The sequence below is a fragment of the Camelus ferus genome, chromosome 4, assembly GCF_009834535.1.
Source record: "Camelus ferus isolate YT-003-E chromosome 4, BCGSAC_Cfer_1.0, whole genome shotgun sequence".
Lineage (NCBI taxonomy): Eukaryota > Metazoa > Chordata > Mammalia > Artiodactyla > Camelidae > Camelus > Camelus ferus.
This window is the reverse complement of record NC_045699.1, coordinates 7,549,489-7,784,718: the sequence shown is the minus strand read 5'-3', so window position 1 is coordinate 7,784,718 and position 235,230 is coordinate 7,549,489. Positions and strand designations below refer to the sequence as shown.

At 40.8% G+C, this 235,230-nt stretch overlaps 2 protein-coding genes, 2 long non-coding RNA genes, 1 other non-coding gene and 1 pseudogene across 13 annotated transcripts; 2 read left to right on the top strand and 4 right to left on the bottom strand.

Moving 5' to 3' along the window:
• The first annotated feature begins 34,242 nt into the window (after nucleotides 1-34,242).
• NAA35 (N-alpha-acetyltransferase 35, NatC auxiliary subunit) lies at nucleotides 34,243-118,974 on the top strand. Of its 4 annotated transcripts, none has more exons than XM_032477483.1 (23): nucleotides 34,243-34,345; nucleotides 35,395-35,523; nucleotides 45,216-45,249; nucleotides 48,267-48,381; nucleotides 49,154-49,228; nucleotides 51,128-51,295; nucleotides 67,847-67,913; nucleotides 67,993-68,036; nucleotides 69,218-69,268; nucleotides 69,923-70,006; nucleotides 70,868-70,982; nucleotides 97,468-97,646; nucleotides 102,206-102,265; nucleotides 105,577-105,683; nucleotides 107,089-107,155; nucleotides 108,490-108,588; nucleotides 109,187-109,365; nucleotides 112,411-112,547; nucleotides 113,342-113,409; nucleotides 114,454-114,594; nucleotides 114,967-115,089; nucleotides 117,607-117,687; nucleotides 118,577-118,974. In XM_032477483.1, exons 2-23 carry the CDS (start codon nucleotides 35,400-35,402, stop codon nucleotides 118,634-118,636), a joined length of 2,178 nt encoding a protein of 725 aa, XP_032333374.1. In that variant the 5' UTR covers nucleotides 34,243-34,345; nucleotides 35,395-35,399; the 3' UTR covers nucleotides 118,637-118,974. The 4 variants fall into 4 exon arrangements, with proteins under 4 accessions (XP_032333374.1, XP_032333370.1, XP_032333371.1 ...); XM_032477479.1 differs by lacking the exon at nucleotides 34,243-34,345 and adding an exon at nucleotides 34,368-34,503; XM_032477480.1 differs by lacking the exon at nucleotides 34,243-34,345 and adding an exon at nucleotides 34,432-34,538 and having other exon boundaries at nucleotides 118,577-118,970.
• Nucleotides 92,301-92,372, bottom strand: TRNAG-ACC. The gene has a single exon. It is a non-coding gene; the product is annotated as a tRNA-Gly (tRNA).
• Nucleotides 115,531-121,613, bottom strand: LOC106729962. Its single transcript, XR_004319060.1, has 3 exons — nucleotides 119,896-121,613; nucleotides 119,655-119,746; nucleotides 115,531-118,256 (listed from the first exon to the last, which is right to left on the bottom strand). It is a non-coding gene; the product is annotated as an uncharacterized LOC106729962 (long non-coding RNA).
• A 487-nt stretch (nucleotides 121,614-122,100) lies between these two features.
• Nucleotides 122,101-187,805, bottom strand: GOLM1 (golgi membrane protein 1). Of its 3 annotated transcripts, none has more exons than XM_032477485.1 (10): nucleotides 187,595-187,805; nucleotides 172,915-173,064; nucleotides 170,514-170,693; nucleotides 147,653-147,707; nucleotides 144,831-144,933; nucleotides 136,353-136,482; nucleotides 131,535-131,676; nucleotides 130,672-130,947; nucleotides 128,842-128,955; nucleotides 122,101-125,235 (listed from the first exon to the last, which is right to left on the bottom strand). In XM_032477485.1, the coding sequence occupies exons 2-10, from the start codon at nucleotides 173,041-173,043 to the stop codon at nucleotides 125,159-125,161; spliced, it is 1,206 nt and encodes a 401-aa protein (XP_032333376.1). In that variant the 5' UTR covers nucleotides 173,044-173,064; nucleotides 187,595-187,805; the 3' UTR covers nucleotides 122,101-125,158. The 3 variants fall into 3 exon arrangements, with proteins under 3 accessions (XP_032333376.1, XP_032333377.1, XP_032333375.1); XM_032477486.1 differs by lacking the exon at nucleotides 187,595-187,805 and adding an exon at nucleotides 186,955-187,132; XM_032477484.1 differs by lacking the exon at nucleotides 187,595-187,805 and adding an exon at nucleotides 183,145-183,268.
• Nucleotides 187,806-192,432: 4,627 nt separating this feature from the next.
• LOC116663041 lies at nucleotides 192,433-217,502 on the bottom strand. Of its 4 annotated transcripts, none has more exons than XR_004319062.1 (5): nucleotides 214,819-217,502; nucleotides 214,445-214,669; nucleotides 204,395-204,474; nucleotides 199,069-201,885; nucleotides 192,433-193,388 (listed from the first exon to the last, which is right to left on the bottom strand). It is a non-coding gene; the product is annotated as an uncharacterized LOC116663041 (long non-coding RNA). The 4 variants fall into 4 exon arrangements; XR_004319063.1 differs by lacking the exon at nucleotides 192,433-193,388 and adding an exon at nucleotides 195,117-196,607; XR_004319064.1 differs by lacking the exon at nucleotides 192,433-193,388 and having other exon boundaries at nucleotides 197,817-199,169; nucleotides 199,932-201,885.
• A 13,673-nt stretch (nucleotides 217,503-231,175) lies between these two features.
• LOC102516883 lies at nucleotides 231,176-232,217 on the top strand (annotated as a pseudogene).
• Nucleotides 232,218-235,230: the final 3,013 nt, after the last annotated feature.

Here is a 235,230-nt window from a genome sequence, read left to right as displayed (position 1 = left end):
CAGAGAGATTTAAAACCAGAGGCAACAAGTTTGCCTTTCTTCAGTAAGAGGGATTGCTGCCACCTGGAGGATGGAGGATGCACACCAGAGTGAAAATCCTTTCTGGGCAGCTCATACATCTGTGTGAATGCATGCTCTTATGTTTTAAAATTTGAACTGCAGGTGAAATGACACATAGGCACAAAGCCTTTCCTTCCTAAACTCTACCCACGCACCCTGAACCTGGTTCAGGACTAACCTGTTTCTTTCTCTTAGAAGAAATAGATAAATCTCGCGGAAAGACAATAACGAGTCAAGCAAGCTGAGACGGAAAAACTTTGAGCGCTAGTCCTAAGGCTCTGCTGTGGGGCGTTGAAATCTTTGCATTAGAACCTGGCTCTCCCGCTCTACCTAACTGATCAAAAAAAATTTTTTAAGTGCATAATGAAATAGAGAGAAATAACTTCTATTAGCTGCTCATGTAAGCATCCCCCAAGTCAGAGAACCGCGTTGGGCAAGGACCCAGCTCTGATGTGCGGCTGTCCTTTGCTGGTTTGGCACCTGTCTGAATGTTCAAGCATCTGCCACGTCCACACTCAAACACTTTATAGTTACACTCCTGCTAAGATCCGCATTCAAGGATCACTCTCCCAGACTTAGGGACAAATTTGAATAGAACGCCTCTGCTTTGTAAATGTATTTCCCAACCTGGGTGAGGAGTCTGTTCCTCCAGGTTTGGAATGGTGATGCCACATGGCTGGTAAAGGAAATGTATTTCCCTTAGAAGCTACCTTTGGTTATGATAGGATGGCCCATCTTCAGAGAGAACTAGCAAATAAGTACGCTCTCAAATTCAGTGGCGCTTTTATTTTGATTGGTCCTAGACTCTACCAAGCACACACACAAATCTAAAATAAGAGATGTCCAAGACTCCCAGGAAACAAGAAAACAAAACAAATGAAACGAAAATATTTATGCTTTATGTGAGCAAAGCACTTTGATAAAAACTTTTCAGGACAATAGAAATGAAAGTGTGGACTTCACAAAACAGCCAAGCAGTAAACTGTACACTATAACTTGCATAAATACTTTAAAATAGATTAAAGAGATCAGTCTTTAGGTAACTGAATTTTATGATTGTTTTCTACTTGGAAAAGATCCTTTTTCTATTCCAAGTGAAAATCAATTACTCAATTGAGTTATGAAACCTTTGCTTAAAGGTAAATATTATCTTTATTAAATAAAAGTGTAACTTTGGTTTATTAAAGTAGTCCTCAGTATCCCTGCTACTGAGTTATAAGATCAGGTAGATATAAATTGCCATCCTTGGATAGACAATCAGTAGTTGTAAGAAATCTTTAAGGAACTTTCCCTCATACCAGGATCTTTTACTATGATTTAAAGGGCTTTAACATTAGACCATAAATTAATTTGAAGGATTTTGTTTTAAGCATTAGTGAAAATTACTTAAATCTTCTGGTACTGAAAACTCCCTAAGCAAATTAAATTTATATTATAAACTGGGGTAAAAGGACAGAGAGATGGCTTCTCGCTGATTTTTACCATGGTGCAAAAATAAAATGCAAACATGACATTGTAGTTTATGCAAAGTTTGAATTTGTTTTTGGCAAATGGCTAATTAAATGTAACTTCCTAAATTGGTTACATGTATTCCTTATGCCATTATTTTAAAGTAACATATAAAAGGAAACATGGATTCAATTAAACTGAATTTTAAAAACCGTTGTTAGAAAACTGGCTCTTGTAAATTTCCAACCCTACTGAATTATGTGGACCTACAGAGATTTTTCCAATTACACTATCTGGGCAATGCTTTAAGGTGTTTTGTTTTTCTGATATGTTCTTAATATTAACAGTGATTAAATAATTTAATGTCAACTTAGATTATAGGTTCTAGCTGGCTTTGAGACCTTAGAATAACAGTAAGTTGAAGTAATTAGTGAGGAATCTTAGGTTGCCAGGAAATTTTCTACAGAACTTAACATTTTGAGGGACAGAGAAGATAAATTATGTATGTTGTGTGTGTCTCAGTGAACTTTTTATTTCTAGATAATTGTAGATTAACATGCAGCTGTAAGAAAAAATAGAGATCTCATGCACCCTTTACCCAGTTGCCCCTAATGGAAACATCTCACAAGTATCAATGCAATATCAAAACCAGGATATTGACATCGATGCAGTCAATATACAGAACGGTTCCACCACCGTGTTATACATTGAAAGTCACAGCCACTTCCCTCCAGCCCTCACCCTATCCTCAACCCTGAGCTACCACTGCTGTTCTCCCTTTCCATAATTTTGTCATTTAAGAATGTTATATAAATGGAGCCATGCAGTATGTAACGTTTTTGGCTTTTTTCCATTCAGTGCCATTCTCTGGAGGGTTCACCCAGGTTGTTGCATGTATCAGTAGTTCATTCCCTTTTATTGCTGAGTTGTATTCCACCGTACTGAGGTATCACAGTTTGTTTAGCCATTCACCTCTTGAAGGACATCTGGATCGTGTCCAGTTTGAAGCTATTATAGATAAGCTACTATAAATATTTAGGTACAAGGTTATGTGTGAACACAGGTTTTAATTTCTCTGGAATAAGTGCCCAGGAGTGCAAATGCTAAATTGAAGGCTAGTTGCATGCCATGTTTCAAGAAACTGCGAGTTTGCTTCCCAGAATGACTGTACCATTTGACATTCCTCCAGAAATATACGAGTAATCCAGTTTCTCTGCATCTTCAACAGCATTTGATGTTGTTGCTATTTTTTATCTTAGCCATTCTCTTAGATGTATAGTGGTATCTCATTGTGGCGTTAATTTTCATTTCCCTAGTGGGTAATGATGCTGAATGCTTTTCAAGTACTTAATTAACATCTGTGTATATTCTTCAGTGAAATGTCTCTTTATGTCCTTTGCCCATGTTTGATTTGTATTGTTTTCTTTGTGTACCATTGCATTTTGAGAATTCTTTATATATTCTATATAGTATTCTTTTGTCAGCTTTTTGGGTTGCAAGTGTTTTTCTCCTAGTGTTTTTGCATCCACTTATCAAGGACTCTCATAGAACGAAAGTTTTTACTTTCAATGGCATACAATTTATCAGTTTCTCCTTTTTTGGATCATGCTTTTATTGTTAAGTCTGAGAAATCCTTGCCTAGTCCCAGATCCCAAAGATGTATATTTAAGTCTGTCATCCACTTAAACTCACTTTTGTATAAGGTGTGAGTTTGAGATTGAAGTTCTTTTTTTTCTTTCTTTCTTTTCTTTTTTTTTCTTTTTTTGGTGGCAATACTTACGGTTAGACCCATGTGTATAATCTCAACTTTTCAAAAATCTGCTAATATTTGTACTGAGTACCTTTGAGCCTTTGCCTTCATGTCCATAAACAATTGCAAAAAGAAAAAGAGGGCAAAATAAAAAAACAAAACCAAAAAACCTTCTAAAGTTTCCTTACTTTTGGACAAGATAAAAAATCCTAATGGTCAGCATGTCACATTCTGCTGTGGCTGTCATAAAATGTTGTTACTCTTGTTAATATCCAGTCACAGCTATAACGGTTCCTTGTCCCTAAACATGTTAGCTGTCCTCCAAAAACAGAAACCTGACAGGCTGTCCTTGCACCTAGATTGTCTTTGGCGCACCCAGATGGCTACTTGGTAACACCAGGGTGTGCTCCCCACCTTGCTCAGAATCCAAGAGGGAGATGCTAGAAATAATTAGGTATGATTGGTATGCTCCCATTCCCAATTTCAGTGTTTTTGTTGGTTTGTAATTGCTCTATAGTAATGTCAAAGTTGCCCTACTTGTCTGTGAACTGGGACCAGATGCCACAAGGATTTTTGATGGTCAGAAACTGATTAGTATTCCTTTTCATCAGGAAATAAGTCCTTATTTGGGAACTTTTACACAATCACGGACTGAACAAGATCGTTAGTCCCCTCTTTTGTATTGACAAAGATTGGAACCAAAATCATTACTGGAATTGTAATGTGTTTCAGTAACCCAGAGTAATCCAGTACCCTGATGCTTGATCAGTACTGCAGCATTCTACCTGAACTTCAAGCACCAGTTATAAGATGAACAGGTTTCTCTGTCAAGCAAAGAGTAAAATTGACCTTCGCTAAAGACGATGGGCCCAAACTGGTAACTATGACTATTTGCATGACTTGGTAGCCTAAGAATACAGTAACAATACATTTTTTGTTGCCATATCAATCTGAAAAAATGTAACTATCTCTAATTTCTGTATCTGCTTTTATACACCATTCATCATTGTGTGAGAAATCACTATGATGTTTTGCCTTTCACCTGGGATGATGGATGTGATGAGTGAGCAGATGAAGGTAAACATGTGGCTGAACAATGACTTGGGTATGGCAGAGTTCTGACGTTGCAGGCTGGCACTTCTCTGTTTTATCCCATTGAGAAAATACTGGGTTCCTGTGTTGCTGAGGTAGGTCAATAGCAGCAGCAGGTCCTAGGCTGTGCTAAAAACATGGCCCTTGCATATTTCCACTTTGTTCCAGTGGTGAAATGTGCAGCTTCCCCTCTTGTTTATTTTTGCCTTTGTTGTCTGTGCTTTGAGCATCAATTCCAAAAAATTATTGCCAAGATCAGTGTCGAGAAGCCTTTCCCCTATGTTTTCTTCTAGCAGTTTTATGGTTTGGGGTTTTACATTTAAGTCTTTAATCCATTGTGAGTTAAATTTTGTGTAAGATAATGGTTCAATTTCATTCTTTTTTCATGTTGATTTCCAGCTTTCCCAGCATCATTTATTAAAGAGACTATCTTTTCCCATTGTATATTCTTGGCAAGTTTGTTGAAAATTAGTTGATCATATATGGGTTTATTTCTGGGTTCTCTATTCTGTTCCATTGGCCAACATGTCTCTTTTTATGCCAGTACCAACTTTATTATATAGTTTAAAGTCAGGGAGCATGATGCTTCCAGCTTTATTCTTCTTGCTCAAGATTCCTTTAGCTATTGGGGTTTTTTTATGGTTGCATACAAATTTTAGGATTGTTTTTTCTATTTCTGTGAAAAATGCCAGTGGAATTTTGGTAGGAATTTCAGCTTAAAGAAAAAAAAAATTACACATCATAAGGGCACCTTTTGTATTTGTGGAATGCATGCTTTCCCATATTTGCCATGCATTTGGCCCATTTCCTGCCTTATAGTTTTAAGTTTGCACAGTAGTTTCCCAGTTTACACCTGATACTTCAGTATACTTAGTAATAGCACTCCTTTTATACTCTCAGAAGTATCCCAGTTTGGATGATAAATTACATGTTCACTTTGTACATTGATGTTATAATACCTCCACGTTACATCATTATAGTATGCATGTTATAACACCTATGACAATATTTGAATACAACACGAATTATCTCCAAATTCTCTGTATTGGAAAGGTTCACAGCTTCCATGACATAAACAAAACACTTTAGTTTGAAAGAAAAAAATAGTACAATATCCACCATATTGAGTTCTACTGTTTATTTACAATTGAGAACCAAGCTGCCCTTTTTGGAACAGAGCAGCCAGGCCTTGGATACATCTAAAATCTGCTCACCACTAGCATGGTGGTCATTGTTCTTTGGAATTCCATGGCTTTATACTTCACTTTTGTCAACAAAGGATGAGCATGTGCTGTTATTTGGCAAGGAATATGCCAATATTCTTGTGAATTAGAATTTGTTTAGGATTATTGTTAACTTGCCTACAAAAAGAATCTGCTACATTGTAACAGTCTGAAAGATGGGATCTACTTACACAGACTGATAGACTTTTGGGAAATTTAGGGGTAAAAATTGAATTTAGCAATATTATGTATTATGTTAAGCCTATATATAGTGATAATACTGATAAAGTGTTGTGTATATTGTAGTCTTACAGGGACACATCAAAAGCTTTCTTGAAAGGATTGAAAAGTGCACATTTTTTATTTAAGAGGAAGCAAATCTGAAGTTCATATGGTGAGAAATCTCATGCAGATTTGAATCTGATAAAAAAAAAAAAAAGTCTGAGAGACTGGCAAAGAAAAATGCCATAAGCCCCTTATTTCATTGTTAGTAGATAATAACCCTATTTGTCTTTTCTCCATATCTGGAAGGAAATTCAGTATCTATAGACTTTTTTTTAAGTGCTAATTATTTTGAGTCCTCATAATTAACTAAAAGTCTATTTAAAAAGTAAAAGTGATGTACCATCTTCTCTGCAGCTAGAGAGAGAGAGAGAGAATTTTATTTTGCATCATAAATCAAATTCAGAGAATCTTACTTAGTAAGGTATTAACTTGGAACTTTAACAAAATGCCCATCTTGTTCCCTCTTGTGAAATATAGAGACTTTTGTGAATTTGCATTAACGTTTTCTATGGGTTTTAAGGTAAAGTCTTCCAGGACGTATTATTTGACCAGAGTTCTTTTGAAAAACCCACCTGAAATTATTGTCCTATCCTTTGAAAATAACCTCCAAAATATTCTGTATTTTTATTATTATTCATACTTGATAAATTGTAGCTCTGTCATAGTTACTTGGCAAAATCTATAAATAGTGGAAACACCCCTTAAAAATCACATAGAAATAAAGACATTTTTAGGGAAAAAAAATAAATAAAGTGAGAGTTCCTTAGTGACAAGCCCATATTGTCAGTATTAAAGGCTGGACTTCGGGCAAAAAGAAAATGAGTTGATGCAGAAAGTCAAGATACAGAAAGGAGGTAAGAAGAATTAAAATAATGCTGTTAGTAAATCTGAATGTGTGTTTACTGTATGAAACAAAAATGATAATGTCTTGTGCAGTTTTAAATACTGATAGAATTAAATATAAGATCACAGTGGTCTATAACTGAGGAGGGAGGTACATGGAGTAACTGTTCCCAGAAACTTCCCATTATACTGGGAAAGGGTAAAAGCATCTGTTAGCATTAAACATTGACAAGACAAAGACTACATGTTGTAACCACTAAGACAACCCCTCTAAGAAGAGGAAAATGTGTCTAACTTCCTAGCAAATAGAGATTAAAAGTAAAATTAGAAAAAAAAAAAACAATCAATCCAAAAGAGGCAAGAATGGAGGGAAAAAAACAGAGATGACAGAAAAATATACATCACATAGTCAAATATATCAATAATTACAGTAAGTGTAAAACAATTAAAAGTTCCATTTAAAACACAAAGAAAGACAGGCTAATTTAAAAAACAAAACCCAAGGAAGAGAGTTTAGAGTTCAACCCCTCCCAAGTTATCTGTAAAATGTGTGTATGCAGCCACTGGGCTCTGGTCTGAAATTGTAAACGACAGGAATCTCGCTATACCACTATGTCCTAATCCAGATGATTCTTTTCTCATTCAGATACTTTGCCTCCAAATGTTAGAATCTTTTCACTATTGAGCCAAAAAACTCATCCTAGTTTTACTGTAAGGAATTCCACAACACTCTTTCAAATATATAAATATGCTACCTACTTTTTCTTTTTGTAAATTCCAATTTCTTTTTACCAGTATTTAAGTGATCTTCTCCATTTTTTTATATTGCTTATGAAAACAGCCTCCTCTAAATTTGGCTCACGGATTCAGCTTGCTGAGTTATTTTTGGATTCTGCTTGAGTTGTCCATCACGTTGGCACTTTCTTCAGTTTCATGTCACTGAGAAATGATACTAAGGCATGCTTTCTGTTTTTTCCCCTTATTCACTGAGAAAAACATTGAATAGAACGTATCTGATGGCAGTGCTTCAAAGCAGTCATTGGAGACCTTTCTCTCAGTTGACCTTCATCCATTAATCAGCATTCTGAAGGTCTCAGCATTTAAATATTAATAACAAATATGAGTCAATAAAAGCAATAACAAATATAAATCAATAGCCAGTTCACATTTCTCTAGTTTGTTTACAAAGTCAGCACAAAAGTCTTTGTTAGACATCTTGCTGAAATTCAGATACCCTAGGTCTACTTATCAGACTAGAGTCAACAATTTCAATAGTGATGGTGAATCTCATTTCCATTTGTTTATGGAGACAGAGAGGCAACTACAAAATGTAACCTGCAGGTTTAGATTATCTTGTGCAGTAATCCAGCCCCTCGTGGATCCACAAGCACTGAAACTGCTGGACATCACTTTTCTAAGAAGATGCCACATTGGAATACACTGGACCTTTAAACCCCTAGAGAAACCCAGCTGGTCTTAGAGCATGAATAATTGATATGTAAAACTAGTCATAGCTTTCAGAGATCCCAGGGGCCATTGCAAAGAATGTTAAGCTAGACTAAGGTCCCCTACACTCCAGACAGTTACAAAGAGGTTCATCTGAGGCTCCTCAGAATCTAGATGAAGATGCTCATGGGGCATTGAGTTACAAGGGTACCAGAACTCTGAGGTCCTCCTTAAGTGAATTGGAGCCATGGCAATGAACCCCTTTCTTAGGGGACCGGTATGCATTAGAATGCTCTGTACTGTACCTAACAAAACCCCTGACTCAAACTGGCTTAAACAATAAAGAAACTCATTATTCCACCAAATCAACTCTAAGAGGTAGAGCAGAATTCAAGGTTGGTGGATTCCTCAGGAAAGCACTGCTATCAACAACCCAAGAATTTTTTTTATCACTCCGCTTTGAGAAATCGGATGACTGTAGTTGACTTCAACTATTTATCTGGAGTTGAATGGATGTGGGTGAATCAACCAGTGTCCACTGCAGGGTTTTTGAACCCTGAATGTAAATAGAACTCCTGGTTCTAATCCAGGGTTTCTTTCTTAACTTTTAAGATAGAGAAATAAATTTGAAGTTAAGGGTGTAAACTGTCTGACCTGAGAACATCTAATAGGCTGTAACATTACCTCCAACTACCTATACACAGTCCTATGGAGACTCTGCAATACAGTGCTAAGATAGTTCTTAAATTCTAAGTAGAGGTGTGGGGTGAGGTGTGGTGGGAGAGCATGGGTTTCAAAGATACCATGTTTGAGAAGAAGTGTTTCTTTTCTTTCGGAAGCTTGTGGTGGAAAATCTCCCAGAGGGGAAGGACATCTAGCCTAATTTTAATCAACCTAGCCGAGTTTTAACAAAATAAAACATAAGGTGATGGATGATTCTGTGTTTCACTAGCTATTCCATAATGGATTTAGTGACGAGAAACTGGAACTAATGAACAAACTGAGTAATGGGCACTGACTTCATAAATATATGCCATCCTTATCTTCGATCATGAATAGATGAACTAGCTATATAATATGGGAAATGGTATTTTTCTTAATTTATTTCTTATTTATTGAGGTGTTTTTAAAAACAGGGAAATATTTTTGACATCTCAATTTATTACATATACTGAAATTTACAATGTATGCTTAAAAGAGGGACTATTAGATAAACTACTGAAAATAAAACATTGATTTTACTGTAGAATGATTTCACTGTTTGTAGACACGCACATTAGTCTCAGTAATGTGGCTCACTCTTTTAAAGATAAAAGAATTGAAAAGAAGAGAATTTCATTTCCAGAAGAAGATGAGTGTGTAACTTCTGTTGACTAAGAATAAAAATTGCCACTAGCTGAAGCAACTCCCATTCAAGGCACATATTTTCTGTCTAGTCTCCCTACCTTTGGTTAGCATATAGATTTCTGAAAAATAGACAGGGAGAATGCTAGATTTGCATACAAATGTTGGTACTTTTGCCAGATATAGCTATCCAATGCAAGAAAGCTGTCTCAGGAGCTGACAAAACAAATTTGAATAATGGCATCTTGGAGATAGAAAAGACCATTTATCTGATGCCTGCAGTGCATTCTAGAAATAATTGTAAGGATTTTTTTTTTTGCAAATTAAATTTTATGCAAATATTTCGATGAAACTTGGAGATTCACTCAGCCTCCTGTGTATTAATTTAACTGACTATCCTTTCGACACTTCATAATTCATTAATTTGTCCAACAAATTTGACGCCTGCCAGGCAGGCACTGCTCTAGGCACTGGGGACGGAACAGAGAACAAAATGGGTGTAATCCTTGTCCTTGGGGAGATTACATTTTTGGGGGGAGGCAGGAAATAACTAAGCAGATGAATGAAGAAGGTAACTTCAAATAGTGATGAGGCAGTCGGGCAGGATGATATGACAGAGAAGTGTTGTAGGCCCAGAGATGCTGTTGGCTGTCTAATTCAACATTCCTTCCTTTCTTTCTGAGTGCATTTTATACAGAGGCTGGAAACCAGACTCTTACGCATTCCCTACAATTGCTGGTTATCCCAAACTATGCTGCAATGAACGTCCTTGTACACATACCCTTTGCAATCTGTGTATATGTTTCTTTACGTGTCCTCAGTATAGGGTTGTTTGGTGCTAGGGGATGCAGCACACATAACCAATTCACTCGATACACTTGGATTACTCTCCAGAATAGTTGTGACGGAATCACTCTCCTAGCAAAGTATGGGAGTTCCATTTTCCTACATCCTCACCAATGTTTGGTATTTTCTGATACTTTAAGTTTTTCCAGCCTGATGGGCATAAAGTGATGTTGCACACGGGCGTAACCAGTATGTTGCACAAGCTGGACTTGCTTCAAGGACTGTGATCAGAAAACACCTTCCACCATTCTCACTTTCTTTTTTCCCCCAACTTTACTGAAGTATAACTGACAAATAAAAATTGTATATATTTAAGGCTGTCAGAAGAAAATTCAGAGAGCTTTACTTGATATGAACAATTTATTGAGTGAAAAATGAACTGCTGGGGAACAGGGAAAATTTCAAAACAAAGACAGTTAAGAAGCACAGCTTTCAGTAGTTAAAACTCAGTTTACAAAGCATGAATTAGTAAGTACATTGCTTTCTATTGTGATTTGTTACAAGAAACTAAAATTTCTTTTCATTGGTATAAGCTTACTTGTTTGTGGCTGATTACCTAGGAAACTGTAAGGTCATGCTGACGTGAAGAAAGCTTTTATTTTGTCTCTTGGGAGAGTCAGCATTCCAGGGAAATCAGGACAGTTTTATGTTTTGGTTATGTGACTGAATGTTTGGTCTAGGGGTATATTCAAACTGTGGCCTCTCTTTTGGTTTTGCTTTTAAAGATTTACAACTTGATGGTTTGATATATGTATAAACTGTGAAATGATCACCACAATCAAGCTAAACAACATATTCACCACCTCACATCATAAGCATTATTTTCCTTTTCTTTTTCCTTCCTCCCTCCTTCTTTCTTTCTTCCTTCCTTCCTTTTTCTTTCCTTTTCTCTTTCTTTTCTTCTCTTTCTTTCTTTCTTTCTTTCTTTCTTTCTTTCTTTCTTTCTTTCTTTCTTTCTTTCTTTCTTTCTTTTCTTTCTTTCTTTCTTTCTTCCTACCTTCCTGTGAAGAGAGCTCTTAAATCTACCCTCTTAGAAAACTTGAAGTATACAATACAGTATTGTTAGCTATTATCACCATACTGTATATTAACTCCTCAGAACATACTCATCTTATAACTGGAAGTTTGCACCCTTTGACCAACATCTCCCCATTTCCCCCTATCCAACCCCTAGTAACCTCCATTCTAGTATCTGTTTCAGTTTTTTAAGATTCTACATACAAGTGATACCATACAATATTTGTCTTTCTCTGTCTGACTTACTTCACTTAGCACAGTGACCTCAAGGTCTATCCATGTTGTTGCTAATGACTGGATTTTCTCCTTTCTCAAGGCTAAGTAATATATAAATTCATGTATCTATTTGTATATACATACCACATCTTCTTCATCCGTTCATCCATAGATGGGCACTTAGGTTGTTTCCATATCTTGACTATTGTGAATAATGCTGCAGTGGACATGGAAGCGCAGATAGCTCTTCAAAATCCTGATTTCATCTTTTTTGGATACATACCCAGCCGTCTGACTGCTGTATCACATGATAGTTCTATTTTTAATTTTTTTGAGGAACGTCCAGTCTGTTTTCCATAGTGGCTGCACCAATTTACATTCCCACCAATAGTGTACAAGTGTTCCCTCTTCCCCACATCCTTGCAGAGATTTATCTGTTATCTTTCTGGTAAAAGCCATTTTAACAGATGTGAGATGATATCTCATTGTGGTTTTGAGTTGCTTGATTAGTGATGTGGAGTATTTTTCATACACTTATTTGGCCATTTGTGTGGGGTTTTGTTTTTGTTTTTGTTTTGTTTTTGTTTTTGTTTTGGTTTTTGTTTTTTGACAGGAAAGTACGATGTATTGGTGAGCATGAGTAAGGAGGGGGCAGCACCAAGGCTCTCATGAGTGCAGGGCCTGCCATTTGTCGAGGGGGCCACCATTAGGAATATATTTGACCCCACAGCTCATTCTGATTTGGATCCCTTTTATTTATTTATTTTTGTCTAATTCCCCTGGCTAGGACTTCCAGTACCATACTGAATAAAACTGGTGAGAGTGGACATTCTTGCCTTGTACCAGATCTTAGAGGAAAAGCTTTCAGTTTCCCCTCATTGATCATGATGTTGGCTGTAGGCTTTTCCTATATGGTCTTATTGTGTTGTTGTAAGTTACTCTTGTACATTTTGTTGAGTGTTTTTTTTTATCATGAATGGATGTTGAATCTTGTCAAATGCTTTTGAATGATCTATTGAATGATCATGTGGTTTTTATCTTTCATTCTGTTAGTGTGATGTATCACATTGATTAATTGGCATACGTTGAACCATTCTTGCTTCCCAAGGATAAATCCTACTTGGTATATAATCTCTTTAATCTGCTGTCGAATTTGGGTTTGCAAGTGTTTCACTGAGGATTTCTTCATCAGTGTTCATTAGGGATATTAATCTATAATTTTCTTTCCTGGTGATGTATTTATCTGGCTTTGGTATTAGGGTGATGCTGGCCTTATAAAATCAGTTTGAAAGTGTTCTCTCTTCATCTACTTTTTTTTTAAGTTTAGGAAATATTGGTATTACTTCTCCTTTGAATGTTTGGTTGAATTCACTCATAGAGCCATCTGATCCTGGGTTTGCTTTCTTGGGAAGTCTTGATGACTGATTCAATCTCCTTATTTGTTTTTGGTTTGTCTAAGCTTTCTATTTCTTCTTGATTCAGTTTTGGTACATTGTATGCTTTCAGGAATTTTTTTTCTAGGTTATCAAATTTGTTAGCATGTAATTATTCATAACAGTCCTTTTTGATCCTTCTCACTTCTTAGGCATCAGTTGTAATGTCTCTTCTTTTGTTTATGATTTTATTTGAGTGCTTTCTCTTTTTTTTTTTTTCCTTAGTCTAGCTAAGGGTTTGTTGATTTTGTTCAAATTAAAAAAAAAAACTATTCTCAGTTTTATTTTTTCTATTGCTTTTCTAGTCTCTCTTTTATTTATTTCTGCTCTACTCATCGTTATTTACATCCTTCTGCTAACTTTGGACTTTGTTCTTTTTTTAGTTTCTTCAGCTGAAAGTTAGCTTGTTTATTTAAGGCTTTATTTCAGTGCAGCCATTTACTGCTATAAATTTCCCTCTCAGTGCTGCTTTTCCTGCATCTCTAACTTTTGGTATGTTGTGTTTTCATTTTTTTCTGTCTGTAGGTATTTTTAACATTCCTTTTTAATTTCTTCTTTGGCACAACAGTTGTTCCAGATTATGTTGTTAGAATCTACTGTAGAGCACAGGGAACTATATTCAATTTCTTGTAACAACATGTAATGGAAGAGAATCTGAAATATAAATGTATGTATGTACATACATGTATATATATAACTGAATCACTTTGCTGTACACCTGAAATTAACACTGTAAATCAACTAAACTTCAATAAAAACCAAAATTTTAAAAAATGAGTGTCTGTTTAGTTTCCCCATACTTAGGAATTTTCTGGGGTTTTCTTACTCTCACTGGTTTCTAGTTTCATTCCCTTGTGGTCAGAAAAGATACTTGGGATGATTTTGAGCTTCTTAAATTTGTTAAGAATTGTTTTGTGAACCAACATGTGATCTCTGCTGGATAATGTTCTGTGTGCACTTGAAAAGAATGTGTATTCTTCTGCTATTGGCTGGAAAGTTTTGTATGTCTGTTAGGTACATTTTGTTTATAGTATTTTGCAGTCAGGTATTTCCATATTGATTTTCTGTCTGAATGTTCTATCCATTATTGAAAGTGCAGTATTGATGTCTCCTATTATTGTATGGCTATGAATTTCTCCAATTGTATCTGTCAATATTCGCTTTATATATTTAGGTGCTCTCTTGTTGAATGTGTATACATTTATAACTGTGATATCTTCCTATTGAGTTGATCCTTTTATCATTATATAATAACCTTTATCTCTAGAGACAGTTTTTAACTTAACGTCTCTTTTGTCTCACATACATAGTCACCCTGGTTTTTCTGGTGGCCATTTGCATGAAATATCTTTTTCCATCTCTTCACTTTTATCCTATGTGTGTCCTTTAATCTAAGATGATTCCCTTTTAGACAGTCTATCACTAGGTATTGTTTTCTTTGTTGTTGTTGTTGTTAATCCATTCAGCCACTTTTTGACTGGCGAATGTAATACATTTCCACTTAAAGTATTTATTGATAGTTGGGGACTTACGATTGTCATTTTGCTCATTGTTTTCTGTATATTTTGTAGTTGTGTCATTCTTTTCTTGCTGCCTTCCATTTATTATTTGATAACTTTTTGGTAACAATTTGCTTTGATTCTTTTCTCTTTGTCATTTTTGTATCTATTATATATTTCTTCTTGTGGTTACCTCAAGGCTGTATGAAGTATCATATTTATAACTGTCTATTTTATATTGATAACAACTTAACTTCAGTTGTATAAAATAACTCTACACTTTAACTTCCCCTACTATCTCTCTGTGTTCTTGTAGTCAGAGTTTACTTCTTTTTATCACTGTGTATCTATTAATAAATTTTTATGTGGATAAAATGATTCCTGCCTTTTCTATATGGCCATCCTCAGTTTTTGTGCTCCACTAGGTCTGTTCTGCTTTTTAATTGTAATCCAGAGCTCTCCAAAGCTAGTTTCATCCACGGATAGTTGTTAAATTACTGGGGTAGGGGTTTGTGTGTGTGTGTGTGTGTGTGTGTGTGTGTGTGTGTATAGGGGGAGATGAGGGCTGTGGTCTCTTGGTCTGCCATTTAAAAAAATTGTTTTTATTGAAGTGTAGTTGGTTTACAATGTGAGTTTCAGGTGTACAGCAAAATGATTCAGTTTTACATATACAGACATATATATGTATATATACATATATTTTCAGATTCTTTTAAATTATAGCTTATTACAAGAAACTGAGTATAAGTCCCTGTGCTATACAATAGGTCCTTGTGGCTTTATCCATTTTATATATAGTAGTGTGTATCTATTAATCCCAAACTCCTAATTTATCCTTCCCCTCCTTCCCCTTTGGTAACCATAGATTGTTTTCTATGTCTGTGAGTCTATTTCTGGTTTGTAAATAAAATTTGTATCTTTTTTAAGGTTCCACATAGTAAGTGGTATCATATGATATTTGTCTTTCTCTCTCTGACTTACTTCATTTAATGTGATAATCTCTAGGTCTAGCCATGTTGCTGCAAATGACATTATTTCATTCTTTTTTATGGCAGAGGAATAATATTCCATTATATGTATATACACCACATCTTCTTTATCCAGTCATCTGTTGCTTCCATGTCTTAGCTATTGTAAATAGTGCTGCTATGAACATTGGAGTGCATGTGTCTTTTCTAATTAGAGCTCTCTCCATATTTATGCCCAGGAGTGGGATTGCTGGATCATATGGTAAGTTTATTTTTAGTTTTGTAAAGAATCTCCATACTGTTTTCCATAATGGCGGCACCAAACTACATTCCTACCAGCAGTGTAGGAGGGTTCCCTTTTCTCCACACCCTCTCCAGCATTTATCATTTGTGGACTTTTTAATGACAGCCATTCTGACAGGTGTGAGGTGATACCTCATAGTAGTTTTGATTTGTGTTTCTCCAATATTCAGCGATATTGAGCATCTTTTCACGTGCCTGTTGGCCATCTGGATGTCTTCTTTTGAGAAATGTCTATTTAAGTCTTCTGCCCATTTTTTGATTGTGTTGTTTGTTTGGGTTTTTTTTTTTTTTTTATATTGAGCTGTATGAGCTGTTTGTATATTTTGGAAATTAGCCCCTTGTTGGTTTTATCATTTGCAAATATTTTCTCCTACCCTGTAGGTTATCTTTTTGTTTTGTTATGGTTTCCTTTGCTGTGCAAAAGCTTTTAGTTTAATTAGGTCCCATCTATTTATTTTTGCCCTTATTTCCATTATTCTAGGAGACGAATCCAAAAATATTGCTGTGATTTATGTGAAAGAGTGTTCTCTAGTCTACCATCTTGTTGCCGTCACAGTCTCTCTTTCTTTCTTGTCTCCCACTCTTTCTTTAAACTTATTCAGTGGGAACAAATTTTTCTGCTCCTACTTGAAATTTTAGGCATTCCTATGACATTTATCTCACTGTTAGGAAATATAAAGATGAAAGATATAATTTAAAAATAATATATAATAAAGATGAAGATGTCTAACGTCAGCTGTCAGTATTAACCTGTTCTCCCTTTGAGCGAACTCAGACTTGGTGGGCCAGCCCTTTGCTAAGGCACTGAAAGGGCGGAGGGCATAAGCCTCCATGGCTGTGGAAACTTCTCTCTCCTGAGAAGTTTGCTTAGGAATCCCTTCCTCTGACAATCTCGGAGTGCAGACCCCTCCCCAATCAGCTTATTCCTGTTTGCCTGTCAATTTGGAGCAGATAGTGAGTCTCTCTGCCTTAAAATTTTTCCGGTGGTCAGATACCAGGCACTGAGTCTCCCTGGCTATGTCATGATGAATACAAAACTCTCAAAATAATCCTGCTGAAGCCCCTCTTTCTTAACTAAGGTAAAGGAGAATGCACCCCCTATACCTCTATTCTTGGGATAGGAGTTACAGAACAACTGCCTCCTACAGAAACCTTTCTAACAAATTCTCTTTTGACCTTACATAGCCTCGATTATTTTTGACACATACTTAGAAATCCTTGCATAGTGGATTCCTTTAAATAGAACTTTTTTTTTCTTTACATAAACTAAGCATAGAAGAGTCATGAAGACTTTGACAGTCATTTTCAACGTTGGCTGGTCATTAGAATCACTAGAGAAGCCTTTAAACATCCCTGTGCCCTGGCTACATCCTGACCAATTAAAACGGAATCTCTAGAGGGTGAGCTCCAAGTATCAGTAGTTTTTCAAGCTCTCTAGGTGATTCCAATGTGCAATCAAGGTTGAGAACCATGCTTCCGTAGAAACAAAGAATTATTTTTGGTGATTAAATGTAATTTCCACCAGCTTTCACTCTTGATTATGTATTTATTCAGTTCATCTGGTGCATGGCTTTTAAAAGCTGGCAACCCCACTCCCTTCCATGTTGCAGCCGCTACGTGAGGGTAGGCTGTAGCCTACGGTGGTGTTTCCGGAAGATGCCCAGAATACCTATTCTGCTTTCTTTCAATTGTTTCTGTTTCCTTTTGGCCACTAAATTTTGTCTCTGGATTTTTCAAGATGTGCTTTCCACCTTTTGGTTTGGGGAACCCTTTATACCTGTCTGAACAGCCCTTTGCTTCCCTCCCCCACTGCCTGCTGTGGACATCAGTGAGCGCACCCACGGCCTCAGGTGAGTGACTCTTTAGAACCCCACTACTGGCTGTGACCTCTGACACCCCCTGTCCTATACAACCAGCCCAGAGGGCCAAGATTTATGCATATACTAGAGCCCGGCACTATTGAAAATAACTGGTATTATATTCTGTGCTTTCCGTGTATAATCTTACTTAATCTTCTCAATCACGCTATGAAATGGGTACAATTATTAATCATCCTCATGTTATGAGAATTTTCTCTTTAATACATTTCAAATTAAAAGAGAGAAAACATTTCTTTCTTTTTCGCTCCTACAAGACTATGAATCTGTTGAAAACAGATTGTGTTCCTTCTTTTCTGAGTACTGCAGGGTCTTGAACATATCGGGCACTTATTACACGTGTGACTGCTTGAGGCGTCGATCCTGCCCTCCCGTGCGGTGCCTAGGTGTGATCTGAAGACCAGGAGCAGGGGACTATGTGGGAGCTTGTTCAGAATGCCAAGTCAGGGGCTTCACCCGCAACCTGCTGAATCAGGATCTGGGGGAGAAGGGGCAGGGCTGCTCATGTTAACGCCCACCCCCACTCTAGTAATTCTGATAGCCTCTCAGGTTTAAAAAGCTCCGCTTCTGTGACTTTCAGTCTAGTAGACAAATGTGGGGAAAAAACTCACTTAAAAGCAAATGTTCACAACTGAATCTGCCAAAAGGCAGAGTAATGTCGTATCAGAATTAAAGAGGTGCTGGTTCACCTCGCAAGTCGCCTTTCTCATTCTCCTCCTGCCCCTTGCTTCTTCCTCCTTGCCCCCGTTTCACTTGTATGCTGTTCAGAAATTCAGGTTTTGCTTTTTTGTGGGAGACACCGAGAGAGCCCATGGAGGGGGATATGAAACTGTCTTCCCCACACAATGCGATGGAAGAGAAAGGAGCTCCGGTTTGACTGGAGGTCCCTCAGTCCAGCTCCGAGGAATCAGAGAACGCTTCATCAGCGTGAAGCTCACAGAGATAGGCATCAGCCTCGCCTGGAAGACTTGTTTAAACAGACTGCTGAGCCCCACACCCAGAGTGTTTAATTGAGTAGGTCGAGGTGGGGCCTGAGAACTTGTGTTTCTAACAAGTTCCCAGGTGAGGATAAGGCTGCCAGGGTAGGGAGCACACTGAGAACCACTTAGGGCACAAAGTCACAGCTTGTGCTGGGAGCTGGAGACAGCCTCCTGCAGGAGAAATGCTTGAACTTACGGATACTTAGGGCAATTGTTTCTCTTCGGGTTTGTGCATTGTTATGCAATGTGTTTTGGTAATTCCACCCTCACCACGCCCCATCCCCACCACCATAAACCTCTTTCTTTAGAAAATAATCAGACTTCAGCTGACTTTGGCTTCCTCTGAAAAGAACTGAGCTTCTAAAAGGGAGGGTATCATTTCTAGGTGGAAGGAGTTGGAGAAAAGTGAGAATGCAGAGAGAAGCTTCTATTTAACAGTTAGAACTTAGCATTTAGAGTCGGTGGGAAGTTCCAATGACCCAGGTAGACGAGGTAGGGCGAAGAAAAATGAAGGTAAAACTTTAAGAACCCAAGCAAAGTAGAAAAGAAGAATTATCTAGGAATAGGACGGAGTAGTGAAGATTCTTAAATAGCCTGAATGTTTCTAGTAAAACAAGATATTTAAGACTATGTTAACTCAGCAATATTGAAGTAAAGATGTTGAGTGAACAGCTATCTACGCCAGAGGGAAAGCTCTGTTCGTGTCCTGCCAATTATTTTTTTCCCCTTTAAATGACCCCAGTGCTTGGGAAGGAAATGGAATTGTTTGTTGCAGCCCTTGAAGCCATTACTATTAAATGACTGAGAAAAAGATATGGAAGTCAATAGCACGGCAGTTTATGAATTTCTCATTCCTTCCCCTCAACTGCCAAGAAACTCTGCTGTAGACAACCAGACAGCCATCCTAAAGTCTCCTTGTCCCTGCTCCTGGGTGCCCTTTTGTGCTTCCTGTACAAGCAGCAGATGGGGATCAAACACCACTATGATGGTTAATTTTTGGCCATGGGATTCCCAGGCATTTGACAAAAATTATTCTGGGTGTGTTTGTGAGAGTGTTTCTGGACAAGGTGAACATTTGAATTGATAGACTAGGTAAAGCCGAACTGCCTTCCCAATGTGGGTGGGCCTCATCCAATCAGTTGAAGGCATGAACAGAACAAAAGTCCTGACCCTCTTGTGAGTAAGAGAAAACTCCTCCTGCCTGACTGCCTTCTAGCTGGAATATCAGGGGGTTTCTTTTGTTTTTTGTTTTCCTGGCTTCAGATTCTGACTGAAATTTTGGTTCTTTCCTGACTCTCAAGCCTGCTGGAACTACAGCATTGGTTCTCCAAGGTCTCCACATTGCCAGTTGCAGGTGTTGGGACTGTTAGTCTCTGTAAAGGCATGAGCCATTTCCTTGTAATTAATATATATATACACACATATCCTATTGGTTCTGTTTCTGGACAACCCAGATAATACAACCACAGATGGTCCCAAACACAGCACAGACAGGCCATAGAGGACTTTTCTGAGGGTACCCGGTGAGATTAGCAAGGTGCTTTGAGCCCAGTGATTCTTGAGGATAGACTGGGCTTGGCAAACAAGCTGAGCCTTATCTTTGGTATATTAGTGCTCATCCAGCTTAATCCTTACTTTAGGCTAGACCCAGGCTAGTTTAGCTAAATTTACAGTAGAGGTCAGTGCTTGGTTACCCCAACTTGTATTTTTGTCACTTTTCTCTAGATCAGTGGGTCTTAAGCTTGGCAGCACTTTTTTTTCTTCTTTTTTTTAAGTGAGGTACAGTTGATTTACAGTGTTAATTTCTGGTGTACAGCATAGTGATTTAGTTATACATATATAGATTCCTTTTCATATTCTTTTTCATTATAGGCTATTACAAGGTATTGAATATAAGTCTCTATCCTATTCAGTAGGACCTTGTTGTTTATCTATATTATATACAGAAGTTAGTATCTGCAAATCTCAAACTCCCAACTTATCCCTCCCCACCTCTTTCCCCCCTGGTAACCATCAGCTTGTTTTCTATGGCTGTGAGTATGTCTCTGTTTTGTAAATAAGTTCATTTGTGTCCTTTTTTTAGATTCCATATATGAGTGATATCATATGGTATTTTTATTTCTCTTTCTGCTTACCTTACTTGGTATGAAAATCTCTGGATCCATCCATGTTGCTGCAAATGGCATTATGTTGTTCTTTTTATGGCTGAGTAGTATTCCATTGTATAAATATACCACAACTTCTTTATCCAGTCATCTGTCGATGGACATTTAGGTTGCTTCCATATCTTGGCTATTGTAAATAGTACTGCGTGAACACTGGGGTGCATGTATCTTTTCGAATTAGGGTTTCCTCTGGAAATATGCCCAGGAGTGGGATTGCTGAATCATATGGGCTACACTTCAGAAACACCTTCAGGGTTTCCAGAAATCTCATTACCCTAACCATACTGCAGATGAATTACAACAGAATCTCAGAAGGGGAGGCATGGACATAATATTTAAAGCCCCTTGGGTGAGTCCAATGTGCAGCCAAGATTGAACCTCTGAGTCCAGGATATCCCCAAATTGCTAAAAAAAAAAAAAAAAAAACCAAATATTAATCTAAATTACAGTTGTGGGTCCCAATATTCCTTTAATTGTAGTATATATACCTACCTGACAAAGTGGGTTCAGAAAAGCAATAAATGTTTAATAACAGATTATTCTTCATGACAGAAGGCCCTGCCATTTGTAGATCAAAGTTTACAAACATTTTTATGATGCCTCATTTAATTCTTAACCCAAACCTAAAAGATGAGTAGTATTATGACCACTTCTAAGATGGTAAAACTGAGGCTTGGAGATGTTGTGACTTGCTAAGTTTCATACAACTAGTAAACGGTGAAGCCAGAATCAAAACTCATATGCTGGTGGATTCGAATTCAGAACTGTCTCTACTCCTGACTTGCCTATCAACATAGTAAAATAGTATGTTCCTCTCTGACCTGAGAAATCACTGTTTTCACTTTGTACTAAACTCTGGATGCCAGCAAATATGAAGTCCATCCTCACATAAGTGGTTGCCATCTTTTTGTACCATATCTTCCTGTCCTTTCCCTCTTATTCTGCAGTCTTTTCTGAGGGTGGGGGAGAATAGCTCATTTGTTCCTGTGGCTTCAGGGGTATAGAAGAAAAATCTAATTTCGTATTTGATAAACCCAAAAAGAAGATGGTTTTACAGATGATGAACTTGAGGTTTAGCTGAGAAAAGTAACTTCACTACTTAGATATTTAGCTAGAAAGTGGCAGAGCAAGAACTTTACGTGGACCTAGTGACCATGACAACTCTACTGCTTACCCTTTGCAGATCACCCCCAAAGCGACATTGCCAGCTCTCCTGACTTTCCCCCCATTGGAGAATTGATCGCCTTAAGGACTTGCCTCTAACCCAGTCTGAGAGCTTCAACCCACACAGATGAGATGGGCTGTTCTGGTATGTAATCCTTCAATTTAATTTCTCCTTGATGGTTTTTTGTTTTCTGTAGCCCAGGATGGTATTAATCTTGGATGAGGTACCATTCAGTGGGCCACATTAGCTTGGTTCCCAGCAGATGGTAGCTCTTAGCCTAAGACCAAGGCTGATACATACAGCATCGTATCCAGGTGCTACTTGAAGGGTTTGGTGGGATCCCTCTGGAATGAGTTTGATGTGAATACCTCAGTTGGCAGGTAAGCTGATAGTGAGCAGTGCTACAAGTTTGACTAGAAACTAGATTTCAAGTTTTTAACTGCTCAGTGGGCTTATGAGAATCCTGGTGTGCTTGACTGGCAGAGACCCCAGGGAATCAGATGAAGTTCTCTGAGCCCTGTCCAAGGTCAGACATGCCTGTCTCTGGGTCCTAGGTCTGCTCTGCATGGTGGCTAGCCATATGGATATGCTCTGGCCCACAAAGCGTGGGAGGGAAGAGGGGGACCAGCTAGGTGCAGCTCTACCTCTGTTTGCGCCCTGGCTGTTTAAAAACTCTGCACTTTGGCTTCTCCTGGAATTGTGCCGATGAACAAGGCCTCCCACTGCCAACCGCTGCTAGCACCCCACACCTCCACTGCTTATCTGACCTGTGGAATTCTCTAGTGGTATTAGCTAGAGAACCAGAAACCAATCCGTGGGCTCAGATAACTCCTGTCCCAGGAATGGTCCTGGTGTCAGAAGTCATGGTGGATGATTGCGTTCTGCTGGGAAGTCCACTCTCCTTAGAAGTCTGTGCTCTTGGGGTTCAGGGGGCACCATGCAGAAATTCTCATCTTTACAAGTTGCCCATTTGCTTTTGCCACCTAACCAGCTGAAAAATCACATAGTTAGCAGGAATTTGTGAGATACTATTGCTAGCAGCTCTGCCTCCGGGGCCAGTGGGTGGCCGCAAATTTCTCCGTGGTACCAAGCTGGCCACAAAATAATGCTGTCTTAACAGGAAGCTTGATTTCTGCCTCATGGAGGGTGGCTTTATTCCAGGAATTTGAGTTCTGACCAAAAATATTCCTAGCCTCTCTGAGCTGGAGTCTCAAGTCCTCTGAGAGATTTGACTTTAAAAAAAAAAAAAGTATTATTGATATGTAATTTATGTACTGTAAACTTCACTCATTTTAAAGGTATACTTGAATAATTTTTTAGTAACCTTAAGAGTCGTGGATTGCTTTGGGTAGTGTGGCCATTTTGATAGTGTTGATTCTTCCAATCCAAGAGCGCATGAAATCTTCCCATTTCTTTGTGTCATTTCAGCTTTCAGATTATGGGTAACCTCCTTGGTTAAGTTTATTTGCAGGTATTTTGTTGTTTTTAATGTAATGAAAATGTTTATGCCGGTTATAAAATTCTGGTTTTTGAAGTGAAAAAAAAGTGAATGAAGGGCTGCAAAAGGCAAAGCATCCTTCTTTCTTATGGGTGAGTTGTATTCCATTACACGTATATATGCTGCATCTTCATTCTCTATTCAACTATTGATGTGTTCCTAGGATGCTTCCATATCTTGGCAATCATGAATAATGTTGCTGTTAATAGCAGGGTGTATGTATCTTTTTGAATTAATTCTTATTTTGTGGTTGGCTTTATTCCTTTGATAAAGATGTAAGTTTAAAAAGCTAAAGCTCTAAACGTTCTTAGAAACAATGAACAGTACATATATGTAAATTTAAAAATATATGTGCAGTGAAAAAAATTAGCTATTAAGCCATGAAAGACATGGAAGAAACTTAAAAGACATATTACTAAATGAAAGAAGCCAGTCTGAAAAGGCTACAAACTGTATGATTCCAGCCAAATGACATTCTGCAAAAGGCACAGCTATAGAAACAATAAAAAGATCGTGGTTTCTATGGGTGTGGGGGGAGGGAGGGAGGGAGGAATGAATAGATAGAGCACAAGGGATTTTTAGAGCAATGAAATTATTCTGTATGATACTGTAGTGGTGGCTACGTGTCATTATGCATTTGTCAAAGCCCATAGAATGTACATCAAGAATGAACCCTAACGTAAACTGTGGACTTTGGCTGATAATAATGTGACCATGCTGGTTCATTGATTGTACTAAATATACCACACTGATGATGGATGTTGATGGTAGGGGAGTATATATGTGTGTGGGTGGGGAGGGCTATGTGCAAACTCTGTATTTTCTGCTGTAAACCTGAAATTGCTCTAAAACTAATAGTCTATTAAAAAAATAGAGTTGTGAAACCATCATCATGATCTAATTTTGGAATATTTTCACCACTCTAAAAAATCCCTCATGACAATTTACAGTTATTCCTCATTCTCACCCTCGACTACCCCAAATTCTTTTCTAAAAACAGCTTTATTGAGAGAATTCACATACCTTAAAATTCACCCATTTAAAGTGTATAATTCAATGGCTGTTTAGAATATTCAGGGCAACCATTACTACAATCAATATTAGAACTTTTTTATTACCTCCAAGAAACCCTGTAGCTTTTAGGCATCACCTTGTAACCCGGGGCCTAGGCAACCACCAATCTACTTTCTATCTCTGTAGACTTACCTTTTCTGGATAGTTCACATAAACTGAATCCTATATGTAGTCTTTTGTGACTGGCTTATTTCACTTAGCCTAATGCTTTCAAGGTCCATCCATGTTGTAGCAGGTATCAGTATTTCGTTTCTTTTTTTATTGCTGAATAATATTCCATTGTATGGATGTACTATGTTTTATTTATCCATCCATTAGTTGATGAACATTTGGGTTATTTCCACTTTAGGGCTATTATGAATAATACTGGTCTAAACATTTACATACATGCTTTTGAGTGGATACATTTTAATTTCTCTTAGGTATATACCTAGCAGTGGAAGAGCTGAGTCATATGGTATGTTTAGCCTTTTGAAGAACTGCTAGACTGTTTCCAGAGCAGCTGTACCGTTTTACATTCCTGTCAGCAACGTATGAGGGCTTCAGTATCACCACATCCTCGCTAACACTTGTTACCATGGGTCTCTTTTACTGGTATGAAGTGGAATTTCATTGTAGTTTTGACCTGCGTTTTCCTGACAGCTAATGATGCTGAGTATCTCTTCATGTGCTTATTGGACACTTGGGTGTCTTATTTGCAGAGCTGTTCAGATCCTTTGCCCATTTTCAAATTGAGTTTTTTGTCTTTTTATTATTGAGTTATAATAGTTAGTTATATACGCTATATAAAAGTCCTGTATGAGATATATGACTTACAAAACTTTTTTCCATTCTTTGGGGTATTTTTCCTTTATTCAAAGTTTCTACCATGGCTGTGGCACTTTCCCTCAATCTGGCTCATGCTGTAGTTAGTTGGGTTTTTGTGGGGTTTTGGGGCGTATATATATCTTTCTAGTGAAGTATAGTCAGTTTACAATGTTGTGTCAATTTCTGGTGTACGGCACAATGCTTCAGTCATCCAGGAACATACATATATTTGTTTTCATATTCTTTTTCATCATAACTTACTACAAGATATTGAATATAGTTCCCTGTGCTACATAGTATAAACTTGTCATTTATCTGTTCTATATATAGCAGTTAGTATCTGCAAATTTCAAACTCCCACTTATCCCTTCCCACCCCCTCTAACTCCTGACAACCATAAGTGTGTTTTTTATGTCTTTGAGTCTGTTTCTGCTTTGTAGATAAGTTCATTTGTGTCTTTTTTTTTTTTTTAATTCCACATGCGAGTGATACCATATGGAATTTTTCTTTCTCTTCCTGGCTTACTTCACTTAGAATGACAATCTCCAGGTCCATCCATGTTGCTGCAAATGACATTATTTCATTCTTTTTTATGGCTGAGTAGGATTCCATTGTATAAATATACCACAACTTCTTTATCTAGTCATCTGCTGGTGGACTCTTAGGTTGTTTCCATGTCTTGGCTATTGTATATAGTGCTGCTATGAACGTTGGGGTGCATGTATATTTTGAATTGAAGTTCCCTCTGGATATATCATGTTGTAGTTAGTTGTTAACATCTAATTCTCTCCCTTGAAATCAGAAGCTAGTTGAGGGTCGCACCTTCATTTTGGTACCCTCAGAAACCTAGATAAGCTTTTGCGCATATGTAGTGCTAATATTTGGGATTTGAGGCCTGAATTCCAGGTCCTATTATCTGAAGTATTTCAAATGGCATGACTAAAGCCAGAGACTGTTTTCCAAGTGAGAATAAAACCCAGGTGCCTTGTATCTGGATAAAATAAATAGGTGAACACAGTTGATTCTATCCATTGACAGTTGTTCCCTTTAACAAGGAAAAATAGCATTGCTATTTCAATCAACACTTTATAAATAAGCCATATTCCAAAGATCCATTTGCATGGCAGTGATTTGTACTGCTGAACATATTTTCATCTAGTACCAATGTGATAACAGTGGTTCAGTTTACGATTCTGGGACCCAAAGCCAAATGAAGTTTTGAAGAAGCTTGATGTCAAGAGTACACTAAGTATATTATAGGCAAACAAACAACAAAACAAAAAACCATTTGTGATCTGGACTGGTAGGAACTGAGGCATTGTTCACCATGTTATTTCTGTGGGGAAGTGTGTCATAGTATCAGTCAACAGCATAAATACATGGCTCCTTTCTGTGTAAATCTGTTGTGGACCCTGTGACCTCTGGGTCAGCAAGTCTGAAGTTAACAGAGTATTTGGGGGTATAAGGAGCATTTCCCACAAACCTCAAGGTAGACTGGTTATTCCTAAGGATGGTCTGTGAAATACCCAAATACCAATTTCAAGAAACAGTTAACATTTGAATATTATAAACTATCAAAATGATGGCCATGAGAATTATGCAGTTACATGGACACATGCTTACAAGTGCAGAACTGTAGGATCTGTTATGCTAAACGACACATCCCCTCCCCCACCACACACCCAAAGGGGAAAACAGTAACAACATATTCCAGCAGAGGGGAAAAAAACTAGAAACAAAAAGACTGAAATGCTAACAGTAATTTTGTGGGGGCTGAATTAGTGTTTTCTGCTTTTCTTTCTTCTCAATTACCTCTAATTTGTTTAATTTGTTGTATAATAAAACACCAGAATAATTTATCTTTATAAGCTGCAATTTCTGTGAGAGCAGGGACCTTGTTTGTCTTATAGAGATACCACCACTCCATAGACAAGTATGTGGTGCAGAAAAAGATGCTTAATATATATTTGTGTTATGTGAGTAATCAGTTTAAAGGTTTCAGAACTGGAAAATAAGAGTTTGGAATGCAGTGATGGACCTGATTATAATAGAGGTACTTTTTCTTCATTGTATTTTTCTCATATGGAGGAAAGAGAGGGCAGCACTATGTGAAGAAGCAAAGAATCATACTGTTTTTCTTAGAGGTCTGTATTGTGAAGAAAGAATCCACAATGTGATTGCAGCCTGATGTTAGCAGAACAAAAAAGGATGTGCAGAAGGGAAATTGTATTCAAAAAAAATCCTAAAAAATAGACATGTATCTTGCCCAGTTGACTTTAATTTCCAGAAAGGATGAGCACGTGAGAGAAGAGTGGTGCTCAGTAGTCCTTTGTCTGTTTCATTGTAATACACGCGGGGAAAACAGTGTGTCTTGTAGCCTAGATTCTTGTAGAACCTTGAAGTTATGACGCTTCTTCAGATCTTTTTAGTGCAACTCCAGGTATTTCAACTCTCATGTGTTGACATTATAATAATAACTCTAAATTTCACGTCCTGGCATATCTAGTTCTTGAATGTCCCCTAAGGAGCAGTTCTGAAAAATTACCAGTCTTAGTTTGTAACAGTTTTTGTATACTCTATCTGGATTATTTTCAAATTATTTTGCTAGTGATTTTGTAAGAAAGGTCGTTAGATTTCATTTTGTAGTGTTTTTTAGCTACATCGCCTTCCAGTTTTGAAGCAATCTTATTAGTACTAACTTTATTTTGTATAGTCCTAGTTAATACCAATGAATATAAATCTCATTTGTTTGTACTTAGCATATTTTAAAGAATAACTGGCAGAGAAAGATGGAAATATACCATTCTATAAATAACAATGTTCTTTTCATGATTTTCTACATTTGAGTTGCCCAAACATATTTTTTTTTTAAACTTTGACAGCATTCTCCAAGGACTTCAAATGTTTAGGGACAGTGGAGGTTAAAGTAGTATTTCATATTTCTTTTCTAAAAGGCAAACATGACTATTTATAGCTCTTAGAATGTCATGTCTAAAGGATAAAGAGAAATTTATAATACGTCTCATACAAGCATCTGTATTTTTGGTTCCATTTAGTTTAGAATGAAAGAGGTTTTACATTTTATCCCAGGGCTGACAATCAAAAAAGGCTTAATATAAATCTTCAAAATTCTGAAAGGCTGCTCTGTAGGCAACTAAAAAAGTACTTCTGGAAAGTACAGAGGCTGAAGCATGAGTGCCTTTATAGTTTTATAAACTCAAGTCACTGAAATGGATTTTTGAAGAGACAGGGGTATAAAATAAAGATCCTTTTCCTCAAAGATGTTTAAAAATGGAATAAGCAGTCATGAATCTGGGTGTGACAAAAGTGAGGTACTAGAATTTCGCTGTCAGTACCAGATAAACAGCCTTCTAGACAGAGTAGTCGAGTAGTACTAAATAACCATGCTATAAGAAAACTGAGAGGAAGGCTGACATAATGTAATTTTACAGTTTTCTAAACTTTGATTCTTACAACCCTGTAAGCAATGTTAAGTCGCTGTTTTACAAAAAAGGACACTGGAATTTAGCATGTTCAGGAGACTTGCTCCAGATCCCTTAGTCAGACTTCCTGTTATGTATGGTGGACAGGACGCACAGGTATGAACCTCCACATAATGAGAGTGAAATGGCACACACTCACAAGGACAAAAGAAATGGATGAAGGGAAAACAATGTCTTTGAAGATATGAAGCAGATGGATGAGGGCACTTACTTAGCAGAGCTAAGAGCCAGTGATGGAGAAAGCCAAACCACCCATTTTGTGCCACAGAAACACGCAGAAGACCCAGGAATAAATGGAACCGGCTACCTCCCAAAGTGGAGGTTAGGGTGAGGCTAAAATCGGGAATGTGTTTCAGAAGTACCAGGACCTGACATCTCCTCCCCAATTCTTTATGGCTATTACTGCCCCTCCTCCATCCCTGTAGAAGATTGGAAAAGGTAAAGGAGAGAATCTCTGGCAAAGGGGGTGCTAGTGTGGGAAGGGATACTGGAATAGATGAGAGAGGTGAGTACCTTATGAGAAAGGGAAGTTAAGTAAAAATGTTGTAATAGGTTTTGATTCTCCCTCCTCCACCTCCCAGCCTTCTTCCTCCAGTCCAAGTGGCTGTTCAGCTAGCAGATATTGGGGGCAAAGCTCCTAATTTGCACAGCTCTGGGGGAGCCTTTCACACAATTTACGTGAATGACACCCCCAAAGTTGTGTAGTGCCCAGCTTGCATATCCATACATCAGGACCTTTAATCAGAAGCACCTTCTCTGGGAAATCAGACCAGTCCAAGACACAAGACCCAAAGATAATGTCTGGGATTCACCAATTGAATGGCCCAGGCAGGTCTACTCACAGAGAAGTCAACATTTGACAAGTCCCTACTGGGAGCACAAAGTCTTAGATCTACTCTGTGAAATACCATGCTTCAAAATAAACCTCTAGCTACCACCCACCAGACTGAAGAAGTCTCTTACAGGAAAGACAGAGTGCAAAAAATTAGAAAAAAATAATTTTCTCTTCTCTCTGCATATTTTATCATGAATGATATCAGAGATATGAGAAGATAATGCATATGTAGAAGACAGTATTCTATCACAGTAAGAAATGTTTAGGGAATAAAAAAGGCCTCTTGGAAAATCATCTCACATTTCCTCATTATTAAATACAAAGAATAAAAATTAAAGGAACCAACTAGTCATCTTACAAAATTAGAAAAGAACTACCAAAAGAGCCTGAGATGGCATTAATGAGGAAAATATAAAAAAATTAATTAGAAAACATATAAAAAGGCCAAAACATTAAAAGTTGGGTTTTGAGGAAAAGAACACAAATGGAAAAATTATGAGTTAAACTTTTTACAAGCCAGATAAGGGGGAAAAAAAAGGACAAGGCCAGAAATCACAAAGGAGAAATAACACAGATGAGTGAGATTTAAAAGAATCCTGTGAGTGGAAAAATACTTGTGTATCTGAGTGTTCTATGACAATTTTCATTATTGTGAAAGATCTATAATCCATTTTGAAGATAAATAGAATATAAAACAATATGTACAGTGAGAACACACTTTTAATACAAAGACAAAATAAAAGCATATATATACATGGAAAATGAATGGACAGTAAGAACAAAGGTCATCTTTCAGTCTAGGATTATGGGTGATTTTTACATGTTGGCTTACGTGCATAAATAATTTTTTATTATTTTTTTTTAAGGAGGTACTGGGGACTGAACTCAGGACCTTGTACATGCTAAACACATGCTCTACCACTGAGCTAAACCCTCCACCACCATGAGTAATTTTTTATACTGGTTTTATACCAAAACATATACCTAATGGGTATTGTAGTAAAAATTTAATAAACATTAACAAAGAATTTATGTCACTGAACATTAACTATTCAGTGTAACATTTAAGGAGAAAACACTTTTAAATTTCCCAATTTACTTTGCAGTTTCCACAGCAACATTATTTTGTAGCAACATACTTGTTGCAATGTTTCATGTTACTCATATTGCTAGGATTATGTAATACAGAAGAGTAAGGACCATTTTGTCCTTCAATAAGGTAAAGCCATTAGGGACAGACACGTGGCTATGAATTTCTTTCTTAAAGAAAACTTATTATGAAAATAAAACATATGCAAAAGTAGAGAGAATAGTATAATAAACTCCTATCCATCACCATCATCCAAAACCATCAACAAATCTCATTCCCTCTGTCCATTTACCCCCAAACACACTGGATGATTTTAAAGGAAATACCAGGCATATCTCTTCACTTATAAATTTTCAGCATGGATCATTTAAAAAGTGTTGTTTTTAAAAGATCACTGCAATACCATTATACTATCTAAATTTTTAAAAATTTAGTATGAGATATCCAGTCAATGCTCAAATTTGCTCAACAGCTTCGAATTGTTTACAGTGTATTTCATTTGGGATCTAAAGTTTATCTAATTCATACTTTTTCCCCCTATTTCAATTTCTTTTCTAACTCATTAAATTCATATTTTACCCACATTTGGTTGATAAGCCTTCTACGATCACTTCCTTCTTGACAGAAGTTTAAGAGCTTCAACGTCTGTACATTAGACAACTTGTTGATATGTAATCTTTTTGTAAGTAAAAAAAATTCACTTGATTGGCCCCAGAAAAATGTTTGAAAATCATTCATAAAAAGGGGTTTTGTAAAGTTTTTTTTTAGCAAAGAAAGCAATGTTATAAGTTATGTACGTGCATTGTTAATTGCAGGGATACTTGAGAGTTAACATCTCTCTCAGATTCAGTGACCCACTCTCCTGGCTTTTCTCCTGCTTCAACCTTTATTCTCAGAGTCCTGGGTTCTCTTCCTCTACCTGATCTCTAAATGTTGAGGTTCCTCAGGTTCCATTCTGAGCCCACTTCCCTCTTGACACCATCTTCCTATGGGATCTCCATAATACCCGTGGTTCTAAATGATATCTTTATTGATACATTGGACTATAAAATAATTTCAAATAGCAAATCCACCCCCTCCCAAAATTAAAACAGCCAAAAACAAAGTAAAAAGACGAACGATAGAATGGCTTAAAAAATTGCAGCTTAAACCTACAATGAAGAAGAATATGAAAACAAATATATGTATGTATACACATGACTGGGACATTGTGCTGTTCACCAGAAATGGACACATTGTAACTGACTGTACTTCAATTTAAAAAAATTGCAACTTAAATCGAAAGGTTAATATACAGAGCTTTTTAAAAGAAAAAAAAATCCTGTAGAAAAATAAAGGCAGACAGATCACAGAGAAAGATTTAAATTGTCCTTAAAAAGAGAAAGATTTTCTACTTCACTCATGATAAGAGAATGCAAATTAAAACTACACTGAGGTACTTTTATCACTTGGCAGTTTGGCAAAATTCTAAAACTTGACCACATAGAGTATTGATGAGGCCATGGGAAATGGAGTACTCTCATATATTGCTGTTGGGGGGTGGGGGTGGGGTTGGAAACCTTGATGGGGGAATTTGGCAATAGCAAAATTACACATGCATGTATACTTAGACCCTAAATTCTGCTTATATGAATTTTGCCCAAAGATACACTGGCAAAACTATGAAAAGGCATACGTATACATCACATGGTAGCACTATTTTTAATGGTAAAACCCTGGAAACAATCTAAATGTCCATCTACAGAGAATTAGTTGAATAAATTATGGTATATTCACTCAGTGAAGTGGGGTAACTATCTTTTTAGACTGTCAATTGAGGACACAGCCACATTAGGAAAAAAGGTATATAGTAAATATACACATATGTATTAAACAAAATTATTAAAAATGGGTATTTAGAATTATGTATTCTGTTTAATTTTCTGTTGCTTAAATACTGTTATTTAAGCAAAAAATAGGACTAGTTAACAGTGGTGATTAAACAAAAAAATAGGACTAGTTAACAGTGGTAATTAGTAGTAATTGATAGTAGGAACAACTAATTAACATGTGAGAAAAATATAATTATGATGGTGATACATCAAACATTATACAGAGGATACTTATACATTATCCCCTAACACAGAAGTTTACTTTAACTTTTTTTTTTTTATAACTTTTTGTTGGATTACTCTATATTATGATATGTAATTAAGACTTTTTAAAAGGAGAATGTAAGTACAATAGAACCAACTAAACTGATATTACCTATATGTGATAAATAAAAGCCGACCACTGTCCTTAGTGCTGGGGATACAACTTTGATCAAAATACGCAAAGTCCCTGCCCTCAGGAAACACATAAAGATATATCTTACTTTAAAAACCAACTTTATTGAGGTTTGATTTGCACACAATAAAATGCACACATTGTGTGTACTTCGGTGAATTTTTACAAATGAATTTAGCCTTATAACCACCACCACCACAATCAAGATAAACACTTACATCACCTCAAATCACCTAGCCCTAGTCCAATTAATTCTTCTTTGATACCCCTCCACCGCCCCACCAACCCTGGATTCACTGTTTTCTGTCCCTGTAGATTAGATGTCTTTTTCAAAGTTTCATATAAATGTAATTACCCTCTTTTGCTCACACGTTGATTTCCTTTGCTCAAAATAATGTTTTTTGAGATTCATATTTTTGCGTGTCAAGTAGTCATCCCTGTTTGTCGGTAATTACTATTCATTATGTGGATAATTACATATCATTGTCTGGCTATACAAGTTGTTTAGATTCACCAGTTGATGATCTTTGGGGTCATTTCTAGTTTTTGATCATTAAAAATAAAGCTATTGAAAATTAATGTACCAGCTTTTGTGTGGACACATTTTCATTACTAAGTAAACACCTAGGAGTGGAATTGCTGGATCACCTAAGTGTATGATTAATTTTATGATAGAACAGAACCCGTTTACCAAAGAGGCTGTACCATTTTGTATTCCCATCAGCAACATATGAAAGGTCCAGAGGTTCCACGTCGTCAACATTAGGTACCGTCTTCTAAATTTTGGCCAGTTTAATGGCTATGTAGTGGTAAAGATGCGTTTCGTTTCCTACCGTACTAGCCCACTTATTTAAAACTCGTTATTAATTTAGAATAAGTCTAAAAATATGTGAAGGGTCTAAGAAATTGACTGGCTTGATTATGCTGAAATTTTGTTTCCATTTTTCCTCACGAAATCCCCAGACTGTCTAGGAAACATAAATGCGGTGTCAGGCAGCAGTAGCTCGATGGAGCTCTCGAGGCTGGGGTCTTCATTTACGGACCCAACATCTACCGTCTAGGTATGTTAACCATTGCTTCCTCGGGCCTCCGCGTCACCTTTCTAAAAATTTCCCAGGGAGCCGCGCGGGGCGAGGCGGGGCGGGTTCTGGGCCTCTAGGTCCCGCCCCTTACCGGGACCCACCTACTACCCAGGACGCGGGCCGAGGCTGGAGAAGGAAGGTAGCTTCCGGTCTCGCGATTGGCTCTAATCCCGCGAGAAGAGAAGATGGCCTCCATCGGTCGAACGGCGGCGGTGGCGAGGAAGGGGGTGCGGCCGGGGAGCTCGAAGTCTCCAGGCGTGAGGGAGAGGGGGCGGGGTCGCGCGTACTGGGCGTACGCATGCGCGCACAAGGACGGTCGGGCTGGGCTGAGAGGGGAGGGGGCGACGGCGGCCGAGGCGGCGTCGTAATTTCCGCGGTCCGGACGGTGAGTGGCGGCGCGGGTGGCCAAGAGAGAAGTAGGTAGGGACCGGCGTGCGGAGCCGTTGAGACTTCCTCCCTCCCGTGTCCGAGAGTAGCAGCCCCCCGCGTGTGTGGCGGACCCTGGGGACGCCAGGTCACCCTGCGGCCCCGGCCCTCCCGCCGCGTTTGGTAGGAGCTGCGGGCTCCCCGGTGCCCGCTGCCCGCCGGGGCCCTGGGCTTATCCAGTGTTACCGGGGCGACGACCTGGCACCGGGCGTGCCCGTCCTCCCGCACGAGGACAGCCCTGTCCTTGCTTCCGTGCCCGTGGGGCCGGGACCGGGCCGGGCTGACCCAGGTGGGGAGGGTCCCCGCCTCAGGTGCACCCCCGCCCTGGGCCCGGCGGCTGGCACCTGGTGGTGCTCTCCCTCACGCCGCGCCCGGCGGATCGGCCCTGCAGGGGTCCGGCCCGGCCTGGAGAGGTTGGCCCAGTGAGCTCCGGGCCGGTGAGGGACCACCTTCACTTGAGTAGATGCGGCACGGGGTCCTGGGCAGCGAGAGGGGTCCCTGAAGAGAGCTTTGGTTATTTGTGGCCGGTGTTAAAAGTTGGAAGCTCTGGAGTTGGTTTTCTTTGGGCTAGTGGTGGGATGGTTTGTGGTTTTTCTTCTTAAGTAGCCAAACTGTTTATGAGCCCTGGTAGGTGGTGGGCTGTTAGTAAGTGAGCAGCAGGTAGTGTTAATTAACGGTGAGATTTAATTGCATTAAGGTAATTTTTTTCAGTACCGTCCACAAACTCAGAAGAGCTCTACTTAAACAGTTTAGTAAGACTTCATCTAGTATTTAAACAGACACACATGGTTTGCTAATTCTCTTGCTCTGAAAGCTACATCCTTCTTTTACACTAGTATTACTTTTGTAGGCATAATGGTTATGAAGGCTTCTGTAGAAGACGATGATTCAGGATGGGAGCTCAGTATACCAGAAAAGATGGAAAAAAGCAATACAAACTGGGTGGACATAACCCAGGATTTCGAAGAAGCTTGTCGAGGTGAGTTTGAATTTTGGGATTAGAAGTTCAACATTTGGGAAAGGGTACAATAAAAATCTGGATTGTGATTTCTAAACTGTCTCAATAAATGAAAAAAAAAATCAACAGGTCAGTTTGGTTTACTGAGTTTGTTAACCAACCACACTTACTCATTTGCTATACTCTAATTTTAACTTTCATATAAAACCGGTTTAAGAATGACACAGCATTAAATACAGATGCTGAGGCAGTTTCTTCTGTTAAAGTTTTCTAACTTTAAATAGCAGGTTAGAGAGCACATAGCAATAATTTTGAAAGGTGGAAACACAAATTCTGTTGCCCTAAAGACGGTAGTTTTATCGTATATTGGAGGTTTGAAAATGATCATATCATTCCCTGCTTAAGATCCTCCGGGGGCTTCCTATTGCATGTAGAATAAAATTCAGACTTCTTCCCCATTTTCCCATGACCAATATGATTTGGTGCCTGCCTACCACTCAGACTTTATTTTTGTATCACTGCTCGGGTTGGCTCATTGTTAGTCATGAGGTCCTTATTTCATTAAACACACCGAGGTAGTGTCCCCAGGTCTTCACATAGCTGGCTCCTTCCCGACGACTTAAATGTTACTTTCCCAGTGGTGTCTTCTCAGAACAAGGAATCTAAGTAGTTTCACCCCTTCATTCTCTTCTATTCAACTCCGTCTCAGTTTAATCACCCTGTTTTATTTTCTTTATAGCACTCATCTACTGTCAGAAGCTATCATTTTCAATTATTTCTTGTTTATTGTCAGCCTCACCCACTGAAATGTAAGCTCTGAGAGTGCAGAGATCCTTTTGCTAACCCTAGCAAACAGAAGGTTGCCTGGCACATAGTTCAATAAATGCTTGGACGTAAGTGATTGGAGAAATGAGCATGTTTGTTGTTTGAGGGGAAAGTGCCTCAGGGAGAGAATGAAGATAAAAGAAAGGAATAAATGATAGAGTGAGAGCTTGAACTTTAAGAGAGGATGGTATCTAGAACATAGTAGAGAAATTGAGGGGAGAGAATAGGGACTTAGAAAGAACAGAGGTTAGGATGGTGAAGATACGGGTATATTTCTCAGTGGATGGGAAGGAATGGTGGAAGGATTCACGCCTTAATGGCTTCTATTTTGGTGTTTTGGGTTTTGGTCATGGTGGAGTGTGTTTAGAGTAGTGCTCTTAATGAGAGGAGCAAAGACTTGGAGCAGCTGCAGGTGGAAAGGGAGCCAGCTGAGTATAAGCAAAGAGATAAATCATGTGCTTACCCTTCGAGTGTTTTGAAATACACGTCTAGTTAAAGTATGCCTAAGTAGGACAGTGGAAAGAACGTTAGACTGGTAGTTGAGGGACTGCCCGTATATGTCTATCTAAGGGAGAGAGAAAGAAATGTAAGTTACAACGTAATTTTTGTGCTCAGTGTTCTCAGACTATCAAGTGGATCACACCTGTCATCTTGCACTGATTTTAAGTGATCTGCCTTGGAGGGCTGTCATTATGAACCTAAATGGGAAAAGGTTTTATGAAGTACATATGGCTTGAGTTAGGCCTTAAAAGAGTGGTCAATATTCTATTAAGTGAATGTGAGGGAATTGCTCTAAACTGAAATGAACTATTAGAGCCAAAGTTCAGTGAGACCTTTATGTTTGAGGAACAGTGAAAACTTCTGCTTCTCGTGGAAGGAACCTTGAGTAGGAAATATGGTTTAATACCTGCTTCAGTGTGGATTGAGAGAGGGTGGTATATTGTTTTGTTGCCAGTATCAAACCATCCTGTTAACTCCTCCATGATTAGCTCCTGCACTGTCTCAGGTGGCTCAAATGTGAGGCATATGTCTAGAAACGAAAAAGTTGATAGAGAATTAATCTTCTTGTGTGGTTTTAGGACTGAAGGCTGTTAGCAGTCTTGAGTCTGTGGTATTAATAATTTGTTTTCCCTTCTTGAAATAATCAGATTCTTAGCCTTGATTATGGTTTAGACTTTTGTTCTAACAACTTTCTAAAAACTAAGTTTAATACAGATGTTGTTACATCTTTTTCTTAACTGTCAGAGTGGTTTCTCTTTGGCTAGACTTCCGTGATTTTAGTGAGGAGTACTTTAAAATAATCTGCATACTGATGGCAGCGTTTTCATGCACATTTCTGCTTACTCTTTCAGTGGCTCTTCAAAGTCCTCGGGATCGAATTCTAACTTCCATCATTTCTTTTACTTCCTATTAGGCAGATGGCACACATTCCCTCCACATTTTCTATAGCTGACACTGAGGGGTTTTTTTTCTTTTACATATTATTTTGACTGTCTAGCACCATTACTATTATTTTGCCTGATATGTAATGGATTATTTATCTAAATTATACCTCTGAGCTTTGCTTCTCTGGGAAACCTTGCTTAATTCAAACCATCTCATTTTGCTACCTGTTAAACCTCTGCTCTTTATATTCCATTTGGTTGTCTGTATTTAGGTACTTTCTGAATTGCAAACTCACAACTTAAAAAACTTCACTTAAACATAAATGATCATAAAATATACACTGCAGCTGCTTGTTTTGCCTGCCACATTCCCTTCTTCCACATGCTCTCTGGATAGCCAGCAACCTCTCCCAGGATAAGGACACCACCAGATATCTAGAGCCTAGAGGTAATCCAAGGTTGGCTATCATTACTTTCATTCTTTTAAAACTCTGGTCTTGAAGGATATGGGCCTATCCTCCCATCCTATTTTCTCCTCTTTTTGATGCCTTAGTTCCTTCTTTCTTACTCAGTCTTTATTACAGATATCCCTGTTTAAGACCCCCTCACCCATCTAGTTTCTATAGTTCTTGCGCGGTACTTTGCAAAAACTCCTTTTGCTGCTTTCCCTTCCCTCATTTAAAATCTAGGATGCTTAAACCTCTTACTTCTCTTCCTTTCTGTTCTGTCTTCTCTCACCCAGAACAATGTTTGTCTTTAAGAATAAATGAATAGTATAAGGCCATGTTTCTTCAAACCAGTCTTGGACTTGAGAAGTTTTAAGAACCACTGCGTTACATTAAATGCTGTTGTTGTGGGTGGTTGCCTGGAACCAGTATGATCATGAACACAAGCTCAGGCACTGACATTGTGGCAATACTTGATTATAACGTTATCATCCAGTTGGCCTGGGATATGTTTCCGTAATCTTAGAGAGGTTATCATTGAACTGATTACATAGCACGTAACAATTATTGTTGAAGAAGTATAGATTCTTGATAAAACTTTAATGGACTTTCATCCCACCCCCTCAATTCATGAACTCCAGTTTGAGAATGATTGTTCTAGGCATTTGCTATTTGTTACCATTTTAGTCTAAGTGGAAAAAGATAGGCAGAGATTGTCCTGGTAGAAGATCTGGGCAACTTACAGAATATTTTTTTAATTGATTTTGGTTTTGGAAATGAAAATTATGTTTTCATTGTTCCATACTATCAAGAATACTTTTGATATGGTGGGGCATGGGTGGGTTGAGCAGCACTGGTAATTGTGGATCACTCTTGTTCTCCACCAAGGGTGATTTTGTCCTCAAGGGACATTTGCCAACATCCTGAGACATGTTTGGTTGCCACAGTCAGGGGTGGGGCTTTGCTGTTGTTATCTATGGGTACACGTTAAGGATGCTGCTTATCATTTGATGCACAGGAATAGCCCCGACAGAAAATAATTTTTCTACCCAAAATATCAGTAGTGCTGTTTAGTTCACTCCATTTAGATTACTTTTTTCAAGAATGTTCAGCTATCATTTAACCTCTTTGACCTTGAATTCTTTAATAAAAGGACATACAAATATTGGATGCCATAACAACTAGCCTTCAATAGAACAAGCAGTAGGAAGGGAATGCAACCTTTGTTGTATTTTGAGGGCTCTGCTGCATTGTTGAATGCATCTTACGAGATTTCCCCCTGAATTTTATACTGTGTATCCTGTTTATGTTAGGAGCTTTGGTCATTAGAAAAGGTATCCTCAGAAGTCACCACTTTCCCCCTTTTAGCTAATTATTTTAGTAATCATGATTCTAGATAGCATGCTTTTATTGATGTTTCTTGATTCCCCTCACTCCCATTTGGACATTATCTTTAGACTTCCCCCATGTAGTTGTAGCTGTGCAGATGTTATTCAAAGTGAGCCAAGAGGAAGACTGTTTTTCCCTTCCTACACAGTTGTTTTATGTAAAAAATATTTACTCAAAAACTAGGTACTTATCATTAATTCTTCCTTAGGCCCTTCACCAATTGTCTAAATCTTCGTAAGACATTCAGACACATCAGAAATTATATTGTTTTTATCTCCATAAAGAAATTTCTTCTCAAGTCTCTTACGTTACTCCAATCTGGACTTCTTTCTTACCTGGTGTGATTCTGAGATCTTCCTTCATCATCAGCCTGGGGTTTCTTACTTTTGTCCCTTGTTTTAATTGGACAACTTAATTATCTTCCTGAGTAAAGTGCATGGGAGATACCATTTTTTGAGGCTCTGGAGGTCTAAAAATGTCTTTATTCTGTCCTCCCACTTTATTGATAATACATCTGGGTATGTTTGAGAATGTTGAGTGCATTGCTTAAATGTCTGGTGACATCCTGATTACTGAGCTTTTATATGTAACTTTTTAGAATCTTCTCTTTATTCCCCATTTTCCAGAACTTCCACAGTGGTTTGCTTTGTTGGTAACTCTGGAGTGCTTTCACTTTGATCTTTCAGTTCTGGGAAACTTTCTTGAATCACTCTGTTTCCTCTTTGTTTTTTCTGTATTCTCATTATGGAATGCTTGCTTTTTGGATATTGAAACTTCTAGGCTGATTCTCTGTTTTTTTCTTATCCTTTCATGCCTATTTTCCATCTCTTTGTCTTTTTCTTCGATGCTTTGAATGGAATGATTGTGTTCCCCCAAATCATATATTGAAACCTATTGCCAGTGTGATGGTAGTAAGAGGTGAGGCCTTTGGGAGGTTCTTAGGTCATCAGAGTGGAGCCGCCATGATTGGGATTAATGCTTCTATGAAAGGGGCCCCTTGGAGCCTCCCTGGTCCCTTCTGCCATATGAGGTTATTGCAAAAAGATGACTGTCTAGGAAATGGGTCCTCACCAGACACTAAATCTGCTGGTGCCTTGATCTCAGACTTCTCAGCCTCCAGTACTGTGAGAAATAGAAGTTTTTTCATAGACTACCCAATTTACGATCTTTTTGTTATAGCATCCTGAATGGACTAAGACTCTCAGCTTAATTTTTCTTATCTACTGTAATGTTTTCAATTTCTAAGATATATTTTTCTTCAGGATGTTTCTTTTTTTTTTTCAATAAAAATGTTCGGTTATTGTTTCAGGGTTGCACTATTTAATCTCTCTAAGGATAGTAATAGTTCTTTTGAAATTTTGTTTCCCTACATAGCATAGTGTCTTTCCTCCAAGTTGCCTTTTTTAGTTTGTTTCCTTTGGTTTCTGTCTTTCATATTAGGAGATTACGTCAGACATCTAAGAATCCTTTGTTACCTATCTAAGCATAGGGGGTCAAAAAGCAAATTGGAAGCTCTGAATTTTTGAGCAGGACCCCTCTGCTTTGAATGTCAGTGTCAGGTGATCCAGCTTGGTTTTTCTGTTAGAGAACTTCTGGTGTCAGTTATTTAGCTCCTTCCTCTTAGAAAGACTATATTCTGTACAGAAAATTTGTCTGATCTCCTCCATTGAGTTTGAAGAATTGACTTTCTGCCTGTGATTTAACAGTAAAGTTGAGGGAGAGACCTGGAGTTTTCATATATTCACTTAATGCCCCCTCTTTCCGGTACTGAATCCTGGCCTTCGAATAACCTTCTGTCCCTGGAGATTTTACCCTCCTCAAAAAAAATATTCAGTGTTATTCAGGATGAGGGAGTGGTAGTTACCCTGCTCTGTAATTTAGGGTAGGATTCTGGGTTCTCTGACAGCCCATCTTTATCCTCACTTTCAGAGGTAAGTGGTAAATCAGGTTGATTTTGGCCTTCTCCACTACTGGCTTTATTTTCCTTGGGTTTGCTAAGAAACGACTTGTCTTTCTGCTTCCAAGTTTCCCTAATTTTGTTGTATTATTTCTGCATCTGTTTTTCCTCATCGTTTGGGTTCATAGCTTTCTTTTAAAAAAGAAAATTCCCTTTAATTGTTTAAATTAGATTTCAGGAGGGAGTTAAAGGTAGTTGCATGTGTTTAATTGGCCACCTTTACCCAAGGGTAAACTTTAATTCATCTGTTTAAATATCACAATGGTATTAGATTTCAGTTAGGTATTCAGTAGGCCCTTCATAGTGGCCCTAGCAGAGAACTTAACCATAATTTATAATGTTATGTGTAGAAGTCTATTCAAAGATCTGTAACACCAGTTTACAAATGATCTTCTCATTTATAAGATGGCAAAATATATATGCATTATCAAATAGTTGCATGTTTTTCTCATCCTGTTAGATTACTTTTTTCAAGAGAGTGATCATATGCTACAGGTGTTTAGCACTGCTGCAAACCGAAACTCCAGCTGCAGATTTTGGTTCATTGTTCATTTCTAAGGCAAAAGGAAAGATATCCTCAGTAAGATATCATGAAATTTTCTGACCCACAAAATTAAGTTAAATTTTCTCACAGCAGATCTACTTGTGCCTTATGAGAATGAAGATAGAATAAAAAGGCAGTTAATTGTCAAGGTTGTAAAAAAAAAAAAATTGGAATCATCTTTTCCTGGTATCTGACTTTTCCCTTTGTTCTGTGTTGACTAAGCTATATGTATGCTCTTGCACCTACTTAAGGTTTTAACTTAAAGGTAGAGTAACTTTTGGTTTTTATCATTGTGTTAACTTAGTCCAGTGGTTTGGTGTGGTCCATGTTTCTTAGGTTCTCGAAGACCATTTCATGGGGTATGCAAGGTCAAAGCTATTTTCATGTAATACAAAAACATTAACTTACCTTTTTGATTCTAATTTCCCTTATTAATCTACAGTGGAATTTTCCAGAGACTGCATGATGGGTGACGTCATTGCCCTGACTGCTAATGATAAATGCACATCTATCTCACTAAATTTTTTGAGAAATGCCGCTCAGTTGGATAAGACCCAAAGTACTCATGTCTGTAGTAGAAGATTCTTTGTCCATTTATGGATCGTGCAGTGAGAGTGCTTGTACTCTGCTTAGTGAGTAGATTTTAAAATTTACTACCTGTAGTTTATTAGTGAGTGGTCTGATTACTGGTGTTCTAAGGGACTTGACAGAGTCAGCTAGTAAAACCATTCATTTTGCAGATGAGAAGGTCAAGGCCCAGAGTGATTGATTTGCTTCTAGGTCTGTGGCGTGTTTTTATTTTTAAGTTCAGTGAAGCTATTTGGTACCCAAATCTACCCTGAGTGTATGATAAATTATTACAGTAGTTCTCAATTTTTTTGGTTTCAGTACCCTTAAAAATACCCTCTTATGCTTTTAAAAAGGAATGCTTATGTATGTTATATATATTTTGATGTTTATTATATTGGAATTTAAAAAATACTATTCATTTGAAAATGATAATCAACCCATTGCATGTTAACATATTTTTTAAATGAAAAATACATGTATTTTCCAAAACAAAAAATAACTTTGAAGAACAGCATTATTTTATACTTTTGAAAGTCCCTTTAATGTTGGCGTAATAGAAGTCACCTGAATTCCATATTGGCTTCTGTGGTCAATCTGTTGCCACATGTTGTTTTGGTAGAAGTATATGAAGTAAATCTGGCCTCACCAAATATGTAGTTAAAAGATGGAGGAATCTTTTCAGATAATTATGGATATTCTTTTCTGCTACTACACCAAAACTTGACAGGTAGTAGTTTCTTAAAGATTAGTTTGCAGTTTGGAATCTGAAAGTGTGATCAGTGGACTTTTCATGCTCTGTTACATTAAAATATATTGGTTCCTCTTGAACTTTGAATGGTTCTTTTATCCATGCCTAATTTTGTAACATGCATTACCACTTGGAAAGTATTAGTTCAGTGAGTTAAGCACATGTTCCAAATGTTGGCATACTTCATTCAGTATTAAAACGCACATTTGTTAATATCACCACCAATATCATCGGAAAGCTATTTTAAATATTAGGACACTGTAACATTCACAGTGACAGATACATGTTTTCCAAAATTCTGATTTTTTTCATGAAAGCTCAGATTTTATCATTGGTAGTAAACATTGTCATTTATTTTCCTAAAGTGACGAACTCATTTATTTTAGAGAAAATGCCATATTCTCAAGTCTGAATAACTATAACTTGTCATTTATTCTTTCAAGTAAAAATGATGTTCCATGATAATGATAATTGTACAAGAGCTTTTCCTTGAGACAACCTCTTAACTTTGGTATGCGGTGGAAGTGTTTACATATTCTTCCCATTTGTCAAATAGAATATTAAAAACATATGTACTCAGAGATTGAGATTTAATTAGGTAAGTCAGGACCAGCACTAGGATGAAGTTAGTGAGGCACACAGGGTAAAAATTTAAGAAGGCACCACCTGAAAGTAGTACCTCCTTAAATTTTGCATGCTACATTCCTTACTTGTGCCCTGGTCCTGGCCCTGAAATTAATTTTTAATGCTCCATCTGAGACTTCTTAAGTGAAAGTGCATGGAAGTGAAGAATACGCTGTTTATCTTGGGGCCCCTATCTTGATAAGTGCTGAAGCTACAGACGTTTTGCTCTTTTCCTCTCTGCACCGTTGCTTTTTCATCATCGATGTAAGTGTCAACACAGTGAAAAAGACAAAAAGACTGCTTTAGTGTTATTATGAAAGTAATTTTAACATCACAGACTTTTGGGTTCCCAAACCATCTTTGAGAACCTCTATATGTTCTCTTATGCTTTATTATAGTATTTTAATAAACACTTCTCATTGATTTATCTGTTTTGATACATGAACTTTAAAAATTAGTATTATTTAACTTGTGATTAGCTGAGGGGATTAGTAAAATTCTGAAAACTGCTTCTTTATACTTTCCAAAGGATTTGACCATCAATTTTTAAGCTCCTTAAGAATGATACAGTCACTACTTCCCATCTTCCTTGCACATTGCAATCACCTGGAGTGCTTTAAAACCACTGTGTAGGTCACATCCTTAGAATTTAATTGGTTTGAAGTGCTGCTTGGACATTGAGATATTCAAAAGCTCCCCAGTTGATACTGATATGCAGCCAAGATTGAGAACTACTGCTTTATAGGGGTGATTACTGTTTTGATCAGCTTGTTACTCAAGTGTTTTCTATATTATTTAAATAAAATGTAATTTAAGAAATAGTTTTGACACTTACTGGGACAAAAAGAGATTACATTATGATTCCAAGTGGTTTAAAAACAACTTGAGAAATAGCATTCAATTCTATGAAAACGTTTACTTAGGGAGAAATATACTTGTGTTTTTTTTAAAAAATGAGGCTGATAATTCCAGTTGTTTTATTGTGGCCTGTGATGGGTCACTTGTAAATTCTCAAATGTTCAATTTAGAGTTAGTATTTAAATATTCACTGGGTAGAAGGCATTATATTAGTAATAGAATAGAAATGATATGACTGTTCCTTAGAAAAAAGTTTAAAGGACTGCAGGAACATTTTTCAGGTGCTAATATTTTGCTTCATTTTTTTGTTAAAATTAAAAAATATAAATATGGTATTAAAAATTTTTTTTCTCTTTGTTTCTTTTAGAATTAAAGTTGGGAGAACTACTTCATGATAAGCTGTAAGTATTTGTGTTCTTTGAAATTGTGTAGTGATATTTCCACCTATTTTGTCTCACGTGCAGTAGTATATTCCTTGAAGTCTGAGTAATTTACATTTCTGAGCTGTAAGAATAACACTGATTGCATATTTTACCCTTGGTGAGCTGTTTTGGGGTAGCTGACCTTAATTGTGATAGGAAATGGGAGTACCTAGTGAAACTGTGACTTACGGTCTTTTCCTTGAGGATAGGTGTACAGAATGTGGAATTTCTTGAAGAAAAGGTATTTATTGTTTATCATATGTCAATAGGCTGGTTGGTGACTAGAGATGAGTGACTAAATGCCTAGATGAAAGTCGATTGAGAATCCCTAGAAAGGTAAAATAAAAGGAAAGGCTTGATTATATTTATACTCCCACAGATGGCCTTAGTTTCTATATTGCTATGTCCTGACTCAATTTTCAAGGTTGGGAGTATGAAATTTTAAATTAGTAAGTAGACAAAACTGGACATTTGGTCAGGGAAAGTAGAGCATGAAATTAGTTCTTCTTAGGCTTTAATGTACATCAGAATCATCTGAAGGGGTTTTTGAAACACAGATTGCTGGACCTCACCCGCCAAGTAGTTCATTATTTAGTAAGTCTGGTGTGGGACCACACAAGTTGCATTCCTAACAAATTCCCAGGTAAGGTTGATGCTGCTGATCTAGGGACCACACTTTGAGAACCACTGTGGTCATCATTTTGATGCCTCAGGCAACTATGGGAAGGATATAATGAAATCAAACCTCAAGCTAATACAGGAAAGAATGTGACTTCTGACACAAGATTTGAGAGAGGCTACTAGAGGACATAGGCCTCCTCTGCATTTCCCCAAGATTTTCAACACTGAGCCCAGGGATCATGATTGCCAGCAGCCCACCCCAACCAACTATTAAAGTTGTATCCTTTTAGTCCATATCTCCTTTAGCTGTCATTTCGTTTCCCCCCAACATGTGCGGTCTTCAAGCCTACTATGTAACTTACTTATCTTTGTTTATTGTCTGTTCCCTCCTGTAGAATGTAAGCCCCATGAGGCAGGCAAAATTTTTTTGCTTACTCATGTATCTCAAGTGCCTAGAACAGTGGCTAGCACATAGAAGACCAGTATTTGTTGAATGCATGGAATAGCTTTTATAATGCTATTACAGTTTCTGTAGCAGTTATACTAATTAGGCAGATACCTCAATGATCTAGGGTTTTAATTGTGCCATTAAGAAATTTTCTTGAAGTTGTGGTATATATATATATATATATATATATATATATACACACACACACACACACACACACACACACACACACACACACAATGGAATACTATTCAGCCATGAAAAGGAATAAAATAATGTCATTTGCAGCAACGTAGATGGACCTGGAGATTGTTGTACTGAGTAAAGCCAGAAAGAGAAAGAAAAAAATACCATATGGTATCACTTATATGTGAAATCTAAAAATATGGCACAAATGAACTTACTTACAAAACAGAAACACAAACATAGAAAACAAACTTACTTTACAGTTACTGGGGGGAAGGAGTGGAAAGGGATAAATTAGAAGTTTGAGATTTGCAGATACTAACTACTGTATATAAGATAGATAAACAAGTCTCTACTATATAGCATAGAGAACTATATTCAAATATATTGTAACCTATAATGAAAAAGAATATGAAAAGGAATAATTAATATTTTATACAGTTGGACTTACCACCTTTTTTCCATGTAGCTTGTAAATTATTGAAGAGTTTTTTGTTTGCTTGTTTTAGGTTTAGAACTTAAATCTACTGGGGTTTATTTTTTTTAATTATGTAAATCAAAGATTTGACTTTTTCAAGATGGTTAGCCACTTTTCTCAGTAGTATTTATTGGCTAATCCATTGTTTTTCCACTGATTTGAAATTCTACCTTTATCATACATAATTTCTACAAAAACATGGGTTTGGATTGATTTCTCTTGATCTGTGTATGCTAGAATGCTTTTGATTATTATAGCTTATTATTATACCTTTGATATTTGGTAAATCCCTATTTATTGAAAAAATTCTTTTCCATTTCTGCACTATTTTCTCTTTTGGCTTGGTAAACTCTTTGAAAAATAATATTTGGGTTTTGATTTGCAGCATTGCATCACATTTATAGATGAGAGTTGTCTTCAGTAATATCATATACTCATATTGTCAGAGTATTTTAAATTAAAGCATTAAGAGGTTTGAGGGATTTCAGGGAAAGTGTCTTCCAAGCTATTTTTGATGTCTTACTGCTGCTGCGTTTCTGAGAGAAAGGATTTAGTATAACAGGGTAGATGTCTTTATTTTCCTGGTAAGCTAATGGCTTAGACTAAGCAAAATAGGAAGTCAGTAGTTTGATGGCCAGTCAGACTTCAGCTTAGGCTTTTCTTTTTTCATGTCTAAATTGAAGATGCACTAACTAATCAGTCCATAGTACATCACAACTATCTGCATTTATGGCTAATAAGCTGCAAATACCAGCCTGCCAGGTTTCTGGATTCTTTTTTCTTATGTAATTGCCAAAACTGTGGGCATTATATACTGTAATGTGACAGATTATTAGACGTTCAAGATGTAAAGAAAGTGAAAAAAATCAAGAAGTTACATTTGAAAATGGTTATTCCAAATATGGCTTTCTAAGTGTTAGAGAAAATTATTTAAAAAAGGCAAAATGAAATCCGTTGTAGATCAGTTGATCTCTTTTTTCCAAAAACTTCTAATGCGCAAACTTTTTGAAGGAAGAACAGAAAACAACTTTTCTTTCTTTCCTTTCCCTATAGTGCATGTAAAATAATTTAAGTACATGGAAGAATTTTTATGTTAAAAGAAGATTATTTAATTGAAATAAAAGTGATGGCAAGTTGGGAAGACACAACACATAGAATGGGATAGTTATTTAAAGTACTATAATAATTTTTGAACCATTGTGGGAATTTAGGTAAGCTTACTACTTCAGAAACAATTTGCAGAGTCAATTTTTTTATTTGTAGATTTGGTCTTTTTGAAGCCATGTCTGCCATTGAAATGATGGATCCCAAGATGGATGCTGGCATGATTGGAAACCAAGTTAATCGAAAAGTTCTCAATTTTGAACAAGCTATCAAGGTAGTCACCATTGTGCCTTTTGTGTTTTCTTTTATTCATCTGTTAAAACATTCTGGTTAATGATGGCAATCAAACTTAGTATATTAAAGTGTAATTTTCTTAAATGCATCTCAGTTATATAAGAAAGAGTTGGTTATCTCTCTTTTTATTGAAATTTTAATTGTTTAAGATCTTCATTAAAAACTTGCTCTAAATTTGAGTATGTGCAGTTTTTTAATTAATTTTTTAGAGTATTTGAGTATGTATTCAGATACCAGGGTAATTGGTTTAGGGATTAAATTTTATGTGTTAATATATTAAGTAAAGTTCTTGCAGTGAATTAGAAATTTACTCAATGAGAATTGATCTAGAAGTTCATTAATAGTTGCCTCAGAGTTTAACTTTGCATATTTCATGAAGAAAGATTTGCTAAGTAAATGGATGCTGTAAAAAATTTTACAAATAGTAAGTCAATTTAAGGGAAATGTTTTTTAAAGTGTTTATTTTCTTTGTAAGTGGTTTTAATTCATTTAAATATTTCATATTAATGCTTAAAACTAATTTGAACTGTGCTTTTAAAGTACTTGTTGGTTTGACTTTATTTCTTTATAAAGGCCTTTATTCTGTTTCAAATTAGAGAAGCTTTGATTTTCTTATTAAAGACCTGTTAAGATACATTATTTTTAAGAATACAGAGTCAATTTGGCATCTTTGGCTATTTTAAAATATTTACTGGACAAAGTAACCATAAATTTTTTAAAAGCTTATATGTCATATTTCCCCTTCTTTTTAGGATGGCACCATTAAAATTAAAGACCTCACCTTGCCTGAATTGATAGGAATAATGGATACATGTTTTTGCTGTTTGGTAAGAGTTGAAATAATACTATTATTGGTTCACTTAAAAACTGTGATTTACCTGAATTTAAATTTGAAAGTATATGCAACAACACTGAATATGAAATATGTATAATGCTTGGCCTAGTAGATGTACATAAGGTTAGCAGGCCAAATTATTCTATAAGATACAGCATTTTATCTTTTCATTTGGGTGATTTTAGGTTCTCATTTTTGGGTGAAAGGATATTTTCTTTCCAAGGAGGATAATAATATAGCCATTATCCAGAGTGCCCTTTTAATTCTCAAGATAAAGAGATTCCATAACTAAGCATGAAATTGAAGATTCCATAACTAAGCATGAAATTGAACGATAGAGAACTTTGGAATGGCTTTGGAGAGGTATTTTTTTTTCCTAATCTAGGGTAAATAGTAGTAAACTGGCCATTTTCTACTATGAAGAAAATCTTTTAGCGTTTTATATATGATGCTGGATAGGTTGTCTTCCCTAGACATTGTTGTTGAATTGTGGGAAAATTATCATTTGTACTGCCCCCTCCCCTTTCTGATTGTCCCTTTCTTTTTAAAATTTGATGTTAAATCATTGTCCCTAGAAGTAATTTAAAATTTCTTCATTTGTTCGGCCAGTAAAAGATTCATTGATTGCTGGTGTGTATGAAATACTTCTGTTGTGTATTTTATGTGTATGTTTTTCACTTAATGTATTTTATGGGTGTGTTTTTCACTTACGTCTTCAATCAGCTCTGTGAGATATCTGGTATCACTCTTAACGTATTTGCCTAGGGTTACATTGCTAGAAAGGGGTATAACCAGAATCCTGATCCTGATTTTTCTTCCTCCAAACCTGTCTCTTTCCCTCAAATATATTGTTACTATTCTATAGCAGTTTACAGTCCTAGTGGAATAGGATAAAAGGAGGCAAGAAGGATTTTTGTCAAAGTTGAGGAACAGTTCTGTAGACTCTTGGGGCTATATCTAAGTTTGGACTTTAATTCAGATCGTTTTTAGTCTGGAAAGTCTTCTGCACACTAGTAATACAAAATATCTATCTTAGAGAAATTTTTACATGCATTTCTCATTTTCTAATGTAGCATTTGTCTTCCTTTATTGCAGAATTCTTGGGTTTAGTATAAACTGTAACTGAATAAACTTAGAAAAATTATTTACACTCTCTTGACTCAATTTCTTTATATGTACAAGGAGAAAAATACCACCTTCCTCGAAGCATTAGGAAAAAATGAGATAAGATATATGAAAATACCTAACATAACACTTGGATGTAATAATCACTCAATTTTGGCTGCTATCTTTCTAGCTTCTAGCACATGGTACTTGGCACACGGTAGTCACTCAGTAAAATAGTGTTGAATGATTATTTTTGTGTTTTAGAAAGATCCCTCTGATTGGGGGTACTGAGATAGGTTGTAGACAGGAAAACAGTTGCATAGTTTCTTGCAGTAATCTAGGTGACATATGATGCTCTTGACTGGATTAGTAGTAGTGAGGATGAAAAATAAGAGTGAGTGGCTAAGAGCCTGGTTAAAGTTGTGAATTCTCTAATTCATGGATTTTTATTGACTGTGTTGTACAATTGATAGCTTTTGGATGCTATGTAAGGAGGCCCTCTAATTTCATTAATCTCCAAATATTTCACAAACTGAATTATATAGAAGAATATTTCCATATCTGTATCTTTCAGGTAATCATTTTTAATTTTTGAAAGAATTTAGTCAGTGAAAGTGAATTCTAGCTCTTTTGTCTTTTCTGACCTTCCTTTTAGTCATCTTTGAAATCTTGTGATGAATTACATTTATTTGAGTCTGTGGCACTCTGATGTTTGACTGTTGGATTAGACTTTTTAGACTCTGTGTATCGCCTTAAACATGTACATTCTCTTATTTCTTTATAGATAACATGGTTAGAAGGCCATTCCTTGGCACAGACAGTATTTACGTGCCTTTACATTCATAATCCAGATTTTGTAGAAGATCCTGCCATGAAAGCTTTTGCTCTGGGAATCTTGAAAATTTGTGACATTGCAAGGGAAAAAGTAAACAAAGCTGCTGTTTTTGAAGAGGTAAGATTTTGTAATATAAGAATTCCTGAAGCTCATTGATTGCCTTATTCAGTGTGGTGTATTTAAGTGATTATGTGATATATTTTTTGTCAACATGTATAGAGTTTTTTTTTAATGATGCTGTTGCTGTTTACAAATACATTGTCTAAAATAATCCAGTTCTCTCCAAGAAAGGACTTTCATCGTATTATGTATTCTTTCCATCAGTACCATTCATTGAATAGCCTTTGTGTACAGAGATACTTTGTTCTGGATGTTGTGGAGATTCCTAAAGAAAGTAGAAGAGAGCCTCATCCCTCAACTTTCTAAAAAATTATAACACGGATGTTAGTCTCTGCATAAGAGGAAGCTAAGGAAAGCAATGTTCTGAAGAACAATTTAGAGTATAAACATTTTCTTCCACTTAGTTTATCACTCTCAGAAAGTGTTGTACATTTTAGACATAGAAAGAGTTTTATCTCCTATCATAAGAAAAAAAAAAGATTTCAGATAACTGGTATTTCAAGGAGAAATGTGATAGCATTTGAAATTACTGATAAGTAATTACTTTTGCTTAATTCTTCGCTTTATTAAAACTGTTGTTTCTTTTTAACACTGTTGCTGATCCAAAATAATTATCTTAGCCTTCAACAATGGTTCAGAGTAAAGCTTTTCTAAATTTATATTATGTATATGAGAATAATTATATGTATGACTGTTGTGATTTCCACATTTGAATGTGTGGCTCGTGAGTTGTGTATGAAATGTCGTGTACTTCTTACACATTCATTGGTTATTTAGCTACGTATTTGAAATGATATGGGTGTCATGGAAAATCTTACCCATTTGGATGAAATTTTTTAAAAGATAAGTTCGAGTTAGTAAGTGAGATGAGACATACAAATTATTTTAAATACATTCTCAAAGTACATCTAAAAGGCCATCAAAAGTCAGTGGGACAGAGAAAGGATTTATTTATTAAATAGTACTGGAACAATTGGTTAGCACCCTTGAAAATTCTTCATCATTTTACATCTGCCTTAGTCCATTTAGGCTGCCATAACAGAATGCCATAGACGGGTTGGCTTATAAGCAACAATTTATTTCTCTTGGTTCTAGAAGCTAGAAAGTCCAAGGTTAAGGCAACGGCAGATTCAGTGCCTGGTGAGGGCCTGCTCCTGGTTCATCTTTGCACTGTGGCAGAATGAGGGACGGGGAGCTCTCTGGAGTCTTTTGTAAGGGCACTAATCCCATTTCTGAGGGTCCCACCCTCATGACCTGATCACCTCCTAAAGTTTCCATCTTCCAGTATTATCACATTGGAGATTACGTTTCAACATATAAATTTTGAGAGGACACAGTCTGTTTATTGCAATTGATTGACATGTCTTAAGTCTCAGTTTATAGGTTCCACCCTCTTTTTTATTTTTTATTTTTTGAAGCCTTGAGACTTTTTGCTAAAGAACTCTGTGGGTTCCTCCCCAAATCTCCACCTCCAAATACTGTCACACTGGGCGTTAGAACTTCACATATGAATTTGGGGGTGAGGGGAGCACAAGCATTCAGTTTATAACGACATCAAAGTAAATTGTAGATGGATAAAATACTTTGAGTGTAAAAAGTTATTAAAAATCAGAAGACAGTTTACAGAAATTAAAATGGCCTTTAATCATAAGGTGCTTAACCTCACTTTAGAAATGCAGATGAAAGCTGTCAGATACTGCTTTTTTACCTGCAACTGGCAATAATTAGAAATTTTTTTAAAGTTTATTTGGAAATAATTTAAAAATAACAGCAGTTATAGTAATAGAAGAAAGAACACCCACATTCAGCTGCTCTTAACCTGTTGTTTTTTTTTCTGTTTTCTGAACCATTGGAGAGTAAGTTGTATATATCATGAGCTTTTTCCCTGAAACACCTCAGTATCTCATGAGAAAAAGGGCACTCTCATACACAGCTGCAGCACAGTTACCAACCTCAGTAGATCTGTAATGCCAGTCCCCTGTCTGTATTCCATTTGTGTCAGTTGACTTAGTAATGTCTTTCTTAGCATTTTCCCATACAGTACGGGATCCAGTCTAGGATGTCCTGCATTTAGTTGCACATCTCTTTAATGTCCTTTAATCTACAACAATTCCTCAGTCTTTTGTTTCTAATGACATTGGTATTTTTGGAAAACATGCTTCTCTTCTGTTTCCCTTTCTTAATAGAAAGTTCTTCACTTTGGGTTTGTCTGCTCTTGCTCATGATAAGATTTAGATTATGCAGTCGTGGCTGGAATATGACATGAGTGATGTTGTGTCCTTCTTAGGGTATCATATCTGAGGCATACAGTGCCCATCTGCCCCTCAGTGGCGGTGTGATTTTATCATCTCATCAAGGAGTTAGTTCTTACTACTGTATGGTTACTGTTTTTTCCCTTGCATACATAATAAGCAATCTGTGGGGAAATGCTTTAAGATCATATAAATATCCTGCTCCTTGAAATCTCTCCCAGTATATTTAGTATCCATTGATGGTACTTGCTTGGACTAACCTTTACTGTGTTGTCTGCAAAATGACCTGAACTCTAGCACTCCCTCCACATTTATTAGTACAGGATTCAACTATAAGCAAGATTGATACATTTTTTTATGGGAGTGTAAATTCATACAACTTTTTAAAAGAGCAATTTGGTAATATCTGTACTTTAAAATGCACGTCTTGTTTGAGCAGTTTCATTTTTAGGAATTTAGCCTACAAATATATTTGTGCTTATACCCAAAGATCTATGTACAAGGATGTTAATTGTAGTATTGTTTGTAGTTAGGGCAGTAAAATCAATAGCTTATTCATGGAGAAACGTGACATTTTTAAAATTTAGTCTCAGTATAATCTAAGAAAAAATAATAATTCATTTTTCATCTAGAAAAGTTTTTAAAATGAGAACATTTAGTATTGGGAAGGATATGGTAACTTGGCACTTTGGTTTCTTACTAGGGGGAGTATGCATTAACACAGCTGTTTTGAAAACCAGTTCAGCAATGTGTGTACCAAGTCTCAGACATGCTGATGCCATTTGAACTGGTTAGTTCACCTCTAGAATTTAGCCTTAAAGAAATTGTTAGAAGTGTGGACATTTTGTGCCCAAATACATTAATTGGTTTTTAATAGTGAAAATTGGCATCATTCAAAATGCCACCATTAGGGTTATGGCTGGAAATAAATTATGGTTAATTTATTACATGTAGTGACTATATAGTGATGACAGAAAGTATTTAATATGGAAAAATGCATACTCTAAAAGGTAAAGGAGGCCACGTACAATGTAACCAATTATGTAAAAGATAAAGAAAACTGGAAGAAAATAGAAACAGAAGTTAGCTCCTGAGCTGGAAAGATGATATTTTTCCTGTTTTGCTAAACTTTTCAGATTTTCCAGATAAGTTTGTCTTAGTTTTATAATTAAAAAAAAATTATTGGTCTAGTAAAATCCTTAAGTGGCCTGATAATGAATAAATAAGAATGACTTGTAATAAACAAATAATTTCTTTGTCTGTTATGGATGTCTCTGAGTTCCTAAGTGCTGGTGTATTATGCCTCTGCTTTGTTTTTACTCCTGAACTGGAGACATTTTCAGTTGCCCAAAGATGTTTTTTTCCCTCAGTATCTTGCTCACATGTGCAAATGGGAACCACAGTTCCCCCATCAAACCACTTTCCGTCTTGGATTCTGTGTCTTGCAAAATGGTGTCTTTAGTGTTATCTTCGATTACTTTTTTTTTTAACCCCCTACATCCAGATTCTTTTATTTTTATCTTGCAAGTGTCTTGAGTCTGGTCACTGTTTTTTCTTCTCTGTCTTTGTTCCTGCTTTGGTTCATGCCTTTGTCAGCTTTAGGTTAGGCTCCTGTGAGAGTTTCTCAACTCTTCTCCCTGGCGCACTCTTTTCCCTCTAGTCCATTCTCCACTTGACCACGAGTTATTTTCTTAAAAAGGTCATCTGGTCATGTTCAGTTTTGCTATTTGAAAATCTTCACTAGGGTATGTATTTTAATGAAAGTAGTAATATTTTTACATAGTGTGCAAAATCAAATAGCCCACAAGACATAATGAAAAATTATAGTGCTCTGCTCTTTCCTTATCCATTCCATAGTAATATTCAATCCTTTTAATTTTTTCCTAGCATTTTTTCGTATATTTCTGTATAGTAGGCTTACAGTCTCTGGATTTAAGGATTTATCAATCTTTGACTATAATATAGTTTAGCAGAACGTTTTTAGCATATATTTAGCATTCATACAGTATCTCCTACCTTATTCCAATAGTAATTCAGTTTTAGTTATATCATTCAGTGCTGACATGATTGTGATTGTATAAATATAATGATAGATGAGCCAAAGTAGTGTATACTTTTTTTTCTCAGACAGATTTTTGTTTCTTGGAGGTGATAACTGCCTCTCCTTCTTGGTTAGCTTAGTTTTCTGTGTACTTCTTAATTCTTCTTTTCCCACTATTATGGGAGACAACACATCAGGTAATCCATATATTTGATCATATATGTATACATCTATATAAACATCAGGTAGTTAATAATTTTTTTTGAAATGCTCTTCTTGAACGTCTTTGTTCTCTTCAGGCTGGGTCAGTTGCTTCCTAGGCCCACTGCACAGCTGTCATCCCAGGTTTTTCTGCACCATTCTCCTGGGAGTTCCATTTTCCTCTCTTTGTTAGAGCTCTAGTTACCTGGGTCTTGTGACTTATTGTTCTTAGTTTATTACTTTGCTTGTGCAGCATCTCCAGTTCTTCAGGGAGACAGAGAATTTTTTGAGACCTTTCATGTCTGAAAATATCTTCCCTACTCTCACACCTGTTTGATGATTTGGCTGTAATAGATTTCTAGGTTGGAAAATAATTTTCCTCAGAATTTTAAAGGCATTGTTCCACTGATTTGTAATTCCTGTGTTGCCATCCTGATTCTTTATACGTGATTTATGTTTTCTCTTTCAAATTATGTAGAATTTCTCTTTTTAATGGCCATACCTTAGACTTAGTCTTTGTAACTCCAAATTCAAATGATCTTTGAAGTTTGAAGCACCCCATTCTTTTTTTTTTAACATTTTTTATTGATTTAGAATCATTTTACAATGTTGTGTCAAATTCCAGTGTAGAGCGCAATTTTTCAGTTATACATGAACATATATATATTCATTGTCACATTTTTTTTCTCTGTGAGCTACCATAAGATCTTGTATATATTTCCCTGTGCTATACAGTATAATCTTGTTTATCTGTTCTACAATTTGGAATCCCCCCGCCCCCTTGGCAACCACAAGTTTGTATTCTATGTCTTTAAGTCTGTTTCTGTTTTGTATTTATGCTTTGTTTGTTTGTTTGTTTTTTAGATTTCACATATGAGTGATCTCATATGGTATTTTTCTTTCTCTTTCTGGCTTACTTCACTTAGAATGACATTCTCCAGGAGCATCCATGTTGCTGCAAATGGTGTTATGTTGTCGATTTTTATGGCTGAGTAGTATTCCATTGTATAAATATACCACATCTTCTTTATCCAGTCATCTGTTGATGGACATTTAGGCTGTTTCCGTGTCTTGGCTATTGTAAATAGTGCTGCTAGAACATTGGGGTGCAGGTGTCATTTTGAAGTAGGGTTCCTTCTGGATAGATGCCCAGGAGTGGGATTCCTGGGTCATATGGTAAGTCTATTCCTAGTCTTTTGAGGAATCTCCATACTGTTTTCCACAGTGGCTACACCAAACTGCATTCCCACCAGCAGTGTAGGAGGGTTCCCTTTTCTCCACAGCCTCTGCAGCATTTGTCATTTGTGGACTTTTGAATGATGGCCATTCTGACTGGTATGAGGTGATACCTCATTGTAGTTCTGATTTGCATTTCTCTGATAATTAGTGATACTGAGCATTTTTTCATGTGCCTATTGATCATTTGTATTTCTTCCTTGGAGAATTGCTTATTTAGGTCTTTTGCCCATTTTTGGATTGGGTTGTTTCTTTTTTTCTTATTAGGTCGTGTGTGCTGCTTATGTATTCTGGAGATCAAGCCTTTGTTGGTTTCATTTGCAAAAATTTTCTCCCATTCCGTAGGTTGTCTTTTTGTTTTACTTATGGTTTCCTTTGCTGTGCAGAAGCTTGTAAGTTTCATTAGGTCCCATTTGTTTATTCTTGCTTTTATTTCTATTGTTTGAGAAGAGTGTTCTAGGAGAACATTTTTGAGATGTATGTGAGATGTTTTGCCTATATTTTGTTCTAGGAGGTTTATTGTACCTTGTCTTATGTTTAAGTTGAAGCATCCCATTCTTAAATCACCTCCTCTGTTTGGTTAAATCTAACCCTTTGCCTATTCTGCCCTTAAACCTGCACATCTCAGTGTGACTGGAAAAAAGCACATTCCCACTGATGCGTCCTACTTCCAGTTCATCACTACTGTCTGCAGGTGGGCCCTGAGTGCACCCTAGCAATCTTTACATTTCCCTAGTGCATTGGCTCCACTCTCAGACTTCCAACACCATCCTCACTTGAAGCAAATGACCTACCTTCCAATTGCACTGAATAAATAGAAGCCATCTTTCCACCTACCTGCATATGTGGCCTCTATCCTGCTGCCCTTCTGTTATGTAGAAAAACCTTCTGTCCTCCTTTCTAAGAGGGATCCCTTCTACTTGTGCACTAGATCCCATATTCTGTCTTAAATACAAAGATACTGCTTCAACAAGGCTTGCCTGTGTCCTTTGCATAATGAATTTGCTGCTCTACTGGATCATTCCCATCAGCATACAAACATGCTTTACTTACGTGCCTCTGTCTTAAAAATACCACTTCATGACATAACTGGTCCTTCAGCTTCTGCCTCATATCTCAGTTCTTTTCAGCCAGTCTCCTTCACAGGCATCCATACCCACTGTCTCTGGTTCTCTCCTCTTTTCTCTGTTGAATCGACTCCAGTCAGGCTTTGAACCCATGTTTCACCGAAATGTTGGCATTATGGTCATCAGAGACCTCAGTGTTGCTAAATCCCGTAGTTAATGTTTGGTCTTAAACTTGACCTATCAGAAGATTTTTTTTTAATTGAAATACAGTCGATACACAATGTTGTGTTTATTTCTGGTGGACAGCACAGTGATTCAGTTACATGTGTATATGTATTCCTTTCCGTATTCTTTTTCAGTATAGGCCATTACAAGGCATTGAATATAGTGCCCTGTGCTATACAGTAGAGCCTTGTCATTTATCTGTTTTATATTCAGGTTGTGACATAGTTGATCATTATATTTGAAACATTATTTTCTTGGCTTTTAATATGTCCTTTATCCCTGGTTTCACACCTCACTGGTTGTTCTTGTTTATCATCTCATTCCCTAAACCAGCACCATCCAATAGGAATATAATTTTAAATGTTCTGGTAACCATGGGTGCATTAAACCATTAAAATTAATTTTAATGACATTTTATTTATTTAGCACAATATATCTAAAGTAGTATTTCAATGTAGAATCAGTTTAAAAATATTAATGACCCTGGCTGCATGGGACCCGAGTAGAATGGAAATGAGGAGTTCACTAACCCATTGTATTAGCACAGTCTGTTTTTTGTATAATATTACTATCCACTTATTTGTAAAGCTGGGCAAGAGGCTAATTGTAGGGTATTCTCTGCTTACCTCTGAACCTTAGAAGTGAGGGAAGAGACAAAACACTTTACAAAACAGGAAGTGCATGTGGCTTATAAAATTATGGGAAAAGAGTTTTTAAACAACTCACCAGTAGTCCAGAAATGTGTGTTAAAACCAGATAACTTTTTTTTTTTGGCCTGTGAAATTAACAAATATAAATTTTGGACAATTTGTGACTGCAATAAAATGGACACTTCTGTCCGCTGTTGGAGATACCATAAATTGGTCCAGATATTTTAGGGAACATATTAATGAAATGTTCATGTTTTTTGTACTAAGTATTCTTAATCCGGTATATATTTTGCACTCACAGCACATCCCAGTTTGAATTAGTCACATTTCAAGGTGTTGGTAATTATGTGGCACGTGGCTCAAAACATGGGTGTGGCTCAGGCTCCGTCCTGACACTGCTTCTCTATCGATACTCTTGATGATCTCATGCAGTTTCATATTTTTAAATTCTGTCCCTGCTAGTGCCAAATTTATATTCTCAGCCTAGACTGTTCCCTAAATCTCGTGCTCATATATGCGGCTGCCTATTCTGCATTCTCACTCGGCTGTCAAATGTAACATTTCCAAAATGACGCTGCTGATTTTCCCCTTGCTTCCAGCTTCCAAGTTCTTCCTTCTGTAGTCTCCTCAGTCTACGCAAATGGAACTCCTTTCTTCTAGTTGTGCAGACCAGAAACCCTGATGTTATCCTTAACTCTTCTGTTTCTCCTGTACCCCAAATCTAAACCCTCAGGAAGTCTTTGGTAAACTACAGCCTGCAGACCAACCCTGCTGCCTGTGTTTTTTATGGTCCTTGAACTAAGAATGTTTATTGCCTTTTAAATAGTTACATTTAAATAGTTATATAAGTACCTACTCAATATTCTTCATTTTGCCCTTGGTTTGTAAAACCTAAAAAGAAAATACAAGAAAAATGTTGCCTGTCCTTAAACCTATATTGATTTAATCACCATATGCTAGACATTGTGGCAGGTGCTGGGAATAAAATGACAGGCATATCACTTTGCTGTGCAGGATGAGGATGGGAGTCTAAGAGCTCATTTCTTAGACATTTGGCTTCTTATTCCGGTAGCCCCACATCTTTCCCTTCAGAGGTGGCTGATGCCTCTAATTCCTGAATGTTTTCTTCGGTTTTGCTTTTCATTGGCGTTGGTTTAGGTTTTTTCACTCGCATGAGTCAGTTATCTTTTGTCCAATTACTTTGCATCTTCCAAAAATTCCCTTATGGGTCTTGAATGTTGTCTTCCATTCTCTCTGTCTTCTTTGTCCTTTGGAGATCAAACTTTTAATTCCTTAACTGTCATTTAGTTTGGTTTCAAGAGATGCAGTGGAAATACTAACTTAAACTCCAGCATTTCTACTGCCTACATGATAAAATTCAGAACCCTTAAGGTAACTGTGTTCATGATCTGGCCCCAACTTTGTTACTCATTTTTTTATTTTTTATTTTTTTTATTGAGTTATATGGCATACAGCATTGTATAAATAAGTTTAAGGCGTACAGCATATTGATTTGATACATTTATATTGCAGAATGATTGCAATGGTAGCATTAGCTATCACTTCTGTTGCATCACGTAATTATCGTTTCTTCTGGTTCTGGGAACAATTAAAACGTAGTCTCTTACCAAGTTTAATGTTTATAGTACAGTTTTGTTGTCTGTAAGCGCTGCACTGTATATTAGGTCTTCAGGCCTTACCTACTACTTACAAGTTTGTACCGTTAAACAGCATCCCCCCAGTTTCCCCACACCCAGCCATTTTACTCTCTGCTTTCACGATTTTGGTTTTTTTAGATTCCACATATGAGAGAGATCATACAGTGTTTGTCTTTCTCTGACTTGTCTCACTTAGCATAATGTCCTCAAGGTCCATTTGTGATGTTGCAAATGGCAGAATTTCTTTTTTTTCTTATGACTGGATATTATCCCATTGTATAAATATTACCACATCTTCTTTATCCATTCATTCATTGATGGTCACTTAGGTTGTTTCCATACCTTAGCTATTGTGAATAACACTGCCATAAACATGGGCATGCGTGTCTCTTTAGTTACCTATTTTCATTTCCTTTGGATATACGTGTGCCCATAAATGGAATTGCTGGATTGGATGGAGGTTCTAATTTTAATTTTTTGAGTAACTGCCGTAATGTTCTCGATAGTGGCTGAACTGGTTTATAGTCCCACCAGCAGTGCACAGGGATTCCCTTTTCTCCACATCCTCTCCAGCGTTTGTTAACTCATGTCATTTTGGTGATCATCATTCTTAGGAGTGTGGGTGTGAGGTGATACCTCATTGTGATATTTATTACAGGCATACCTCAGAGATACTGCAAGTATGGTTCCAGACCACCACAATAAAGCAAATACTGCAATATAGCAAGTCACAGGAGTTTTTTTGTTTCCTAGTGCATGTTGAAGTATGTTTACTATACTGTCGTCTGTTAATGTGTGACAGCATTATGCCTGTACTCCTCTTTCTCCTCCCCCTGGCATTTTATTCTTCAGCTGGTCCTGTATATTATTTTCTTTCATTATTCCATGCTTGTGCACAGGATTTTCCTTCTGGCTCCTATACCTTTTCTCCTTACCCTCTAGAGCAGAGTCCTACTTACCTTTAAACTCAGAACCCAATCTCCTGACTTCTCCAGACAGAATTCAGTTTTGTTCTCTGCCCTTTATGTATTCTTCTGTCACAGCTGGTGTGCATGGAACAGTCCTGCCTGGCACCTTTTGTCCTGGTGTAATATTAGTAGCATCCTCTTTTACTCTCAGTAGTCTACCAGTTTGAACAATAATGGTATGGTCCACCCTTGCTGTCATTTTCCTTGAACACGGATGTGATGTTTGGAGGTACTGCTTCATTTTGTGGACATGAGGTGACAAATGTGAAAATCTAAAAGCTTGGGATGGTAGAGCTGAAAGAAGGATTCTAAGATTCTGATGTTCATGTTATTTGACACGCTGTAAGTCTGCATCATTTAAGTTGCTGTAGTTGGTTTTTTCTCTCATTTGCAGCCAAATGTATTTCTAATACAACAATAAATAAATGAAACTATAAAAGCTCTTGGTTTGCCTGGCAAAGAGTAAACATTTTTATCCATTTGGTATGTATCTTTCCAGATATTTTCTATGATACGTACCCATGTTTACATGATGGAATCAGGTAGACTTGTTTGCAACTTGCATTTTCCCATGGAGAATAGAGAATAGATTTCTGTATAGACCGAATACTTTATTGTTTTTTATTTGCATAGCATCATGTTGAGCATTCAGGTTTTGAATTAATTACTTCTGGCAAGAATCATCAAAGGATGCTAAAACTAGTAGACCAAAGTATAATGAGACATAGGATTTGTACCTAGCCTCAGTGTATCTTCCCACAAGATATTTATTAATTACAAAAGTTAAAATGATAAGTTTGCAGTAGGGAAACTTAGCAGATACCATCTTAGCCAGGTGGCCAGAGTTAACATCACCAGTAATGGGATAATGCAATACCAAGTGTCTTCCAGATGCAGTGATCGGAGGACACAGCATCACTTCTGTGATGTTCCTATCAAATATGACATAAACTGAATTTAACTTTGGAGAAATAGAAGACAAACCTATATTCAGGGACAAACACAAAATAACTGGCTTGCACTGTTCTGAATGTGAGGGTGTGAAGGGCAAGGACAAAGGAAGAGATTAAAGAGATGTTGGTTTCCTGACTTGATAATTGTACTGTGGATATGTAAGAGAATGATTTTTTACTTTTAAAAAATCACACTGGTATTTAGAGATAAAGGGGTTTAAAGTCTGCAACCTACTCTCAAAGGTTTTAGGGAAAAAAATAGAAAATTATAAAGTAAATGTGGCTTAATGTTATTGGGGAATATGGGTGAAGGGAATATGGGATTTCTTTTTACTATTTTTTTGTAATCTGACTTTTTTTCAGAATAAAAGTTTAAAAAGCCTCTGGGGAGTGAGACCCCATAAGTTTGTGTTTTTACTCTGTCACTTACTAGCTTTGTGGCTTTGGGGAGTTTAACTTTTCTACGCCTCAGTTTCTGCATTTGTAAAATGTAGTTTGTGAAAATACCCACCTCAGAGCATTAATGTGAGGATTAACGAAGTTAATGTAAGTAAAATGTTTAGAACAGGGCCTGGCACATAGTAAGCACTTAATAATGTTAGGTGGTGGTGGTGGTGGTGGTAGTCAGTAGTAGTAAGATCCCACTGCATGTGCAGTGACTTACAAGCCACTTACTGGGCATTTACACTGTTTGAAGACCTAATCTGATTATCTGTGTGCATGTTTTACCCTTCCTTGTACCCTAACTATGTTATATAGTATCTGGTCTGTGGTAGGTACTCAAATTTTAGTTGAATGAATCAGGTCATTTCAGGAGTCCCTGAAATCTTTATGCACAGTATTTTTATCCATGAAATGAATATTTAAAGTAATAATAAATCACAACTGATACATTGTGATTGTTTTAGAAGGGGTTGAAATAGTTTTACTTTATTAGAATATTATTAGTACAGTAATAAAGATTACTGCTTTGGTGAAATCACGTTCAATTCATGTTGATATTGGGTATTCTGTTACAGTTGTAATTGTATACTATTCTAAATTTCTTTGCAAGGCTGCATTGTTTAAAACGCTGTGTTTTATAGAACCCTAAATACCCCTGGTAACTTTCGGCAGCTGTATCTTGGTAGTATTGTAAAGATATTGTAAAGTGTAGTAAAGAACATGGGCTTTATCTTTCACAGCATCTTACTCCCTCACTGGATAGTAGGCTGTGTGTGGCAGTGATGGCATTTTACTATTGTTTCCCTGGTATTTAGCCTGTACCAGCCACCATAGGGCTCTCAGAAAATGGTTTGGGAATGAGTGAATAAATAGTTTTCCCTACTAACTACTCACCTCTAAAATCTTGGTATCAAGCATACTGTCCTTTGATCAATACTACTTCTTTTGATTCCTCTCTTCCTTCTACCCTTCAGTTCCACAAAGACCTCCAGTTCAGAGGTGCTGTTGCTTTATTTTTCGCTGTTACTTTTGTCGTGTCTTCATTTCCATGGCCCAGTTAGCGCTCAAATCACTCTTTTTCAAACACCCTGAACTCCGTTGCCCCTCTAATCTCATAATGTGTCACTTCTCTGGCAAAACCCCAACACTTGCCTACTTGCTGCTCGCACCCAAACAACAGAAGGCAGCTAGAGAAAATTCACATCTGTGTGTCTGTTCTCACTTTAATTCTAGGGCTGCAAATCTCAGACGGGCACTCAGCACTAGAGACAATGCTGTCCTACAACACTTCTGTAGTGAACTTGCTTTTCCAGTCTCCCAGGTGACTTTTCACATCTTTTACTTTTCAAACCTCCGGTGCCAACCGTCACTGTCAGCTTGCTTTCTACCTAAATGGAATATTTAGATACAATCAGATGTAATTAGAAGTGTGCTGTCATCTTGTCGCAAGTGCTAACCTGTGATGGTATCCACGCACTCTGTCGTCTGTCTTGTTAAAATGAAATCCCTGTGGACGTCTAAGCTCTCAGCCCCTCCATGTGTTCGAGTCTGTCGCCTCTTGCCTGCGCAGTTAGTAACTCTTCTTTGTATTGCATTGCTGTTCTGTCCTTCGCTGCTAGATTATTCTTATTGGCATATAAACGTGTTTTAGTATCACTCAATTTAAAACAAGGCGCCACAGGTCCCTTGATCCCATGGCTCATTATAACTGCATCATTTCTCTGCTACCCTGTATGTACCAGAAATTCCTTGAATGAGCTGTTAATACTTATTTTACTTTCTCTTTCATTCTCTTCTCACCCGCTCCAGTTGGACATTCTTCTCTACCACTACACAGAAACTGGTGTTAGCAAGGTCCTTAATGACATTCAGCTTACCCTGTCCATCACTCCTCCCTGTTCAGCCATCAGCTTCATTGCGCTCAGTTGACCGCTCTTTGAAATACTTTCTCCTCACCTTCCTCGTACGACGGTCTCCTGGATTTCTTTCTTTCTCACTGGTTAGTCCATTTCCTGTGCTTGCTCCTCCAGACACTCCAGTTCTCTCGGGCTCTCCATAGGTTGATTTCCTCTAGTTCTGTGGCTTTTAATACCAGATGTAAGTTGATGAAGTCCGAATTTGTATCTCTAGTCCTGATTTTCTCCTCTGCCTTTCAGACTCCAGCAGGCACCTTCCTGAAATCTTCACTTGGATGACCAAAGAAATTACAAATTTAGTATAGTCAAAATTGTACTCCATTTCTGCCCTTAAACCTCCTCCTCCCAGTCTCTTCCCCATCTCAGTAAATGGTGTCATCATTTACTGGTTGCTCAGGCCAAAAACCTTAAAGTGATCCTTGATTGTATAATTTACCTCATATTCAGTTCCTCAGCACATCATGTTGGCTTTACTTTTTAAATGTATTCTGATTTCATCATTTGCAGTTATAATCTCAGTCCTAATCACCATCAGCATCTGGTTGGACTATTGGGTGGTGTCTAGTATCTGGTCTCTCTGGTTTCACTTTGATTTTTGTCTTCCTTAAGTCCACAGAGTTTGGATAGTGATATGTTAATGGCAGCATCTGTTTGCACAACTCCTCTACTCAGTCCTCCAGTCATTTAGGTCAAATTTTTGTTACTAAGGTTTGTATTTATTATACAGACCTGTAATAATCTTCCAGATAAATGCTTTTCCTTAAATGCTTGGTAAATAGTCCACAGGTAATTTTTGGTTTTGTCTACATGGTGTTAGCATACTTAATTTTTAAAAACTTTTTATCATTAAAAAAATTCTGACAATTTTACATTAAATTAGGTTTTTGTTCTGAAAAACTAGGAAACCATACCAAAACCAGCCCTGTACTTGTTCATGGCCGCAATAGGGTAAATAGTGTCCTACTTTCTCACGTGAAGTCTATGTTCTCCTGTCTGCCGCAGTCTGCACACTCCCCACTGTATCTTGTAGCCAGCCTGATGTTCTTAGGGAGATTAACAACCAAGGGCTTCTGCCCTGCACTAGGTCATCATTCATCCAACAGATAGTTTCTGAACAGTACTCTGTGTCAGGCACTATGCTAAGCCCTAGACATAAAGCAGTGAATCAAACAAAGTCCTGAGCTCAGGGATTATGCATTCCTTGGGACACATAGACCATGTGTAAGTAAACAAGTAAATGTATAATGTCAGGTGGTGATAAATTCTATGAAGGAAAGTAAAGCAGGGGGAGGGGATATAGAGTGGTGGTGGTGGTGGGTGCTATTTTAGAGAGAGAGCGCAGGGAAAACCTCTATATGAGGAATTGATTTTGGGACAGAGGCTAGAATATAGAAGGGGATGGAGCTTTGTTAAGAAGATCATTTTGGGGCGGGGGTCAGTAGGTACAAGGGCCTTGAGAAGAGTATGTGTTTGGAGGACAATGTGAAGACCCATATGATTGCAGTGCAGTGAACATGGAGATGAGTGGTAGGTGGGACACGGGGCTGAAGGGGAGGGACCAGGGCCACATGATGGAGGGCCTTAGAGGCCATGAAGGAATTGGGGATTTTACTGTGAGGAAGGAAATTACTGAAAGGTTTTGAGTAGAAAGTGACATGAAATGACTTATCTTAAAACAGTCCCTTTGGTTTCTGGTGATGAGTGAATGACAGCAGACAGTTGTGGAATGGGGGATCTATCTGGAGGCGGTTGCAGAAGTAAGAGATGGTGGCTCTTTGAACTAGAGATAACTGAAAGGAGTGAGATGTGGTGATTAGAATTTGAGGATAGATCCTACAGTGTTTTCTGAAGGATTTGATATGGTTTGTGGGAAAACAAGAGGACTTGGATTTCAGCCTGAGTAACTGGATAGATGGAGGTGCCTTCTAACAATGTGATAAACGCTAAGAGAGTTCCTATTTAGACATGTAAAATTTGAGAATTCTATTTAATGTCCAAGTAGAGATAGAGTATAAACTTCACCTATAGGGTAAATTTATAACTCTCTAATACAACCTGAGACTTCTGAAAGACCCAGTCCTGTGAGGCATACAGTACCACTGAGCTCTTTGAGACTAGGGGCATTGCTTGTATTTCTTTCTAAGATACAGTACCTGACATGAATTGCATGCTTACTGGTTTTTGTTAAGAGTCCAGAAATTTTGCTATAGCTCTAACCACTGCTGTAAATATCTACAATTCCATTATATTGGACTTTATGTACATTTTATAGGAATTGTCAATATGGCAGAAACACTCTTAAATAGAGCTTCTAATGTCTTAATCAAAATCAGCCAGGTGATGTTAAACTTTTCGTAGTGAATCTGGCAACCACTTAATTTATTAATGTCTCAGCAGTGTTTTAAATGATTTTGGGAGTGGGAATCCATATATGAATCATTTTTTTCCTTTAGAGTGACCTGAAGCGGGAATATGGTTTTGCTATCATTTTGAGTAATTTTATTTGGTAAGGCTCAATCTCTGTAGCCTAACAGTGTGTAAAACAACACACACTGTGCATAATAAGTTTTGAAGTCTTCTCTAAATTTTGCAACCTTATCATCAAATAGTAATTATTATATGTTTATTGTTCACCTGTGAACGTGAGAATTCTTTGTAAGTGGGAATTACTACTTTGTGATATTATCATAAGCATTATTTGGCAGATGAACATATTAAATGCAAGTATGTTTAAATAGCCTAAGGACAAGCAATTGAAATTAAGAACAGAGATAGCATTAGAATATGGTGTTTTAAGGGTATGCCTGTAAAGAAAGCTTAGATGCATGATAGCAACATTTAGGATGACATCCTGTTAGTGTTTTCTTATTAGCAAATACTGATTTTGTAAAAGAAATATAATGAAAGGTTTTGCCTAATTATTGTTTTTCTGTATAGGAAGATTTTCAGTCAATGACTTACGGATTTAAAATGGCTAACAGTGTGACAGATCTTCGAGTTACAGGTAAACTCATTTGCAAAGATAATTCACAAATTTTACTTTTGGATGTGTTTCCTTTTAAAATTGTTGTCTCTCTTTCTAGGCATGCTCAAAGATGTGGAGGATGACATGCAAAGAAGAGTAAAGGTATATACATTTTTTTCTTTTCTTTGGTATAGGATATTTGTATTCTTCTAAATGTCAGATTAACTTTAGCTGTTTACAAATAGCTTCTGTAAGTAGGACCACCAACTTTATATATGCTGTGCCTCTTTTTGGTAATGAATTTGAGGACAGCTAGAGGAGTTCCTGATGAATTAATATTACTTTCAAGTGTTGAAAATTTAACCCTTTCAGTTTTTTCCATTTTTTGCCAGTGTTTTAGAATTTTAGTGTGCTGTGTTAAAACTAGCATAAGAGTCTAGAGTTTTAAATTCCTCAAAGGTAAGGACTGTCTCTTCACTTTGTGTCTTTAATAGTTGAGACAGTGTCTAGAACATAGTAGAAGAGCTCAATAAATGCTAGTTTCTCACATCTGCTAAATGCTGGATGAATGACATCCTTTGTCCAGATGACCCTGAAGTTTTTGTTCTCATTGAGATTAAAAATGAAAAAATTATGTTTCTACTGTTTTTACACTTGTACAATGCAGCATGGTTGTCAAAGCAATTTTACATTATTGCCTTATTGATGCTTACACTTGTTCAGTGCATTAGGCAATAAAATGTACTTTTAGATGAGGAAACTATAGCTCAAAAGAGTTAAGTAACCTGTCTTGAGTCTTACTCAAGGGCATGCCATCAGTAAGTGGCAGCTCCAAGGTTGGAACCAAGATCTACCAGATCTTCCTGTGGTTCTGCTTTGGAATTTTGTCAGAATAGTCAACCACATGTTACACATGTATAAACCAGATGTTTTTCATTTTAGTATAAAACAGATCATTATTTACCATGTGACTTTAATTTTATAATGTGATTTTGTAAAAGTTACTTTTTTTTTCTTAACAAGGTTAGTTTTTTGAGAGCATCAGGAATTTCAGATAATAGATCCTTTTAAATAGAAAGAAGTACTCTGTACCATGTGCTTTATTTATTATTTATTATACCTTTAATTCCTTTGTGTGATCTTTATAATTTATATAAAAATGAACTTCCTGTGTATAATATTAATAGGAAAATGAATGATACAGCTTTATTCTTCCAACTGTTTTTCTTCAAAATAGGCTCTTGCATATACTCAGTAAATTAATTTATTGCTTTACCTTGTATAATTATAATCTGCTTTTATAGGTTTGTGTTTGTTTTAATTAACCTTTTTTAAAATTTTAGAGTACTCGAAGTCGACAAGGAGAAGAAAGAGATCCAGAAGTTGAACTAGAAGTAATTGAACTTATTTTCTGGTAGATAATATCAGAGAAGTCTACCTCTTAATGTTATAGTTTTATGAACTGCGTTATAATTTATGGAAGCCCTTTTTAAGGTATTTCTTTAAGAACTGGACATTGCAAGGGAATTTATTTCCCTTGTATTTATTTTGATAGAATTATAATACAACTCTTTCAAATACATGATTTCAAAACTCTTCAGTATTCCTGTGAGGTAGGAAGAAAAATAATTTTTTTTACAGATGATTCACGAAAACTTGGCAGAATTCAAGAAGCTACACAGTATCAAAAGTTGTCAAACCTTTGTTGAGATTCTAAATTTTCTGACTCTACCTAAAGCACCTTTTTATCAGTCCTTTTTAAAATGATGATTAAATCAGTCTTGAAATAATAATGTGGCTCTTGGTTTAGGGAAAAATCAGTCTCCTTGACACAGAAGCTTTATGCTGAATTTCTATTTTAGTAGAATAGGCTTTGTTTTATTATATTTTCTGGAGCTCGTTTTCAGACATTTCGAAGACTATAAGTGAAGGTGTAATGTAGTAAGTCATTAACAGTGAGATTTAGGACCTAAAACACTGTATTTCAGAATGCAATTTCTTTGACAGACTTTGCATCTTTTAACTTTCAATCCTTTCTTATTTTTTAGCACCAACAATGTTTAGCAGTATTCAGCAGAGTGAAATTTACTCGAGTGTTACTGACAGTGCTTATAGCCTTTACTAAGAAAGAGGTAAGGGTATTTACTGTAATCTGTTTTAGTGTTTTTGTTTTCAATGGATTGCTTTATTTTGGTAGTTCTGAGACTTCTCCATTGAAATGTATGTGCGCACATATATATTACTCAGCATTTGGTGTGTTTACATTGGAGTCTCCTTGATGATTTTCTCCAGAAGTCACATGAATTTTACATTCTGCTCTATAACATATCCATGTCTGTTGTTGATGTAAAAGTCATATCTTGTATAACTTATTAGTGGATAAAATAATAAAAGCTGAAATTGCTTCTGAGTAGTTTTGTAAATTGGAGAAAGTAAAAATGAGAATTTTAAGTAGGTCTCTTCTTTCATTCAGGTAAATGATTAACTTGGATTTGTGTAGAACCAAAAGCAAGTCCTAGATGGTGAATATTTTGTGTGTGTATATATTTGCACTAACTCAAGTAAAGTACAGACTAATTTGTGAATAGTTAGTGGTGAGTGGAGATCCAGCCTTTACCATCTACCTTCTGTAATTCTGTTTTTTCCTGTTTTTCTTTTTTTTAATTTCACCGTGATGAATGACTTAGTAGAAATGTTACAGTTTCCCATTTTCTAGTTGATGGCATCTCTGTGTTTTTTTAACATGAGATTAGCAGAATAAACCAGAAATGTTTCCTCTTGTTTTTTAATGGCTCCTACAAGCTATAGATATGGGCAAATAAAATTACTTCTATTCTAACAGGATCTGGGTATCCTGTATTAAGTGAATAGTTTGTGAAAACCAATGTCATTACAAGCATTTAACTTCATTATTGTTTATAGGATTTTCCTATTTAATGTATATCTTTCAGTGAAAGAATATGTAAGAATGTTTTTGGTGATTTATTTGCTAGACCAGTGCTGTTGCAGAAGCTCAAAAATTGATGGTTCAAGCAGCAGATCTTCTTTCTGCCATTCATAATTCATTGCATCATGGCATCCAGGCCCAGAATGATACTACAAAAGGAGGTAATTGTCTGTTTTGCTCCTACTCTTTTTTTTATTCTTTCCCACCCAGAGTATATAGTGTTTGGTTTGTTTTTAAATATCATTTAAGTCAGTCTATCTGGACCTTGGATTGTTTACTTCGTAAACTTTATGTAGAGTGTTTGTGGTCCCTTCTTTTTAAATTTATTCTAGACCAAAAACAGTACTGTAGAATTTGGCCATCTCTTGTGTCTTACTGTTTGGATTGAATATTTACCCTGTCTAGTGATCATACTGTGATATCAGCAGTACATCATTTTTTTCTTTGCTCACATCTCCCCTTTACTCCTTTGAGAGATCATCACCTCCATTACCCAGTCTTCCCTGTGTACTGGCAGGTAATTCCCTCTGCAGCCTCATTGCACTCGTACATGCCTCTGTTATATTTTTTTTAGTATATCATATTATAGTTTACCTTTTGTCTTTCTGTGAGATTTTTAGTAGAATCCTATTCTTTGTGTATCTCTACAGAGCTTGGCACATTGCTGATATTCAGTAGATTTTATTTATGAAATATACCTTAAAATAAAAGGAATAATGTACTGTAAAAGCTGCAACTAAGTTAATTTTTTAGATAATATATAGCAATTTTGGTTACCCTTAAAACTCATTAAAATGAGATGATATTTATATTCTTAAAATTAGCGTCTTGCAGTTCTTGGTCTCCTTTTACCAGGAAGTCCAGCTTTTATCGATTTGCACTCTGTTCCTTTTTCACTCCTCTCCTTTTTGGGACAAAAATTGTGGTATTCCCCTCCTCATGAATTTTTTTCTTACTCAAACATTAGGTAGCAGAGCAGTCCAAAAGGTAATTTGGTTTAAGAAATCAATATTATCATAATCTTCATGTTTCTAGTAATTATATTGAACTTATAAATTCATTATTAATTTATTAGCATGTTCTCAGATTCCCCAGGAGAAGGAAAGACTAGGTGACATCTTATAAACATGGGACATTAAAAAAAGGTTTTTATGCATAGCAGGCGATCTTGTACATGTTTACAGAGAGGTAAACTTTTTAATACTTTGAAATCTAGTGCAAGAATACTTTATAAAAACTGCTGTATAACACATTGCTTCAGAGTAATTTATTTATGTATCAACAAGATATTAGTGTTGCAAAACAAGAATCTTCCAAGTGAATTGATTCTGATGCTTTTTTTTTTGCCATATCCTGACTACTGAGGAATGTTCTGGTCTGTAATTAAGGATATTGGGTCATTGGTTGCCCATGTGGTTTTTGACTTTCCTATAGTTCAGATCAGTCAGCACTTTAAGAAAAAAAAAAAGCCTGTATGTATATTCTCAACTGTGTCTCTGATTTTATAGTCTGCTCTTGAGTAAGAGCCAGGAAGATGGTTTGCATTAAGTTGGCTTGAATGAACTTTAAAAATGTGATCTTTCAACTAAGCAAGTGAAATTTTAAGTAAGTGAAGTTTTAAATTCAGGGTGTACTTTTCTTAGTTTTCTATTTAATATCTTTAAACTAGCTTAATTTAACTTTTTATTTATCCAACTTAAGCATAAAGCTAAGTAGTTCGATAATAAAAAAGTGAATGCCTTCCCAATAATGTCTATTCTAAGAAGAATGATGGTAAAGCAATAATGCAGATTGGTTTTGGTCTGAGATTATTCATTTTGCCTTCTTAATATTATTACTACTCCAGCTAGTGACAAAATGACTGTGTAAAGCTTGAAATTGCTGAACATTAATTTTAGCTTCTCACTAAAAAGGTATATAATCGATGGGAACTTGGAAACAGTGGTGTAAAGGGAGAAAGTAGGAAGAATCAAACTTAATTCAAGGATTACTTGCTGGTGGGTTTACTCACTGGATGTGATGTCTTGAAGATGAAGGAGGCAGAAATGGTTTGGGGACAGGAGATGCTTTAGAAAAGCATCTCAGGTATAACGAATAGGATTCTTTGATGTGGTGACATGAAGCAGTCTACTAGTAAAGTAAATATTTTGCTCTGAAGAATGGATGGAAGAGCAGGTTTTGGAATCATTTTCATGTTAAGTGCTAATTGAAATTGAAACTGTGGATGTGATTACTCAGGTCTTGGTGGATCAGGACTTTGGGTTAGATCTTTGTTGAAAAAACAAGGGAGGAAGAGGATCCAGTGAAGCACATGTTGCATCTTGTCTTTGCTTATGCTGTTTTATTGCTTGTGAATTCTGTACTTCTTTTTATGTGTCTGGAATTCTAATCCATTCTTCAAAATGAAGTTCAGATCATCTCGTCCATTGAGACTTTCCAGGTTCCATTTGTCAAATTTTATTTCTGTCTCCCATATTCTTTTATAGTTATCTGTGGATTAGTTATAGTTTACTCTTTAGAATGCAGGCATCTTTAACAGTTGCTAATGGAAATGAAAAATTTATTTAGACTTACGTTGCTTGAAATTGGTAGGTACTTTTGAAGTATATCTTCAAATCTGACATTCAGTTTCAAGAGGACTTGTCATCCTTTTAAAGTAAATTAAAAGATGTCTGATTCAAATAGTAGATTGAACACATGTATCTACCTTCTGAAACCTTAATAAACAATGAAGAAGTGTTTGGGTTTTTAAAACATTAGGTTTAATCAATAAAGAGGAAAAAGACAGGGAAAGAAGACAATAGCAGCAGAATTTTAGAAGCTAGAGAACAGAAGGACATTGAGCCGTGTGTCCCCTAATAACTGAATTCTTAACCACTCACAGGGAAAGTCAAAATTTAAAAATTAAAAAATAAAAGATACAATCCAGTTGTACAGCAGATCCTCTGAAGAGCCTCATTTTTAGTATACCAGGTACCTCTGAAAATGAGAATGAGAATTATGGTGATAACATGATAACTGGTTGAAAGTCTGTTTGAAAGCAGAGATTTCCTCCCTACATTCCTGAGCCTCACAATATAAAAAGTGTATCCTCTGGAATAGGGGAACAGAGAGATTCTGGACTGAGGAGATACCAGGCACTGTTGAATGGTACATGTTATGGGGAAGCTAAGTGGTCATTTAAATACTGATTATTGGAATATCCATATCCTCCTCCAGAACCCCCCCGCACACACACAACACACATACACCATGCCAAGCTCTAGCCTTTTCCCCTCCCTTCTTCAGCTTCCAAAACAGGGCAGCCTGGCTCTTGCACTCCACTTCAGAGTTTGGAAGACTCTTAGGGAAATCTGGCAAGCCCAAGAGGTAGAGAAAAACATCAGCAAAATCTCAATTTACTGGTATTAGCAGTTCCTATGATAAAATGATTTGGTGGGAAAGCCTAATCTGTATTCACAGAGCTCTTAATGAGGTTTTTGGTCCTCCAGTTTCAAACTTGAATGTACAGTCATGGGTGGAAATCTTTAAACTGAAAAATAGAACAAAATAGGCAAGCAAACAAAATGCCTTTAAAAAAATGAAGAAAAAAAATCAATGAGTATGTAAAACAAAAATAGGATGTTATAAAAAAAAAGGAAAAAGAATATATTCTTTGAGATTCAAAATGTAAGAGCAGAAATCATAAATATATATATATATGACACAAAGTTAAAGAAATCTTAGGGAAAGTAAAGTAAGAAATGAAAAGGTGGAAAATAAAGAGAAAAAAGGTAAGGATATTACAGGATAAGTGCAGAAGATCCATTATCTAATAAGGATAAATAATAAGGTAAATGAAGGATAAACTAATAAAAGTTGGTCCAGAAATAGAGATCAGAAAATAGAAGAGAAGAAGATCACTTAAGAAAAGTTCCTAGAATCAAATGAAGCAAATACCCAGGTTAAAAGGACCAATAAAGAGCTACCCAGCACAACCAGGATGAAAGTAGACTGTTGCCAAGGCATAATATCATCATGAAATGTCAAGAACAGTGGGGAAAATAGAAGATTCTAAGAGATTTGAAAGAGATAAAAAAGTTGTATACACAGAGTCAAGACAGAATGTCATGTAACTTTTCAACAGCAGGAATGGAAGCTAGAAATCAGTGGAGCAAAGAACAAAATTGAAGGAGTCACATTTTCTGATTTTAAAACTTAACCACAGAGCGACACTAATCAAGACAGTTTGGTACTGGGGTAAAGATCGTCATAGATTAGTGAAATAAATATGGAAATCCAAAAATGATCTCACGTGTTTATGGGCATTCGATATTTGACATGAGTGTCAAGGCAGTTCAGTGGGGAAAGGAAAGTATTTTCAACAAATGACACTGGGACAACTGGATAACCACATGCAAGAGAATGAAGTTGATCACTCTCTCTCCGACCCCCGCCTCACATCATATACAAATGTCAGCTCAAAATGGATGAGTGATACAAGAACTAAAAATATGAAACTCTAAAACCTAGACATAAACCTTAAGAATCAATTTAAAAATGAAAAAACAAGCAGGGGATCTAAGTTAGACATTTCTCTGAAAAAGATTTACAAATGGTCAATAAGCCTGTGAAAAGATAGATGTGCCATAGGAAGTGCAAATCAGAATGAAAAGATACAACTTCCCACCCACTAGATAGCTGTAATCAAAAACCCAGTACCAAGTGTTGGTGAGGTTATGGAGAAACTTACACTGCTGATGGGAATGTAAAATAATGCAACTACTTTGGAAAGCAGTCTTGTAGTGTCTCAAAAGATATAACTAGATTTATTACATGATCCAACCATTTTAATACTAGATATATATATATATACACACACCCAAGAGAAATGGAAACATTGTATCCACACAAACAGTTGTACAGTATGCTCACAGCACTATTATTCATAGTAGTCAAAAGGTGGAAGCAACCCAAATGTCCCTCAGCAGATGAACGGATGAATAAAATGTTGTGTATCCATGCAGTAGAGAAGTATTTGGCAATTAAATGAAGTACTGGTATCTGCTAAAACATGGATGGACCTTGAAAACAGGTAGAAAAAAACAGTCACAAAAGATCATATGTTATATGATTTTCATTTTATATAAAATGTCCAGAATAGGCAAGTCAGTAGATCAGTGGTTGCCTAGGGCTGGAGGAAGATGGGAGGAAGGACTGCTAATGAATACGGAGTTTCTTCTTGAGGTGATGAAAATGTTCTGTATTTCATTATGGTGGTTTTTACAACTCTGAATATACTTTAAAAAAAAAAACTATTACACTGTACAGTTTTAGTAGATAAATTGTATGGTATGTTAGTTGTATCTCAGAGTTGAGATGAAAAGAAAATCAGTGGACCAATGTTTTCAGAATTTGGGGGAAGAATGATTTCTAATCTTGAATCTTGTTCTAAAACTATCATTTAATTGTAAGGAAAGAGAATTATGAAATTGATCTCCGAAAAGTTTTTCAAGATGCTACTGGAATGTGCTCCATTAAAACAAAGGGAAAGTAACTAAGATAAAGGAAAGCATGGGGTATAAGGAATATAAGAACCAGCATTAAGAGAATAATGAAGGAAATCCCAGGGTGATGGTGCAGCAGGATCATGAGATACCGTCTATCTGAGCATAGATTGAGGAAAGTCACAAGGTTCTAGGGTAACTAAGTAGATATAAGATCTGTTGTCACCCATAAAATAGATACAGTTCTCCTTTTTCCCCCATAATTCAGCTCTTTTTTTAAAATTGACATATAGTTGACTTACAGTGTTGTGTTAATTTCTGATATACAGCATAGTGACTCAGTTATATATACATATTTATTATTTTTTTTTAATTGAAGCATAGTCAGTTACAATGTGTCAGTTTCTGGTGTACAGCATAATGTCCCAGTCATACACATACATACAAATATTCATTTTCATATTCTTTTTCATTAAAGGTTATTACAAGATACTGAATATAGTTCTCTGTGCTATAAAGAAGAAATTTGTTTTTTAATCTATTTTTATATGTAATGGTTAACATTTGCAAATCTCAAACTACCACCTTATCCCTTCCCACTCCCTTTCCCCAGTGACGGTAAGATGGTTTATTTACTATGTCAGCGAGTCTGTTTCTTTTGTAGATGACTTCATTAGTGTCCTTTTTTTCTTTTTCTTAGATTTCTACATATGAGTGATATCATATAGTATTTTTCTTTCTTTCTGGCTTACTTCATTTAGTGTGTTAGTCCACGGGTCCATCAATGATGCTGTAAATGGCATTAATTTTTTTATGGCTGAGTCGTATTCCATTGTATAAATATACCACAACTTCTTTATCCAGTCATCTGTCAGTGGACATTTAGATTGATTCCATGTCTTGGCTATTGTAAGTAGTTCTGCTATGAACATTGGGGTGCATGTATCTTTTTGAGTTAGAGTTCCTTCCAGATATATGCCTAGGAGTGGGATTGCTGGATCATAGGGTGACTCTAATTTTAGTCTTTTAAGGAATCTCCATACTGTTTTCAATAATGGCTGCACCAAACTACATTCCCACCAGCAGTGTAGGAGGGTTCCCTTTTCTCCACACCCTTTCCAGCATTTATCGTTTTTAATGATGGCCATTCTGACTGGTGTGAGGTGATACTTCATTGTAGTTTTGATTTGCATTTCTCTGATAATTAGCTATATCGAGCATTTATTCATGTGCCTATTGACCATTTACTTATCTTCATTAGAGAATTGCTTGTTTAGGTCTTCAGGCCATTTTTGGATTGGGTTGTTTGCTTTTTGTTATTAAGTTGTATGAGCTATTTATATATTCTGGAAATTAAGCCTTGATAGAATTCTCTTTAATGTAGGAAGAAGAGATTTAGGGAATTGGCAAACGATTTGGAGTTGAATTAAGTGTTAAGTACATATAAACAAAGCAGACACAAAGTGAGACAGTGATTAATTTCAGAACATATATGAAAGTAGATCTTACTTCATAAAAAGTTATCCATGGCCCAGATGTGAATGTAATTTACTTAATCATAATGGTGCTGAACATTGATATTAACCAAAATTCTAATCTAACTGTTTTGGAGATGAGAGGACAAAAGCGTATATATATGCATTTAATTTGTACATGCTTATAGTGCTACTTCATATTTTTTCAGTGTCTCCTTTAACACATGTCATCTCCTTTTGAAGATGGAGGAGTAAGTCAGATCACATGTAAAACTGAAAAAATACGAAGTAAATAGCACTATTAGCTTGTTATTTGGTGATATGGAGGTAAATACCAAAAGAAATAGCTAAGTAGAAGTGGAAGAGATTGTCTCTGGGAAAAGAGTAATAATGAAATTGAGGGGAGAAGGGAGGGCAAAAGGTTGTTTTAGTAAAAACCTTGTTTGGTTATTTGATTCTTGATTGGCATGCATTTATGACTGAGTAAAGAAATTAAAAATTAGTGTGAAGTAAAAGTAGATTAAAATGTAATTTAGAGTTGTGATGATATATTGTCTGATAATATTGTATCTTTAATCTCCTGGGGGCTGAACTTGTTGCTGAAGCAGAAATGCTGCCTCAGCTCAGCTCAGCTGACTTCATTAGCTGGTTTGGCAGTGTGCAGGAGAGGTGGGAGCGGGCTTCCTTTTGAAATCACCACCGTTAGAGAGGCCTATGCCATGATGTGCTAGTGCTGGAAACCTGAGATGAGTTTACTCTTTTAATTAAAACATTTTCTTTTTCCAAAAAGAAAGCATACACCCTCACATATGTGAGGGGTATGTGTAAGCTAAAGGACTTCTGAGTTTTGTATGATACAGTAGATGTCTTTGCTGCCTGCTTCAATTTGCTTTCCAATTGAAAGCTATAAGGAATATGAGAAACGGAATCCTCCCCACTGCTTAAAAAAATAGGAAACTCTTGTAACCTAAAAAGAAGGGCAGCCAAACACTGTAGCAGTAGGACCCAGATGAGGGAAAACATTAAGAATGACTTGCAAAATTTTCTTGGTGTTAACATAAGTAAACCATCAAAAGCACCGTACTCTCCAAAGTGGTTGACATAACTTGCAGGACCAGACCAGGGATTCTTGGGGAATAACAACTAAGAGGGAGGCATACAAGCTGGCCGTGGAACCTTCTTGATTAATATCCTGGAGAGGCAGAGGACGTGGGGCTCTACCAGAAACTACACAAATGTTTTATTTTTGTTACTTATGGAAGAGAGATGAGTTGCTATACATGTTAACAGCTTAGTAACTGGTAATCTTTGTCAGTAAAGGAGATAGAAAAGTAACTTCTCTTGCCTACTTGCACAGGCATATCACATGTGGCTTAAATGCAAGTCAGTGAGGCTTCCTAGTCTAGAGTGCTGTTTTAGCACCTCACCCAAATAACTGGCTCAGAAAGCATTCTTCAAATGATGTAATAATCAAAGAAGAAACTGCACAGTGTTTGCACACAAATATTCCAGGAAAATATTGAACAAAAATAAGAAAAACAAAAGACAGATGAAAACCACAGATCAGAAACATTTTTTCAAGATTTCAAAAAATTTATTAAAAAATAAACTGACCTCTATAAAACAAGAGCACAAAGCAGAAATATTAGGACCAAAGGCAGAAATAATGAATAACAGAGTAGAGGTGAGCAGGCAGAGTTCAGGAAAGGAGAGAAAAATCCTGAAAGTGAAGACAGAATTAAAAATAGCAAAAAGTATGCTAAGCATTGCTGAAAAAGCTGTAAAAGGTGTGGAGATCAGAACTAAGGGAAAAACTAAGCAAAATGGAAGTGAACAAAAATATTTGAAGTATTAGGAAAAAAAGCAAATATGGTTAAATCTGTAGATTTAATTGGAATGCTATAATGTAGTCTAGGAAAAATAGATAAGGAATTATTAATAGTTAGAGATAACCTGGTTAGTTATTTGTGCAGCCTGGCATTATAGTTTTTCACATCAGCATTCAACACAGAAAGTAGTGAAACAGTATCTAAAAGTCCTCAGTTAAAGAACTGTGACCCAATTTTATGTCCATCCAAGCTATCACTTAAGTGACACTCAGACAAGTATTTTTAAATTTGCAAGGACTCAGGAAGTATTTTTCCTATGACTTTCCTGGTGTAGGGGTGCAGATTAGAATTCATGAATAAAATTCAGCTTAGTGGGACATAAATGGAAACGATTTGGCAGAAAGGATAAGCAATGAGCATTAAATCCATTTTGTTACTGAGCTACAGTTAAAACAGCTATGGAAGTTGATTTTACTAAATATAATGTAAGTGTCATGAGCCTTGGCAATATAAAAGTAGTCATATAGTAAAAGTCAAGAGGGAAAGAAGACTGATTTTATATTGCGAGGGTCCATAGATACTGATTAGAGTTGATAAATCTATTTAGAGGTATATTTCAGCATATAAGGGTAACTGATGATGGTTAAGATAAGATAACAGTTCCAATTTGATGAGCAAACAGAGGTGGAAGGAGGTCTTTGACATTACCAGTGTTTTCCATGGGTAAGGAGATTAATAGTTACCTGTCTGAAGATACTGAACTGTAGAGATAGTAATAAGCTTATTGCTATAAAATTAATAAAATAAAACTTCTTAATTATCAGAAAGAAAATATACCAAACAAAGTAAACTCTAGTGAAGGATAAAATCAAAAGCATTACCAAAGGAAGCAGAAGCATATATTTCTATTACATGGGAACAAAACTAAGACTTGCTGCTTGCTCTTAATTCCTTCTGTGCTTGAAGAAAATTCAGTCTTTAGCCATGAAGTAGGACTGCACAAGATGGACATCTGTACTAGGACAGGATGTTGGAGCCTGACCCAACAAGTAGGGGATAGGAGTGGCTTGACACAAGTATTGCAGGGTGCAATAAAATGAGGTATGCCTGTAATAGGAGTGTGAGGACAGCATCTGCAGAGAGTTGGCCTGCAACAAAATTTTAGAGCTGAGTGGCTTGAGGAGGGCGTCGTCACGAATGGGCAGCCTGGCTAGATTTGTTACTCACCAAGCGAGGTGAGGGGGGCACCTACATAGGAAAGCAGTTGGGCTTGGAGTGCCTGAGCCTAAGCAGGGATCAGGAAGGTAACCCCATGGGAACAACTTGGTACTGTGTGTCAGGAGCCTAGGCAGGGTGAGGATAGTGTGTTTATGGGAGAGCAGCCTGGTGTGTGGTTTCAGAGCCTAAAAGCAGGCTTGTGGGCGCTCAGGCAGGGTGAGCTGGGCATACTCCTGTGAATGTGGCCTGGCACGAGGTGCTCGAACCTGAGGTAGATTCATAGAGACAGCTGTGTGCACGGCTGTTGGAGACCATGCAGGGTAAGGAGAGCATCTGTGTATGGAGGTGGCCTGGTGTGGGTTTTCAGATCCTTAGCATGTTGAAAGGTGCCCAGGTGCTGGGTGTCAAATGGCAAATGGAATAAAGAGGGCATCTGTAGAGCTCAGCACAGAATGGTAGAGCATAAGCAGCAAGAAGAGGGTGTTTGAGTAGAAAAGTGGCTCTGAACAGGGAGTTGCAGCCTAGGCAAGTTGAGGAAGGGCATCTATACAGAAAGGGATCCAGGCATGGGGTTTCAGAGCTTAGATGGGGTGAGGGGTCATCTCTGCAAAAGGATGGCCTGGCATGGGGTGTAGGAGCCCAAATGTGGGTCATAGTGGCTTGGCATGTGGGAACCTAAGTAAGGTCAGAGCACATCTGTATGAGGAGGAAGATGTCAGTGATAGGAGATTGTAATAGGCTGAATATAGCCCCAAAGAAATCAAGATCCTAATTCTCAGAATATGTAATTGTTACTTTATTTGGAAAAAGTTCTTTCTAGATGTGATTAAAAGTAAGAATCTTTCTATGAGGAGATAATCTTAGGTTATCTGGGTAGGCCCTAAATATCCTAAATGTCCTCCTTAAAAGAGAGGCAGAGGGAGATTGAACACACACAGAAGAGGAAAAGGTAATGTGATGACAGAGGTAGAAATGGGCATGATGCAGCTGTAAGCCAAGGAATTCCAACATCCTGGAAGAGGCAAGGAACAGATTTTACCTTCGAATCTTCAGGAGTGCAGCCCTGCCAATACCTTAATTTCAGCTAAGTGAAACTGGTGTTAAACTTTGGCCTCCAGAACTGAGAGAGAATAAATGTATGTCACCACATTTGTGGTAATTTGTTACAGCAGTCCTAGAAACTAATACAAATATTGGTTGCATGCTACAGAATTGATCATATACGTAAATGTATTGAGAATTATGCTTTGCCATTTTCTTAGACTTGGGGAGCTAACTTACACTAATTTCTAGAAAGGGAGAAAATGAGATTGAACTCTGTGATATTGGATTAAATTAAAGGTATGGGTATAAGTTCATGGTTTCAAATATATATAGGTCGATATAGAAATAAGTGTACATGTAAATATGCATATATTTGAATGTGAGTGTGCATGTATGTAAACATATTTGTATGTCCTAATAGCAGTGAGCAGACTTAACATCTAGATCTTGCTTCCTAAAGACCATTGTCTACTAAAAGGAACTAGGGATGAGATTGACCAAGGTGGTGATGTAGGAAGCTTCTAAGCTTCCCTTTCTCCCATGGACAAACTGAATGTATAGCTACACCTGGAGCACTTCCCTCTAAAAGAGATTCAGAAACTAGTTGGGTAACTTCTACACATTGAAAGGAAATACCCACATCAAAAGGAGTAGGAAAGACAGACACACTTGTCATAGACCTCACCCCTGACACAGCACTATACAATTGGAAGAGAACCCCCAACTCTCAGGTTCTGTCTGAGGAGTGAAGGCTTTGGACCCTACATCTAGCGTCCCAACTTTGACTCCTTCTGCCGTGATAGGCTTCCAGAACACCAGCTCTCAAAGCCAATGAGGCTTGTGTCTGTGAGACCTGTAGAACGATTGCAACCAAAGGAGCAGTTCATAATGGAAATGCAGTCACTTGCTGTGGCTGTCCACCTCCCACAGGGATCAGCTCAGAGGAAGCAGGCAGAATTGCCCATCTCGCAGTCTTTCTTTGAAAGAGATTTATCTGTATACTTTAAAAGCTGCTAAGGGCCAAGTTTCTAATTTAGTGGGCACTAGGGGCTGGCTGCAATCCTCCCCAGAGACCAAGGAAACCAGAGGACACCTTGTTTGGCTTCTCCCTCCAGCCCACTCCAAATCACCAGTATCTGCCTGGAAAGAACTTGTACATATGTTTGCATCCCAGCTTTTGTGGCTGCTTACAGGAGCATGGGACCCGGATCTCCTGGTTCTGATGACCAAAGGGGCTTCCATTCATTTTTTTTTAACATCTTTTTATTGAGTAATAGTCATTTTACAATGTTGTGTCAAATTCCAGTGTAGAGCACAACCTTTCAGTTATACATGAACATACATATATTCATTGTTACATTTTTTTTTTCGCTGTGAGCTACCACAAGATCTTGTATATATTTCCCTGTGCTATACAGTGTAATCTTGTTTATCTGTTCGACATTTTGAAATCCCAGTCTGTCCCTTCCCGCCCCCCACCCCTTGGCAACCACAAGTCTGTACTCTATGTCCATGAGTCTGTTTCCATTTTGTGTTTATTTTTTTTTTTTTTTTTAGATACCACATATGAGTGATCGCATATGGTATTTTTCTTTCTCTTTCTGGCTTACTTCACTTAGAATGACATTCTCCAGGAACATCCATGTTGCTGCAAATGGCGTTATGTTGTCGGTTTTTATGGCTGAGTAGTATTCCATTGTATAAATATACCACATCTTCTTTATCCAGTCATCTGTTGATGGACATTTAGGCTGTTTCCGTGTCTTGGCTATTGTAAATAGTGCTGCTATGAACATTGGGGTGCAGGTATCATTTTGAAGTAGGGTTCCTTCTGGATACATGTCCAGGAGTGGGATTCCTGGGTCATATGGTAAGTCTATTCCTAGTCTTTTGAGGAATCTCCATACTGTTTTCCACAGTGGCTGCACCAAACTGCATTCCCACCAGCAGTGTAGGAGGGTTCCCTTTTCTCCACAGCCTCTGCAGCATTTGTCATTTGTGGACTTTTGAATGATGGCCATTCTGACTGGTGTGAGGTGATAACCTCATTGTAGTTTTGATTTGCATTTCTCTGGTAATTAGTGATATTGAGCATTTTTTCATGTACCTATTGATCATTTGTATTTCTTCCTTGGAGAATTGCTTATTTAGGTCTTTTGCCCGTTTTTGGATTGGGTTTTGTTTTTGGTTTTGTTTTTGTTTTTGTTTTCTTTTTAAGTTGTATGAGCTGCTTATATATTCTGGAGATCAAGCCTTTGTTGGTTTCATTTGCAAAAATTTTCTCCCATTCCGTAGGTTGTCTTTTTGTTTTATTTATGGTTTCCTTTGCTGTCCAGAAGCTTGGAGGTTTAATTAGGTCCCATTTGTTTATTCTTGCTTTTATTTCTGTTGCTTGGATAGACTGCCCTAGGAGAACATTTTTGAGATGTATGTGAGATAATATTTTGCCGATGTTTCCTTCTAAGAGGTTTATTGTATCTTGTCTTATGTTTAAGTCTTAGATCCATTTTGAGTTTATTTTTGTGTATGGTGTAAGGGAGTGTTCTAGCTTCACTGATTTACGTGCTGCTTTCCAGTTTTCCCAGTGCCATTTGCTGAAGAGACTTGTCTTTATTCCATTGTATATTCTTGCCTCCTTTGTCAAAGATTAGTTGACCCAAAGTTTGTGGGTTCATTTCTGGGCTCTCTGTTCTGTTCTGTTGGTCTATATGTCTGTTTTTGTACCAGTACCATGCTGTCTTGATGACTGTAGCTCTGTAGTATTGTCTGAAGTCTGGGAGAGTTATTCCTCCAGCCTCTTTCTTTCTCTTCAGTAATGCTTTGGCAATTCTAGGTCTTCTGTGGTTGCATATAAATTTTATTATGATTTGTTCTAGTTCTGTGAAATATGTCCTGGGTAATTTGATAGGGATTGCATTAAATCTGTAGATTGCCTTGGACAGTGTGACCATTTTAACAGTATTGATTCTTCCAATCCAGGAGTATGGGATATCTTTCCATTTTTTAAAGTCTTCTTTAATTTCCATCATCAGTGGTTTATAGTTTTCTGTGTATAATTCTTTCACCTCCTTGGTTAGATTTATTCCTAGGTTTTTTATTACTTTGGGTGCTGTTTTAAAGGGGATTGTTTCTTTACTTTTTCTGTTGATTCATCATTAGTGTAAAGAAATGCAACTGATTTTTGAACATCAATCTTGTAACCTGCTACCTTGCTGAATTCTTCGATCAGCTCTAGTGCTTTTTGTGTGGACCTTTTAGGGTTTTCTTTATATAGTAACATGTCATTGGCATATAGTGACACTTTTACCTCTTCTTTTCCAATTTGGATCCCTTTTATTTCTCTCTCTTGCCCGATTGCTGTGGCTAGGACTTCCAAGACTGTGTTGAATAGGAGTGGTGATAGTGGGCATCCTTATCTTGTCCCAGATTTTAGTGGGAAGCTTTTGAGTTTTTCACCATTGAGTACTATGCTGGCTGTAGGTTTGTCATATATAGCTTTTATTATGTTGAGATATGTTCCTTCTATACCCACTTTGGTGAGAGTTTTTTATCATAAATGGGTGTTGAATTTTATCAAATGCTTTTTCTGCATCTATTGAGATGATCATGTGGTTTTTGGCCTTTCTCTTGTTGATGTGATGTATTACATTGATTGATTTGCATATGTTGAACCACCCTTGTGTCTCTGGGATGAACCCCACTTGATCATGATGTATAATCTTTTTTATGTGCTGTTGAATTCTATTTGCTAGTATTTTGGTGAGGATTTTGGCATCTATGTTCATCAGTGATATTGGCCTATAATTCTCTTTTTTGGTAGTGTCTTTGCCTGGTTTTGGTATCAGGGTGATGGTGGCTTCATACAATGAGTTTGGGAGTATTCGCTCCTTTGCAGTCTTCTGGAAGAGTTTGAGAAGGACTGGTATGAGTTCTTCTTCATATGTTTGGTAGAATTCCCCGGTGAAGCCATCCAGTCCTGGACTTCTATTTGTAGGGAGGTTTTTTTTTATTGCTAATTCGATTTCATTTCTAGTGATTGGTTTGTTCAAGTGGTCAGTTTCTTCTTGGTTCAGTCTTGGTGGACAGTATGTTTCCAGAAACTTGTCCATTTCCTCTAGGTTATCGATTTTGGTTCCATATAGTCTTTCATAATATTCTTGTATGATATTCTGTATTTGTATTTTATTTGTTGTAATTTCTCCATTTTCCTTTCTTGTTTTGCTAATTTGTGCTCTCTCTTTTTTCTTCTTTGTGAGTTTGGCCAGAGGTTTGTCAGTTTTATTTACTCTTTCAAGAAACCAGCTTTTGGTTTGATTGATTTTTTCTATTTTTTTTTAATCTCTATTTTATTTATTTCCTCCCTGATCTTTATTATTTCCTTCCTTCTGCTGCCTTTTGGGGTTTTTTGCTCTTCTTTTTCTAGTTCTTTTAGCTGGTGGGTTAGATTGTTTATTTGAGATTGTTCTTTTCTGAGGAAGCCCTGTATCGCTATAAACTTCCCTCTTAGCACTGGCTTTGCTGTATCCCATAAATTTTATGTGGTTGTGTTTTCGTTTTCATTTGTCTCAAGGTATTTTTTAATTGCAATTTTGATTTCCTTATTGACCCATTGGTTTTTTAATACCATGTTGTTTAATCTCCATGCTTTCCTTTTCTCCTCCTTTGTTTCTCTGTAGTTGATTTCTAGTTTGTGGTCAGTAAAGATGCTTGAGATAATTTCTATCTTCTTAAGATTGTTGAGGCTTCTTTTGTGCCCAAGTACATGATCAATCCTAGAAAATGTTCCATGTGCACTTGAAAACAATGTATATCCTATTTTGGGGGGCTGTAATGCTATGAAAATATCCACCAAATCTAATTTTTCTATTGTATCATTTAATTTCTCTGTTGCCTTATTTATTTTCTGTCTGGAAGATCTGTCTAGTGCTGTTAATGCGGTGTTAAAATCTCTGACAGTTGTATTGCATTCCCATCAATTTCCTCCTTTATCTCTGTTAGTAATTGTTTTATGTACTTAGCTGCTCCTATATTGGGTGCATATATATTAATGAGTGTAATATCCTCATCTTGTATCACTCCTTTAATCATTATAAAATGTCCTTCTTTATCTTTCTTTATGGCCTTTGTTTTAAAGTCTGTTTTGTCTGAAATCAGTACTGCAACACCTGCTTTTTTGGCTTTTCCATTTGCATGGAATATCCTTTTCCATCCTCTGACTCTCAATCTATATGTGTCCTTCTCCCTAAAGTGGGTCTCTTGTATGCAGCATATTGAAGGTTCTTGCTTTATTATCCAGTCTGCCACTCTACATCTTTTGACTGGAGCATTTAGTCCATTAACATTTACAGTAATTAATGATAGAGGTGTGTTGATTACCATTTTGAACTTATTTTTGCAGTTTATTTGGTATTTCCTCTTTGTTCCTTTCTTCTTCCTTTTGTGGTTTGGTAATTTTCCTTTGTATTATGTTGGATTTTATTTAGTTTCTGTGACTCACTTGTAAGTTTTTGGCTTGTGGTTACCCTTTTTTGTAAGTCTATTAACCCATTACTATAACTGTTTCTACTAAACAGATAGTAATATAATCTCAAACCCATCCTACCGAGAACAAAAAATTTAAAAAAGAAAAGAAAAAAAATTCTCTATATCTCCTTGCTTCCCTCTCCCACTTTTAATGATTTAGATGTCTTCTTTTACAATTTTGTGTTTATTCTGTTTGTAATTCATGGTAGTTATCACCTTTCCAGTTACGAGTTTCTCATTTTTGTAGCATCCTGCTTCTTTTCTATTTAGAGTAGACCTGTCAGTATTTCTTTTAGCATGGGTTTAGTGTTGCTGAACTCTTTTAGTTTTCGCTTGTCTGTGAAGTTCTTTCTCTCTCCTTCTATTCTGAAGGATACCCTTGCTGGATAGAGTATCCTAGGCTGCATCTTTTTTTCATTCAGGACTTTGAATATATCTTGCCACTCCCTTCTGGCCTGTTTGTGTAGAAAAATCAGCTGAGAGCCTTAGAGGGGGTTCCCTTGTAACTCACTCTTTGTTTTTCTCTTGCTGCCTTTGGGATCATTTATCCTTGGCTCTGGCCATCTTGATTATGATATATCTTGGTGTGAGTCTATTTGGGTTTTTTCCTGTTTGGGACCCTCTGAGCCTTCTGTACTTAGATATCTGATTCCTTCTTTAGGTTTGGGAAGTTTTCAGTCATGATTTCTTCAAATACCTTTTCAATCCCCTTTGTTCTTTCTTCCCCTTCTGGAACCCCTATTGTGTGTAGATTGGCACACTTTATATTATCCCATAGGCCCCTTATATTGTTTTCATTATTTTTTATTTGTTTTTCTCTCAGCTCTTCTGATTGGGTGCTTTCTGTTGTCCTGTCTTCTAGGTCACTTATTTGTTCCTCTGCATTATCTAGCCTGCTTTGTACAGCCTTTAGATCAGTTCTCATTTCAGCCAATGAGTTTACCAATTCTACTTGGTTCCTTATAGCTTCAGTTTCATTTTTGACTTATTTTATATCTCTAAACACTATTTCTTTTAGTTCCTTTCTTTTATTTTGATCGCTCCTTTTTTGAAATCTTCATCTAGTAGGCCATCAATGTCTATTTCCTTGATCGTGCTTTCAGGGGGTTTCTCTTGATCTTTTAATTGGGAGTCGTTCCTCTGCTTCGTATTGCTCATATCTTTCTGGCACTGTGGCTTAAGGAGTATTAGTTATCTATTGTGGTCCTTAAGGAGTTTATTTATTTATCTATTTAAAGCCTATGCAGGAATAAAACTTAAAAAAGAGAATTTTAAAAGAATGGAGAAAAAAAGATTTGAAAACAGTGTATAACCAATAATTGAAGAGCAAGTTGAAGCAGGATAGCAATCGAGTTGAGACATGTTTTAAAAACCTAAAAAGAGAAAAAAAATCAGAAAACAATATTTGAAACCTGTGTATAATCAATAACAGGAGATCAAAACCAAGAGAATTAAAAATGAAATGAGGTGGATTTTAAAAATAATAATAATAAAAAGATTTTTTTAAAAATTTTAAAGGGATTAAAACTGTAGACATATACAATTGTTTAAAAAGTAAAAATTAAAAAGGTAATAGAAAATAGAACAGATATAAAAAAGATTTAAAAAAAAAAAAAAGGATGTGTTCTCTTGAAGACTGTGTGCTGTTAATGATTTTGAGAGGTCTTTCTGTGTTCGGCCTGTTTCGCAAACTCAGTTTGCTGCTTCCAGAGGCCCTCCGTTGGCGCCCTCGTCTGTGCTGCTCCCAGTGCCTGTCGGTAAGCATATCATGCTCCCTCACAACGCTGGGTCAGGTGCTGCTCTCCTTCACTGTGGACGGGCGGGACACTCCCCATCCTGATGCCACAGTCAGATGTTGCAGACTGGCCCGGTAGGCGGGCGGATTGCATTCCCTCCCAGCACCACGGTCAGGTGCTGCGTTCCTACCAGGAAGGCGGGTGGCTGCCTGCCCTTCCCCAGCGCCAGTCGCTTCGCTGCTCTGTGCAGCTGCTGGCTCCGCCTTGGGTCAGCGCTCTATAGGCGGGCTCAGGGAAGACCACGGAACAGCCCTGCCCCTGCTCCATTCCAAAACTCAGCTATTTGTTTGTCTTGGCGGCGTGAGTTCTCTGAGGTGCCAGGGCAGAAAAATCCTATCTACCTCAGGCTGTAAACAAGTCTCAGTCCTGCCTGGGAGGTTGTGGAGCCCCTGGTGCGGATTCAGGTCTCAGCCCTGCCCCCGCCCGGGGGCTGCGCACAGGAGGATATGGCGGCTGTGGCTGCTCCTCACCTCTCTTCTCATGAGAAGCGCCAGTAATGGCGCTGCAGGTCTGAGGAGACAAAGGCTACAGCGCCCCTCCCCCCCCAGGCCACACCCACAGTGTTGCTTTGCTTTTTTCGTAATTTGTGGGGGGACTGAGGTTGTTCTGCTCTGTATCCCCTCCCAGCCACATCGCACAGCACCCTGCAGTCCCCCGGGGCTGCCTCAGTGCCGCTGCCCCAGTCCTCCGCCCGGCTCAGGCAGCCTGTCCCGGCCCCCAGCTGCCGGCTCACATCTCAGGCTGGGTGTCACAGGGGCCCTCTGTGCCTGTTTAACTTAGTTCTGTCGATCAAGGGGTGCTCTTGCAGCTCTGAGCCTCGGAGGCGCCCCCTCCGTCCTGCTGGCCTCTCCTTTGGAGAGGGGAAGACCCAGCAGTCAAGCGCTGTTCCTCCTTTGCTGGTCCTTCCCCGCGGGACTGGTCCCGCACCGTTTTGCTTTTTTCTTCTTTTTTCCTTTTCTCCTACCAAATTCGTGGCATCTTTGTTTTTTGAAGAAGGCGATGTTCTTTCAGAGTTCAGCCGGTGCGCTGGTTGCCTGGGTGAGTCCATGGATGTGAGTTTTCGTGTATTTGTGGGAGAAGGGGAGCTATGAGTGCCCTTCTACTCGGCCATCTTGGCTCCTCCTCCCAGGGGCTTCCATTCATGAGTCCTAAAAGACTCATGTTGCAAAGAATCAATCCTTAACTGGCTCTACTCCCCAGGGCTCAGCACAGGGAGCATGCAGAATCACTCATTTCCCATTCTTTCCCTGAAATAGGTTTATCTCCATACTTCAAAAGCTGCTGCCTGACAGCCAAGCTTCTAAGTTAGAAGACATCTAGGGGCTGCCTGAGATCGTCCCCAGAGACCAGAGAAGCCAGCAGGCATCTCTCCCACCTCCCTTTAGCCCACTCCAATAATAAAACCCATTTGACAGTGTCTCCCAAGAAGGAGCTTATACACACATCTGGTGCCCAAGATTTTGTAGCTGCCACCTGGGGGGATGGCCCCCAGATCACTGGGCAATAATAGCCAGTGGGGCATGTATTCAAGAGTCTCACAGGGCTGTATCAAACAAATAGTTACTAATGGTTGTAGAGCACTCTTCCCCATGGCTGTATACCCAGGCCCAGCAAAGAAGGGTTAGGCAAAAACAACCTTCTCCCAGTTTCTCCTTAGAAAGGATTTAACTACATAACTTCCCCAGCTGCTGCCTGAAGGTCCAGCTTCTAATTAGCTTGCATCTAGGTACTGATTGTGGTCCTTTCCTTGGGGACACTGATGGGTCTTGGCACACTCTCAACTACTCGGAGCCACTGAGAGTAGAGGAGGCTTGGATGGTCACAAAACTTTGAGAGCCAACTATGAACTTGTGCTGGGCTGAGTGACCAAGTTTATCTCTTATATGACAAAATTCATCTCCTACATGAGATCCCTCTGTCAAGACTGGAAGATGTTTTATCTAATTCCCAGAACCAACACAGAGAGTCAAGGAAAACAGAAACAGAAGTATGTTCCAAACAAAAGAATAAGGTAAATATTCCGAAACAGATCTTAATGATATGGATGTAAGTGGTTTGCCTGATTGAAAGTTCAAAACAACAGTCTTAAAGGTGGTCACTGAGGTCAAGAAGAAATGCATGAACAAAGTGAGAATTTCAACAAGGAGGCAGTAAATTTCAAAAAGTACAGAAGAGAAATCACAGAGCTGAAGGATTCAGAAATGAACTGAAAGATTAAATAGGTTAAACAGCGGACTAGATCAGTGGAAGAAAGGGTCAGCGGACTTGAAGACAGGGCAGTGAAATTCATCCAGGGTAGGGGAGAAAAAGAGTAGTGATAGATCGTGGGATTTGTGGGATACCATCAAGCAGACCAGGATACACATGATAGGGATTCCAAAAGGGGAAGAGAGAGGAATGGGGCAGTAAGCTTATTCAAAGAAATAATGGCTGAAAACTTCCCTAACCTGGGGAAAGAAACAGACATCCACATTCAGGAGGCTTGGAGATTTTGAAATAAGTTGAATCCTAAGAGACCCACACTCAGACACATTATAATTAAATTGTCAAAAGTTAAAGACAAGGAATCTTAAAAGCGGCAAAAGAAAAGCAACTTGTTATATCCAAGGTAACACCCTTAAGACTGTCAGTAGATAGTTTAGCAAAAACTGTGCAGGCCAGAAGGGAAGGGGGATCATATATTAAAAGTGCTGAGGGAGAACAAAACAAAACAAAACAAAACAACTGCTAACCAAGGATATCCAGCAAAGTTGTCTTTAAGAATAAGGAGGAGAGAAAAAATTTCCAGACGAAAGCTGAAGGAGTTCACCACCACTAGACAACCTCACAAGAAATGTTCAAGGAGTTCTTTAAGCTGAAACAAAAGGACACTCATTACTAGTAGGAAAACATGAGAGTATAAAACTCACTGGTAAAGGTGAATATAGTTAAATTCATAATATTCTAATATTGTAATGGTAGATAAATCACATATCTCTGGTATGAAGGTTACAAGACAAAAGGTGTTAAAAATAAACTATACAATCATTTGTTAGTGGATATGCAACTATATATTGCAAATTGTGAAGTCACAAATATCTTTTCTCTCTCTCCCTCTTTTTTTTTTAATGGAGGTACTGGGGATTGAACCCAGGACCTTGTGCATGGTAAGCATGTGCTCTACCCCTGAGCTATACCACCCTTCCCCCAAAATTATGAAGTCAAAACCGTAAAATATCAGGGTGGGGGGGCAGCTTTGAAGTTATTATCAGCTTCAGATAGACTGTTTTAAATATGTTTTATGCAAGGACCATAGTAACCACAAAGCAAAAACCTTTAGTAGATACGCAAAAGGTAAAAAGAAAAGGAGGCATACCACTAGAGAAAATCATCAAATAACAAAGGAAAAGAGCAAGAGAAGGAAGAGCAGAACAATGGAATTGCAAAACAACCAGAAAACAATTAACAAACTGGAGATGGCAAGTCCATACCTATGTAAGTGGGCCAAGCTTTCCAATCAAAAGACATAAAGTGGTTTGTCAATTTTATCTTTTCAGAAACTTAGTTCTTAGTTTTGTTGATCTTTTCTATTATTTTTCTCTCATTTATTTCTACTCTGATCTTCATTTCCTTCCTTCTGGTAACTTGTGCTTAATTTGTTCTTTTTATGGTTCCTTGAGGTGTAAAGTTAGATTGTTATTTGAGATCTTCTGCTTTCCTAATTATGCGTTTATCGCTATAAACTTCCGTCTCAGACCTGCACTTGCAGCATCCTGTAGCTTTTTGTATGTTTTTTTCATGTTCATTTGTTTCAGGATTTCAAAAAAAAACTCTCCTTTGTTTTCTTCATTAACCCATTGGTGTTCAGGAATATGTTGTTTGGTTTCCACATATTTATAGATTTTCCAGCTTTCCTCTTATTGATTGCTAGTTTTATAACATTGTGGTCAGAAAGGATAGTTGGTATGATTTCTGTCTTAAATTTGTTAAGACTTGTTTCGTGTTCTATCATATGATCTGTTGTGGAGAATATTCACTGTGTTTGAGAATGTTGCTCTTGGATGAAACATTCCATGTATGTCTGTTAGGTCCATCTGGTGTAACGTGTCGTTTAACTCCAGTGTTTTCTTACTGATTTTTTGTGTAGATGACCTATCCATTGTTAAAAATGAGATACTGAATTCTTCCAGTGTTATTGGAGAAACTTGTAGTAGTGGTTCGTTCTCAAGAGATTAACTGGGGGTCACAAGTGAGCAGAAGATTTGCTTTGCATCGTGTATAACCTTTTGTTGCATTTGAAACTTTTTCAAACTGTTGCATGGATACCTATTCAAAACTACACACCAAAAGAAAAAAAACTTCAAAATATGTAGATGTGCATATAACATTACTTTTATGCATATTGTGTTGCTTATATAACTTACTGTGACCAGTGATTATCATAGAATATTCATTAAGGCCATGTTTTTTGAGGCTTTAACAGTTGTGTTTCAAGGCCTTTTTATAACTTTTTTTTATTGTATTGATGTATTTATAACATGAAGTTTGCCATTTTAACTGTTTTTAAATGTATAATTCGGTGGCATCAAGTACATTCACATTGTTGTGCAGCTGTCACCACTGCCCATATCCAGAACTTTTCGTCTTCCCAAATTCCACCTCCATACTCATTACACAGTAACGCCCCATTTCACCCTCCTCCAGGCCCCGGGCAACCGCCATTCTGCTTTCTTTCTCTAAGTTTCACTATTCTAGGTACCGTACAAAGGCAGGATCATACAATATTTGTCCTTTTGTGTCTGACTTACTTCAGGTAGTGTAACGTTACTACATTTTATAAAAGAAATCAAGTAGCCATAAGAAGTGCAGTTTAACATAACAAAACCTCAGCAGCTTCTGCATTGTTTTCTAGAATTCCCTCCAACTTCAGGGCATCTAAAGTTTATTATTTCAGTAAGTCTGACTGTAAATTGCCTCTATGACTTGGGAGAGACATGTTGCGTTAAGATGATATAATGTCTCTGTCTTTTGACTTATACATTTCCAGACCTTAGTTTTGGCATTTAATTAATTTTAGAGTAACTTTGTTAAGTTAAATCAAAGCACGTTATTATAAATCTCTTACCCGTGGACCTTGTGCTGCTTGTAATACTCTCCTTCTGATCATGAGGGCAGGTTACCTACCAAGCAGTATAGTAACTGAAACACTCATAAACCAGTGTGCCATAATGTTTTGAAAATAGTAATTGTACTTTATTATTTTATTCTTAAAAGAGTGCTAATGTGAAGAGAAGATCATCTTGTTATGTACTGAAAAGCATCTATGTATTATGAAGTATGTTAACTGGAAGACCAAGATGGTTTTTGTACACATACAGACGTGTAAAATCAGAAGAGAGTCTAGAAGTTGTCTTGCCTGATCTGTATCCAGTTTAATTCAGGAAATCTTTACTGAGCACAGCACGCAGTGGTTAGTGATGTGAATTATCTTTTCTGGGCTTAAATCATTTAGTAGGTGCTTCAATGTAAGACAGATGAGTATAAGACAGTCTGAGATACATTGTGTGATAGAGATTCCGTGGGAAAATGTTAGGGCAGTTTATTCTGGGGGGAGTGGATATGGGAAGGCTTCCTTTAACACTTTGTGACTTATGTTGCCATGAAATCAAATACAAACTCCTGCCTGGCTTTTATCCCCTCTCCTGCTTAACTCTTACATATGTTGAATAACGGCTTTGATCTCTTGTTATGTCTCAGTTCCTATGCACTTTTCTAGTTGGGCAAGTTACCATCTCTGGTATAGGATGGTTACAAAGTCCTTATGCATGAGATTCAACAACAGCTGAGACTTAAAAATAGCTACTAGGAACCACTTTAATTATTAACCATTAACAAGGACTATTCCAGAAAAATGTAGGTGGAAAATTTAAGTGTGTGCAAAGAATAGAGCATACAGATAACTTCTAACTTTATGCGTAGGGATTTTGTCCCCATTCTATTTATATGCATCTATTTTTACTTCCTGAAATCAGAGAAGTTATGACTTGGAAAATTGCAGCTCCCTAAGGGAAAAGGAAAAGCAGCCATGTTATCTGAGCTCTGAGCCTTTGATATGCTTGGAATGCTTTGTCTTAATATTTTGTCCTTTGACTAACTTATCATTTAGGTCTTTTCTTAGACTTCTGTGAAGTCTTTCATCTAATTTTTACATGGGTTAGATGCTCCTGTTACATCCTGAGCTTATCCTCACTGAATTATAGTTGCTTCTGGTGTTCATCTAGACCAGTGTTTCTCACCGGGGGCTCCCCAGGGACATTTAGCAGTGTCTTTATCCATTTCACGGCTAGGAGGTTGCTCCTGGCACGTAGTGGATAGAGGTCAGGGATGCTGCTAAACCTCAGCTGTGAGGACGGCTGAGTTAGTTTCAAAAGTTAATGTTTCATATTGAACTTTTTAGTCTGTATAAAATTGTGTACAGAATACATTGTGTTTGTTAACCATTTCCCATTAATAGTTGCTTCTTTTCATGGTAATATAAATTTCCGTGAGTGGCCATTATCTATCTTCTACTGTGGTTTAAAGCCTAAAAATAGGTGTATTAAGAATTAAAGGGTGGGAGGGAAGATACAGCCCAGTGGTAGAGTGCCTGCTTAGCATGCACAAGGTCCTGGGTCCAATCCCCAGTACCTCCATTAAAAAATAAATAACTGTGTAAATATATAAACCTCATTATCCCACCCCCCAAAAAATTAAAGAATATTACTAGGAATAATTTTAGATGCATGTTAGAATGCTTTGAGAGAAAATAAGTGTAATGTACTATTTAAATATCTGGATTCTGTGTATTTATCATTAAAGCCCATAATGTATTCATGTTCATGTGGTAACGAAGCTGGTACTACTGTTACCTTAGTTCTAAATGTAGTATTGTGAATCAGAAATTCAAACTGGGATAGTGATGGCAGTCTTTCATTTTATTTTGAGCGTGCATATTTTGTCATTCAGCAAACGTGTGTCCAGTGCCTGTTAATGAACCTGGCATTTGGTGTTAGGGATCCAAGCATGGTTTTGCTTTCAAGAGAACTCAGAGACAGGGACAAGATGATGTAATCCCACTTAGACAGTGTAATAGTGTATATAGAAAGTACTGGGGAGGGGGACCGAGGATGAGAGAGAAGTCAAGCTTGTACCATGTCTCCCAGGCTAAGAACAGGGGGGTATGTTTTACAGGTGGAGAAATAGTTTGTGTATAAGTAAAGAGGCATAAAAGGACATGGTATTTGTAGTCACTGTGCTTACTTATGTCTTTCAGTGCTTAGAAAATAGGGAGTATTAAAAAATGGTTTTTTGGAAAAAGGTAAAACCATGACTTACACAGATATAAAGGTGAACATGTGTTAAAGATTTTGTTAAGCTCATTAAGTAACATAACCAGACATGAAACGTTTTAAAACACACTAGTTATATGGGGTAGTGCAATATTGAAATAAATTATAAATGGAAGCAAAACTTTTTCCTATAGAGGAAGTCAGTTGAATCTCTACCAGACAGAACAGAATTTCATGTTTATCAGTTATCCACAATTTCTAGATTTGTAAATAGCTCCTACAGAGTCTGACAGTGCATAGTTTACACTGGAGTATGACACTTTTTTCTATAAAAGTGGCAGGGATATTCAAGTTGAAAAAGACAATTTGGAGCTTTGTACTAGTGTGAAAAGGGAGATCGTCAGAGGACTGAGAATGGGAAAGCGGACCTCACCCTTAGGTCTCTTGTGATAAGTTATATTATTCTGGAAGTACATTTCAGTGCCAAGTGCATTCCAGACTCATGCAGGTGGAGGTGGGGGACTGCTGTCTGCTGTTTTACATCACTATGTAGTTGAGTTTGAATTGAGTCTACAGTTCAGTGATTGAAGGAAAGATAAGCCTACACTTATCTTCCCATTTGACCTTTCTTCACAATCTCATGGTTAATAAAAGGCATTGCCCTTTTATTTATCTATCTATTTATTTATTTGAGAGACTATGTTAAATGTATTGTTTTATCCCATTCTTGGCTTGGAGCTAATTTTGAGGTAGAAACCTCTCTGTCACCACTGCCATCACCATGTAAGAAGTACAGTTTTTGATTATTAAACCTGCATGTTATTTTTAATCGTAAATTACAAATCCATTTAGAGTATATTATTAGAATTTGGAGATACTTTTGAAACTAGCCTTTTTATATTTAGTAGTATTTGAGGTTTAAAATTCAGAGAAATGTTGAAAATGTTACTTATTTATTTTCTTTTTAGATCATCCAATTATGATGGGTTTTGAGCCCCTTGTTAATCAGAGACTACTTCCACCCACCTTCCCTCGATATGCAAAAATAATTAAAAGGGAAGAAATGGTCAACTATTTTGCAAGATTAATAGACAGAATAAAGACCGTCTGTGAGGTGGTCAATTTAACAAATTTACATTGTATCCTGGTAAGTACCAATCTCTATTCTGAAATACAACTTTTACAACAGAATAGTTTATTATTTTTTAAAGACTCACTGTCCTAAGGGTAAATAATACTGCTCACTTATTTTCTGTGATACCTAGAGAATGAAGTGGTGTGTGTACATATATTTTTTTTTCTGTGTTTAATCCTCATAAGGCTTTTATACTATCTATTGAAGACATTAAGAAACTAAAATACAGAGAAGTTAGGTAATTCACCCAAGTTTTGAGAATGGACATTTGAATCCTCAATTCTGTCATCAGAACCTTTTATATAAATAAATGTGTGTGTTTATGCATGTGTGCATATATACACACATACATATATATGAACATATCTGTAAGGTTTTTTTACATATAAAAATTGGATCATGGTGTTTGGTAACTTCCTTTTTTTAAATCACTAATCTCCATATCATGAACATCTTTTCATGTCAACAAGTATACATATTTCTACATTATTTTAATGGCTACGTGGTATTCCACTGTAAGTATACACTACAGATTTTTTTTTAGTCCATTCATATTGAATTATATTTAGGTCATTTTCAGTGTTTTACTGTTACAAACAATACTAAGATGAGTATCTTTGTTGGTAAACGTTTATATCATGTGCTTCCTTACCCCTTAAGATAAATTGCTAAACAGTGAAGTTACTGGATGTAAAAGAGTAGGTCCATTTTTAAGCTAGCATATTTTGGATTAATATTTTTCGTGAGTTAAAATATAGAAAAACGTGGTTTATTTAGGGAATGTTAAAACATTCAGGGATGGAGTTTTGTTAATTGTTAAGGCTGTGGTGACATATATTACAATTAGGAAGGTAGAAATATGCAGAATATTTAGATGTAAGTGCACTAGCTTAGTTTGCATGACTGTACCTAGATACGCATTTGACTGTTGTTTCCCCTCAGTGTTCTAGCCTCCTGTCATTTCCTCTGTGAAGTGTTCCTTGTTGGTTTCAGGTTGCTTCTGCACTTGCGTTCCTTGAGATGACACGTTATCTAGTTTATATTCCTAGAATTTAGCAGCAGCCTCTGGGGTGTAATTGATGGTCAGTAAAGATTTGTGCTTTTCTTATGCTCTTTCTTATAGTAACTTTATTTTCCTTTCCACTAATTCTTTGTCATTAAAGCCCAGCTTAAGTCTTTATTCCTCAGTGAAACTTCCACTGATTATGCCTTTATTACCTCCTTTTGTGTTTCCTTTCCTTTTAGTAGTTTTTCCTATTCTGTCATAAGAATCATAGAAATCTCAAAAGTAGAAAAGTTCATAGACATAAATCAGTTGCAGTTCATTGTACAACTAAACTAATGTTTTGTGGGCTTTATAACCAAACTAGATGATTGGTTAGTGTCATATCTGGAATTGGAATAGAGATTTTCTTATTCTTCTTTTGCATCTGCTTTTCTAATCCTGAATTGTCATATGAATATATATTTGTTTTGACCAGATTAATTATAAGATTTTAGAAAAGGAGAAGATCAATGTAAATTGGAATAAGAAAGTTATAATGCAACAATTGGAATTTGATATTCTGGCAGAAGATTATGGATTACTTTATCAGGGAGGTGAATGCATATGACACACCATAATAGAGGGGAGGTGGGGGAGCCAGGCTTGGACTGCTGTCAGCTGGAGGTGAAGAAAGCATAGTAATGGAAGAATCTGGACCCCTGTAAGACCCGGGACACAGTGGATGTGGGGGAGTGTAACAGGGGCCAAGAGTAGAGAAGATTAGATTTATGGAGGATAATGGACCAGATAGTCTGGTGGATCTGTATAGGAAACGTGTTATTATCAGGATAAAGTGCCAGATTCTAGAGAGTGCTTTTACAAGTCAGTAAGATAAAAATAAGCATCCCAACGAAAAATTGGGAATGACACGAGCATATACATTTAAAAAGAAACAAACATGAAAAATGCATAACCTCACTAGTAATTAAAGAAATGCAACTTACAACAACTGGATTGAAAAGTGTAGTAATATTTAATATTGAAAAAGGGAATAGTCACATATGTTGTTGCATACAGAAATGGTTGTCAGAGACAAAGCCAGATTCAGCCAGATTCTTTTTTAAAAGATTAACAAATACCAAAATATTAATTACAACTATTTCTAGGTAGTGGAATGCTATGTGATAGTTTATTCTTTGTGTTTTTCTTCATTTTCGAAGTTTTTGGTATTTTGCATATAGAGAAAAACAATGGTAAGGAGGAGGGTAGTGACATTAGTAAAGGGAAATACATAGGTTAGGAACCCAAAAGATGATGCTTTTGACAGCTGTGGAGTAATTAGGAAGATAGCTAGTTTAAATGAAGTAAATAGTGGACTTTATAGAGTATATCATGTTAGGGATATATACTAGCAATAAGAAATTGAGTACAGACGAACTATGATAGCGAGTATGTATGTACACTGATGAGTTCAGCCAACATGCTTTTTGTGCGAGGCACTGTGCTATGGCTCTTATACAGTGATGAGCAAAAGTATGTCATCCTGTCATCCATGTTGTCATGGGGCTTACAGTGTAGCATAAAAATGATCATAGAATTACAACCTGATCTGAGCAGTATGAAGGAAATGAACTAGAAGATACAGCATCTAATGGAGGAACTGACCTAGATGATCAGAGTCTTTCTTAGAGAAGTGAAGGTAAAGCTAAGATCTGATGGTTAGGGAAATATTCATTTGGGACAGTAGGTGGACAGTTCTAGGTGCAGGAAGCTGAATACTCGTCCTTGTGATGGAAAGAACATGATACATTTGAGAACCTAAAAGAAAAGTAGCAGAGTGGAGCATAGAGTGATGGGGATGAGGGGTTGGTGAGGCTAGAGAGGCGGGCAGGCCAGGCAAGACCATTTAAGCCACATTAGGGAGTTCAGTCTTTATCACAGAGCAAAGGAATACCATTAGAATTTTAAGCAAGATCAGTATGGGTAGGGCAGTGACATAACTTGATTAAGAATTTGGCTGCATTGTAGAGGAAAGATTGGAAGGGACCAGAGTAAACGAAGGGGGATAAATTAGGAAACCATTTCTACAGTCCAGGAGTGAAAGGATGGTAACTTGGACTAGAAGGGTGGCAGGGAGATGATGAGATTGTCAGTGTTAGAGCTATGTGTGAGCTAAAGTTGATAGAATATTGTGATGAATTAAATAGGGGGGCATGAGAGAGCTCTCAGGAAGGCCTCTGGTTTTCTGCCTTGTAAGTCTACATGCACATATGGTGCTATTCATTGAAAGGGGGAAATTCTTGAAGGACCTTTGAGAGTCAAATGAAGGTCTTAGTGAAGTAGAGTTTGAATTTAAAGTATTTAAGTAGAGATACTGAATAGGTATTGGCTGTGTGGCTAGAGTTGAGAGTCTTGTGCCTCGAGTTATAATTTTGGAATTCTTGCAGTATAGATAGTAATTGAAGCATAAGTGTTTATACTACAAAATTTATGAGGAAAAAGGTATAAAGAAAAGAAGGTAGTCTGGAACTAAACTTTGAACCTACAGAACAAAGTGAAAAGTGGCCAAAGAGGAAGAAACACGTAAAAGTAATTTTAAAAGTTTTTCAAGAAGGAAGGCATGCTGCTGAGAGTTCAAGTGAAAGAAATGAATAAGGTCCAAAATCGGTGTTCATTGGATTTAGTAATGGGGGACAAGTGTGACTAAAGCAAAGAGCCAGGTTGCATGTGTTGACAGTGAGTGGGGGTCGAGTTAAGTAGAGATGGTGGGTGCAGCCAGCTCCTTCAGAAAGTTTGGCTGAGAAGGCAGCAGTTGAGAGGGAAGTGGGGGATCATGTGATGATCTTTTCTTTAAAGAGAAGAGAAATTTGACTGTTTAGTTGAAAATGGGAATGATCTGATAGAGAGAAAGAATATTAATACCTAGGAGAGCAAAGGATGACTAACTGACAGTGTGTCATGTTTGTGAAAAAGTCAGAAGGAAGGGAGTCCTTAGTACAAGTGGAGGACGTCTGTTGTTAAATTGGACAAGGAGGGGGTCTAGGTGCAGATGTGGGAATGGTTAGAGGTTTAGAGGCTGAAGTTAAGGGATTTCCTGTGGGGTAGATTATTTTAATTTTCTTTGTGATATGGAATAGGAGAATCTCTCTGGTGCAGAATATTCACTTTGAGGAGTGTGTGCAAGGTGTAAAAATTAATTGTGAATAAAGAATGTGAAATCAGTTTGCCTGGTTACTTCGTTATTTATTTCTGTGAAATAGACAGTAAACCTCTGTCACTAGTAAATTATTATTGATACTATTATTTTCATGATGTACGAATTTTATATTGGTACCCGCATAATACTATTATTGATCAGTTTGTTAAAAAAATTTTTTTTTAGGCTCTAAAATTGTCCATTGTTCCGTTCATACAATTAGACAATTCTTATAGAAATGATCTTTAGCTGTTTGGCATATTTTAACTCTGATAGTGTATCATTCCCAGAAAGTCTAATAAAAAATTACTCTTTATATGCAGACATTTTCAGCTTTTATTTAATCTATTAATAGATGAATAACATTACTTTTTTCTGTGTATTTATTAGGACTTTTTCTGTGAATTTAGTGAACAGTCACCTTGTGTTCTTTCCAGATCTCTATTACAAGTAAGTTCCACTTAGTTTTGAAATATTTCTTTAAACATCAAATAATGTGTACTGACGTTTTATTGATTGATGGAACAAAAGATAGATGCTTTTAAAGGTTATTCCACAGATAGTGTTATATTTTTTTAATAGAAGTATTGACTTAACAGTGTTAGACACTCATCAATATTATATTCTGGGTCATAAAACCTTAATAATTAAAAAAAATTAAAATCATACAAAGTATGCCCTCTGACTATTTTGGAATTAAATTAGTAATCAATAAGAGAAGTGTTTGGAAAATTCTCCAAATATTTGGAAATTCACACACTTTCTAAAAAAAACCCCTTGGATCAAAGAGGAAGAATTGAGAGAAATTAGAAAATATTTTGAACTGAATGAAAATGAAAATACAGCATATCAGAATTTGTGGGATACAATTAAAGCAGTGTTTAGAGGGAAATTTATACTGTTAAATGTTCATGTGAAAAAGGAAGAAAGGTCTGAAATTATAATTTAAGCTTCTGCTTTAAAAGAAATAGAAAAAGAAAAGCAAATCAAACTAGAGGCAAATAGAAGGATATACCAAAGATCAAAGCAGAAATGAGTACAATAGGAAAGAGACAAGCAGTAGGGAAAATCAGTGCAGCCGAAAGCTGCTTCTAAGTTTGATGAACCTCTAACTAGACAGAACAAGAAAAAGAGAATTCAGATGAACAGTATCAGCAATTAGTACAGACCCTACTCAAAATAAAAGAAGAATATGGGAATATTACAAACAACTCTATGTCCATAAATTGAAGAAGTTAAATGCACCAGTTTCATGAGGGCCGCTACCAAAACCCACTCAAGAAGAAATGGGTACCTTGAATAATCTTGTATCTATCAAGGAAATTGAGTGTATAGTTAAAAGCCTTCCAACAAAACTCCAGGCCAATTCTACACAATCTCTTTCCAAAAAAGCAGCAAGCACACTCATTATATGACACCTGCATTACCTCAATACTGAAACTGAAGACATTTCAAGCTAAAAAAACCTATAGACCCATATCCCTTATGAACGGAGGGATGAAAGTCTTAAAGTATTATCAGATCAAATCCAGCAATATATGGAAAAGGAGAAACATCATGACCAAGTAGGTTTTATCCCAGGAATGCAAAGCTGGTTCAGAGTTTGAAGTGTAATTTATGATACACTCTGAAGTCTCAATAGATTCGGGGAAACCATTTGACAAAAATCAACATCCATTCATGATCAAAACTCTCAGCAAAATTAGGAAAATAGAAGAAAACTTCCTTAACCTGGTGGAGGGCATGTACAACAGACTTAGCGCTAACATCCTACTTAATGATAAAAGGTTAAATTCTTTCCTCCTGTGATTGGGAAGAAAGCAAGGCTGTCCACTCTTATCACTCCACTCTTACCATAGAACTGGAAATGTTAGCCAGTGACATAAGGCAGGAAAAGAGATAAAAGGCTTACAGTTGAGCAAGGAAGAAATACTGTTTCCTTACAGAGACATGGTTTTCTGTATAGAGTACCAAGGAACCTACAAAGAAGTCCTAGACCTGATGGTGAGTTTAACAAGCTCACAGGACATGAGGCCAATATACAGAAAGCAGTTATATTTCTATGTGCTTGCAATGAACAATGCAAATCAAAAACTTGAAAACAATACTGTTTACAGTAACATTAAGAATGAGATACTTAGGTCTAACACCTGTTTGTAGGACCTGTATACTGAAAAAGGACAAAGTATTGATGAAAGACATCAAAGAAGAATTAAATAAATGGAGAGAAATACCTTGCTTGTTTGTTCATTGGAAGAATTGTTATTTTTTAAGACATCAGCTCTCCCCAAAAGTGATCTGCAGATTCAAATCAATCCCAAAATCACAGCAGAAATTTTTGTAGGTGTCAACAGGCTGCTTCTAAAAACTATGTGGAAAGGCAGAGGAACTACTATAACCAAAACAACTTTGAGAAAAAAGAACAAAGTTGGGGAACTCAACACTACCTGACCACAAGACAGGTGTGCTATTGGCAAACTGATGGACATGGATCAGGGGAACCGAGGAGCACACCCAGAGAAGCCCTGTTCTTTAATCAGTCTTTTGTTACATAGCACTATATGTGAGACCATAAAACTTTTGGGAAAAAGGGTAGGCAGGAATCTTTTGTGACTTTGGGGAAGGTAGAGAATTCCTAGGTATAAAATCAAAAGCAAAATCCATAAAAAATAATGCCAAGTTGATAAATTTGAAACTTTAATTCTGTAGAAGACACTGTTAAGGAAATGAAGACTCCACAGAGTAGGAGAAAATGTTTGCCAGTGATGTCTGACAAGGGATTTGTTTCTAGAACATATAAAGAACTCAGTAAATATTACACTAAGAAAATGGACAACCCAGTTTTTAAAATGGGTAAAAAAAAAATCAATATGAAAAGATATTCAGCGTTATTAGTATTAGGGAAATGCAAAATAAAACCCTGATGAAATACCATTATTCCCCTATCAGAATCTTTAAATTAATAAAAAAGGAAATAAGAAAGAAAAACTGAAAATACAAAGCACTGAGGAGGATGCGTTGCTATAGTGACTTTGGAAAACAATAGCAGATTGTTATAAAAATAAATATACAAATCTGACTCTTGCTTGTTTACCCAAGAGAAGTAGAATCTGCCATTGACTTAAAAACCTGTATGCATGCGAATGTTTAAAGCTGTTTGGCTCATGATCACCAAAAACTGGAAACAGTCCAAATGTGTTAGGAAATCAAGTAAGGTATGGTATAGTAAACATTAAAATAATTGTGGTCATTAAGGAAAGAAAATTAAATGCAAATTATTAAATAATAATGTATGTAAATTAATTTATTATTTTAAATATATTTTTTCCAATTTCAGGAAGTTTGTATTCCAAAGTGTTGATTAGAGATAAAGATTATCAACTAGCTTAGTATTTGCAACCATTAAATATTTCATAATTTATGAAACTCTTTCTTGTATCTTAGCTCATTTGATACATTCAGACTAGTCAGTTCATTTTCACTAGTTCAGTATAACTACTCTGAACTTGAGAGATTTTTTTTGTGCACATTTCTTGTGCTCCTGCATCCGAATACATCTTAAATAGGGATTAACAAGCAGTACCCATTGTGGAGGCAGTGGTTTATGTAACTTTTTCACCAACTTTGTACATTTTAATTTCTCCTGCATTTTGTGGCATTTATAAGCAGTATGCTCATGTCACAGTAATGGCAGCTGCATCACACGTGCAACATGTCAAGATTGTGACAGCATTACTAATACATATAACACTTGTTTTAAGACCACTTTCCTGGTGGATAACAAGAAGGTCTTTGGAACCCATCTCATGCAAGACATGGTAAAAGATGCACTTCGGTCTTTTGTCAGTCCTCCGGTGCTCTCCCCAAAGTAAGTTCATTGCATGATAGTCTGTAAATGTTTTTCCACTGTGTTAAAATTTTCAGTGTTACATGTGAGAAATTTGATGCTGATCTGATTCTTTTTTTCCTCTATAAGTGTTTTGACACTTCATTTTGAAGGATTGTAGAGTGTCTCTTTATTTTAGGAGTTTTACCACAATGTGCATGTGTGATTTTCAACTATTTCCTATCTGGAAATGAGTCTTTAAAAGCCTCAAGTCTTCAGATCAGATCATTTTTTCCTATGCTGTTATCTGTTTAATTATTACCTCACCTTCATCTTTTAAAGAGCTCCTTATATACTGTATCTTGTAGATTTTCCCCCTGTATTCCTGTGACATTTATCTCTTTCTTATTTTGCTGTGTTATGAGAAATTCTTCCTCTCGATCTTCAAGGCTGTTCTGAGCATCTTTCATCTACTAAGTTTTTTAAATTTGAAAATCCTAACTTTCAAATCCAGAGGGTTTTTTTTTTTTAATGCTCTATTTTTGTCACCTTAAGTAATTTTCTTACTTTGGACCTTCCAGCACTTCTGTTTTAAACATTGCCACCTATTCCAGGTGTCCGCCTTTTCTTTATTCTGGCTGCTGCAAGCCATTTTCCGTTGTGTGATCATGGCTCTGTTTATCTTTGAGGCTCTGGTTATGCTCAGTTATGACAAACACTTAGGAGTAGTAAGTTGTCAGCTCCTGTCAGTGCACCAGGACAAAGTCTGCTTCTTCCCATCTCCTTAGATGCAAAGGCTACTGTCCTCCCACCTCAGGGAAAGGAAAAAAAAATCTTTCCATCTGTTCAGCCCTTGTATTTCCTCCAGGGCCAGGCAGGTAGCAGACCCTCCCAGACTGCTCAGGAAGGCCTTTCTCAAGAAGTGATGCTTTTAACTGAGATAAGGAGCACCACAGGGAAACCACTTTATGAGGACAGAAAATGAGGTGCCAGCGGGATGTATAGGTGATGATTTTGGCCTCTGGTTGGAAATACGGGTACATCTTGAACAAATTCAGGTTTTGTGCACTATTTTCTTTATAACTACTACTGTGAGCACAGTCCAGGGAGGGTATCAGCTAGAGGGGAACAGGTGATACTGAAGTAGGATCAGGAAGGAGTGGAGCTTTGGGATTTTCCTTCTTTCCTTGTTGATTTTATTAGATCCAACTCTTAATTGTCCAAATACAGAGCTAATTGGAAATACTGCACATTAGTTGTGTGAAGAACAAATAGTGTAAATATTTCCTAATCTAATGCTAGTACGTCTTCAACTTAGTAATGTATGTGGTTCCATTTTCTTGTTTTCACCTTCCCTGTGCGTTGGTAGCGCCTACAGTAACCACTGCTGCTTTTTGTAGGCCAAACGGTTTAGTTTGAATAAAAAGAATATTGCATTGTCTTACAGGTGCTGCCTATATAATAATCACCAGGCTAAGGACTGTATCGATTCCTTTGTTACTCACTGTGTTCGGGTAAGAACTGAAATTTGGATCATTGTGGTGGATGCTTTAAAACTGTGGAGTATAATGCCTTCAGCAGCATTCATTTGTGCTGTGTTTTCATCTCCCATTTCTTACTCATCTTCACTGGATAAGCAGGCAGTTCCTGTCTCTCTTACCGCTGAGTGGGTAGCTTCACAGCCCGTGGTCTCCTGGAAGGCTGTTCCATACGGAGGCGCCTTTTGATGCCCTCTCACCATAACCCCTGGGGACCACAGAAATGGGATGAGCTGTGACCCCCATCTGGGAAAAGAGGAGTTTCCATTTTTTTTGTAAATAGACACAAAAACGTCACTTATTTTTGACCTTACAAACAAGAGACGTGTGTAACATCCCTAGGCACTTACCTTTGTACTGCCTTAATGAACAGGATTGTAGTGAAATTTAAATTACTGCTTTTAGATGAGATCATGAACTTTTTTCAAATCGCAGGTAATTTGGGGAAATGGAAGCCTGGTAGTTGATTAAATTAATCATAAATCATTGTTACTTGATTATAAGCTCTTTATAGATAGCTCGTTTGTGCCTAATTCCAGTTACTAAATGTATATGTATATATTATTTTTATATATCTGTATATATAAAGGCAATATAGTATGATAAAAGGAACATCAGTAGAAGGCCAGATTTTATTTTTATCATTTTCTTAATGATACATTTTATCATTATCAGGCAGATTACTTTGTTTTTCTATAAACCTTGCAATTTTTTAAAAGTGAAGATGTTAAATTGCCTCTGTACTTCTTATAGGCTACTTATTGATTAAATGAGATTATATTGATCAAAGTACACAAATATAAAATGCGTATTTCTTAAATCAGAGCATCCTAGCAGTTCTTGTCCATTGTCTGACTCATGAAATGCTTTACTTTATATGAGAATGCTGTACAGATAGGAATAGGAATAAAGAGCTTTAGGCAGGGCCTATAGGTATTAGCCGTCATCTAATTCCAGGATATTTATAAGCAGCACAGACGTGTCAGCCTTGAACGTTGGCTTTTGGCTTGAAACAAGCAGAAAAGAAACTGTCCTCTTGAAATTGTGGGAAGATACCTAAAGACTGAAGGAAGATATTTTTGCCATATGAAAACAGGTTTCTTAAACAGCCACTTTCCTCTAGCTATTGATAGATTCTAGTATTGAGTTCCTTTAAAGAAACACCTATGTAAAAAGTATGCATAGGCGAGGATTCTTCTATACACAACATTTTTTTCCCTTAAACCAGATTTTGAAAGCTTGGGATGTTAATTTCCTTCAGTATCAGGAAATTTCATATTGACAGTTAACGAACTGTATGTGTATTGCAGCCCTTCTGTAGTCTTATTCAGATCCATGGACATAACAGGGCTCGACAGAGAGATAAGCTTGGTCATATCCTTGAGGAATTTGCTACCTTGCAGGATGAGGTAAGAACCAACAAGTTGCCCTCCCTTCCAGAATTAAGCAATTCATATATATCTTCACCAGATTTTCAAAAACAATTCTTTGGAACAGTAATTTGACTAATTTTTCAGTGTAGTTAATTTCCTTTTCACTTAAGATGTAACGGTTACATATACCAAAGAAAGGGTTTACAAAAAGAAACAGAACAATAATCCAAACTGAGAAACATCTTAATTATTTTTTTAAAATCAGGATAAACTATAAATATGTGTAGAACAGTAGTTATAATTAGAGCAAGTTTACATCATAATAAAAATATATTAATCTTCAAATTTGTCAGCAACAATATTATTAATATAACTGAAGCTCTGAAGTCAATTAGTTTTATTTTGTACTATAAAACAGATATCTTCTTAATTTAGGAAATGTTTAAATAAATGTTATCCTTTGAGAAATGGGAAGTTTGAATGTAAACCTAACGAGAAGTGCATTTGAAAATATGAATTCTTCAGGTGGTGAGATTCACATTTTCTGCTCATATGCTATTTTTAGCAGGTTTTTCCTGTAATTCTTTCATTACATTAAAAAGAAAGTTAATGTTATGATGTTTTGTTGCGATAGGCAGAGAAGGTTGATGCAGCCCTTCACACTATGCTGTTGAAACAGGAGCCCCAAAGGCAGCATTTGGCCTGTTTAGGTACCTGGGTCCTTTACCATAACCTTCGAATTATGATACAGTATCTTCTAAGTGGCTTTGAATTGGAACTCTACAGCATGCACGAGTACTATTACATATATTGGTAAGAGAACAACTGGAGTTAACGGTGGTGGCGGGTGGGGTAGATAAGATCTGAGAGAGCACTGCAGAGTGTAATCTCAGGGTACTTTTTTATTTAGTGTATTTGAACTTTAGTTGTGGGACAGTTGAAAAATACTGAAAATTAGAGCTAGATTATCTGGAATATCTTAAGTGTCATAACATTGTGCAAATATATTTTTTCTAGCCATTTGAATATTTATTTAAAAATTACTAATGAAAGTGGCTCCAAAGTAAATGGATTAATTGAAGAGCTTTTATCTGTTTCCAGAAAGAAAAATTAACATACATTTTGCCCTGACTTCAGTGACGCTAGATACTAGCTGTAGAATGTACTTAAAGTTCAAACTCTGAGCCAGATCTTTCTCCTGAGAAGAAATGATGGCTGAGATTACTATTGGGAGTATCACTACTGAACCTATGGCCCTGAGGACTTGTCTCAGGAACTTTGAAAGAGTTAGTAAGAGATGATCTTCAGCAGGGTAGTTCCTTGCTTTTCTTGAAGATGCGAGAAACCTAGTAAGAGGACGCTTGAGAATATTTTAGACATGAAAAAGCTGTCACAGAAAACAAAGAAAATTGACGGCTTATGAGTTCGGTTATCTTGCATCTTTCTTAGTCTAGCAAAGTATGGCGGTAATTTAAAGTTGTAATGACCTAATTGTTGCCCATTACAAACAACTAAGTTTAGTATGTTAGATCTTAAAATAGCTCATCTTTTTAAATTATTTAACTTAGTAATTAAGATGTTGTATATTGCATGGAGTCACTGTTATGGAGGAAGGAAAGTAATCATTTCCTACACCGTTAACATGGTTTTGTTATCATGGCTGCTAGGGCTCTGTTTAACAGGTAGTTTTTGATTATGAAAATAGAACTGGAGCATCAACTATAATAATATGAGAATGGTGTTATATTTTATATATTCTTCAACACTTACATAGAAGACAGCCCTTACCAACAGGTGTTGTTACAGCGACTTGGAATTTCTTCTATTATTAACTCACACTAGACAGTCCTATTCAAACAAGGCATTTTAGAGGAACATGCTCAAGTTTTGTGGTTTGAGGGAGCTAATTGGAAGATTTTGTGCTCTTGATTTTCAAAATATAATTTTGTATGCTTTTTGACACAAAGAACTGGCAAATGAATGATATTCAGATAAATACTCCATTAGAAATTTACCTGTATACTTGAGCAGATTCATTCCTTTTCTTGTTAACAAAAGAAACTTTAGTTCTACTTACAAGTACCCTTGTGGTCTGCTTGTTTTACTGCTTTTTAGTTTCAAAATTACAGATTGGGCTCCAACATTTTTACACAATATACGTTGTTGTTCTTCAGGATGGTGATCCCTAAAGCGTGTGGACCCTTTTAAAATCAGGAGAAAACTGTTTCTTAAACGTTAGCTTGCATCATAATCACTTGGAAAGCACATTAATATACAACTTGCTGGGAAGGGAACTTCCTAGAGTTCCTGGTTTAGTGGATCTGGGTAGGGCCCACCAAGTCATTTGCATTTCTGACTAGTTCCCTGGTGACACTGCTGCTGGTCCTGAGATCACAACTGAGAGCCACTGGTATGGATATTAGCACTCTGACTCTCCTTGGATGTAGCTGTGTGTTCATTTTGATAAGGCACTCACCACAAGCTCATTGAGATACCTGATCTTTGACAGGGAAGGCCTTAATTGTGCCAGCTCTCCCCTGTACTCACCTGTCCCTGTGTTAGTCGGTCAAAATGTAGAAAGTAGCACTAGTTCCCTAGAGAAATCTCATTAAGATAGGTTACAAATCCTCATTTTGTGGTGATAGTGTATATATCCTATACAAAGATACTATAATAAATGTTTTTCTTAAATTCATTGTCAGGAATTTTCTCTCCATATGAAGTTACATGCTTTTTAAAATAAAATAAAAATATATATTTCCTGGTTTATTTTAGCTGCCAGGATGCATAGTGCTCAGTTTAGCTTTAAAATACAGTAACTAAGTCATTCCAGGTGTATCTTTTAGTTGGTTTTTGTTTTGCTTTAAAATGTTCTTTTTGGTATGTGTTTTAATATTGTAACTTGCCTTACCAGCTGTTTGAAAAATTTTGGGAATAAGCATCATACCCTCAGACGTGATCATAGTAACATTTCTTATAAATCTTTGATTTTTCACTTAATGTGGTAGTGGGCCTTAATTTTATTCAAAGAAAATATATTTGTATCCTAGATTTAAACTGTTTTTCTGGCTTAAATATTGTTGGTTAGTTTAAACTTAAGAAAATTTAGTATCTGGTAGAATAATCTATTTAACATTTCCTTATTAAATAAATTCAAGTAGATTATAAGCCTGCAAATCATTAATTTTTTAGACTTGTTCTGCATAATGCATATGATTTTTTATTTTCTCTTATTTGGTTTTATAATTAATAGGAAAATAAAATATTTACATAATAGGTTTAAGTGAAATGTGACCTGATATAGTAAAAGCAATTTAATAGACATTTATTTGATTTACATATATATGTAATTATCGAAAAATTATTTTTTACTAGAGTACAGTTGATTTACAGTATTGTGTTAGTTTCAGGTATACAGCATAGTGATTCAGTACTTTTGCAGATTGTATTCCATTATAGGTTATTACAAGATAATGAGCATAAATCCCTGTGCTGTACAGTAAATCCTTGTTGCTTACCCATTTTATATAATCTGTTAATCCCATACCCCTAATTTGTCCTACCCCTCCCCACCAAGAAATCTTTTGAAAAGTTGCAAAACTCATGTCATTATAGGAATTTAAAATCTTCTGTATTGTATGGCAACATATATGGCCACAAGAAAGGGGAAATTAATCACTTGTCATGCTCATTTCTTGTCAGATCTAAGCTAGCAATTATCTAATTGAATAATCTTGTTTTAAAAAAAAAAACCTTTAAAGCATTATTAAAAAACCTCTTTATTAGCACCAGTGCATGTATTGTCCAAGCTTCCTCATTTAGACATTGACCATTAACTAACATTTTCTTTCCATTAAGGTATCTCTCTGAATTCCTTTATGCATGGTTGATGTCGACATTAAGTCGTGCCGATGGCTCTCAGATGGCAGAGGAAAGGATAATGGAAGAGCAGCAGAAAGGCCGTAGTAGTAAAAAAACAAAGAAAAAGAAGAAAGGTGCTGTGAATTATTTTTAAACTTAATAAGTAACATTGGAGTGCACTTTAATTTCAACAGATAGATAGATGGAGAGCTACCCGTGCTTTTGAATGGGTGAATTAGTCATTATACTCTCTTCAAAAAGTATAAGGATGAAAACTGAGTCACACTGTTAATGGTGCAAACCTTTTTGGTTCCTTTCCTTGCTTTTCTTTTCTTTGCGACTTCATTTGTCAAAGGATCTTAGGACAAGAAGTAGCCGCATAAGATAGGTTAAGGATCAAGGCAGCAAGAGACCTTTGGCAGAGGGCTGACAGCTCAGGCAGGAAGTAGATCTGGAGTTGTGCCGGTATAGTTGGCCCAGAAGGGTGGTCACAGAGCGTCTCGGCATACCGCTCAAGGACCACGAGGACAGAGAAAGGTTTCCAAAGGACTCCCCTATTAATCACTCATGGGAAGGTACAGATAGGCTGCAGTCGTTACAAAATAGTGCTTTCAAATTTCAACAGTTTGAGTAGGTCATTAAATAACTGTATCCATGGCTCTCCTGGATAAGTCATCTCTGTATTATGGCTTCAGAAGAAGTTACAGTTAATTCATACTAAAATCTTACGGTATTAGCCATCTGGAGAATACAGTTACTGTTTAGCCTTTCTACTGTATTTTACTATTTGTTGATTTTGGCCATAAAATAAAACTTAGCCTTTAGGAACAAATTGTTTGAAATTGTAATTTAGCAAACAAGGTGGAAGATGTTTTATAAAGCAAGAGGAGGAAGGAAGGAGTCTGGATGATCTTCTTTTTAATTACAGTTCGCCCATTGAGCCGAGAGATCACCATGAGCCAGGCATATCAGAACATGTGTGCTGGAATGTTTAAAGTAAGTTGTTTTTTTAACTACATTGCTATTATATAGTTTAAATAAAATGAACTCTTCTGTGAGTCTTTCCAGGTTCTAATTTCACCTTTGTTTTCACTATCTGCTTAGTGAAAATTACCCTTTTTTCCCCCAAGTCTAGTGATTTTTATTTAACAAATGTCGACCCCTTGGCATGTGTCAGATACCTTGTACTGAGTACACTGGAGGAGACCAAGTCTAATCAGATGTGATCCTTGTCTCAGTGCCTAGTTAATGACAGGTCAGGTGACATATATGCGGCACAGGTAATGCTTCTGATGATGATCAGGAACGGTTTCTTAGAAGAGGTGGGGTTTGGACTTTTTTAGAAGTGCATTAATTAGGAAGGGGGCAAGTTCCACAGTGAATGGCCTAAGCAAAGCAGGCATTTCCAGGAGGTAGTGAGTATCTCTTAAGTTGTACTTGGCGATTCAAGAAATGATTTGAGGCAACTTATATTAAAATACATAAAACAGAACATGGACTTCTCTTTGAAAAACAGGACCAGTGCCTTTTTTGTAACTGAGTTATATTCAGTTTACAGTGTTGTGTCGATTTCTGGTGCACAGCACAATTCTTCAGTCGCACATGAATATACGTGTATTCATTTTCATGTTCTTTTTCACCATGAACTACTACAAGATACTGAATCTGTTTCCCTGGGCAGTGCAGTATAAAGCTTTGCTTTAACATAGACGGTGCGCTACTTTTTCTTCAGGACCTTTTACTTGAAGGTTTCAAAGCTACTGTAAAAGCATTAGGCACGGAAGAGTAATGTGCATGTGGTACAGTTTCACCAGGAAAATTAGTTATTTATTAGACGTGGAACTTGACTATTTTCTGTATAAAAGGTGGCACGTAACAGCAAAACGAATACTAAAGCCAGTTTGTTTTCTCTGTTTGTTTCTGATTTCTGAGCCTTGTTTTAACTGTGTGTCAACGGCTGTTTCTTGTTTTCTGTCCTGTAGTAATGAGGATGTTCATATTTTCATGTTGATGTCATCTTTTTTTCTCTTTCTTCCGTAGACCATGGTAGCATTTGACATGGATGGCAAAGTACGAAAACCCAAGTTTGAGCTCGACAGTGAACAAGTTCGATACGAGCACAGATTTGCTCCATTCAACAGTGTAATGACACCACCACCAGTGCACTATTTGCAGTTCAAGGTGAACCTGCTCCTTCACATAGTTGTAAAATATTTAGTCTTAGACCTTCTTGGAGATGTGCTGTTTGTACCTAGCTGTTTTGTTGAAGTAGATAGTCACGTGGAACTGTTATTGCACCAGTGGGACCAGCGGGATAAGGTGGTAACACAGCAGTTTTAAACAGTACAGAAGCCATTCGGCTGTGGTGGATGTGCTCACAACATGAACAGGTATTTAAATAACGAGAATAATTGGAGGTGTGGTGTATGAAGGCTGAGAAGTGGACAGGAAAAATGAGGCACAGGCTGAGTGTTCGCTTTAGTATCTGTATGTGAACAGTCATTTTAGAGGTTTTTCGTATTAAACATGTATCGAATAATATCTTTTTTTTAGGAAATGTCTGACCTCAATAAATACAGCCCTCCTCCTCAGGCTCCAGAGCTGTACGTGGCGGCCAGCAAGCACTTTCAGCAGGCAAAAATGATCCTGGAAAACATCCCCAACCCAGACCACGAGGTGAGGCTGCAGCTGCAGCGGTTCTAGAGGGAAGCGTGGCCTGTTCTGCTAAGAATTTCAAACAGCTGTGCTAACCTAACCTTGGCAGACTTAAAATTATTTGATGAGAGAAGTAATGTAAACACCCACTTTGTGGAAATTTAGAAATCGGTGCAAAGAGAAGTTAAGACTTAGAACCATAAAGTAAGCAGGAAGAACAGAAATAAGATCCAGATTGATCCACAGCTCAGAAATGTTACCATTAAAAATTTTAAATTTTAATCTATAGTTTACTGTATTAAAATACAATTATATAAATCTTAAATCTAAAAATGATCAGATATCACAGGAAGTAAAAACAACCTTATTCCACTTGACCTTTTAAAACAAAGGCTATTGTTTTTGAAGACTATTTTGAGTATCATTCTACAGAGCTTAGAACTTGCAAAATGTAGAATTTCAGGCTTTTGTTAGTTTCTTAATTGATTGTATTCCTAATTTTATTGAAATGCATTTATTCTGTGAGAGTCACCTGTAAAACACAGCCCATTTGGGGGAGTGTATTCGGAAGAGCATTTTAGCAGTATCTGACAGAAACCACAGGTCGTTGGGCCCAGCAGTGCTGCTACTTGGGATGTGTCTTACAGATGACAGGTGCACGTGTGGGAAGTGAGGAATACACGAGAGTATCTAGTGCAGAATTTTTAATAGTAAAAAAGTGAAGAAATTTCAGAGTCGATCGGGGGAACTTGAGGTCGCACGGTATATGATTTATCATGCAGTGGAATACTCTGCAGCCCTAAAAAGGACAAGGGAGGTATTTATGAACTGTAATGGAATGCTCCTCAGGATATATAAGCAGTTTAAAAAGCAAGTTTAAAATTAGTGTCTATAGTATGCTGCCATTTCAATCAAAAGAAGCATGTGTGAGTATTATGAGTATAACCTGTCTCTGGATAGATAGAGGAATTAACAGCAGCGTTTGCTTCTTGGAAGGGTTGCTCAGTGCCTTAGGGAACAGGGATAGGAGAGAGAGGACTCTTTTTTAAAGTTACTTATAACCATGTAATGAAAGAAAATAAAAGGGGGGAGTGTAAAAATTAAAGGAAGGTACCTGTAATGGACGGCGTATTTCTTTTAGTGGACTTCATTTATTTAACTCAGTAAATACTGTAGAGTGCCTGCGACGTCCTAAGCAATGGGGTAGGTTCCAGCAGGGAAAAGTCACAGCCAGTAATCCAGGCCCTCCTCGGGGCAGAGCAGGCAGATGGACTGTATAATTTACTTACTTATTTACTATTAGAAGATTATAAGTACTATGAAAAATCAAACTGGGAGTAGGGACAGCGAATGCTACAGGAGGTAGGGAGGTGGAGGGGATTAGACAGTTGAATATGGTGGCCTCTGAGCAAATCCTGGAAGAAGGTGAGGAAGCAAGTCATGGGGAATGGTGCACACATGTAAAGGTCCAGAGGCAGGAGTGCCTGGAGAACTTCAGGAACAGCCAAGGGCTGTGTGCTGGATGGGGTGCACGCCAGGGTGAGCTGTGGAGAGGTTTGAGCAGAGGTGTGACCAGATCTGATCTTTGTTCTAAAGACCAAGGGTGGAGGCAGGGGAGCCAGTTAGCAGGCCGTTGCTGTAATCCGGGTGAAACAGTGGGTCGGAAGTGACTACGCTGTCTAGCCAGTGAGACTGGCCGAGGGATTGGATGTGGGGTGAGAGAAAAGGAGGAATCACGGATGGCTTTGAAGTTTTTGGCCTGAGCACTATCTGAGTGGATTGAGCCATGGGGGGAGGACTACAGGCTGGAGCAGGTGGGGAAGCAGGGCTGGGAAGGTCAGGAGCTCAGTGTGGGACAAGCCTTTTGGATGCCCGAATGCAGTAGTCCTCTAGGTAGGTGGAGGTGTCACCTGGAGATGAGGAGGAGCGGTTCCTGAGCTTGTGCGCATGTGTGAAGACAGGGAAGAAGAGGGAGGGAAGGACTTTTCTTCTAGCTGCTCACACCCCCTGAGAGAAACGCAGTATTCCATTCCCTTGTTCCTCGTGTGTTCAGGCGGAGCCTGTTAGACAAATGGTGGTTAGAAATAAGTTAACACTTACATTTACTACCTTCAGGTACGGGTCTCAGCTCATGTTAATTCAATCCTCACAACAAATCCTTGCAGGATGGGTAAATTAATATCCCCATTTTATAGATGAAGAAACTGAGGAACAGAGAGGTTAGAAAACTTAGAGGTTTCATAGCTAGTAAGTGGCAAAGCTGGAATTTGTAAACGGACAGCCTAACTCCAGAGTCCATGCCCGAAACACTATGGTGGTGGCTTTGCAGGATTCTGCAGCCTAACGTTATTTTGTTTTGAGGAAAGCAAGATACAGTACCTTTCAGGTTCGTTCTGTGTTAGCTAAAAGACGTATGATGGTGTTGTGTTCATGTTTTTAAATTGCCTTTATTTTAATAAAATCTCAACACTTATATTGTACAGTTCCTATTAGTATCTGTAATCAGGATATTTTGACTATGTTGCTCATTGTGTTTAGGTCAGCAGAATTTTAAAGGTTGCCAAACCCAACTTTGTGGTTATGAAGTTATTGGCAGGAGGACACAAAAAGGAATCTAAGGTAAGTATATTGTGCAGAAAATACATGGTCTTAAATTATTGTAAAACTTCACTTTGTTTCAGTCAGATGCGTAAATATTACAGAAAAGTTAAAATGCTTATAAAAACTATTCTAAACAAGGTTCAACTGCAGAAAATAGAGCTCGCCACTTTGCCTTGAAATGTAGATTTTGTTGACTTAAAATCTCTGAAGTCTGCCCTTCCATGTAGATTACTGAATGACTGGAGGTAATAAAAGAAATGTGTAAAAAGAAAATTTATGGGTGAAGTATTTAGAAAGCCACCTGCTTTTAGAAAAGTGAATGCTTCAATAATTAAAGACGTCAGTGGCTCAGGAGATGGGAGACTGCGTAGGCTCCCCTTGCTAGTGTCGCTGCATCACTGGTGCTGTATCAGCGTGGTGCAGAAGTGAGAGGCCGGCCGCTTAGGCACTTTTGGTGCCACTTGCCCATTTTTGCCCATCTTATAGGTACCTGTTTGCTCCCCATTGCTTTTCTGTTCCTTCGCTCCCTCAATCTCCGGCTCTGCTTTACCAGTGACTCATTTCATTGCTCTGGAGTATCAGCAACCCTGGAATTAAAACAAAATTCCTGACCCATGACCCCTTCCTGTAATTTAAGTCCATTTTCCTTTGTTAACTATTCTTGGAAGATAGAAAACTACCAGTCAGCATGTTTCCTAATGACCGTCATAAATCTAGAGCTAAGCTAATTATCTTCCCCTCCAGGTTAGTGCCTGACTTAACATTTTTGTCATTAAACCAATTTTTTAATCTTTTTTCCTACCTTGTCTCTAAAAACATTGAGAAGCTCTAAAATTAAAGTAGTCTCTATTCTGTTTACTGTCGGAAAACGTGTCAGGTATACTGATTGACTTCGTCTTCTTTGCAGGTTCCTCCTGAATTTGATTTCTCTGCTCACAAATACTTTCCTGTTGTGAAACTTGTTTGAGAGACTGAAAAGGTGACCAAAGGAGTGGGATCTACTTTCAGATTCTACTCTTACAGGATCTGTCCATCAGTCTTACCACATGACGTGAGGTGAAATGGCTTTCTTGGATAACAGCCCATTATAAGGAATACTTTTAATTTGACAGCCTTATATGACATGAATGAAAACTGCTGTTTTAAAGTGGTTTATTATGTTCCATGGATGAAACTGGTCTTATTGAGTGCATTGATGAACGTTACATGGTTTTATTACAGATTTAATCATAAATCATTTTTTATGAATGAGTGAGTGAAAATAGTGTTTGTAAAGGTTAATAAATTTCTTGACAAAAAAATGCACTACTGGAGATGAAAACCAATAGCACTTTGAACTACTCAAATCTTAACATGTACCAACAAACACAAATTATCCAAAAGTTTCAGATCAAGGGCTTTTTGGCAAAATACATTTAAGGGGCTTCTCGGCTATATAGGGAGACTAAATTACATGGAGACTGATTTTGTGTTAAGGTGTCTTAAATTATGTATCAGAAGAGATTTTTTTAAAAAATCCTTTAACTGTTAATTATGGCGCTTTAAAAAGATATTTGCTAGTGACATTACTCAAAAGGTAAGAAAGTGTAGGTTGTTCGTCTTTAGGGCTACACTTAAACTTGGCCTGCTTTTTATTGCTTCATATTCAGTTTAACCCATGAAACATTCTCAGATGGGCTCTCTCCAGTATCCTCTGGCTTAAATTCACCTGCAAGTGCCAGCCTCCGCCCCCCGTCTTCCTTTGCTGCTGATTCCTTTCTGCTCTGCTGTCCTGGCTCCTACCGCCGTGGCTCTGGGGCTCCCTTTCTGCCCTCCACAGGGGGAGCTACACTGTGCCTTAAACTGACTTCTGGCTTGGCTTAAAACTAGGTAGGAAGAGTTTTATATTTGCTCTATCCTTAAAGGGGTTCTGGGTTTCAAATGTCTTAACTCTGATTTGACACCTTTCTTGCAAATGTGAGACTGAACCTTGACTTCTGGCTCACCTGCATGAGGCCTGCCTGCTGCAGTAGAGCTGGCTGCAGAGCAAGGACTTTCCTGACTCCTTTCTTCTCAGCTGTTGAAGCAGACTCTCTACCTAGAGTGGTGACACGTGTATCAGCCAGGAACAGCCATTAGGCATCCTGAAATTTCAGAACCCAGAAATCTTTATTAAAAAAAGAAGAAGAAAAGTAGCCTGTACAACAGAAACTTGAGCTATGAAGAGACAGATGTATTCGTTGTTACCTATTCCGTTACTAGTTTGTTGAGAAGGAAGACAGCATTGTTTCAGGCTGGTAATTTCTGAAAGTTACAAACAAAAGAGACAGACGGTTGGAAATAGGCAATAGAAGAAAGAATCCAAAGAAACAACGAGGCTAACAGACAGCAAGGTCTGGCACACAGCCGAGCCTGAGGCAAACCAGAAGACTCAGACTCTAACAGGCCTTGTTAACCTGCTGTCTGATGAGGTCCCCTGCTGTCAGTGAGAGCCACTGAGGCGGCTCGGGCTCACCGCAGAGCACCTTAGGCCATTTTTTTCAGGAGTGGGTCTTCCTAAGTTAACTATCAACTGAAAGAAAGATTCTTAGTGTAATATTACTGACAGAACCAGGTGTTTTCCTTTAAGTAGCTGTAGTATTTTTTTTTTTAACTGTAGGTTTCTAATCTGAAAAGCAGAAAGATTTTTTAAAAGTTCTAAAAAAGGCAACTACTATTCAAGGTGCTAAAAAATGATGGAAAAAAGACTGATTTTACAGCTTTATGACTGCAGAAGAGCAAAGGAGATTTAGCAGGAAAATAATGCAGGGCCACGTACAGTGAAAAGGCCTAGGATAAGGACCAAAATGGGCCCACTGGATTTGACAGAGGTTCCTGGCGCAACAATGAGGACTTCCTGGAAGAGGTGGGGCAGAATCAGGAGAGCAGGCCGAGGGGTTAGTGAGGAGGGTGAAGTAAGGGAGACAGAGTCACTGTGAAGCACTGATTTCCCCACATTCATACTTGCCCCACCCTATTCTTAGAGGAGCTGATCAGGTCATAAAAGATTCACTGTTCTCTGGTTAGTTACACAGTCTTCACCCAAGAACGGGGGGTTTGGCCACTTCCTTTCTGTCCTCCCCTTGGCTTCTCAAGCTGCAGCCTCACTGCTTTGCCTCTGACCACCAAGCCCTTCAGGTTTCAGCTGAAATGTTACATCTGCAGAAAAGGCTCCTCCCTCTCCTGGTTTAGGCCATACCCTTAAAAAGTGCTTAGCATTTTCAGTTGTGATTTAAATAATTAGTTATTTCTATCTTCCCAACAATAGTATAAACTTGAGAAAAAGACCTTCATCTTTCCAGAACCTGCTCGCTCAACTAATGGGATGGGAAAGACATCCTGGAGGCACTCATCTGGAAAACTGAACAGAGAAGGTACAACAAGGCCTCTAAGGCAGCAGAAGGCTCCCTTTAACAGAAGGGACACTAGAAGTGCAGAAGAACTGAAAGTAGGAACTGGAGGTGGCAAGTTGGAGTCTGGTAGCCTTGCCCCTAAACAATTTGCTTCAGCTGATGAAATTGGTTTGAAAATACTTGACAAATCAACCAATCTCAGCACAAATTGGTATATCATATACTTCTAAATCTAAGGAGAGTAAGGAACCAGAACTGGTTGCTTTTGCAATAAGGAACCATAAAATACAATTTGGAATGACTGAATACTGTCATCATCCTGCAGCTGCCAAGGGTGTTTTTCAAATTTGCTCATGAAGAGACGAAACAACCTAAGATCTCACAGCAGACCACCTGTGCGTTCACTTACACGGCTAAGCTTTTGTTCGGTAGTCCTGCTAACCCCACCTTCCATCCCTTTCCATTTAAAAGAGAATGCATCAGCTTTTGGTGGGTCACATAAAGTTATTATGCAAACTCTGAATTTCTCAATTACTGCAAACCTGCAACCTTTTGTTTTGATCACAGATATATTATCTGCTGACATCTAGAATAACGTCTGAATGAACACATCTCAAAAAACCAGAGCAAGGACATGACTATACCAAGGTTGTCCTTTATAGGGAGAAAACTGGCAACTGCAGACTGCTGGCTAAGGTCACAGAACTGCTCTTCTGAATGATACTCAGATGGTAAAGACTGATAACGTAGCAGCTTTTCGGGCTGAGTTAGAACAGAGGTGAAGGTTTTTAGTTCTGGATCAAGGCAGACATGATACGTCACATGGGAGGTCCCATCACCATCTCACTACAGCTCTGAGAGACAAACTAGTACACAGCGCACTGTAACATCAGGAGCTTCCCACGGACTGACTTACCTCTTAAGCCTTGAGTTTTCATCCTAATTCCCATGTGTCAGCATTCATTCTAAAAAGGCATTTGTTCATCAGAATCCGTTTATAAAGGTTCTGAAAGGCAAAACTTCAGTTACATGAAAAATTAAGTTTATCTAGGACCACATCTCTGATCAGTCACAATCATTTATTTAGACTTCAGTCAGATATTTACCAGATAGTCCTGAAGTATTAGAATCTCTGTAGGGGTATGAAGTGTATGCACGGTAGGGCCTGTGTCTACTTTAGAACATATAAATTTCTTCTAAGGAATAATGATAAAAAACACGCATTTGTCTCGGTTAGGGCCAGGGCCTTGGTTCATAAAAAGTCATTATCTTAAGTTTATATATAGTTTACAGATGAGAATGTTTCAGGTCATGTAACTTTTCCCAGAGACGTGTTTTGCAGGCACACCAACAAAGATTAAAAAAAAAAACAAAAAACTAAACTGTTTCTAATGCCTGTGAAGATACCTACGTTGAGTAATCCTTCAGTGTATATACATTATCAGAATCTCACAGACCAGTTGTTCAGCAGCAGTGGCTTAGCACACTTTTAAGTGTTGCCCTCTTAGTTAAATAGTATACAAACATCCAAATACACAACATGAGCCATCTCCCTAACTTTCTAACATTAAGGAACATTTTCAAAAGCTAAGCTACATGAAAAAAAATGTTAGTATAACCCAGTTAATGGAAACTTAAAACACACATTTGTCGTCAAACTCATTTCAATGACAAGTGTTAAAGTTGGTTGAGTGTCCTATAAACTTATTATTTATAATAATCTTTTAGGCCAAAACACATAGTGGGAATAGACCAATTTCCCCTGGACCTTAAAGGACCCTGAAATCACAATTCCCTCATTCCAAGTTCTCCTATGAATAGATAAATACCTATTACCAGTTAAAAGAAGCATGCTAGTTACCAATCTGGTTATTCGACGACAGCATACTGAGTTAACAGGTAATGGTTTATTTCTCAAATTACATCACAAAATTATATTCTATGCAGTGATTAGATTATTCCTGGAATCTAATCCAAGGGTTGCTTACGGAATCTTCATCTGCAGACCTACCTGCAGGAAAAAAAGATCAAATGAATCCCCTCTCTTATCTGCACAGCACTTGAGGGTACAGGAGGGCGTGAATCCAACAGTTCACACCTGTTACAAACTGGAACAGACGCTGACTTAATTTTGGATGAACCCAGGAGACCAACGTCAGGGGTCTGATACCTATTTGATGCTTATTACACAGGTTTTTGTTTTGCTTTTTGAGTAACCATGACACCTCTAAATTGTTGCCTTGGAAGAGGTTACCTGTGACCCCAAGGGAAGCCTGCGGTAATAAAGCATGACTGCTTGAAGAAATAGCTCAAATACATACCTCCTGAACAAATGGCCTTCTGGTGCCTCTGTACAGGAAGATGAAATTATTATTTCTATTTATACTGGCATCCCATCTCATTCCACAGAAGGTTTAATAAGGCAAACCACCATCCTAAATCCAGTTAAAAGCTGATTGTTTAAGGATCCAGTGGGGGGGAAGGGAAGACTGGAAGTTTTAAAAGCTGAACTAGCAAAGAGTATTTTATTTCTCAGCTACTCTAGGCACACTGATTAAACAGGAGGTGAATCAAGGCCAACAAGCAAGAGAGACTGTCACCCCTAAGACCTGGACATGAGGCAGGTTGGACAAAGACTGGGATACACACCTCATAAAGCTACTTTCTACCCTTCTTCAGTTGCCTTTTCTGGATGGGAAGTTTCATCTTATTGATTGGGTAAAGGAATATCATACAGCATTCAAGGTGGAGATCTTAACCTGAACGCAAGCCAGGTCCTGCCTTCAGCGACTGCCGGGGGCCCTGAGTCCACAGCTGGGTATGAGGCCGGGCACTCCAGCTCCCGGGCTGGCTGGGCCCCATTCCCTCTGTTAGACGAGAGGGTTGTATCAAATGACCTGAGGCCCCTGCATCTCAAATCCTGACTTGAGATGTGTTTTACTGTAAGCATCACCACCCTCTTACCCTTCAGAGAGCCTCACTGAAAGTCTTCGGTGTGACTGCCGGTCATTCACCAGCCTGGCCAAAGCCTGTCACCTTAAATATTAAGAACCAACTTAAGTCAGACCCGATGTCGCTGTTATCAGTGTAAATTAGATTTACTTTTGAGTTGATTTACATTAACTTTCGATTTTTAAATCAGTTTCATCATAGTCCTTGACCACAAGCTAAATGTGTAAACACAAAAACAACTGTTGCATTTCTCTTGCCTTTCTAAACTCCCCCAGTTTGTCTGCTGTCTCTCCTTCACCGTCAGCCTTCTCTCCTTTCTCCCACGAGTGCAGGAGGCCGCTCGCCCACAACAGACGGGCCCTGGGCGCGGGGCCGGCATCCCCTCTGCTGTGGCCCCTGTCGTGTCAAAGGTCTGACTGGCACGCGGCTCCTCCTGGCTTGATTTAGCACAGAGGATTCAGCTCTGCCCACAGAGCAAGGCAAAGCAAGGACAGATCACAGGTATTCAAGTTACAGGTCACTTACAAGCATTCTGCACATTAATGACAAGGGCTATTATACAGGCAGTCTTTTTAAAGATTCTCGCACAGAACCCCTTTGTGTTTGGACGCTTTTAACACCATTGAAAGTGATGTCTGTGTTCACAGTCAGCGCTCTGAGCTGCTGTCTATCAGAACTAGGAGTGAGCACAGGAGGATTAAACCAAAACCATTCAGTGCCGGCAGGAAAGAGCGGAAGTCACGGGCTGGTCCCCGTCGCCCAGCTCAGCACCAGGAGCGTGACTCCAGGGCAAACGGAGGAAGAGGTGCTGTCAGCGCGCGGCGGGCCTCCTTCACGTCGCGGCCCTGCTGCACGGTAACACGCCACCGTCTGCGCCACACCTGAAGGACAGCCTGGGTTCTGTTTTTGGTGTTGATCTTCTCAAGAAACACCTATTAGCCAACAAATTTCGACGATTTTGACATCTTAATAGAGACGCTTCAAAAGTACCCCCAAAACAGTCTCAAAGACGATCTCATTTTCCTACATAGTAAATACACACTAAAACTCCACAACAGTCATCTTTAGATGTTTACTTAGTGCATTTCACAGTATTCCATCCCTCATGAATATTCTGTAGTGATCTCTGTTCAATTCGGAAACAAAGTATGTGATTCCAGTTTGATTCAGAGTGTTTGATTCCTCTTTTCAGGCTGGTCAAGTAAATTTATCGAGTCTCCTTTCTGATTTTCAGCGTTAAGAACTAAAAAAGGGGAAAAACAAAACAAAAACAATGTTCTAGTATTAAAGATTTTGAGAAACCAGCCCAAGTAGGTCCCATGTGACCTAAGTGTCCAGAAACTGTGTCATCTAGAGAACTGCATCTCCCCCAGTGACACTGTAACATGAACCGCACTCCTAACCAAGGACAGGAGAGCGAGAGGCGTACACGTAGAGCCAACAAGGTGCCACGAAGCAGAGCAAAAACATCCAAAAACCCCACAACTGGGGAGGGTACAGCTCAGTGCAGAGCACATGCTTACCATGCACAAGGTCCTGGGTTCAGTCCCCAGGGCCTCCATTAAAAATAACAAATAAATAAACCTAATTACCTTCCTGCTCTAAAAACGCAAAAAAAAAAAAAAAAAAAAAAAAGCCCTGTAAAAACCCCACAATTGTTTAAAATCGTGAAATAATGCTCCACGTCCTACAAAATGGACAATATAATATGTACTCAGAACTTTTGATCTGACTCTCGTGTGCTGCATGAGTCTGTTCGTGCACCCCCAACAGGAAGCGCACTGCAAGCTGGAACTAATGCCTTTTTCCCTGGAGCAAGCGGGGAACCTATCTCAATTACTATCAGTTACACAATTAAACTATCTCAGTGACACATTTTAAAATGACAATGACATTTCTTCAACTTAAAATTCTTTCTTAAGAGCGCTGACGGAACATTTATCTTCTTTAGTTTGCCTACCTCAATTTGTTTACAGCCTCACCAGGTACAAGGTCAAGTCCTCAGAAAGACCCCGGGTGTAGGGGATGAAGGATCCCATGGCATCATTGCGAAGCCAACACCTAGTAGGATGCTAGACTCGTTTAAAAGAATGTGGAAGATGTAATACACTTCTAATCTGAATTCAAGAAGGAATCAAAAAGGAAAGAAGCATTATTCAAAGAGATCTTGGTTGGGATTTTCCAGAGGACCTAGACTTGCCAGATATTAAAAAAAAAAAAAAAAAAAAAAAAGCTGTTATACTTTGAGCAACGTGCCACAGTGCAAATCAACAGAGAAACCGATGGAGGAGAAAGAAGATCCAAAAATGAGAGCCAAGTACGTATGTTAATTTAGTGTTTGGTGAAGGCAGCACCTCATATCACTGACTCTGACGGTGATTTGAGGTGGTGCTGGGCCAACTGGAAGGCCCTTTGGAAAAAGAAAATTGTGCCCGCACCTCGTGCCATACCCTGAATACATTTGACATGAATCTAATGAATCAAGAGACCTAAATGTTAAGTGTGAAAACAGAAGAGGATTCTGGAAAGATGGTGAAACACTGCCACAGTTTTTGAATTAGAGTCCCTACATAAAGCAACTAAATTTAAAAACTCAAACTGGAGAACATTTACAACAGAACTAGATGACAAGGAGTCCTGCAGACCCCAAAATCCAAGCCGTTACATGAACAGCAGCATCTGGGAAGAAACCAGAAGGAAGCAATGGAGCATCGGATGGAGCTGAGGCCAGCAGGGCCCCTGCCCGCCACAGGCTTACCCCCACAAGCCCCCGGGCGGGTGGGAGAGCCGGCTGCTGTCCTCACAGCAGGTGGCCCCAGTGTCCACGGTAAGACTAAGGGGCCCGGGGAGGCCCGTGAACCTCTGAAACTGGCCGCCAGGGTTCCTTTCTGGGTCCTTCCCAGGTGGAGCCCCTCAGAGAGAAGTGCTGTGTGGAGTGGAGCCGTGGCTGAGCAGGACAGACAGGACAGGACAGGAGACGACGGAAGCTGGGGGTTCAGACACAAGTGGGGAGGGCCCCCCGGCCCAAGGCCACGGGACAACGTGAACGTCAGAAACGATAATAAATGCAACTGAGTGAAACCCACCAAAAAGGTTTAAATCCTTCAGTTTGTATTTTTAAATGGTCGCCTTCAGAAGATGAGAGGAAATAATTCCTTACTGTGAAAACTGGGAAATAAAGAGAAAGCAGCATTCACCCTGTCTGTGCCGTATGAGCACGACTGACTTGTCTATAAAATGAGCAAGTGCAACAGGAGGGCTGAGTCAGAACCTCTGGGTACGGGCTCCGACCTGACCTGCAGGGAACGGGGGAAAGGAGGACACAGGTACAGCGCGCCGGGACGACACAGCCAGCACCGTCCAGACTGCGGGGGATCCCAGGTCTAACGGCCCTGGCTCTTTAACAGACTAAAAAAAAAAAAGAAAAGAAAAGAAAGGATGGAGGGGGAGCCTGCATATTGAGAGACTTAAAGACATATCAGATTTAATAAAACGGGCATCTGGTAAGACTAAACTCTGGTGTCGGGGATGCCCACTTGGATGATAAACCCATAAAGAAATGCAAGAAAATGCCAACTAGAAAGGTCAGGGTAGATGTTTCTGCTGCAGGGAGGGAAGGTGCTGGGATGGGACGGGCGACAGAAAAGGGGCCCCTGTAGGGCCGGCCAAGTTCTAGCTTTTGACCAGGGAAGGGGGCAGCGGGCAGTTACAAGGTGTCCGCCTTCTAATAATTCCTTTGTGTTATGTGGTTTTCTGGATGTTTTACTTCATAACAGGACCAAAAGGAAAACATGAAAGCATACTGAACAAAAAACATAGGTGAATTCCTTTCAACTGTAGATGGGAAAACTGTGACTCCATATCCAGAGGCAATAAAAGACATACAAACTTTTAAAACTTTCACAAGGCAAAAAACAAGCAAAACCAAGACAGACTGCTAGAAAGTACTTGTCACTTACATCAAAGCCAATCTCCCTAGCATCTAAAGAGCTCTTAAAAACGGAGAAAGTACCAAGAATCTGATAGAAAAAATGAATTTTAAAAAAGGAAACCTTGATTCCATGGTGACACTAAAACAACAAGCAAGAGGGCATGTGCGTGTGTGTGCACGCGAGCACACGCACACACACACACGCAGGTCCACGGGGCTGGGGGTGCTCCTTAAAGAATGGCCGCTGATAAATACGAAGAGTGACCATTTAAACAACCGTTTTCAATGGATGGCAAAGCCACACCATTTCAAAGCATCCCCCTCTAGATGACGAATTAGCTACAAAGGGAATCTGGGCCTTCGCCATGGAGAGACCACCTCGATCAGCCTGCCACCGAGTGCCTCCTGGTGTGAAGCTAGAGGAACAGACCGCAGCTGTAACCGTGCTCAACCTGAATCCAGTCACAAGGGGACAGACGACTCCATAATCTGATCATCCCACTGGCCTGGACTCTTCAAAAATTCTAAATAATAATAATACAAAGCGCTACTATAAAAAATTGCCTGGAAGCTCTGTGCACATATCAAGGCTTTTTAAGTGGTGCTGTGGAGTGATGAAGTGGTGACCTACCATTTTGCTGGGAAATCCCTAATCGTCACTGACAAATCCTCACCGATTCCTGAGGGCCTGAGCCCACATTACACACGCGGACTTTCTGAAAGGTCTCACCATGGCCCTCCCTCCACCCTTCTTCACCACCACTGCCCCTCTCCAAGGCTTCTCAAGAGCAGAGTCTTCAAATGATGGATGATTCACAGTATCATTGTAGGGATTCAGTGCATGGGCACTCCAAAAGAAAAGGACCAGAAAGCAGAAATAAAAGGTGGCCCCAGCCCCACCCCACCTCCCGTAATTACCGTTTCTGTTTTTGTCATTCCCCACGAGGGCCGCCTGCTTGTCTGTCTCAGATTCCGCCTCATTTTCATCCATGTTGTACTCGTCATCTGCTCCCAGCTTTTGCTGCTTTCTCCCTGTAAAATGAGCACAGAGCCTTGAAACTGAAGCTCCATCACTTCTCTGTCAATGCTGTGGGAACATGTGAGCCCAGGTGCGGGGTTACCCCAATCCTGGTTTAACAAACAGATCTGTTTGCTTCCTCTCAGGAAATGACAGGGACTCACGCACTTGCTTTCCAGTACATATACCCTGCGGGAGTCCTCCCTCTGTGTGCTCCCCACTCCAACCCTGAATCTACATAAAACAGGGCCCTAAATAAAGGGCTGCATTCCAGACTGGAAATGGGGTACACTAGCTAACCAGATTAGAATCCTAGGTTTTTAAAGAGACAATCAACTCAAGGTTAAAGGAAGGCACCACTGTTTTTGGAAACAGGTTTCTGGTTAATGACAGCATCTCCTTAGAATGGCTTATTGCTCTGAGAGAAGGAAATGGAGTGGCTATTGTGAGCCAGAGGATAAAGGTTTCCATCACACACAGGAATTAGATCATTCATCACTGCATTCATTCCTGGAAAGAACAGCAACCAGAAAAGAAGACCAGTGCATTCAAGAAACATTCATGGTGGGGAGGGTATAGCTCAGTGGTAAAGGGTGTGCTCACCGTGCACAAGGTCCTGGGTTCAATCCTCAGTAGGTCCGTTAAAAAATACAAATAAACAAAAGAAACAAAAACAATTATCTCCCCCCCAAAAAAAATTTTTTTAAAGAAAAAAATGTATTCATAGGGTTTAATGTAAACATTTTATATCTATATATGGACAGGTAAACAAAGTCTTTTGTGAAGAAAAGCATCTCTGGAAAAGTCAGCTCAAGTTCCCCTGGAGGGGAACTGAAGCCCCGGCCTGAGTGCGGGTGGCTGGATTCTGCAGATCAGGTCACGCAACCTGCCCGGAGCTCGGTGGGCCCCCAGGCCCTGCAGGATCTTAGGACTCGGGGTAGCGCTTATACTTCACGACCAGCGGCTGAGCAGTCTGAAACCTGAGTACCACTGGATCCGCCAACCCCAAGTTTCCTGTTTTCTTTTTCTTCCCCAGATCTTTGAGAATTTGTGAGAACACATTCTTCAGAAGCTCAGGTGAAAATTCGATTTAAGTGGAATCAGGGTAACTTCCGCAAATAAGCACATTCCCCAACCTCGGTTCCTTGATCAGACCCACAACACACGTATCTTCTGCCTGAGTGCTCCAGGTGCAGCCAGGACTGAAATTTCCCCCACCTCTAAGGGACCAAAATACATCCCAGCATATTCTGTTGATGTTTCCCATACTTCCCTTAAAAAGAGAAAAGTCAACCAGGCCAGAAAAGTGGGGTTCCTACGCCACTTTCCCGCAACACCCGAACACTCCTGAAACTCCACGGACCCGCCCCTTCCTCCCGCATCTGTTCACCAGGCGCCGCGGTGACTGCACGAGGGGTGGAGAGAGGAGGCCGGGCGCGCGGTCCCCCTCCAGGGGGCCTGCGTGTCCCGGAAGCTAAGCTCCCGCCACAAGGTCTTCCACCCAGAAAGTCCCCTGGCTCCTTGTGCGCGTTACTCGTGAAAGTCTAAGAGCTGGGCAGTGCGTGGCTCTTCCGTCCTGCCTCCTACTTAGTAACGGACACCAAACCCAGCCACCAAATGAGGCGCCACGGGGTGAGACGCTGTTCGGGCCGCTCCCTGTGGCCCGTCCAGCGTCGGGAAGGAGGGTGAGAAGGCCGGGCCCGCGGGCCGCCCCGGGGCCCGCCACCCACCTTCCGCGCCGGGCTCCTGCTCCTCCTCCTGCCCGTCGCGGAGGACGAGCTGCTCCCGCTCGGGGCCCTCCTCCTCTGGATCCTCCTGGCTCGCCAACAGCGCGGCCGGCACCCGCGGGGTCTGGCCGGGCGCTGCCTCCCCAGGCTCCGCGCCGCCTCTTGCGGCCACGCGGCCGTCCTGGTCCGCAGCCGGCTCTCGGCCCGGCTCCTGCGGCAGCCCCGGGCCGTCCCTCTGAAGCTCCTCCTTGCTGACGACCTGCATCTCCGGGGCTCCCTCTGTGCAGGGAACACAGTGAGCTGTGACCTCCCGGCAATGAGTTAAATTAAAATTAAACCAGAAACCCTGGTCCCACCCACTCAAGCCCAGAGCCGTCCCACGGGCTGCGGATGGGGGGGGGGGGCGGGGGGGCGTGGCCGGGCCACCTACCCCTCGGCCTCAGCAGACCCCAGGCCTCTCTGCCTGCGGCTCGGCTTCAGAACCACGAGCAAGAGGAAAGTGGTTTCAAAACAAAATCTGACCTAAGGTTCTGGATCACAGTGCGGGGCCACAATGGAGGCGGCGGCCCTGCTGAGGGCATCTGACCATCGCGTCTGTGAGACAAGAGCTCGGAGCCCACGACACTGCCCGGGGCTCGGCCACCTCCCCTCGGTCCCACTGTCCCCCCAACGCCCCGAATAAAGGCCCGGCCCCAGCCTGCCTGTGCGGAGCTGCCAAAGAAAGGCACCCCGTTTACCAGCGCGAGAAGCCAGTAGGACAGAGGCAGGGCCCCGGGGCCCCGAGTCCGGGCGCCTGGAGAGCCTCGCCCGCCGCCCCCGCTGCCGGTACCCAGGGCCTCCGCGTGTCACGGCCACGCGTCGCTTACCTTTCTCACCGTGTCTCTTCAAATCCAAAGCCGCCTCAGAACCGGGGGCCGGGGTCTGGGGCTCGCCCTTGCTGGGCGAATCTCCTGCCCGGGGCGGGCCGGCTTCCTGCGGCCGGGGCTGCGGCTCACTGGCCGCTCGGGGCTGAAATAAGAGCACAGGACGCCAGGCCGGGGCTGGTGACCACAAGCCTTCAACAACCCTGAGCAGCGCCGGGGAGCACTACATCCTTCTGACAAGTAGTAACACCGAAACCCTGAGAATCGCTGTTACCTACCCCCATCGTGTCCCGCCACCTGGCACCAATCAGATCTGGTGGGGGGAGTCAAGATCGCCCAGAAAAAACTTTCAATAATAGATTAACAAGGAAAAAGACAACTTGAACAACACTGCAAACCAACCCAACAGCCATCTACAGAACACCCCACCCAACAAGAGCAAAATACACACTCTTGTCAAGTGCACATGACAAGTCTCCAGGACAGCCAGGTGCCAGGCCACAAAACCAACCTCAACAAACGTTAAATGACTGGAACCACACCACGTATGTTCCCCAGTCACAACGGAACAAAATTATAAATCAAACAGCATCTAAGTTGAGAAACTCACAAATATGGGGAAGTTAGACAACATGCTCCTTAAATAACCGATGGGCTGAAGGAATCACAAGGACAAGGAGAAACCTGGAGGAATGTTAAGATGAACACACGACACACCAGACTCATGGAAGGCAGCCAAAGCAACGCCGAGAGGGAAATCCACACAGAGCCCAAACCAATGACCCAGTCTTCCACCTTGAGGCACTGGAAAAAGAGCAAACTAAACCTAAGGCAAGGAAGGATAGAACACAGATCAGAGCAGGAATTCATGACACGGAAAAGAAAAACAATTAAAAAAATCAGTGGGGGGAGGGGATAGCTCAGTACCTCCATTAAATAGATAGATAAGTAAAACTTAATTAGCACCCCCCCAAAAAATAAAAAAATTTTAATTTTAAAAAAGGAAAAAAAATCATTGAAACCAAAACTTAGTTTTCTAAACGATGAACAAAATTGACAAAGCTTTATTTAGCTACATTAGTTGACAATAAAAAAAGACACAAAGTACTAAAATAAAAAATGCTTGGGGAGGGAATAACACTATCAACCTTACACAAAAAAAGTTGGGGGTTTTTTTGCCTTGTTTGTTTTACGAGGGAGAGGTGATTAGGTTTCTTCACTGATTTCCACTCGGACAAGGTACAGGAACTGAACCCCGGACTGGTTGGGTGCGGGGCATGCACTCTACCACTTGAGTTACACCCTTCCCCCCAAAAAAGTTGTATTATAAGGAAATACTCAGAACAACTGCTCACCAACAAGTTTGACAACTCAGATGAAACAGACAAGTTCTTAGAAAGACACACTCCATCAGACTGATTCAAGAAGCAGAAAATCTGAGCAAAAGACTGAAGTAGTCATTTAAAAATTTCCCCCCCAAAAGAGCCCAGTTTCAAATTCACCAGTGAATTCTACCAAACATCTAACACCAAATCTTCACAAACTCCTTCAAAAAGCAGAAGGAATACTACTCAGCTCATTCTGAGCCCAGTAATTATCCTGATACCAAAGCCAAAGACACTACAAGAAGATAAAACTGTAACATAATATGAATACAGACCCCCAAATCATCAACAAAATACTAGCAAATCAAATCAAGGAACATACAAAAGGATTATACACCACGGCCAAGGGGGAGTTATCCCAGCAATGCAAGGTTAGCTTAACATCTAAAGATCACAGTAACACTGTGTCGACAGCATAAAGGACAAAACACGTGATCATCTCAACAGATGCAGAAAAAACACTGGCAAAATCCAGCAGATCTTCTTGATAAAAACACTCAACAAATAAGAATGGGGTGGAGGGGGGAGAACTTCCTCATTTGGATAATGTACATCAATGAAAAATATATAGGCAGACTTCAAAGATACTGCTGGTCTGGTTCCAGACCACCGTAATAAAAGCGAGTATCGCAATAAAGCAAGTCACACCAACTTTTTGATTTCCCAGTGCCTATAAAATTATGTTTACACTACACTATGGTCTATGAAGTGTATGATAGCGTTATGTCTAAAAAATTTTACTATCTTATTTAGAAAAGACTATTGCTTTAAAAGGTTCCAAAACAGTTACATCAAAGATCTGATCCTGGATTACTATAAAATATTACAATAATGAAAACGTTTTAAATATTGCAAGAATTACCAACATGTGACACAGAGACATGAAGTGAGCAAATGCCTGCACTCCTGACATCAGACTTCACAGTGAAAGACTTGGCACTTTCCGCCCAAGATCAAGAACAAGACAAGGATGTCCACTCTCACTGCTTCTATTCAACATTATACTGGAGGTTCCAGCCAGGGCTATTAAGGGATAAAAAAGAAATAAAAGGCATCCAGGTTGGAAAGGAAGATGTAAAACTATCTCTGTTTTTAGGAGACATAATCTTGTATAAAGCAAATCCTAAGGAATCACAAAAAAAATACTGTTTGAACTAATAAAACAAGTTCAGCAAAGTTATAAGATACAAGATCAAAATGAAAAATGAATTGTACTGCTACACACTAACAAGAAACAATTCGAAAATGAAATTAAGAAAACAATTCCATTTCTAACAGCATCAAAAATACTTAGAAATAAGTTGAGCAAAAGAAGACTTCTGAAGACTACAAAACATTACTGAAAAAGATTTCTTAAGGACTTAAATAAGCAGACGGACGTCCCACATTCACACACCAGGAGACTGGATTTGCTAAGGTAGCAGTACTCCCCAAACTGATCTTTCAGATTCAGTGTAATCTGTCAAAATCCCACCTGGCTTTGTTGAAGACACTGACAAGCAGATCCTAAAATTCATACAGAAAGTCAACCAGAGCAGAAGAGCCAAAATAATCTTGAAAAAGAATAAAGCTGGAGCAGTCACACTTCTGCTATCAAAGCTCACTACAAAGATACAGTAATCGAGACTATGTGGTATTGATATTAAGGACAAAGATCAACAGAACAGAACTGAGAGTCCAGAAATAAACAAACTGATTTTTTCATGAGGATGCCAAAGCGACTCAGTGGAAGAGAAAATAGGGTTGTTTCTTTTTCCTCAAACCTGGGTGTTGAGACAACTGGATACCCACATGCAAAATAACAAACTTGGACTCTTAGCTCACACCACATACGAAAACTAAACTCAGAATGAACCATGGGACTAAATGGAAGAACTGAAGGCTAAGAACTTAAAACTCTCAGAGAAAAATACAGGAGTAAACCGTCACGATGCTGGGTCAGGCAAAGTGCTTTTAGATATGACACCAACAGAACGAGCAACAAGGGAAAAATAGATACACTAGACAATCAAAATTAAAAACTTCTGTGCTTCAAAGAATATCATCCAAAAGTGGAAAAACAACTCACAGAATGGGAAGTATTTGCAAATCATATATTCAATATCTTCATATGTGAATATATAAAGAACTCTGACAATTCAGTAATAAAAATAACTGTTTCAAAATGGACATAAGATATAAATAGACATTTCTCCAAAGAGGGTATGTACAAACGGCCAATAAAGCACATGAAAAGATCTCAACAGCGTCAGTTATCAGGGAAATGCAAGCCAAAACCACAATGAGGTACCACTCCACACCCACTAGGAAGGTTGTAATGAAGAAGACAGGTGTAACATGGACTGGCAAGGATGTGGAGAAACTGGAACCCTCACATAATCTGCTGATGGGAATGTAAAAGGATACGAGCACTTTCCGAAACAGTCTGGCACTTCCTCAACACATTAAGCACAGTTACCACGTGACCCAGCAAGTCTACTCCAAGCTTATAAAGAGAAATGGAAGCTCTTATGTTCGCACAAAAATGTGTGCGTGGAAGTTCACAGCAGCGTTATTCACAGTAGCCAAAAAGTGGAAATAACCCAAATGCCCACCAACTGACAAATGAATAAACAAAATGTGGTATATGCATATACGATGGAATATTAGTCAGCCATGAAAAGGAAAGAAGGACTCATACAAGCTATGACAGGAATGACTCCTGAAAGCACTGTGCTAAGTGAAAGCCAGTTTGATTCCACTGATATGAAATGTCCAGATAAGGCAAATCTATGGAGACAGAAAGCAGATCAGAGGTTGTCTGAAGCTCCAGGGACTGGGGGTAAAAGGGGAGTGATTACAGGTATGGGATTTCTTTTGGGGTAATGAAGACGTTCTAAAATTGATTGTGATGATGGCTGCATAACTTTGTGAATACACTAAAAACCACTGAACTGTAAACACTGCCCAGGTGAACTGTATGGTATGTGAATTGTATGTGAATAACACTGCTGTATTTAAAACAAACAAGGATGCCCCAGAAGGCTTCGAGCAGCACTTCTGTGGGCTGTGCCGACACCGGGGGCAGCCTGACAGCATGGGCTCTGGTCAGCTCCATCGCTGACCAAGGGCTCCAACCTTGGCCACAGTATTTAACCATCTCCATGGGCCTTGGAGCCTCAAAACTGGAAAACAGCAGCAACTCTCTCCCGGGGTGGCTGTGAGCTTTAAATGAGGTAATCCCCTTAAAGCCCCGGGCACCGGGACTGGGTCGGAGGCCAGCACCCTCGGTCAGAGTCCCCGCGTCCTGGGACCAGGCTGTCACGTCTCGGGGAACCAAACCCATACGGGAAAGCAGAGATTAGAGCAAATCAGACAGCAGATAAGGGAACAAAATGTCTGAAAAGAGGGAAGGACGACCTCTCAGAGATCCTTGGCAGAAAAAGCCCAGGCTTACCTGCTGGCTTTGGTCCTTCTGCTCGCTCGGGGCTCTGGAAGCCCCGGCCGCATTCCCCTTTTTGGTGACCTCCTCTATCCGCTCGTCACACTGCTCCTTCGCCTCTTGCATCTGGTTGATGCACTGGTTCCTTTGAAGGAGAAGGAAGGCAAAAGGAAGGACAGTATTTAGAGATGCCTCTAGCAGCGAGTCTCCCCTGCTGTGACCGAGAAATCCACTTCCTCCCTTCCCTGCTTCCTGCACTTTATCTGCAGGGGACACCGAGGCAGGGCAGCACGTGAGTTTTCAGTTAATAAATGGCAAGAAAACTGGAGTTGACTGAAACTTACAAAAAAGGCACGCTGTTCTAAAATTAGTGAACTTTAATTGGTTAGAAAAAAACAGATTTTTAAAATATAATCTGTAGCATAATAATAAAAAAAAATGTGGTCTTTGAGGAGGAGGGTAGAGCTCAGTGGTAGAGTGCGTGCTTAGCGTGCACGAGGTCCTGGGTTCAATCCCCAGTACCTCCGTCAAAATAAATAACTAAACCTAATTACCTCCCCTGCAAAAAAAAAAAAAAAGTAGAAATAAAATGTTTCATTTTATTTTACTGAGTTACAGTCAGTTTACAATGTTGTGTCAATTTCCAGTGTAGAGCATAATTTCAGTCATACATGAATATACATATATTCACTGTCACATTTTTTTTCACCGTGAGCTACAAGATCTTGTATATATTTCCCTGTGCTATACAGTATAATCTCGTTTATCTATTCTATATACACCTGTCAGTATCTACAAATTTCAAACTCCCAGTCTGTCCCTCCCCACCCCCGTCCCCCCGGCAACCACAAGTCTATGAGTCTGTTTCTGTTTTATATTTAAGTTCATTTTTTTTAAGATTCCACATATGAGTGATATCATACAGTATTTTTCTTTCTTTCTGGCTATTGGCACAGAGCTCTTAATTAAGACCCCAAGAATTTCCTGAGTAACAGGACTATCTTCCGTTACACACAATGAGCCCCTGTGGAGTTGACTTACTGGGAAGAGCCTGCAAAGCTCTGGGATGGGGGCTGGTGGCCAGGGAACCAACCACATGATGAGAGGTCCTTTTCCAAGGACCAAGGAGAGATGAGTTCAGTCACGTAGCCAGTGACTCAACCATACAATAAAAACTCTGGACTACGAGCGTGGTGAGCTTCCTTTCGGCAAACACATCCGTGAACCAGAAAGGTGGCACCCCAACTCCAACAGAAGCTCCAGTCCGCCCCTGAACGTCTAACCCAGACCTCGCCTTCTGAGTCTCTGCCATTTAGCTACTCCTGAGTTGCAGCCTTTATAATAAAACTGCAAGTGTAGGTACAGAACTTTTCTGAGCTGTGGAGAATTACTGATCCTGAGTGGGAGGGGAAAGCCCTGAATTTGTAGCTAGCTGGGCAAAAGTACAGGTGGCCTGGGGCCACCAAGAACTTGTGGCATCTGAAATAGGGGCAGCCTCATGGGAATGAGCCCCTTAACACATGGGGTTTGTGCTAACTCTGCAATAGTGTCAAAGCTGAACTGCGCTTCCCCTCCAGGAAGACAGGCAGGTGTGTTTTTCCCCTGAGCACAAGTAAAAGCTCTGGACGTTGTATCTGAAATAAACGTAAGAAAGCTCTGAAAGGTGGAGAGAAGAAGGCGGACTGGCTAGCGACCTCAGGATCTAGAAAACACAGTGGTGTCCCCGCAGAGCACGTGGGAAGCTGCGCTTCCATCCCCACCCGACACTAGGGCGGTCCCCCGCTCTCCGCACGGGGTGTGTCAGAGGCGTCAGTGAAGAGCCAGGCCTCTCACCACCACTGCCCAGAGGTTCCAATCAAAGATCATTTGTCACGTCTAGAACCAGGAAGACTCAAATTGAATGAAAGAGATCAATCGACAGATAGCAATCCAGCATGACAGAGAAGTTAAAATGATTTGACAAAGATTTTAAAGCAGCCATCAGAAAAATGTCTCAAAGAGTAATTAAAACGTGCTTGAAGGGGGAGGGTACAGCTCAGTGGGAGAGTGTGTGCCCTTCCTTGCTCCCCTCCATGGCCATCGGATACCACCTGCTTGGCCCCATCAGCCTGGGCCCCGTGCTCTCTTTCCTTCCTGACATGTCTTAACCTCCCTTCTCTACTCCTTATTCAGGACTCAGTTCTAAACGGCCTTTCCTAAGGAGTCTTTCTTGGGGCAAACAGATGAGCATTTATGAAAATGATCTGGTTTAAGAAACAATATTTAAAGGCACTTTCAAAACGTGTATAAGTGAGCATGAAGTTTGGCTAGGTGAAACAAAAAAGCCAAAAGACAGCAGTTTATTTGTTGCTCACATAAAAGAAGTCTGGAGGCAGGCAGTCCGGGGCTAGGAGGGCAGCCCTGAGTCATCAAAAATCCAGGCTTCTCTTTCTGTTTCAATATCCTAGCACCGGTTTCTATCCCCACGATTACCTCCTGACCCAGGATGGCTGCTAGTGGTCCAGCTGTCTCGTGTGAAACCCAGGCAGCAGAAAGGAGGGAGGAGAAAAGGGAAAGGGATGTGCAGTGAATTGTCCTCCTTTTCAGAAGCCTTCCTGTTAAGTCCCACCGCACAACTTCCCTTCCCTACTGGCCAGAACTTAGTCACTCGGCCATACCTAACTGCAAGGAAAGATTCGAAACATAGTATTTTTGCTAGGGGAAAAGAAAAGATGAAAGGATTTGGATAAGCACTGACTGGTTATTGCCACAGGCAGTTTCAAAATATTTGGAGTCACAAAAATTGATAAAATAACCAAATAGTGTTGCACGTTGAGAACATAACCAGTTACATACTATTATGTTAATTTAAATGGATTGGAGTTGGAGACAGCGGTATGAACTCATGTTTAACTTAATACAGATACAGACAGAAACATTTATCAGTATCTGCATGTAACACAAGCCAGTGCGCACACAATCTCTCTTTGCTCTGTCATCTGAGAGGGCCCAGTAGCAATGACACCCTAGAAGCAACAAGCACACCTAGTACCCAGATCTTGGTTGCTAATACTGTTCTCCAACAAAAAGAACAAGGGCTCCTTGGAGAAATGGTTGATTGAACGATTCTAGGACTGGGGCAGAAAATTATGAAAATGAGTTTGGAGCATCTTTTGGTGTCAGAGTGTAAAAAGGTGATTTTTGTTTAAAAAAGGGCAAACTCATCATACCAGGGATATGTCAACTGGATAAAGGACTCAATTAAAAGAGCTCCCCATGGCCAAAGCTGGAAAAATTTGAGCAAAAAATAAATAAAACAGTATTTAATTATAACCCTAAGTATAAAATAAGTATCCATGAGTCCATACTGATATAAATAGACAATAAAACGAGTCAAATCTCCTGTGCAGGAAAATTCCAGATAATTTATACAGACACTCCGCCCTTAGGGAAGGGGTGCTTAACTCCCCAGCCTGGAAGTATAGGCCAAGCAGGGTGACTGTCTCCAAAGATTACAGCACAGAGGGAGAAGAAACAAAGTTTGTAGTGAAGAAACCTGACACACATCACCTCACTCAGGCGATGGACAGTGGTAAGTCAGACTGACAGCACGTACCCTTGACGTGAACTCACGAGGACAGCACTTGACCTCTGTGGCCTTCCTCCCCAAAATGTGTTGCCCCAGTTTAACTGTGAGAAAAACATCAGGTAAACCCCAACTGAAGGACATTTCTACAAAATACCTGACCAGTACTCCTCAAAGCTATCAAGATCATAAAAAATCTAAGTCTGAGAAACTGTCACAGCCAAGAGGAGCCTAAGGAAGCATGATGAATAAATGTGATGTATGCTGGGAACAGAAAAAGGACATCAGGGGAAAACTGAGGGAGCGTGAATAAAGTGCGAATTTCAGTTAACAATAATGCATCTATGCTGGGTACTTAACTGTGACAAGGACACCATACCAACATGAAGTGTTAACAACAGGGGAACTGGTGTGGGGAATAGGAACTCTCTGCACGCTCTCTGCAATCATTCTGTAAATCTAAAATGGTTCAAAAGTTTTAACGTTTATTTTTTAAAAAACTGAATTGGAGGACATCCAGTTGTTATCAGAGAGTTACTGCTGGGATGTACAATCTAATTCAGGCTGAGCTCCCAATCAGATGCCTCCCGCCTGGAATTTATTGTGTGAGTATCTCAAGGCTCAGAGCTGTAAAGCAACTTACACAAATAAGGAAGCTTACCCACTTACCCACTTACACAAATAAGGAAGCTAAAAATGACAAAAGTTGGCGAGGATATGGAGAACAGGGAACCTTTGTACCCTAATGGTGAGAATGTAAACTGGTGCAGCCAGCACGGAAACAGTATGAAGGTTCTCAAAAAACTAAAAACAGAACTACCATATGACCCAGCAATTCCACTCCTGGGTATATAGCCCCCAAAAGACAAAAAACACTAATTCGAAAAGATATATGCACCCCAATGTTTACAGAAGCACTGTTTACAACTGTCAAGATATGGAGACAACCTAAATGTCCATCAATGGATGAACACATAAAGAAGATGTGGTATATACATACAATGGAATACTACACAGCCATAAAAAGAATGAAATTTTGCCATTTGCAGCAACATAGATGGACTCGGAGGGCACTGTGCTGAGTGAAATATGTCAAAAAGTGTATGATATCATTTATATGTGGAATCTAAAAAATACAACAAACTAGTGAATGTAGCAACAACAACAAAAAAAGCAGCAGACTCACAGATACAAACTAACTAGTGGTTACCAGTGGGGACGGTAGGGGAGTGGGAAGCACAAACTACTGAGCGTAAGATACACTACAAGAATCTGTTGTACAACATAGGGAATGCCCCAATATTCTGTAATAACTGTAAATGGAAAGTAACTTTTAAATTGTATTAAAAATTTTTTAATTTAAAAAATATTTCCAGGGGGGAAAAAAAAGAAGGCAATCAATCAATCAAACAAGGAAGCTAGGAGGTGACCTGACTGACTGACCTTGACCAGGGTCAGAGAGAGAAAGTGATGAGGCTGAAACCAGAGCCAGACGTGGGGCTTCCTGACCGAGCAGCAGCAGCAGGAGCCTCTCCCCCACCACCAGCTCTTGCGGCTGCAGGCATCTCAGAGCCAAGCGTTAAGTGTCCTCACCCTCTAACTCTTGTACTACACCCTTCAGTTCAAAGGACTTACTGGGTCAAAGTACCACCCAGAGAAGGGCATCAGGTTCTGCAGAAGTAACGAAGGACAGAGCTCCTGACCTCGGGCAGCTTACACACAGACCAAGGGAAGTGAAGACTTGGTGGACAACTCACGGAAAGAGAACTCTCACACACACGCAAGCCACAGCTGGCAGACTATCGCACCGTGGCTTAGACGGAGCAAACAAAAAGACATCTGTATCCTGACAGAACAAAGTGTGTCCAGTTCACCGTTTTCACACAATTTTCCAGATGCCCGGAATTGGCAGAAGCGCAGGTGCACAGCCGCCCCCGAGCCTGTAAACCTGCAAGAGGGAAGTCCTGCTCTCACCTGCTCTCAGCCCTCCCGAAATCAAGCACAAAGAGCCGTGCAGGTGAAGGCCAGCCTCCCACGTTCCAGCCGGACGGCAGTGAGGGGACCGCCTCAGAGCGGGTCATTCAGACTGTGGCAGTGCTACTGCCCACAGGCCTCGGACTGGCTTTCCCTGACATGTACATGGTGACCGTGCTCCATACAGGGGCCTGTCGAGATGGGTGACCTGATCATCAGAGCACAGGCGTCCCTCAGTATTACGGGCGGTAGGTTCCAGGGCCCCTGAGGACCCCCAGAGTCAAGGAGGCCCAAGTCCCTTAATAAAATGGCCTAGGATAGTCAGCCCTCTGAATCTCCGGGTTCCACATCCGCGGACACGGAGGGCCAACGTATTACCAGTACATTCCAGCACCGGCATTAGAAAAACGCGATTTCCCCGCGGCGTGGGGATGCGATGGCAAGTTCACGTGACACGCCAACTCCACGCGCTCTGGGGAGAAAGACTGCGGGGGGCAGCTGGGTCGGATGCGGTAACACTCAGTGATGTCGGCCACAGGTGCAGGAGCACGCGCTGGGACAGTGTGCGGCTCTGACTGGACGAACACGAACCAGTGCATCAGGAGACTGGCCTCTCCGTCAGCTCCTTCATTCTCAGCACGGAGAGGGCGTGTTAACAGAGGGCATGCAGGTGTACTTCGGGGGCCCTCACCCTAAATACACAACTCTGTATATCTGTCCATTTATAAATTTGCTAACAAAGAGTACACACCTTTCACAGGCTTCTCAAAAAGGGTCTATAATTCAAAGAAAGTTAAGAAAAACTAACTCTTTCTAGCTTTCGATATTTTATAAACACACCCTGGGAGGGACCCCGTATCTGGCGCACAGCTTCGGGCACAAGGCTTGAGTAAGATCGATGGGGTCAGCCAGAGTTTCCAATTCACCTGTCACCTCCCAAGAGAACAAGAGTGCGTCCCGCACGCACAGCCCCCGGGGCTGGCAGTTCTGCTCGCCGCCCATCTGAGCGCCCCACAGGGGAGCCGAGCTGCCCTCCCTGTCCCGGGCCCTGCTGATCTCCTGCAAGGTCAGAATCTTCCGAGTCAGCATTCACCAAGGGAGGCTATTAATGGCTTATTGTATTTTCATCAATGGGAGGAAAATATGTGCGTTAACGTCCAAGGCTGAGTAACAGTAAGTTGGAACGATTCACTTCCGTCCGAATGCTCTCCAAGGGTCACCAGCCTGACTCAGGTGTCCACAACCCGGCACGCAGTGCTCTGGGCCAGATACAGCTTTGTTGTAGGAGCAGCCCTGTGCTTTGGAGGGAGCTTAGCAGCACCCCGTCCCCTACCCACTGTATGCCAGTAACACCTCTTCAGAGTCGTGACAACCAAAAATGCCTTGGGACATCGCCAAAGGTCTCCTGGAAGCAAACCTGCCCCTGAGAACCACTGGCCTGGCTGAGTCAGGGTCCGTGTGCGTATTTTCCAATGACGTTTCCTTTGTGCTGCCTACACGTGTCCTCTGCATATGTATGTATTTGGGTGTCCCTGGTTTTAGTCGTGTTTGGTTTTAAAGTGATCAGAAAGATATTACGGTGAGTGGAAGGACGTGAGCTGGGTGTGAGGTCGCCCACACTGCTGCTGGCCAGACAGCTCAAATCCTTCCAGAATGCAATGTGGCAACTTATGCCAACTCACGCAGTAAACTGAGTCTTTTTTAGAAGGAAATAATCCAAAATAATAACTTTTAAAAGTTAAATGCACTGACGTCAGGCTATTTGAGAATAACCAAAACTTAGAGGTAACCTCAATGTCCGACAAACTGGGAAATGGGGAAATAAACTCGGTACCTCCACGTTATGGCGTCTTTGAGAAAACACTTTGAAACAGTAAGAATTTTTATGTATACATAATGCAAGATAGTGAAAAAATGATTTAAAATTTTTAATGGCAACTGCAATTATGTAAAAACTTCATATGAACTTGGAGGGCTGGGGTCATGGGTGGCTGGTTGTCTCTGAATCCCAAACTTCCTGTGCTTGAGTTATACTGTTGTTACAAGAAAAAAAAAAAGAAAAAAAAAAAATACCAAGACTACAGCTTCATTCTTGGCCCTCTAAATTGGTTTTTACTATCTGACTAATGAGTTTAGCTCAACTTCTTAAAGGTTTATGGTTTTGTTTTGATCATTACTCCAAGAAGTAATAGTGTAGAGGTTTCTGTATGAGACTTAAGTTACCAGCCTGAAACAGACTGTCATTCGCTATCAGCTGGAGATCTAACGCACAGCACGGTGACTACAGTTAACACGGTGTATGTGTACCTGCAGTCTGTTGAGTAGATCTTCAGTGTTCTCACCACGCACACAAAACAAGGTAAATACGGGAGATGATGGATGGTTAATTAGCCTGACTGGGGGCATCAGTTCACAACGACAGGTACATTAGAACATCACGTTTTACACCTTAAATATATCCAATGATTACTGTCAGACATGCCTCAAAAAAGCTGGAAAAATTAAAATCCTCCATTCTCACTGCAGAAATTTGGAAAGACACAAGTCTCAGTGCCAACACACAATGATAAATTAATACTAGGCCAAGACTAGTTTTAGTCTGAGTTTGACTTCGGTCACACCTGAGCACTTCTCGATCACATTTTTAAAGGCTTTATATTACTGACTTAATCAGGACACCTACGCTTTACAGAGTTCTCAGGTACGTGTCTTAAGGAATATTGAGTGGAGCCATTTCCTGCTAAGGAGAACTGCCCTCTCACTGCTGACAAATAAAATGCATGATTTCTGAAGGACGTGACTCTTAGAAGGGACTGACCCTTTCCCACAGCGACCGTATGCTCTGTAACAGGAAAGGCGAGTGGAGGTTCTGCTGGTCCCCGTCCACCGCCTTCCTCTTAAAGCACGTCCCCCCTGTGACGTGAGGGGCGTGCACTTGATGCCGACACACTTACAGGTCGTAGGAGAACTTCCTCTCCAGGTTGGACTGGTTCTTCTGAAACTGGAGGACCTCCTGCTGCAGCTTGCCGTAATTCTTCTGCAGGGCCTTTAACTGGTCTAAACCAAGAGGGGGACACGAAAGCACACAGTCACCAGCCCGGCCGTCATGACAACAGAAGACACATCGACACTCACTCCAGCCGGGGTGGGGGAGGGTAGAGCTCAGTGGTAGAGCGCATGCTTAGCGTGCACGAGGTCCTGGGTTCAGTCCCCAGCACCTCCATCAAAATAAATAAATAAACCTAATTACCTCCCCCCTCCAAAAAAATGTTTTTTAAAAAACCCACCACAGGAACACAACGGGCCATGCTACCCAGAGAATGAGAAGGGGAAAAGGGCTGAAAGCACGGCCCCTCCCTGCAATCACTCCACCCAGAAAGCAGCCCGGAGCGCGTGCAATCCTGCCAGAGCCCCCACCTCCATTCCTCTCACATCTGATCTAATTCTCCTTTTTTGACCTCCTACCTTTATGACACATCAGGAGGGTCTACCGCCTGTTCCTCTAAGACGTCGTAAACCCTGAACTGCCCCCCAAGGCCACACACGCCACACTGTGTCCTCAGCTCCCAGCAGACTTATCCTTTGGTCTGAGAAACTCTGATTTCAACATGCAGTCAGATACGCAGCCACCCCTGCCGAACCCCCGTCCTCGGCCACCGGCTCCTCTCCAGTATTCTTCTCCTGTCACTCAGTCACAGCCCATGTGCACTGATCCCCGACTCTCCAATTCGGGAAACAGCAGCTCTCCCTAAGGAAATCCAGCTGTCCTGACGACTCAGCTCATAAACGCTCTGTAGCAAAAAGCAGCAGCTTGCGGACCAAGAACCAAGCTGCGGGCAGAAGGAAAAGCTGCCACTGGAATGGGCAGAGGGCAGCAACGGGGGCCCGGAACACAGCCTGGACAGACACCCGACTTTCCCTGGGGTCTGTCCTCACAACCTAGAACTACAAGGCTCTCTGGGGGGAAATAAAATTAAAATGAAGGACTCAAAGAACTGCTGATACACACAGCAACACAGATCTATGTCAAAAGCATTCACAAGAAATGCTCGAACAGACACAGCTGTAAGGGTGGACACTCGCTGGGGGCCGGAGGTGGGGGCTCCCTGGAGTGAGGGACATGAACTGCGTGTTGCCTCTGGTGGTCGAGGTGACTGTGCGTGTGTCAAAACACACAAAGGGTACACTACAAAGTGTACCCTTTGTGTGTAAATTATACTCAACAAACCTAACTTTAAAAAGAAGATTCCATAATCACACCAAGCATGGGGCAAGGGAACACTACCCAAGTAATAAAAAGGAATAAACTGACAGCCATGACAGCAAGGATGAGTTTCAAAATACACACTGAGAAAAAGCAGCCACAGGAAAAGGGGGACCTGCCATCTGACTCCACGTATACAAAACTGTAAAAATGACAGCCTGATCCAGAAGGCCGGCCAGCAGACCAGAGGGAGCCCGGGGAGGGTTACCAAGGACACAGAGAAACTTCTCAGGGTGATGGATGTGTTCACTGTGCTGATTGTGTGATGGTTTCTTGAAGCGCATGCTCATGTCACAACTTGTCAAACTGGGCACTTTAAACACGTGTAGTTTACTGTGCGTCGATTATACCTGATTAAAGCTATTTTAAAATACTGAGTACAGGAAAGGCTTCAGGCCATGTTCCCCACTGGAGGACTGACCCACAAGCCATCAGCTCTGAGAGGCCCCTGGCAGTCAAGTAACCCATCTAACTCAGTGAATTTCTGCGTTTCCCCTGTTAATATTCTTAGAAGCTGATGTGGAACTAGAATTCTGGACCAGCACTGCCAAACAGAACAATAATGCAAGCCACACAGGTAATGCAAAATTTTCTAACGACCACATTTGAAAAAAGCAAATGAGACCAGGTGGAATTAATATGAATAATGATTTCATTTAACCCAACAGATATAAAACAGCACCATGACAACATATGAATTAAAAAATTGTGAATGAAGTATTTTATATTCTTTTTTTTCATACTAAGTCTTTGAAACCTGGTGTGTATTTTACAGTCATATAACATCTCAATTCAGATGTTAAATCTGAACTGGGAATTCTTTTTTTGCTGTTAAATTTTATTTTTTAATTTTATTTTTTATTGAAGTGTAGTTGGTTTACAATGGTAGTTTCAGGTGTACAGCAAAGTGACTGTTATACACACACATTTTTTTTTCACATTCTTTTCCATTATACGCTATTACAAGAAAGTGAATATAGTTCCCTGTGCTGTACAGTAGGTCCCTGTTGTTTACTATTTTATATAGAGTAATGTGTGTCTGTTAATCCCAACCTCCTAATATATCCCTCCTCTGCCCTTTCCCATTTGGTAACCATAGTCTGCTTTCTGTGTCTGTGATTCTATTTTTGGTTTGTAAATAAAATCTGTACTCTTTTTTAGATTCCACATACAAGTGATATATTTGTCTTTTTCTGTCTGACTTATTTCACTTAATACGACAATCTCTAGATCCACCCATGTTGGCATTACTTCATTCTTTTTTATGACTGATACTCCATTCTATGTATATATACCACTGAATTCTCTACGTAACAGCCTGCAGTGTATTCAGTAACATTTTTAAAAGGAAACGCTCTTTAAGGAAACGGGCAAAAAGAATTACTTCTAATTCTAATTACTTGTAATATCACCCCTCCCTAGATCCTAACAAGAGAACCGAGAAAAGAGCAGAGCACAGGTGGTTTTTCCTAACAGGCCTGACGTCTGGGTGAAGGTGGGAGTGGAACTCACCTTGCAAGGTTCTGATGAGCCGCTCTCCTGTGGTGATGTTATTCACTAAAACCGCCTGCAAGGAAGAGAAACACAAAATCAAACACCCGCGACCTAACAACTGAGAAGGGCCCCGATAAGATGTGCTTGTGGGAGAAAAGGATGGGGTTGCGGGGGTGGGCAGCCCTGGTCCCACCCAGGGCTACCAGATGCCGCAGCCTGAAAAGCAGCAGCAGCTGTGGCCCAGCACCAGCCTGTCACCCAGGGAAGGGGCGGGTGGCCCCCTCCCGTCCAGCCCTGCGGGCAGAAGCAGCTACCCCAGCCTTTCTCTCGGGGTGCCGGGGTGCAGCCCCGTCTCGGTCAGGAGTCAAACTGAATTCCAGGCTGTCTGATGGCGAAAGAGAAGGGGCTTCAGTGAGCACTAAGCCTCCTGGCGGGTTAACTGCCGGCATTCTTCCTCCCATCCGAGTCTGCGAGCTCGGGGACGGAGGGGTCAGCCCCGCCACTTACATGAGGCGGGAGAAGCAACACAGGACTCAGGATAACAATGAAACACATAAAAGGTAAGGAGAGTGAGTGTGAGGTTAAGTGTAACCAGGGCCCGGAGGCACTGGGTCACCACTCCGGGCCAGGTGCCCCTCTGGGCCCCCCACATCCACAACGGTGGGCAGAATACGACCCCACCTCGGGGGGCAGGACACTGAGGCACAGATGGCTTTAGGAGCTCAAGGTCACATGGCTTTCTCAGTAGCACACAGGCCTGCCCAGAGCCGGAGCCTGTCCGTGCTGCGAGCTGGCCTCATGGGGACCTGAACCCCAGCGGGACCGCGGCCTAGTGGACCGTGCCCCGTGCTGAGGCTAACAAGCACCCGACAAAGAGGGGCCGAGAAGATTCAACACCAGAGCACACCACACACCTAGGGGCTGCTCTGCGCGCACACAGAGGTGCGTACAGGCCATAACATGAACGCGTCTTACTGAGTCACAATCAACAAAGTTTCTGCAAAACACACACACACTCGACCTGCTGGCTGTAACTCGGAGACACGCTTCTGTCCCATTCCCGGGCAAAGGAGGACAAGGACAACCAGGCCGCCTCGCCCGCCTGTGCCTCCGTTTCCTCCTGGGCCTCTCTGTCCAGCCCTCGCTCCTTCTCCAGCCTGGCTAGAGCTTTCCGGAGGAAGGTGTTTTTGAGTACAAGGGTGCATGCCTAGAAATGAAATCTGGCCAAAAGAATCTGGTGTTTATTTCAGGAGTCTGAGCACGTGGAATGTTTCCTGGCACAATAGGAAATAAGTCTCAGCAATGCCGTCTATATAATTACTCTCTCAGGGAGACCTCGTCAAGAGGAGTGTTCACAGGTACTCTACGCGGGCCAGGCGGGGAAGCAGATTCACAGAGCTCGCGGCGCCTGCTACTCTCGGAAAAGGCTGACACAAGTTCAGTTAAAAAGGCAAAAGATCACCCTAAGACCCAGCGGTCCCTCTTTGGGGTACATATCCAAAAGAACACAAAGCAGGACCTTGAAGAGATATCTGTGCCCATGTTCATAGCAGCACTAGTCACAACAGTCAAGAGCTAAGGCTCACCCTCAGTGGATGAACAGAGAAAGAAAATGTGGCCTATACACATGATGGAACAGTATACAGCCTTGAAAAAGAAGGGATGTCACATGCTACAGCATGGGTGAAACTTGAGGACATCTTGCTAAGACAAGTCACATACGGGCAAGTACCATATGATTCTACTCACACACAGCATCTAAAGCAGACAAAATCATAAAAACAGAAAAGTAGAAAGGTGGCTGCCAAGGGCTGGAGTAGGGGAACTAGTGTGTAATGAGCAAAGGGTCTCAGTGTTGCGAGGCCCAGACATTTGTTGCACAACAACATGAATATATTTAACGCTACTGAACTGTTTATACACTTAAACTTCCACTTTACAGGGATATCAAAACCACATTCGCTCTGAACATCAGAGCTGAAACAACACAGAAGGGAAGGAGCACTCACCTGATTATCTTGAAAGTCACCATCTCCCGGGCAAATCATTTCTACAACAATTACAGCAATTTGACTTGTCCCTTCTCCACTCATTCCCCTTAGCCTCACCCCAAAAATCCATGAGAGTCTGAACTGCCTGTTGGCTTAGGAACTGCTGCAATCTGAAACACCTTAAGATATTTCTGCCACCCATGTGACTTTATTCTTCCAAAGAAACTATCTTTGCCTACCTACTTACTGATGCATGGAAAGATAGTCCCCACTTAAGTAAATGAGAAAAAATCATAAAATGCCATCAAAGTCTTTATATATGCAGTTTTCTATTTATTGAAAATCCTGCTGAGTCATTTACAGGAAAACTATGAAAATGCTTCTAGCTTTTCTGGGGAGTTCACCATAAAAAAACACCTGCATTAAACAAAATTATTTTTAAATGGATTACATATTATACTCATGTATAACCAGCCCAGCTGATTTTCCTACTCATGCAGAGTGACTTCCTGGGGTGTGTGAACTGGGAACTTTCAGCAGCAGACAAGGAGGCAGTACATGCCGCCAGAATTTAACTGGACACTAAACTCAAAAGACCTCAGAATGACTCACCCACAAACAAATGTATTATAACCATTTTATTCCAGGGAACAAGTACATCTGATCAAACTATTATTTGTCCATTAGATTCCTAGAAAATTTCATGGTCAATTTTCAAAGAAATAAATCTACAAGAGATTATCCTGTTCTGAAAGCTAAATGAGATGTAAATGACTTAATTTTTTAAATGCTACCTTTTGAAAAGCTCACTGAACGTGCGATGCTGATCACATTATAAAAAAGAGAAGGTGACTTTTATTGCTATCTTTGTTTGGCTCATTAAAATAATCAACTTGTTTTGGAGATGAGGGTCCACCTTAACTTAAGCCTTACTAAACATGACCCTCAAACGATCTCACCCTTGTCAACGCCCCCAGCAATCAGGAGCCTGGATAATGTCTCTGTAATGGCATTCCTGTTAGTGCCTCAGAGAGATGAATCTCTGAATGGAAAACTTAACCTCAGTGACCTGTGAATGACATTAAGAATAAAGGGAAGATCTGTTAGATCTCTAGTCAAGATGGCAGAATACTAGGGCCACGAGTTCACCTCTCCTCACGGCTACAGTGAAACCACAACTGACTGCTAAACAACCATGGGGGGGAAAAAAGACTGGAACCTAGCAAAAAAAATCCTCCTCAACTGGAAACACAAAGAGGAAACCACAGCAGGACGGTAGGAGGGGCGTGCTCGTGATATAACCTGGCCCCACACCCACTCCCACAGGAGTGAGAGTCCTGAGCCCCACGTCAGGCCCCCCAGCCAGGGGTTCCAGCAGTGGGAGGAGGAGGAGAAGCCAGGACATCTGGTTTTGAAGGCCAGCAGGGCTTAGCTCCAGGAGCCCCACAGGACTGGGGGAAACAGATGTCATTCTCTTGGGAAGCGCACACAGAATCTCACGTGTGCCAGGTCCAAGGGCAGAGGCAGTGATTTCATAGGAACCTGGGCCAGACCTGCCTGCTGGTTTTGGAGGATCTCCTGGAGAGGTAGGGGACAGCTGCAGCTCACCTAGGGGATATAAAAGCTGGTGGCAGACAATCCGAGAGTGTTCATCTACATGAGCTTTCTAGGAGGCTGACACCTTGATTGGATCATTAGCACCAAGACCTAGCCCCACCCAATAGCCTGTAGGCTTAAGGGCTGGGAAGCCGCAGGCCAAACTACATAGTGGCTGGGAACACAGCCCCACCCATCAGCAGACCTCCTGAGCCACAAACGTCCTACCCACCAGAGGTCCAGGACCAAGCTTCATCCAGCAGTGGGCAGGCACCAGCTCCTCCTGCCAGGGAACCTGCATAAGCCTACAGTCCAGCCTCATGCACCAGAGGGCAGATACCAGAAATAAGAAAACAATTCCAAATCCTGTGGAAGGAGTCCACAAACACAGGCCAGACTCTACACTGGGACTGGCTGGATCCTGGCCCTTGGGTGACAAGAGAGCAGTGTACTGCTGGGACACATGGGATGTCTCCCACAGAGGGCCACCTCTCCAAGGTCAAGAAACATAACTAACCTACCTTAAAATACAGATAGAAAGGAAGACATTATGAGGCGGCAGAGGAATATCTCCCAGGCCAAGGCACAAGATAAAATCCCAGAAGACAAAAGTGATGAAGAGATAGGTAATTTATCTGAGAAAGAGTTTAAAGTAATGATGGCCAAGATGTTCAAAGAACTCAAGAGGAGTATAGATGCACAGAATGAAGTTTTTAGCAGAGCTGGAAAATACAAAGAATACCCAAACAGAGTTAAAGAATAAAATCACTGAAATGACTAATACACTAGAAGGAACCAAGAATAGACTAAATGAGGCAGAAGAAAGGATCAGCAAGCTAAAAGACAGATTAGTGGAAATCACTACTGTAGAATAGAAAAAAGAAAAGAATGAAAAGAAATGACGTTACTTTAAGAGACCTCTGGGACAACATGAAGTACACTGATATTCGCATAATGGGATCCCAGAAAAAGAAGAGAGAAAGGACCTGAGAAAAATTTTGGAGAAATAATAACTGAAAACGTCCCCAAATTAGGAAAGGAAACAGGCACCCATAGCCAGGAAGCACAGAGAGTTCCACACAGGATCAACCCAAAGAGGAACACACCAAGGCACATAGTAATCAAATATGACAAAAATTAAGGATGAGGAGAAAATATTAAAATCAACAAGAGCTACAAATAACATACAAGGGAACTCCCATAAAGTTATCAGCTGATTTTTCAGCAAAAACTCTACAGGCCAGAAGGGAGTGGCACGATATATTTAAAGTAATATAAGGGAAAAACCTACAACCAAGAATATTCTATCCAGCAAGGCTCTCGTTCAGGCTTGATGGAGAAATCAGAAGCTTCATAAACAAACGCTAAAAGAATTCAGCACCACCAAACCAGCTTTACAACAAATGTTAAGGGAATTTCTCTAGTCCTCAAACAAAAAAGAAAAGAGAACAAAAAGAAGAAAGAGGGGAAAAAAAGACCTACAAAAGATGGCTATCGCACTTCGGGGTCTTTTAAGGTTCCATATAAATTTTGGAAATGTTTGTTCTACTTCTGTGAAAAATGTCATGAGTGTTGACAGGGCTTGCACTGGATCTGTAGATTGCTTTGGGTAGTACGGCCATTTTAATAACGTTGATTCTTCCAATCCAAGAGCGTATCTTTCCATTTCCTTGTATCATCTTCAATTTCCTTCATCAATGATTTACAGTTTTCAGAGTATAGATAGCCTCCTTGGTTAAGTTTATTTCTAGATATTTTGTTGTTTTTGATGCAATGGAAATGTTTATGCCAGTTATAAGATTCCTGTTTCTTAAGTGGGAAAAAAAAAAGTGAATGAAGGGACATAAATGGCAAAATATCCTTCTTTCTTATGGGTGAGTTATATTCCATTACATAATATGCTACATCTTCTTTATCCATTCATCTATTGATGTGCACTTAGGATGCTTCCATATTTGACAATTATAATGTTGCTGTTTAAAAAAAAATGCCTGGAGGGCTACATGGAGGAGGCGCCAGAGCCACAGCAGTCCAAGGACCACCACACCTGTTGTGGCCACAGAAGGGGCTGAGCCAAGTTGGCCAGGATGATCCAGAGTGCAAAGGCAGGGACCATAGGTGGTAAGGACCCCTTTTTACAGCAATGCTATCCAATAGAAATATCATGTCAGTCACATATGGGAATTTTAAATTTTCTAGCAGTTACATTAAATTAAAAAAAGAAAAAACAAGTTAGGCAAAAAATCTGAATAGACATTACCCCAAAGAAGATACACAAATGGCCAGTAAGTACATAAAAGATGGCCAATACATACATAAAAGTACATTAGTCCTTAGAGAAACACAAATCCAAGTGAAAAGGTACTGTCTTCACACACGTTAGGACAGCCACAAGTTAAAAACAAACAAAAGGCAAAGAACTATTGACAAGAATGTGGAGAAACTGCAACCCTCACACCCAGCTATTAGGATGTAAAATGGTACAGTCGCTGTGGAAAATAATTTGGCAGCAACTCAAAAAGCTCAAGAGAGTTATCATTCAACCCAGTAATTCTACTCCTAGGAATATGCCCAAGAGGACTGAAAACATATGTCCACACAAAACTGTCTACAAATGTTCACTGCAGATGCATTCACAACAGCCAAAAAGTGGCAACAACTCAGAAATGTCCATCAAGTGATGAAGGGATAAATAAAAAATGGTCTATCCGTGTAATGGAATACTATGCAGGCATCAAAGCAATGAAGACTGACACACTACAACACAGACGAATCCAGAAAACACTGCCAAGTAAAAGAGGCCAGACATAAAAGGCCACAAATGTGCAACTCCACTGATAAGACACACCCAGAACAGGCACATCTATAGAGAAAGAAGATAAATGAGCAGTTGCCAGGTGCTGGGGGCAGAGGGAAATGGGGAGTGACTGCTTAAAGGGTACAAGTTTCTTCTGGGGGTGATGAAAATGTTCTAGAATTAGGTCATGGTCATGGTAGCACAACATCGTGAATATACCAAAAACCACTGAATGATACTTTCAAATGATTAAAATGGTGAATTTTATGTTATATAAACTCATCCCAATTAAAAGAAGTAGGTGGTTACATGCACCCCAATGTTCACAGCAGCACTATTTACAATAGCCAAGACATGGAAGCAACCTAAATGTCCACTGTCATCTGTCAGATGACAGATAAAGAAGTTGTGGTATATTTATACAATGGAATACTATTCGGCCATAAAAAAGAATAAAATTAATGTCATTTGTAGCAACATGGATGGACCTGGAGATCGTCATTCTAAGTGAAATAAGCCAGAAAGAGAAAGAAAAATACCATATGAGATCACTCATATGTGAAATCCAAAAAAAAAAAAAGGACACTGATGAACTCATCCACAAAACACTCACAGACATAGTAAGCAATTTTATGGTTACCAGGGAAAAGGGGATGGGAAGGGATAAATTTGGGAGTCTGGTATTTGCAAATGTTAACTACTATATGTAAAAATAGGTAAACAAATTTCTTCTATACAGTACAGGGAACTATGTTAAATATCTTATAATAACCTTTAATGAAAATGAATATACATATGTGCATGACTGAGACATTATGCTGTATACCAGAAACTGACATTATAACTGACTATACTTCAATAAAAATAAATAGGTAGAATTAAATACTAATATTTTATTTAATCTAATACATTCAAATTGTCATTTCAAGATGTAATCAACATAAGAGTATTAATGAGATATTTTACTCCCCCCCCCCACACTAAGCCTCTGATATCTAGCACATTTTACACTTATGGCACATCTCAGCTGGGACATTTTCAGAGCTCAGGAGCCACGCGCCAGGGGAGACGGCATAGCCCCTGAGCAGTCAGAGGGGAACGCAGAGAGGACACCGGGGAGCAGATGGGTGCCAGTCGGTCATTATTCATTTATGGCGTTCTGAGAGCATGCCACACTCACACCAACATACAAGCTACCACCCAAATGCCTATGGCCCTGTGGACCAAACTCTGGCTCACTGAACACGTGTGTTCTCAGAGACACCAAGGCACCAGCGGGGCCACTAGTCCAGCCCACAAAACCCGACAGCTGACGTAAGGCACTTCTGCAATTAAAAGCATCACATGGGGAAATGCGAATACTGGCTGAACAGCTGATTCTAAGAACTACTGGAGTCTGGGTGTGATAATGGTACTGTGGGAAAGAGATGATCTCGTCTTTTAGACATACATACCAAAATATTTATGATCAAACAGCACAAGCTATAATCACGGACACTTGACGCTGGACCCAGGAGAGCCCTTGAGATCGTTCTGTCTACTTTTTCATGTTTGAACTTTTCTACAATTGGTCAACACACGCAGACACGTAATCTTGTCACATTGCTAATAATTAAAACTGAAGAGCAAAGTTAAGAACAAATTCTTTTTTTAAAGCTTAACTGCAAGGCTGGTTTAAGTGGAAAAGAAAGCTGAGTGTGGAGGTGGTGAGGTGAACGTTTTTCCTGAAGGGAATTTTGGGGAGGTTCAAGAACTTTTAGAGGCACAGATCCTCCCAGTGTGTTATTTCTGACTTAGACAGTTGGCCTTCCGTATCGGTGGGTTTTGCAAGCACGGCTGTTTGAACAGTGGATCAGGGTGGGGAGGGGGCTGCGCTCCAGCATTCCACGTCCGGGACCCGAGCATCCGTGGAGTGCAGTACCCACGAGATGTTCCAGAGCCAATTCCCGGTATACCCAGGGATAACTGAAATTTCACTCCCAAAACTGAGCATTTTTCTTATCACAGTGAATACAGCTCCATCAAAATCTTTAAAAAGGACAAATGAACTTATTTACAAAACAGAAACAGACTCCCAGACATAGAAAACAAACTGGTGGTTACCAGGGAGGAGGGAGGTGGGAGGGGATAAACTGGGAGTTAGAGATTTGTAGATACTAACTACTATATATAAAATAGATGGACAATGGGTACATGCTGTATAGTGCAGGGAACTGTGTTCAATATCTTGTGGTAACCTAAGGTGAAAAGAAGATAAAAAATATATGTATGTTCGTGTATGACTGCAGCATTGTGCTGTACACCAGAAATTGACACATTGCAAACTCACTATATTTCAATAAATATATATAATACAAAAATTTTTTTAATGGTTCAAATGGTCATTTTTACATTACGTACATTATACCACAATAAAATATACCCCAAAACACAGAGACTCAGTGCGGTGAGCTGATGAATTAGTGTGTAAGGGCGTGGGTGCAGGTGAGCGAGTGTGAGTGGGTGTGAAGGCAAGAGTGTGGCGGGGAGATGAGAGGGTGTGAGTGAGCGTGAGTCCAGGGACAGGGTCAGACAGCAGTGTGAGCAGAAGCCTGGTTTCCATCGTGGGGACAAACACAGGGCCTGACGGGGAGGGAGACTTGGGCCAAGACTGGTTTACATCCACCTCCAGCGTCCCCACAAAGGGGTACCTTGTTTAAGAGGAGGAGGATGGAGGGAAGGAAGGAAGATGCAGAATGGAAGGGAGGAGGGGGAGGAGGGGAGGGGAGAGGATGGAGAGGGTCAAACAGACTGCCCTGGCTGAGAACCTGCATAGTGTCTCCCAGGTCACACCCACCCCAGCCTCTGCCCACCACGACCTGGGTCACTGAGAACTCCAGGGCCGGCAGTGGAAGCCCCAGCCAGCTCTCTGCTGCCCCTCCAGAAGCTGGCACTCAGACAGACCCCGATCAGATCAGTCTGTCATCAGCTGCCAGCTGGCAGGGCCCCAGGGCCCTCCTGGGCGCCACGTCCCATCCCTTGGCTCATTCCCGTCGCTTCCCAGGACAGCGTAGCTGGGAAGCTGCCAGGTGAGAAGAGTACAGCACACCGGGGCTGGACGGGGGGACAGGGAGCCAGAGAATCTTCATCTCTGTTCTCGGAGGAAGAAAAACACTGATGGCAGCCCATACAGCACAGCGACTTGGACCGCTCCCTGGCTGTTCTCTAACCGGCCGGGAAGCGCCCCGTGGCTGCCAGTGAGGGTGCTGCCTCCCTGATCCGGCACACAGGCCCCGGGAGGAGCCAGGCTGAGCCCCTTCCACGGGCATCAGTCCTCCCAACACGTTCTCAAATGGGAACCCCAACAACTCTCCCCCGTGAGAGAGGCCACAGTTTGGGATATTCTGACTTTCTGCAAACAGGTGTACCCAGACACCAAAGAGAAAACAAACACTGAACTACGTGTCCGTTTCCGGGCCGCAGCCAGTGCTGGCAGCAGATCCCACACTGTGTTCTCAAACACGGAACAGCAGAGCCCGCCTGTCAACACGGAAGACACACACATGAAAAGATGGCAAGGTCCACCTCCCTTGTGTGCTTCACATCAAACGCCTGTCCTGCGGTGCTGGGTTAGACGAGGGGGTCAGGGAGCTGGGAGGAAGGGCTGTTAGAGAACCGGACCAAAGCGGCCCCGGGAGCGCCCCTCCCACCCACTGAGCAAGGGGATGCAGACGGAAAGGCTCTTTCCTGGAGGAAGCAGCCCAGCCCAGGGCAGCACCTCTGTGGGGCTTGTTTCCATTTCCACAGACGCAGGAGCACAGAAATCACAAGCCCCGTCTGCTCCAGCAGGGTCGTCGGGGGCCAGTCACACACAGAAGGCAGTGACCCTGTGGAATGAATCCAGGGAACCCTGTGAAATCTCATCAGGTCTGGAATCAAGTAATCTTCCCCCAAGTTCTCTCCTGTGGCCCAGCACCACCCACAACAGACCCCAGGCCCCTCCTCTGCAATGCAGGGACAGTGCAAAAAATGTATTTTGCTGTTTCTTCAAAACAAATACTGTTTTTTCAATGTGACTTAAAAGATCTATTTCATAAGGAGCCCTGCACCCCTCTCTACTCTGCACCCCACCCCACTTTCTCTGCTTAAACATCAGGCGCTGTTCCCGCACCCTAGGAGACACACTGCACCTGGCACGTCCAGGCACAGCACCTGAGGCGGCTCTCCTCACAGTGGCACACAGCACGCGGACACCCCGCCTGCCCGCCCGGTGGAGGACACACCAGGTGTCTGAGGCATGCAGCTATCACTATGCCTTCCTGAACGGCAAAGGCTCCAACGCTAAAGCACGTTCTCCAGACTCACTCACTCCAGCAGGATTTAGATTTCCATCAGAGGCATTCACTTGCAACTGGAGTGCTGAACAGGACAAGGGGGCTGGAGGTGCAGAATGGAACAAGGCGTGGGGCACCCTGGCTCTGAGCTAAGGGTGCAGCAGCAGCCGCCCGCCAGCCTCTAGGTCGGGACTGCCCTTGGGGCTAGTCCCACCTGGCGCTCCGGGAGCCATCCCCGGCCGGGATTGCTCCTCCAGGCCCTCACACCTTTCTAATGGCACCTGCTTCCTGTACTAAATCCTTTCTGCTTGAAAGTCGCCCCTGATAGACATATTAACCCGTGTCTCTGCAGCATCCAGTGGGAAATGCACAGACAACAGGCCCGGCCCGGCCCACCACTGGGTTCAGGTCCATCACCTGGCAGAATAAACGCTGAACAGAAGGATAGAAGTAGACACGGAAAGTTAATGGGAATAAAAACAGAAAAGCTATTTTAGAACCCCTGATTCTTCAATCAACCACAGGGATAAAGGGTGATAAAAACCAAAGAACCTACTTTCATCTGCACAGGTCTACTCTGGTTCTCCAAGAAAACCCACCTTCCAGAAGAAAACCATCACTGTTTCCAGGTACGCAAGAAAGGCTGGCCCACAGAGAAGAATGGGACACTCAGCTGTGTCTTGCTGTGGAGGAGCCAGAGGGAGGGAAGGAGCCAGCCGCCCGGGCCCCGTCCTGGCCTCGGCCCCCACCGGCCACTCTGCAGGCCCCGGAGCCAGGGCAGCCTGCCAGGGCTCAGTCCTCACCCCACCTCAGAGGTGACGCCGCCCGTCTCCCAGGCAGGCACGTGGAGGAACAGCACGTGCTCGTGTGTGTGCAAGCACTTGGAAAATCCTGAAGCCGGACAAATGGCAGGACTTCTTAATGTTCGTTGTTTCCTTTCCAAGAGGCAGAATCTTACAGAGCAGGTGACTCACAGTCACCAGGGCAGCCGCGGCCGAGGGGACTGGTCCACAGACTGAGGAGCTGCGCCATCCAGGGCCCTCCAGGCTCTCACCGCCCTAAGCCCACGACAGAAACCCCTACCACTCGCCACTCACAACAGGAAGGCCTGGAGACTTGAGGGCATGTTCATGCCACACCTCAAATAATGGTCTCCAGAGGCTCCCCGTGCCCCATGTAGCCAAGAGAGGAGGGGCCTGGAGCTCAGAGGCCAGCTCGATGTGGACACAGGTCACAATGTGGGGCTGAGGCCACTAGAATGGGGGCTGGACCTCCCCCTGCCCCAGCTGCCTCTCCTATTTAAGCTCTTCTCTTCCTGACAGTTAACATGTCCGTGGCGTCCCCTCTTCCGTCCTTCCACAATCTCTCTTTTTCCAAGTCAGGAATGATGCAGGAATATTACTTCCACTACAAATGAAATGTTACTCAAATGATTTTCTTTGCACTACTACAGTATTAATTTACTTATTTTAACAAATAAATGAAAAGTCTAAAAATGTCAAAGCCAATACATGGCTGCAAGAAACCAGCCTTGAAAGAATGCCACAAACAGAACGATGGAAAACATTTTCCAGAAGCCATTTCTGACTCTCACGATTGGCAAGGCAAAATGAACACAATGGCAGGGAGCAGAACCCTCCCTGGATGAAGGGCTCCTCGGTAACGCGGGGTCTCCCAGGCTCTCCCCCAACCATTTCAGACGCTAGGTAATCAGTCCCCGAGTGCCTTTAGGGTCACCACGTGGCTGTGGGGCAGCAACGAGCCAGGAGGCTGCCCAAGACCCTGGTGGGTCTTCAGACCCACAAACACGGACTGGCATTCTGACTGAGGAAAAGGATGAATTAACGCACTCTGAGCCATCCTCAGGAGTCAGCGCACACCTTTACAAGCGACTCTCCATCCGTGTTTGCCAGGACTAAAACCCGAGGCTATGTTTCCACCGAGGCCCCTTAAAAGCTTGTTTCATACACACACCCATACACATCTGTACAAAGAAAACAGCATTTCACTGGATTGTCTGCACCTGCACAAATGTGGTAGTTTAAAAACATCCCCCCAAGTTGACACTGCTCCCCCAAGTGGAGTCTCACCCCTACCCCTTCCATCGGGGCTGGCCTTAGAGACCCCTTCTGACGTCTGAGGCTTGAAAGGTGTAGTGGGTTGAATGGTGTAGCCCCAATTCTCATCTACCCAGAACCTGTGAACACCCTCACCGAGAAAAGGGTCAGTGCAGAGGTGAGTCAGCTGTAATGAAGTCGGAGGGCAGGTGGGCCCCAAATCAGCACGACTGACCAGAAGGGGCAAAGGGGCAGACACAGCGGGAAGGCAGACGCAGAGGCTAGGGGTGAAGCGCCTTCAAGTCAAGGACTTGTCAAAGCCCGCCAGGAAACACCGGACGCTACAAGAGCCAAGGAAGGGACCTCCCCCAGGGCCCTGGAGGGAGCACAGCCCTGCTGACACCTGGATTTGGCCTTGCAGCCTCCAGAACTGTGAAGGAGCCAACTGTTGTTTTAAGCCACCGTTTGTGGTATCTGTTGCGGCAGCCCTGGGAACCTCCTGCAAAGGTTGACGGCCTCCTCCAGAATCACTCGTTCCTTCTTTCTCCAGCAGGACCCTCGCGCTGGGGACCCAGCCTCCGGGCTTCTAGGAAGCCATTAGCCAGGTGGAAAAGCCACACGCAGGTGCTGCGGCCTCAGCCCCACCGACGTCTCAGGTCACTGACCGCCAGACACACGAGGGAGGGAACCTTCAGGGACTCCACCTCGAGTCTTTCAAGCACCCCAGACGGGGGAGTGTGGAGCAGAGACAAGCTGTGCCCGCGGAGCCCTCCCAAAGTGCGGACTGTGGGCAAAATAAACACTGCTGGTCACGGTTTTAAACCAGTGTTGGGGGCAATTCGTTAGGTAATAATACATAAAGGGACAGCACGTGTTTGTAGAATCCTGTTAGCCTGAATCAAATGCAGGTCTTCGTGCTCAGACACAGTTCCCGATGCCAATTAGACATCAAGGCAGTCCACAAAGTAAGTACTTACGGCAAGTACTTACGAAGAACCTTCTTGTCTGGAATTACACCCTTGTCTCCCTACCTAGGAAGGGGTCACCTCAACACCCCTAAGATCACAATGCAGAAAAAGCCAAGTCACCAGGGTCCTTTTAAACAATGTACAAAACTAGATTTGTTCAAACATGTTTATCACTTAAAGAATCAACTTTATCTACAATTTTCATGGCACACATTTTTAAGAGCTTGAATGTAACCATAATTAATGGAAGATTAAGTGTAATCTGTATTTTTTTAAAAGGGGGTGGGAGGTCTCAGTGCTTAGTCCCTGTGTAATGGAATTACAGGTGATTTTTTATTTTCTTTTTATACCTTCAAAATTGTCTACAATAGCAATATTTTGATCATTAAGGAAAAGACAACTTTTTTGAAAGTCACTTAAGGCTGACTTACACACAATCATTTTTTGCTTTAAACAGAGCTGAATATCCCTACTTACACGGAGCTCAGGAAGTGACCGTACGGGAGTTTCCACCCAGTTATATAAATATACACACGAACCTGCATAACTGCATTTACGCAGTCAGACCGCCATAACCACACCTATTTATGCAACAGACACGCAGAAAAGGAGGAGAGTGAAACTGACAGCTGCTTCAGTTTCCAAGAATCAGCTGAAGTCTCCCTTGAAGTATTTACCCTCAAGTGATCAGTCTGAGGGACTCGGCTGATTATCAAGACAGAGAAGCTGGCTCACAGGTCGCTGTCCCCTGCCAGGCTTCTCCCTGCGAACACCGGGCTGTGGCTGGTGGAAACGGAACAGGCGAGGAAGGTGCAGAGAGGAAAAGAGAACTGGCAGGACCCCGTCTGCTGAGGAAGATGGAAGGGAACAGCTAATGGCAATGAAAATATGCACAACTTGCAGCCCAGTAGTTCAGCTTCTAAGTTTATCCCTACAATTCTTTTGACCATGACCCACAATAACAAATTGCACCTTATAATTAAGTATAAACATTTTCACACCTATTTTTTAATATAAACTAACACAATGGTTTCACCAAACAATACAAAATGATATAATACTCTAATATTTTTACTGTTTTTAAATGTGGGTCGTAAGCTAACAAATTATTTTTCACAGCTCATTAACGGGTCCCAAACTGGAGTCAGAAAAGCACTGCCAGCTTGGAGAAACCCACACGTGCCGAGGGAGCCCTGGAGAAGCAGCTCATTCTCTGCAGCAGTGAGACCCTAGGGACAACCGACGGGCCTGTGTGTTTGTACAAAGAAATCGGGCCGAGCAATGAGAAGGGATGAACCAGATCTACACACTAACAAAGACCTCAAAAAAACATTCACTACTAACAGCAAGTCACAAAAGGACAGAGCAAGCCAACATACACATGAAGAACTCCCAAAATTTAAAAAAAAAAAATTACTGTTTTGGATGCCTGTAGTAAAAGTTCATAAATATAAACCACAATCGTTGAAATTCACAGTAGTGGCTATCTCTGAGCAGGAGGGAAAGAGGAAGGAAAACAGGGGACCACAACTTTACTTAGAATGCTTTTTGCTTTAAATAGTTCCTGGGTGAGGAGCACAGAGGTGTTAGTTTATTATTCTTCTGATCTCTCTGCACGTCCAGCTATTTCATAATAAACCTGTTCTGTATGGACTTTGGTTGACGATAATGTGTCCTTGTTGGCTCATCGATTGTACCAAATATGCCACACTGATGAGGGATGTTGAGGGTAGGGGAGTATATATGTGTGGGTGGGGAGGGCTATGTGTGAACTCTATTTTCTGCACAATTCTGCTGTGAACCTGAAACTGCTCTAAAAAAATTAAGTCGAATAATAAAAAAATAAAAAATAAACTGTTCTAGGTCTCATGAGCATGGCTGCTGAAATGCTCATGTGATGCTCCCCACTCGCCTACCCCTTCCTGGTGACATCTGAAGGGGCATCTCCGCAAGGTGGGCTCAGTCCTGAGGCCCGAGACACACCTATTCCCCAAGTCTGGGTGAGACAGCGATCTCAGGAAAACAGCAGTGAGCAGTGCATGTCCAACTTGGCTTATTTCCTAAAACTTTCCAATAGTCCAGTAAATGTGCGTAACGATGAAAAACATATCTTAGGAAAAAAAGTATTAACATTAGTTACTTTGTCACAACACTGCAAATTTTAAAAATAAGACTCTTAATCATAATGCCTTCTACTTGTTAAAATCATTTCATTTAGGAAGGGTCCGAAAAATGAAAATAACAACCTGAGAGAACAGCTTTATTTTTAAAAGTGTGCTGCCGCAAAATATCTGGTCTCCATCACCAGTCTCTGCATCACAGTAATCTTGCAGGTGTGTGCGTGTATAATCTTAAAAATTCTACTCAGAGGTTCTGACCTAGCGTATTTTAAAAATCTATATTTTGGGGGTAAGCTCCCAAGTGACTTGACAGGTAGCCAGACAAGGAGTGGTTACTCTGAAACAAATTCTGTAACCAGTAAGTGGAAAGCCCCAAGACGAGGCCATCAGCTCCAGTCAATCTGAGCTAACTGGTGACCCTGCACCCCTGAACTCCAGCAAGCAACAGAGCGTTTCGAGGAAGCACAGCCACCGGATCAGGTCACCCCACCTTCCAGCACCCAGGGAAGGGCAAAGGCACCAAAGAGGCAAAGGGGACCCAGCCCTGCCCAACTGCTGCTCCACAGGTCATGACTAGGAACCCAGAAGCCCAAAATCAGGGCTTTGACACGAGTTCTGTCTCTGTCTCCCAAACCTGCGCTGTCCAGTATTTGGCTATTCAACTTTTTCTTCCAGTTTGAGATATAATTGGCACACAGCACTGTATGAGTTCAAGGTGTACAGCATAATTCAACTTACATACATCATGGAATGATTATTGTAAGTTTAGCAAACAGCCATCGTCTCTTACAGATACAAAATTAAAGAAACAAAAAAATTTTTGCCCTTATGATAACTCTTAGGATGTACTCTTAATTTTCATATATAACAGACAGCAGTGTTAATTATATTCAGCATAATGTACATCACATCCCTAGCACTTAATATCTTATAACTGGAGGTTGAACTTTCTGACTACCTTCATCCAGTTCCACCTCTGGTAACCACAAAGCTGATCTCCTTTTCTATTATTTTGTGTTTTGAGTTATAACTGACTTACAACACTATGTAGCTTCTTGTTACACAATACAGTGACTCAGTATTCCTATACATTTCAAAATTATCACCACGATAAGTCTAGTTGCCATTTGCCATCACACAGACGTTACACTTACAGTTCCCTACGCGGTACACTTCATACCTGTGACTCACTTATTCTGCAACTGGAAGCTTCTGCCTCTTGATCTCCCTCACCTATTTCTTTCCTCTCCCACCCGCTATGCCTCTCTCCTCTGGCAACCACCTGTTTGTTCTGTGTCTACAACTGTTTTGTAATGTTGTTCATTTGCTTTGTTTTTTAGATTTTTTTAAGATTTAAATACAGTATTTGTCTTTCTCTGACTTACTTCACTTAGCGTAACACTCTCTAGGTCCGTCCACGTTTTTGCAAATGGCAACATTTCATTCATTTTTATGGCTGAGTAAAACTCCACTGTATATAGTCACACCCCATCTTCTCTATCCATCCATCTATTGATGGGCACCTAGGCTGCTTCCATATCTTGGCTATTATAAACAATGCTACAACGAACACACGGGTGCATATAACTCTTTCCAAATTAGTGTTCTTGTTTTCTTTGGATAAACACCCAAAAGACTGGAATTTCTGGATCATATGGTCATTTTATTTTTCATCTTTTGAGGAACCTCCATACTGTTCTCCACAGTGGCTGCACCAACTTACATTCCCACCAACAGTGCAGGAGGCTCCTTTTCGCCACATCCCCTCCAACACTCGTTATTCGCTGTCTTACTGATAATGGCCATCCTGACAGACGGGAGGTGGTACCTCTCTGTGGCTCCGATTTGCATGTCCCTGATATGATCACTGATGGTGAGCAGCTTTCATGTGCCTGCTGGCCTTCTCTATGTCCTCTATTCAGACCCTCTGCCTATTTTCTAATTAAGCTGTTTGTTTTCCTGACGTTGAGGTGTATGAACTCTTCGTATATTCTGGACATTAACCCCTTATCAGATATAGTTTGCAAATATCTTCTATTCAGTTGGCAGCCTTTTCGTTTTGTTGATAGTTTGCTGTGCAAACGATTTTTAATTTGAGACAGAACAAAAGCAAAAATAAGCAAATGAGACTATCTCTAATTCAAACCTGTGTTGTCCAATATTTGGCTTTTTAATTTTAAACTAGTTAAAATTAATACAATTCAAACTTCAGTTCCTTAGTCCCACTAGCCACACTGAAGGTGTTCAACAGCCACACGTGGCCAATGGCTACTGCAGCACAGAGCACAGACAGGAAGCATTTCCGCCACCACGGGGAATTCTGTTAGACAGTGCTGACCTGGCCAGAGCATGGGTTTCATTACCACACTATCCCTGATAGGTCTGGCTTTCAAGCTTCTCCCCAGGCCCCCACGTGAGGGCCATGATGCCCACGCAGAGTAACAGTGCTGACCTGAGGTGGGGACGCTGGCAGAGGATGGCACTCTCGAGGTCACATGAGATCTGCAAACCACCCCCACCCACAGATGCCAGCATGTCCAGCTCCTCCCACAGCTGAGAACTGCTATTACACCACCAGATGAGTCTTTAAGATTCCCACAAACAGCCTCATTCCAATTCAAAACACAAGTGCTAATTTCTTCAGATTAAAAAAATGGGTAACAGTCAAGTATTGGGGTGATGGACCAGCCCTACTTCTCCAGGAACAGCCCAGCCAGACTGAAACAATCAGGCGCTTTCTGCCTCAGAATTTGGAACTGGGGACAAAGGAGAGCTAGCTGGAATTCTGCAGTCTTTTGAGCAAGGAGACAGAAAAGCGATCTTATCACCTCACTTCAACAACTATCAGGCCAGCCTGGTCTCCTCTGTGGCCACATCCAAGACCCCAGCCTGATTTAGGTGATGGGGAGCTCTGGAGAGGCCCCCGCGGCCCAGGGAAGCTGTGTCTGCGCATAGCAGAGGGAGGCTAGGGCTCTGCTGGTGGTGGCCCAAGGTCGAGGGCACATCCTGGGTGACAGTTACTAACTCCTCTGGGTCTCAGTGCCCTCTCTGAACAATGAGCACCAACCTGAGAGGAGGACAGGAAGCGATCCCTGTGAAACACTGAACATAATGTCTGGCTCGCCAGAGACTCAATAAACCTGAGCTCTGCTCGCTGGTGAGGTGCTGTCCTGGGTACTCCTTCCACAGCTCGGCTGCACTGTGCACTCTTGATTCTAACAGCTAATCCAACATCTCCATCTCCTCTTAAAGCTGGGACAACCTGGTTTCATGGTTTTAATTTGGAAGAAAAAAATAAGAGTCCATACCAGGCTTCATGCTGATCTCTATCATATACTGCATCCTTACACATACTTACGTTTGTTACTAGGGCTGTCTATTCTGTTTTACCTGTCTGTTACACCCGTGCCAATAATGCATTATTTTAATTATTCTACCTTTTTAATACATGGTAATAACAGATAGATCAAATTCCCTCCTTGTTATTCTTTGTAAAAAAAATTGTAGCTAAGGAGGGAGATATTGTTAAGACGGCGGAGTAGAAGCACCTTGAACTCAGCTCCTCACGAACATAAAATCACAACTGACTGCTGAACCACCATCAGCAAAAGAGACTAGGACCTATCAAAAGAGATCTTGTTCAACCAGAGACATACAGAGCGAAGCACCACACCCAATGGCCAACAAGCACACGAAAAGATGCTCAACATCACTAACTGGTGAAGAAATGCAAATCACAACTACAATCAGGTATCACCTCACACTGGTCAGAATGACCATCATTTAAAAAGTCCACAAACAATAATGCCGTAGAGGGTGTGGAGAAAAAGGAACCCTCCTACACTGTTGGTGGGAATGTAAACTGATGCAGCCACTATGGAGAACAGTATGGAGGTTCCTCAAAAAACTAAAAACAGACCTACCATATGATCCAGCAATCCCACTCCTGGGCATGTATCTGGAGGAAAATATAATTCTAAAAGACACATGTAGGGAAGAGGGTATAGCTTAGCAGTAGAGTGCATGCCTAGCACGCACAAGGTCCTAGGTTCAATCCCCAGTAGAATAAATAAATAAACCTAATTACCCCTCCCCCCACCAAAAAAAAAAGACACATGTACCCCAATGTTCACAGCAGCACTATATACAATAGCCAAGACATGGAATCAACCCAAATGTTCATCAACAGATGAATGGATAAAGAAGTTGTGGTATACATATGACCCAGGAATCCTGCTCCTGGGCATTTATCCAGAAGGCACCCTACTTCAGGATGACACCCGCACCCCAATGTTCATAGCAGCACTATTTACAATAGCCAAGACATGGAAACAGCCTAAATGTCCATCAACAGATGACTGGATAAAGAAGATGTGGTATAGTTATACAATGGAATACTACTCAGCCATAAAAACTGACAACATAACACCATTTGCAGCAACATGGATGCTCCTGGAGACTGTCATTCTAAGTGAAGTAAGCCAGAAAGAGAAAGAAAAATACCATATGAGATCACTCTTATATGGAATCTAAAAAAAAAAAAAAAAAGACACAAATGAACTTATTTACAAAACAGACTCATAGATGTAGAAAACTTACGGTTACCAGGCAGAAAGAGGGGTGAGAAGGGATAAATTGGGAGTTTGAGATTTGCAGATACTAACTACTACATATAAAATAGATAAACAAGTTTCTACTGTATGGCACAGGGAACTATATTCAGTATCTTTTAGTAACCTACAATGGAAAAGAACATGAAAATGAATATATGTATGTCTATGACCGAAACACTATGCTGTACACCAGAAATTGACACAACATTGTAAACAGACTATACTTCAATTTTTAAAAATGGAAAAAAAAAAGGAAAAAAAAAAAAGAATGGAGGTGTAACAGTCACATGGTTCCCAGCTGAAAGATTTCCGTCTTGCTTCATACAGAGGCAGATGTTTTTTAGGAAATGTTGGCCAATTACATTTCAAAGAATTCCAAGTCTGTAGTCTCATCTCCACAACAGCTTACACTCAATGAACCAGCATCTCTGTATCTAGGGGTTGCCTGCGGTGATGAATTCTCTAAAACAAATGGTTCTGTGCAGCACGTTCCTGGGGGATTCTGCCTACACGATGGGGGAAGCCCGTTCTGCAGGAGTCCGGACCCCATGCCTGTGTACCCAGGCCGAGGCAGGAAGCCCCATGAGCAGAAATCACCCAGCAACCTCTCCTCCCCACCCAAAACACGCGCCCGCACTGTCACATAATGCACAGAAACATCCAGAAGCTTGGAGGAGTATGAAAAGAGAGCAAGCATTCCCAGAATTCTGGATTTCACGCGCCAGTAAGATTTCAGGCATTTGGGAGACTCACGGTGTTAAGAAAACAAAAACACTTAAAAGCAACAACCAAAGTTTGACGCACTTTAGAAGATACCGGTAACTCGCATCACTACGCCATTTAACGCACAGCCCTCCTATCTTCTTTTACTATCATTTCAAAAAGAAAAATATTAAAAACAAAAATGTAGAAAGGCCAGAGGCTCAGAGTAAAAGACAATTCTTCCGAAGGAAAAAGGAGTTAAATTTTCAGGTAATGACACCCATACACACAGGGGTGGAGAGGCAGGCACACACGTACTTAAACCTCCTCATTTCTCCTCACTCCCTGCAGGTGGGAAAACCCTGCTCTGGCAGCTCCCAGACTTTAGTCGGGCACTGTAGAAGCACCAGACCAGCACGGACGGTCGTTCCCCCCTTGGCCTGTCCACCCCGGGAGCCCACCTCAGCCCAGGCTCTGAGGCAAGCCTGCGGCTCTCTGCTGGATTCCCTTCCCCAGCCCAGCCCCCCCCAGCTCCTGTCACACTCCTTTTTCATCGGGCAGAGGGCTAGGGTGCCAGACACCTCTGCACACCCTGCAAACTCCAGGTGGAGTTTCCGCTAAATCTATCCCCTGACAATCAACTCTACTTCCTCCCAAGATGTGTACAGGCCATGAGAAATGTCGAGGTGCCAACGTATTCAGCGAAAGGGGATTTCAGGGGCACAGAAAGTGTCACCCCTGTATGAGAAAAGTGAAGAAAAACCAGGAAGCACTTTCCTACAACAGCAGTAAAACGGGAACAACTCCCAGAGAAGACATAACCACGTGTGAACATGAGAAAGTGCTCTGCAAGTGAGAAAAAGCTCTTCTCACCTTTTAAACCAGCTACACAGGAGGAGTCTGTGGCTCCACCCAGAGATGATTCAACTCCTGGGACGTGCTAGCCACTAGCTTCTGCAAGGACCGAGTCCACCCTCAACATGATGGATCTCAGGACACAACCGCTGCCAATGCATCAAGCATTTCACAGAGAGGCACACGGATTCGTAAGAACCAAATCTTTCCAGGCAATAAATGGTCCTGAGTTCCATGTACTTTAGAAAAGAAGGTATCAGTAACTCGCATGGTTACACAACTTACCAAACAGGGAAGTGGGGTCCTGCAGCCCCAAGAAAACCAGAAAAAGCAAGACACATAAAGCTTAGACACACTCATTAGCGGAAAGCCCTTCTTTTAATCTGTGCGGGATCTGGTGTTTTTTTAAACCTAAAAAGCAGCACTCTTAAGGGCCCTACTTTCTTCGTTAGTGTTTATTATTCAGGCGTCAGGGTCTCCTCGCACTATGAGACAGTCAAGGGCACAGACGCCACTCTCCTCTGTGAGACACAAGTGTCCAGCATGGGCCTGGCACAGAGCGGGTACTTAATGCATGTTTGTGGAAAGTAAGAAAAAAAGTAACAGATGGATGAATCTGAGGCTAAGAGTTCCTTTGCCTTTCTCCTATTTATAGCCACTGCGAAAGGGTTTCCGTCAAACCCACCCAGGGACCGACGGCGAGACGCAGGGCAGCGTGGGGGAGGCGCCCAAAGCTTGATTAGGAGGCTCATTTCACACAAACACCTGAATACACACACAGCTGCTCATGCACCCACCGAAGAGCGGGTATGCTCGACAGGGTACAAACAGTACCTAGAATTAAGGGGAAACCCGAGCAGGCCTTGCCTTCTCGTCCTGGTACAGCTTGTTGACGCTCTCCATCTGAAAGTTGTGGCTGGACTGGATCTTGTCCAGCTGCTCCCGCTGCTTCTCCAGCTCCCCCTGGAACTCGTTCTTCTTCATCTCCACGGCCCCTCGCTCCGCGGCCGCCCTGCGGACCCTGCCTTCCAGCTCCAAGATCCGCGTCTGCAAGGACATCGCGGTGTGAGGACCACGTCAGGCCACCCCCAGCCCCGGCCGCCCACCTGCCTCCCTCAGCAAGGACCACACCGGGGCCCCGAACTGCATCGAGCCTCAGACAAGTGTGTCCCGCCTGCACGGTGAGTCCCCAGGGGCTCGGTCTTCAGGTCAACTGTGCAAAAGGTCCCACAGGTTATTCTAGAGAGACGGGGCTGCGTGTGGAGGAATTCACTTATCGGGGCATCTGGGTCTCCACGGAAATGCCACCACACCTCTCGCAGGATTTTGTGAGGCCTGAATAAGGTACGTACAGGCACACCTCGATTTATCGTGCTTTGCAGATACTGCGTTAAGGATCAAAGGTTTGTGGCAACCGTGCAAGGAGCAAGCCTGTCAGCACCACTTTCCAACAGCACCTGCTCATTTCGTGTCTCTGGGTCACATTCTGATAATTCTCACAACATCCCAAGGATTTTTGTTATTACTGTATTTGTCATGGTGATGCGATTGTGGTCTTTGAGGTTACTTACTCCCAAATCCGGCTGAAGGCTCAGGTGATGATTGGCAACTTTTTTTTTTTTTTAGCAATGAAGTATTTTTAAATTAAGGTAGCAGGAGGGCCGGTTAGCTCAATTGGTTAGAGCGTGGTGCTAATAAATTAAGGTGTGTATATTTTTTAAGACATAACAATACTGAACACATAACAGACGACAGTATAGTGGAAATGTAACTTTTTATGCCCTAGGAAAACAATTTTAAAAACCATGTGACTCACTCTATTGCGCATTTGCTTTACTGCGGCGTCTGGAACCACCGTATCACCAAGGTGTGCCTGTACATAAAATGCCTTCGCTACAAACACCTGACGTGAGCTGGTGCTCAAATATTTAGTTCCGTTTCCTCGTAACAGAGCACTTAACCACTGTTTATAAGACACAATTTCTGGACACACATTCAGGGCTCAGGGAAAGCTCAGACACTACACAGTGGGCAGGGAAGCCAGAGAGGAGGATGGAGCACTGTGACAGGGTGCACTTCCATGGCTGAGGCCCTGCCGTTACAAAGACTGGGTGGGAACCCCAGCTCCCCCCAGACGTAACCTCTCTGTGCCTCAGTCTGCCCACCTGTGAAATGGGGAACACTAAGCCCCAGCCTGACAGTCTGTGTACAAAAGATGATGTATGCAACGTACTCTCCAACGAGAGTCGTTCTGACACTCGTGAAAGGGGTAAGGAAAACCTCATTCAAGTCGACTGCAACAGGGGTCAGAACAGTCAAACTGTTCTCAACTCTGAGCGCAGCAACGACAGCTGAGGACATACAGCCAACAAGCAGAGGGAGGGGTCAGTGCGGGGAAGGTACTAAGAGGGCAGGGGGAGTCTTGCTAAAGGCAAGTCATCAACGACAAGAGACACCAGGGACAAGGAGCTTGCTCAGACATCGGGGGTGGAGGGAGGAGTCAGCAGGACTCTTTGCTAAGCCGAGCTGGGCAGGCCAAAACCAGGATGGGGGACCAAGATGGAGGCCTAGTCAGGAAGACGGCGCCTGTCAAGGGTGAGGTCAAGGAGAGCCCCCGTCCTGCGCAGCACTGCCAGACCCATGCCAGGCAGCCAAAAATGGGAACACTAAAACTGTCATTACCAGTAAATGATGGTGACAAAGATTGGTACCTCTAAAACATTTCTTTTGGGTTAGGGTTTTCCTGTTATTGTTGTTTTTAAGTGGAGGTACTGGGGATTGAACCCAGGCCCTGGGGTATGCTAAGCACGCACTTCTACCACTGAGCTGTACCCACCCCGCTAAAAACACATTTCTCACACCCATTATCCAAATACATTTCCAACGTCACTCTCTGCTATCAAGTGTGGGCTGGAGGACCAGAACCCAGGACCAGGGTTGTGGGCATTGTACTTAAGCAAGCTGTCTTCCCAGAACCAGCCTAAAAGGCTCAAACGAAAATTGTTAACTCACAGGAAAAGCAGAGGGGGTGGCCCAGCTTTAATCCTAGGAAGTCACCAGGGGTCCTCTCCAGCCCAAGAGCAGAGCCGGTGTGGAGTCAGGCCCAGGGCTGGGTGTGGGGCCACGCAGAGCCTCGAACTTGCATTACAGTGCGCACACCGCCTTTAGTGGCCATGAACAGCAAACTCCTCAGACACCACCCCCGACCCCACCACCCAGCAACTTTAAATACTCTATGACATCCTCACAAACAAGACCAACAGAACACCTGGAGATCCATGCTCCGGGAGCTGGCGATCCAGTAGTTGAAGCCCAGGACGATGACACAGGCCACCAGGGCCGCCAGCAGGAGGGGCGGCGACTTCATGCTCCGACGCCCATTTCCTAGTCCCATCATCTCAAAGGCCGGGCTGAGAATCTGCAGAATAAACACACACACAGACAGGCCTCAGTACAGCATTTACCAACCCCCGGGCATGCCACACCCACCATCGCAACCAACAGGAAGGCACCCTGCCCCCAGACGGCGTGGCAGGTTCTCTTTGAGATGTGAACCTGTCGGTGGAGAAAACCATATAAGTAGCGCCCACAGAGCCCAGGGACGTGCGCCCTGCGCAGTGCGGCCAGACCCCCGGGCCAGGCTTGCAGGAGCGAGCCCCCGTCCCAGAAACCCGTCACACACAGGCCGGAGACCTCGGGCAAGCCACAGGTTCTCTTCTGCTTCAGTTCGCTCGTCTGTAAAATGGGGATAGTCATAGCCCCTACCTCCCCAGTAGTCTGAGAAATCATCATCTCTGCAAGCAGCAACAGCAAATACCAGGGCTTCCACACCACACTAGAAAGACTCCATCTCTCACTGCTCCCCAAGGGAGACTTTGATCTGATTCCTAACAACGGAGGTTTTTCACCCTTTGACAGACCTGCCAGTGACACCCAATTTAAGTGTGGTGTGGTTTTTTTTTTTTTTTTTTTTTTTTTTTGGTGGGTGGAAGTAATTAGGTTTACTTATTTATTCTTCGAGGAAGTACTGGGGATTGAACCCAGGACCTCATGCATGCTAAGCATGCGCTCTACCACTGAGCTACAACCCCCCTCCCCCAAATTTCAGTGTTTCTTGAGCAAAGCTGGAAAGCCTCCTGGAGGTGGGTGAAGTCGGGAGGGGTGGGGCCCTGCGGCAGAAATGAGGCATCCAGCCGGCTTCCTCCGGACACTGCCCTCTCACCTCCGAGCCGCATCTGTGCAGGGACAGAGTTAGGGAGGCGCTTCAAGAGCTGCAGGGAGCATCGAGCTTCTTCAAAGACACACAAACACGGCTTCCAGGAAAGGAGCTATGTCGTGCTCTGGGGCTTCAGCCACAAACCAGGTGTGGCTGGATCCAGGTGTCTGTCAGCAAGGACAAGGGAAGTTGACTTTTCCAAATGGCTTCTGCTGAGCCAGACCAAACAGGACCTTATCAGAGGGAGGGCAGCACACACAATAAACAGTCTCTCTGGGAACAGGTGTGCTTGTATGCCAGGTGTGGCCAGCAATGCAGGAGGTGGAAGAGAAGGTGAGGGAAACAGGGAGGAGGGGGAAGAAGGACCACCAAGGACTCAGCTTTGGGTGAGCTTCGAGGGAGAACACAGGAGACGGGACAGCCACTCTCACCTACAGTCCTTCTAGCCAGGTGTGTCCCTGGGAGACGTCCTCTCTCTGCAGGCACGAGTGTGGGAGCCGAGATGGGGATAAGCGAGTGATCTAGTTCAATCTCAATCCAATCACCTAAACCCAAGCACCCCCAGAATTCCTATGCATAGACCCGAGGGCTCAGTCTGGCTTCTGCCAGGTGCCTTGCTCACCAGCTTCTGGGCTCTTAGGATGAAAGAAAGTTTTAAATTCAACTACCAGCTGAGGTCAGCAAGCACCGTACACACTAACGGAGACTAATGCTCAGAAATACTAAACTTCTAGAACATTCTATAGATCTGCTGAAAATGTGTCTCCACCACCTCGCCAGGTTTGATTTTGATCAGCCTTTTTTATTGCTTGTAACTTTCTAAAATATAAGAGCACAAATATGAGAAAAAAACACACATTAAAAAAAAGTAAAATTAAAAGTCCCCCTCTTCCCACTCCAATGGCCGGGAAGTGTCCTCTGTCCCAGCTGCTCTCAGCCCTCCAAGGGGGATGAAAATCACCGGGGACGCTTCTTAAGTTACCAACAAGTGGGGCCACTCCTCCTTTCTCTATGAAACTTTCTGCCCCTAGTTTTTGGTTGTTGCTGGTGTTTTTAAAATAACCTAACCTTGTCACTCTTCTTTTATGGCCTCTGGGTTTTGTTTATCTTTAGAAAGACACTTCCTACTCTAAGTTTAGAAGTGCGTTTACCCGCACCTCCTCTCAGCACATCCATGGTTTCATACTTTATGGTTTATATTTAAAACTTTCATCCACTTGAAACTCCTTTTTGATGTAAGGAGTAAGGAAATACAAAGAACACAACTTTCCTCTTTTTTGTAAAGGCCAGCCAGATCTTTCAGCACCTTTCAGTGAAAAACCTATTTTTAATGAGTGCTTTGAAAGGCCATCTTTGTCATCCACTTAATTCCCTAACAACAAACTTTATTAGATGGACCCTCACCTGACCTGTCATTCCGGCAGATGTAAGCCAGCGTGGGTATACTGTAACTCTGCAATGTAACTCAATTCTCATTTAAGTAAGCGTCAATAAAAATCCAGTCAATAAAAAAACCTAATGAGCCACAAGTGTGGGACAAGCGCTGCGCCAGCACCAGGAAGCTCAGGGCAGCGTTAGGAGAACAAACTCTGGAAGCCGATGGCCAGTGTCAGATCCTGGCTCCACATCTTAGAAGCCACAGGACCCATATGCACCTCACTGTCTTCCCCAGAGGGTTATTATGAGCAAAGATACGAGCAGTGCTCACAACCACATCTGGCACAGAGGAATTGCTTGATAAATGTCAACTATCGCTATTAGAGATGGAAAGATGTCTTTCCCTTGTTTTCTAAGGAAAAGGCGATGAATGTTTTCTTCCTTCAATCCTCTTCCTTTATAGGAACCAGCCATCTCCGTTCCCCCTCTTGACTCTGCTGTCAGCTGGAGCAGCAGAAACCACCACCACCTGGACTGACTCACGGACGCCACTGCAGCAAGCAGACAGACCAGATCAGGACCACAGTGAGTAAAGGAGAGCCTCCAGGAAGCTGAGTGGGAGCACAGGGTCAGCAGGCCCTCGCTGGGACCCAGCGCGGGGCCGGCCGGGTGGGTGTGCAGCCGCCCAGAGGGCGCGGTTAGGACCGCCTGGGCTCCCCGGGACAGAGGGCTGCCAGGTAAGGAGGCGGCCACGAGGAGGGAGGGCCTGCCACACGCCTCACCTCGGATGTCTAGGACTGCAGGGACCCTGCTAATGAGAATGCAGGGACAGACACAGGTGGGGAATGGCAAGCCTGACCAAAACAGAGGGCAGGAACTCAGAGCCAGAGTTCACAGCTGTCAAATATTTCAAATGCTCTCCCTCCTCCACCTTGGAGTTTATGTGGACCAGCAGGGGGCGGGGGGGGGAGATGGAAGTGCATGGGAGACAGGCCATGTCAGATAAATAGTCATAATTTAGGCTTCAGAGTGTGTTTCATCTGGTATTTGATTGTAGTCACCTGACATACTGAAAAAAAAAAACTAACCTAAATTAGCTAAACTCTGAGATCCCAGGCTTCACTGGAGTGAAAAAAAAGTGATGCGTGTCTGCATTAAAAGTCCATTGGAAACTGGAAAAAAAAAACTGGAAAAGTCATAACAGAACTGCAGATTCTTTCTACTGGCTTAATTTAAAAAGTTTCAGTCTGCTGGTTAAAATTATTGTTTGCTTATAAGAAAAATTTTTAAGAGATTACTTTGTTTAAAAAAAAACAGAGCATACATATGAAAACGGACAACCGGCCAAATGCATGAACTTGAGCCTCCTAGTTAAATAAGCTTTTCATTGCCTCACTTTTCACACAGAGGTTTTTAATTATACAGGCAAATATATACGAGCAATCAAATCAGATTAGCTTGTCTGACCAATGTCATCACTGCAGAAACAATACAGCTTCTCCAAACAGTGGGGTGGGGGAGCCACACCTTGATTCCATCTCAGAGGAAGGAGTCCCCCAGGAAGGCTCGGCACCGAGTCCAGAAGCCACCACCAGGAGCAAACACACCAGAGGATGTCAGGGTCTCTGAATGGCTCAGTCACCAACATTATTTTTGAGGGTTTAAAAAACATTCTACCCTATTGTAATAATGTCTCCAAGAGACGGGTCAGCATACGAAGGCCCATGGGCCGTTGGTGGCCTGTTTTGTAAAAGGGGTTTCGCTGAACACAGCCGCGCCCGGCCCCTGAAGCATCGCCCACAGCGCCTCTCTGGCTATAAAGCAGAGTTGAAGAGTTGAGGCGGGGGCTAGCATGAAGGGTTATTATGAAGATTAAGCCAGTTAGAGTATTTACTATCCGGCCACCTAGGGAAAGTTTGTCAACTCCTGCTCTAAACCATCAGGGTTAAATGACAAGTCCATTGCATTCTCCTTAAATTGCTTTAAAAACTTACTAGGTTACACTAGGATTAACACATTGTGAATCAGTTACTTCAATTAAAAAAAAATTTTTTTACCAGGAAGTTGATTCTCCTTTCACTTTCCCTACCCTCTATTTTTCTTGTTCTGAAAGTTTAGAAAGAAAAAACTTTTAACAATGTGGTAACTATAGTTAACAATATGATATTGTATACTTGAAAACTGCTAAGCGAGTAGACCTTAAAATTTCACGTAACAAGAAAAACGTCTTGTTAACTATGCATGGTGACGGACTGCGGTGAGCATTTCACAACATAAACATATATTGAATCATTACTTCATACACCTGAAATTAATAAAATGTTAGACTAATTATATTCAATAAAAATCTTTTAAAAAAAAAGAAAAAGCTTTAAAAATTAATGTGCATATTTAGTGTCATGCAGTGGAAATACCAAAAAGTGAGATGGGTGAGTGATAATGAGGAAGGAGAACCAAATCCCACTGTGTTTTTTTCCCAGCACTTGATTTTCTGAAGAAAGGCCACCTCCCCTATGGATGCCAAGATTACAGCTTGGAGGCGTTCCCAAATTACTCCTCTAGTTCAGGAGTTGGCAAAATCCTGCCAGCCACCTGTTTCTGTACACTGCCTGTAAGCTTAGATTTTGCTTCTTAATGGTTGAAAAAATTAAAATAGTCTTTCATGCCATATGAAAAGCACATGAAATTAAAATTTGAGTGTCCAAAAACAAATGTTTATCAGGACACAGCCAGGCCCATTCATTCACGCATTGCCCACAGCTGTCAGGCTGCAAGAACTGAGCCACTGGGACACCGTCCGCGGGGCCCACAAACCTAAACTATCACCCGGCCCTTGACAGAAATGGCTTGCCGACCCCCGCTGGAGCTCAGTGGTCCTCAAACTGCAGACCCTGAGCCAGCAGCACCAGCACCGCCTGGGGGATGTCAGAAATGCAAGTGTTCTGTCCCCCCTCCCCTTCCCCAGACACACCAAGTCCAAGACTCAGGGTGTGTGTTTAAAAGCTGATGACGAAGGTCAACACTGAGAACCGCTGTCCTCTCGAGAGCTCACTGGACAAGTCTGACAAGTGAATCTTGCTCTGGCTGCGCTCATTTATTTTTCAAGCGGCAGAAAAGCATGTTGGAAAGGGTGCCTCGTTTACCTTTGAAGAAATATTTGTATTTCTCTACCATTTGAGGGTTGAGTCTGGGTTTTCTCCCCCCAGCTGTTTCTCAGGCTCTGGCCTTTGGTTTTATTCTGCTGTTGTCTCACATCTCCTATCTGAAGTTGCAAATGTTTCTCCTAAACTTATCTACTACTGTGTGTCCGAGGGAAATAAGGTTTCTTTTTACTTCCCTAAGAGGTAAATGGATTCCATTTAAAGTAGCTTCTCAGTCTAGGTTCTTTTCTCCCCTTGGGCATCTCAATCAAAGTCACTCTTCAGATATTGATGGACAAAGATCTCTCTTCCTCCATCAGAAGGAAGTGATCACCAATTCCAGAGCAGCACAGCTTGCACAGGACCCTCTATCCCTGACACAGAAAACAGAGGAACCACCCATCTGCTACACAGATATGAGTGACAAGAGAGCAAGAAATGAAGGTCTAGACCAGTTCTAACAGCACTGACACCAGTATTAGTGTCATTAGTATATCAAAATTTTGTCCAAGAATCCATCAAGGCAACACTTTTTAAAACTGGTAATAGCAAATGAGCTATCTTGAAGTCCCAGCCCCACAGAGCCTCGACAGACTGTATGTAGCCCAGACCACCCACAAAATCACGACCAATAAAATGATGGTTTTAAGGTTGGAGATGATTTGTTACGGAACAACAGATGATCAAAATACAAACTGTTACGTTGAAAAAGTTACAAAACAGTAATCATCATATGATCCCATTTTTGTTGAAACAAATTTTTTAAGTACTCAATAAATCAATATATTCTCCCATCCATAGAAAACATACAGCAAATGATACACACAGGTTGTAATAAGGGAGAGGATGTGTAGAGGAAGAGAAGGAATGAGCTTTCATTTTTTTACATCTTTTTTTTTCCTCAATGAGTCTATTTTTAATACAAAAAGCCAAAAAGTAACAAAAAAATTAAGATGTTAGGAAGATATACAATGGCAACATTAGCAAGTTTTGAAGCTGTATTTCCAGCATTACCAGATTAAGTCATAGTATTTTATAGCTTCCCCTAAACAAAACAATGATACCATATATATGTATTATGAAGTAGAGAAACCGAACTCATTCAGACACACTCCAAGGCTCTGCTCTGTACTAGACCCCACCACTGAGGACATGAATATGACTCAGGTCCCCATCCTGACCCTGGGCAGGTAACGAGGGGATGCAGGGCAGCAGGAGGACCCGTTTCCGACTGGGTGGTGGGGCAGTGCCTCATCTCCTCCCAACCTCCTGGGCTCATCGGCTAAGGGATAACCTTGGGGTGTGTCTCCCGAGGCTGGTGTGAAAATTACACGAGAGGACAGACTTGCCACCAAGTAAATACTTCACTGAGAGGGACTTCTGTGGTATTAACCTTTTAAAGTCTCAGATTTTAAAGTTTCAGTTTACTCATTCAAAAAAAAAAAAAAAAAAAAAGAGGGGAGACGCTGAGATCAATTATACCTGCCTTCACAGGTTCTTCTGAGAACCAAATGAAAGAACTATCAGAGGCTGAAGTGAGACCAGCTGTCTACCAGCAGGGCGCACACGTCCCAGAAGGTATATGAGATGCCCCACCTGGGTTGGGGAAGAAACCCTAGAAGTTACATTTATCTTATCCAAAGAGTAGAATAGCAACTATGTTTCAGTTATATAAATATTACTTAGGACAACTTCCATATTATGTATATACTAATCATTTTACACTGTACTAATCACACTGTCACAAAACACTAATAGAGCAGGAACTGACTACACCCTCACAAAGACCCTCTGCCTCGGAGTCACCTGTCGCCAGCCCCAGAGGTGTTCCTTTGACATGGGCAACTGCACAGTGAAGTAGGTTGACAAATTACAACCAAACTAAACCGCACAGATGGTATATGAAGTTTTTAAGAGTCCTATAAAAAGCACAAATTAAAGTTATGCTAATACAAACACAAGCCCAAGGCTGGGAAGGCGCGCGCTGCCCGCCCTGAGTCTGCTTCACCTGAGACCATCACGAAGTAAAAACCACGATGAGGTACTCAGACCTGACAAGAACCAGGCCCAAAATACTCAAAATTCAAGGAGTATTTGAAATAGGGTTTCACCTTCACCGTCATTAACAATGACTCCAACCCTAAGTGTATACTGGGTCTTGAGATACAAAAACAATGATCACACAGGTGTATAATTTATAAATAAGTAACACACATACAGAGGAGTGCTAAAAACTGGTCTCAATTAAGATACAATTAACATACAACACTGTATTGGTTTTAGGTGTTAAAAAAATTTTAACGAGAATGAGCAAAAAGGCCTGGAAACCACAGCAAACTACAGTATGTTTCACTACAGTCATATTATATAGTACTTTTACATATATGTTCCTCCTGTCAGGCACTCACTCATCTTCAAAATCTTGGCTAGGGGAAGTTCTATTAATGCAGCCCTGGAGAAAAATAAGATCAAAATACTGTAAAAACCTGAGAAGGCATGCTTTTTTTTTTTCCCCCTGAAAGTGTGGGAAACTTCTTTGTGAAGGAAAACAGACTCTCTGGGAATTCAGGAAATAACCCTTAAACTTCAAGCCAAGTCTCTCTTTCAATGTAATTTCATCAGTAACTTAAAAAAGGCTAGAAAATAAAACCACCACGACCTAGGACTGTCTTGGGGGAGCAAGTGAAAGGCCATTCACACTCTGCTGAGGTGAAGGCAAGAGCGTGTCAGTATCATTCCTTCTATTTCGGTAAATGTTTAGAAAATAATTTTAACCAAGTTTTTTTAATCAAAAAAAATGCTTTTTTTTTAAAACAGATATTTGCCATGTTTGGTCATTAAAAAAAATTTTTTTTCCCTAAGGCAACTTATTTTCTAAAGAAAAACAAATAATAACAGTAATACAAATGAATTAAAGCCCCAGGCACTGGCCTCATCCCCGTCCCTGCCTCCCCAGGCCTGTTCAGCAGCAGGGCTGGTCTTCAGGGACACAACAGGCTGCCTTTCACTAAACTGCCCATCATGGGATCCTGTTCCCTGTCCAACATGGCCTGCTTGGAGCAACCCCGCACCATTCCAACTCTTCCCCACGGAGGCAGTTTTCCCAGGCTCTGCCCAGCTACCCTTTGTGCTTCAGATGCAGAAAGCCAGCCTCACTGTCAAAGGATCTTCAGTACGGTCAGTAGTTACCTCCCTACGGGGGGAAGGCAGCCCTGTGCCTAACTTGGTCAACCATCTTCACTGCTGTTTCTGCCCCATCCCTCAAAAACAAACAAAACTAAACAATAAAAATGCAAAATCTTTTCATCACCTATCAACAACTGGACCTAGAGCCAGCAATTAAGAAGCAGGTGGCATCCTTACCTCCTAACAGCCATATCCCACCCCGGAAATCTGGCCCCTCCCCCGTCCCCCCCGCATTCCTTCATCCTTGGTCTTTCATTTTTGAGCAGAACCAATGGAGGAAAAAAAATGATCTCTCTCCACAGGAGAATAAAATATACCTTGAAGAATTAACCTATTCTCTTTAAACATCCTAAGAATTCAAAGTCTTTTGACCACTGACCCCTTAAAAATTGAGTTCTGACCTAAGAACAGCAAGTTTTAGCAAGTTACTGGTTTCCATGTACAAATAAAGTAAAAATTATTTTTCCAAATGGCATAAATTTAGCTTAACCTTCACAGGAGGAGAAAAGGATGCCCTGGGAGACCCACAAGGACCGACAAGAGATGCCACTGCTCCCCGGGTCTCATGCTACAAAAAATTCAGAAATACTAAAACTGCCCCAAATTTGAGTCGATGTGATGCATGAGCTAAACAGCGCCTCTCGAGAGCTGGTCAATATTTCATCAGGCGACTGGACATCTTCATATGCCCCTAGGAAGGTCCGTCAACATCAGCATAATCTAAGGCTACTGGGTCTTGGAGATCCCAATAGACAAAGGAAATCTCAAAACCACACAAGTTTGGTTTTGCAAATGTGGAAACGGGACATGTGACAATGATTAGCATCATGACATGCCGAATATAAAGATTCATAAATTCCGCTAAATAACATTCATCAATTTTGTTTTACCCCCCAAAATTATTTACAATATTAAATAGGGTGCGAAATATAGAGCATGTAAACCCAGGAGGGAATTTTTACAACAGAGCAAAAGTTCTGTGGCTCCTCCACACCGCCCAAGGTGGGAAACACAGGTGTAGGAGGGAACCCGCAGCATCCCTGAGACCGGCTTCCGAGGAGCTCCGGCGTCAAGTTCCCGGTCACCTGCCAGGACGCGACCGCTGCCAACGTGGGCACCGCGGCGGCCCGAGCGCGCCCAGGGCGGACGGGGAAACGACGTGCCGCCCCGCCTGTCCGCGTGCCAATCCCGCCGGCACACATGGCACTAGCGCTAGCGCGACTTTGGGGCTGCACTGCTTTTGACTTCGGATGCCGACGCGCGTGACACAGCTAAGAACAAAAAGGCCCTGCATCGCCCCAGACTGGCCTCCGCAGGGGAGCCCAGCGACGGAGGAGAGCCCAGGAGACCGAGCCCAGGAGGTCGGGGCGGCCCGGGAAGGAGACTCCGGCGCGGGGAGGTGCGGAGCCGGCCCCGAGCCGACTCCGGTAAGAGGCAGCGGCCCGGGCGCAAGCCGCGGGGTGTCTCCGGAGCCCAGCGCCGGGTGCCTGGGCGCGGGCCCGGAGACGAAGAGGGACAAGGAGCAGGAAGGAGGCCAGGCGGCCGAAGGGCGCACCGCACACGCGCGCCGCCCACTCACCTCCTCCCGCAGCTCCGCCCAGCGGGCCCCGCTCCCAGGCCGCCCGAGCCGCTCTCCCGCCGCCGCCGCCGCCGGCCTCGCGCTCGCGCTCCAGCTCCCGCTAGCTCCGCGCTCCGCGCCCCGCGCCGCGTCCAGCGCCGACTGCGTCTCCGGCCTCCGCAGCGGCGAGTCCCCGCCCCCGGGCAGCGCCGGCGGCGCGGGGCGGAGGCGGCGCCGAGAGCGCGAGGCTGCGAGACCGGGGCCGCGCCCGGACGCCCGGCCGCACGGCGCGCGCGCCCTTCGGCGGGAGCCGGAAAACCCACGTCACGCCCCCTCCCCGCCGCCCGCCGCCCGCCGCCCTCCCGGGACGCGGCTCCAAGAGCGGCGCGGAGCCGTCCCGACGCTGCCGAAGGAGGACGCGTAAGCTGGGCGGCGGCGGCGGCGAGAAGGGCCCGCGAGAGACGCCCCCGCGCCCCCACCGCGAAGGGATTTGCCGGAACCCAGAGCGGACCACACCCAGCATCACACTCCCGGCCACACTCACGTCTCCTTCAGTGGTCCCGGCCCAAGCTGCCCAGAGAGGGGGCCAGCGAAACACAGGTTTTTAGGGGTCTGTATACACAAGTTTGTCTTTTTCCTTCCACCAGTCCTTCCCACAGCTGTTACCGCTCAGCTTTAATTTGTCGGGTTGTGACCCTCTGACCGCGGGCAACAGATGAAACAAGTATTAACTGGGCGCTGCGCGAGCGGGATCCTCAAGGACTCTCCATCTTAGAGATGGATCTGAAACAGCACCCAGGTGGCCCTTGGGCACGCGGAGGTTTGAGGAGCAGTGTTGAGCCACACCTGAGAGAATGCCGCAAAACGAATAACCTACTGGATAACCATACTAGAAAGTTCTAAAGCAATGGGTCTTAACCCTGACAGCTCTGGCCAGATACTAGAATTATCTGGGAGCTTTTAGAGTGTGCAGATGCCAGGGTCCCACCCCTGGAGTTCTGAGCATTGGTGTTTTTGCTTGTTTTAAAATTCCCAGATAGTTCTAACATATAACCGAGAATGAGAACAATTTTCCTAAAATCATTTTTGCCATCCTACCTAGCTCTGGTGTCCAGGAACCCTGTGACTCAACACCAAAACCCAACACCAAAAAACAAACAGGGACATATGCAAATTTCCAAGGAAAGGTTCACAGCCAGAATTATTTTCAGCCAGAACAGGCTCACTTTGGAAAAGGTGACCAAGATATCACATTACCACTTGAGCATGGGTCTCCTTAATTAAGTGCAGGAAAAGGATCTTTATGAGCTAAAGCCTTTCGCCTGAACTGGGAGCTAATAATAGTGGCCCTTTTAGAGTGATATTCTACTGTATTCCAAAATGACATTTTCACTAGCGATATTTAGCCTACCATCTGGTCAGACCAAGTGTGCAAAAGCTGAGCATGTGCTGGCTATCAGCCCTGGCTTTTCTGAGGACTTGCCTTGCATCGCTTGGCTCTGATCTTGTACTGACCTTCAGTGACCATAATCGGGTTTGGGGACAGCTATAGTAACTTCCCTTCATTGCTCCTGTGGCTCGGAGGCTATAGACCATAAGTTCCATCTCATTTGCCTCTAAGTAGGTCTCCATTAGTGTCTCTCATTTATCAGCAACTAATTAGTCAGTGATCTAAGCCAGTGATTCTTAAACACTTTACAGAAGAAGTCCATATGTCTAGGTACCAGGGCAGCTGGCTGAATTAACTACATCTTTATTGAGGGGGAAATTGGTCCTTTTCAAGTTTCATGAGAATCTTTGGGACAAAATTTGGAATTTTTTAAGATGTTGGTTTTTGAGAAGGTTAAAGAAAAGTATGCAGAACTAGAGTAGCCTTGTATTTAATGAAGAAATTGAATTTGTAATTAAAACTCCCCCAATAAAGCAAGCTCCAAGCTGCTATGGTCTGAATGTCTGTGTCCCTCCAAAACTTATATGTTGAAACCTAACCCCTGAGGGGATGATATTAAGAGGTAGGGTCTTTGGGGAGATTAGGTCATGAGGGTGGAGCCCTTGTGAATGGGATTAGTGCTCTTATAAAGTGGCCTGAGAAAGCTCCCTTGGTCCTTGCACCATCTGAGGATAAAATGAAGAGTCAACAGTCTGACCAGGAAAAGGGCTTTCGCCAGAACTGGACCATGAGGGCACCTGAATCTTGGATTTCCAGACTCCAGAGCTATGAGAGATATATTTCTATTGTGTATAAGCTACCTAGTCTGTTATTTTGTTATGGCAGCCTGAATGGACTTAAGACACCAGGCCCAACGGACTTACTGATGAATTTCTAAAAGCATTTAAGAAAAAAAGAATTACAATTCTACACAAACTCTTTTCCCCAAAAGTTGAAAAGGAAGAAGAAATCCTTTCTAATTCATTCTACAAAGCCAGCATCACCCTAATACTGACACCAGTCAAAGGTAACAAAAGAAAACTGCAGACCAATATCCTTCATGAATGTAGATGCAAAAATTCTAACAACATTTTAGCAAATTGAATCCAACAGTATATTAAGAAGATACTACAACATGACCAAGTGGGGTTCATCCCAGGAAAGCAGAATTATTTTAACATTTGAAAATCAATTATTTTAATCCACTGTATTAACTAAAAAACAAAAAATATGATCATCTCAATAGATGGAGAAAAAGTATTTGACAAAATCCAACATGCATTCCTTATACAAAATCTCAGCAAAATAACAGTGAAAGGGAACTTCTTCATTGGGACAGAGGGCATCTGCCAAAAGCCTCTGACATCATACTTAGTAGTGAAAGACTGAATATTTTCCCTCTAAGATCAGGGATAGGATGGGGATGTTTTTCCTCTCACCACTTTTATTTAACATTGTACTAGGGGTACAACTGAACAAGAAAAATAAGTGAAAGGCACCCAGGCTGGGAAAGAACAAGTAAAACCCGTTTTTATTTGCACACGCACATCTATCAAAGCGTTCCAACAGAAAATCTGATGGAATTTGAAAAATCAAAAAACTACTAGAACCAAGAATTTGGCTATTTCTTAAGCAGTTAAACATGTATCTACCATATGATCTAGCCATTGCAGTCCGAGATATTTAGCCAAAAGAAAAGGAAACATTCAAGACTTGTACACAAGTGTTCACAGCAGCTTTATCTGTGATAGCCCCAAACAGGAAGCTATCCCATCAGTGGGTAAATGGGTAGGAAAAATTGTAATTTATCTCTATAATAGGATACTACACAGCAAAAGAAAAAAAAACATTAATGAACTACTCACACACACAACATGGATGAATCTCAAAATAATTTTCTGAGTGAAGAAGCCAGACCAAAAAAAAAAAAAAATTATTGTATGACTCCATATGTATTTTTAAAGCCTACATTTTTTTAGAATTGGAATTGTAGAAAAGTAGTCACAAGGTACAAATGTTCAGTTACAAGATAATTAGCAGGGATGTAATGTACAGCATGATGATTGGTGAACAGTGCTGTATGATATATATGAAAGTTGTTAAGAAAGGAAATCCTAAGAGCTCTCATCAAGGAAAGCTTCGTGTTTTTTCCTTGATTTCTCTTTTTATTGTATCTATGTGGAATGATGGATGTTAACAAACTTAGTGTGATAGTCACTTCACAAAATACGTAAATGAAACCACTTTGATGAAATTGTTACCAGGAAAAGGAAAATAAGAATCACCTCGGTTCTTAGTCACCTGAAAAAAAGATTTTTGATGAGAGCCAAATAGTGTGATAGAAGCAAGATTTTTATTAGTGAAGCAAAAAAAAAAAAAAAAAAGTGCAAGATAGTACACACCTGAGAATTGGGAGCAGGCCGATCCAAGAAGGGAAAACTGGCACCGCTTCCTCCTTCCTCCTGTTTTTATATCCTGGTTTCGTGATGGATTGATTGATCGACAACTCAAGTTCCCTGTGCTCTGGTTGATTGACAGCTCAGGTTCCTTGTGATCTGGATTGTTCCTTTCCCCTTCCTCTCCCCCTGCCCAGTGCTCATTTCTCTCTAAACTACCTAACAAAATAAAATTTATATTTTAAGACAGGACAAGAAAAAGTTAATTCTCTGTCAGTCTGGGCCTCCTGCCTCCCGCCTCCCTAATGTACAGTGTGCGTCTGCATTACACATTAACCAGAGCACCTCAAAGATGGGAGGCCCTGCTCAACCGTTAAGGTCAATTTTTTTTTTCCTTTCTTCCTTGCTGTAACTTCTTAAAGAATAGCATTCTTAGCGGGGAGGGCATAGCGCATGCTTAGTTAAATCCCCAGTACCTCCTAAATAAATAAATAAATAAAACTAATTACCTCACTCTCTCCCCTCCAAAAAAACTAAATAAATAAATCACTCTTCAAAAACTATTAAAAAAAAAAAAAAAAAGAACAGCGTTCTTTCCCAGCTCTGGAGGGCATCATGACTTCCTGCTCACTTCGTGCGTGCTTACCTGGACTATGTATCCTGGGTGAATTTGATGTAAAACTGCGCGACAGGCCAAGAAATCCAGAGACGAGTTGCTGGGACAAGGAACAGCGACTCCGCTTGGAAAGCCAGCAGACCAAGAGAAACCAAGACGAACGCCAGCTAAAGGCTGTAAGCCAGCAGCTCAACTCTCCAGCGTCCCAGAGAACCACCTGTCCTGAGTTAGCATTAGGCTGCTTTTATACTAAAAGGGGAGGGCGCAAAGCCAAACACTTCCTGGTTCCGGGTCCGCCTCCGGAGGGGAGGTGTTGATTTCTTCCTGCCTGTGGTCATTCACAGGTGCGCCTTGTCAGGATGCTTCCTGGGAGCCAAACAAAAGTATTTAACTTAACTCTCATTACCTGCAAGACAGGGATCCCAGTGATGGGCCCTTATGTATAACTTAAGTTTCTAGGCAACATCCCTCTAGTGATTAACTTGTAGCAAAGGCAATAGAATACAAAGGTCAAAGTAAAGGAAGCAGATCCAGCATGGAGTCAGATCTGTTCTTCCCTGTTACAATCTCAGTATGTCGTTTTGATGTACGATCCTTTGTCTCGAAAATGTACCCACCTGCGCCTTCAACGTCTAACAGGAGGAACAGTTCTTAGAGCTTTCTGAGAATCTGCTTCCCGGGTTATAATCCTCAGTTTGGCTCAAATAAAATTACCTCATTTTCCCTCTTAACTTGATAGTTAATTGAATTTTCATCTACAACCTTCAACTTATACAGTGATGTCTGTCGACTATATCTCTATAAAACTGGAGGAGGGGGTGTCTAGAAAGTAAAATCTAAGCTATACGGGCAGAAAGCGCATCAGTGGTTGCTGGCAGTTGAGCAGTGGGGAGGGAGGGTCAGGCAGGAGCGAGGAATCAGCACAAAGCCCAAGGGAACATATGAGGGGGTGGGTATGTTCACTACTGTGATTGGGACAATTCCACTGGTGCATACTGTCAAAAGAAATAAAACCGAACATTAGTTAAAGGCTGTGAGAGAGATGCTATTCAGTACTGCTGCAGTAGAAGAGAGACCTCAGTGTCATCTGAGCTCAACTCCATGGAAACAAAAGGCAGGAGGCCTTTTAAACATTGAGGTGAAAATTAAATTTTTTTCATTTCTCTTTTTTTTTTAAATGGAGGTACTGGGGATCGAACCAAGTACCTCACGCACGGTCAGCATGTACTCCACAAACTGAGCTACATATCCACCCACGAAAATTAAATTACATTAAATTTAAAAATAAACACGGGTGAGCTAAGGAAAAGTCCCTAAGGACCTTAAAAGACGTGATTAAGCCATCGGTGTCTGCTAACCGGTGCTTATATTAAGGTTGGTTCTTACCATGTCTCAAAGACTGTATGACAAGGGTCTTATCCTTTTTAAAGGTCACATTTCAAAGGACAGGTTCCCTTTGAGAAAGACATTCCTGGATGATAGAAGGTATATATACATCTCAAAGGGACGCGAGAAAGGTCTTAAAATTGCAAGTGTTCTAAAGTAAATGCTCTAAGGGAGGTCAGGGGCTTAGCTCTTAGGCTGGAACAAACAGTAAATTATTTTGGCAGCCTGAGTTTTCCCAGGCAGGACCAGAGAGGGGCTGGGTCAACCCAGGGACACAGCCTTCAGCTGCTGGGAGGTATGTTAGGGTCTGGTCAAGTCTCTGTGTGTTGGGGATTGTTTTATCCGATATTACCCACAGAGAAAAGTTCCAAAACAGCAATACTGCCAACTATATGATATCTGAAAACAGTTTAAAAATATGTTACAGTTTTTCCATAATTTCTTTAATTCATTCTCTTCCTGGTCTCCCACCTTCCCTGCTGGCTTAGCTCCTGCTTCCTGGAATAAATCAGCAGCATGTGAGCCTTTGCCTCTGGGCTCTGCTTTCTGGAAAATTCAAGCTATGGTATTTGTCAGAGGATAAGCATCCTGAAAAAACGGTGTCATTTTACACAGGAACCCTACGCGGGAGCAAACCTTATCTTTGTCAATCAGATAAATGTAAATAATCTCATTGATTTAATTTGCGTTTCTTTCGTGATGAAAGAAATTGAGTACCTTCATATATGTTTTTTAGTCACTTTTATTACCTTTTCTGGTGTTTTGCCCATTTTTCTATGGGGCTGTTTGTCCTTCTTCATTGATTTATGGACACTCTTTATACTAAGGAAATTAGGCTATTGATTGTCATATGTGTTGCAAACATATTTTCTCAACTTGCATTTTTTCCTTAGCTCTGCAAAGGATTTTAATTTTCACTTATTCAAACCTATCAACTGTTTTATTTATTTATTTGCCACAGGCTTAAAAAAGTCTTTCCTCAAAAGGAAGTCTCCTACACTGTTGGCGGGAATGTAAACTGGTGCAGCCACTATGGAGAACAGTATGGAGGTTTCTTAAAAAACTAAAAATAGACTTACCATGTGATCCAGCAATTCCATTCCTGAGCATAGATCCAGAGAAAACACTAACTTGAAAAGACACATGCACCCTAATATTCATAGCAGCACTATTTACAATAGCCAAGACATGGAAACAGCAGATGACTGGATAAAGAAGATATGGTATAAAAATAAAATGGAATACTACTCAGCCATAAAAAAGAATAAAATAATGCCATTTGCAGCAACATGGATGGACCTGGAGATTATCATATTGAGTGAAGTTAGACAGAGAAAGACAAAGATCATATGATATCACATATGTGGAATCTAAAAAAAAATGATACAAATTCTATTTACAAATGAAAAATAGATTCATGGACATAGGAGGAACAAACTATGGTTCCAAAGGGGGAAGGATGGGGAGGGATAAATTAGGGGGTGAAGATTAACAGACACACAATATATATAATAAACAACAAGGACCTACTATAGAGCATAGGAAACTATATTCAATTTCTTGTAATAACATATAATGGAGAAGAATCTAAAAAGAAAATATATGTATATGTATAACTGAATCACTTTATAATATTGTAAATCAACTACTAATATTGTAACATATTGTAAGTCAACTACACTTCAATAAAAAAATTTTTTAAAAAGGAAGTCAACATCTTAAAAAAGTCTCTCCAAAATTATAAATATATTCTTAATGTTTACTTTTATTCCTTTTTGAGTTTTAGTTTTTGAATTGAATCACTGATATATCTCAGTATTATTTTGATGTGAGGTGTTCTGTAATTTTATCTAATGAGAGACAAGGCCAGAATGTATTAAAGAATAATCTGTCTCAAGATAACACATTGTTCTGGGTATAAATAAATTTCTAGCCTGTGGTGTCAAAAAAATTTTTAAATCAGTAATCCTTTTTTAAAAAATGTATTGTAAACTAACATTTTTTTAAAAAAATGAAAAGTTATATGCATAAACATTTTTATACATATTTTATTTATAATATAAAAAACTAAAGACAAACTATGTCTTATAATAATTGTGTTATTTTAACTTGAAATATATTTTCTTTAAAATTAAAATTGCAAAAAACTATATAAAATATGAAAAAATATATATATTATTGTAAAGAAAATACAATATAGTATTTATCCAATATTACAATATATAGAAAGGAACATGGAAAAATGTAAATTGGCAAGGTTTTCTCTGAGAATCTGAGTTTTTTCTGGTTTTGATTTGCATTATTGTTACAATGTTCATTGATGCAATAAATTGTTTAAAATCCCATCATACATTTACTTATAATATTATAAATATCTGTAAACCATAACTGGGTGAAAAAATGCCTTTTGGGCAATGGAGAAAAAAATCAAGTAACCTCAATGAGATCTTAGCTTAGGAAAAAAAATGATACTTGAAGGTGGTATGGCTATGTGAGGCAAACAAAATCACATTGATTTAAAAAAGAATTAAAATAAAAATACAAAATTGTTTTTAAAATCTTATAAATGTGGAATAAAACAACAAATGAAGTTTTCACTTCCAATATTCAATCCAGAAAGAAACTGGCCACAGAGATAGAGAAAAAATATTGTGGAGTTTATGTTGTTGTTCTTAACTGGGAAACTCAGTGGCCTTTGATAGCATAAAAGTCATGGCTGCCTTTTTATCCTGTACAAGCCAACACATTTCCTTACAATTTCCGAAAGAAACTGAATGAATTGTTTAGGTCTGATTTTAATAGACTATTTTTTTTTTTGAGCAGTTTTGGGTTTACAGAAAAATTGAGTGTCAACTGCAAAGAGTTCCTATAACCCTCCCCACTCCCAGTTCCCTGTCATCACCATCTTGTGTTAATACAGTACGTTTGTTATTGAATTCATTTTGTTTGATGGGCCAATATTGATACAGTACCGTCAACTGAAGTCCATAGTTGACATTAGAGTTCATTTTTGGTGTTGTAAATTCCATGAGTTTTGACAAACGTGTAATGACATGCGTCCACCCTGGCAGTATCTTTCAGAGTAGCTTCACTGCCCTAAAAACCCTCCGTGCTCGGTCTGTTCCCCTCTCCCTCCCTCCAAGCCCCTGGCAAACACTGATCTTTTTACTGTCTCCATGGTTTTGTCTTTTCCAGAACATCATCTAGTTGGAATCATACAGGATGTAGCCTTTTCAGACGGGCTTTTTTTACTTAGCAATATGCATTTCGGTACCCTCCAGGTCATTTCATGGCTTGATATTTGTATCTTCTTATCTTTGAATAACATTACATTGTCTGGATATATCACAGTTTGTTTATCCATTCACCTATTAAGAATGTGGTTTTGAATCACAGGTTCATTTTTAATCAGCTTTAAATGGTTAATGATAAACCTCCCGATATGCTCGTACAAGGAAGATCTGGGGCGAAGGTAAAGGAAAGGAAGAATGAAGTGGATTGAAGGCTGGGAACAGCCTGCTATGCTTGAACGTCCTATTGTGACTTAAAAAAAGATTTCTTACTCTTTTATTCTTTCATCTTTACTGTGAAAGTGATCAAATAATCTGACTATGTTGAATTCATTTTGTTTGAAGATGCACTGGATCCATTGTAACAGTTACAATTCAGGTAATACTTAGTCATTGTTTTCTTAAAAACTAGAAAATGCAGGTTGGCAAAATTAAGAACGTTTAAATGACCATCCTTCTACTTGTTGCCGAGAGATAATCACTGTTTGAATGCCTGTACGTACTCTTTCAGACTTTGCATTTGTGTACATGCATGCACCATATAAAATTCATTTCAATGGATGTACAGTTGATTCTCATAAGTCACAGTAGTTATGTCCTTTAAAGTCACCACCAACCCATTGCTCCTAGAGGAAACACAGGGTTAGGTTCCCGTGAGCCTTTTGGTCACAACCTTTTCACCAACAGATCAACACGTAACCTTGTTTTATGTATGTTTCTGTTTAAAGGTCACTTATTAAATACATGTAGTTCGTTCACTAACATTGAACTCATGGCCAACAGGACTATAACTCATGCCTGAGTAAGGCTTACGAAACACCTGTATTTTCTCCATGGGACACATCACAGCTTTCTTGCCCTTAGGACAACTTGTCAGCACTTCGACACTCCACTTGGGGGCCATTTTAAACGGCGGAGTCACCCACAAGGAGCACAAAAGTGCAGAGAAAGTGGCACTAAATAGACTACACTTGTACGAGTGTGAGGACTGAAACAAGATGACAGAGGGGCATCTTGTCTGATCCCACCTGGGAACACGCATATCTGACAACTCACATTTCTGGCCTCTCCACGCGTGTCTGCGAATGACTTCGATCTGGAGGTTACAAATGCATTTCATCAAGTAGGCAAATTCACAAACAGGGAATCTGCAAATAATGAGGACCGTATAAATGCCAAAACCAAGCATGCTGTCTTGCAGGTGGCAGTTTCTTCCTAATATGTGAGCAAACATCTTCCCTATCAGCAAGCGTCCTTCCACGTGACCGTCTGTGATGGGTTAAAAGGTATTTTATTGCATGGCTATTAGAACGTGGCTTTAGACAATCTGATTTCCCCATGGCTACTGTAACAAATTACCACAGACTTGCTAGCTTAAGACCACAGAAATTATTCTCTCATAGTTCTGGGAACCAGAAGCCCCAAATCAGCATCACTGGGCAGAAATTAACATACTGGCAGGGCTGTGCTCCCTCCTGGGACTCTAGGGGACAATCCAGTCCTTGTTTCTGCAGCTTCGAGGGGGTTACCAGCATCCCTTGGCCTGTGGCCACCACACTCCCATCTTCAAGGCCAGCATCACCAAATCTCCCTCTCGGCTCCACCTTCACCTCCCCTTCTCTGTGTGCCCAGTCACCGTCTTGTCTCCTTCTGATCAGGATATTAGTGACTGCATTTAGGGCCCACCTGAGAATGCAGGGCTGGGATGCAAATTACGTTTGCCTGTATCGAGCCTAAAGGCACAGGTTTTGGCAAGAAGGGCGTCCTGGGTGAGGGTCTCCTCATGGCAAACAGGCTTGAGGCGATGGTAGCGATGGCCAGAGATCCAGGGTAAAGTACCCCACGTCACAGGGAGCCCCAGACCAGGGCATTTTCACCCTCTTGTACCTCCAGCGAACCCTGGAACTGTGCCCACCCTCCGCTGCCTGGGAAGCTGCCACTTGTCCTTCATCTCTCAGCTCAACCACGACTGCCTCGGGGCAGAGCCTCCTGGCTCCTCGCCTCACCTCTTGAAACACTGGGCAGCTCTCCTCCCCAACATTTGCCCCAGTTGTCTATTGCCTGTCCATAGCGGTTCTCTCTTCCTTTCCACAAAGCCTCCTCTTCCCCAAACACTCAAGCTTCAGAAGCAGCAGCAGCAATTCAGGTTTGCCCTTCCTGGAGTCACTGGGGAAGCCGAGGGTCTACCGGCAGAGACAGCTCCAAGGGGGAACTGCGGTGTGGGAGGGGGAAAGGGGGAGAGGGCGAGGACCCATGCAGAGGATGCAGGTTGGGTGCATGGGAGACAGAGGACCAGGAAAGGACCGGGTCTTCTGGTTGCAGCAGAAGGGAAATGATAAAAGATGGCGACCAGGTCCAGAATATGCCACTCTGCAATATGCCACTCTTGTATGAGGATTATTTTAGGCTGAAAGCAATTAAGGGAAAGCAGACAGAACAGAAACCTCCTGCCCTTCCTCCCTCTCCCAGAATTCCTAATCACAGAGACAACTCTAGATGCTTATCGGCTCAGAGACAACACTAGAGGAACCCAGGTTGTAAACATTACTACCTAGCCCTTACCTTCCACCAATTTCCCCATATATTTACTTTTCCAGTTTGCCACTCCTAGAAGCCCAAAGTCCCTTCCGTTTGTCTTGTCACTTCTACAAATTTCTTGTTAAGCTGTGGTATAAGCCCACGTCCTAACCAGCCCTTAGAGTTACCACCGAGTGCTTTGTGTACGCATAATGCATGTGTTAATAAATGTGTCTTTGCTTTTCTCTTGTTAATTGATCTTTTGTCAGTCTAATTTAGAGGGCACCAGCCAATGAACCTAAGGTGGGAAGAGAGAAAAAGAGATTTCCTCCCTCCTCTACAAAAATGTGGAGCAAAGAGAGTAAGAATGAGAAAGGCTTGGGTCTGGGACTTGGAAAGGATCATAACTTGGGAAAGGAGAAAGGATTAATGGTAGCAAGCCAGATAGTCAGAGGTGAAAAACCTGGTAAAATTCTATAGAGTGAATCTGGCAAAGGGCAAGTCATGTTCTTAATAAACACACAATATTGATAATCAAAATCTAGCTTCCTTGTATTATAATAGTTTTACCATGTGTGGGTTGTGAAGAAAGTGGAATTATGGAGTAAATGGAAATATTCTGATATCTGATCCTAATTAGGAATGGCACCCACTCAAGCTCGACTGGAAGGTACTCCAAGTAAAGGCTTAAACATCGGGGAATGAAAGGGAAGTCCGTTGCCAATAACACAGCCAACTCATAAAGCGCTGGTGTACGTGTTAGGAATTAGAAACATGGAAGAAAAGCAATTTTGCGATGTAATGCAAAACTCAATAAGCTTTTCTGAATTCACTTGAGTTCAATAAAAGTTTATTAAGCCGCACATTGTGCTCCTGCTGCAAAGAGGTGCTTGGCTGTCAGAGCAGACGGATGTGCACACAGCTGCCCCAATGCAGTGGATGAGCGTGAGTGTGCGCGTGTGCGTGGGAGGTGGCTCAGAGGAGGGAGTGATGCGTGTGGCTGGGGGGAGGGAGGGCTGGAAGAGTTCACAGAGGATGCTGCATCACAAACCACCCCAAAACTTGGCTGGCAAGAGCAAATCATTCTTTTTTTTTTTCTCACTCATGGTCTGCAAGTCAGTGGGTGGGTCTGCTTCACAGGTTTCTCGTCCACTTTGGATCAGTGGCTACCCCGGGACATGTTCTCCTGGCAAATGGCAGGAATGCAAGAGGACAGGTGGAAACATGCAGTGCCTCTGGGGCCTCGACTTGGAACTGTCACAGGACACTTCCACCCACATATCATCGGCCAGAACAACTCTTCAGGGTCAAGGCCAGCATCCCTGGAGTGGAGAACACTCTACCCCTCTAAGGGGAGGTGGCACAAGGTCACAGAGCAAAGGGACTGGTTTTTAGCCTGGGGTGGGGGACGGTCGGAGAATGGGAACACCGACCCACACCATTCAAGGTGGTGATGCCTGAGCTGGGTTTTATCCTAAGAAGCATAAACAGGGGCTAACCCGGCAGTAGGACGTGAAAATTCCGTTTTCTAACAGGCCTGGCTTGGGCTAGAGCCATTACGGGTCCCCCTAGATGTCCATCACTGATTTCTGAGATCCAGGCATGAAAGAAAAGAAACTGGGCCCCCGGTGTCTTCTAGTCGAGACCTCGTTGCTCAGTCCTTCTCTGCACAATCCTCACAGGAGTTCCCTGTATGAGTTCCACCAGGGCAGCCTTTGCTTTCTGTTCAACCTGAACATTGCAAAGGGGAACTGAGGGGAAAGGGCCCAGGGAACGGCGACCTGCAGGAGGAAGATGACTTGCGCTGCTGTGAAGCATCTCTGTAGACACAGGGCAGCCTGGGGTCCTCCCTGGGGGGTTTAACATAAAGGGCCCTGTGTGTTAGAGTCTCTGGCCTGCGGATCCTCGATGTCTGAGGTTCCTCACTTCCCACTCAGGCTTATTCGTAACTGACATATCACCGTGGATAAGTTTAACGAGAACAATATGATGGTTTCATATATATATTTATATATATATATGGTTTCATATTTATATATATATAAATGACCACCAAAGCCAGTCTGGTTAACATCCATCACCTCACATAGTTCCATTTTCTTTCTTGTGATGAAAGCTTTTAAGATCTACTCTTGATGATTTTCAAATATGCAACAGAGTATGACGAACTACAGCCCCCATGCTGTACATTACATCCCAGAACTTATTTCATCCACCACAAGGCTGGACCTCTTGGCCACCTTCACCCATCTCACCCCATCCCCACCCCCACCTCTGGTCACCATCAATCTGTTCTCTGTTACCTATGAGCTTGTTTTTTTTTGTTGTTGTTGTTTTCCTTGTCTTTCAGATTCCACATGTGAGATCACAGGTCTTCATCTTTCCCTGCCTGATGGACTTCACAGAGCCCACCTCCATCTCCTCTTCACCATGCTTCCCCTGGGCAGCTGCAGACCGGCTCTCAGGCCCCCCCCCCCCACCCCCCGTGTGCAGATAATCTCATGCCTGCCCTGGGGCTTTGGCACTGGCTGTTCCTTCTGCCTGAAACGTTCTCCCCTTGAGTGTCTGCATAGCTGGATCTTTCTGGTCACTCAAAGCTCAGTTTAAATGTTTCTTGGAGGGAGGGTATAGCTCAGTGGTAGAGTGTCTGCTTAGCAGGCACAAGGTCCTGGGTTTAATCCCCAGTATCCCCAATAAAAAATAAATACGTACACTTAATTACAACCCCCTCCCCCCAAAAAACAAAAAAATGAAATAAAATAGTTGCTTAAATTAAAAAATAAATTAATTAATTTAAAAAACTATAAATTAAAAAAAAAATATTTCTTTCTAGGTGGGCTTCCTGGATCACCCAACCAAGAACAGCTCCCAGGTCCCACCTCCCCTTCCTGTTTCTTTCTTTACCTTAGCAGTCTCACCATCTGCATTTTTGCTTCGGTGTGTGTGTTTCTATGTTTATCATTATGTCCACACACTGGAATACGGAGACACTGTCTACGTCCCAGTACACAGGCCCTGCTCAGTAGATGCCTTTCTGATAGCTAAATAACCTAATGGGCTCCCAATGCAATAAAACTGTATTTTCTTTTGGGGGAAGGGTTATGCTTATAATTTACAATTTCTTTTTTGGCTTCTTGTGCAAAATCACAACTCATATAGAATCTCTTGTGCAGAAACAGATTCCGAGTTCTCATTTTTCATTTTTACATATAACCTATATAATTATTGCAATTCTGAGCAAGATTCCAATGAAATAAAATTTATCTTTTAAAGGCAGACAAGAAAGATTTAAACAAAATTCTCTCTATGTGTCCATTTGGACCTCTGCCCTCTCCCCCTGATGTGCAGTCTGCATCTGCGTTACACATTAGCCACAGTTCTGCAAAGATAGGAGGGCCTGCTCGGCAGTAAAGATCAATTTCTTTTTTCTTCTGATGCACTCTTTCTCAGCTCTGTAAGGGGTCATGGTGCCTTGCTGCTTGCTCTGTAGGTCCTTAACGTGATTAAGCATCCTGGGTGAAATCTATGTAAAATATCACCTTGTCATTTTGACATACAATCCTGTCTCGAAAATGTATATGACGGTGCCTCCGACTCTTAACAGGCAGAACAGTTCTCAGAGCTTTCTCAGAATCTGCTTCCCAGGCTATGATCCTCAGTTTGGCTTGAATAAAATTCTCTTTTTTTTTCCTTCCTAATTTGATGGTTAATTGAATTTTCATTGACAATTCCAACAGAAATTTTCAGGAAGGCTCAAAAACTGATTCAAAAGTTTATATGGAAGATGTAGGAATAAGCAGAATTTTACAGGAAGAGCTAAAATACATTTTTTTTTTTACAGAGTTTTTAAAATTGGTGGTACTGGGGATTGAACCCAGGACCTCACGCATGCTAAATCTGTGCTTTACCACTGAGCTATTAACCACCCCCTGCTAAAATAATTTTTTAAGTGAAGAATAGTAAGCTAATAAGATCTATGTACAAAATGTGTAACTATGGCACTGGAAACACCTTACGTGGAACTGGGGCTGGTTAAACAAATTATGAAACATCGAGCATAACATAATACCATGCGGTTATTAAGAAAAAAGAAACAGCTCTGGATTTGCTGATATGGAAAGGTCTCTAGATGCTAGATGAGTGATAAGTGATATATTAATTTGTGGCAGACACAGCATTTAAGCATCAAATGACATCAAATGACATATTAGGTTTTCCTTCCCCACTGCTGAGAGCAGAGAGTTCTAAAAGGCTTGACTCAAGGTCTCTGCTCCCATTGGAGGTGTGACGAGACAGGTCACATCTTTTTACCAAGAACAGCTGGAAGGCACGGAGCGACTCTGAACACGGGTGAGAGCTGACCGCGATGAGGCTTGCTTGTTACAGAGATCACTCTGGCCGACGTGGGGACACTAGATGAGAGGGATTATAGAAGGATTAGAAATGATTCAAGGAGACCAACTGCAGAAATCCACAAGAAGGACCAATGGTGGCTGGCAATACAGAGGCGGCGATAGAGACGGAGAGAAACAGGTGCATTTGAAAAATACTTCTGGGTAAAATGGGCAAGACCTGGCAGTAGATATGGAGGGAGGAGTGCATGAGGCGTCAGAGAGACTTCCAGGCACAGGCAGACATGGTTCCTGCCTTCAAGGAATTTACAGTAATTGAACCGATACAATAACAGCTGAAATTAGTCTTCTAATGGGCTTTTCTCGTGGGTGAAGGCAGGTGTCTCCTATCTCCGCCAGGCCAGCCCCCTCGGTGCCCTCATCTTCATCTTTGATTCTGCATCAGCACCTCACTCGGTGCGTGGCCCATGGGCATCAACACAGGTTTGTGGAATGAGGCAGAGTGCCTGTTACCACGGTGTGCCCTGAGTGTTTAGAACCTGTAGCCAATTTATTAAAGGGAGTGGATCCCGTATTGGAGGAGCTGAATCCATGACTCTTTTTTGAAAGAGGATCTATACAAGCATCAGCATTTAGCAGAATGTGAGATGTGGTATGATAACTGATGAACTGATGGAGTTAGAAAAACGTTTTATCTAGAGAGCATAGCAAACATCACTGTAAGGATGAAAGTTTACTGCTCCTGTCCCTTATACCTCCTGCGCCTCTGCTAGGAACACCCTCCTTCCTGCGGCCCCAAATACTTGAGAAATGCCCACTTACCTTTCTGAGATGAGGCTTAAACATCTCCACCTCCGGGCAGCCTCTCAGGATCTATGCAATGACGGCGTTATACCGCCCCTGCTTCAGTAACTGCGTTGACACGGGCCACACCTGCCTGCGTCAGCTGTTCCTACTGAAGTCAGGGAAGCTGCTGGACCCCTTCCGCCTCCCAGCGTCCGTTAGAATGCCTCCTTCCAGGGGAGGGTATAGCTCAGTGGGAGAGTGCAAGCTTAGTGTGCATGAGGTCCTGGGTTCAATCCCCAGTACCTCCACTGAAAAAAAATACATAAATAAAATAAACCTAATCCCCCCCCCAAAAAAATCCCAAACAAATGCATTGCATTTTTTAAAAAAAGAATGCTTCTGTCATGGTAGGCATTTCAGTCTAAAATCCTTTTCGGGTCAAAGTAATTATAAGGATGAAAGAAAGAAAGGAAAGAAAGAACAAGAATGATCAAGAAGTTACTGTTAAACAAGTGATGGAAAATATTAATAAGTAAAATCTGAACGAGGTCCACAAAGCATATTGCATTCAACTCAAGTTGGGGCAGTGTGCTTTAGAAAGAAAAAACACTCAACTTTGGATTCAGAGGGGCCGGTTTTGACACTTGACTTTTCTCTCTGCTTACCTTGCTGGGTTTTGGTTTCTCATCTGTTAAGAGATTGTGGTTTTTATTTGCATTTCCCTAATAATAATTAGGCCTAATAATTTGCTCTTAGGCCTTTCACTGAACAGAGCTGGGAAATACATGTATGGGTGCTAGCCCCCACTTACCTGTAATTCTCTCTGAATCCACCCGTTTGTATATACAAAGCTAACTATGAGTTCATAATGATGTCTGACTCTAATCCAAAGCCACATGGTTCATTCCAGCTTCACAAGGGTGACTTTTTTTTTTTAATGGAAGGATGAAAATAAGAGAGAAAAGGGAGGTGGTCAATGCAGACTTAGATAACCCTGAATTAGAGGGGAATATATTCAGTTAATCACAGAACTCAAATAACAGTCTTGGAGAATCTGTCACCCAACCTGTTCACTTACCTGGTGAGAAAACTGATCCAAAGATGTGAAGTGACTCATCCAGGGTCCAGAACCAGGCAGCCCCTTTCTCACTGTGGATTGCATACTGTCTCATTGGCTGGGCACTTTTCTTTAGAGGACAAAAGCTGGAGGAACTGCAGAGAAGTTTCGGACAGTGGCGACCACCTCAGTTTTTATCATATGCGAGGACAGTCCCACAGAGTGATCAGAGGGATGGAGACAGTACTTTCCGTTCAGAAGCTCTGAGCTTCTGAATTCATGCCGGGTGTAGGAGCTGAAAAAGAGTTTACAGAGCGCTCCGGGCACGTTGCAGGGTAAGGGATTATTCGTGCCAGGCCTGGTAGATTGGGGCAAATCTGGCAGGGCAGGATTTTTGAAGACGGAACCCAGACCCAGAGAAACTGGGGCACTCCCCCAAGGTAACTCGTGGAGACGGCGGACTCCCAGTATCTTTGTACCTGCCACAGCCTCTCCGTTCGCGCAAGGTGGGAGCTCGCCGGAATCCTTAGCCGGAGACTCAGCAGTTTTCGCTTTGCCCTGGACTTTGCCAGGTGAGGTGGAAAGCATTTCATCCATGACATGACAGTCACATGAGATGTTTTGGGAACCTCCTCCTGAGTGAATCCACAGGCTTCCTTGTCACTTTCCCAATTTAGAGCCCTCAGCCCTGGGGAATCTTGGGAGAGAAGTCGGGCCTACGGGAGCAAGATTTTCTTCGGAGTCCCCTGGGGGGCAGGCGGAGTTTACCTTCCGGGGGTGGGAGGGCTAGGCTGCTTGGGTCACGTGACTGGGCAGGCCCGCACTCACAGTTGGGTTCTTGTCATCAGCCACTAGGGGGCAATAGCACGCAGGGGACGTATCCAATTCCAACCTTCAGAATCCTCATTTCACAGGTGTGTAAATTTCAAGAATCTTTTTTAAAAAAAATGTTAAAGGTGGACAAACTTGTTTGTAGCAGAAGCGTTCACAGTATCATAGAATCATTAAAATAGCAAGCTCAGGTATGTTTTAAAAGATTCATTTTTTTTTTGCCCTAAACTATTACTTGTAACTTGTCAGGGGCACATATAAATCTAGAAAATAATATTAAACATACTAGACTAAGAGCATGAATGCTTTTAGTATTATGATCATTAATTTTTAATTTATTGGGATTCATGTTCATATTGCTATTTTATTGCACAGAATATAAATGGACAATTAAAATGTGTATAACTTATTTCCTGGGCATATATCCAGAAGGAACCCTGCTTGAAAATGACACCTGCACCCCAATGTTCATAGCAGCACTATTTACAATAGCCAAGACATGGAAACAGCCTAAATGTCCATCAACAGATGGCTGGATAAAGAAGATGTGGTGTATTTATACAATGGAATACTATTCAGCCATAAAAACCGACAACATAACACTATTTGCAGCAACATGGATGTTCCTGGAGAATGTCATTTTAAGTGAAGCAAGCCAGAAAGAGAAAGAAAAATACCATATGAGATCGCTCATATGCGGAATCTAGGAAAAAAAAAACATAAATACAAAACAGAAACAGATTCATAGACATAGAATACAAACTTGTGGTTGCCAGGGGGATGGTGGGTGGGAAGGGACAGACTGGGATTTCAAAAAGTAGAATAGATAAACAAGATTGTACTGTGTAGTACAGGGAAATATATACAGGATCTTGTGGTGGCTCACAGGGAAAGAGAATGTGACAACGAAGGTATGTTCATGTATAACTGAAAAATTGTGCTCTACACTGGAATTTGACACAACATTGTAAAATGACTATAACTCAATAAAAAAAATGTTTAAAAAATGTGTCTATTTCAAATACCTGAATAAATTTTATGGAAAAATGGAGTGTAAACAATTCATTCATTTTCTTTCTGTTGTGGGCATCTGGTTGAAAATGGCTCCCTTGAGCTTCTGGATTTATTGCACCCCTGGTCCAAAGAATCACACGCCCTGAACTGAAGTGTCAGCCCAATATGGAGCATCCAGTGGAGAAAATCTGATCTGCCTGCTATGAATCTGGTGCCTACCCTTAGTCCAGACGACTGAGGCCAGGGCCCAGGGCTCAGGTGCAAATATGGCTGCTGTGTCCTGTGGAGGAACCTCACAAAGAAAAGTGGGTTGATGGGAACTGGGCAGATGTCTACAACTGAGTCATCACAGATGTATATTTACATAAATTCTACCTGCCCTTCTTTGATCTTTCCCTTCTGATGTTTAGAAAAACTATCACATTTCAGAATTGGGAGTCATATATTCTGGTTCATTTATAAGCATAGGTAAAGCCGTAGAGATGCTAAGCATATTGGTGGTTGCCAGGGGCTGAGGGGACAGTTAGAATAGCTTAACACATACAGGGTTTCCTTTGGGGTGATGAAAATATTTCAGAACTAGATAGAGGTAGTGGTTGCACAAGATTGTGAATGTATTAAATGACATTGAATTGTGCACCTGAAAATGGTTACTTTTGTTATGTAAATTTCATCTCAGTAAAAATAAAATCAAGTGTCACATCCATTCTTTTTTTTTTTCCCCTTGGAAGGGGAAGATAATTAGGTTTATTTATTTATTTACTTATTTAAATTTTTTCTAAATGGAGGTACTGGGAATTGAACCCAGGACCTCGTGCACACCCCTCCCCACATTTGTTCTTGAAAAAATACGGCAGTAGAAAGAATTGTCCCAGGAAAAATGGCGTCCTTTCACCCATGGCTTCCTTGGTGTACTTGCTGCAGACAGGAGTCCATCCTCAGACCTATTTCCCCTTGTTCACATCAAAACTCACGTGTCCTGATGGATAAGACACAGGGCTCGGTAACAGACTATGAGCTCTGGTCAAATGCCTTGGTGAGGCATACCATTTATGTCCTTCGAGACTTCCTTTCTGACCCGTGCTGTAAGTTAGAAGTGGACTGACTAACTTCCAAGCGGAGATTTTTTTGTTGTCTTTGTATTGCTGATTTCTAGTTTGATCCTACTGAGGTCTGAGAACATACTCTGTATAATTTCTATTTTTAAAAAATTTGTTTTCTGGCCAGGATATGGCCTATCTTGGTGAACACTATGTGGGCCCTTGGGGAAAAAAAGGGCATTCTGCCGTTGTTGGGTGCAGTGTTTTTTCGTTTTGAGCATCTCCCTACTATCTTGCATGATAAGATGTTCCAGGCTCGTCTTATACCCACGCAGCCACCCTGCCCAGCCCTGGAATCAGCCATTTTACCAAGGATCCCTGGTTCTTTTTAGTGGGAAATGCTATGAGAGACCAGTATCTGGATGCTGGGAGTGCTCGTTGCTACTGGGATGTTTTTGCTGCCGGGCCCTTCAGCAGTCAGAACCAGGAAATCTATGCATGTACAGTGTATGTACAGTGTATATACATGTAATAAACATACATGCAAATAGACCTACCTCCATGCCTCTGCAATGTGCAAATGTGCAGGTCTATACACATACAGCCAATCTTCTCATCCCAATTCTCCTTATTTGTTCTGCAAAATGGGCACAAACACTGAATTAGAAAGCACTGATCCATTGGCGAGAGGGCAAATACAGGGTTAGGTCACAACATTTCCCATCAACTGATCAGTACATAACTCTGCTTTATGTGTGTTTGTTTAAAGACACCTTCTTAGGATATACTGCTGATTCATTAACATCGAGTTTGCGGCCAATAGCACCGTATTTCCATGCCTGAACTAGGTTTGCCTTATTTATGTATTTCTCCATAAATCGCATCACAGCTTTCTTGTGCTTGGGGACATTAGACAGCTCTTTGGCACTACACTTGGGGGCTTTTTTTTTTTTAAACAGCAAAATCACCAAGAAAAAGCCTAAAAATGGGGGAAGCGTGGCACCGAATAGCCTGGGGAATTGACACATTTACAATATGAGAGCCGAGACAAGAAGGCAGAGCCCTGCTTTGTTCACCCTCAGCTGGGAACGTGGGAGTCACCCTGCACGAGTCTGCAAAGGGCCACAAAACTGGTGCACGTACTGATTCGGGGGGTCATGAAAAATGTCAGCGAGAGGAGGAATCCTCCAATAACGAGGATTCACTACATACTTTAGAAATCACGAGTTCACACTGACACCTCCAATTCCAACCCCTCCCCCCAGGGGTCTTTCTTGCCCCGCAACCTCCTTCTCGTACTTGTAAGTCCTCTCTTCCACAGCGGGAATCCGGGCTTCCAAAACATCAACACATTTACAGTTGTGTTCAATCCTATCACACATCTCAAGTCGTTTCAGAATTGCTTCTTCCACACCACTGCAAAGCCAGATCTACCTAAAAGCCCTCAGAGTGTTTGCAGTTTCCTCCCACACTGCCAGAGACTGCGTGTACATGTCCCAACGATTCTTTCTTTCTCCCCTTCAGTAGTTACCGGTGTTCATTGGATTTACAGTTGGGTTTGTGTTTTCCCAGTTTCCTTTGCTTTATACATTTTCGCTTTCTTTCTCATCTCTGTTCGTTTTATTTCATGCATACATAGAACACTAATATGTTCCCAAAAGTCAGAACTGTGTATAAAGGGATAGAATGACGTCATCTCTTTCATATCCCTCAACCCTGCATCTCCTTATCGCTCGTAAGGAATCAACTTTATTGATTTCTGGTTAATCCCGCTAGGTTTTTGTTTAAAAAGGATAAGCATATACATGTATTTTTTTTATACAAAATGGATATATATATATAGTAAAAAAATATATATATATATCTTGCCCTTTGCTTTTTTCAATTAAGAGTATCTTCCAGAAATCACTCTTTATCAGCACATAGATACATAGATACCTTTCACATTTTATAGCTGTGAACCTCTCCCTTTAAGGAGTGTGAGTGTGTTTAACCCATCTCCTGTGTTTATATCTGCATTTCCATGTTTTTGGAGAGCGACCTTCCGAGTCCGTACATTGTAAAAGCCCGCCATATCTATTACCGACTTACCCTCCAGAAAGCTGTCCTGAGTCACACCCCCACTGCTACTGCTTTATACCACATCATCTCTTTTAAAATTGAAACTAGAATGTTTGACTTCAATGGAATATCTAGTCATGAGAACTGAAATTTCCTCCTTTCTTTGTAAGGTGAGAGCATCTGGCAGCTGCTTCTCTGCCTGGGTGAAGCCAACAATTCAACTTGGAGCAGATTTTTTTCTTTCCCTCTGAGAAGAGTCAGGGATGGAGGTGGTCCTCTCTTAGTTACAGGGAGTGGAAAAAATATAAGCGAATAAAATACTGTGTTCATCTCCTAGCGTATTTGTTTGAATAAGCAGCAAAGTTCTCAATGCAGTGTCTCAAGTGAAACGACAAATGGGAGATTCTGTTTACAAATAGTAAAACCTAAACAAATAATCATCATTCTCACCAGCGCTTAGAGACCATGAGGGTACACCAAAAAAGCCATGCTGTTAGGCAGAGTTACATAAGTGCCAGGGCATTTTAGGGGGCGCTGTGGGAGGAAACATCTAATTAAGTCCCCACATCACATGTCTAAAGCCCCCTGTGCCAGGCTGTTCTGTGTTCTGAGAGCCCTGAGGCTGAGCTGAGCTCAAGTTGGTTTTGTTGTCTTCCTTTTCTCCCTTTCTGCCTTCTCTCCGTGTATTTTCCAAATGCTTTAATCAGTGTCACCACAAGGTCTGGTTCATTACCACCCTCTGCCTCTATGACAAGATGAATAACTCCCTCTCCCAAGATCACAATGTCTGTTCTATTTTCAGACACGACAGTAACCTGATTATTTGTTTTCTTTGGGGGCCTGGTAAGAAACCCCAGCAGTTCCTTTTTAACCGGCCCATTTTCCCTTAATAATCATTTCTTAATAGGAAGTCATATGAATTCAGAACTATTATGCTTCTTTTCATCATCTGATTGTATCATTCAAACAGTAATTTTCCCATGGTAATTTTGCAGATTATTACATTTTGATTATCCCAGAATTCTGATTATGTTACATACTCTTTTAATGAAACTCACGTGTATCTGCAGCCCCTAATCTGATTTTTTTTAATTTGATTTACGCTGATTTCATTACTATTCTAGAAACAGATACAAATTAGAGGGAAATCAGGGACAAAATTGGCACAATAGATTCTCAATTTCATGATTCATTAAATGTGGAGGCAATTTATCACAAGTGGGAAAAGTTCAAGTGACGGCAATGATAATACAATGATAATATCACTGAGAGCCCTGGCAGAGAAGGGACTTTGATGTCGAGAACAAAGAAACTCATCTGTTCACTGCCCTGAACAGGACTGAGTTCACAGGCCTCATTTTCAATAGTGAAGCATATTGATTGCTCGGAGACTGATTAAAAAAATCACCTTTCAGAGTAACTCAGCACACGAGTACGTCATCCTATCTGACGCTACAGAGTTAGTGGTCACACTTGGGGGCATGCCAAAAGCTGCAGAAATTTTGTTTTCTCTAGAAAATTTCTGGAGAAATGATTACAAGGAGAGAAAGTGTGTTTTGTAGCGAAGGGAAAAGGTCTATTCCATAGCGATGCTCTCATTCATTCAATAAATGTCAAGGATTATTTTATTCATTCCACAAATAATTATTGAGGGTTTATTATGTGTTGAGAAGTGCTCCAGACACTGGAGAAACGACAACAAACAGAATGACAAGATTCCTATTGGGAAAGACAGACCAATACGTATCAAATAGTGGACCAAAAACCATATAAAATGTAGGTAATCAGACAGCTACATGATTACACACTATATACGAAGCAGAGAATTAAGACGGGATGGTGTGTGAGAGAGCGACGCAGTGGACTAGCTGGCCAGGAAGTCCTCTCTGAGGCGGGGCTTTAGAATCTGGCATATGACACAGGAGGAGGCAGCAGCCACAAGAGATTCAGGAAGATGCATCGGGGCAGAAGGCTCAGTGCCAGCATCCCAGGGCAGGAAGCAGCCTGGTGAATTGAAAGGACTAGAAGAAGGCAGTGTGGCCAGACTGTGGTGGCTGGGAGGCACCGGGCATGAGATGAGGTCACAGGATATAAACGGATTGGGAATCAGGATTTTGTGGACTTTAGTTACACCCTCATTGTTGACACTGCTGGGTACCCAATCTGAACTATCCACCCCCACTTATTCCCTTTCTAACGGAACTATATGTGGTAGAGCTCAGGGGGGGTAGAGTGTGCGCCTAGCATGCACAAGGTCCTGGGTTCAATCCCCAGTACTTGCATTAAAATAAATAAATAATTGCCTTCCCCCAGAACAGAATAAGAAAATGAATATTAAAAAAAAAAAAAACTTCATTCCATAGGGATATTCCCTAGGGATGGTCACCTTATATGGTACTGGTTAATAGTGTGTATCTAGAATTCTGAGAGTAAAAGCTTCCCTTCCAGAATAAAAAAAAAGAAACTTGTGACAGATATCTTTTCATTCTTTCCCATTCTTCCTGCTTCAAACGTTGATGCAATGCCCACTGGTATAGCAGCCCCCAAAGCCACGTGAATGAAAACCACAATTAAAGACTGAAGGAAGGGAAAGACAGCCCAGGAGGCTGATGCATCTGGGTTCTGCTGACCTCTGGACATCTTGTCAGATGCAATGGACAAAGCCTTTATGTTTTTTAGGTTCTGGCATCTAAGCATCCTCTTACTTGTAACCAAACGCAATCCTAAATCAACACATAATAGGAAAAAAAAAAAAAAAAACCAATGGTCTAGGGAACGAGGAGAAATATTGATGAAAATAAATCCAGCAGTAATGGTAACCCAAAAAGAGGCAGTTCGTCTTGCAGTTGCTACCTGCCATCCTGAAATTTGTTCCCAAATATTACAGAAGCCAAAACCAGGAGGAGACTTCTCAGCACAGCAACCTGTGCTGGTACTACTGTTAACACTATTCATGATACTAGCGACAATCACACTAACTCAAAGCTGTCTCCCATTTCTTAAGTGTGTACTCCGTGCCTGGCGGGCGCTCTTCTGGGCACTTCGCATTAAATTGAATCATTTAAGCCTCTGGAATGTTATCCGCATTTCACAGGTAGGGTAATGAGATCCAGAGAGCTTAAGTGGATCACTTAGGGTCAAAGGGTGGTCTTACCACAAGCCTGCATATCAACCAAATTTGATGAAATTCCCACAATGTCTGATGTGTCATCTTTGGTAAAAGGCCTGCTCAAATCTTCTGCCTGTTGTGAACAATTGGGTTCCGACCGTCTCAATTATTGTCTATGTGTTCTTCAAAGTTAAAGCAGTAATACGAACAGCTGAATACTCCAAAGAGACAAAGTGGACAGCAAAGATGCAATGGCGTCTTCAAAGAGCAGAAAGAGAGTAACTTCTGACCTAGCAGTCTACATCCAGGGAGCGTGCCCTTCAAACATGAAAGGGAAATAGAGACATCTTTGTACAAAAAAAAGAGACAGAGAGAGAGAGAGAGAAAATTCATTGCTGGGATATCTGCTTTAAAGGAAATATTGAAGATTGTCCTCCACGCAGAAAGAAAATTAAGTCAGATAGAAACTTGGAGATGCAGCAAGAATGAAGAACAATAGAAAAGATGAAAATGTAGGTAAATCTAAGTGAATATTAACTGTATAAAGCTTTATAGAATTATGTCTTGTGGGGACATACATATATATATGTACATACACATGCACGTGTGTGTGTGTGTGTGTGTGTGTAGTCACTAGGCTTAGAGCTGGGCCACAGGTGCCCTTCCCTGGGCCCTGTACCTGGTCATCCTTCCGCCATGCCATAGGGTAAGGAGTCCAGAGGGCAAGGGCACGTGCCTATCTGGAACCTATGTAGCTCCATCTAGACTACAGTTTGGATATCTGGACCTCAGAACTCCCCCACGCAAATGGATCTCATCATCCTTCCAGGCCTGTGTGGGCCCTGAGCCTGGCTCCACCCTCCTAAGGAAGGACCCTACAGCTGGAGCACATCTGAGGACCTAGTGGTGGACATGTGGAGGCTGTCAGTAGCAGGTATCTACAGAGCTAGGGTGTTGGAACACACGTGCATGAGGCGCCCCCGTGTTGGAGGTGGATGTGGGGCAAGGAGCTGGAGGTGGGAGGAGAAGGAGGACCAGGAACTGGAGGTCAGCTCTTCTGTGCCACTATTTCCAGCATGCAACCCTGAGGAATCCTACGTTTGAATTTAGAATTATAAATTTGAACCTGGTCTTCTAAATTGTCACTACTGATAAATGAAGGGAAAATAGCACACATTTTATTGGCAGTTTGTTAATGCGATTTCTACTTTAAGCCAGTGCATCTAGAAATACAGTGCATCAGTCTCCATTTGTACTTCTCTGAATCCTAAAAATGTTAGGGGGTGGTGTCTACAGAATTAAAATACAGGAAAACAACAGCACAGAAGTTGGGATGGAGGTAAATGGAGTTAGAGGGCCCTAAGGTGGTAACATGTCTGAGATGTGGTAAAAGAACTAATACACATTGGTTTTAAGTTCAGGATATTTGCTGTAATACCTAGGGTATTCACGGAAAGAATAGGAAGATAATGTACCACCAACACGCAATTAGAGGAGGAGAAAGGAATAATAAAAAATTAATCAATCCAAAAGCAGACAAGAAAATCAAGAAAAAATCATTTAGTTTAGGTGGGAAAGACAGAGAGCAAATAGTAAGATGTTAGATTTAAACTGTGTATGTCGATAATTAATAATATCAATGAATAATTGATAATTGGTACCAATGAAATAAATACTTCAATTAAAAGCCAAAGATTGCCAATCTGGATTAAAAAAAAATTCCAATGACATGCTGCTTACAAGAGACATAAACTAAGATTAAGAATACACAAAGGCTGAATGGAAAAGGAAGGAAAAAGATCTACCATCTAAACATTTACTCACAGAAAGTTGGTATAGTTATCTTAATATCAGACAAAGTCAATTTTAAGGTAAGAAGCATCATTAAAGATAAAGAGGATTACTTATTAATTGTAAAAGTTTTGTTCGTCAAAAATACAACAGATTTCTAAATTGTATGCCCTGAATATCAGAGTCATACACATGAAGAAAAAAAATTAATACAACCAAAAATAAAAGCAAACGCTTCTGGAATCAAAATGGGAGATTTAAACATACCCCTCCTCTCAGTAACTAACGAACAAAAATTAGATCTATTGAATGACACGACGAAAAAAAACTCGACCCAATAATTATGGGATATACAGTCTGTCCAAGTACACACAAAACATTTACCAAAATTAACTATACGCTAACCCATAAAGCACATTTCATAGCATGCAAATCATGCAAAATATGTTCTCTGATCACAGTGGAATTGAGCTGGAAATCAATAACAAAACTATAATGGAAAATACCCATCTATTTAGGGACTAAAAAATACAGTTCTAAACAGTTACTTAAAAGCAAAATTGGTAAATAATCTTAAACAATTCAAAGAGATATCACACCGAAAATTAGAAACCATTTTTTTTTCTAACTTTGGCTTAACGTTAAGTAGTTGATTTTCAGCTTTCTTCTTTTCTAACTCAGATATTTAAGGTTTATAATTTTCCCTTGAAGCACACCTTTCAGCTGCATCCCACCATTTTTTGGACGTCCTTTACCAAATACAAAAGTTAATCCAGGTGGATTATAGACCTAAATATGAAAGATAAAAACATAGTGTTGACAAGATAATGTAGCTGCATGATTTTAGGATAAGTAAAGACTTCTTGCGGGGAGGATATAGCTCAGTGGTAGAGTGTGTGTGCTTAGCATGCACAAGGTCCTGGATTCAATCCTCAGTACCTCCATTAAAGTAAATAAATAAATAAATAAATAAATAAATAAATAAATAAATACATACATACATACATACATACATACATACATACCTAATTTCCTCCCTCTGATTAAAAAAAAAAAAGAATTCTTAAACAGGATCCTCAAAGCATTAGCTCTAAAGGAAAAGATTGATCAACTAACTATATTAGAATTATGAATTTATCAAAAGGTACCATTAAGAAAACTAAAAGGCAATCCAGCCAATTGGAAAAGGTATTTGGAATATATATAACAAAGAACTCAATCAGAATACGTAAAGATTTCCTACAAATCAACTAGGAAGAAAGGACAACAGAATTGCAAAACGGGCATGAAATCTGCATTGCACTTTACAGCAGACTATACCTCACTGGCCAATAAATATATAAACAGATGTTCACCTCACTAGGAAGCAGGGAAATCCTAATAAAAATACAATGAAATGTTGCTACATCTACCAGAATGATTAAAATTTAAAGGAACAATATAGCTTTATAGAATGATGAGAATCCTCATACTCCGTTGGTAGTGCGGTAAATTTGCACAACCAGTTTGGAAAAATGTTTGGCATTATCTACTGAACTTGAATATATTCAGACCCTGTAATCCAGCAGTTTCACCCAAGAGAAATATGCACACGTGTATCCAAAGACAGGAACATGGCCATTCATAGCAACAGTTTTGCATCACAAAGTTCCTGCATCACAACGGCCCCTGATCAAGGCATGAAACCTGTTGATTTATAATGTTGCTTTGTAACCATGGGTCTAAGAAATTTCAGGGTGGTTTGTACCAGCTTATCAGCACTGCTTATTACAGGAGTGATATTGATGATTGACTCCTGGCTTGATGAGACTACCAGAGTCTGGTTACAGAGGAGGGATACGCTACCTTGACCGGCAAAATGCAGAAAGGAACGTCTGAGACTCCATTTCATGCTTGCTCATTCTAACGCGTTCCATGCATATGCTGGTTCCTGACAGGAGAGAAACAGTGTGTCCAGTGTGGTCCTTATGGAGAGAGGACAACGAGAGCTTGGGTCTGGTCTCTCTGGACCCCTTGCTGTTGTCTGGGATGCTTTTGTGGTATTGAACCCTTTCCCTGCAATAAACTGCAACTGGCAAACATTCTTATTTGGGGTCCTGTGAGTCTTCTCCAGCAATCAAGACTGTTTAAGTGCCACTATTATTGCAATAACATTATCTGCAATAGCCCAAATGTTCGTCAACAGCAGACTAAATAAAGACATCGGGCTATATTCATCCAATCGAATACAAAACAGCAATGAAAATAAATACTCCTACGTACTAAAGAAAACCTAAATAAATAATCAATCAAGTATAAAAAAAAAAAAACTCCTACGTACAAAACATGGATGAAACTTATAAACATAATGCTGACAGAAGCCAGATACAAGAGTCCATACTGTATGTTTACATTTGTATAAAACAGTGCAAAAATAGACAAAACTGACCTACAGTAAATATTGGTTGCCTCTGGAGGAGCGGGATGGAGTAATGGTTAGGAGAGGGCAAGAGAGGGCTGGCTGGCTGTGTTCTGTGATCTGGGTGGTGGGTCCGTGGGTGTGTTCAGTTTGTTATAATTCATCAAGCTTTGGATTTTCTGTGTATTATACTTCAGAGAAAAGTTTATTGAAAAACAAAACAAATACTGAGAAATCTGCAATGCTATTTAAAAAGAGAAAGAGACATATTCGAAAAGATATTCGAAAAGATACATGCACCCCAATGTTCACAGGAGTGCTATTTACAATAGCTAAGACAGGGAAGCAACCTAAATGTTCATCCAATAGATGACTGGACAAAGAAGATGTGGTACCTATATACAGTGGGATACTACTCAGCCATAAAAAAGAATAAAATAATGCCACTTGTAGCAACATGGATGCTCCTGGAGAATGTCATTCTAAATGAAGTAAGCCAGAAAGAGAAAGAAAAATACCATATGAGATCACTTATAAGTGGAATCTAAAACAATGACACAAATGAACTTATTTACAAAACAGAAACAGATTCACAGACATAGAAAACAAACTTGTGGTTACTAGGTGAAGGTGGGGGATAAATTGGGAGTTTGGGATTTGCAGATACTAACTACTATATATAAAATAGATAAATAACAAGGCCCTACTGTTTAGCACAGGGAACTATATTCAATACCTTGTAATAGCCTACAAAGAAAAAGAATATGAAAAGGAATATATATGTATAAAACTGAATCACTATGTTGTCCACCAGAAATTAACACAACATTGCAAGCCAACTATACCTCAATTTAAAAAGAGAGAGAGAGAGAGAAACATGTCTCTGGTCGTCTTTGGAAGTAACTAGAACATCCACTCCTTAATCTGAAAATTGGCGACTCAGATGGAAAGCTTCAGCAATGAACCACCTTTTTTGTACAGACAGTACTTCAGTGTAACTAAATAGCCCTAATTGATGGGGGAAAGTTTTTCTTTACAAATTATTCCCAAATAATAAATGTGGAATTAATGATTGAATTAGAAAATCATCAAAGAGTAAGCTGTAATGAAACGATTAATCCAGGCACAGGTCATTGTATTAGTTACCTATTGCCGTGTAACAGATTACCCCCCAGATGTAGCAGTTTAAAACAGCAAACATTTATTATACCACGGTTTCCACGGGTCAGGAATCCGGGCATGGCTTACCGGGGTGCCCCTGACTCAGGGTCTCCCACGAGGTTGCAGTCAAGGTGTCAGCCGGGTCTGCAGTCATCTCAAGGCTTGGTAAGGGGAGGATCTGCTTCCAAGCTCACTCTTGTGGCTGTTGGCACAGCTCAGATCCCTGCTGGCAGCTGGCCAGAGATGTCAGTTATTTGCCACATGGACCTCTCCATAAAGCATCTCAAGGACGGCAGCTGGCTTCCCTGGGAGCTAACAAGCGAGAACAAGAGAGGGAATCCAAGATAGAATGCAGTTTTTTGGTAACTGAATGTTGAAGTGACATTGTCACCTCTGCTGCATTCTGTTCATAGAAGCAAGTCATAAGTCCATCTGCTCTCAAGGAGAGGGTGTAAACTTACATCAGGGTGTACATATCACGAGGTGGGGATCACTGGGAGCCTGGTAGAGGATGTCGACCGTAATCACTGACGGATGGAAGCCATTATATGAAAAGTTGATGAGGAACTGTAATCAGAGGCACCACCACCTGAATCCATTACTCAATCTTATAATCACTAAAAGAGGGACAACCAGATATTATTCGTGAAGTCAGCTAAAGTATGCAGCATCATCTTGTGAAGTATTCTTTCCAAAAAGAACGGACCCTAAAGCTAATCAAGGCTTTAGGAAACATTCAATTTACAAGAAATAGGGATGGCAGAAGAAAAACTTGAATAACACCATGAGGATATAGATTTAGATTGTGGGACCTTCTACAGGGCAATGGACCTATTTCTTCAGTAAGTCAATTGCATTAAAAAAATGAGGAATTTCTCTACATTAAAAGAAACTTGAGAGGCATAAAAAAAAGGGGGAGTTTGAACATAGACAGTACTGAGGAATTATTGTTCATTTTTTTCTTGGTATAATAATGGCATTGTGGCTATGAAAGTAAACATCCATATGTTTTTTTCCAAGAGGCAAGCCAAACCAGATAAGGATAATATCTTAGACATGAGGCCCAAGATTTGCTTCAAAACAATTCAGCAGACACAGCAAATACAAACAAAGACATAGATGAGACAAGTATGATAAAAATCTTAATACTGAATCTAGATGATGGGTATGTGCAGGCTTATGATATAATTTTATTTATTTTTATGAGTGTTTAAAAACTTTCATAATAAAAGCGAGAAGAAAAGATGTCAGGATGAGATGGCTTTCGAGCTGAGTTCTAGCTCGACTGTAAAGAATAAATATTTTTCCTATTGTTTAGATATCTATGGCCTTGTAAAAAGGATGAAAAGTCCCCAATTCATTTTACGAAGGTAGCTAAGTGTTTAAAATGTTTTCTGGAACTGTAACTTCCATGAAGAAAAGTTTACAGTTTTAAGTGTTGTAACTTCCATGAAGAAAAGTTTACAGTTTTAAGTGTAGAGCATTAAGTGAGAAACTCTAATCTACAAAAGAGAGAGGATGGATTACATACAAAGAAATGACAGACTGACAGTGGAACTACAGAGGCGCCCACTATCCTGAACCAGAATATGATTTTAAAAAACAGTGCAAAAAATGGGAACAAGAGAATAATTTCACTTATATACAGGCCAATTTTCTAAGTAAAATACTAGGAAAAAGAATCCAGAAATGTATTTTAATATCTAAACATTCATATACCTACATTATTCATAATTGAATTGTTCACCATTATTCCTTGCACTCCCTCTGAGTTCTTGCTAAAGTACATATTTTACTAGCAGTTTTTTCAGTGAGAGATTGGGGGTAGTAAGCATTTTTAGCTCTTACATGTTTTAAAATGTGTTTATTTTACCCCTGCTCTTTAAAGAGAGTTTGGCTGGTTAGAGAATTTTAGATTGATCGTTGTTTTCCCTCAGCATTTTGAGTATGTGACGCCATCACCCTCTGACATTGATTATTAATGAAAGGTCTGGGCAGAAGGTACTACAGCTCAGCGGTAGAGTACGTGCCTAGCATGTGCAAGGTCCTGGGTTCAATCCCCTGTACCGCCGTAGTTCCACTGTTGATATGTCATTTCTTTGTATACAATCAGTCTTCTCTCATTTGTAGAGATTTTAGTTTCCTTTCTTGCTTAATGCCCTCCAGTTTTGCTACAGTCTTTCTAGGTGTAGATTTATTTTATTTTCTTGCTAGTCAGTGAGATTTTTATTTATTTATTTTTAATGGAGATGCTGGGGATTGAACCCAGGACCTCGTGCATGCTAGGCACACACTCTACCACTGAGCTATACCCCACTCCCTCAGTGAGATTTTTAAATTCAACGTTTCATGTGGTTCATTTCTGGAAAATTATCAGCTGTTTTATTTTCAAACATCATCTCTTTTCCATTCTCCCTCTTTTCTTCTGCAGCTTATCCTGGGTATAATTCAAAGCTTTTCATCCGACCCTCCCTTACCTTTAACTTCTTTCATAATTTCGTCCTTTCTTACTGTGCTATGATCTAGAAGCTTCTCTCTCAGTGCTACCTTCCAACTCACTAATCCTCTCTTTTCAGATATATCTAGTACGCCATCGAGATCATTTATTGACGGTTCTTCTTATTTTCTTTTCAAAGACTATTTTTCATTCCAAGTTTTCCAATTTGTGCTTTTTCCAATCTCGCTCTTGTCTCACGAGTGCTACTTCCTTCCTCATGTCTTTGAGCAGTCAGCATGTTATTTTTAAGTTCTCAGAATGAGCTCTACATCCTCAGGTGCTAATTCTCTCATTTGTTGAATTTACCTACTATTTTTATGATAACGGACTTCTTCATCTGCTTAAAATATTTTTAAGAGCTCTTCTTGCTCAGGAGTTTTCATTCACATGCACCCTTTCTTTTTGTATGATCTAGAATTGCCTCAGCCTTAGTCCAGATGGGTTTCACTGATCCAAACTGGGTCTTACATTAGCAGGTCAATTTGGATCTTTCACTCCATAATAATGGTTTCATAGTGGACCTTACAGGTGTATTTGCATAGATTGTCCCTAAGTTCCATGGTGCCACTGCTTCTTCTCATGTATAAATTCATTGCTCTCAAAATCACGATCTAGATCCGAGATATTTTAATACAACTACATATTCCATTTAAGAAGAACCTTCCTTTTTTGGGTAATCGACCTGAGGATAAATGACCAAAGACTTTTGAACTAGAGGCGGGGAAGCAGCACGAGGCATCTGCTGGCTCTTCACAAATCTCTTCTCACTGTCGTATTTAATTTTTATACGTGAATCTGCAGTATGGCGCTTCCACTTCGCAATCCCCTTGTAGTACCTCCATTCCAGGTCCTTTAGGTCCAGGAATTGTCTTCCTGCAAAGAATCATATTTTCAAAGAATCATGTGGTGGCCTTTTTAACCTTCAGTTACTTAGAGATGCTTCATGGACAGAATAAACCTTTGATGAACCCAAATCTCTTTCTTCCCCTGTGTTTCCTGAAGCTTTGTAAACTAAGAGGGAGCCCACAGCGTTCATCTCATGGAAAGGCATCCTCCACATAGGAACCTGGGTGAGTCTGGCTAACGGGCTGGAGTGGACCCTGCAGGGGCCGCAGCGGGCAGAGGAGAGCAAACGAAGAGACGCAGAGCACTGAGGTCGACAGGGAGCAGGAAAGGACCCTAATGAGTGTTGGAAACAAGGAGGAAGAGTCGTCAGAAGTACACAGATTGTTAGAGTCATTTCTCCTGAGATGCTAGTGTAAGCCCTGCATATAAAAGGGCAGTGGTTCAGCCAGAACTTGGCTGCTTCCCCTACGCTTTCAGGACCTACGTACCAGCTTGGGGATTGAACCCAGGACCTCGTGCATGCTAGGCACGCTAGCAGTTGTAGTTCCTTCAAGGAGCCAATGAACCACAGGAACATCAAGGCGAGATACACTGCACATTCCTCTACTCAGCAACCATCTCCCTTTTCCTTCCCTTCAAGGCTTTTCATGGATTAATAAATTATACACAAAAACAAGGAAAGCGAGGCCTAAGGCAGGGGCTTGAGTAAAACCAGAAGCCAAAGAGCCAAGACGAGTGTGAGGACTATCCGGAGGAAGCCGGGCAGAGCCAACAAGCAGGAGGGCTGGTCCGTCTCTCACCCCGCTCGTGCGGTGATATCTGAGCAGGCTCACCTACGTCCTCCATCTCTGGGAAGGGCTTGGGTTTCCCAGGGTCTGCCTGGTAGAAAGTCAATATATTTATATATATATATATATATTCTTTACATGCCTGAAGTAGGAGACTGGGGCCAGGGACTGTTCCTTGAGTTCGCACCTGGCTATGGCATTCCACAGTCTGTCCCTAGGGCTCGGTTGCCAAGTTTCAGGGAGTCTGACCAGATCTTGGCGGGCCGAGCACTGCAAGGACTGGGGATAGAAGGAAGGAAAGGGATATTCGGCAAGAGAAGGCCACAGAGCGGATGACTTCGATCAGTGAAGGGCTTTATGTTGTGATCTGTGGTAGACACTATAGGCTGGCTCCCTCTGTACGGGTAACCATCCTTTTCTGCCTTCCTCTCCTCAGAGGGTGGGAAGCTAGGACCTCCATTCACTGGACTTCCTTGCAATAAGGGATGGCTACTGGACGCAATTCTGGCCAAAGGGATGCGGGGAAAAGTCACCTGAGGAGGAATGTTCTGAGGAAGCTTTGCTTCCCTACTGAAGGAGGACAGAAGTTGCCAATGTGGCCCGTTCTCCTAGCCCCCTTCCTCCCTGGAAGGTGTCTATTGCACTTGGAGGTGAAGGAGGCACTTTCGGCCATGAAGGCAAAAGGCACACAGAAAAAGATGGGGGAACATGGGTTCTCGACAACATCAAAAAGCATTGCTCCAGCCTTTGTCTGCTTCCGGACAGAAAAATAGAAAGGTACCCTCTATCTGATTTTTCTGTTATTTTTGGTCATACACAGTTCTAACCTACATGGGATTTAGCCTGAGCAAGAGCTGCTGCTCACATGACAGGAGAAGAACAGGTTGCCAACCCCTGCTCCTCTCCTCTCCCGGAGCCTGGTGCTAGTAAGGACGTGCTCTCTAATATTCTTTGGTATACCAGGGGTCCTAAAGGTCTCCTGGACTGAGAATACTTTAGGGACCGACTGGCTGATAAAATTATAGTAATCCTAGGCAATATAAGACAGTAAGAGATGTATCGTCATAATCAAACCTAAGGAAGTACTGGATATTCCTCAAACGAAAGCCTACCTGGCTTCACGCATGTTCCTTGAGTAGACAGGACATGACCTCCAAGGTCTCAGGAAATGAGGCCATGGAGGCAGAGGAGAACCTCCAACATGGAGTCTGGGAGGACCCATGAGAGAACTCCAGGGGCTAGGTAGACAGCACGCAATCCACGCGTGAGGAGGAAAGGACAATTTGGCCCCTGGGGGTGGCAGAGTCATAAATGTCCCAGAGCTATCAAAAGTCCAGAGCCTTCAGCACTTTCTCAGTAGGCTTATTGCCAGTTCTCGATTCTCAGCCTTTTCCTCTCTGGTCCCAGACTTTATGTACATACTTTTGCAGATTATCTAGGCCATTCCTACAACGTTCCTGATTTCCACTTCTGCCTGGGCTCCCAAACACACAAAGCGCGACTCTACCAAAGGAATCTGAGACCCGCATTAGGCTCTGTCAAGACAGCAATGTAGGGAATTACAGCAAAGATTCTTCCAGCATCTTGGACTAAATATGATCAGAGTAATCAATCTATTTCTTCAGATTTGTTCCTTCAGATGCCACTTTTAATATAAAAATGGTGGTGTCAAAATATTTGCTGATCCTGAGTCAAGAACCTATTTCAGAGGGTCTCAAATATTTTATACCATGGATTTAATCTATTTTTATGGCTACACAGAATGACAAAATATTACTTCCTTCAACTCATGTAAGGAAAATGGGCTCTTAGGAATAAGACACTCCCTCCTCGTTAAAACTCGCCATCATATGTTTTATAATATTTTTAACTTTCTTTGTATAGCCTTTGGCCTTATATGGGTACCTCTCTATTAAAGAACCAGATCTGAGGAGTTTCCTCCTGTTGTTTGTGGCCTCTGTTGAAAGCCCTGATAGAGATGTAATAATAAGGAAAAAGGTTCGTGAAAAAATATTTTGAAAAAACGTCAACTGCAGTAAAGCCAAGATACTTAAGAAAGACAAAATATTATTCAGTAAATACTTGACTCACTGAATGAAAGAAGAGACAAATAGTGATGGGTGCTTTCGAGTCCAAGTTTAACTGGCTCATTTGATAAACGTTTAACTGCCGTGTCTAAATGGTACACTCGTTCAGGGGATGGATCTGAGGTTTGGCCCTCAAATGTTTGATTCCCTGTTCCCTATTTTCCACTGTCACTGTAGGCAGCAAGAGCACCAGCCGTGAACATGGGAACTACAAGGTCCCCCGGGGTCAACGACTCTAGCAACCTAGGTAAACTTGGCAGTAAGATTCCACTCATTTCCTCCCACACGGCCTCGCCTGTTTAGATTACCTGGATCGACTAAGTATTTCGGAACTTTGTCTTCCAAGATGAACTTTCCTGGCAAGTCACTGGGAACGCCCAGTCCGCATGCTAGTTTGGTGCTGTGGGCCTTCTGCCGAACGGTGACCTGTGACATAGCTTTGGAGTGACTGATGAGAATCTCGTAAGGAAAAGTGTGCACGGGAGGAGGGATCCCGTACTGAGAGATCCTCTGCTGGGACCTGGAGAGTCTCTCCAGGGGAGAGAGGGAGCTGGCCAGCAGGCTGCTGTGCAGGAGTTCAGTCATGGACCCTGGCCTTTCTTCTCTTCTAACCACCCTGCACGTGAGAACAGGCTGGGAAGTCTCTCCTCTCTCATCGGTCTCCTCGGTTCCGTTCACGTTCTGGCTGAGCATTCTCTGCGCCTCACTAGGTAAAAGACTGTGAGTTTTCAGGAGATGCAATTTCTTGCTCTCCTTATTAAAATTTTCAACAAATGCATATAATTCTGGCAGCTGCAGGAAAAAAAAAAGTGGGACGTCGTGAGATGGATGAGAATGTAATCAGCTGGCAGACCCACAAATCCTAGAACAAACAGCACAACAGCCATACAAACAGAAGCAACTATCTTTGGCAGATAACTGCCTAACTGAACCAAATCCATCGTGGCAAAGTGGAACGGAGACCAGAGGGTCCAATCTCAGATTCATTCCTCGAAAGGGTATTGTTTTTAACACACCATTGAACACTCATTATGGTAGGAGCCCGTTCGACTTGGATTCTAAAGTCTTTTAAAAAAATTTGTTTTTGGTGAGGGAGGTAATTAAGATTATTTATTTGCTTACTTTTCATGGAGGTACTGGGGATTGAACCCAAGTCGTTAGGATCTTTCCAATTCTAAAATTCTGTGAGTGACCACGGAGAGAGACCACCGTGAGGGTTTGTGACCTCTGTTTGGAGGAAGGTTATATTTCTTTTAAGGAAGAGAGGGAGACAGCTAATCTAGATATCAAAGTTTCATCCTCATGTCCAAAGGGCTCGAATGTTCAGGAATGTGGTGCAAAAGAAGCTGTAATTGTCCTTATCCACCAGAATCTTTTACCAAAACAAACAGGTTTGTGGAGTATTTGAAAACAGATGTTGGCAGAAAAGACAGTGTTCCCTCAGAGTACCCTTCTCTATATAAAATCCTGGATTGAAGGAATAAAAGCTTATTTCTAGAGCATTCTGCTTTTGAATCCCGTTTATTCCCAAACAGGTTTCTTAGGACCTTAAGTGGAAGCCACTGAGGTCAAAGTGAGAGCCCACATCTGGGCGGCTGAGCCCAGCGCAGGCCCCTTTTCGTCCAGGTCAGTTCTATGGCAGAAGCACATCCATGCTCATCTGCCGGGAAGCGCTGCATTTTGCTGTGACGACAAAGGGTTAAGTCACTGAAGGGAAATTTTTGTGTTCCAGATGGCTCCCTAGCCACGTCACTGCTTATTCAGAAGCCTGAAGCTTTACAACCCTTGAATGTCAAGTGTCCTGTACGGCAGGTACATACCGAGCACACAGCGGGCTCTCCTGGCACACCATCTTTACTTGGGTCCGTGTCTTTACGGAGGAGCATGGTGCTGGGGTTTAATTCTCTGATCTCTAAAAGAGAAAAGTAAGGCAAGACCAAATGAAAGATCAAAACTCAGGTAAAACACAGAGACAGAGGGGGAGCACTTAGGAAGTCTTTTAAGGACTTTTAAGTAAGACACTTTTTAATTTTATACCGCTTACATTTTTCTTTTGTTTTCTCCTTACTCTAGGTCAGTCAAAGTGATTACATTTCAACCAAATAGTTTCTCTGAAACACCTCAAACTCTTAAATGACATGTGTGTTCAGGCATGTAATACTAGTTTGCAGAATCCTATATGGATTATTTAATTGTTTTCTTTTCTTTAAAAAAATTTTTTTGGCAGGTAAGTAATTAGGTTTATTAATATTTATTTATTTACAATATTGTATTAGTTTATTTATTTATTTATCTTTTTGATAGCGGTACCGGGGATTGAATCCAGGACCTGGAATGCTAAGCTCTACCACTGAGCTATATCCTCTTCCTAATTTCTTTTTCTGACATATTTTGATTAACTTTCAGTTCCTCTGAAGAACAACTCACGTACCTTCTTATCCAGGAAATGTATTTTTTACATAAGAGGAAAAGGCTGATAATAGTAACAACAATTAATGTTTTGAAATAATGTGCTTTGGGCCAGATACACCAGTAGGCATTTGACAGATGGGATTTTGTTTAATCCTTTTGTGAGAGATTAAAAATGAGCACAGAATCTTTACCATTGGCCTCATCAGTAAGAGGCAGCTAAGTCTGCTCCACATTTGACGGTGGGCTGGCTTTCAGCTTGGCATCAACTGACAGTAGAAAGTCTAAGTGACATTGTGTGAGCACCAGATCCTCACTGTTGAGAAGCTAGGCAGCTTCACACTCATAGAAGCCTGAGCCACCACGTAAAGAGGTCCAGCCACCCTTCTAGAGAAACCACGTGGAGTCAGGAGCCAGCACCAGCCCCTCGACACGTAAATGAGGTCATCTTGGATCAGGAGTCCCGGTCGTGCCTTCAGATGACTTTAGCTGCATGAGCAACTCCAGATTCCAGACAGAGAACCACCACCTAGCTGAGCCAGCCAACTCCAGAGTTATGACACATGATGAATCACAATTGTTTCTAGACACTGTGTTTTGAGTGGATTGGTATGTAGCAATAAACAACAGATAAACCCCGTGGTTCTTCACATTCTTGGTTTAATTTATTCCAGTGACACCTCGATTGTTAGGTAGGGAGAAGTATGCAGGAAAATACCTCCCTGGGCACCACTGGGTCCTGACTGGGCAACTGGGATGAGTGTCAGAGATGGACCCAAGCCACTCATTTGGCATTTAGGATGAAGCAAAAACAATTAGGTTCTTCCTCCTTCCCAAGCAAAGTGGAAAAACCCAGAATGAATATATAGATTTTAATGTACACATATTTGAATATATATTTATTCTGGGATACTGATCTATTTATATGAAGATATCTGTGCATATACACCTAAGATATATTACGGTTATTATTACATATATCTAAACATATTGTCACCACTGAGTCCACTGTATCAATATATAAAACAAAAAACCCCAGTATAACGCAGTGCACCTACCCTCTTTCCTACATCTCGGCGGTGGCTTCACAGAGATGTCTATCCCCAACTAGTTAAGATTTGATTGCGCTTTCCCTTTGATCGTTCCTGCGAAGGAAAATATCTTCTCTAACCTGCTTCATCTAAAACCTCTGGAGTCTTCTGGTCAGTCATTTTTGTCGTCTTCAACAGTACTGGTGTCGCCCACCTCGGGCAGGCTGCCTTCTCCCATTACCACCCTGGCAAGAAATTCTCTTGCTGAACTACTGTTGAGGACATCGCCCTCTCATTGAAGGGTCAGGATTCAGGGAGCTAAAATGGAACATGAGCCAAAGATGCTTTTATCCACTTTAATCCTGACTTCACTGGCAAACTTTCACCTTCAGCCCTTTGCCTAAGTCAAGCCAATGCCGAAACCAGGATTAGCCCTTCAGCAATGTCCCATGGAGAGGGTTCCTGGAGAAGTCGTGAAGATACAGCCAACGGCCTGTTACAGATTCACGCCGCTGGAAGGAGCCCTTGCAGGGCACCTCAGCATTTCCATGAATCTTTTGTTATTCCCAGAAATCTCTACAGTCAATTTTTAAAAAAAATTCGTTTTCCTATTTTTTTTCATTATAGGGGTCTACAAGATACTGAATAGTTCCCTGTGCTGTACAGTATAAACTTGTTGTTTATCTATTTTACATAGAGTAGTCAGTCTACAGCCAGTTCTAATTTTACCAAGAGGGAAGGCATCTCACAGGAGCACCCCTTGGGTGGTGACCTCTTCGCGATTTGCCGTCATACCCAACTCCTCTCCGCTCACCTAATGTTAACTCTGTCTCCCATCCAGAGCGGTATGCTTTATCCTCCTCTTAAGTCTTGGAATGTTTCCCCCTCCTCTCTCCCCTTCACTGGGGAAACAACTCTTCTGTCTCCTCCATGTTTCTCTATCATTCTCTTATCTTCAAGCTCCTGTTCCCCAATGGCTCCTTCCTTTCCTCACAGACATGCAAAATCTCTTCCATCTGGGGGAAAAATACAACTTCTTTTGACTCTGATCCTACCACTAACTCTCTCCTTTACCTCTCTGTGCTTGCTATTTTTATATTCTCACGATCTAATCCTCAGTATAATGACATTTTGCTTTCACCCTGACTGATGAACCAAAATTGAATTCTTGAAGACGACAGTGATTTTTTTTAGACAACAGAGCCTGAGGTCTCCCCTAACAATTAGGTGATTGTTCCAGTTTTTCCAGTTCTATGCCTTTTTTTTTACATTTTCCATTGTAGTTTTTTTTTTTTACAAGATTTTGAATATAGTTTCCTGTGCTATACAGTAGGACCTTGTTGTTTATCTATTTTATATATAGCAGTTTGTATCTGCAAATTTGAAACTCATAATTTATCTTTCCCCAATCCCCTTCCCCTCTGGTAACCATAAGTTTGTTTTTTTGTGTCTGTGAATTTATTTCTATTTTGCAAATAAGTTCATTTGTATAATATTTTAGATTCCACATTTAAATGATACCATATGATATTTGTCTTTGCCTGATGTACTTCGCTTAGTATGATAATCTCCAGGTCCACCCATGTTGCTGCAAGTGGCATTATTTCATTCCTTTTTATGGCTGAGTAGGGCTCCATTCATCTGACGATGGACATTTAGGTTGCTTCCATGTCCTGGCTATTGTAAACAGTGCTGCTATGAACATTGGGGAGAATGTATCTTTTTGAATTAGAGTTTTCTCCAGATATATGACCAGGAATGGGGTTGCTGGATCATATAACTCTATTTTAAGTTTTTTAAGGAAACTCCATACTGTTCTCCATACTGGCAGAACCAATTTACATTTCCACCAACAGTGTCGGAGGGTTCCTTTTTCTCCACACCCTCTCCTGCATTTCTCATTTGTAGACTTTTTAATGATGGCCATTTTGACTGCTGTGAGGTGATACCTCATTGTAGTTTTGATTTGTATTTCTCTAATAATTAGCACTGTTGAGCATCTTTTCATGTGTCCATTGGACATCTATGCATCTTCTTTGGAGCAATGTCTATTTAGGTCTTCTCATTTTTTGATTGAGTTGCTTGTTTTTTTGTTATTGAGTTGTATGAGCTGCTTGTAGATTTCGGAAACACAAAAAAATCAGAATGGGAAGCATGGCACAATCAGATTCAGTACCTCAGAGAGGAAAACAAGCGTGTGGCATGGGCCAGCAGTGGGGTGGTAGAGTGGCTCTGTTCACCAGCATGAGAGATGAGGACGGTGACCACACGGGAAGGCAGCTCACACCTCCCAGCCGGTGCTGATGTGCTCAGACAGCTCACCAGTTTTGAGAAGATATTAGACGCAAAGGCTAGACTGCTTCCTTCTCCCTTCTCCCTTCCCCTTCTCCTACTTCTCCTTTTCTTTTTTTTTAAATAGAGGTACCGGGGAATAGAACCCAGGACTTTGTGCATGTAAGCATGTGCTCTACCACTGAGCTATACCCCCCACTCTCCCACAATCTGGACTACTTTCTGATGTGTGAATTTTATGGCTGTACACATCGAACTATCCAAAATGATCTTTACTATTGAAATTTTTTGTAGGAAAACGCTACATTATAGTAGAGAGAGTGAAATTCTCAATTCTCCCTTTGGAATAATTGCTTTTTAAAAACCCGAGTTTTCTCAGGAATGCAACTATCCTATTATAGTGCTAATGTAATACAAAACTTTTTTATAAAATTAATAAGCTTTTTTTGGGGGGGTGTAGTTTTTGGTTTAAAATTGATTGGAAATTAAAGTGTTCACACATGCCCTCCCCCATCATACACACAATTTCCCCTATTATTAACACCTTGCACCAGCGGGATACGTTCATTATAACTGATGAGCCAATATTGATTCATTATTATTACTTAAAGTACATAATTTACATATTTCACTCTTTGTGTTGACCATATTCTATGGGTGTTGACAAAGGTATAATGACACGTGCCTACAACTGCATGTCATACAGAACAGTTTCAGGGCCCTAAAAATCCCCAGCTTTTAACTTTCTATAAGCCACACTGGGTAAGCTTTCTTAAAAGAAAATTCTGATCAAGATATGCTCTTGTAGAAAACCATCAGTGGCTTCCCTCAGCCAAAACAGTACAAGCTCATTAGCTTAATGCTCAGGACTTCTCATCATCCAGCCATAAGCTGAGACAGGAGGGAAAAGGGCAGGGCACAAAGATTAAAAGAATGACACAGCTGTTGAGGATACAACAAAAATTGGTTGGAACCTACTAAGCCCAAGATGGTGGAAGATTTGACTTTCAGTAGACCTTGAGCCTCACTGTACGCTCATTGTAATACATTAGCTGCTAAATGACACACCCACAGGTGCCATCACAGTTCCCAGGCTGACCATAAAAGACCAAAAAGTCGGTGATGGCCCAATTCCTGGAAGCCCCCACCCCTCCCCCCAAAACAGTCTGAATAATCCTCCCACTTGTTAGCATATGAAGTTACCCAGCCCATAAAAACTAACCACTCCTGCACCTCAGAGCTGCTCTCCCTTCTGAGACAAAGAACATTCTCTTTATGGAATGTGTATCTCTCTAAAACAACTTGCCTTCACTTTACTATGGCTCGCTCTTGAATTCTTTTCTGTGCAAAGCCAGGGACCCTCACTTGGTGGCCCGTCCCATGGACTCTCCTGAGACTTGGTGCACGACCATCCTCTCACACCTCATTCTCCTGCAACAAAGCTACACCTCACCTGGTCCATCACTGCTTCCCTTTCAGATGGTTTTACTCCTGCCAGTGTGCTTTTTGACATTCGCCACACATGCCCCTCACCTTCCCACTTCCCTGTTTGTAACCAAGCAGGACCCACTGAGGCCTTCCCAGGACAGACCCCTCCCCCATATCCTCTGCTTTAGCTCCTCTCTGAAGTACCTAGATAATGGTAACTGATGCACATTTCCTGAGTTGTTCTACAGATGTGAAAACCCCACCAGATGGAAGATGTTAAATACTTGATGACCATGAGCCCACTGCCCCCAGGCCTACTGGAGCCTAAGGCTTGATAACGTTAACCTATGTGACACCACCCCATTGCCCCACCATCAACCAATCAGAGAATTGTGCACGAGCTGATCACATACCCTGCCACCCTCCTCCCTCACCTGGCCTTTAAAAGTGCTTTGCTGAAACCCTTTGGGGGAGTTCCAGGCTGTAGAACATGAGCTGCCCATTCTCCTCGTATTGGTGCCTTTACAATAAACGCTGCACTTTCCTTCACCACAACCCGGTATCAGTAGATTGGCTTTGCTGTGCGTGGACCCAAGTTTGGTTTGGTAACACGTTTACGCTGTTCTCTCCACACGAGACCCCCAGCCTTCTCCTCACAGTTGGAGTCTCTTGTCAAAGCCCATGTCAGGAGCTGTTCCTCTGACATTCTGTTCCCTCGTGGGAGTCATCTCCTGCTTCTTGGCACCTCCTTGACACTGTCCCTGTGTCTCTTCAATGGTGTTTACAGGCAAGCCTCACCTTATTGCATTTCATAGATAATGTGTTTGTTTTTTGTTTTTTTTTTACAAATGGAAGGTTTGGGGCAACTTTGCGTTACCAGATGATGGTTAGCATTTTTTTAGCAATAAAACATTTTAAAATTGAGGTATGTACTTTTTTTTTTTAAAGACATAATGTCTTTGCACCCTTAATAGGCTACAGGATAATATAAACATAAATTTTATATGCCCTGGAAAACTAAAAAGTTTGTGTGACTTGCTTTATTGCAACCTTTGCCTTGGTAGTGGTGGTCTGGAACCAAACCCGCAACATCCTCGAGGTCGGCCTCTTATTATTTTCCACTTTGTTTAGTTGTACTTGTCTTACTTCCCCAGCTGAGCACAGAGAATGAGAGAGGACGCTCTGGAGTGGAGGCCTTGCCTGCTGGCCTCTGACCTTGGTATTGGGTATACACGAAAAGCGAGCCTGGAGCAAATCACAGGAAAGATCTCTGCGTGGCAACAGCGGCGATTCTTAGAGCAATCTCCAAATGAACGATCCCCGTCGTCCCCGAGGCCATTAGGAAGACCACGGTGATGAGCATCTTGTGATGCTGACAGTTCAGTCTGCGGTGTCACAAGGTCGGGAAAGGGGCAGTGGGGCAGTGTGCGTGCTGCAGGAAAGGGAATGGAGGGTGCCAGTATTTTCAGAGATGGGGAAGAATCAGTACCTGGCGGAGGCTCCGGGGGAGATCTCTGCTAGCTTCTGGTCCCTTTGGTGGAGGCAGCAGCCCTTGGCTGATAGGCTGGAACCCTAAAAGGAAGGAGCCAGGCTCCCCAAGCTGGAAAGGAGGGGGACAGATTTCCTTGCTGCTTCACGTAAGTAAGTCCAACCGTGCCCTCATCTCTGTACCTACAACAGCTTCTGCTCTACATCCTGTGATACCAAAGAAAAGCCATGCAGCTGTAGTGGGGCTTATTTCCCACCTCTTCTCCAAGGAACTGGCAAATGTACTGAATGGGATTCTAGGTCAGTCTGGAAGGCCCGTTCAGGGGTCACCAGCCTCAGCCTGTATACCTGTGGGCGCTCTGGCTCCTGAAATGTAAGGCAGCGCATAGGAAGGAAAGAAGGAAGAATAGGTGCTAGGTGGGGAGCAGCAGTGGAAGGAGAGGGTGGGGTGGATCAGAAGCAGTAAAGTCCATCCAAGGGAACTACCAGGGAGAACTGCCTGTGCTTGCTGTTCTGAGCACTGCAGACAGTCCCCAGGGAACTGGACCTGCTCAGGACCTTCACTGGTTGATGGATGGTGGCCTTGAGGGCTGACAGGCCTGCTGGGACAGGGGAGGGAGGTAATACCTGGTGGCTTTCAGTGGAAGCCAGTGTGACTGGTTCATTTATTTCCACCATTCAGTTTTGGCTCAAGAGACTGAGTTTGTCCCTGTGGGCTGGTTCTGGAAGAGGGGAAAGGAAGCTGTGTACCATTTTTTGATCTTCTCGTTCAGATTCTCATCTCTACTAAGGCTAACTCTCAAGGCTGGACGCCAGGAGAGGGAGGAGGAAGGACGCGGGGTGTGGCGAGAGCAGAGCAAAGCCAGGGCCAGGAGTCAGTGGGCTTGTGGCAGGGCAGGCAGGATGCGCAGAGATGGAGGGCGAGGCCCCAGGGGGTGGGGAGGATGAGTCCTGACCTCGGAGGCCAGCTTCCCATGACCTCCTGGAAGGAGGTGAAAGTCTCCCGGCAGGATTCACAGAAGTGGACGCAGCCACCATCTGTCCCTCAGCCCTGCTCTTTCCCGTCTCTCTCACCTCCCACTTCACCCCACCCTCCCTGTGAAGCCCAGACTGACTTAATTCCCAGTGTTCTGTGCCTCATGGGCTTATCCAGTACTGCACTCACCACTTGTTTTACAATTATCCTTTTACGTGGCCGTCTTTCGTGAATTTGGGTGCCTGGGGGCAGGGCCAGGGTCTCATCGTCCTGCAGTCCCAAGGCTAGCCTGGCACCTGGCACGTGCCAGCGCCTGGGGAGTGCTGAGTAGATGAGCAACTGTCCATTGTGACATATGGACATCCTCAAGGTCACACAAACAGCTGTGCGACACGGAAGGTCAGGCGATTATCCTTCTGCATGAAGGTGGAGGATGGAGGGTGGAAAGACACTTTTTAAAAAAGTGAATATTAAATAGCTGATTGTGAATATAATTTCTGATCAGTCAACTTTTTCCTTCTTGTGGGAAAGTGCAAAGGAGATATCGAGGCAGTTAAGTAGATAGGAGACAGACCCATGCTCCCTACCTCTGCCAAAAAGACTGAGTTGGTCAAGCTAACTCTCTATGTGAACCAAGAAGCAGTGCCTTGGACTCCGTCCCCACCCTTAAATGACTCCCTGCTTGAAGACTCTTGCAGAAATCATTAAAAACTTGGCCAAACGACCACTTCCCCAGATGGAGTCTATTGGTGTACTACTTAGTGCCCTACAGAGCCACAGAACCAGCAGGAGACACACACACACAGAGTCAGCCCTCAGGATCCTTGGACTATCATCCACAGATTCAACCAAAATCAATAATAAAAAATACTGGAATCAAAAATACTGGGGAAAAAATTGCAGAAAGTTTAAAAAAGTAAAACTTAAGTCTGCTTTGTGCCAACAACTATTTACATAGCACTTACATTGTATTTACGACTATCCAGGGGTGTTGTAAAGTATATGGGAGGGTTGGTACCTTGGCGGCTGCGTACTGGCCGCCCTGGCCTTTCGGTCCTGGTGGCTTGCCACCATGACGTACAAGGCCACCTCCTTTGCCAAAGACTTCCTGGCCAGAGGGAGCACCCCTGCCATCTCCAAGACGGCCTTGGCCCTGATCGAGCAGGTCAAGCTGCTGCTGCAGGTGTAGCCCGCCAGCAAGCAGATGACGGCCGACAGGCAGGACAAGGGAATCGTGGACTGCACTGTGCACATCCCCAAGGAGCAGGGTGTGCTGTCCTTCTGGGTGCGCAGCCTGGCCACAGTCATCCACCACTTCCCTATGCAAGCCCTCAATTTCGCCTTCAAGACCTTCCTGTGGGGCGTGGACAAACACACGCAGCTCTGGATGTATTTCATGTGCAACCTGGCCTTCGGTGGTTGAAGGAGGGAGAGCCTCCTCCCTCTGCTTCGTCTACCCGCTGGATTTTGCCAGAATCCACCTAGTAGCCAATATAGGGAAATCCAGCATGGAGCAGGGTTTCAAAGGCCTGGGAGACTTGAGATGTCTTGATGTCTGACGTCAGACTTGATGTCTGACGGCATCTGAGGCCTGTACCAGGACTTTTGGTGTCTCTGTGCAGGGCATCGTCATCTAGCTGGCCGCCTACTTCGGCGTGTAGGACACCGCCAAAGGTGTGCTCCCCAACCCCAAGAACACCCACATCGTGGTGAGCTGGGTGATTGCCCAGGTTGTGACAGCCGTGGCCGGCGTGGTCTTCTATCCGTTCAACACTGTGGGGTGGCCGATGGTGATGCAGTCGGGGCACGAAGGAGCTGACATCATGTACAGGGGCACGCTGGGCTGCTGGTGGAAGATCTTCAGAAACGAAGGGGGCAAAGCCTTCTTCAAGGGCATCTGGTCCAATGTCCTCTGTGGCAAGGGCAGCGCCTTCGTGCTGATCCTGTACGACAAACTGAAGGTCATCTGGATGCCGCCTCACCAGCACAGGACCAACAGAACCAGGTGGAGTACTTAACTACGAGAGTCCATGGACCTCTGGGAAATTCCAGCGTCCTTGTGGAGGGCTCACTGTGATCATGAGCGTTGGCACCCTGGGTCCATGTAATGCGGGTGGGTGGAGGGGAGTCACGGCGTCTTTGCAGGTCCTCATGTGAGGCAGCTCCTGTGATTCAGTCTGAGTCCAAAGGCCTGAGAGCTAGAGGAGCAGACGGTGAAACAGAGCAGGACCCTGTGCGGCTCTTCCTGGTACCAGTGATTTCCATGCCTCACCATTTCTTGTTTGTAGGGAAGTCGCTTCATTCAGCCTCCTTGACCTTCCCTGAGTTCCAAAGGGCAGCAACCATTGTGACTATCCGTCTCCAGAAAATTTTCCATCTTCCCAAACCGAAACTGTTCCCATTAAATAATAGTTCCCCATTCTTCCCTCCCCCAGCCCCTGGCAACACCATTCTACCCTCTGCCCCAATGAGTCTGGCTCCTTTTTGTACCTCGTATTAGTGAATCACACAGTATTTGTCCTTGGGTTGTGATGGTGTATGTCACTTGGCACGATGTCTTCAAGGTTCATCCATGCTGCAGCATGAGTCAGAATTTCCTTCCTTTTGAAGGCTGAATAATAATATTCCATTGTATGGATACAACATGGATATGAAAGCTGCATTTTGTTTATCCATTGATCCATCACTGTATACTCTAGGTTTCCTCCATCTCTTGGCCATTGTGAATAATGCTCCTAATGCTGTTGAACACACAAGTTCATGTGCCCAATGCACAGTAAGGCCAAACAAACCGAAATGCTGGAGTCTGCAGCAGAGAGAGGTTTACTGCAGGGCCAAGCAGGGAGAACAGGTGGCTTGTGCTCAAAACCCCGGATCCCTGATGGTTTTCGGGGATAAGTCTTTACAGGCAAAGTTTGGGGTGAGGGCTGCAGGGTGTGTGACTTTCTTCTGATTGGTTGATGGGGAGGTGACAGGGCGGTGTCCCAGAAATCCTGTGCTCAGCCTGGTGTTGCCATCCCTCACCTGGGTGGGCACCTCAGTTCCTGCAGAAGAACTCAACGATATTGTTATGGACACTCCTCAAGGAGTGAACTAACTTATTGCCGCACTATTGCTTCTTGACTGTTCCTCCCTTTTTTTTCCCTGCATTCCCTCCTTTCTCTGATTAGTAACTGTTCTAAATCTGCCCTTCGGAACTCAGGGAAGGTCTAGGAGGCTGAAGCCTTTTTCCTACAAACAAGAAATGAGGGATACGGAAAGGCTTTTATACCTAGGAGGGCCCCCACAGGGTCCTGCTTGGTTTAAATTCCCCCTTTTCTTTGAGCCTCCTCAATCTTGAAGGAAACAGGTGTTGGACAAAAAGAAGGAAATAAGGTTTTGGACAGAGAGGTTAATCATAAACTCGGCAGAAGAACTCAGTTCTAGGGGAACTCAGTTTCACTAAGAATATGGGTATACAAGAAAGTTAATAATTTTAAACAAGAATAAATACAGCAAACCTTAGACATATTTTGATACTGGCATAATCTTGGGGTGGCCTTATAATTTATCAGCCGAACGTGGGCATTTCTGAGAGTGAGCGGGGCCACTGTTAACAACCGTGCTGGGATATGAGGCATATACTGGGACTGTCAGGGCAAACGAGGCTACGGGCTCACCTTCATCCGCGCAGATATAAGCAAAGAGGTTAGGGGGGCCCTGGAGAAAGAGAGCCAGGAATGGCTTTCTTGACATAAGAGAAGCCATTTTGTGATCTAAGCCTGGCTACAATGCTTGCCCTTGAACAAGTTTCAGTAACTAATGATCCCAAAAGAACAAAGGAATTCACGAACAAAGAAAAGGCAGTCAAACAGCAGTGCAGTGAGAAAGCAGAGTGCTGGTCCCTCCTCAAGGGATGTACATAATACACCTTTGAGTTCTGCCGGAGCCAGGTGGAGGAAGGAATGGTTGTGTTGACCCTTCCGACTTCAATCAACTAAACCTGGACTCTGTCAATCTTTGTCCCAGTTCTATGCTGAATTCTCCTCTGCTCAAGCCCCTTCATGAATATGCAGGTACCCTTAGCTTAAAACTTCCCCAATTGTGCTATTCAGGGAGACACTGCTTTGGAAAAGACCCCCCGTGTTCTCTTTACTTGCTGCAAGTAATAATAAATCCTTCCTTCTCCCCATCCATGGCTTGGTTGTGTCTTTGACCTGACAGGTACCAAGAGGCAAGCCCACTTTTCGGGTAACAGGGGTGCAGGGGCAGTGTTTTGGTGATGTTAGTAACAACTGAATGACGGCAGACGGGGTGCAGGGAGACAGGCGTGGTCTCTACTCAGGTGGACCTTACACGCTTAAGTTTGTTGATTCTTCTACAATACAGACTTGATAATGTTTGCTGTCTTCCTCTAAGAAGAGGAAAAATATCTGAATTTCTGCAGTATTTCTGAGTTTAAGATACAGAGAAGTTGGCTATGTTGAGTACAACATAAAACAATCTGGGTTTTCTCCTCTGTAAATTGGCTTCACGTTAAGTTGCTTTAAGTAAATGCTATCTTTCTCTATTCTGAAAAGCTAATCTTTGAACTTGACATTTCAAAGACTTACAGACTCTCAAGCTGGCAGGCAGGGAGGGCTCTATCTCATCCCAGGCTTCTCGCATCATGCATAAACCTCTTCTGAATCCTGGAGCAGCCCACCCAGCCCCACGTGAGTCCCTGGCGGCCCCCACGGCTGTTACAGCCTTCTCTGTCTGTTTTCTAGAGGACAAACACCAGGTTTTACTCATTTTGACTCACTTTACTCACAACACATTTTACTTACTTTGAGTAAATGGTATGTGTAAGATCCAGGGCCATATACATTTTGTCAATCCTGTTAACTCCCAGGGCCTCAAAAAGTCCTAGCACAGTGCAGGCACAGAGTAAGTTTCTGTCAACTGATAGAATGAACGAATAAATGGACTGAATACTGGAAAATAAGGAACAAGAAATGATCTGCTGCAGCACGAAGTCAGTCTACTTGACTTAACTTCCTCACAGGAGTG

Coding starts and splice junctions, on each gene's coding strand:
- GOLM1 (XM_032477485.1), bottom strand. CDS start 173,043: ATGATGGGACTAGGAAATGGGCGTCGGAGCATGAAGTCGCCGCCCCTC. Junction 136,483..144,830: donor AGGAAGTTCTCCTACGACCT/GTAAGTGTGTCG, acceptor TCTCCTTCAAAG/GAACCAGTGCATCAACCAGA. Junction 125,236..128,841: donor GAATGACAAAAACAGAAACG/GTAATTACGGGA, acceptor CCCCTTTTTTAG/TTCTTAACGCTGAAAATCAG.
- NAA35 (XM_032477483.1), top strand. CDS start 35,400: ATGGTTATGAAGGCTTCTGTAGAAGACGATGATTCAGGATGGGAGCTC. Junction 68,037..69,217: donor ACATGCAAAGAAGAGTAAAG/GTATATACATTT, acceptor TTAAAATTTTAG/AGTACTCGAAGTCGACAAGG. Junction 108,589..109,186: donor TTGCTACCTTGCAGGATGAG/GTAAGAACCAAC, acceptor TTGTTGCGATAG/GCAGAGAAGGTTGATGCAGC.